Source organism: Aotus nancymaae, unplaced genomic scaffold (assembly GCF_030222135.1).
Source record: "Aotus nancymaae isolate 86718 unplaced genomic scaffold, 86718_ANA_hifiasm-v0.15.2.pri h1tg000057l, whole genome shotgun sequence".
In the NCBI taxonomy this organism is placed as follows: domain Eukaryota; kingdom Metazoa; phylum Chordata; class Mammalia; order Primates; family Aotidae; genus Aotus; species Aotus nancymaae.
Genome location: NW_026988471.1, coordinates 35806180 through 36094537, shown reverse-complemented (window position 1 = coordinate 36094537; position 288358 = coordinate 35806180). Strand labels below are relative to the sequence as shown.

At 39.8% G+C, this 288358-nt stretch overlaps 7 protein-coding genes, 1 non-coding gene and 1 pseudogene across 25 annotated transcripts in view; 4 read left to right on the top strand and 5 right to left on the bottom strand.

The window, feature by feature from the left end:
• Positions 1 to 9914, bottom strand: part of NDUFAF7 (NADH:ubiquinone oxidoreductase complex assembly factor 7) — a 42108-nt gene extending 32194 nt beyond the window's left edge. For 4 of the 5 annotated variants that reach the window (XR_010337916.1, XR_010337917.1, XR_010337915.1 and 1 more), the window contains exons 1-6: positions 9819 to 9914; positions 9315 to 9478; positions 6078 to 6158; positions 4726 to 4836; positions 1363 to 1576; positions 467 to 525 (exon numbers count right to left, since the gene is read on the bottom strand). Coding sequence is in view for 2 of the 5 variants with exons in the window: in XM_012475426.2 (XP_012330849.2) it covers positions 467 to 525; positions 1363 to 1576; positions 4726 to 4836; positions 6078 to 6158; positions 9315 to 9478; positions 9819 to 9873 (684 nt within the window). In the remaining 3 variants the exon portion in view is untranslated. Of the gene's footprint in view, positions 1 to 466; positions 526 to 1362; positions 1577 to 4725; positions 4837 to 6077; positions 6159 to 7703; positions 9293 to 9314; positions 9479 to 9818 lie in introns of those variants that run through there. The other variant, XM_064364008.1, reaches the window with a different exon arrangement.
• A 66-nt stretch (positions 9915 to 9980) lies between these two features.
• CEBPZ (CCAAT enhancer binding protein zeta) lies at positions 9981 to 38695 on the top strand. The gene is made up of 16 exons (XM_012475425.2): positions 9981 to 10165; positions 13178 to 14670; positions 17772 to 18003; positions 18590 to 18773; positions 20674 to 20762; positions 23399 to 23452; positions 24009 to 24111; positions 24216 to 24284; positions 25450 to 25516; positions 26635 to 26732; positions 28176 to 28233; positions 28528 to 28724; positions 29488 to 29571; positions 37309 to 37367; positions 37447 to 37528; positions 38511 to 38695. Exons 1-16 carry the CDS (start codon positions 10010 to 10012, stop codon positions 38648 to 38650), a joined length of 3165 nt encoding a protein of 1054 aa, XP_012330848.2. The 5' UTR covers positions 9981 to 10009; the 3' UTR covers positions 38651 to 38695.
• CEBPZOS (CEBPZ opposite strand) lies at positions 24237 to 45799 on the bottom strand. 5 transcript variants are annotated; one of them, XM_064364004.1, is made up of 6 exons: positions 45756 to 45799; positions 41541 to 41656; positions 39343 to 39387; positions 38690 to 38774; positions 35643 to 35689; positions 24237 to 28312 (listed from the first exon to the last, which is right to left on the bottom strand). In XM_064364004.1, the coding sequence occupies exons 2-4, from the start codon at positions 41653 to 41655 to the stop codon at positions 38692 to 38694; spliced, it is 243 nt and encodes an 80-aa protein (XP_064220074.1). In that variant the 5' UTR covers position 41656; positions 45756 to 45799; the 3' UTR covers positions 24237 to 28312; positions 35643 to 35689; positions 38690 to 38691. The 5 variants fall into 5 exon arrangements, with proteins under 5 accessions (XP_064220074.1, XP_021530091.1, XP_064220073.1 ...); XM_021674416.2 differs by lacking the exon at positions 35643 to 35689; XM_064364003.1 differs by lacking the exon at positions 24237 to 28312 and having other exon boundaries at positions 35563 to 35689.
• On the top strand, positions 42061 to 87973 carry SULT6B1 (sulfotransferase family 6B member 1). 2 transcript variants are annotated; one of them, XM_064364002.1, is made up of 9 exons: positions 42061 to 42120; positions 63144 to 63240; positions 66554 to 66659; positions 67633 to 67745; positions 72123 to 72212; positions 75921 to 76047; positions 80106 to 80200; positions 84359 to 84515; positions 87733 to 87973. In XM_064364002.1, exons 3-9 carry the CDS (start codon positions 66575 to 66577, stop codon positions 87861 to 87863), a joined length of 798 nt encoding a protein of 265 aa, XP_064220072.1. In that variant the 5' UTR covers positions 42061 to 42120; positions 63144 to 63240; positions 66554 to 66574; the 3' UTR covers positions 87864 to 87973. The 2 variants fall into 2 exon arrangements, with proteins under 2 accessions (XP_064220072.1, XP_064220071.1); XM_064364001.1 differs by lacking the exons at positions 42061 to 42120; positions 63144 to 63240 and having other exon boundaries at positions 66431 to 66659.
• Positions 87974 to 95166: 7193 nt separating this feature from the next.
• EIF2AK2 (eukaryotic translation initiation factor 2 alpha kinase 2) lies at positions 95167 to 152331 on the top strand. The gene is made up of 17 exons (XM_064364000.1): positions 95167 to 95248; positions 99398 to 99565; positions 100640 to 100774; positions 101424 to 101544; positions 106849 to 106997; positions 109428 to 109557; positions 110312 to 110391; positions 110544 to 110637; positions 111582 to 111616; positions 113090 to 113152; positions 120779 to 120901; positions 125135 to 125293; positions 127025 to 127205; positions 132562 to 132690; positions 146127 to 146228; positions 147877 to 147930; positions 148009 to 152331. Exons 3-17 carry the CDS (start codon positions 100656 to 100658, stop codon positions 148129 to 148131), a joined length of 1662 nt encoding a protein of 553 aa, XP_064220070.1. The 5' UTR covers positions 95167 to 95248; positions 99398 to 99565; positions 100640 to 100655; the 3' UTR covers positions 148132 to 152331.
• Positions 99105 to 99918, bottom strand: LOC135269671 (ARL14 effector protein-like; annotated as a pseudogene).
• Positions 152332 to 156422: 4091 nt separating the features above from the next.
• GPATCH11 (G-patch domain containing 11) lies at positions 156423 to 171936 on the bottom strand. 2 transcript variants are annotated; one of them, XM_012475550.2, is made up of 9 exons: positions 171845 to 171936; positions 168294 to 168365; positions 166874 to 167100; positions 166027 to 166068; positions 164995 to 165115; positions 164776 to 164866; positions 163025 to 163138; positions 161702 to 161783; positions 156423 to 160406 (listed from the first exon to the last, which is right to left on the bottom strand). In XM_012475550.2, the coding sequence occupies exons 2-9, from the start codon at positions 168350 to 168352 to the stop codon at positions 160351 to 160353; spliced, it is 792 nt and encodes a 263-aa protein (XP_012330973.2). In that variant the 5' UTR covers positions 168353 to 168365; positions 171845 to 171936; the 3' UTR covers positions 156423 to 160350. The 2 variants fall into 2 exon arrangements, with proteins under 2 accessions (XP_012330973.2, XP_064220069.1); XM_064363999.1 differs by lacking the exon at positions 171845 to 171936 and adding an exon at positions 167938 to 168030 and having other exon boundaries at positions 168294 to 168356.
• A 102-nt stretch (positions 171937 to 172038) lies between these two features.
• On the top strand, positions 172039 to 274642 carry HEATR5B (HEAT repeat containing 5B). 8 transcript variants are annotated; one of them, XM_012475519.2, is made up of 36 exons: positions 172039 to 172139; positions 172924 to 173071; positions 176888 to 177099; positions 179813 to 179921; positions 181213 to 181362; positions 185010 to 185181; positions 186854 to 187011; positions 188622 to 188871; positions 191618 to 191773; positions 192547 to 192797; positions 195230 to 195341; positions 196542 to 196694; positions 198354 to 198453; positions 198784 to 198893; positions 199876 to 200039; positions 201355 to 201530; positions 204324 to 204429; positions 207068 to 207258; positions 212720 to 212879; positions 213498 to 213687; positions 216361 to 216530; positions 223898 to 224042; positions 226285 to 226524; positions 227029 to 227280; positions 235536 to 235717; positions 238884 to 238952; positions 244439 to 244618; positions 249535 to 249772; positions 251427 to 251681; positions 252698 to 252825; positions 257025 to 257169; positions 258264 to 258530; positions 260225 to 260449; positions 264641 to 264792; positions 267055 to 267268; positions 271421 to 274642. In XM_012475519.2, exons 2-36 carry the CDS (start codon positions 172946 to 172948, stop codon positions 271723 to 271725), a joined length of 6213 nt encoding a protein of 2070 aa, XP_012330942.2. In that variant the 5' UTR covers positions 172039 to 172139; positions 172924 to 172945; the 3' UTR covers positions 271726 to 274642. The 8 variants fall into 8 exon arrangements, with proteins under 8 accessions (XP_012330942.2, XP_064220068.1, XP_012330947.2 ...); XM_012475524.3 differs by lacking the exon at positions 172039 to 172139 and adding an exon at positions 172171 to 172522 and having other exon boundaries at positions 227029 to 227121; XM_012475518.2 differs by lacking the exon at positions 172039 to 172139 and adding an exon at positions 172171 to 172522 and having other exon boundaries at positions 264644 to 264792.
• LOC135269804 (U7 small nuclear RNA) lies at positions 244332 to 244393 on the bottom strand. Its single transcript, XR_010338056.1, has one exon. It is a non-coding gene; the product is annotated as a U7 small nuclear RNA (small nuclear RNA).
• Positions 274643 to 288358: the final 13716 nt, after the last annotated feature.

The following is a 288358-nucleotide window of genomic DNA, read 5'->3' as shown; positions in this document are numbered from 1 at the left end:
CTCTACTAAAAATACAAAAATTAGCTGAGCACAGTGGCACGCGCCTATAGTCTGAGGCTGAGGCAGGAAAATCACTTGAACCCAGGACACGGAGGTTGCAGTAAGCCAAGATCGCGCCACTGCACTCCAGCCTGGCGAGAGCGAGATTATCTCAAAAAAAAAAAAAAGTTTGCTCAAGTAAATCCTTCATTGCACTATAGCCAGTTACCATCTTACCATCTTTCATTCCCTTGCTTCTTCATCTTAGAAGAATTAAGAATTCTTAATAATTATCCTAGGAGAATTTAAAATTCTCTTTAATATTTCATTTTTGGTTTTCAATTATTTATGTGTATCAAAATTCCAAATAATAGTTAAAAATAACCTCAACAAGTAATGTTTGTATACCAAATAAACACCATAAACATTGGCAACACAACGCCTATTGTATTCAATTATAGACATGACCTTTTTCCCCCCTCAATACCTGAAACTTATGCACAGGAAGAACATCAAAAAATTCATGTGCAAGATAAAAGCTGTGTCCTATTTAAAAAGAGGAAAAGAATTAATATTTCCACATTTTACAGGAATTAATTATTTTGAACATTAACTGTAAAAAAGAAAATGCCTCCTTCCTCCATAATCATCACTACCACAGCATTATCTACCTCTTCATGGAAAATTTACACTGTAGAACATACAAAAGAACAATTATGACTGTTCTTATCTTACACATAAATGGGGTCAGAGAATGGAAATACCTGAAATATCAGTTAAATCGTTTACTCATCACTAGGCTTGAAGAAAATTAGAACTCAGATCTGTTAGCTGGAAGGGAATTTGATTTCATAAAATCAGTCTTCACAGCCAGAGAAGGCTGAGGCCAGGAATGGCTTGAGGTCCCTTGCCCAAGATCATACCCCCACTTTAGCTTTGAGTCAAGATTCATCAGTATTCCTGAATAGTGCAGGGATTTTACCCCATAGTTTGCCTGTCTTTAGGCAAGTAAGAATTTTTTTTTAATTCAATAACTAAACTGAACCCACCTACTAACACTGCTTCCATCAGCCCCGGCTGCCTTGGGCTGCTCCGTCATCAGTACCACACTAGCTATAGGGAAATACACAAAAGTACAATGGAGATTTATATTTTGTTTGGGATTCTACAAAACTACATGAAATAAACTGCTAGTTAATGTCAGGCAACTTTATTTTCTATTATCATGCTCTTTTCGAGAAAAAAATAGGCTACTCTCTATGGATAAGGAACTTGGCAGCAGTACCTCATAATCTGTTATATTGCTGTAAAAAGTTATGATCCCATCACTACTGTGAAGGTTGTGATCGAAATTCTTTTATTAATCCATGTAAAAGTAATTACCTTTTGGAACATCATGCAGATCTCGGTACCAGAAAATTGGAATCCCAGACTTAGTGACACCTTTCATATACACTGGGGATTCAGCATTTCGCTCTAATGGGACCTTCTCTTCAGTCAGTGTCAATGCTTGAACCTCACTTAATTTTTGGCTCACCTCTACCAGATGTACTGAAATGTCACAGTTTTTCAGCACAGATCCAAGTTGACTGAACACCTAAATACCAAAAGAAGAAAAAAAGTGGGCAAAATACAATGTGTTAAGTAAGTTTTAAGTTTCCTAATCATTAACATCAATGATTTAGTCATGTCACAATAGAAGTAATATTTCAGAGAGATTTGTTCCTTACCAAAGCCACTCTCCAGCAGTCTGTAGGAATCATAACCTATTAGTTATTAAGCATAATCTAAAGAAATGAACAATGCACAATTTGGTTTCCTAATGATAAATTACGACTAACAAATGAAAAGAAAAGATTTGGCATCTGATAAACATAATGATTCAGATTATGAAGTCTAAAAAAAGATCAAGGAAATAAGCTGTAGATAGACTTGATTTGAAACGCCTCTAAGTCTAGGAAATAATCTCATCTTTGAGATAAGAACTCTAACCTCAAAGAACCAAATCTGAATGGCACTGAAAACCTGACAGCTTAACTCGGGGGTCTGTCACATATTCAATTTTTATTTAGCTACACATTTTTTCACTGTTGTAAACATGCAAGGGAAAAAAGAAAATGCTAATATTTTACCAATCTTTTTTTTTTTTTTTTTTTTTGAGACGGAGTTTCGCTCTTGTTACCCAGGCTGGAGTGCAATGGCACAATCTCGGCTCACCGCAATCTCTGCCTCCTGGGTTCAGGCAATTCTCCTGCCTCAGCCTCCTGAGTAGCTGGGATTACAGGCATGCGCCACCATGCCCAGCTAATTTTTTGTATTTTTAGTAGAGACGGAGTTTCACCATGTTGACCAGGATGGTCTCAATCTCTTGACCTCGTGATCCACCCGCCTCGGCCTCCCAAAGTGCTGGGATTATAGGCGTGAGCCACCACGCCCGGCCTTTACCAATCTTTTAAGGCTAAAAATTCAATAGCAAAAGCATAAAATGTGTCAATGTTATTTTTCATTTGAATATAATTTTTACTGGTGATCTGCCTCCAATTAATACTTCTGAGATATGAATATGCACATACAGACTGATAATATGAACAAGATGACTTTTCCAAATTAGGTTTTGAGATCAAAATACATATGGAAAAACTTTCCAGGAGAAATTTTTCAGAAGGTAAGATCAACAATAAAACAGGTCTTACAATATAAGAAACTTTGATGTTAGTAGATACTTCTTAGGCTATTTGCTTTACATCCCTTTAAATTCTTTGGCTTTTAAGAGTTCTTATGACTCAGTCTGGAAAAGCATCCTTCATACTTTAAAGGGCTCTGGAGTTGACTTTTAAATCACTTGAACAAGAAAGTATTATTTGAGGCCCTTATTCAATATTTTATATTCAAATGACCTTGCTGAAAAACATAAAGCCCTAGAAATTTAAATTTGTGATGTTTTCTTTCTTCAGCCAAATAATCAAGATTCTTGTTTGTCATATGTTTATATATTTTTTAAATCCTTCAATTCCTAATTTAAAGCAAAAACCATAAAGCATCAAGAAATTTAGATTTATACTGAGTATGTTTTGTTTTGAGACAGGGTCTCACTTTGTCACTCAGAGGCATAATAGCATATAAGCATGGGAGCTCAATGCAGCTCAAGCTCCTGGGCTCAAGCAATCCTCCCACCTCAGCCCCTTGAAGCAGCTCAAACCGCAGATGCCATACTACTATGCCTGGCTAATTTTTCTATTTTTTTTTTTTTTTGTAGAAATGGGCTTTCCCCATGTTACTGAGGCTGGTCTTGAACTTTGGGAGTCTGGAGTCTCGGACTCCTAAAGTACTGGGATTATAGGTACGGACCACCACACCCAGCCATGTTTTGTACATTGAATTGCCAGGTACATATAAAATAAATTCAAAAAGACTATGAGTTCCAAAATACAAAAACTATAGAAGTTTAATATATACTATTACTTATCAGGTACTACAAACAATTGTCTTCCTTTTTAATATTTTTATAAAATACTACATAGACTGATAGAACGATATAGGAAAGAATATCCACCATCTGGTTAAAGAAATGAGAAATGGCCTTATCTCTAAAGCTCCTGTGGACTCCCTCTACCCTTGGGAGTCACCACAATTCTGAATCTTGAGTTAATAATACCCAGACTTTTCTTTATAAATGTTACTAAATATATTTGTATCACTAAATATATATTGTTTAATGTAGACTATTTTTTGGATTGCATATAAATACAATCATACAATATGAACTCTTTTGCAAATTGCTACTTTCATACATTTTGTTTCATGTTGAATATTGTTATATTCTGCTGTGACTGCATGGATTCTTACAGCACTTGGTACTCCACTGTATGACTATACCACAATTAACTGACTCATTTATCCATCTGATAGGCATTTGTGTTGTTTCGGCTTTCCACTATTGTATTACAATGCTGCTATCTTCTTGTATGTCTCTCCTGGTACACATAACACTAGTTTCTCTAGGGTTTATCACTAGCAGTAAAATTGCTGGGTCATACAATATAAGAAACTTTGATGTTAGTAAATAATGGCCAATAGCTTTTCAAAATGGTCGTAGAAGGCTGGGCGTGATAGCTCACGCCTGTAATCCCAGCACTCTGGGAGGCCGAGGCAGGCAGACTACTTAAGGCCAGGAGTTCAAGCAGCCTGGCCAACATGGTAAAACACCTTCTCTACTAAAAATACAAAAATTAGCTGGGTGTGGTGGTCCACGTCTGTTATCCCAGCCACTCAGGAGACTGAGGCACAAGAATCACTTGAACCTGGGAGACAGAGGTTGCAGTGAGCCAAGATCATATCACTGCACTCCAACCTGATTAACAGAGCAAGACTCTGTCTCAAACAAAACAAAACAAAAAAAAGGCACCCACCTCAGCCTCCCAAAGTACTGGATTACAGGCGTGAGCCACCGGGCTCGGCCTAAACTTTTTATATAATTAAAAACTTTCCTTCCTGAGAAAACAAATACACTCTCCCATAATGTCTTCTAAATGTTTCCTATTTTTAGCTTTCATATTCTCCCCTCCGCTCCATTTTTTAAGCTTACAGACAACAGAAAGTAATGACTGATTAAATTATTCTGACATGATATATTAGCTGAGAAATATGAAATTAAGGAACTGAAAACCAATGAAATCAGCATGGTTTGCACACTCAGAAGTACTAAAATTCACTTATATAAGACAAATACATTCTTTTATTACCTACCCTCAAAATATCTCCCACGAGGGTACCCCTACCTGGGCCCAGTTCCACCAGCTGGAAAGCTGTGCTTTTTCCAGTGGCCATCCATTCACTAATGAACCATATTCCTAGTAACTATGACAAGGAAAAAAAACCACATATTAAAGTATTATAAAGTATAAAAGTATACCACAATATAAAATTCCACATAAATATGCACTATATGCCAAAAAGCAAAACGTGTACAGCCATATGTATGCTATTTAATACATACATTTCCTATGTACAAGACATAGGAACTTCCTGGGACTATTTCATAACATACACCATTTAGGAAGATTAATAGGAAAAACTAAGGCAGCCTCTGCTATAAAAGGTCCATGACATAGATAAGAGGATATCACTAGCAGAAAAATATTTGAAAGCAAATAAACAGATGAAATGTGATCATGCCATTTCTTCATATTCATATGATTTACACAATTACATGGCTCTTATATAACTAATGCTTTTCAATACCCACATTCTACTTCCTCTTGAACACTATTTCCTATTTCTAAATTCATAGAAGGTACTTATGTAGAAATGAAATAGAATTCTGTTTATTAAAGGAAGACTTGGCCGGTCATGGTGGCTCAGGCCTGTAATCCCAACACTTTGGGAGGCCGAGATGGGCAGATCACCTGAGGTCAGGAGTTCAAGACCAGCCTGACCGGTATGGAGAAACCCCATCTCTAGTTAAAATACAAAATTAGCCAGGCATGTACCATGCCTGTAATCCCAGCTACTTGGAAGGCTGAGGCAGGAGAATTCCTTGAACTCATGAGGCGGAAGGTTGCAGTGAGCCAAGATCACGCCATTGCACTCCAGCCTGGGCAACATAAGCGAAACGCTGTCTCAATAAATAAATAAATAAAAGAAGACTTTTACTGTAGCTATGGCCAAAATCATGACTGGGAGCTTTAGAGTTTATCTTAATTTCACTAATTCTTCAGTGCTCTTTTTTATCTTTTCTCTTTTCCTTCTTGGGCATTCTCTGTCTCTTTATTCACCTTTCCTTTTGTCTCTCTTCCTTCCATTCTCTGGTATCACATGATTCTCCTTTTTCCATCCTCTTTATGATCCCCTCTTTTCCTTCTCTTTCTCATTGTCCCTCTTATCTCTCCATTTCCCTTCCTATGGTGAAGTATAAACTTTTCAATTATTCTACCATTGTCTTCCCCTCCATTGCCTCTCTATTCCCTCAGTACATAAACTACTATAAAAACTTTTGATGAATCACAAAAAAGCTGTAGAACACGTCTATAGAATAATACAATTTTATCTGCTCTCAAATGTTTGTAGTAGCTTCATTCATACTTTACATTGAATATTACCTCCCCAAAGATCTGACTTATTTCAGGTGAAGTAATGAAATCTCCTTTGTCACCTAGCATGTCACGGTGCACATAATAACCCTGAGTAAAAAGAGAAAACGGAGAAAAAAAATTAATTTTCAAATAAGGCTTTTTAAAACACCCCTCCAAAATCTTAAATAATGTAAAAGTGAAATAATTATTTAGTAAGAAAGTTCTCCCCTCTAAATAAGCATGGGAAACATGGTGTATTTACCCAAATTTTACAAAGTGATAGTCATTTTACAAAACTGGTAGAAAAACAATTACATCTTGACCGTAAAGGCAGAAGTCATGTAACGTCCATCTCTGCACTCCACACCCTTCCTCCCCTCCCTACTCCTACATGCAACACAGCAAGACCCTGTCGACTCCTCCAGCCTCCTCTCCAAATTCTAACACTTTCTGTCTCACATAAGGGCTCTGCCTGCTGGTGATGTTCTGTTTCTTGATTTGGGTACTGGTTACACGACAGCTTTTGTTTTGTGAAAATTCATTGAGCAATAAACTTGTGATTTGTGAACTTTTCCACATGAATATTATAGCTACAGAAAAAGAGTTTTCTTAATTAGCCTTGCTTGTCCAGATGTCCATGCCACTGCGAATTCTCATCCTTCTCCCTTTTCATCTCTCCCTAAGTCTTATACTCATCCTCTGAATCTGCTCAAATGCCACCTTGTTGACCTCCTCCAGCCCTCCAACCTAAGGCCAAATCCAGTGCTACCTTTGCTGAGCTTATTTGTCTATGTTCTTCACCACAAATTATAGTTGTTTGCCGAAGAAGATCAAGCCTTACTTACCTTCATACCCCAAGTGTTAGCATGATGCCTAACCTTCAAGAAACACTCAAGAATTGTGTTTAAAATTTCCTATGCTTTTAAAGTTCCTATTCTACCACCTTACCAAGGTGACATGGGCCTCAGCCTCACTCAGGAATTAAAGAATATTATAAAATACAACTTCCTCAGCTTCCCAACCCGACCTGGCCTCCACCTAATCCCATTTGTTCCTGGGGACTCAAAGAATGAAACACCTTCCCCTTCTCCTCTTTTCCAAACCTAATCCCTCCACCTGTGCTCTGGACTGCCATTCCTCATACAACTCTCATGGATCCTGTTAATTATCCCCCCTCTCTCTTCCAGCTTCAACTTTCCCCCTTCAGCATTCAAAATAAATCAAGTCACTCCTATCTTTAAAAATTTTTTTTTTTCATTCTATACAACATCTCTCCTTCTAGGCTTTCTACTTCCATTCACAAGGAAACATGATAGGGATATTTACCCTTATTTGTTATGAACCATCCTGGTAGTCCAGGAAAGCCTATAGGCCCCTTCATAGAGTGCTTCTAAATGCACAGACCTACAAAACAAATATCTGAAAAAATGTATCAAATTTTTTTTAATGTGATAAATATACTTCTTTACTAGTGTATTAAAAAACATAATCAGGCTGGGCACAGTGGCTTACGCCTGTAATCCCAGCACCTTGGGAAGCCAAGACGGGCAGATCACATAAGGCCAGGAGTTCAAGACCAGCCTGGCCAACAAGGCAAAACTCCATCTCGACTGAAAATAGAAAAAACCTAGCCAGGTGTGGAAGCATATATACATGTAATCCTGAGGCACAAGAATCCTTTGAACCCAGGAGGTGGAGGCTGCACTGAGCTGAGATCGCACCACTGCACTCTAGCCTGGGTGAAAGAGTGAGACTCTGTCTCAAAAAAACAAACAAACAAACAAACAAAAAAGCACATAACCAAGCCAAAGACCCAATAATTAACAAAATTTTGAAGGATGAGCACGATGATATTCTGAGATGCCTGTGATCACCGTATTATGATAAGAAAATACCAACGATCTCCACAGATGACAAAGTCACAAGTATTGCTGATGCTACTGGTTGCTGTGTATGTTCATAATTAAAGAAATGCTAAATTTCAGTTGAAAGTTAGTGAAAATAAAGGTGTAATATTTTTTCCATCCAGGTTTATGAAACCCCTGATTTCTATTAAAGGGTCCTCTTAAATTTTAGAGTTACCCCAAGTCTCAATGTTGGGAAACCTTCCTTTCTCTTCATACACTCTCCCTGGTTCCTTGGCTTTAAGTATCACTTATATACTGATGACAAGCAAATGTATATATGCCTGCCCAATCTTTCTTCTGAACACCAGACTCTTACAGCCAATTGTCTACTTTCTATCTCCACCTGGATGTCATTGCTAACAAAATATGTATAAAATGCAGCTCCCACTGTAGGCCCTCTCCCCAGTACTCCTCCAAACCTGGTCCTGTCTGTCTTAATCTCAATCAAAGGTACCATCATCAACCAATTGCTCAAGCTAAAACTACGAATCAGTCTTGATTCCTCCGTTCCATCACTCAATCCATGGCCAAATCCTGTCAGTCCATTTCTAAACCACCCTCTTCTATTTCTTGTACTACCACACTAGCCTAAGCCACCTATCTTGTAGCCCTGCCCATCGGCACTGAAAGAAAGACACTGGCCTTGGGTAAACCTCGACACTTGAGTCACGTCACCATCCAACAGCAATGACGAAATCAACCCCAGAATTCCACAGAGGTCATATTTCAACCCAGCAAAAGGTGAAATATTCTAAAATAAAGGACTACAGGCTTTCACCAAATGGGTCTGCAGAACAGACAAGGAAACGTGGTTCAGAAAGCTGTGATTGTGCTTAATCCTAGAACAGTGAAAACACAGACTGCATTCTCACCAGCAAGTCTCCGATGCCAGCTGAGGCCATTTCAACACAGGCAACTTTCCAGGCAATAAATTCCTATTTCCTGTTGCCTGTTGGAGATTTCCATCTAAGAGAACCAAACACTTCAAATTCATATATCAGATTGAACTCTCCATCCTTCATCCTCCTGCATTCCCTTCTCCCAAAGCGATGAATCCACACCACCTACCATCAGCCAAGGTAGGAAAGTCATCCTTTCAGCATCATAAATCCAATAAGCTACATTCTGTCTCCGAAACACTCTTGGACCATGTCCTCTCCTCTTTATTGGCACTGCCTCTGACTTGAGCCAGCCTTAACCAATTGACAAATTATCTGTCCCCAGGTCCTCAGAAACGGCTCTTCCCCTGGCAAGCACCCTCACTGCCTGGGCTGAGGACCTCTGGGCTTCTCCCTCCTGGCTCGTACGTCGCAAATCGGCTACAGAGGGCCTAGTCTTCGGGCTACCCGACCCATACCTTGGCTGGGTTAGTCAACACCTCCTTCATGTACTCGGCCACAGTGATGGGGCCAGTGGACTTTATTTTGTACATAAGATGCCTCAGCATCGGCGTCACCGGGTTGTTTTCTGCAGGCTCATTCCCGGAGCTGAAGTATTTCCCTCTCCAAATAGAGGGAATGGCTGCGAAAAACACAAATCAAACAGGTCCCATGATAAATCTTAATATTCACGAGCGCAAGCAGCCTTAGCGTTTTCAAAGCATCTTCGTGAACCCTTAACCTCGCCCCATCGCAGACCGCGGGCTATGCTTAGCACGCCCACAGGGCGCAGAGAAAGCCCCCACTTGCCCACGACTACGCAGTCCCATCGCGTCTGTACCGGGCCCTTTCCAGCCCAAGGTGCCTTCAAGGTGGAAGTGAGCCCCCGAGCCCTTAATCCCCCGGATCCCCCAACTGAGAAGCTGAGGAAGGCGCCTCACGCGTTTCCACGGCAACCGGGATTCCAGGGGACTGACGCTTACCTGCGCGCCCCACTGCGCACAGCTGCCCCACACCTGACCTCACCAAGACACTCATGCCCAAATTCGTAAGGGCTCGCTCCGCCAGGAGCTGGAGCTTAGACTATTTCCGGGAGAAGACACGCCCCGGCAGGAAGTACGTGACGGGCCGAGCGGAAGTAAGCAGAGTTCCACGCGTGAGTGCTCTGTCAGTCATGGCGGCAGCCAAGGAGCCTTTGGAATTCCATGCCAAGAGGCCTTGGCGCCCCGAGGAGGCGATTGGAGATCCGGACGAGGAGGTCGAGGATGATACTAGTGAAACTGAGAATGGGTTCTCCCTGGAGGAAGTGTTACGGCTTGGAGGCACCAAGGTAACGACCGCGGGCTTCGGGGAAAGGGGTCAGGCGTGGGGAGTCCTGAATGTGGCCAGGCTGACTGCACCGCTGCTTCCGCGCGGCGTAAAGCGCGGGCCTCCAGGACCCAAATCCCAGTCTCAGAAGTGTGTGTTCGATGCGCTTCCCACGCTGGTTTCCACTGCTGTTTACAAAAGAAAAGTTTCGAATTGAACGTTGAATTCTCTGGCCTTTCTTAAGATGTAGGCGATCCTCTCATTTTATTGACGTAGTGTAACCATCACTCCATCAGGTCGGAGAGTAGCTATTCTTGGTCCGGATCTTGTGGTGTGAGTGTTTTGAATACCAGTGGTATTGGAATTTTCAATTCTGTTCTCATATGATGCGTGCACGTGGCACTGTATGCTCCAGAAGCCCTCTTTTTTGGAACATCCTAATTAAGGGAGATAAACCGTATACAAACTATTAAATACATAGTATAGCAGACGCGGGGTAGTGCTATGGAAGAAAATAAAACAAGGAAGGACGATAAGGAGTGGGGAGCTCGTTAGTTTTAAATGAGATGATCGACGAATACATCAGTGAGACGTTTGAGCAGAATCCTAAAGAAGAGGAAGGGGTGAGCCATGTGCCATTCCACTCAGTTGGAGCTGCAAATGCAGAGACAGGCCGAAGTGTGCCTAACCTATTCCATAAGCAGCCGAAATGCCAGTGTAGCTGAGGCAAAGTGAGGTAGAGGAAAATAGTAAGAAATGAGGTCCAAGGGGCCGGGCGCGGTGGCTCACGCCTGTAATTCCAGCACTTTAGGAGGCCGAGGCGGGTGGATCACGAGATCAAGAGATCGAGACCATCCTGGTCAGCATGGTGAAACCCCGTCTCTACTAAAAATACAAAAAATTAGCTGGGCATGGTGGCGCGTGCCTGTAATCCCAGCTACTCAGGAGGCTGAGGCAGGAGAATTGCCTGAACCCAGGAGGCGGAGGTTGCAGTGAGCCGAGATCGCGCCATTGCACTCCAGCCTGGGTAACAAGAGCGAAACTCCGTCTCAAAAAAAAAAAAAAAAAAAAAAAAGAAATGAGGTCCAAGGGGTAAGAGGAGGCTTTTGCTCCGAGTTTGATGCAAAACCACGGGAAGATTTTAAGCAGATAAGGGACAGAAATTAACTTTGTTTTTAACATTATTTTGTTTGAAGACTGGACTTTCAGGGTAGAGGAGTTGGTTAGAGATAGGCAGATTCACAGTTTGCTCCGTGCTTGTGTATATTTTAGTTTTGAATAGGTAATATATACACATGATACAAACTTAAAAAGATATATAGTGAAAAGCCAAATTTTTCCACTTTTATCTTAGCCATACGATGTCCCTGATAGGAAGCAATTATTTTTACAAGTGTATTTTATATCTTCTAGGGATATTATATACCTTTTCAAGCATATACATACGTGTGTATTATTTTTTACACAAATGGTACCATATATATATACCTGTCTCTACATTTTGCTTTCTTTTCCATCTTAGAGGTCCTTCTATATCAGTGCATAAAGTTCTGTGTCATTGATATGGCTGCATTATGTCATTTTGTCTGCCTTAATTTATCTAACCATACATTTATTTGGATATTTAAATTGTTGCCAGTGGCCAGGCACCTCGGCTTACACCTGTAATCCCAGCACTTTGGGAGGCGGAGGTGGTGGATCACCTGAGGTCAGGAGTTCAAGACCAGCCTGGCAAATATGGCAAAACTCCATCTCTACTAAAAATACAAAAATTAGCCAGGCATGTTGGCGGGCGCCTGTAATCCCAGCTACTGGAGAGGCTGAGGCAGGAGAATCACTTGAACCCAAGAGGCGGAGGTTGCAGTGAGTCGAGATCACACCACTGCATCCAGCCCGGGCAACAAGAGCAAGACTCCATCTAAAAAAAAAAAAAAAAAATTGTTGACAGTTCTTTCACTATTTTAAATAATGCTACAGTTAATAACCTTAAACGTAATTTTCCCCCACTTTTGTAAGTGTTTATGTGTCTAATTTGTAGAAACGGGCCAGGCACAGTGTGGTTCACACCTGTAATCCCAGCACTTTAGGAATCTGAGGTAGGAGGATACCTTGAACCCAGGAGTTTGAGATCAGCCTGGACAACATAAGGAGATCTCATCTCTACAAAAAAAAAAAATTTTTTTTTAATAGCCCAGCATGGTAGTACATGCCTGTAGTTTCAGCTACAGGCTGAGGTTGGAGGATCACTTCAGCCTGGGAGGTTGAGGCTGCAGGTCAGCCATGAGCATGCCACTGCACTCCAGCCTGGACAACAGAGCGAGACCCTGTCTCAATCAAATAATTTTTAAAAATGAAGCTGCTGGGTCAACGGATGTGTGCCTTGTATTAAATAGTTTTGATTGGAGTTGACAAATTGTCCTCCATGGAGGTTGTGTCAATTTATACTCACATCAACCATGTATGAAAGTTCCCTTTCCCCCACCCCTTTCCCAGCATCGCCTTTCATAAATGTATCTTTGCTCATCTGATAAATTAAAAGATGGATGTCTCATTGTGGTTTTAATGTGAATTTCTCTAAATGTCAGTGAGGTCAAGCATCTTTTCATATTTTTAAAGAACACTTTTTTTTCTATGAACTTTTCATATCCTTTGCACATTTTTCTTTTGGGTTGCCACTTACTGATGTGTAGAGACTTTTATATTAAGGCATTAAACCCAATTACTTTGTTGTGGTGGGTTTTGTTTGTTTTTTGAGACAGAGTCTTGCTATAAGTTGCTTGTATTTTTTTTCCAGTTTATAATTTGTCTTTTTTCCTATATCAAAATGAAAAAGTGTGTGTGTGAGTCTGTGTGTGTGTGTGTGTAAAAGAAAGAGAGGGAATGATTTTCCTTTGTGGACCCTGAGTTTTATGTCAAATTTGAAAGGATTTTTTCCTGTTCTGAAATTATTTTAAAAATTATGTTGTGTTTCCTATTATTTTATGGTTTTATTTTTCACATTTGTAATGTATTTTTAACTTACATTTTTATGCAGCAAGATTACCTTATGCTGGCTACTTTGGATGAGAATGACGAAGTGATCGATGGAGGCAAAAAAGGAGCAATTGATGATCTTCAACAAGGTGAATTGGAAGCATTTATTCAAAATCTTAATTTGGCCAAGTATACAAAAGCTTGCTTAATTAAAGAGGATGAACCAGCTAAGAAAGAAAATTTCAGCAAAAAAGAAGTAAAAATACCTAAAATAAATAATAAAAATGCAGCAGAAAGTCAAAGGACATCAGTTAATAAGGTGAAAAATAAGAATACGCCAGAACCACATTCTGATGAGACCAGCAGTACCACACCGAAAGTAAAGAAAGATAAACAGAACATCTTTGAATTTTTTGAGAGACAGACTTTGTTGCTTAAGCCTGGAGGCAAATGGTATGATCTGGAGTATAGCAATGAATATTCTTTGAAACCCCAGCCTCAGGATGTTGTGTCTAAGTACAAAACCCTTGCTCAGAAGCTGTATGAGCATGAAATCAACTTATTCAAAAGTAAGACAAATAGTCAAAAGGGAGCCTCTTCTACCTGGATGAAGGCAATTGTGTCATCAGGGACGCTAGGTGACAGGATGGCAGCCATGATTCTTCTTATTCAAGATGATGCCATTCACACACTTCAGTTTGTAGAAACTCTTGTGAACCTTGTTAAAAAGAAGGGCAGCAAACAGCAGTGCCTCATGGCCTTGGATACTTTCAAAGAGTTGCTCATCACAGACCTTTTGCCAGACAATCGGAAGCTGAGGATTTTCAGCCAGCATCCTTTTGACAAATTGGAACAGTTGTCCAGTGGCAACAAGGACTCAAGAGATAGAAGACTGATATTATGGTATTTTGAACACCAGCTGAAACACTTAGTGGCTGAATTTGTGCAGGTCTTAGAAACTTTAAGTCATGATACATTAGTAACCACTAAAACTCGAGCCCTTGCTGTGGCTCATGAGCTGCTTTGTAACAAGCCTGAGGAAGAAAAGGCTCTTCTTGTGCATGTGGTAAATAAACTGGGAGATCCTCAGAACAGAATTGCCACAAAAGCCTCCCATCTGTTAGAGACATTACTTTGTAAACATCCCAATATGAAAGGAGTTGTGTGTGGTGAAGTTGAAAGGCTACTCTTCCGCTCAAATATCAGCTCCAAAGCTCAATATTATGCAGTTTGCTTTTTAAATCAGATGGCCCTCTCCCATGAAGAAAGCGAACTGGCTAACAAATTAATAACTATTTACTTTTGCTTTTTTCAGACTTGTATCAAGAAAAAAGATATTGAATCAAAAATGCTTAGTGCCCTTTTAACAGGTGTGAATAGGGCATACCCTTATTCCCAGACTGGTGATGACAAAGTGAGGGAACAGGTGGACACACTGTTTAAAGTGTTGCATGTTGTGAATTTTAATACCAGTGTGCAGGCTTTAATGTTGCTTTTCCAAGTAATGAATTCTCAGCAAACAATATCGGATCGATATTACGCAGCATTATACAGGTAAGAACATACCATTTCAGTGTGTGATGTGAAGTATAACTTGATGTAGTACAGCACAAGCAGTGCCTTCTATGGGGCAAGAGAGAGAAAACTGGGTATTAGGCCCCCTCAGCAGCTTGCTACTCACTACCTTCAAGTAAGTCACTTAATCTTTGTTTCCCTGATGGGCACAAATTATATTAAATGCTTTGAATACATTTTTCATTTTGAGAAGTTGTAAAATACAGAAAAATCCCCAAAAGAATTTTATCTACCACCGAATTCTAGTATTTCAGAATTAATATTTTTGCTATACTTGTTTTAAGTATTTTGGGATATTAAAGAAATAAAATTGCAGATATAATTGCAGTTTCCTTCTTCCATTCTCCTCAGTTCTTTATGTTTTCCCTGCTCTCTTTCACACGGTTGAATGCATTCACACAGTAATTCATTCAACAAACAGTATGGTGCCATGATCTAGGTGTACAGGAGGCACAATGAATAGAAATCCCACCCCTTGAGGTGCTTACACTCATATTGGGGGAGGTGTCAGAGAGGGGATTTGGGGTAAACAATAAAGTATGTTAAGTAGAGAGTTTTGGGGGGTGCAGGGGTTTTTTAAATTATTTTTCATGAAGATTAAGATTTTGTTTACTGAATTTTGCAACTCACCCATTGGGGCATCGTATTTTCAGCCATGTGTAAACAATTTGGAGCTGTTCAAGAGACAGTTGAACATAACTGTGTTCAAGAAATTAATATATTTCCTTCTAATTCATTTTTATAATTTTACATAGCTGTATCTTGTGAGAAAGTGTAGAGTAGTGGTTAATATCTTAGACTTAAGCCACACTGCCTGGGTTTGAGTCCCTGCCATTAGTTTTCTGTGTAACTTTGGGCAAATTACTTGATCCCCACTAAAAACCTATTGGTAGATATAATCCATCCCATATTATCATGCCTAAGTTGATTTGTCTGTAGGATGGAGATAAAAGCATCTATCTTGTGATTTTTATGAAGATTTTGAAACTTGCACAAGGTCCTACAGCTTGTAAATGACAGAACTGGGGCTTTAATGAAGGTTGGGGAATTATGTGTGTTAACCCATGTAATCTTTGTATGTGTGTTAAGTGCTTAACAGTGCCTAACACATAGTGCTATGTGAAATGTTGGCTGCTATCCTTATTACTCGTACTCATACATGTTTCTTTAGTTTAATCCTCTTAACAGCTCTCCAGCCTATGAGGTACAATAATTTAGTTAGGTGGCAAATCCACGTCCACTTGCTTTAGAGTTCATGACATTTCATAGCACTGATTGCTCTGGTTCACTAAAAAAGACTCTCGAAGCCTTTCCACAACTCTTTGAAGTAATAGATACTTATCACTGTTCATTTGAAGAGTTCCAAGGCTGAAAATGTAGAACTTTCGGGGTCTTGAGTTTTGTTTTTGTTTTTGTTTTTTTGAAAGGGGGTGGTTTGATTATTTTGAACTTTTGAGGGTCATGGGAATTTTTAATTTTTGGAAAGTGTTTGGAGTCTATTAGAAAACATTTTTCTGTTTCTATTTAACATCACAGTCTAACATCTCTGAGGAAGAATACATTTTTAAGTTTTCAGAATTATTATTTGCCAAGAGCTCTCACAGATGGAGTTTCTTAACAGGCCTTTATGCCTTCTTAAAGTATTTGTTTGCTCTTGGTTTTATTAAGATCCTTTATATTAAGAAAACCCCTAGTTAATTGAGGAATAAGAGAAATAACATGATTTGGTTGGCAAAAATATGATTTATCAAAAAGTTCAAGAAAATGTTTCATCAAATGATAGAGACACGTCTCTCTAAGTTCTTCTCAAATGGTTCTGTTGATGTGAGATGGATTGTATGCCTAAAAATAAGCTGCAAAATGGATGGAAATGTTGGAAAATTTAAATATAAAGAGAGAAAATTGAATAATCCAGAATACCTCAATATTACCAAAAGGGTGATATTTCTCAGTTGGGGGAAACTGAGTATGCAGAGCAGTGGGAAAGTTCTTTCCAAGCTTAAATATTTTCATTTCTAGTATTAGTGGGAAAAATTAATGGAAGTGCTTAAAACAAAGGAAATAATGATTCCAGGTGTTAATAGAGCTAATCTGGAGGATTGTGTTAATTCCGGGTGTCCTACTATCTGGGGGTCTAGACCAGTTGGGAACATCTGTAGGATTCAGCACCTAGGATAGAGAATTTTTAAAGTATCATGAGATCAGAGTAGAGCAGCCTACAGTAGAGAGACATTACAGAGAGACAGGCACATAATAGCTAAATAGGTTCAAGTATTTTGGAAACAGTCATGTAAAAGTATTAACTGCCAGGCACTGGGGTTACAACAGTGAATAACACAGGTATAATCTCTATTCCATTGGACATTGGGAGAAAAGGGAAAGACAGGGAAACCAAGTTTGTGAAACTGTGAAGAACACAAGCATGGGACTGAGAGAGAGACTAATAGAAGAACCTGTTTTGGATACTGTGGACATGCAGAGAGTTGGGGAGAAGCACTCTGGGCAGTGAGAATAGCGCGTATGAAAGGGATGTTACACAGCTAGTACATCGGACTACAGATTCTCTAAAGTCCTTAGAATTTAATTTTCTGTTTTTCATCGGTGGTCTTCACTAAAACCATAAGGAGGGTGCCTCTGATCACCCTCCTGGTAGGTATTTATACAAGGACAGAAACCCAGATCTCCTAATGTTCTGCTTCCGTGGGTCAGTTTTCATTGTCTGGTTTTAGATTAGCTTTTCTAGTGGGGTTCTAAAAATACGGTTAGGGCTGTGCCCTATTGATGTAGAAAACAGAGAAACACTGGAAAAGAGAAGGAAACCACATACATAAGTAAAAACTCTCATTCCTGTGAGTTTTGTTGCTGTTGCTGTTATTGTTGTTTTTTCCTGGTGCCATCATCATCCTTTCTTTTCTGGTCATTGACTTCTATTTTACCTCTTAGGCCAGGGTCTCTTGTTCTGAAATAAGCAGCAAAGTTATCCCTAACTAAGATGAGGTTAGTAGCTATTTCTAATATGTGACCATTGGTTGTGGAGATGGTTTTACACATAAATATTTGACCTTGGTTTTGTTTTACAGGAAGATGTTGGATCCAGGGTTGATGATGTGTTCCAAGCAAGCTATGTTTCTTAACCTTGTCTACAAATCTCTGAAAGCTGACATTGTGTTGCGCCGGGTGAAGGCTTTTGTCAAGAGGTTACTTCAAGTTACTTGTCAGCAGATGCCACCATTTATATGTGGAGCTTTATATCTTGTGTCTGAGATCCTTAAAGCAAAACCAGGTTTAAGAAGCCAACTAGATGATCATCCGGTATATTTTACAACTGCTTTTTAAGTTGAGTGGGTACTGAGATATATTGGTTGTTTTTGTTTTTCTTTGCTTCAAATAATAATAACCTAGTTGTCTGAAGCATATGAGTGTGAGTTCTGGAATAGGACAAACCTAGATTTTAGTACCAGCTGTACAGTTTACGAGGTGGGCATGTTGCTCAACTCTTCTGCTTGGAATAAACTGTACTACACTAGAAGCTATCATGATTATAAAACTTAGTAGACTGCTTAAGTCTTCTTCCTTAACTATGAAATGGAAATAATAATAGTACCTACCTCATAGGGGTATTTACAAGTCAGAAATTTACTTGAGGGCTGTTTTCAAGTAATAGAGTCTCTAAGGCTCAGGGGTTCTTGGCTCAAAACTTAACTGTTATGTTTAGAAATAAAGATGTGATCTCCTCTCTTGTTGTAAATAGCATTGGTGGCCATCATTGTACTTTATTACAACTTTCACATTTCACCAGAATTGCAATAAGTAAAACTCTACATCACATAATAGAGCACAGACTTTCCTGCAATTTCCAGTTGATTTATGTAGATTTATGAAACCATGCTTTTGTTAGGAGTCAGATGATGAAGAAAATTTTATTGATGCAAATGATGATGAAGATATGGAAAAATTCACTGATGCAGACAAAGAAACAGAGATGGTGAAAAAACTTGAGACAGAAAAAACTATTCCTGAAACTGATACAGAAACCAGAAAACCAGAGATTGCTTCCTGGGTGCACTTTGATAATTTGAAAGGTAAGTTTTTAAAATCTTTATTCTCTTGAATTTTTAAACCAGGGAGTTTGTTTCTCTTTGATTTTCTATTTTATTTTATTTACAAAATTTTATACCATTTTTTTTTTTTATTCATTTGTTTTTTGAGATGGAGTCTCACTCTGTCACCCAGGCTGGAGTGCAGTGGTGCAGTATCAGCTAGCACACTGAAACCTGCACCTCCCAGGTTCAAGCAGTTTTCCTGCCTCAGCCTCCCAAGTAGCTGGGATTACAGGCACGTGCCGCCACACCCAGCTAATTTTTGTATTTTCAGTAGAGATGGGGTTTCACCATGTTAGTCAGGATGGTCTCAAACTCCTGACCTCAGGTATATGCCGTCCTCGGCCCCCCAGAGTGCTGGGATTACAGGCGTGAGCCACTGTGCCCAGCCCACAGTTTCTTAAAGTAATGTTTTAGGGATAGAAAACTTTCTGTTCAAGATAGAAACTTTAAGTGGTTTCCTGTACACACACCAAACTAAATTAAAAGTATATTAATAGAATGTTAGAGTCAAAAGAAATCTTAGAAATGCAGCCTCTTCATTTGAGGCTGTAAGAAAACACTAGCCTTGAGGTTTGAGAAATGTGATGCCAGACCCATTTCTTCAACTTGCTTTGGGACTCATGGTCAAATTAATTCATCTCCAAATTTCAATTTGTGAAGTACAAAAGAAAAGTCTGATAGCTGCCTGAAAAGTTTTTAGGAGAATCCGTCAGTTTCCCTGAAGACTAAACTGAGAGAGTAATTCTTTAGAAGGATAAAGAGCTTGTGTGTTGTAAGATAGTCAGTTCCTAGTTTGTTCTGAAAATCTTTTGTTTTAAATTTTTTAATCCTGAATTTAAAAACATAAAGATAATGTCAGACGTGTTCCAAGTGAAAATTTTTTCTGGGCATACTTTAATGACAAATATTTGGAGCACTCTAAAGCTCCAAAAGACTTTAGACCATCTTCAGACTATTTCCATCTTAATGTTTATGACCTCTTTGACCCAAAAATGGGCACCTTTTGTTACCATTTGGAAAAGGGAAATATTTGAGGTTTTTTGGTTTGGTTTTGGTTTTGTTTTCTTTGGAGACTCCACCCAGGCCAGGCTCACTGCAGCCTCAAACTCCTGAACTCAAGCAATCCTCTCACCTCAGCCTCCTAGGTAGCCGGGACTACAGGCTCATACCACCAGGTCTGGCTAATTTTATTTTTTGTAGAGATGAGATCTCACTCTGTTGCCCAGGATGGTCTCGAACTCTTGGACTCAAGCAACCTTCCTACTTTGGCCTCCCAAAGTGCTGGGATTATAGGTATGAGCCATTGTGCCCAGCCAAGAAAGAAGTTTTGAAGGGAGCTTTTATTTACTTATTTTGAAGTCAGGCTCTTGCTCTGTCACCCAGGCTGGATCGCAATGATACAATCTTGGTTCACTACAACTCCCGCATCCTGGACTCACGTGATCCTCCCACCTCAGCCTGCCAAATAGCTGGGACTACAGGCAAACACCACCACATCTGGCTAATATTTTTGTTGTATTTTTTGTAAGAGATGGGGTTTCACAATTTTGCCCAGGCTGGTCTCGAACTCCTGGACTAAAATGATCCACCAGCCTCAGCCTCCCAAAGTGCTGTGATTACAAGCGTGAGCCACTGCACCTGGCCTTGAAGGGAGCTTTCAGTGGTTGGGTAAACATGTTCCTTGGTTTATTCAGGAGCAGATACTAGCTCGAGTACCAAGATAAATTCTTGAGGGAGCTCAGAGTTTTTAATCTAGTTGCTTGGCTAACTAAGAGTGTTAGAAATACCTGTTGAGAATATTAATGGTGGTGATTTTAATGACCTCTTGAGCTAGAAATAAAGCATTTGAGAAATCATATTTTTTTGTTGTTGTTCCTAGGTGGGAAACAGTTGAATAAATATGATCCATTCAGTAGAAACCCATTGTTCTGTGGAGCTGAAAACACAAGTCTTTGGGAACTCAAAAAGGTAAAATAATTTCAAATTGTCTTTTAATTCATTTGTGCTGTATATTTTTGCCGTTGTGGATATAATGCCTTAAGTTTTTTTTATGATAATCAAAAGTATTAATAAATATTCAAAGTCCACACTTAAGATACTGTGTGAGGTGTTCATTTTGTAGAAAATCTTAAATGTGCATGTAAAATAAGGATGTTATACATGGGTCATAGTGTTGCTTTTTGTAGGTAGGTTGTTGCATATAGAGTTGAGAAAATGGATAAATTTTGCTTTATTCGTTAGATATCTCTGAAAAGTTATATGATAAAATTTTTTGCAAATAAAGTTACTTTTTTAAATTCATAAGAGGAATTCATATTTCCTTTTTTTTTTTTTGAGACAGAGTCTCACTCTGTCACCCAGGCTGGAGTGCAGTGGCATGATCTTAGCTCACTGCAACCTCCGCCTCCCAGGTTCAAGCGATTCTCTTGCCTCAGCCTCTTGAGTAGCTGGGATTACAGGTGCGTGCCACCGCGCCCAGCTAATTTTTATACTTTTAGTAGAGACAGAGTTTCAACATCTTGGCCAGGCTGGTCTTGAACTCCTGACCTCGTGATCCACTTGCCTCGGCCTCCCAAAGTGCTGGGATTACAGGCATGAGCCACCGCCCCTGGCCCAGAAATTCGTATTTCTAATAACCTTTCTGTGACTTGAGTAAAGCCAATAAGTATCTTCCTATGCAGCTATTCTCAAAAGTGTGGCCAGGCCCCTAAGAGTTCTTGATACCTTTTTAGTGAGTCTGCCAGGTCACAGCTCTCTTCATAGTAATACCAGTACATTATTTGTTTTTGTCACTGTGTTGACAGTGGCACTGATACTGTAAAAGAAATTATGGGTAAAACTGCTGCCACTTATCCTGACTAAAGACACAGTACCAAGCTGCATCAGTAGCCATTATATTCATCACTGCCATATACATGCAGTTTTAAAAAAAGCCAGCATAACTAAAGAATGATGACAAAGGAAGAATTACTGATTTTAGTATCTTGACTTTAAAGTACATGTCTTTTTAGTATTTCGTGTGCATTTATAGCAAGCATGCATAACATACTTCTGCTGCCTACATAAAGTATGAAGGTTGTCACATGTCTCAAGGATAAGTACTTACCAGTTGTTGCAAGCTCATCTAGCTGACCTTACGTGAAAGACTGATGGACAAACTGGTTACTCAGACTTAGGTATCTGGGAGACATTTTCTTGAAAATGAATGAAACAAAACAGTTGGCAGTATTTGTTGTCAATAATAAAATTGAGAAATAAAGCTTTCAAGCAAAGATTAAAGTTTTAAAAATCTTGTAACCACAACCTTGAGCTTGACAGTTTCTCAATTTATAAAAACTTTACTGATGAAGTCAGTGCTTCTAAGAATGTGATTTTTGTGATAAGGTATAAAGAAATGTGCCAACATTTGGAAGGACTTCATATGGTATTTTTCTAATAACCAATGCACAATGTTACAAATTCTTTTTTTTTTTTTTTTTTCCACAGAGCCTTGCTCTGTCACCCAGACTGGAGTGCAGTGGCACAATACAGGAGCATGTCACCATGCCCAGCTCACAGACAAGGTTTTGCCATGTTGGCCAGGCTGGTCTCGAACTCCTGACCTCAGGTGATCCACCTGCCTCAGCCTCCCAAAGTGCTGGGATTATAGGCATGAGCCACCATGCCACTCAAATGTTAAAAATTCTTGAGTGGATAAACAATTGATTCAAAGTAGACCAAACAATTTTAAGTAGCAAGTACCAAAAGCTAATTGAATATGGTTTCAGATTCCCATATTACAACTAATCCTTGGTTTTGGTATAGTACTAAAGAATAAAATTCACAATTATGTGAAAGACTATTTTCCACACGTGTAAGGCCAGATTTTCTATGTATATTTCAACATGGAATACAGAAGCAGAAGAAAGAATCCACTATCTCTGTTAAGCCAGACATTAAAGAGATTTACAAAGCTGTAAAATAATGCTACTCACTGTATATTTTGTTCTGAAGTATAATTATTTTTCATAAACATGCTACTTATTAATATGTAGTGGCTTTTTTGTATTTTTAATGAACCTGTAAGTATTTACAATCTTTATGTTTATTTTTATAACATAGGTACCTGTAGATAACCTTGTTAAATATAAACTGGTGAAATTTTTAGTTTTTTAGTGTATAAATGAACCTGAGACCAAAATGTTTTGAGAAGCACTTTTTTAATGTATTGGCTTAAATTTCAAATTTTTGTGTTTTCTTGTTGTTGTTGAGATAGGGTCTCGCTCTGTCACCCAGGCTGGAGTGCAGTGGTGCCATCTCAGCTCACTGCAGCCTCGGCCTCCTGGGCCTAGGCAACCCTCCTCCCACTTTAGCCTCCTGAGTAGTTGGGACTGGTGTGTAACATCACATCCTGGGTATTTTTGTAGTTCTTGTAGACATAGCATTTCACCATATTGCCCAGGCTGGTCTCAACTTCCGGGCTCAAGTGATCTGCCTGCCTGGGCCTCCCAAAGTTCTAGGATTACAGGTGTGAGTCACCGCACCCAGCCAGATTTTCTTAAATAAGCTATAAATGTATTAAGAGTCAACCTTAGAAATACTGATATTCACATTTTTCTTTTTAGTTATCTGTGCATTTTCATCCCTCTGTGGCCCTTTTTGCAAAGACCATCCTTCAGGTGAGTCTAAAATAGCAAAAGATGAGAAATAATAAAAAAATATATCATTTTGGATAATCAATAATTGGTCATACTGTGTTTTCTCCACCAGAAAGAATCTTGCACATTTTACTACTCATATAAAGGAGCAGTGACTTGTTTAGTACAGAGCACCAGATAATTTTTCCCACTCTGAGATGAATGGAAGCAATAAGACATTAGAAAGCCACAGCAGTTATTTATTACATTCTAGCTCCTCTCCTGGAGAAAGATTGCCTCCCTTTCCCATTTGCTGTGTTCGCCACTTCAGAGTTTGGTTCCTGATTAATGGTTAGATGGCCAACATTATTAATATTATTAGTCTATCCATCAAATCAACAGTACATCCTAGAATATGTGTGTATATGTATCTGTGTGTTTAAGTAAAATGTGCATGAGAGATATTTGAAGAGTCATTTATTGTATATTTGTGTCTTCAGTACAATGTAATAGAAACTTACGTTTTTCTTCTTTTTTCTTATCTGGATGCACAGATATAATTTGAATTAAGTTTTTAAATTCCCCCTCCACTTTTCAGGGAAACTATATTCAGTACTCAGGGGACCCGTTGCAGGATTTCACCTTAATGAGATTTTTGGATCGATTTGTATACCGAAATCCAAAGCCCCATAAAGGCAAAGGTATGCTTCTGTTTGGTGCATTATTTGGTTTTCATTTTTAATACATAATAAACATGAGCTTATAACTAGGTTTTGCATTATACTGTCATAATTTTACATTTCAGAAAACACAGACAGTGTTGTGATGCAGCCAAAAAGAAAACATTTTATTAAGGATATTCGTCATCTTGCTGGTAAGTATAAAACTTAGTTGAAACTGAAAAGACAATATAAGACAAAAATGCATAAATTGTGTTATTCTTTGTTCTAATTTATGAGAATAAAACCTGACCACCAAAAGCATTATCCATCTTTTTTTTCCAAGAATAGCTATTCTTAAATCTACTGTATCTGACTGGGCCTTTTTTAAAAAACTTTATTATAACAAATTTGAAACATATCCAAAGTAAACAAAACAGTATGATGAATCCCCCACTTATCACCCAGCTTCGACAGTTATAACCATTTTATTTTATCATCCATAGTTTCATCAACAACCCCTATGTGTATAATTATTATTATTCACAATTAGACCATCTTAAAGCTCTAATATGAGGTTAGTAGCACAAAAACTCACAACGGGTTTTGTCACAGAGCATCATTTTAAACTTAGTTAATAACCTACTTCTATATTCGGTAGCTGTCTTCTGGATCTGAATCTGTTGTTCTATTCAAAGCAGACATTTCTTCGCATACCAGTCATCTCCCTTTTGTTCAGAGACTAGGGTTAAATAGACCTTATAGATCATTTAATTTTGAATGACTTACTTCACAGAGGTCCAGAGATACAAAAGGACATAAACAAAGTTAGTAAGTTAGAATTAAAAGCCAAATGTCCTTTTACTCAGGATGAGTCAGAAAGTTTTATTCTGAAGAGGTAAAACTAATATCTTACAGTTTCTTATTTCTTAGTTTTCCTCAGTATAAAGGAAAACTCTGTTTACTTTTACTTTGTGTTTATTCCCAGAATGGCATGCATTAATGGCAAGCTTGTCATTTTTTGAGCTGAAAATGACAAGTTTAAAGTGATGATTTATTAAAAGAACTCTTTGAATTTTTTATTTCTCTTGAAATGTGGGTCCTGGTTGCAACTGGAGAACAGTAGGAAAACTGTTGTTCGCTGTAACTGCACTGATGGCTGCGTACCTTATGCTGTAGCCAGTGAAGTTTCAAATGTTGGGTCTTCTCCACACAGACTTTTTCAGAGATTGTCCCTTGCACTGCAGGGTCCCTTCTGTCTACCTTCCACACAATTTTGAGATTTTAGAATTACAGATATGCTGTATTTAGTCTTAAGAGCTTGAGTAACATAAAGGGGATTGCTATATTAAGTTAAAATGTTTAAATTTATTTTTGTAGTGAACAGTAAGGAGTTCCTTGCAAAAGAAGAAAGCCAAATACCAGTAGATGAAGTGTTTTTCCACAGGTACTATACTTAATATACTTTCATTTGGGGGAACTGCTAAAATTTAAATTTTTAGATTTCATAAAATGCTTCATTAACATCATATTTTGAAAAAATCAAAGAACATGTCTGTGTTTGTTAACGAAATTTATAAATCAGTCATTTTGCTAATATTAATATATCTTAGTAAAACTAAAGTAAATTTGGTAGTTTTGTTAATAATTTAGCATATAAATTGTGTTTTATGCTTTTGACTTTTTGGAATTTAGCCTTTAATTTCTTTTTAGAATACTTTTCTTTGTAGGCTTAAAATCTACCTTAGTTTAATATAGTGATAACTCATGGGTAATTTTTCCAAACCATGGCCGTTAGAATAGATTCAGAAAATTCAGTGCACTGCTATAGAAATAAGTCCTAAACCAACTAGTATTATTACCTAATGGCTTATTGGTAGTAAAGTACCTCTTATCTCATCTGGTTGACTAGTTAATTAGGTTTGATTTGGCTTGGGGTTTTTTTTTTTTTTTTGGAGTCTTGCTCTGTCACCCAGGCTGGAGTGCAGTGGCACTATCTCAGCTAACTGCACCCTCTGCCTCCTGCTTTAAAGTGATTCTTCTGTCTCAGCCTCCTGTGTAGCTGGGACTACAGGTGCATGCCACCATGCCCAGATAATTTTTGTTTTTTAGTTGAGACAGGGTGTCACCATATTGGCCAGACTAGTCTCGAACTCCTGACCTCATAATCTGCCCACCTCGGCCTCCCAAAGTGCTGGGATTACAGGCGTGAGCCACCACATGTGGCCTAATTAGGCTTGTTTTTAATCATTTAGAATGAATAATTTTAAGGGTTTGATTATATTTGTAAATGGCTAAGTTTTGCTGTATTCTAATATAACAATAGGGCTGATAAAATATTATTCTTTGAAATGTAATTACACTTCACATTTCAAAAGTTTCCAGCTACTTTTTATTGAGTTAAACTATTTTTTTATATTACGTACAAATTTCAGTCATTTATTTCCAACTGAGTATACTTAAGATTTTACAGTTGTAGTTTCCCGTTTTTCATAGGTGCTTTGATTATAGTAAGATTAGACCTTTAATAAAACTGTCAAATATATAACATGAATATTATTTTAGGTATTACAAAAAAGTTGCTGTTAAAGAGAAACAAAAACGGAATGAAGATGAAGAAAGTATAGAAGACGTGGATGATGAGGAATTTGAAAAGCTGATTGGTAATTTGTTTTGTTGACTCTTTGTAAAATAATCTACTATTTGTTAATAGACCATGGAACATTAATGGGAAAAGTGGCCTTAGTTTTAAAAAATCATTTAGCTAAGAATATGCAAATCACAATGGAAGAGTAAGAAATATTTGGGACCAGGCGCTGTGGTTTATGCCTGTAATCCCAGCACTTTGGGAGGCCAGGGTGGCCAGATCATTTGTGGTCAGGAGTTTGAGACCAGCCTGGCCAACATGGTGAAACCCTGTCTCTACTAAAAATACAAGAAAATGAGCCAGGTGTGGTGGCGCACACCTGTATTCCCAGCTACTCAGAAGCAGAGGCATGAGAATCGCTTGAACCCAGGAGGCAGAGGTTGCAGTGAGCCTACATTGTGCCACTGTCCTCTAGCCTAGGTGACAGAGATCCTGTCTCAAAAACAAAAGAAATATTTTGATGACATACAGCAATTCACCCACGTTTGCACCAGAAAAATATATGATTGTGCTTTGCATAGTCCATATAGGAAAAAATTTATGTTTGCTTGAGTATATTCATTGTTACAACCAAATCTCATGAAATAGAAATCCTTTTTACCATTCATAATCTATATTATAGCATATCAGTAGTAATTGATAGCAATAGTCTACTATTTCATCTTTTTTATCTTTAATCTACAAAGCTAGAGAAATTTTGATTGAAACTTAATAGACTTAAACAAAAAACATGGTAAATTGGAAAGGCTTACACTGATTTCACGTTACATACTTTTTTGTTGTTTTTTGGATTTGTTTTGTTTTTGTTTTTTGTTTTTTGTTTTGAGACAGGGTCTCTCTGTCTCCCAGGCTGGAGTGCAGTGGCACACTCAAGACTCACTACAGCCCTGCAGCTTATACCTTGTGGGCTCAGGCGATCTTCCTGCCTCAGCCCCATGGGTAGCTGGGACTACAGGTACATGCCATGATGCCCAGCTAGTTTGTTTTTGTTGTTGCTGTTGCTGTTGTTGTTTTAATAGAGATGGGTCTTGCTGTGTTGCTCAGGCTGGTGAACACTCCACCTCAGCCTCCCAAAGTGCTGGGATTACAAGCATGAGATGTTACATATTGTATCACATCTATTAAAAATGAGCACTTAAGTAGTTCTAATAGGGTAAAAAGGATTACAGTTGCTAAATATCATTTTATTTGATATTCACCCTCGTTCCATAAAAGAACTGTAGAAAGAACCAAAATTAACCAGCTCCTTCTTTAGTTTTGGGATTTAACTAAGATCAGTATTTCACAGGTTTATATACATTAGTAAGACGCACCAGCAACAGTCACGTTAATATTATTTTGGTGTTTACTTGTCATAAACAGCAGACTCATGACTATTAGAGTAATTGATTCAGATATAAGATGTATGTCAAGCTTGTCATTCTTTGTTGTATCTCACAATTTCTGTATTCTCTGGCAGACACATTTGAAGATGATAACTGTTTCAGCTCTGGAAAGGATGATATGGATTTTGCTGGGTAACATACTTCTGTCTTCTCCTTTCTGTTTTTCTAGGATTTCCCAAATTGTTGTCTCTTAGAACAGTAGACCACAGAACTATGTGACATAAAGGGGAAATGTATTCAAATAAGTTTGAGAAGTAGTTACAATATTTTCATCTTAGACCTTTATAATGCACATTATTATTTACTCTGAGCAGTCTGCAAAGCTTTCTCCTTCTAAGTCATATAATAGCCTAGTGTTTCTAAAGCAAAACACTACTTTAGAAAATACTGCCTCCTTTTGTATTACAAGTTGTGTTTTTTTTCCAGCAATGTAAAAAAGAGAACAAAAGGAGCTAAGGATAACACAGCAGATGAAGATTCAGAAGGTAGTGATGATGAACTTGATAACCTGGACGAAGATGAAGTTTCTTTAGGAAGTATGGATGATGAAGAATTTGCTGAAGTTGATGAAGACGGAGGAACGTTCATGGATGTGTTAGATGATGAAAGTGAGAGTGTTCCAGGTAAGCATTTTTTAAAATAAGACATAAACTGTATCTTCCTTAATTCCTCAGCCTTAGGTTAGTTTTTCTGCCAAAGGTTTTTAATATAGCCCTGTATTCAAATTAATACTCATATCAGCCAGAAATTTAAATAGGACCTTTTCCCTTCTCATTTGGAGCTGAAGGGTTTTTATTGTGTGTTGTGTGCATTTTCTTTTATGCAGCTTTTTGAGTTTTGGACTTTCATTTTAACCAACAACTAGCTCTGTACAATATATGTTGAGCTGAAATGCTGCCTTTTTTTTACCGTAACTAGCAATTTATAAAAGTTAGTCAATATTCATCACAGCCTAGCACAGATGAAGGTGAATATTTTATCTTGTTGTAAATTAGCAAGGAACACCCAAAATTGTTCTGGATGGTTGTCTGACCTTTCTGTCCTTTCACATACCTTCAGCATGCACATGCCTGCCCAGCATTCTTCCACTTATTCTGAACCACAGCAGAAGTTGCTTGTTTTAAGGGGTTTTATATTACTTGATCTTATTAATGAAGCTATTTAGAAAATTTTCTATTTGCATAAAATATTAGGACTATGCCAATTATTCTTAGAGTCTTGCTCTCACTCTGTCCTCAAAGCCTATGCTGGTGGAATTACAAAAGCCACATGGAATAGCAATATCGTGCCTTACCCTCAGAATAAAGATTTTAGCATATCTTGGAGTAATATTTTCCAGTCCTATTGTTTTTAAATTGCTTAAAAGCAAATTTTTTCATGTAACAGAACTTGAAGTCCACTCCAAAGTCAATACTAAGAGAAGCAAGAGAAAAAGTACAGATGATTTTGACTTTGCTGGCTCATTTCAAGGTAAGAAAATGCATTTAATATCTTTTAAAAGCACTGTCCATGTGAAAGGTGTCATTATCATTTTGGCAAATGAACTCTCCTAAATTTGGTTAATAAAATTTGGGGTGGGGGAGGTTGTTTTTAAGAAAGATGTTAAGTGGAAAGTATTTTCTACACTCAATGCTGGATTTTGTCAGATGCTTTTTCTGTGTCTATTTAAATAGCCATATGGTTTTTGTTTTTAATTGTTTATGTGGTGTATCACATTTATTGACTTGCCTATGTTAAACCAGCCCTGCACCCCTGGCATGAAACCCACTTGATCATGGTGTATTATCTTTTTGATATGCTGTTGGATTTGATTAGCTAGTATTTTGTTGAGGATTTTTGCATCTCTGTTTCTGTATCTTTTAAGAGGAGCATTTAGGCCATCTGTTCATCTGGAAATATTGGTCTGTAGTTTTCTTTTTTCATTATGTCATTTCCTGGTTTTGGAATTAAGGTGATACTGGCTTCATTGAATGATTTAGGGAGGATAATCCCTCCTTACCTGTCTTTTGGAATAGTTTCAGTAGGATTGGTACCAATTCTTCTTTGGTGTCTGATAGAATCCAGCTGTGAATCTGTCTGGTCCTGGACTTTTGTTTTGTTGGCAATTTTTTTATTACTGTTTCAATCATGCTATTTGTTATTGGTCTGTTCAGAGTTTCTGTTTCTTTCTGGTTTAAATGAGAACGGTTGGATATTTCCAGGAATTTATCCATTTTTCTCTAGGTTTTCTAGTTTGTGTGCATAAATGTGTTCATAGTAGCCTTGAACGATCTTTTGTATTACTTTGGTATCAGTTGTAGTATCTCCCATTTCATTTCTAATTGAGCTTACTCGGTTCTTCTCTCTTCTTTTTCTGGTTAATCTCACTAATGGTATATTGATTTTATTTTTCCACAGAACCAGCTTTTAGTTTCATCTATCTTTTTTTTTTTTTTTTTGAGACAGAGTTTCGCTCTTGTTACCCAGGCTGGAGTGCAATGGCGCGATCTCGGCTCGGCGCGATCTCGGCTCACCGCAACCTCAGCCTCCCAAGTAGCTGGGACTACAGGCGCGTGCCACCATGCCCAGCTAATTTTTGTATTTTTAGTAGAGACAGGGTTTCACCTTGTTGACCAGGATGGTCTCAATCTCTTGACCTCATGATCCACCCGCCTCGGCCTCCCAAAGTGCTGGGATTATAGGCATGAGCCACCGCGCCCGGCCTGTTTCATTTATCTTTTGTAGTGTTTGTTTCAGTTTTATTCAGCTCTGTTGTGGTCTTCGTTATTTCTTTTCTTCTGCTGGGTTTGATTTGTTCTTGTTTCTCTAGTTCCTTGAGGTATGAGCTTAGATTGTCTGTGCTCTTTCAGACTTTTTGATGTAGACATTTAATGCTATGAACTTACTAAGAGTAGTGCCACTTTTGCTGTATCCCAGAGGTTTTGATAGGTTGTGTCACTATTGTTCAGTTCAAAAAATCTTTTAATTTCCATCTTGATTTCATTGTTGATGCAAAGATCATTCAAGTGCAGATTATTAAATTTCCATGTATTTATCTGTATACAGTTTTGAGGGTTCCTTTTGAAGTTAATTTCCAATTTTATTCCACTGTGATCTGAGAGGGTACATGATACAATTTCAGTTTTCTTAAGTTTATTGAGACTTGTTTTGTGGCCTACCATATGGTCTATCCTTGAGAATGTTTCATGTGCTGATGAAAAGAATGTATATTCTGCAGTTGTTGGGTAGAGTGTTCTGTAGGTATCTATTAAGGCCATTTGTTCTAGGATATAGTTTAAGTCTGTTGTTTCTTTGTTGACTTTCTGTCTTAATGACCTGTCTAGTGTAGTCAGTGGAGTATTGAAGTCTCCCACTATTACTGTGTTGCCATATATCTAATTTCTTAGGTCTAGTAGTAATGGTTTTATAAATTTGGGAGCTCTGGTGGTAGGTGCATATATATTTAGGACTGTGATATTTCTTGTTGGACTAATCATTTTACTATTATATAATGTCCCTCTGTCTTTTTTTAACTATTGTTGCTTTAAAGTCTGTTTTGTCTGATATAAGAATAGCTACTCCTGCTTGCTTTTGGTTTCCATTTGCATGCAATATCTTCTTCCACCCGTTTACCTTAAGTTTATGTGAGTCCTTATATGTCAGGTGACATGAACTTGAACACAGCAGATACTTGGTTGGTGGATTTTTATCCATTCTGACATTCTGTATCTTTTAAGAGGAGCATTTAGGCCATTTACATCCAATGTTAGTATTGAGATGTAAGGTACTGTTCTATTCATCATGCTAGTTATTGCTTGAATACTTTGTTTTTTTTGTTTTGTTTGTTATTCATTGTGTTATTGTTTTATAGGCCCTGTGAGATTTGTGCTTTAAGGAGGTTCTATTTTGGTGTACTTTAAGATTTTGTTTCAACATTTAGAATTCCTAGGCTGGGTGTGGTGGCTCACACCTGTAATCCCAGCACTTTGGGAGGCTCAGCGGGCATCACCTGAGGTCAGGAGTTCAAGACTAGCCTGGCAATCATGGCAAAACCCCATCTCTAAAAAAATAGAAAAATTAGCCAGCTGTCATGGCAAGTGCCTGTAATCCCAGCTACTCAGGAGGCTGAGGCACAAAAATCACTTGAACTCATTAGGCAGAGGTTGCAGTGAGCCAAGATCACACCATTGTACTCCTGCCTGAGCAACAGAGCGAGACTCCATCTCAAAAAAAAAAAATTAGAACTCCTTTCAGCACTTCTTAGAGTGCTTGCTTGGTAGTGGCAAATTCTCTCAGCGTTTGTTTGTCTAAAAAAGACATCTCTCCTTCATTTATGAAGCTTAGTTTTGTTGGATACCAAATTCTTGGCTGATAATTATTTTGTTTAAGGAAACTAAAAATACGGCCCCAATCCCCTCTGGCTTGTACAGTTTCTGCTGAGAAATTGTTGTTAATCTGATAGGTTTTTCTTTACAGGTTACCTGATGCTTCTGCCTCACAGCTCTCAAGATTCTTTTCTTCATCCTGACTGTAGATAAACTGATGACTCTGCCTATGTGACGATCTTTTTGTGATGAATTTCCCAGGTGCTTTTTGAGCCTCTTGTATTTGGATGTCTAGATATTTAGCAAAACCAGGGAAGTTTCCTCAATTAAGTTTTCCAAACTTTTAGTTTCTTCTCTTCCTCAGGAAGAACAATTATTCTTGTTTAGTCATTTAACATAATCAAATTTCTTGGATGTTTTACTCTTTTTAAAAACAAAAAATTTTTTTTTCTTTGTCTTTGTCCAATTGGGTTAATTCAAAACGCTTGTCTTCAAACTCTGAAGTTATTCTTGTTCGATTTGCATTTCATTTTTCTGGAGACTTTCATCCACATCCTGTTGTTGTTTTTTTTTTAATTTAGGTTGGTTTTCACCTTTCTCTCCTACCTCCTTGAGTAGCTTAATCAACCTGAATTCTTCATCTGGCAATTCAGAGAGAGTTCTTCCTGGTTTGGATCCCTTGCTGGAGAGTTAGTGTGATCTCTTGGAGGTGTTATAGAATCTTGTTTTGTCACATTACTAGAATTACTTTTCTGGTTCCTTCTCATTTGGGTGGACTGTTTCACTGGAAAGATCTGGAACTCAAGGGCTGCTCTTCAGATTCTTTTTTCCCATAGGGTGATCCTTTATTATGCTATTCTCCCCCTCCCCCTAGGGACAGGGCTTCCTGAGAGCCAGACTGCATTGATTATTATTGCCCTTCTGGGTCTAGCCACCCAATAGGGCTACCATGCTCCACGCTGGTGCTGGGGAATGTCTGCAAAGAGTCCTGTTACATCTTCAGGTCTCCCAGCCATGGATACCAGTACCTGCTCTGGTGGAAGTAGCAGGGCAGTAAAGAGGACTCTGTGTGAGTCCTTGGTTGTAGTTTTGTTTAGTGCAGTGGTTTTCTCAAATGCTGGTTTTGCTAGCAGTGAAGTTGTGATGTGGAGAGACTCAGGACCTCTGGTTAGTCAGGGTGTTGCAGGCTGTGGAATTAACTGTTTTCTCCTTCTTTGGCACAGGGTTGTTCTGTTATTATTTGCTGTGATGACTTGAGTTGGTTGGCCTCCAGGCAGGAGGTGGTGCTTTCAAGAGACAACCAGCTGCTGTAGTAGAATTGCCCTACCTTGGCCTGGATAAGTACTCAGGGTTTCTCAGGTGGTGGGCAGGGTCACAGAGCTCCTAAGAGTTTGTCTTTTGTTTTCAGAGTTTTTTGGCTGTCTTGTGGAGTTTGTAGTGGCAAGTTACTTCTTTCAAAGGGTCTGTGAATTCTTCCAATTTTCATGGTATGTTCCTGTGGTGGTTCTTGGAGCAAAAGTTCACAGTGTGAGTCTCCACATGCTGTTCTGTCCGTCCATGTTGGAGCTGCTCGTTAGTCCTGTCTCCTATCTGCCATTTTCCTCCCCAGCACAGCAGACCAACATGTTTGCCTCTTCTCTGTTTTGTTCTCTCCAGGGCCCCAACAGATTGGATGGTGCCCACTCACATTTGAATGCAGAGCTTCCTTACCTAGTCCAGAGATTCACATGCTAATCTCTGCTCATTCATTTTTAAACCATTCAATTATAAAAGCCTTGGATTTTTCAAACATTTGTTACCTTTTTCCTTTTCTCAACCATTATTCTTTGCTATTTAACCCTTGCAATAATCCATGCTCCTTTATTAACTTTATTTTCCCTTAAGATCTGCCATTTTGCTGCCATGAAAAAACAATTTTAATGTCAAAAACATTTTACACGAAAGAGATACAAACTCTTCTCTTTAAAGTATATCTTAAAAGATTACGTTTCACATTGTAACACAAGGTGCTGATAAAAGAAAAAAGTGCTGTAGCAGGTGATAGTCTTAAAAGTTTTTAAAAGTTTCATTTACATATTGGTAATAGTCTCAGAGATTCATGCCTACAAAAATTTATCAGCTCTTTCAGATACTGCTGTCAATTTCATAGTCCCCTAATAACTAGATACATATTTAAATTATAACATGTTATCTTCCAGATTTTGTCTTCCCTTGAGTTATCTAAGATCATATTTTAATATTACCATAAGGTGAGATATAAGGCAGTTTTTCTCAAGATCATCCGTCAGAAAAGAAGTGTTGCTTTACCTCAAGTCCTACTGAGCCTATTATTATTATTATTTTTTTTTTTTTTTTTTTTTTGAGACGGAGTTTCGCTCTTGTTACCCAGGCTGGAGTGCAATGGCGCGATCTCGGCTCACCACAACCTCCACCTCCTGGGTTCAGGCAATTCTCCTGCCTCAGCCTCCTGAGTAGCTGGGATTACAGGCACGCGCCACCATGCCCAGCTAATTTTTTGTATTTTTAGTAGAGACAGGGTTTCACCATGTTGACCAGGATGGTCTCGATCTCTTGACCTCGTGATTCACCCGCCTCGGCCTCCCAAAGTGCTGGGATTACAGGCGTGAGCCACCGCACCCAGGCTCTACTGAGCCTATTATTAAAAGATACTGGTAAAAGGAATTTGAGGAGAAGAAAAAAATTTTTTTAATGTTAAAAAAAAGGGCCGGGCGCAGTGGCTCAAGCCTGTAATCCCAGCACTTTGGGAGGCCGAGGCGGGTGGATCCCGAGGTCAAGAGATCGAGACCATCCTGGTCAACATGGTGAAACCCCGTCTCTACTAATACAAAAAAATTAGCTGGGCACGGTGGCGCGTGCCTGTAATCCCAGCTACTCAGGAGGCTGAGGCAGGAGAATTGCCTGAACCCAGGAGGCGGAGGTTGCGGTGAGCCGAGATCGCGCCATTGCACTCCAGCCTGGGTAACAAGAGCGAAACTCCGTCTCAAAAAAAAAAAAGATGCTCTCTTAGCTTGTTTCAAATAATAAAATACTGTTTCAGAAGACATTAGGCTGAAAGGATTCCAAATCTCAATTGATAATAGTTTTAGATGCAGATTAAAGAATACCCAACATAATTGATTTAAACAAAAGAGGCAAGAAATTTTAAACAGATTTATTAATTTACTAATTGATCACCCTACATTTGCAGGTGTTAGATATCCTTAAGAATAAACATACCTTATAGAAACTTTAATCAGCCTGGGCAACATAGTGAGACCACATCTCTACAAAAAATCAAAAATTAGCCAGGCATGGTAGTATACACCTGAGGCTGAGGTAGGGGGGAAAAAGAAAGAAACTTTAAGAAACCAGTACAGTACAGAAGTGCCTACTCATTGAGGTCACAGATACATCACTACAATATGAATAAAAAACAAAAAAACCTTCCTAATGCATGCAAATGTGTATTATACAGTTAAGTAACATACATTTCACCTTAATAAAAATGAAGATGAAATGCTTTAGAAACTATTTTATCAAAAGTGACTCTGATACAAAGACTTGTATATGATTGTTCATAGTAACTATTAATGACAAAAAGTGGTCATGACCCAAATGTCCATTAACTGATAAGCAAAATGTGGTATATCTATACAATGGTGTATTATGCAGCCTACAAAATGGCATGGAGTACTGATACATGCCACAACATGGATGAGCCTCAAAAACGTTACGCAAAATGAAAAAGCCAGATACAGGGAAACCACATCATATGATCCCATTTATATGAAATAGCCAGAAAAGGCAAGTCATCAAAACAAGATAGATTGAGGATGGGTTAGAGGACTACAAATGGCACCAGGGATCTTTTGAAGTTGATGGAAATATTCTAAAATCAGACTGTGGTTGTAGTTGAACAAGTCTGTAAATTTACTAAAATGCATTGAATTAATACACTTAAAACAGCTGGATGCTATGATGTGCAATTATTCTTTAGTAAAGGTGTTTTTTGCTTTTGTTTTGTTTTTGAGACAGAGTCTCACTCTGTCACCCAGGCTGGAGTGCAGTGGCACAATTTTGGCTCACTGCAACCTCCACCTTCCAAGTTCAAGCAATTCTGCCTCAGCCTCCCTAGTAGCTGGGACTATAGGCACCCACCACCATGTCTGCTAATTTTTGTATTTTTAGTAAAGATGGGGTTTCACCATATTGGCCGGGCTGGTCTCGAACTCCTGACCTTGTGATCTGCCCCCGCTTGGCCTCCCAAAGTGCTGGGATTACAGGTGTGAGCCACCATGCCTGGCCTAGTAAAGCTCTTTTTAAAATGTGGCTCTAGTATTGCTAGAGACATTGATATCAAAAATGCAGTTTAAATAATTGTTTCAAAAATAAAGTGAGACTTTTCAGGAAAAGTTTATATATCCAGTACTATAGGTAAGTTTTTTTTAAGAAGAAACTATTTTCAGTTATAAGCAGAACTTCATTTATAGCGTAATAAACGTACTTTCAATTTCTTTACAACCTAAAGAATAAGACCCCTGAATTAAATTTTTTGTCTTAAATATTTCAGAACCCATCCATGTCATCTTGAAAATTTTACTCTTCCTTGATATGATGTTATTTCCCTTATGGGAAAGTTTGATCGGTGGCCGTATTTGAAAAGCAAGAAGACACTATTGGCATCTGAACAGTTCTATTAGGATGTTAAATTTTTAAAAATACTATATACTAACTCTTGAATTATATTTATTTATTTAAATGCCAGCTACCTAATGGTGCTATCAGATTATTGCAATTGTGTTTTTACCCAAGTATAATATTTAAAATAAAATCATGTTGCTTTGTATTTTTCTAAAATCATTGGATTTGTAATTCAATAATGTAGATTTATAATTTATTTTAGGGCCTAGAAAAAAGAAAAGAAACTTCAGTGATTCCAGCCTATTTGTATCTGCTGAAGAGGTAAGGCTAATACACTGTTTTAAGCTAGCTATTCTACATTATTTTTAGTTTGCTAATAAATTTATCTTTTTTTTTTAAGTTTGGCCATCTATTGGATGAAAATATGGGATCCAAGTTTGATAACATTGGCATGAATGCCATGGCTAACAAAGATAATGCAAGTAAGTAACTTAATTTTTTTTATTGACATTTTAAAAACAGCTTTGGCTTAGGACGTCAGAAGATAGAATTTTTTTTTTTTTTTTTTTTTTTTTTGAGACAAAGTCTCGCTCTGTCACCCAGGCTACCACTGCAACCTCTGCCTCCCAGGTTCAAGCAGTTCTCCTGCCTCAGCTCCCAAGTAGCTGGGATTACAGGAATACACCACCATGTCCAGCTACTTTTTGTATTTTTAGTAGAGAAGGGGTTTCACCATGTTGACCAGACTGATCTCAAACTCAAGTGACCCGCCCACCTCAGCCTCCCAAAGTGCTGGGATTACAGGCATGAACCACCATGGCTGGCTGATAGGAATATTTTTGAAAGACCTTTTCATGGTACTTTACAACCTGGAAAGAATGGCTTTTTCAGCCGGGCGTGGTGGCTCACGCCTGTAATCCTAGCACTTTGGGAGGCTGAGGTGGGTGGATCACCTGAGGTCAGGAGTTCAAGACCAGCCTGGCCATCCTGGTGAAACCCCATCTTAAAAAAAAAAAAAAATGGCTTTTTCTTCTCTCAGAGAATAAGATTAAAAAGTATTTATACTACAGCAAAAAAAAACCTGCAGACTACAAAAATTACTTTTTTTTTTAGGGAGGTAGGCCATTTTTGTATAGCATGAATTTGCTAAGTAACTTTACATGTTTATAGACATTTTAATTATCTCTGATATTGACTGTTACTGGTTTTTATTTCACCAGTAAAATTGCTTGGGGAAAGAAAATCTTTAGAGCATTTGTTTCTTTTCATTCCTTAGTCATTTCTTATTGAAACATTAATCTTTGACAATAAATTTAAGAAAAGCAACAAACAAGAAGCAATGAATTTGTATAGTGGGTGGGAAACTGCAGGCCAAGGCAGGCTAGCAGTTCTTGTGACTCGGCAGCATGTTCTGTGGGACCGCCAAGTGGAATAGTACACTCATCTTTTCTTCTTCTCCCAAAGGTCTCAAACAGCTTAGATGGGAGGCCGAACGTGATGACTGGCTACACAACAGAGATGTAAAAAGTATCATCAAGAAAAAGAAAAATTTTAAAAAGAAGAAGATTAAAACCACTCAAAAAACTAAAAAGCAAAGGAAATGAGAGTTATTAATGTAAATTACAAATTAAAATTTTACTTACATCTAATTTTTGCTCTCCAACCATTTTTTTTCATCTAGCTCTCTGATTCCATATATTCCAGACATCTCAGTGGATTTATAATAAACTATAAATAAAAATAGCTGTCATTTATAAAGTAATGTGGAAATATTGTTAAACTTCTTGAAAAAAATGGAAATATTGCTACATAACAAAATGAAAAAGAGGACAGGATTACAGACTTGACATATAAGCCCTGGCATCTCTAATCATTGTAATGAGCACTATTTAGTATAACTGTGTCATCTTGTTCAGTCATTATCCACTTGACAGAGAAAGAGACGGCTTCAAGAAGTTAGCAAACCTGAGATGAAACTGATCTTTTAAAACCAAAGGTTTAAACTGTGGTTTGATTCTATCACTTCATACATGAATGGTTCCAGAGTTTACATTCTTAACCACTAGAATTCAGAATCCAGCCCATTACCTAATTCTCTTCTCACTAGAATAGATGAGAATGTACTCTAGTATCAGAACTAAAATACATGTGAATAGTATTGTTAGAAATTGACATACCACAAAATAAAGTCATTTAGTTCTTAGTTCCTTGTAAAGAAATTAATTACTACTTAATTTATAGGTTACCTGAAAAAGTCATTTTATACTTACTTACTTTTACTTAAGGATAAACATACCTTTCAAGATGAAGGGAAATTTCTTGCTCATTGTTTGCCTAAAATCTGATGGGGGAAAAATAGGATGTCTTGAAATTAGATTCAAACAAACAAATTCATTACATTAATACAGCCACAATTTAATGCTAGCTTTAGGGTCCATATGATGGGAACCATATAGATTAGAAATTTGTTTAAAGGTCCTTCTGGTAATCCAGGAACTATCTCCTTTTGGATAAGATCTAGGTTGCACTTGCCTTAACATGATAGCCTTAGAGTTTTTAAATTTTCACCTGTATATCCAATGTAATTTTATTATTTTTTTTTTTTGAGACGGAGTTTTGCTCTTGTTGCCCAGGCTGGAGTGCAATGCGGCGATCTTGGCTCACCGCAACCCCTACCTCCCAGGTTCAAGCGATTCTCCTGCTTCAGCCTCCCGAATAGCTGGTATTACAGGCATGCACCACCATGCCCAGATAATTTTGTGTTTTTAGTAGAGACGGTTTCTGCATGTTAGTCAAGCTGGTCTTGAACTCCTAACCCCAGGTAATCCGCCTGCCTCGACCTCCCAAAGTGCTGGGATTACAGGCGTGAGCCACCACACCCGGCCCCAGTGTTTATTTTTAAATGGTACCTGAAAGCAGATTTTGAGTGTGAATGTGTAGTTCCCTATGTAAATTTATGAATTTTTTTTTCCAACAATATGTTTCTCCATGAAGGCCTAGAATTATTTTTATGGATGTTATTTTACCTCTATAAGAAATTACAAATAAGATCATAACCAGTTTTGGTTTTAGTTTTGTTTCGTTTTGCAAGATAAGACTTGTTCTGTCGCCCAGGCTGAAGTGCAGTGGTGCGATCTTGGCTCACTGCAACCTCAGCCTCCCAGGTTCAAGTGATTCTCCTGCCTCTGTCTCCTGAGTAGCTGGGATTACAGGCAGGTGCCACCACGCCCAGCTAATTTTTGTATTCTTAGTAGAGAGGAGGTTTCACTATGTTGGCCAGGCTGGTCTCAAACTCTTGACATGTCGTGATCTGCCTACCTCAGCCTCCCAAAGTGCTGGGATTATAGGCATGAGCCACTGTGCCTGGCCAGTTTTGTTTTGTTTTTAATAACTAGTTTTGGTTTTAGGTTTTGTTTTTGTCTTTTTGAGACAAGATCTCTCTCTGTTGCCCAGGCTGCAGAACAGTGGCACAATCACAGCCCACCACAGCCTAGATGCCCCCCTGGGCTGGGCTCAAGCAAGCCTCCTACCTCAGCCAAGGTTGAGTAGCTGGGACAGGGCTCAAGGGAGCCTCCTGCCTCAACCTCCCTAGTAGCTGGGACTACAGAAGCATCCACCAGGCCCAGGTTTTTTGTTTTGTTTTGTTTTAAGATACAGGTTCTTGCTATGTTACCCAAACTAGGTTCAAGCGATCCTCCCACCTTGGCCTACCAAAGTGCTGGAATTAAAGTGCAAGAGCCACCACATCCAGCGATAACCAGTTTTTAAAATTGATCCCAGGTTTTAATTTGCTTTTAAATACTTTTGGGATGTTTTCTTTATACCCTTCCTTCGAGTTTAAAAGAAAAGAGATTTTGTGAGTATCCAGTAGCATCTTGGTAGAGCGTTCCAACAAAGTATGCTGAGGAAGACTATGTGACAAGTTTCAAAGATGGCTATCACCCTAGGACTGTGCCCTGTTTTAGAGAAAAATCACTTCCTAATTTAAAAAGTTGAGAGGTCTAATATAAAATTTCCCCCAAAAAAATGTTAAAGCACTTTCAGCCATAGCATGTGAAAGTCTTTTAGTGCCCACTGTTGATGCCCAGGAAGAAAACTAAAGCCTGAGAAAACTGGTTCCTCCGAGAAAACAGCAATGCCACTTACTTTCTTAGTCTACTAAACAATGAAGTGTAATGGACAGGCTAAGTTTCCTCCATCTGTGCTCCCAAACTAAGCCAGACCAAGAACGTTTGCTCTACCCTCCCCAACAGTAAAACTCATGGAGATAAGAAATTTTTTCCTTAGTCTACAAACAACATTTTTAAGGGAGAAGGGAGAATCATCTAGGCTACAATAATGAATACTTTGATTCCTGTTCTACCCATAAAAATGTTTAATATGGCTTAAATCTGAAGAAGCAATTTCTCCAAAAATGTCATTGCCATTTAATACACAAAATGGATTAGCAAATTATACCCCTTTAAAAAGCATTAACTTCTGAATTATAATTACCTTGGCTTCCGTGCATCTTGTTAAACAAAAAATATGCTCCAAAAATGCCTAAAAGTTCGGCTACCAAAACTCCTTTAAAGATCTTCTTTGCTAGTGGTTCCATAGTACGGGCCATCCTAAATTTAACAAGAAATACATGTAAACTTAAATGAGCATATGTAAACTACTATTACCATTTCCCTAATAACTCAAATTCATTCCCACAGTTTGAATGGTTTATCTGTATGGGAATAAGACCCCAATATTATGGTATACTTTTTTGGTTTAGACATCCAACATACCTAGTTTTCAAACTCCATGCCTGAGGGGCATGATGAACAGGACAAAATTGGATAAAGCACAGGAAAGAGATAAAATTCAAGAAAGCATTGTAAAAAGAACAATTTATGGAACTAAAATTTTTTAATTGTGTAGGAAAACAGAATGGGGAAGATAGGTTAAATCAATTTTTTAGTTGCACTGGGAATTAAGAAATCATCTTGGCCAGGCGCGGTGGCTCACGCCTATAATCCCAGCACTTTGGGAGGCCGAGACGGGTGGATCACGACGTCAAGAGATCGAGACCATCCTGGTCAACATGGTGAAACCCGTCTCTACTAAAAAATACAAAAATTAGCTGGGCATGGTGGCGCACACCTGTAGTCCCAGCTACTTGGGAGGCAGAGGCAGGAGAATTGCTTGAACCCAGGAGGTGGAGGTTGCGGTGAGCCGAGATCTCGCCATTGCACTCCAGCCTGGGTAACAAGAGCGAAACTCCGTCTCAAAAAAAAAAAAAAAAAAAAATCATCTAAATGGATACAATATGTAAATAGCTCTTTGTAAAGTGCCCTGCAAAAGTAAGATTTTTCTGAAATGGTTCTACACTTTCTATGGCTACAGTTCTTTTATTAATATAACATATACTAATATGTACATATTATATATACTAATATGTATGTTATATAGCATATATAAGTATATAAACTATATACATAGTATATATACTAATATAAGTATAGTATAACACAACATATACTAATAATATAGCATATACTAAACTATTAATACAATATATACTAAACTATGTGCCATAGTTCAAGCATTTGGAGTCCAGTGGCACGATCTCAGCTCACTGCAACCTCGGCCCCCTGAGCTCAAACAATCCTCCCACCTCAGCCTCCTGAGTAGCTGAAACCACTGGCACACACCATCACGCCTGGCTATTTTTTTATATTTTTAGTAGACACAGGGTCTCAACACGTTGCCCAGATTGGTCTCGAACCCCTGAACTCGAGCAATCCGCCCACTTCAGCCTCCCAAAGTGCTGGGATTACAGTTGTGAGCTACCATGCCCAGCCTATAACAGGTCTTAAAACTTTCAATGCACTATCCAAGAGGCATGTTTAAAATGCACATTCCTGAGCCTCAGCCTGCAGTTCTCCACTTCCCAATCTCTAGATTCTGATTCAGCAAATCTAGGATTGGCACCCCAGTAATCTGCCCTTTAGTAGGCATTCTCAGTAATTTTTATACAAATGGGGGCGGGGGGTGGAAACTGATTGGGTGATGAACCAGTAAGTGGCAAAACTACAGACCCATTAGATCTTGATTCTCTTCCTTTAAAAGTTAATCAAGAAAAAGGGTTTGTGTCATTATTTTTTTTCAAATTAAAGTAAAAGATATCAAGCTAAAAAAAATAGAATATATGACTCTTACTGAATAAATTAATGTAAACCCAGGTTTGGCCGGGCGTGGTGGCTCACACCTGTAATCCAAGCACTTTGGAGGCCAAGGTGGTGGATCACCTGAGGTCGGGAGTTCAAGACCAGCCTGACCAACATGGTGAAACCTCATCTTAAAAAAAATAAAAAATAAAAAATAAAACCCAGGTTTTTAGTCTGCCTCCTTATAACCTCAAAGTCCAGAAGAGAACCACTCGTTTTTCACCTCAGACTTTTCTATTGTCCTCTGTGTGCTCTTTTGTCCTCAGTCCCAGCTCCCTGCTGTCAGGTGTTTTACTCCATTCACTTCTGACCTCTTTTCAATGCCTGAGGGTGGAAGTAATCAAATAACCTTCCTTTTGTAGGATTATCCTGCTAATATCATTATCATGTGGCCCTCCCCACCACCACCCCAAATTCCCTTATTCTGATAATGTGATCACCCTGGGAACCAAAAGATTAAAACTTTATGATTCTTATTTAAAAGAAATGAAGCAAAGTTACAAAGGAATTCATATATAACCAAGAGGCAGTTGAGTGGTGGGAAAGGAGGGTTGTTTTGCTCCATTCACTACAGTGCTGTACATGACTGACAGAAAATAAGTCAAGTCATGCTCAGTACAGATGGCTCACTTGGGGTTATTTTTATTTTTTAATTTTTGAGATGGAGTCTTGCTCTGTCTCCCAGGCTGGAGTGCAGTGGTGTGATCTTGGCTCCCAGCAATCTCCGCCTCCCAGGTTCCAAGCAATTCTCTGCCTCAACTTCCTGATAGCTCAGATTACAGGTGCGCCACCACGCCCAGTCCTTATTTTATTTATTTATTTATTTTTTTGGAGACGGAGTCTCGTTCTGTTGCCCAGGCTGGAGTGCAGTGACACGATCTCTGCTCACTGCAACCTCTGCCTCCTGGGTTCAAGTAATTCTCCTGCCTCAGCCTCCCCAGTAGCTAGGACTACAGGCAACCACCACCATGCCCAGCATATGTTTTGTATTTTAGTAGAGATGGGGTTTCATCATGTTGCCCAGGATGGTCCCGAACTCCTGAGCTCAGGCAATCCGCCTGCCTTGGCCTCCCAAAGTGCTAGGATTACAGGCATGAGCCACCGAGCCTGGCCCTTTTTTTTTTTTTTTTTAAGACTAGGTCTTGCTCTGTCTCCCTGGCTGCAGTGCAGTGGTGCAATCTAGGCTCACTGTAACTTCTGTCTCCCAGGTTCAAGCGATTCTCCTGACTCAGCCTTCCGAGTAGCTGACATTATAGGCGTGTGCCACCAGGTCTGGCTAATTTTTTGTATTTTTAGTAGGGAAGAGGTTTCACCATGTTGGTCAGGCTGGTCCCGAACTCCTGACCTCAAGTGATCCTCCCGCCTCGGCCTCCCAAAGCGGTGGTATTACAGGTGTGAGCCACCGCACCCGGCCTCTTGGGGTTACTTTTTAATGTTCAAGGGATGAACAAAGGCTGCCTGCAGCCAGTTCCATTATTCAAGAAATCAAAGTAAAATTTTGTTTCAAGAGAGGGCGATGCTAAGGGCTCAAAAAAAATAAAGTCCATCTGTAGGCCAGGGTTAAAAGGAAAATAAATAAATAAAAGTCCAAATAATACTGTAAGGCTGCTTTGGTGTATAGTGGTGAGCATAGCTGCCTCCAAATAACATCGTACAATAAAGTATTTACCCTTTTAAATATATATATATATACGTTTTGCACTCCGAGGCCCTCGCCTTCAGGAGGCTGATGATAAAACTTCAAGCCCCTTTCCTACAGACCACGAGACACACCGGTCCACCCACAACAAAGTGACGTTTACTAGCTGCGGCAAGGGAGGCCTAGCAGAGGAGCGCCTGCCTTCCCCGCACGGGGACAGGCAGCGCTCCGGGAAGGAGTTTAGGTGAAGTTTAACACCAAGCCGCCTCTGACAGGTTCGGCGCAGGGCTGTCACGCAGTTAACTTCACGCAGGGCTGAGAAGCTGACTCGGGGACACAAGCTCAAGACAAATGAGCAATGCTGGGTCGGAAGCCCCGGGAATCGGGGCAGCTTCGCTGTGCGGGACGGCCTCCCAGCTCAGCGCCCGCAGGCGACGCGGCTGCGAGCAGCAACGTCTCTCCCAGACCAGCTGTGCCGAGCACGGCTTCTCCGCAGAGGCCTAGCGCTGCCTCAGGCTGGCCGTCTTCGCTCCCTCGCCCCCAGCTTTTGCCGCGGTTCCCACCCAGCTCCCGCTTCCCCCGGTTCCGTGCTGCCCCCGGTTGCCCTCGGCGCTCCCAGAGCCCGCGGAACGCTCCGGCAGGGCCTGCAGGCGACACGCGCAGGCACCCACGCAGCACGGCCAGGCCGCCGGGCCACGGTCGCCCAGTGACCCGGAAACACTCGCCTCCAGTGAACGGAGGTAGTGACACCTGACTGTCCTCTACATGCCCCAGAACTGGGACGAGGACCCTCGCAGAAACCCGCCCCACTCTCGGCGCACTGGAGACCTCCAAATCAAACCCCTAACGGGAAGCCACGCGGCGCTGTCTCACCTCAGGCGCCTGCAGGGGAGACTGCGAATGCTAAAGAGCTGACAACGCCCCGCCCCTTCCCTTGTCGGCCCCGCCCCCACACTCGTAATTACCATTCATCGTGCTGTGACCCCGACCCGAACCTGACTGCCCGCTACGTACATCATTTTACGGAATATTCGCAATAACACATGCAACAGGTGCTGAGTGTATCTCATTTTGCAGAGAAAGCAAGAGGCTTTCACTGCCCACAATCACACAGCTAGTAAAAACCAATTCAGGCCCGGGTGCGGTGGCTCACGCCTGTAATCCCAGCACTTTGGGAGGCCGAGGCGGGAGGATCACGAGGTCAGGGGTTCGAGAGCAGCCTGGCCGACATGGTGAAACCCCCGTCTCTACTAAAAATACAAAAATTAGCCGGACGTGGTAGCAGGTAATCCCAGCTACTTGGGAGGCTGAGGGGAGAGAATCGCTTGAGCCCGGGAGGCGGAGGTTGCAGTGAGGCGACACTGCACCATTGCACTCCAGCCTGGGCGACACTGAGACTGTCTCAAAAAAAAAAAAAAAAGCAGAATTCACATTTGAGCCTAGGACATTGACTCCATGGAGCCTGTTCTGGGTGCTTTTCCTAACACCCTGAAACCTAAAGTGTGATAGTCTCAGGGAACCAGCAACATAAGCATCACCTGAAAATTTGTTAGAAATGCAGAGCTACTGAATCCAAAACTGCATTTTAGCTAGATCCCTAAAGAATTCGTTTGCAACCTAACACTTGAGAAACACTGCGTATACTGCCCATTTAGTAAGCTGAAGAAGAGGAAGAGAAAGACTCGAAGGGGACAAGGAAACAGAGAAAAGGAATATAAAAGTATATTGAGGTACCATGTGCAAGACAAAGCCTGGAACACCCTAAATAGACACAGATCTACCTTCATCGAAGTTCTAGTCTAGTTAGGGGTAGTTACCATAAATAACTGATGAAAAGTACACATTAATAAGGGCCTTGCTTCTAATCCGAGGAATCGGTAAAGGTTTTAGAGAAGGGGCGATAGCTGGAGCTAACTCTGTCAATGCCAAGTAAAGGAAGTGCCTCTGCAAGGTGCTCTGCAATTGCCCCAATTTTCCTAACACCCGCCTTCCCATAGTCCAGTCCATGAGGCTTATTTGCATACCTAAAGCATTATAAATTGTGAAAACTGTGAATGTGTAAACTATATTAAATTAAAGCATGTCATTGTTAGTCAAGATCACTTATTTCTACACAAATCCAGAACTCTGATCTCTTCCACTATATCAACTTCTCTGGTGTCCTCTTAAAGTTTGGGCTTTGTACATTCTCTTGATCTCTTCTATCTGCTCTATAGAAACCATCTCTGGCTTGAATGTCAGTTCTATTTAATATTTTATATGTTACTTTCTCTCAAACCTTTTTCATGAGCTCCCTTTCTGCATTACGTTGCTTTTTATTTTGTCTGTTATTGTTTTCACTGTAATAAACTATTTTTCTTAAAACTTTCAGAGCTCGACCCCTACACCAACGAAGTTCTCTTTTCTTCTCCAACTGACACATCCACAGTCTTTTTTCTCCTTCTTCTTTTCTAATCATCCTCCTCGTCCTCCTCTTGTTTCTTCTTCTTCTTTAGGGTCTTGCTCTGTCATCCAGGCTGGAGTGCAATGGCACAATCATAGCTCACCACAGCCTTAACCTCCTAGGCTCAAGTAATCCTCCCTACCCTCCAGCCTCTAAGTAGCTGGGACAATAGGCATGCACCACCACACCTGGCTAATTAAAAATATATATATATTTTTTCCAACTCCTATGTTGCCCAGGCTAGTCTCCAACTCCTGGGCTCAAGTGATCCTCCCTCCTTGGCCTCCCAAGTGTTAGAAATACAGCTGTGAGCCACCATGCCTGCCCTTCCTCTTTTTTAAAAAAATGAATAGCCAAGTATAGTAGTAAGAAGGGGAAAGGTAGTACATCCACAGTCTGTAAAAATTAATCCACAGGCCGGGCGCGGTGGCTCAAGCCTGTAATCCCAGCACTTTGGGAGGCCGAGGCGGGTGGATCACGAGGTCAAGAGATCGAGATCATCCTGGTCAACATGGTGAAACCCCGTCTCTACTAAAAATACAAAAATTAGCTGGGTATGGTGGCGCATGCCTGTAATCCCAGCTACTCAGGAGGCTGAGGCAGGAGAATTGCCTGAACCCAGGAGGCGGAGGTTGCGGTGAGCCAAGATCGCGCCATTGCACTCCAGCCTGGGTAACAAGAGCGAAACTCCGTCTCAAAAAAAAAAAAATTAATCCACAATAAATATTTTCGTATTAAAAGCACCCACCATGACTTCCATGAAACATTTTGTTAAATATCATTTAAGATACTATGCATTGAGCTTCCAGGCCTGTCTTTGTCCACTTGGGCTACTATAACCAAATGCCATAAACTGATGGCTTATAATCAACAGAAATTTATTTCTCATGATTCTAAAGACTAGGAAGTCCCAAATCAGGGTGCCAGCAGATTCAACATCTGGTAAAGACCAATTTTCTGGTTTTTGAAATAGCACCTTCTCACTGTGTCCTCACATGGTGCAAGGGGCAGGGGTCTCTCTGGGGCCTCTTTTAAAAGGACACTAATCTTTGGCTGGGCACGGTGGCTCACACCTGTAATCCCAGCACTTTGGGAGGCCAAGGTGGTTGGATCACCTGAGGTCAGGAGTTCGAGACCAGCCTGGCCAACATGGTGAAACACCATCTCTACCAAAAACACAAAAATGAGCTGGGCATGGTGGCACATGCCTATAGTCCTACCTATGCTGGAGGCTGAGGCAGGAGAATCGCTTGAACTCAGGAGGCAGAAGTTGTACCCTGGGTGACAGAGTGAGACTCCATCTCAAAATAGATAAACAAACAAACAAACAAACAAACAAATAAATAAATTGTCACTAATCCCATTCACGAGGGCAGAGCCCTCACAACCTAATCACTTCTCAAAGGCCCTGTGTCCTAATACCATCACCTGGGAGATTTCAACATAAGAATTTAGGGAGAACACAAACTTTCAGACTGCATAGCAAGACTCCATCCACTACATTGGTGTGAAATACCAGAATATCAGTGTTAAAAGTACCAGGATGACAAAGCAAGATGAAAAGGCCATTGGGGCCAGGCGAGGTGGCTCATGTCAGGCCTCCAAGTCCAAGCCTGGCCATTATAGCATTGGCGACCTGCACATATACCTCCTGAGGGTTTTTGCTGAGCCAGAAAGTCTGAAGTAACAAGATGGCCACAAAGAGAAGTGAAACAACTAGTTCCTGCCTCAACTGATTGCTCTCCCCCTGCAAAGTTCGGCCATTGCTCCTGCTCAGCCTTGCAAAGCTTCCCCTTTAGACATTAGGTTTCTCAAGACCCCCACCCCTGTAACTATGTAATTACCGCACCTTCCCCTCTGCTTGCAACCAATAACCCCCACCCTTATGACTGTGCCTACTTGTAATAGATAACCCCCACTCTTGTGACCATGCATTCTGTGACGCCCTTCCCCTCCCTAAAATAGATTACCGCCTTTATCTGACCATTTGCCCCAACCTATAAAACCAGCTCTTATCCCACTGCCCTCTGCTGACTCTCTTTTCAGACACGGCCCGCCCATACCTGGGTGAATAAACAGCCATGTTGCTCACAGAAAGCCTGTTTGGGGGGTCTCTTTACGTAAGTGACGTGCTTAACAGCTCACACCTGCAATCCCAGCATTTTGTGAGGCCAAAATGGACAGATCACCTGAGGTCAGAAGTTTGAGACCAGCCTGGCCAACAAGGAGAAATCCCATCTTTACTAAAAATACAAAAATTAGCTGGGTGAGGTGGAGCACACCTGTAATCCCAGCTACTCAGGAGGCTGAGGCAGAAGAATCACTTGAAACCAGGATGCAGAGGTTACAGTGAGCCAAGATCAAGCCACTGCACTCCAGCCTGGGCAACAGAGTGAGACTCCATCTCAAAAAAGAAAGAGAGAGAGAGAGAGAGAGAGAGAATAGAGGGGAAAAAAAGGTCATTGGAATGGTTCAGACTGAAAAAAGAAAAGAGAGGAAAAAAGCTTAAAGAAACGATAACAAGTCTCACCAACTTGGGCCTGGCAGAATGGCTCCTGCAAAGAATGGTGCCAAGAAGAAATCAGACTATTCTGCCATCAACGAGGTGGTGACCCAAGAATACACCAACATTCACAAGCACATCCATGGAGTGGGCTTCAAGAAGCATGTCCCCCGGGAACTCAAAGAGGTCTGGAAATTTTGCCATGAAGGAGATGGGAACTCCAGACGTGTGCATTGATACCAGGCTTAACAAAGTTGTCCTTGCCAAAGGAATAAGGAATGACCCATACTGTATTCTCGTGAGGTTGTCCAGAGGACATAATGAGTTTGAAGACTCACCAAATAAGCTGCGTACTTTAATTACCTATGTACCTGTTACCACTTTCAAAAATCTACAGTCGGCCAGGCACGGTGGCTCATGCTTGTAACCCCAGCACTTTGGGAAGCCAAGATGGTCAGATCAGTTGAGGTCAGGAATTCAAGACCAGCTTAACTGACATGGTGAAACCCCATCTTTACTAAAAATACAAAAAAATTAGCAAGATCACACCACTGCACTCCACCCTGGGTGACAGAGCAAGACTTTGTCTAAATAAAAAATATATATATATATAGAGAGAGAGAGAGAGAGAGAGAGAGAGACAGTCAATGTGGATGAGAACTAACCACTGAATCTTCAACTACATCAAATACAGTTATAAAATTCCTTTCACAAAAAAATACCAGAAATGATAAGAAAGACTGAAATAATTGTATAAAAATGTCACCATTTCTGCTGGGAAATATATATAAACCAGTAACAGTATTGTACAAAGTTTGACATCTCTATAAATATTTCTTATACATTCTGAACCCAACTATAAATTTCACAAACACATTTTGAGATAATATACATTTTGGCCACAAGTTTTTGTGCAGGAAAAGTGTAGACTCCAGTAGAAACTTTGACCAAGGGTCCTTTAGTGGCAGTGCCTTCCTGATCCTAGCCTGATTTACTAATTCTGGCAGAGGGATGCAAATTACTAGAAAGTCATGCTGGTTCTCTTTGCTACAACCTGCCCAACGCACAGAAGCAGGTTAAAATCCCAGTCTTCCGTAGTGGCCATAGGGACCTCCACTTTAACAAATATGTACTAGCTTTGCTGTCCATTCTTCCATCTTCACCTTACAGCCTAGACATTTCTTTGAACATTTTCTCTTTTTTTCTTTTTCTTCTTCTTTTTTTTGGTGGGGTATATGTCTACAGACTAGAAAAACAAAGGAAAAGAAGGTAAGAGGGCATGATGTCTTTAATGCCAAGGAAAGAAATTTTATTTTATTATTATTATTATTTTGAGACAGGGTCTCACTCTGTCTCCCAGGCGGGAGTGTAGTGGCACAATCTCAGCTCACTACAACCCCCGACTCCTGGGTTCAAGCGATTCTCATGCCTCAGCCTCCCAAGTAGTTAAGACTACAGACTACAGGCATGCACCACCACACTCGACTAAATTTTTTTTTTTTTTTAGTAGAGACAGGGTTTTACTATGTTGGCCAGGCTAGTCTCGAATTCCTGAGCTCAAACAACCCACCTGCCTCAGCCTCCCAAAGTGCTGGTATTACAGGCGTGAGCCACTGCACCCAGCCAAAAAGAAACTTTAAATAAGCCTCCCATGCAGCTGCCTCTGGGGCATGAGCCAGGCCACAGCTGGCAAATGTAAGGTCTTTTAGGCTGACTGTTGGCACCATGGACACCATAGTGACCCCCATGACCTGCACATACACTTCTTGATGGCCTTCCGGAATTAGAAAATCTGAAGTAACTGGAAGATCACGAAGAGGAAAAATGATCAATTCCTGCAACACCTAATTAACTTGAGACATTCTTCTATTGTTCCTTATTCTGGCCTTAATTGATAAGGCAATTGGACTTTGTAACTGACCTTGGTCAACCTCATGACTTCAGACCCTATGACCCCCTCCCAGTTTCCAAACCACCACCCTAAACCGTTACTTCTGTAACTTTCCACTGCTTACCCCAAACCTACAAAACCAACTCCTATTCCACTGCCCTCCACTGACTCTCTTTTCGGAATCAGCCCACTTGCACCTGGGTGAATAAACAGCCTCGTTGCTCACACAAAGCCTGTTTGGGCGGGGTGGCGGGGGCTGGTCTCTTCATTCAGAGTGCGAGTTTTAATATTTGGTGCTGAAACCTGGGACAGAGGTACTCTTTTATGGAGACCAGCTCCCTGTCCCCACTCCTCTTCTGAGAAGAGACCCATCTGAGACCTCAACACATCAGACCAGACCAGCAGCTCATGCTCAGTGTGCCGAACAGCTCTCTTGCCACCTTCAGATCGGGTAAGCAGTCTCCCTCTCTTTGTCTCTCTTTTCCTTCAGAGGAGAAGAGACACGTCTCTCCCTCTCTCTCTTTTCCTTCAGAAAAGAGGAGACAAGTCTCTCCTTCTCTCCTTTTTTTTTTCAGAGAAGAGGAGACATATCTCTTCCTCTCTCTTTTCCTTCAGAGAAAAGGAGACAAGTCTCTCTCTCTCTCTCTCTCTCTCTCCAGAAAAGGGGAGACACATCTCTCCCTCTTTCTCTCTCTTCCTTCAGAGAAGAGGAGACAGATCTCTCCCTCCTCCCTCTCCCTCTCTCTCTTTTCCTTTAAATCCTTCTCCTTCTAGGTAGAGAAAAGGAGACAAGTCTCTCCCTCTCTCTCTTTACCTTTAAATCTTTCTCCTTCTAGTAGAGACAAAAGAGACACTCTTTATCCGTGTAGAGACAGGAGACAAGTCTCTCCCTCTCACTCAAAAACTCTGATGTTGGTCATGGACTCAGGAAGACCATCCTCCCTTGGTTTCTGGTCAAACTCGGGAACGCCTGCCTTGATCACTCACCCACGTTACAGCTCAGGACTCAGTCAGGGACGCCTACTGAACACCCTGGTAGCTGCTCGCTCCTTCTCCTGGTCTCTACTCTACTCCTTTCCTTAAAACTTGTCTCCTTCACTATGGGCAACACTCAGCCCTCCATTCCTCAATCCTCACCTCTAGCCTGGGTCCTAAAAAACCTAAAACCTCTTCAACTGTCACCCGATCTGAAACCTAAACCTCTCATTTTCTTTTGCAATACCACCTGGCCTCAATACAAATCAGACAATGGTTCCAAATGGCCAGAAAAATGGCACTTTTAATTTCTGGATCCTGCGCGACCTGGACAACTTCTGTCACCAAATGGGCAAATGGTCTGAAGTGCCACACGTCCAGGCATCTTTCACGCTCAGATCCCTTCTGACTCTCTGTTCCCAATGTGACTCGTCCCAAATCTTCCTTCTTTCTCTTCCCACCACTCCTTCCACTCTTTCAACCCTTTCTCCTGACTCTGAATCTTCCTCCTTATCCATTGATCCCATTGCTCTCTCTCCTCCCCATCCACCTCAGACAGTCCCTGACCCTCTCCCCACCCCTCCTGTTCCTAATCCTTCCCCACAACCTAACCCCTCTCCAGCCAGCACTCCACCTCCCTACCTCACTCCTGTTACCAGTCCACCCCATACCAGATCTGCTTTGCAGTTCAACCCTGGGAATAGCCCTTCCCTGCCTGCCCAACAGTTCTCCCTTCGAGAGGTGGCTGGAGCTGCAGGCATAGTCAGAGTGCATCTTCCCTTCTCCTTGTCTGGCCTCTCTCAGATTAGCGAACGATTAGCCTCCTTTTCCTTAGAGCCTACAAAATACATACAGGAATTCCAATACTTGACCCTGTCTTATAGTTTAGCCTGGAATGACTTCAATGTCATCCTCACCTCCACTCTCGCCCCAGAAGAGTGAGAAGGAGTTTACACCCTGGCTCAGCCTCATGTTGATGATCTCTGGCGCCTGGAATCTACTCTCCAGGAAAATGCCAGGGCAGTTTCCCTGGGAAGAGCCTAAATGGGAGTACCAGGCAGATTCCCCCGGTATAGGGAGGCAAGGTTACGTGATTTCATGCTTAGTAGAAAGGCTAAAAAACTCAGCATTTAAAGCTGTCAACTATGACAAACTTAAAGAAACCACCCAAGGCAAAGATGAAAACCCAGCTCAGTTCATAGCTTGCTTAGCAGCCATGCTTAAATGATTTATTGCTTTAGACCCAGAAGGGCCAAAAGGCCGTCTTATTCTTAATATGCATTTCATTACCCAATCTGCCCCTGAGATTAGGAAAAAACTTCAAAAACTAGAATCTGGTCCTCAAACCCCACAACCGTAACTAATCAACCTCTCCTTTAAGGTGTTTAATAACCGAGAAGAAGCTGCCAAGTGGCAACGTATTTCAGAACTACAAATGCTTGCCTCCGCTGCAAGACAGACCCCAGCCACTCAGCTTGCAGAAGTTTCAGACCACCAAACCTACAAAGTCCAGGCTTCTCTTCAGGACCTCCTCCCCCAAACCCTTGCTTTAAATGCCGAGAACCTGGCCACTGAGCCAAGGAATGCCTGCAGCCCAGGATTCCTCCTAAGCCGTGTCCCGTCTGTGCAGGACCCCACTGAAAGTCAGACTACTTGACTCAAACCACTGTCTTTAAGGCTCCAGGAGCCCAGCCTCGTAGCCCTCAGGCTGACTTGTTCCCTGACCTCCTTGGCTTAGTGGAAGAAGACTGACGATGCCCGATTGCCTCGGAAGCCCCCTGGACCATCAAAGATGCTGAGCTTCTGGTAACTCTTACAGTGGAGGGCAAGTCTGTCCCCATCTTTATTGATATGAGGGCTACTCACTCTATGTTGCCTTCTTTTCAAGGGCCTGTTTCCCTTGCCCCCATAACTGTTGTGAGTATTGACAGCTAAGCATCTAGACCCCTTAAAACTCCCCAACTCTGGTGCCAACTTGGACACCATTCTTGTACACGCCTTCTTTTTTTTTTTTTTTTTTTTTTAAGAAGGGGTTTCACCATGTTGGTCAGGCTGGTCTTGAACTCCTGACCTCAGGTGATCCACCCGCCTTGGCCTCCAAAGTGCTCGGATTACAGGTGTGAGCCGCCACGCCTGGCCTGTACACACTCCTTCTTAGTTATTCCTACCTGTCCAGTTGCCCTATTAGGCGGAGACATTTTAACTAAATTATCTGCCTCTCTGACTATTCCTGGACTACAGCCACATCTCATAGCTGCCCTTTTGCCCAATTCAAGGCCTCCCTCACAACATCCTCTCACATCTCCCTACCTTGATCCACGTGTATGGGACACCTCTACTCCTTCCTTAGCAACTGATCACGCGCCCCTTACCATCCCATTAAAACCTAATCACCCTTACCCTGCTCAATGCCAGCACCCCATTCCATAATAGACTTTAAAGGGACTAAAGCCTGTTATCACCCACCTACTACAAAATGGCCTTTAAAAGCCTACAAATTCTCCTTACAACTCCCCTATTCTACCTGTCCAGAAACCAGACAAATCCTATAGGCTAGTTCAAGACCTTCACCTCATCAATCAGACTGTACTTCCCATCCATCCTGTTGTACCCAACCCTCATAGCCTCCTATCCTCAATACCCCCTTCCGCAACCCATTGTTCCATTCTTGATCTCAAAGATGCCTTTTTAGTCATCTCTTTGCACACCTCCTCTCAGCCGCTTTTCGCCTGGACTGATCCCAACGCCCATCAGTCTCAGCAGCTCGCCTGGACAGTTCTGCCCCAAGGCTTCAAAGATAGCTGTCACTACTTTAGTCAAGCCCTTTCTCATGATCACTTTCCTTCTGTCCATCTGCTTCTCACCTTATTCAATACGTGGACAACCTTCTTATTTGCAGTCCTTCTTATGAATCTTCCCAGCAAGATACCCTCCCGCTTCTTCAGCAACTATACTCAAAGGCGTATCATGTATCCCCATCCAAAGCCCAAATTTCTTCCCCATTTTTCACCTATCTTGGCATAGTCCTTCAACAGAACACACGCTCTCCCTACTGACTGTGTCCGGTTGATCTCCCGGACCCCAACTCCTTCTACTAAACAGCAGCTTCTTGCCTTCCTAGGTGTGGTAGAATACCTCTGCCTCTGGATACCAGGCTTTGCCTTACTGGCAAAACCACTCTATAAGCTTTCAAAGGGGCACTTAGCTGACCCCATAGACCCTAAATCCTTCCCTCTTTCTTTTCATTCTCTGAAAAACACCCTTGAAACAGCTCCCACCCTGGCACTTCCCAATTCCTCCTAACCCTTCTCCTTACACACAGCAGAAGTAAAAGGCTGAGCAGTCGGAGTTCTTACACAAGAACCAGGCCCATGACCCATAGCCTTTCTATCTAAACAACTTGATCTTACAGTCCAGGGGTGGCCAGTGTGTCTGCGTGCCATGGCAGCTGCTGCTGTTTTACTCTTGGAATCCCTTAAAGTTACAGGCTATGCTCCACTTACCCTCCACACTTCTCATAACTTTCAAAATCTAATTTCCTCCTCATACTTGGCACACACACTTTCTGCCCCCTGCCTCCTCCAACTCTACTCATTATTCATCAAAACCCCCACAGTTACCATTGCCCCTGGTCCAGACTTCAACCGGGCCTCCCACTTAATACCTGACACAAACCCTGAACCCCATGACTGTATCTCCCTAATTTACATGGCATCTTCCCCATTTCCTCATATCTCTCTCTTTCCTATTCCGGACCCAGACCACACTTGGTTTATTGATAGCAGCTCCTCAAAGCCCAACAGATCATCACCAACAAAAGCAGGTTATGCAATAATGTCTCTCACATCTATTATTGAAGCTGCTACACTTCCCCCTTCTACCACTTCTCAACAAGCTGAGCTTATTGCTTTGATCTGTGCTCTCACACTTGCAAAAGGATTGCATGTCAATGTCTATACCAATTCTAAACACGCCTTCACGTCCTTCATCACCATGCTGTTATATGGGCAGAAAGAGGATTTCTCACTACACAAGCATCCTCCATTATCAGTGCCCCCCTAATAAAAACCCTTCTTGAAGCCACTTTACTTCCAGCCAATGCCAGAGTCATTTACTGCAAGGGACACCAAAAACCATCAGATCCCATTACTCAAGGAAACACTTATACGGTTAAAACAACTAAAGAAGCAGCTAACACTCCAATACCTGCCCCTCATGGCCAGTATTTCTCCTTCTCATCTGTCACTCCTACCTACTCTCCCACTGAAACCTTGACCTATCAATCACTTCCTTCTCAAGGCAAGTGGTTCTTAGATCACAGAAAATTCATACTTCCTGCCTCACAAGCTCATTCTATTCTCTTGTTCTTTCATGACCACTTTCATGTTGGGTACAAGCCACTAGCCTGTCTTTTAGAAGCCCTCATTTCCTTTCCGTCGTGGAAATCTATCCACAAGGCGATCACTTCTCAACGTTCCATCTGCCACTCCACTACTCCTCAAGGCTTCCTCAGGCCCCCTCCTTTTCCTACACGTCAGGCTCGAGGGTTCACCCCTGTACAAAACTGGCAGATAGACTTTACTCATATGTCCCGAGTCAGAAAGTTCAAATACCTCCTGGTCTGGGTTGACGCTTTCACAGGATGGGTGGAGGCCTTTCCCACAGGGTCTGAAAAGTTCACTGCAGTCGTTTCTTCCCTTCTGTCAGACATTCCCTGCTTCGGTCTCCCTACTTCCATACATTCAGACAACGGACGGGCCTTCATTAACCACCAGATCACCCAAGCGGTCTCCCAGGCCTGGGGCATCCAGTGGAATCTCCACGCCCCATACCATCCACAGTCCTCAGGAAAAGTAGAAAGAACTAACAGCCTTTAAAAAACACATCTCGCCAAACTCAGCCTCCAACTTAAGAAAGACTGGACAGTTCTTCTACTCCTTGCTCATCTCAGAATTCAGGCCACTCCTTGAGAACCACAGGGTACAGCCCCTTTGAACTCCTATACGGCTGCACCTTCCTGCTTGGGGCCAACCTTAGCCTAGACACCAGCCCTCTCGGTGGCTACCTTCCAATCCTCCAGAAGGCCCAACATGAAATTTGCCAGGCTGCTAACCTTCTCTTACCTACTCCAGATATCCAGCCATATGAAGACACCCTAGCCGGACAGTCAGTTCTGATAAAAAGCCTGTCCCCCTGGTCTCTACAACCTCAGTGGACAGGACCCTTTCTGGTTGTCTATGGCACCCCAACTGCTGTCCACCTGCAAGACCCTCCCCAGTGGGTTCACAGCCCAGGGTGAAGCTGTGCCCATCAGACAGCCAACCTGACTCCTCTACCTCCTCTTGGAAGTCATAACCTCTCTAAAGCTCACTCAAATTCCTGAAGAAACTTAAATGCCCTGTTTTTGTTTATACTGCCAGTTTACACTTTTCCTTTAGGCAATTACAGCCGATATTTCATGGTTTTATCCTGGGCTGCCACCCTCAACTCTCTTCTATAGTGGTTAGATGATCTTCTGTGGCAAGGAAGTCTCCAGTTCTTCCACCCCGATGAAGTTCTCTTCTTTTCTTTTATACTCACTCTCAATCTTGCTCCCGTTCTCCTGCTACCCCCTACCTCTCCCTGATTACCTCCAACGTACCATAAACCTAACCCACTCTCTCCTAGCCAACTCGAACCCTTCCTTAGCCAGAGATTGCTGGCTCTGCATTTCCCTCTCCTCATCCCACTGCACAGCCATTCCCACCTTACTGACCGACTGGACAAACTCTCCCATTTCTCTACATGTCCAGACTTCCTTCAACACCCCCGATCTGTACACCCCAGAACTCCTCTACCTCCTAGAGTCAACAGAGACATCCCAGATATCTCATCCCAACAGACTGCTGTTCTTCTACGCACCTACCTACGTAAACTTTCCCCCATGTCAACTCAACACCCCCTCTCCCCACTCCATTCTCCACTTTCTTATGCATTTCCCGAAAATCACCCACTGGAATCCCCCTAGGAAACCTCCCGCCCTCTTTGTGTTCCTTTACACTCCACCTCAAGAACCCTGCTACCCACGTTAACCAAAAAATAGGAGCATACAAACTACGCATTACAGAAAAGCCCTCCCTTATTACTTGCAGCCTTAAAAACGTCAATAGTGGGTCTTGCCTAGGCAGGCATTTACCCTGTCTCTCACTTTACCCTGGGCTGCCCTCCCCGTGCTCCTCTGACTCTCCTCCACACCCCTCTTCCTGTCTGCTCATACCCAATCTTGTTAATGAGAGTGAGTGGTTACTTATAGATGCCACACGCTTTCTCATACACCATGAAAACAAGAGCTGTCCCTCCACACAGTTACCCTACCAAACCCCGCTACAACCTTTAACAGCCACAGCCCTTGCTAGTTCCCTTGGCATTTGGGTCCAAAGCCCCGGGCCCCTCAGAACACCTTCTCACCTTTTCATTTTACACTTCCAGCTCTGTCTAAGCCAAGGACTTTTTTCTTCTGTGGTTCTTTTTCTTACGTCTGCCTTCCTACCAACTGGACAGGCACTTGTAACCTAGTTTTCCTTACTCCCAAAATTCAGTTTGCCAACGGAGACGAAAGCCTCCCTGTTCCCCTTGAAATCCCCACATGACACAAGCGGGTCACTTCACTGATCCCCTTACTTGTAGGGTTAGGTATTACTACTGTGCTCGGCACAGGCATAGCAGGCCTTACCACTTCAATCATCACCTTCGGTAGCCTCTCTAATGATTTCTCTGCTGGCATTGCAGAATTAACTCAATCACTATCCTTTCTTCAATCTCAAGTAAATTTCCTAGCTGCAGTTGTCCTCCAAAACCGCGGAGGTCTTGATTTACTGACTGCTGGAAAAGGAGGTCTTTGCCTGTTCCTAAATGAAGAATGTTGTTTTTATGTAAACCAGTCCGGCCTCGTACATGATCCCATCAATAAATTAAAAGACAGAGCCCAAAAGCTTGCTAATCAGGCAAATGGGTATTCTGGACCTGGCTGGACTGGCTGACTCTCTAACTGGGAGTCACGGCTTCTTCCAATCCTTAGTCCTCTGATACCTATCTTTGTCCTTCTCCTATTTGGACCCTGTGTTTTCCGATTAATCTCTCAATTCCTACAAAATCGTGTACAAGTGATAACCAATCAGTCAATACAACAAATACTCCTTCTAATAACCCCACATTACCACCCCTTGCCCTGAGATCTCCCAGCAGTCTAAATTCTTTCCCATTTTTAGGTTTCCGTGCTGCCCCCAATCCTGCTCAAAGAAGCCCTAGAAACATCGCCCCACCACCCCTCTGTGCTGGCCTTCCTAATATTCCACTGCCCTCCACTCTTCATTTCTTTTTCCTTTATATTACTAATATTAAAAGACAGGAACATAAGGTCTTTTAGGCTGACTGACGGCACCATGGACACCATAACAACCCCTGTGACCTGCACGTACACCTCTGGATGGCCTCCCGGAATTAGAAAATCTGAAACTAATGAGACAAACAAAATAGAATACCTGAATCTCTGGAACAAAGCTAAGAGAGTGTTAAGAGTGAAATTTATAGCACAAAATGTCCTCATCAGAAAGTTAGAAAGATCTCAATTTACTAAGCTAACATCACAACTAAAAGAACTAGTGACCCAAGAGGAAACCAACCTCAAGGCTAGCAGAAGACAAGAAATAACCAAACTCAGAGCTGAAGGAAATTGAGACACCATGTGGGGTGGAGGGGAAGGGAGGAGAGGGACAGTGAGAAATGGGGATGATGGGGAGGAATAACACCTGGAAAAATGCCTAATGTGGGAGGGGTGGGAGATGGAAATAGCAAACCACCATGGCATGTATGCACCTATGTAACAATCCTGCAGGATGCAGGATATGCACATGTACCCCAGAGCCAAAAGTACAATAAAATTAAAAAAGAAAAAAAAAAAGAAAATCTGAAGTAACTGGAAGATCATGAAAAGAGGAAGAATGATCAATCCCTGCAGTACCTAATTAATTTGAGACGTTTTTCTATTGTTCCTTATTCCCGCCTCAATTGATAAGGCAATTGGACTTCATAACTAACCTTGGTCAACCTCACGACTCCAGACCCTACAACCGCCTCTTAGTTTGCAAAAAACCACCCTAAACCATAACATCTGCAATTTTCCACTGCTTACCCCAAACCTATAAAACCAACTCCCATCCCACTGCCCTCTACTGACTCTCTTTTTGGACTCAGCCCACTTGCACCCGGGTGAATAAACAGCCTTGTTGCTCACACAAAGCCTGTTTTGGGGGGGGGTCCCTTCATTCAGAGCACACGTTTTAACAGCAAAGCCTGACAGGTCTGCTGTAATTTATCTCCAATATGGGTAAGACACAAGGAGCTGAATAGGAAGCTAAGACTTCATATAACATGAGACCCACCTGCACTCACAGGCATGATAGTACAAATGTATCACACAATACAGGTTATTCTGTAATTATTCATGTTGTTTCCCTCCAGTATGCTTGCCAGACAAGAGTTGAGTATGTAGGATTGTAAGGTTGACAGGTTGACCTAAGCCTAGGCAAACTAAAAGAATCAGAGTTCACATTACCAATCCCTAAGAGCCTCCTAAGTCCTCCTATAATTACAGGCATTTGTGTTGGAACAAGATCCAACCTATTGTCTTTTTAAGTGTTTTACTCATTAAGAAGCAAGCAAATGACAACAACCTTGTTGGAATTAATGTCTTAAATTCTACCTTACGGAAGGGAAACACTCTTTGTGATGTGAGGGATAATCCCACTAAGCAGATTGGCAAGGAGTTCAGTCCTGCTCCTCTTTTCTTTTTGGGGAGGGAAATTCTTAAATACACCTTCGCAACCACAGCGAATATCATCTCATTATTATGTAAGGCAAGAAGGCCTTCAAGTGGGAGTGATGTATAGAAATATAAAAATACTAAGATATTCAGATATTCTGATTTTGCCTTTTCACATACTGCTTTTTTAAAAAAATATTCACCTACATAATGAAACCCAGATACCTATGCCTATCTAGGAACCCTCTCTGGCCAGTTCTTTTCCCTCTGTAAAGTGGAGATAAAAAGCTACTCTCACACATCCACCACCTCCGCTCAGATACTTTCTGTTGATATATAGAATTTCCTCAGTTCCAAGATGCACGGTTTCCATATGCTTACATTTCTGAAATAGGAATGCATCTTACAATTGATGTATATATTGAATATAGTGTTTGTCACAAAATGCTGGGGTGTTTTTGTTTTTTTGAGGTGGAGTCACTCTGTCGCCCAGGCTGGAGTGCAATGGCGTGATCTCAGCTCACTACAACCTCTGCTGCCCAGGTTCAAGCGATTCTCCTGCCTCAACCTCCTCAGCCTCCCAAGTAGCTGGGACTACAGGCACCTGCACATACAGCTAATTTTTGTATTTTTTAGTAGAGACAGGGTTTCACGATGTTGGCCAGGCTGGTCTTGAACCCTGACCTCAGGTGATCCACCCGCCTCAGGCTCCCAAAGTGCTGGGATTACAGTCGTGAGCCACCACACCCAGCCAAAATGTTGTTATTAAGTAAAATGTTTTAGTGATGCAGGATTTTTCTGGGCGGCTTAGCCAGCCGGAAACCTCTGAGGGGGGCGACACCCCTGCTTGGGCCCTGGGCTCACTGCAGGAGGCACCCTGCCCAACTAACTGAACCAGCTGCTCTTGGCTTACGCTCCCACCCAGACCCAGTGCTTGTGGTGGGATCTGCACTCAGCCCGCAGCTGGGCTGACCATGCCACGAACTGCTTCCACCTTGAGCAATGGTGTCTGGATGGGGGGAACACAGTGACACACAAACAGGGATGCCAGCAACTCCAAGCCCCAGAGGGGGTGTTACAGCATGCTAACAGCTCTTTTAGTCCCATTGCCTCGCTCCAGCCTATGGCCCCCAGGGGTGGCCTGGCCCTGCTACTACTTTCCTTCATGTAGGGTGGCTGCCCTCCACCGGTGGAGGGTGGGGACACAGTATTACAGCCTTTTTCTAACCCGCCTTCAGGGGGAGGGGGGCTACTTGCCTTAGGGTGGCAGTCTACTCTCTGAGAGTCCCCCCTCTACTGAGAGCTGTTCCATTCCTCAGTGTTCCATTCTCTGTCCTTCTCACTCTTCAGTTGTCAGCATAACCTCATTCTTCTTGGATGCAGGACGAGAACTCAGGATCCGCCAAATGCGGGTACAAAAAAGGCTGTAACGCTGTGGCCTTCCGCTCACAGTGGGAAGCAGCAGCCAGGCTGGGCCAGCCCTGGAGCGATGGGTCTGAATGAGCTGTAACATAGGCGGGCCAGGGCACCAGGCTGAGCCGGACCCAGGCAGGGGGCATTGCCATCCTGCCTCACTAGAATCCAGGAAATTCATTGCCCCTGTGGTCATACAAATCTCTCTCCTCATGAAAATAAAATTTTTTTTGCAGTGAAAATTCCCATGGCCTTGTTTCTCATAGCAGGTAAAGAAGCACCAAAGACTTCCCTGGCACTAACAATTAAAGCTATGCCCTCTGAGATCTCACTGTAAGTGTATTTCTGCCTGGACTTAGCTGTACCACTTGTCAATCCTAGCTCCTCCAAAGGCTGCCTCTGCAATTGCACCCCAGAACCTCAGATTTTAAAATGTTTTTTAATCACTCACTTTCTTTCCCTCCCCTCTTACCCCTTCATTCCTTCCCTCTCCAGACATTCTCCTCTGGCAATGCATGTTCATCTAATTGTTTTCTTGGTTAAAAAATTCCAGAAGCTCATCTTGAAACAAACCAGGTGCAGAGCCCCAATTGCAGAATCCTCATGCTTGGGGGCGGGGGTCGCAAACAATTTCTCCACTACTGTTGAGCTGAAGTCAAGATAATGCCAACCAGACCTCCAAACAGGCAATTACCCAAGATAGCCATCGAAACAAGACACACAGACCCTGCATCCTGCACCACTCCCACATGGCTCCCATACATTTCCCCCTTAAAAACGCTATGGTAAATTTTAAATTTTAAGGTGGTACTTTAGAACACTAGTTCACCATCTTCTCTCTTTGCTGGCTCTCTGATTAAAACCTGCTCTTCCTCCCACCAACCCTCACCTCTTGTCCTCTAGAAGTCACTTAGCCCCTGTGGCCTCAATTAACCTAACTGCAAAAGGTAGCAAAGCAACAGCCATTTCATAAGGCTATTAGGAAATCACATGAAATCATTCCTGTGATCTTAGCAATTTGGCAGTGGACGTGGTACAAGCAAGTACTCAACAATGTCAGCTATCCTTTTAACTAATACATGATTGACTGTGGCTAGGTAACTAAGCATAGCTAGAAGTCATCTTAATTGATTAACATTGATTCAGAGAAAGGTAAATAAATATAGTGAAAAAAATTATGTTCTTAGAAAAATGGAAGAAGGGTAAGAAGAAAGATGTGGGGAAGAGAATGGGAGAGAAATAAGAAATATACAGGCTGTGTTTATAGATATTTGACTTTTTATACATATATGTATTTTTTATTGCACTTTAGGTTCTTATAGATATTTGACTTAACGAGAGGTCAAAGAGTAAATTTGGACCCAGAAAATGTACCAGATAGGATACAGGCTAAACTGCTGTCACTTTTGAGTAATTATGATTGTAACTGCTGAGATTCCAATAATTCAGTGGCTCAAACAAGATGCACAATTATGCTCTTTCACATACAGGTCAGAAGGAAGCCTGTTCTACGTGTGAGTCATGGGAGGGTGGCTCTGTTTCTCAAGGCCGTCAGTGAGCCAGGTTTCCTCTGTCTTGTTGGACTGCCACCCGCTGGAGTGCTGCTTTCCTCCGAATTAGCAAACCTGGCTTGCCAACACAATGTCTGCCTTCCAGGTGTGGGGAAGGGACTCAAGAAGATTGGAGAGCCATCAACTTGCTGTTTTAGCCACAGGGCCACACCAAGCTGCAGCGAGATGGGAAGTGTGGGCCAACTTACCCGAAGGAAAAAGGGGAGAGTGGCTGCTAGAGAAAGGCTCTGGCCTTGAGAGTGGGCATCTCATTCTAGAGAGCCTGACCAACAGGGAAATGTGCTTACAGGACCAGAGACAGCATTGCATGCGTATTCCCCTTTATAACATGGTTCTCTTCTATGAACCACACAATTGTGTTGTTAGATAGTCAAAGAAGAGGAACTGGGGCCGGGCGCGGTGGCTCATGCCTGTAATCCCAGCACTTTGGGAGGCCGAGGTGGGCGGATCACGAGGTCAGGAGATCATAGACCATCCTGGCTACTATGGTGAAACCCCGTCTCTACTAAAAATACAAAAAATTAGCCAGGCGTGGTGGCACATGCCTGTAATCCCAGCTACTTGAGAGGCTGGGGCAGGAGAATAGCTTGAATCCAGGAGGTGGAAGTTGCAGTGAGTCAGGATGGCATCACTGCACTCCAGCCTGGGCAACAGAGCAAGACTCCATCTCAACAAAAAAAAAAAAGCAACTGTCACAATTCCCATTTTGTTACCGGTACTTAGGCATGATTAGAGGCAGGAGAGGGCTCTCTCTCACCAGAAATGTTGGGTGATTGGCAGCGAGCTCCAGGGAGAGGCCATTTTCTGATGGTCCACACCTGCCGTACTTTGTTAATTGAATACAGATACCAGGGAAACACAACTTCCCGGCATGTGCATTAAGAGACACAATGACATAGTATGACCTTCTGGGGACACTACACTGGAAAAGAGAAGAAAGCCTCAGATGGGCATGTGTACAGCTTCCTAAACACACTGCACATGCTCACTTCCCGAAGGTAAGGAGGGCAGCCCACCCTAAGGGAAGAATCATGGGAAAGGGGTGTCAGATGCCGGAAGTGGGCCAGTCTATAAAGTCCTAGGATTAAGGTTAAACATTGCACTTGTTCTTCAAGTAGCCCACTTGGATCTCTTCTAAGTGTGCTTTCCTGTCTTTCCTGCTCTAAAGCTTTTTAATAAACTTCCACTCCTGCTCTGAAAGTTGCCTCGGTCTCTTTTTCTGTCTTATGCCCTCAGCCAGTTCTTTCTTCTAAGGAGGCAGGAAATGAGGTTGCTGTGGACCCATAGGGGTAACTCAGATACATTTCCACTGTTAACAATTTTACATAAACTTTTAGAGATATAGTATCATTAGCTCAGAGTAACACAACTAGTAAATGGTAGAGTCAAGGTTCAAACTCAGGTCTTTAGACTTGTAAGTCTATTGAGCCAGTAAGCGACAGTGCCCAAGACTGCCCCCAAATCTGTTCTCTTTTCCACCCCACCAAATTACCTCACAATCCCACTGCTTCCTTGTCACACCACACAGGATGTGTGTGGAAATCTATGAACCCAGGAGAGAACTGAGGTTTCATTCTGTGAATTTCTAGTAGAAAAATTGCATGTTGAAAAGGTGGGTGGCGGGGAGGGCAAAAAAAAAGAGAAAGAAAAATTTCATGCCTGATTAAATGCCTATTATTAGATATTTAATATATATATTCTTCTATTAGGAGATTCCATTCTTACTTTCACTGGGCAGGTTGCCTAAATGGTCATGTAATCAACCCTGGGGGTAATTCCCTGATCCTCAGCCTGTTCTGCACCTGTGGTTTAGCTTTTGCCAGGAGGATATGCAAAAGTGAGGGGGTTGTGGATGAGAATTAAATGATAGCTTTTTTCATGTGACTGGGAGGAGACCTTTATTCCAGCCCCTGCATAACTCCATTAAAAGCAATCACTACCTGTGGACAGTCACAGAGCTGGTTCATTAGCAGGGAGCCACCATGGCTGATAAGTCCAAATTTATTGAGTACATTGATGAAGCTTTAGAAAAATCTAAAGAAACTGCACTTTCTCACTTATTTTTCACCTATCAGGGGATTCCTTACCCCATCACCATGTGCACCTCAGAAACTTTCCAAGCGCTGGAGACCTTCGAAGCCAGACATGATGACATTGTGGTAGCATCTTATCCAAAGTGTGGTAAATAACAAGGCTTTTCCTACAAGTACACTTCTCAGAGTGAGCAGGTTGGGGAAGGTGTGAGACAAAGGTGGGATGATGGCAGTTCCTCACTGCAGGAATCTGGCAGAGCATCAGTGAGGAGGAGGGTCACTGTGGTTAAGTACATAGGTTGTAAAATCAGTAAATAGAACTGTTAGATTTAAAAACACCAGGGTCTGCAGGAAGAATTCTGTGTGGAAAGGCCATGATGGAGGATGGATGGCAGAAGGGGATGGATGGCAGGCCTGGAAGGGAGGAGCATGAATGTGGGAAAGTCCCATTGGCAAGGAGGAGTGACAGTAGCAACGATTTTGTCTTGATTTCTGACTGGGCTAAAGCACGGCCACTTCTATAATTTACATGATGATTTTCATGTAATAAATTAATTTTCAGTATCAAATATTACTCCTTCAGTTTCTCAAATCACTTTACAAAGATCATTCATTAATGGAAAATAAGACATGAAGAATCTAACTTATCCTGCTTTCTACCATCTGCTTTGAATTCTTTCTACTGTTGTTTGTTAAAGCCAACCTCATTTAATAATTTTTTCTTTTTTCTTAGCTGATGCTGTGTTTTCAAAAAATTAAAGTTATAGATTCCTGTAGAAAATTGATTTAATGTAAAATAATATGTTTAACTTATAATAAACAATTTCTATAACATAACAGTGTTCTGTAAGAAACATATTCTGGATTCAAAACGAAGTATCGTCCCTTGTTAAAGGAGACACCTGAGAAATAAGTTGAATTTTATATTAATATGGGTAAATACTGTTTTCCATCAAACCATTTCTTTCCATAGCCCAAGTTATTGCAAATACAGAAGAACTAAATATACACATCAGAGAATGGTTGTAGATTTTAATCTTTATCATGTATATGCTAAAGTAATATGCTTTTGTTATATCAAGACATCATAATGAGCTTTTATTCTCTAATTTTTCTGATAGGTTCAAACTGGATTCTCCACATTGTCAGTGAATTAATATTTACTGTTTCTAAAAAGAAGTATGAATATCCAGAATTCCCAGTTCTTGAATGTGGGGATTCAGAAAAATATCAGGTTAGTACAAACAGCCTTTAACCTTACGGCAAATTATCATAGAAATATTTCTTTCAGTTTGGAGATTCTTTAGTTTTCAGTTTATAAAGTACAATACTAATAATTATTGCAATTTACTGTGTGCTTATCATATCCTCAGCACTTTTCAGGTATTATCTCATTCTATCGCAAAATAACCTTATTACCGTTTCACACAAGATAGAACTGCTAGGGACTTGCCCAAGGTCAAGGAACTAATAAATGATGGAGCCAAGATTTGAACCCAAGCTTTCTAATTTGAGCTCTTAACAATTGTACTGTGTAGGCAGCCTGTTTTCGTTTTTTTATTTTAAGTAGGGGGAAAGTAAGCTGAGAAACCTCAGGAAATGAACAGAAAAGTCTCGTCTCTGAAGACACGGACCTGTGCAGGATGCTAATAGGAATCAGCAGTCTTTGTCTAGTAAGGCATGATTTTTTTTGAAATGGAGTCTCACTTCATTGTCCAGGTTGTAGTGCAGTGAGTGGTATGATCATGCCTCACTGCAGCCTCGACCTCCTGGGCTCAAGCAATCCTCCAGCTTCACCCTCCTGCGTAGCTGGGACTACAGGCACGTGCCAGTACACTTGGCTAACTTAAAAATATCTTTTTTTTTTGCAGACACAGGGTTTCATTTTGTTGCCCAGGCTGGTAGTGAACTTCTGGGCTCAAGCGATCCTCCTGCCTTGTCCTCTCCAAGTGCTAAGATTATGGGCATGAGTCAGACATGATTTTTGACTTGCCTATCTCAGTTATGATTCGTGTGTGTGTAAGGGACGGGAAGGAATCAAGCATTAGCTAAGAGAGTAAGTCACTGATGTGTGTGAAGGGTACAACAGGTCGCTCTAGCTGTTATTACTCACCTTCCCAGATTTTACACTGCAAGTCACAGCTGGAACTTGGGTGTGAGGCAGGATGTTCTACTCCCTGCCCAGGGAATGCAAGAAGGACAACAGGTCGCTCTAGCTGTTATTACTCACCTTCCCAGATTTTACACTGCAAGTCACAGCTGGAACTTCGGTGTGAGGCAGGATGTTCTACTCCCTGCCCAGGGAATGCAAGAAAGGAGTGGGAGGAGGGTCTGCCTCAGGACTTCAGTGCTTGCACAGAACAAGAATAAGTAAGACAGCCCCTCCCCACTCCTAGACACACCAGAATGCAGCAGAGAAGGGAAGGCTGAATTCAAGGGGGAGCCACAGTCTCAGTAAAACTTTCAAAACTCCCAACAGGCAGACAGAACTCAGCTACTACATAAAACCACTGGATTGGGACTTAGGGAACAGTATCTGGAAGGTGACTGAAACACTGGCCTGATGCCAAATACAAACTTGAAAGTTGGAATCTAAGTGGAAGGAAGCTCATTTCCATGGATTAGGCCAAAGTAGCAGGAATATACCTGGTAAAGGAGATGGGTGTTCAGAGACTCGGGGAGGGTGGTTTGCGGGTGAGTGCTGAGTCCTGGATCTGGATGGCAACAAAGGACCTGGGAGGGTTACCTGTACCAAAGCAAACCTGATGAAGGCTCAGCCAAGACAGGCCCAGGAACACCGACATAGGATGGGCCAGCAGGGGCAGTCAGAAGCTTTGTCCTAGGTAGGAAAGAAAGGAAAAGGCCCATAGACATCTCCTGTCCAGGCCTTTGCATAACCTTTTTCTAAGGAGAGTGCTTAAAATCATCTTTAGAAATGATGCCAACATTTATCCAGCTTTCAATTATTCTTCTTTCTTTTTGAGACAGAGCACCCAGACTGGAGGGCAGTGATGTGATCTCAGCTCACTGCAACCTCCACTTCCTGGGTTCAAACAATTCTCTTGCCTCAGCCTCCCAACTAGCTGGGATTACAAGCATGTGCCACCACGCCTGGCTAATTTTTTGTATTTCTAGTAGAGACGGGGTTTCATCACATTGGACAGGCTACTCTCAAACTCCCGACCTCAAGTGATCCACCCGCCTCGGCCTCCCAAAGTGCTGGGATTACCTGCATGAGCCACTGCCCCCGGCCAATATGTCTTTTATTTTTAAATGGAAATCAGTGAAATGAACTTCACTTAACAATTATTTGTTTTACAGAGAACTTTTCTGGAATACATATTTTTCCTTAAATAAGGTATCTAGTCAGCCTGGCACAGTTGCTCACACCTGTAATCCCAGCCCTTTGGGAGGCCAAAGTGGGCGGATCATGAGGTCAAGAGATCGAGACCATCCTGGCCAACATGGTGAAACCCCTGTCTCTACTAAAAAATACAAAAATTAGCTGGGCGTGATGGCATGTGCCTGTAGTCCCAGCTACTAGGGAGGCTGAGGCAGGAGAATTGCTTGAACCCAGGAGACAGAGATTGCAGTGAGCCGAGATTGCGCCACCATACTCCAGCCTGGCACCTGGCGACAGAGCAAGACTCTGTCTCAAAAAAAAAAGGGTATCTACTCTTTGCTTACTTTTGGGCTTTATTACACATTTTAATGAACATAGTAGCATATATTATATAGCTATCTAATTTTGTTACAGTTGACTTCCATTTTTCCCTTGGGTGCTTTTCTAATCTTCTTAGTAACTTTACAATTTCTCATGTGTCTGTACATGATTTTTGGCTGTGTAGTTTAGTGACAACCACACTCTATTACTTAATCTGAAAATAACCACCTGTGCAATTTTGCACAAGGTGCTTAAAACCTCAAAGCCTGTTTTTAATCTCTAAAATGGGGGTTAGAATATCTTGAGAGGATTCAAATGTTTAAAAGTACAATTAGATGTAAATCAGATTTTACGCTGCTAGTCACCACTTATGCCCATAACATTCATTTAAATTGTGTTTTATTTTTAAAATTTCATTTTTTGCCCCCTTGCTTGAGTTGGGATCTCCACTAAGTTTTTATAGAACAATTAGCTACAAACATCTGAATATCCTTGTATCACTTGCAATGAGTATTTATATTGTAGCAGCAACCAACCAGTGAGTGACTTCTGCAGATATGGGACTAAAAACTTGAAGCCGGGAATCATGAGAAGCAGACAAACTAGGAGAGAAAAAAAGAAAAAAAAAAGTTAAAGCTGGTGCTGGGTGCAGTGGCTCACACCTGTCGTCCCAGCATTTGGGGAGGCCGAGACTGGCGGATCACCTGAGGTCAGGAGTTCGAGACCAACCTGACCAACATGGAGAAACCTCATCTCTACTAAAAATACAAAATTAGCCAGACATGTTAGCACGTGCCTATAATCCCAGCTACTTGGGAGGCTGAGGGAGGAGAATAACTTGAACCCAGGAGGCAGAGGTTGCTGTGATCCAAGATCGCGCCATTGCACTCCAGCCTGGGCAAGAAGGGTAAAACTCCATCTCCAAAAAAATCTTGAAGCCTTACTTCCCTGCATAACATATACTAATGATCTGATTATAAGTGAAAACCCTTAATCCTGGCAGATCAAATTGATAATTTTATCTTCAAAATTATCTATAGAAATAGATTACAGAAAAAGAATCAATCACTTTAGTCCATATACTGACAAGAATTTCTCTCATAAAATATTTCTCAGATGTTTAAGGAACTCTGTACTTTCAGGTTCCACTGAGATATTTTATTGCCTAGAGTTTTAGTTTGTTAAACAGAAAGATTTAGATGCTAAAAATGGATTTGCAGGAACTGTGGAAAGACTTGACTATTATATAGAAGAGATCCAAATTAAATGAAAGTATAGATTTCAAATTATGAGCTGTTTTGAACAAAATGGATTTATATAATTGTGGGAAAAGGTAATTTAAAAAAATACAAAAACGATTGGGAAATGGTAAGCAGGGTACAACAAAGAAATTCAAGAATATTTTAATTATTTGTTTATTTATGATTCTTCATTCCTCATCTCCACAAAGTAAGAAAATAGAAATTAAAGAAGATTGGCTGGGCGTGGTGGCTCACGCCTGTAATCCCAGCACTTTGGGAGGCTGAGGTGGGTGGATCAGCTGAGGTTAGGAGTTCGAGACCAGCCTGGCCAACATGTCAAAATGCTGTCTCTACTAAAAATACAAAAACTAGCCCTGCGTGGTGGCAGATACCTGTAATCCCACCTACTTGGGAGGCTGAGGCAGGAGAATCACTTGAACCCGGGAGGCAGTGGTGGCAGTGAGCCGAGATCACACCACTGCACTCCAGCCTGGGTGACAAAGTGAGACTCTGTCTTAAAAAAAAAGAAAGAAAGAAAGAAAAGAAAAGAAAAGAAAGAAATATTGGAGGAGGAGTAGAAGATATAGTGACAGTAGTGCTAGAAACTATCATTTAGATACCAAACTTGTAATGAGTTTGATGAGTGATTACACACACACACACACACACACACACACACTTTCACCTTTTTGTATATATTTTTAAGAGAATGGAAGACTTTCCATCACCAAGGATTTTGGCAACTCACCTCCACTATGACAAATTGCCTGGGTCTATCTTCAAGAATAAAGCCAAGGTGAGTGTCCTTTCCTACCGATAATTCTTTGAAATCTCTATGTATAGATACAGGTTTTTTGGAAATATATCTTGAGTTTGCTCCTCCTCATACAAGTTTAATAAATGAAGTGTGACATTTAGGTTTTTTGTTATTGTTTCTTTCTTCACATATATTTGCTATAGTTGCAGTCAAGTCAAATGCATTTTCAACAAGGACATAAAACATATGCATAGAATAAAATGTTTTATTTTATTATTATTTTATTTATTTATTTTTTTGAGATGGAATCTCACTCTGTCACCCAGGCTGGAGTGCAATGGTGCGATCTCAGCTTGATGCAACCTCTACCTCCCAGGTTCAAACAATTCTCCTGCCTCAGCCTCCTGAGTAGCTGGAACTACAGGTGCATGCTACCACATCCAGCTAATTTTTTTGTGTTTTTGGTAGAGACGGGGTTTCACCATGTTGGCCAGGATGGTCTCTATCTCCTGACCTTGAAATCTGTGTGCCTCGGCCTCCCAAAGTGCTGGGATTAGAGGCATGAGCCACCACACCCTGCCAGAATAAAATGTATGTTATAATCTGTTTTATAGTGAATAAATTTCAGAATCCCACTAGAATATTTAGAGTGTCTAACAAAAAAAAAATACAATCTAGTAAAATGAGAAAAAAAATTATTCCTTTTTTTCTGTCTGGTGAGCACTATTTACCTGAGGCCTAAAACTATTTTTTAAATTTTATTTAAATTTTTTATAGAGACAGCATCTCACTATGTTGCCCAGGCCTGTCTTGAAGTCCTGGCCTCAAGAGATCCTTTGGCCACCAAGGCCTCCCAAAGTGCTGAGAATCCAGGCATGAGCCACCATGCCGGGCCAAAACTATTTTATTTCTGAATTTCACATGTAGTAACAAATTTCACAGCATGCATGCAGGGCTATATGTGCTTTGGCTGTTCTTACCATTTGTTTAAAAGTGTTGTTTTATTAATCAATATTGATATATTTCTTACAATTACTACTTTTTACCCAAACTTTTTTGTTTCCTCTCACCTGATCTCCCCTCTATTCCTTATTTCCTGGTATCTTTTATTCTGTCTCAGAAGAAGATGATTTGAATTAGTTACAATCAAGATTTACACTCCTGGCGGAGGAGGAGAAAAAAAAAAGATTTCCACTCCCTGCTGGACATGGTGACTCATACTTATAATCCCAGCACTATGGGAGGCTGAGGCAGCCAGATCACTTGAGGTCAGTAATTCAAGACCAGCCTGGCCAACATGGTGAAACCCCATCTCTACAAAAAATATTAGGTTGGCACCAAAGTGGTTGTAGTTTTTGCATTACTTCTAATGGCAAAAACTGCAATTACTTTGACCCCAACCTAATAGAAATACCCAGGTGTGGTGGCACGTGCCTATAATCTCAGCTACTTGGAAGGCTGAGGCAGGAGAATCGCTTGAACCCAGGAGGCGGGTGTTGCAGTGAGCTGAGATCGCGCCATTGCACTCCAGCCTGGGTGACAAGAGTCATCTCAAAAAACAAAAACAACCACAAAAAACGAACAAACAAACAAAAAACAAGAGCAACAGCAGGGAGGTAAGACATTGATGTGGGGAATTTGTTCCTACTCCAGCCAATTAGCCCTCAGATTCAAATTTATGTCTTCGTAAACTTACAAACTGCTACAAGCCAGGGCAACTGAGTGGTAGTTAAAGCCTCAAATATAAAACCTTCAAATGACAAGAATCTACTATATTTGGACTGGGGGCAGGGGTGAGTGTTGGATCTAAGCACAAGACAAGATCCAGACCCATGATCTCGGCTCAATTTTATCCTGTTAGTTAAATTCTTTAGACAGACAAGATATTTTGAGATCCTGATTCCCTCCCACTTTCATGTTATTTACAAATTTGATAAATATAACTTCTATATCTTTACTTAAATCATTCATTAAAACATCAGCTATCACCCAGCCAAGATAGTGGAAAGGCTTATTAAAAACCTCCTGGCAGGTTTACACTAGTTGATTAACTATTTAGCCTCCTTTGTACACAAGTACCCAGTCATTTTTTTTTTTTTTTTTTTTTTTTTGAGACAGAGTCTTGCTCTGTTGCCCAGGCTGGAGTGCAATGGCACAATCTTCGCTTACTGCAACCTCTGCCTCCCAGGTCAAGCAATTCTCCTGCCTCAGCCTCTTGAGTAGCTGGGACTACAGGTATGCAATACTGCACCTGGCTAATTTTTGTATTTTTAGTAGAGTCAGGTTTTCCCCATGTTGGCCAGGCTGGTCTCAAACTCCTGACCTCAAGTGATCCACCTGCCTCAGCCTCACAAAGTGCAAGGATAACAGGCATAAGCCACCGTGCCCGGCCCCCATTCAGTTTGATATGCCTAACTGCTCCTACTTCTGGCTTACATTCTTACTTTCTTTGAAAAAGAAATCATAAGCCACTCCACCTACTAATCTGATGACCATGTTGAAAAAATCCAGGTATTAGCTGACTTGTTCTTAGAGGACCCATGTTGCTCCCTGTTGGTTACTGTTTTATGTGGCTCCAAATCTTGTTTTAAGTCAGTTCTACACTTCTCCCAAATGAAAGTGAATATCACAAATCTGCACTTTGCAAAATCCACATCTTTCCCCTTTCTGAAAGCAAAATGACTTCTGCCTGTTTCTAGTTGTCTGGCCTCACATGTTTTTGGATTCCTCGGAATTCAGGAACATGCTGGATCATGTGTCCTCCCATTTCCTCAGTTTTCAAAATGGAAGGCTTCAGGCCAGAAGGCTGAACTCAGAGCAGAGGTGTGATCCTCTGCAATCTTTTCATTCTCTTGAATTTCAGTCTGCTCTTTACAATGGTTATTTCATGCTACTCATCCAAAGGAATACTTTATTTATTTATTTATTTATTTATTTATTTATTTATTTTAGAGTCTCACTCCTGTCCCCCAGTGCCATGGTGCAATCTGGGCTCACTGCAACCTCTGACTCCTGGACTCAAGCAATTCTCCAACCTCAGCCTCCCGAGTAATTGATATTACAGGCACATGCCACCATGCCCAGCTAATTTTTGTATTTTTGGTAGAGATGGGGTTTCACCATGTTAGCTGGGCTGGCCTGGAACTCCTAATCTTAGGTTATCCACCTGCTTCAGCCTCCCAAGGTGCTGGGATTACAGGCATGAACCACCACACCCGGTCCAAAGGAATGCTTTTTTTTTTTTTTTTTTTTTTTAAATCAGAGAAGACAGATATAGGAATTCAGACATTCTGCTTCATCTACTCACCCATAAACATCATACCCAGAGAGTGTGCTTTGTCATTTTTTAATCTTCTCCTACAAACTCTAAACATTATTTTTGTCATCCTTAACATTATTTGCAATTTTTATTTGGGGGTTTAAGCTTTCAGATCATACTCTTGTAATTATCCTAGTGAGCTTGCTCTTTTTTTCCTTTTTACATCTTCTATGCATCTTGTTACCTAAATTCATTAGCAAGAATCCTCTGCTACAATATCAGTCTTTTTCTTCTTCTTTCTTTCTCTCCTTTCCCCAGATTTCCTCATCAGCCACCTCCTGTTCCTCAATTTCCTACTTTCATTCTTTCTCTCTATATTAACACAATTATTTAATACATGAGTGGACATGATGATATTGCTCACCCTTTCAATTTTCCAAATTTCAAAGCATAGGCCTAAATAAATTAACTCAGTTTTTATTCCCTAGATATTGGTGATATTTCGAAACCCTAAAGATACAGCAGTATCTTTTTTTCATTTCCATAACGATGTCCCTGATATTCCAAGCTATGACTCTTGGGATGAATTCTTCAGACAGTTCATGAAAGGACAAGGTATGGCTATTGGTAAAAGAATTCCTCTTACTTGAACAGATGACCACATACATGTGAAAACCCAAATGTGTTTTAGGGTAAAGGAAGAAGGTTTAGGTAGATCTGGGAACCAAAAAGTTACATTTGAATGAACTGTTACAGCACCATTAGTTCTGGGTATCCAACAATTCAATGCATGACTGTTTTAAAAACTAATTTGGGGCTGGGCATGGTAGCTCATGCCTGTAATCCCAGCACTTTGGGAGGCCAAGGCGGGCGGATCATGAGGTCAAGAGATCGAGACCATCCTGGCCAACATAGTGAAACCCTGTCTCTACTAAAAATACAAAAATTAGCTGGATGTGGTCGCTTATGCCTGTAATCCCAGCTATTTGGGAGGCTGAGGCAGGAGAATCGCTTGAATCCAGTAGGCAGAGGCTGCAGTGAGCAGATATGGCACCATTGCACTCCAGCCTGGGTGACAAGAGTGAAACTCTGTCTCAAAAAAAAAGCTAAATCACTTGCCAATGCTTGTAAGTGGCAGTGACGCTACATCCATGGGTATAGTGGCCAGAGACCGGTAACTGATTCCTTTTATTAGTGCTCTTTTGAGTCTCTACAGTGTATTAGATGGGATATTAAAGCCCAGTGACCCTAAAGGAGAAGCTGTTGTCAGTTCACAGGACTACTTTTTTAAAAATTTATTTTTTGTTGTATATATTTAAGGTGTACAACATGATGTTTCACCATATACATCATGAAATGATTAATACAATCAAGCAAATTAACATATTCATCATGTCACACAATTACCTTTTTTGTGTTTAGTAAGAGCACCTAAATCTACTCTTTTAACAAATATTATGTAGTATAAAATACAATATCATTAACTGCCATCTTCCTGCTATACATTAGATCTCAAGACACTCATAACTGATTAATTCATAACTACGTAACAGCAAGTTTGTACGTTTTGACTTACATCTTCCCATTTCCTCCCCTTCCGCACCCCTGTAACCGCCATCCCACTCTCTATTATGTATTTGACTTTTTAAAGATTCAACATGTAAGTGAGATCATGTGGTATTCTTCTCCTCTTTATGTTTTTTTTTTGAGACAAGGTTTCACTCTGTCTCAAAGAGTGTGGCTCACTGCAGCCTTGACCTTCTGGGCTCAAGTGATCCTCAGTCTCCTAAGCAGCTGGGACCGCAGGCATGTACCACCATGCCCAGCTGATTTTTTTTTTTTTTTTTTTGAGATGGAGTTTGGCTCTTGTTACCCAGGCTGGAGTACAATGGCTGGATCTTGGCTAACCACAACCTCCGCCTCCCAGGTTCAAGCAATTCTCCTGCCTCAGCCTCCAGGGTAGCTGGGACTACAGGCATGTGCCACCATGCTCAGCTAATTTTTTTGTATTTTTTAGTAGAGATAGGGTTTCACCTTGTTGACCAGGATGGTCTCGATTTCTTGACCTTGTGATCCACCCCCCTCGGCCTCCCAAAGTGCTGGGATTATAGATTTTTTTTTTCTTTTTGTAGAGATGGAGCCTCACTATATTGCCCAGGCTCCATTTTGTGTCTGGCTTATTTTGGTTAACATAATGTCCTCCCTCCGTGTTACTGCAAATGATAATGAGAAACTTGTCATTAGTGGGACAATCTATTTTAGGGACTCTTTGTTTCCCTATCCATCCTTGCAGAAGTTTGTTTTTCTCATTTAAGAGGAAGTCTGAAGGTAAGTGGCTGGTTCCTGGGATCTCTGGCCTGTACCTCTGATATTCCCTCAGCCTCTCTCTCATACTTTTCACAATATACCCTGAAATTGCCTACTATCCTTCCAGTCATCACCTTTAGGTTATGAAAAAGGAGGAAGGATAGCAGCAGCCAAATGTGTTCCTGTTGGAAACAGGTGCTACAAAGAAAAATCAGCACTGAGACAAAGGATCTGGTTTTCAGTGTTTCTACCAAAAAAAAAGAAAAAAAAAAAAAAAGGATCTCTCAGCAAAACAATTTTTACTTCCTGCAGGAAGGGTACCCTCACTAGCCATTTTGCCACAAGAGTACAATGCACAAAGGAAAAGCAGACATATTTATCCCTTACGCATTTGGGGTTGTCCTTACTGCTATGTCTGATCTCCTTTGGTTAGAGCCAGACCTCACAATCTAAACTAAAACCTGATTGGCTAATAACTTAAAACTTTTCTAAACAGGTAATAGCAATAGAGAAGTTTAAATAAAGAAGGGGTATAGATTGCGAGCTGAGACGTGCCTGTGAGCACATCCAGCACAGGTATCTACGTTAAAGCACAAGGACGTAGAATATACTACGTGCCTGTAAGCATGTCTAACAGCTACAGAGGAAAGGGCTTAACAAAGAGTTATTAGCAAAAAGCAAGAAGAATTTATTCTTTAACAAGAAAGGAAACTTTGAAGAGGAACCTTTCTGCTTCCCACAGTTCCACACAGCAATAGTTTTGCCAGAAACCTTCCAGTAGACTCTTGCTTGTGTTTCACTGGTCAGAACCATTTCATGTGGCCAATTACAGCTCTAAGGAAGGCAGGTAATGGAGAAACAGAATTCTCATGATCAGCTTAGACCCAAATAATCAGGGTTTGGTTAGCAACTAAAAGGATGTATTAGATAATGGGTAGGTAACTTACAGTATTTGCGGCAGCAAATAAAACACATAAAACTGCCTGGCTCAAAGCAAGGGCTTCATGATGATGATCATGATAATAATTATGATATTATTAATAATAGTAATAACAATAGTAATGGCTATCGAGGCCAGGAGTGGTGACTCACACTGTAATCCCAGCACTTTGGGAGGCCGAGGTGGGTGGATCACCTGAGGTCAGGAGTTCAAGACCAGCCTAACCAATATGGTGAAACCTTGTCTCTACTAAAAATACAAAAATCAGCCAGGCATGATGGCATGTGCCTGTAGTCCCAGCTACTCAGGAGAATGAGACAGGAAAATTGTTTGAACCCAGGAGGCAGAGCTTGCAGTGAGCAAAGATCGCACCACTGTACTCCAACCTGGGTAATATAGCAAGACTCTGTCTCAAAAAAAAAGGTTATTGAGTGATACTATGAAGCAGGCACTGTTTTTAGCATTTGATATGTGTTAATTCATTTAAGTCTCGTAATGTCTCATTTTACAGATGAGGAATCTAAAGTACAGAGAGTTTTAGGGAGTTGCTCAAAGTCGCACAGCCAGTAAACGGCACAGTTGATCATTGTCTAGAGCTGCATTGCTCAATGTGGTGGCCACCAGCCATATGTGACAACTGAGCACTTGAAATGGGACTGGTGCAACTAAGCAACTAAATTTTTCATTTAAAAAATTTTCAATTCAAATTTTTAAATGGATATACAATTCAGCTACTGGAAAACTTAAGTAAGTTTGTAATAAATTGGGCATGTGAATATACTTTTTAAATTATAAGTGTTATTGAATCTAAATATACATCAAGCGTTTTCAATAAAAAGTCAGCATCCAAATTGAGATTCTTAGTATATGTCTAATAATAGCTTTTGAAGATTTAGACTATTTAAAAGATGTAATGTTTCACTCATAGATTTTTGTTGATTATGTGATGAAATAATTGATAAATTGGGTTAAGTGGGGTAAAACATTAAAATTAATTTCATTTGTTTCTTTTGCTTTTTAAAATTATGTATATTAAAAATTATATTTTTTTGAACAATGATAGTCCAGAAAATATCTTTCTAATTTCTTTCTAGAATTATCTCTGTCAGCTTTCATGTGTCATTCACTATTTCTGAATGTTTTTATCCACCTGAATATTCATGAATGTCTCGTAGTTTTTATAAATCACTTTTATAACATGCTGAATTTTGTGTTATTTATGGAAAATGTTCCGAAAGGTACAAAAATGAATAGAAATTTAGACAATGGGACTGATTTATGTCAGCTTTTTGGTGGCCAGGATTTATAATAACATAAATATATCTCAAGTATATACACATATATATAGTTTATATTTTATAGCATAAATCCATCATTTTAACCTCAGTTATTCGAAATTTCTTAAAGTATTCCCCTGTGTTTTTAGTTTCTTGGGGAAGCTATTTTGATTTTGCAATTAATTGGAACAAACATCTTGACGACGACAATGTTAAGTTCATATTATACGAAGACCTGAAAGAGGTGAGACTATTATTGATATTTTAGAGCAATATTTATTGTAAACCATAACATAGAGCACTTACTTATAATGTCTGATTATATGAACAAATACGGTGTTCAATTTTTAAAAATATTCCAGATATATGGTACAGTGCTGGAAAAGGAAAATCAAACCATGCATACATGCTTAGGGTGTTTATTTAACAGAAATAAAATAATGCTTAGCAACTTATTACTGAAAGTGACTGCTTTATTTTTCCTTTATGATGGATAGCTCAAATTTGCAATGAAAAAAAAATAGGTAGGTCTCAGTTGATTTAATTGAACTTACATTTGGTTGTGGACTAACTCATCCAGTTAAGTTATTTTTTAAAAAATTGTCTATTGATGTAACAAATATCTAGCGAGTGATTGCTCACTGATTAGGCCCTGGTGATACATCAATAAATAGACCAGACAAGGATCGCTGCCCTGGAATAGGTTGCATGCTAGTTGGAGAAAGTGGAAAGAAAGAATGATACATAATAAACACAATAAATTTTAAAATGTATATAGTGTGTGAGAAAAAAGGAAACAGCATAGCTGATGAAAGGAAATTAAAAATGCTGGGAGGCACTGGGCATGGTGGCTCACACCTGTAATCCCAGCACTTTGGGAAGCCGAGGAGGGTTGATCACGAGGACAGGAGTTCAAGACCAGCCTGGTCAAGATGGTGAAACCCTGTGTCTACTAAAAATACAAAAATTATGTGGGCATGGTGGTGGGTGCCTGTAATCCCAGCTACTCGGGAGGCTGAGGCAGGAGAATCGCTTGAACTCGGAGGGCGGAGGTTGAAGTGAGCCGAGATCATGCCACTGCACTGTAGCCTGGACATTAGAGCAAGACTCTGTTTCAAAAATATATATATAAAAATACTGGGGGGCCAGGCATAGGGGAGGATTGGACAAATTCCAGTGTAAAATATGGTGGTCAGGCTGGCGTGGTGGCTCATGCCTATATTCCCAACACTTTGGGAGGCTGAGGCAGGGGGATCACTTCAGGCCAGGAGCTTGAGACCACCCTGGGCACATTTTTAAAAATTAGGCAGGCGCAGCCGGGCACGGTGGCTCATACCTGTAATCCCAGCATTTTGAGAGGCCGAGGTGGGCGGATCACAAGGTCGGGAGTCCAGACCAGTCTGGCCAATATGGTGAAACCCCGTCTCTACTAAAAATACAAACGTTAGGCAGGCATGGTGGCAGATGCCTGTAATCCCAGCTCCTCGGGAGGCTGAGGCACAAGAATTGCTTGAACCCAGGAGGCGGAGGTTGCAGCGAGCCAAGATCAGGCCATTGCACTCCAGCCTGGGCTACAGATCGAGACTCCATCTCAAAAAAAAAAAAAAAAACAACAAAATTAGGCGTGTGCCTGTAGTACCAGCTACTCAGGAAGCTGAGACAGGAGGATCATTTGAGCCTAGGAGATGGAGGCTGCAGTGAGCCATGATTAGGATCCCACGCTCCAGTCTGGGTGACAAGTAAGATCCAGTATCAAAAAAAAAAAAGGAAGGTTAGGAGAGACCTTATTGAGAGGATGTGATTTGAACAAAGATCTGTGGGAACTGGGGGAGTGAGCTGTGTAGGTAACTGGGAAAGAGCATTTCTGGCAGAGGGAATCAACTGGAGCAAAGGCTGGGATAGTCCTGGTGAGATTAAGAGACAGCAGATATGCCTGGGTTAGTAGGAGTAAACCAGGGCTGAACAGCCAGTGAGGACAGAGTCAAGGAGTTAGGATGGGGCATGAGGGATAGAGTGGCAGGCCATTTACTCTGGCTTTCACTTTGAGGAAAGTGGGAAGCCACTGTGGAATCTGAGCAGAGGAGTGATTGGAGCAGATGTGTTTTTAACAGGATCATTTTAGCTGGGTGTGAGAATGAACTGGTGTAAAGACTGCTAGGAGAGCTGTGAAGAGGGCACTGCAATAGTCCAGGCAAAGGAAGATGGTGGCTCAGGCCAAGAAGGGGCATGCAGGGGTTGAGAAGAGGTTGGATTCTAGACATATGTTGAAGGAAGGGCCAACAGGATTTGCTGCTGAATTGGATGGAGGGGAGAGTGGTAAAAGAAGGAGAGAAGTCACAGTAAACCTGACCAATAATATTGAGACTGAGTTGTCATCAACTGAGTGGGAGATGGCAGCAGGTGAAGGACTGTGGGGAAAATCAGAGGTTTGGTTTTGGACACATTAAGTTAGAGATGTTTATTAGACATTCTAATTGAGAGGTCAAGTAGGCAGTTGGGCATACAAGTTTTGCAAGTAGAGAGAGTTCTGGGCCATAGATGAAATTTGGGAATTGCTCACACATAGATGTGCTTTAAAGCCATGGAAATATATACCTGGGTATATAGATAGAGAAGGCGACCAAGAACTGAACCTTGGAGCCCACCAATTTAAAGAGTTTGGGGAAAAAAGGAGGAATCAGCAAAGGAGACCAGGAAGGGGTAGCTACTGAGGTGGAAAGGAAAGCAGAGTCCTGCAATCTCAGTGGAGAAAGCATGTTAAAGAGAAGGGAGTGTCAAGTGCTCCTTAACGTAGTTGAATTTCTAATACCAGTCTTCTATTACATTCTTATACAAAGAAAGTGTGGTTTAGGCCTGGCATGGTGGCTCATGCCTGTAATCCTAGCACTTTGGGAGGCTGAGGCGGCTGTGAATCATGAGGTCAAGAGTTCGAGACCAGCCTGACCAACATGGTGAAACCCCATCTCTACTAAAAATACAAAAATTAGCCAGGCATGGTGGAAGGTACCTGTAATTCCAGTTGCTCAGGAGGCTGAGGCAAGAGAATCACTTGAAGCCTGCAGGTGGAGTTGCAGTGAGCAGAGACCGTGCCACTGCACTCTCCAGCCTGGGCAACAGAACGAGACTCCATCTCAAAAAAAAAAAATGTGGTTTAGTCCAGTGTGATGGTTTAGGCCAATATGGTGGCTTACACCTGTAATTCCAGCACTTTGGAAGGCCAAGATGGGCAGATCACCTGAGGTCAGGAGTTCGAGACCAGCCTGGCCAACATGGTAAAACCCTGTTTCTACTAAAAATACAAAAATTAGCTGGGCATGGTGGTGTGCACCTGTGATCCCAGCTACTCAGGAGGCTAAGGCAGGAGAATTGCTTGAACCCAGGAGGCAGAAGTTGCAGTAAGCCAAGATCGCACCACTGCACTCCAGTCTGAGCAACAAGAGCAAAACTCCATCTAAAAAAAAAAAGTGTGGTTTAATCTATTTTTGTGTTTACAGAATGCATTTATATAATATCAAATAACCTATTAATTCTAGTTTAGAATAGTGTTTCTGAAACTCGTGCACCAAAGAATGCCAGTGTTGTCCCAGCTGTTCATAATTATTTCTTGAGGTCTGGGAGGAAGTTGTTTATTTAAGTAGATTTAGGAACTGCTGTATTCTATAGCCTGCTCTCTCAGAGATTCATATTGTGCACTGGTCTATTAAAGACTATGAGAGCCACATGGGCACCATGGGGAAACCCTGTCTTTACAAAAATACAAAAATTAGCCAGATGTGATGGCACACACCTGTTGTCCCAGCTACTCAGAAGGCTGAGGTGGGAGGATGGCTGGAGCCCAGGAAGTCGAGGCTGTAGTGAGCCGTGATTGTGCCCTTGCACCACTCTAGCCTGGGCAGCAGAGCAAGACCCTGTCTAAAAAAAAAAAAATTCCTTCAAGTTTTTAGGATTCTAAAAATTAGACCTTCTTAATGGAATTAAACATCAGCTATAAATAGAATTCAGAAAAAAAGAGAATTCAAAGGAGCACATAGAAATACATTAATTTCCTCATCTGGTCTAGACTGGTGCTTTTTTAATACAATTAATATTATTCTAGATTAATTATAATTTAGAATTATAAGCTGTAAATTAATGTTACTGTCATTATTTACATACTAAAAAACAATTATCTGGTAAGTTCAACAAGAGTCATAAGTTGAATCTACAAAGTATAACCAATACAGAATATCTTATACAGATATCTCAATACTTATCTAAGAGGATGAAAGTACTCTAAGTTTAAAGGGAGGGATAAACAAATGAGCTAGGGAGTTAGTCTCAATAACGCCAATGGCTAAAAAGTCTGTCTTAGTGCAGAGAACAATTCCCATAGAAGTTTATCTTTAAGAAATTTTTTTTACAGAATCTGGCTGCTGGAATAAAACAGATTGCGGAGTTCTTGGGATTCTTTCTAACTGGGGAGCAAATTCAAACCATCTCAGTCCAGAGCACTTTCCAAGCAATGCGAGCGAAATCTCAGAACACACACGGTGCTGTTGGCCCATTCCTTTTCCGCAAAGGTAAAGTTGCATTGGTTTCTGGGATTGTATCAGTTAGGGACTGACTTTGCACACAATAGGTAATCCAAATAACTTCATCTTAAATAGGATAGGGTTTCATTTTTCTCTGCCTCAATAAGAGGTCTGGACACAGACTCTCCAGAGCTGTAACTGGCAGCCCCATACATAATCTTTTAGAATCCTATCTGCTGTTGAGAGTCCTTTGTGATTATCACCTTCTGAAAACAAGATAGCAGCTGATGCTCAACTATTATGTTCAAATTCAGATAGGAGAAAATGAGAGGGCGAAAGGCAGAATCGTATTATCTGAGTGAGCCCTTTTTTATTTTTTATTTTTTATTTTTTTTATTTTTAAAGACAGGGTTTCACATGTTGGCCATGCTGGTCGTGAACTCCTGACCTCAGGTGATCTGCCTACCTCGGCCTCCCAAAGTGCTGAGATTACAGGCGTGAGCCACCATGCCCAGCCTAGTGAGCCCTTTTTTAAAGAACTTTCCTGGAAGCCCCATCAGTGACTTTTCTTTTTTTTTTTTTTTGTTTGAGACAGAATCTTGCTCTGTTGCCCAGGCTGGAGTGCAGTGGCACAATCTTGGCTCACTGCAACCTCTGCCTCCCAGGTTCAAGAGATTCTTGTGCACATCACCATGCCTGGCTAATTTTTTTTTGCATTTTTAGTAGAGACTGGGTTTCACCATACTGGCCAGGCTGGTCTTAAACTCCTTTCCCAAAGTGCTGGGATTACAGGTGTGAACTACTATGCCTGGCCAATGACTTCTTTCTCTTCTTTCTCTCTCTTCCCTTTTTTTTTTTTTTTGAGACAGAGTCTCACTCTGTCTCCCAGGCTGGAGTGCAGTAGTGTAATTGCAGCTCACTGCAACCTCTGCCTCCTGGGTTCAAGTGATTCTCCTGCCTTAGCCTCCTGAGTAGCTGGGATTACAGGCACTCATCACTATGCCTGGCTAATTTTTGTATTTTTAGTGGACATGGGGTTTCACTATGTTGACCAGGCTGGTCTCCAACTCCTGACCTCAGGTGATCCACCTGACTTGGCCTCCCAAAGTGCTGGGATTACAGGGTGAGTCACCAAGCCTGACCAATGACTTCTCACATTTCATTGGCCACCTTCCTTGCAGTGGTGACTGGGAAATGTGACTTTTTAAAGCTGAGCATATTACCACCCAATTAAAATGAGGGTTTTGTCAATGAGGAAGAAGGAGAAAATGAGTATGAGATAGGCAACTAGTTGTCTCTGACATGGATTATTTTTACTATATTTCATTAAAGTATTCTAAATTCTTGTGGAAATGTATGACAATATAGCTTAAGGACTGCCAGTGTTATTTTGTATTGAGTATATAATGAAATAATGAGATGTAGAGGCAGCACATATAGCAGCAAGGACAACAGCAGCTAACATCAGGCATCTATCATGTATTAAACTTTTTGTTGGGCTTACATTTTATTGTAAAAAAACACTGAAGTTCTTGATTTTACAAATGTAGGAATCAAAGCTCAGGAACATTAATTTTCCATTGTCACATAGTTAATAAACAGTGGAGTCAGGATTTAAGCCTAGGTCTACATGACTTTACTATACTTTTTCAAATGAAAACTCATTTTTGAAATATACTGAGGCCAGATGCAGTGGCACACGCCTGTAATCCCAGCACTTTGGGAGGCCAAGGTGGATGGATCACTTGAGGTCAGGAGTTCGAGACCAGCCTGGCCAATATGGTGAAACCCCGTCTCTACTAAAAATACAAAATCTAGCTGGGTGTGTTGGCATGCACCTGCAGTCCCAGCTACTTGGCAGGCTGAGGCAGGAGAATCGAATCACTTGAACCCAGGAGGTGGAGCTTGCAGTGAGCTGAGATTGCACCACTGCACTCCAGGCTGAGTAATTGAGGGAGACTCCAACTCAGAAAAAAAATAATAATAATAATAAATAAAGTAAAATCTACTGTGAGTGGAACATTGAATGTAAACCTAACTTTGTTTAGATTCCTAACCCCCATTTTTATGCCTTGTTTTATTAGCTTTATGGAGGTGAGAAATAGAACCTTTCTGTACATGGCTAATTAAGTACTATTCAGAATAGGAAAATTCTAAGGTGAATAAAGTAATAGTTTTAAAAGTTTATAATATTCCTTGCAGAAATTTCAGAAAGCATAGAAAAATGTGAAAAGTATTAAAATTGTCCAAATTTCTTCCACCAGAGGTGGGTTTAACTTTTTGGCATATTTTCTTCCACTCTTATTCTGTGACGTTTCATAGCTGATGACATTTGTAAACAGTTTTGTGTTTTCTTTTATTCCCTTAATATATTGTTAGCATTTCTTCGCATCATTAAACTCTCTTTATTAACATACCTTTCAATAGCTATGCAATATGGAACTTATAACTTCAACCTAAATGAGCAAAAGATCCTTAAGAAAAAAGTAATCTTTACTTGTAACAGCCAGTAAGAAGAAAATCCCAAACTCAGGCAAAATAATACATTTTTGCAAAATTTTCAGTATCTGAGGTCTTAATGAAAACCTGCTATAAAATGTTAACTTTTCAAAGGGTATTTAAAGTCTTCAAGAGACTTTAGAGAGAAAACTATTCTCAAAAAGTGGAATTTTAAGTTCTAGGCGTTGGGAGAGGAGTAGGGATGGGGATCATTGAAGCTGGTGGCTCCTCCAAATGATGTAAAGAAAGCATGTCACCTCCCACACCACAGATGGTGGAGTCCCAGTGGACACTGTTAATTTTACAACAGAATTTACATTAGGTTTTAAGAGTGTAAAACTTCTGGCCAGGTGCAGTGGCTCACGCCTATACCCAGCACTTTGGGAGGCCGAGGCAGGTGGATCACCTTAGATCAGGAGTTTGAGACAAGCCTGGCCAATATGGTGAAACCCCGTCTCTAATAAAAATACAAAAATTAGCTGGGCATGGTGGCGGGAGCCTGTAATCCCAGCTACTCAGGAGGCTAAGGCAGGGAGAACTGCTTGAACCCAGGAGGTAGAGGTTGCAGTGAGCCGAGATTATGCCACGGCACTCCAGCCTGGGTGACAGAGTGAGACACTATCTCAAAAAACAAAAACAAAGAGTGTAAAACAGTTTTCATATGTCCATTTTAACATATCAGAGTGAAATATTGCACTCAAAATGGTAAAATCATAAAGAAATATTCTAACAGATGTCTGGGTCTACTGTTTTTTGTGTGTTGTAGGTGAAGTTGGTGATTGGAAAAATTTGTTGAGTCAAACTCAGAACCAGGAAATGGATGAAAAATTCAAAGAGTGCTTAGCAGGCACTTCCCTAGGAGCAAAGTTGAAGTATGAATCATATTGCCAGGGTTGATTCCAGTCAATTCAGCAGGACTCAACTGTTTTTCCTTAATAATAATTAAGTTTAAATGATTAATTGATAATTCAAATAATCAAATAATGATAAATAATATTGAAATCTAAATAATACAAATTTAATAATAATGACAACATCTGAAATTTTTAAGCACAAATGTAAGTTTATTCACTTTTTCAGGGAAGGACATTTTAGCTGTCCCAAAGGGACATTATCACTAATGCATCATGCTGGAGTTTTAACTTATTTCATGCTCTAGGTTCACATAGAGGGTAAGCAGATACTACCAGAGACATACCTAGAGCTGTGTTTGCCCATAGATGACACAGGCCTCCAAATGATGCACACTTTTCTGTACTTTCCTCATAATATAACTCCTTTCTTACTATGGATAAAAGCACTTGAGGTGGCTATCTCAGACTTACTGTTGGGAGAGAGTTAATACCAGCTCTGCAATAAATTCCATTCTAATTTGGTTCAAGAAAAAATGCATTGCTCATCTACTCCATGAATGCCATTACAGTAGGCCTTAGGAAGGCTCCCTCTCAAGGGCTTTGTATTTCTACTTAATATGATCTTTCATTCAATTCAAAGCTGAAGAAAGGCAAGAGATTGTGTTATTCTACCATAAAGACTTTTTCTTTGGTTTTCTTTTTTTTTTTTCCGAGACAAAGTCTTACTCTGTTACCCAGGCTGGAGTGCAGTGGCACGATCTCGGCTCACTGCAACCTCCGACTCCCAGGTACAAGCAATTCTCCTGCCTCAGCCAGCCGAGTAGCTGGGATTGCAGGCATGTACCACCATGTCCAGCTAGTTTTTGTATTTTTAGTAGAGGCAGGGTTTCCTCCTGTTGGCCACGCTGGTTTCCAGCTCCTGACCTCAGGTGATCCACTTGCCTCGGCCTCCCAAAGTGCTGGGATTACAGGCGTGAGCAACCACGCCTTGCCCATAAAAACTTTTTCTACCATACAGCCTCAAGCAGTCATGTGGAACTTACAAGAGAAGACAGAAAATATTCTAGAAAGGAAGAATTCTGGCTGGGCGAGGTGGCTCACACCTGTATCCCAATACTTTGGAAGGCTAAGGAGGGCCGATTACTTGAGGTCAGGAGTTCCAGAGCAGCCTGGCCAACATGGCAAAATCCTATCTCTACTAAAAATACAAAAATTAGCCAGGCTTGGTGGCATGCACCTGTAATCCCAGCTACTGGGGAGGCTGAGGCAGGAGAATCATTTGAACCCGGGAGGCAGAGGTTGCAGTGAGCTGAGATCATGCCACTGCACTCCAGATTGGGCATCAGAGTGAGACTTTGTCAAAAAAAAAAAAAAGGAAGGAAGGAGGGAAGGAAGTAAGGAGGGAGGGAGGGAGGGAGGGAAGGAAAGAGGAAAGGAAGAAGGAAGGAAGGAGGGAAGGAAAAAGAAAGGAAGGGAGGAAGGAAGGGAGGGAGGGAGGGAAGAAATACTAAATAAAAAGCTAATATCTAGAGTATATAAAGAACGACTAAAATCAATAGATAAAATAAAATATAGCCTAATAGGAAAAAAAATGTAGCCAGGTGCTGTGGCTCATGCCTGTAATCTCAGTGCTTTGTGGGGCCGAGAAGGAAGAACTGCTCAAGGTCAGCTGGAGAAGCATAGCAAGACCTCATCTCTACCAAAAAAAAAAATTAGCCAGGCATGGTGGTGTGTGCCTACAGTACCAGCTACTCCGGAGACTGAGGCAGGAGGATTGTATGTGCCCAGGAGGTTGAGGCTGCATTAAGCCATGATTGTGTCACTGCACTCCAGCCTGGGCAACAAAGTGAGACCTTGTCTCTTAAAAAAAGTGTAAAGGATATAGACAGGTAATTTACAGAAGAGGAAATCCAAATGGCAAATAAATATATAATGAAAAAAATGTAGTAATAAGGAAAACTGAACAACAGTCAGATCAATACTGGGATCTCTGAGCAGGAGTAAACAAACGAGTTGATCCCTACACCTTTCTGAGCGTGCTACCTATAGGCAGTTTCTAAGCTGCAGCACAGGGAAAAGGAACCTAATACAAAAGTCTCATAAAACTGGAGTTGGATATTGGGAGTCAGGCAGGCTGAGGAGGCTAGATTATCAGAGCAGATTGCTGGGGAAAAGAGCAGTGTTAAAAATGTAACAGCAAGAACCTCAGAGATCTGCACAGGGAATCCTAATCTTTAACTGAGTGGATATGTGTATGCATGAAATAAAACTTTGCAAAGACAGTGTAAATCTCCCTCCAGAAAGGGAAAGGATTACTGAAAAGCAGTGAGCCATTTTCCTGGACTTCATTCAGAGGTGGAAACAGTTTGTGTTCCCACCAGCCAAAGTGGAGAGACTACCAGGGCATTGGGTAGATTTCCTAGAATGGTCAGACCTTAGAAGCAGGGTTAAATTAACCCTGGAGTAAATTATCCCTAGCCCTGCTATAACAAAAGCAAGTCTAGAATGGATTGAAATAAACTCAAATAACTTAATTGCTTGCCAGTTTGAAAAAAAAAACAACTGTCAGAGAAAAGGTCCAACATTTAAAAAATGAATTTAATAAAATAAAACCTCAACAGTATATCTTCCATACAACAAAGATTTCTCGAACATACAAAGAAATAGGAAAACATGACCCATATCCAGGAGTAAAAGCAATTAATAGAAACAGATAAATGACTGAGATGATGGAATTAGCAGATAGTGATCTTAAAAGAGCTATTATACATTTTATATATATGCTCAAATAGGTTTAAAAAATGATGAGGGCTGGGCACGGTGGCTCACGCTTGTAATCCCAGCACTTTGGGAGGCCAAGGTGGGCGGATCACAAGGTCAAGAGATCGAGACCATCCTGGCCAACGTGGTGAAACTCCATCTCTACTTAAATACAAAAATTAGCTGGGCATGGTGGCACGCACCTGTAGTCCCAGCTACTTGGGAGGCTGAGGCAGGAGAATTGCTTGAACCCAGGAGGCGGAGGTTGCAGTGAACTGAGATCGCGCCACTGCACTCCAGCCTGGTGCCTGGCAACAGAGCGAGACTCTGTCTCAAAAAAAAATAAAATGATGAGAAGAAAAATGGATAATGTAAACAGACCCAAATGGAAGTTTTAGAGATAAAAAACACAATATCGGAAATAAAAAATACACAGGATGAATAAACAGTAGATTAGCTAGAGAGGAGAAAAACACCAGGGAATTTGAAGACATAGCAATAGAAACTATTCTAAATGAAGACAGAAAAAAAATGATTACAGAAAAACATAAACAGAGCTTCAGTGACTTATGGGACAATATTGAGCAAATATACATGTAATTGGAATATCAGGAAAAGGAAAGAGGTACAGAAAAAAATGGAAAAAATGATGACAAATTGTTCCAATTCAAATAACTATAAATCTGCAGATTCAAGAAGTTCAACAAACCCCAAGCTGAATAAACATAATTAAATGATCTTGCTGAGAAGCCTATGTGGTTAAACTCACACTTATCCTCCATTCCTGCTACCACAGCCTCTTTATTTGTTAGAACAAGCACTGGGATAGCTGGGAAAAGGCTGACAGAAGTCTTGCTCAACTGCTTCTCAAAAGCCTCTTTAGAAGGGGGTGCCTTTGGTGAACATTCACAAGGGAGCCCAATATGCACACTCTGCCCATTCCAAGTGGTTCACTCACATCATTTCCCTAGACATCATCACCAACCCTCCGATATCATTCCTTCCAAATCTCTGAACATCAGCTGCATTGCCAGCCGCTGGCTCTGTACAAGCCACTGAAGGAGGGGCCTTTGGATCTTCTTGGGGGCCATGGTTAGGGAGTAAGTGACTAGGCTGCCTAAGATGAATCTACTCCCATATTCCTGACTCCCTAAGTATTTTTGATTTCTTCATCTGCATTGCTTGGCATTACATTTTCATTTAGTGTGAGCTGCTGCTGAGCTCAGACTACAGTAAACCAACTGAGCAAACTGGCTTAGCGCTCCCACTGCTGGAGGTAGTACATCAACTTTCAACTTTCCTCATGTCATCTTTAGAGTCACTGCCACGCATATTTCCTTCATTTCTGTGGCTCTTTTGTTGCATAAAGCATCTCCCCTTGATCAGATCTTGTCCATATCCCCTTGGGGTGCATTAGCATCTGATTCTAGTTTTGGGAGTGAAGACACAGGTAGAGATAGGATATGTGGAGAATTGGCACCTCCTTGCAGGGTGACTGTTTCATGCTCTTCAATGTAGGCTGTACCAGTCTTATCGGACAATTGTGGAAAGCCTGTGGAGAAACAGCAGAATTCAGGAGGGCAGTGGCACTTGGTTTCATTCAAATCCACCCAAATTCCTAGGGCTTCATTCTTTCACAATCAATGCCCTCAATCTTCACATGAGAGACCTGATGAGGCTGCAAATTAAATTTATATTGTAATTCTAGGCTGGGCACAGTGGATCACATCTGTAATCCCAGCACTTTGGAAGGTTGAGGCGGGCGGATCACTTGAGGTCATGAGTTCCAGGCCAGCCTGGCCAACATGGTGAAACCCCATCTCTACTAAAAATAAAAAAAAAAATAGCTGGGTGTGGTGGCACATGCCTGTAATCCCGGCTACTCAGGAGGCTGAGGCAGGAAAATTGCTTAAGCCTAGGAGATAGAGGTTGTAGTGAGCCGAGATTGTGCCACTGCACTCTAGCCTGGGTGACACAGTGAGACTCCATCTCAAAAAAATTATATTGTAATTCTGGTATCTGCGGCACCAAGCTTTGTACCTGGGGAGCCCAGATAGAAGGGAATTGGGCTCCTTAGGGAGCCCAATATGCTCACACTCTGCCCATTTCAAGAGATTCACCCATGTCAAATACAGTAAATTCTAAGTTTCTCTTCAAAGAAACATACATATGTCAGTATGTTCAGTTTCTTTGTACTTTGTTCTCTTGTTCTCCACTTTAAAATTTAACTTCATCATCTCCTTGCCCCTAGTTTCGGTAAACAACCTTCCAGCCAGCTCTAATCAGTAGTTCACATCTGTTTTCCTAGTTACCTGCACCTATATCTCTTTCTGAAACCACATGTCCCCCTCGCACATCCCCCTCTTAACCCACATATTTAGAGTCCTGATCCATCCTAGTGTCCTGCCACTTGTAAGTGGCAAAGCCTGGACTCCTGGTTATAATTCTAACTTCACTGCCTACTAGCTGTGTTAATCTAACTCCTCTGTGCCTCAATAGTCTTTAGTCCCTGTGCCAATGACTTTGGGACTCTGTGACTCTGGGAGTGTCACCTGCTCTGACCTGAGTCACCTTTAGTCACCTGTCCTGTTCTGTAACCGTCTTTCCTGCTGAAACTCATCACCCTGCCACTCTGGCTCGTACCCCTTCTCTCTTTAAAATAGCCAATTGGAGTGAGTTTAGACTGTGTGATCCAACCCTAGCCAATAGGGGAATGACACAGCAGTAGGGGATACCTGCTTCAGGAATAAGAACCCCTTGTTCGAGTATGCTCTTGCCATTGCTCCATCTGCAAGATGCACCCTTCCATAGAAGGAAATTGCCTTGCTGAGAAAATTTATGTTTGAGTGCTATTTCTTTTGCATCACTGAAAATTTACTTCTAACACCCATATCATATAATTCCCTTAGACCTCTTGACCAACCCCCGATATCATTCCATCCAAATCATTCCCCAGTAGAGAAGGCGGATTTTTACATCACCCCTGAGGCTACCTGAAATAGGAAGTTTTCTGGTGCAGTCATAAAAGCTTGTGTCCTCTGATCATGCTTGAGCTTGTCATTTTTCATTCTTAAAGCTCTCTTGGGCAGTTCAGAAGCTCAAAAAGTCAGAAAAATTTGTCATTGCTACTGCCACAGACACCCCACATCCACAAAGCTGACAAATGGATACCCAGCACTGTCAGAACTTTCTTGCCACCTGGAAATGCCACAAAAAGATGGCTCTGCTTCCTGTCTACCTTCTAAACCTCCAACCAGTGCTTCACGTTTGGGGGATGTAAGGTCCCAGGACCTGAGCCACAAGGAAAGTATAGATTTTAGTTGTTGATATCCAGCAATGCAGGGTTGTGGGGGGATAGAGAAGGGAGGCTGGAGTGGATGCCTGCCTAGGCATTATTTATTTATTTATTTATTTATTTATTTATTTATTTTGAGATGGAATCTCACTCTGTTACCCAGGCTGGAGTGCAGTGGCACGATCTCGGCACACCACAACCTCCGCCTCCCAGGTTCAAGCAATTCTCCCTGCCTCAGCCTCTGGAGTAGCTGGGATTACAGGTACATGCCACCACACCCGGCTAATTTTTGTATTTTTTAGTAGCAGTGGGGTTTGCCATGTTGGCCAGGCCGGTCTTGAATGCCTGACCTCAGGTGATCCACCCACCTAGGCCTCCCAAAGTGCTGGGATTACAGGCCTGAGCCACCGCACCCAGCCTAGGCATAATATTTTAATGTATATTTGAGGTCTGTCTTGGGACCACCTCCCTCTCTTATCCCAGCTAAGATGTTGAGAGTACAGACTCCTGGTTATAATTCTAACTCCACTAGCTGCTTACTAGCTGTGTTTATCTAACTTCTCTGTGCCTCGATACTCTTTAGTCACTATGCCAATGACTCTGGGACTCTCTGTGACTCTGAGATTGTGTCCATCAGGTGAGTAGGATTTCTATAAATCGAGGACCATTGGTGTTTGACCATGGTAGGAAACTTCCTGAGGTACTGTAGGGAGCAGGTGGCTCTCTCTAACTGCAGGACTGGCCTGCGGGTGTTTTTACAGCGGCTCGCAAGTGTCTGCTCAGGAATAAATGGATGGGTGAGGCCGAGTGAAGGAGATTACGCCCCCGCCCCTGGGCTTCTCATCCCCAGCCGTGTAAAGGAGAGGGGACAGTGGTGTGGCAAGCGGGGAGGAGTGCTTTGGTGTTTACAGGCCCAGACTTGAACTGAATCCTGGCTTTGCGGCTTACAAGTGGCAGGACCCTGGGCGAGTTCATTTACTCAGTTTCCTCTATTGTAAAACGGAGCTGGTAATACCCATGTTCCCAACCCTACCCCAGATGTTTGTATTGAAGAGTAAGTGGAACCCTTGATTCCAGAACCTAGTGCAGCTAACGCCACTTGCCCCAGGAGCCGCGGGGGCGGAGGTTGGGGATGCCGGGTTCTGGCCGCGCAGAGGCTGCACCTGGGCGCCAAGCCCGCCCGCCGGTGCCTCCTGCGCGCACTCGGAATCCGGCGCCAATTTACCCCAATCCCGGAGCAGAGGACGGCTTGTGCGAGAGGGGGCCGGGCGGCTTCAGGGAAGGCGGAGTCCGAAGGGAAAACGAAACCGAGAGCTAGCTCTGCAGAAGCCGAGGGTCTCCGGCCGGCAGCGGCGGCGGTGGCAGCGGCGCAGGTGAGCGGGGCCATGGGCAGCCGAGGGAACGCGGGGGGCGGGGGACGGGGGATGGGGGCGCGGCGGGCTAGGGGCTGCGGGCCCAGCCGGGGCGGGACCCGCCGATCCCGCGTCCCCAGCTCCGGACGCCGACGCTGATCCGCAGCCCCTGGCCCGGGCTGTGTCAGCAGTGGGAGCGCAGTCCCAGGCCCGCAGCCCGGGTGCAGGCCCTCCCTGAATCCAGGAAAAGGATCGTAGAGCTGGGTGGGGACTCAAAGCTATTTCAGTCCCGCAAAAAATTTTTATCAGTGCAAGTAACATATATTTCCCACGCAGCAGTTAGGGGGCGGGGTCTAGTGGAAGACCAATAGGCCTAGTGGCTTGACACATGGAAAGTACGGAGGCCTGAAATACTCATAGACTGGCTAAACAATCTCTGGCTAAAAATCTCTTGCATGGAGAGTTGCAGTAGTTTCCCAACTGCCTGGCCTCAGTTCCTGTTCCCACTCATCTCCTCACCCCTAGCCTCCACCCACTACCTCTTCTCCACACCTCAGCAACCAGAGTGTTCCTTTAAGTAAGAACCAGACTCTCCCCTGCTCAGACCTTCCCCATAGCTTTCCTGTTTCATCAGAATCCTATAAATGTTTATTAAGACTCACAGGCAAGGCCTCTTGCACCCCTACTCCAGCCATGCTGGCTTCCTTGCTGCTCCTGGTGCAAAGCCAAGCATCCCCCCGCCTCTAGGCCTTTGCACTACCTGTTTCTTCTTCCTGGAAAGCTTTTCTCCCAGATACCTGCATGGGGAAACCCCTCCCTTATCCTGGACTGCTTCCCATGCCAGCTTATCAGAGCAGCCTCCCCCAAACAGCCTACATACACAAGATACCCCACTCTGCCCTCACTGCTCCCCCTTCCACTACTTCGGTTTTCAACATAGTACTGATCATCCGCTGACATTTTCTTATGGGTTGTTCCTCCACTGGTAATTTCACAATTACCTATAGCAGGGTTCACTGGTATAGCCCAGCACCTAGTACATAATAGGTGTTCATTAAATATTTGTTAAATGAATAGTAATTCATAAACTCCCTTTTGAATTCCAAAATAATGAGGCTTCCTATTGCCCATGTTTCATTCTTTCCTACCTTCCCTCCCTTCCTCTTTTCTTTCTTTTCTTTCTCTTCTTTATTTTCTTTCTTTCCTCCTTCCCTCTCTCTTCCTCTCTCTCTCTTTCTCCCTTTCCCTTTCCCTTCCCTTCCTTCCCTTTCTTTCCTCTGCCCCTCCCCTCCTCCTCCTCCCCTCCCCTCCCCTTGTCTTCCCTTCCCTTCCCTGGCCGTTCCTTCCCTTCCCTTCCCTGGCCTCCCATCCTCTCCCCTTCCCTCCCATCTCCTCTCTTTTCAAGATGGAGTCTCACTCTGTCACCCAGGCTCGAGTACAACAGCGTGATCTTGGCTCACTGCAACCTCTGCCTCCTGGGTTCAAGAAATTCTCCTGCCTCAGCCTCCTGAGTAGCTGGGATTACAGGCACACACTACCATGCCAAGCTAATTTTTATATTTTTAGTAGAGAACAGGGTTTCACCACATGGGCTAGGCTGGTCTCAAACTCCTGACATCAGGTGATCTACCTGCCTCGGCCTCCCAAAATGCTGGGATTGCAGGCATAAGCCACTGCCCCTGGCCCCATGTTTTCCTTAGTACTAAAAATGCTTTGCCAGATGGAAGCTAAAACACAGGCTCTCTGCTGTCACTTAGGAATTTAGAATGTTGGGCAGATTATGCTGTTGTTTTTCAGTTTGCTTATTTGAACCTGGAGATCCCAAATACTTGACTGACTATTTATTTATTTAAGACAGAGTCTCGCTCTGTTACCTAGGCTGGAGTGCAGTGGTATGATCTCAGCTCACTGCAACCTCCATCACCCAGGTTCAAGTGATTCTCCTGCCTCAGCCACCTAAGTAGCTGGGATTACAGGCATGCACTACCATGCCTGGCTAATTTTTGTATTTTTAGTAGAGATAGGGTTTCACCATGTTGGCCAGGCTGGTCTCAAACTCCGGATCTCTGGTGATCTGCCTGCCTTGGCCTCCCAAAGTGCTGGGATTACAGGCATGAGCCACTGTACCCAGCCATTTATTCATTTATTATTCAGATACTAGTTGAAGGCATGATCTATGTGAAGCAATGTGCTGGCCCTAGATGGAGACTGTAGTTTGCTAGAAGGGAGTGAAGGCATAGCCAAAGTAATTTCTTGGCATTAGTAAGATGGACAAATATTATTTTTTAGTGATTATGATAGAGATTTCTTCCAGATGAGTGAATAAGATGTAGAATCTGCTCCCCAAAGAGCTCACTAATTACTTTAAAAAGCAGTCAGGGCTGTGATGAGGGTTGGGTAAGGTGGAATGGCAGGCCCATGGAGGGCTACTAGCTGAGCCTCCAGCATCGAAGGAGGATGTGTTGATCCTGATAGATGAGTGGAGATTGCTGGGTACAGAGAGAATGCAGATATTGCACTATAAATGTAGAGAAATACAGGTGACACGTTCTGGAGAGGGTATCTGGGGAGATTTTGGTGCTCATTCATTCATTGTGGAGCCTGGTCCTTTACTTCTAGTAATTCATACTCTATTTTGGAAAACAGTTAGATAAACAATTTTAATAAAGAGGATGAGCATTATGAAAGAGGCTGTGAAGGACTGTCTGGGATTTTGAGCTGAAATCTGTAGGAAGTAGAAATTGACTGGGCCAAGACAGCAGAAGGAGTAGAGTCAAGAGCATTTTAGATGGGAGCAGATTGGACAGAGGCAGCTGGGAGTTCAGGAGAGAGTCCATGGTGGAGGCATACTTTTGAGAACCATCATTGTGTCAGTGGAATTTAAAGCCACAAACCTGGAGACAATCACCAGGGGAGTGAGTCTAAGTAGAAAAGAACAAGTCTAAGGCCTGGGCCCAGTGATGCTACAATATCTAGAAAAGAGGAAGTTAGCACCGTAGGAAAGGTTGAAAAAAAAAGAAAAAAGGATGATAAAGAAGAACCAGGAGAGGAGACAGAAAAGGAGTAGCTTGTAAGAACAGAAGAAAACCAGGGATGGGCGTGGTGGCTCATGGTTGTAATTCCAGCACTTTGGGAGGCCAAGGCAGGTGGATCACCTGAGGTCAGGAGTTCCAGATCAGCCTGGCCAACATCAGGAAACCCCATCTCTACTAAAAATATAAAAAATTAGCCGGGTGTGGTGGCAGGTGCCTGTAATCCCAGCTACTCGAAATGCTGAGCCAGGAGAATTGCTTGAACCCAGGAGGTGGAGGTTGTAGTGAGCTGAGATGGCGCCATTGCACTCCAGCCTGGGCAACAAGAGTGAAACTCTGTCTCAAAAAAAAAAAAAACAAGGAGAGTGGATATCTTAAAAGTCCAAGCTAAGAAATGAGAGCAAGGAGAAAAGGATGAGCAACCAAATCAAATGCCCATTGTAGATGAAGTAAAGAAGGACTGAGAACTCACTACTGGATTTAGTGATGGGAAAGCCATTGGTAATCTCGACAGAAACAATTTCAGTGGCTTGTGGATGATTGAATTGATGTTTTAAAAAGATCATGATGTGGCTATATTAAAAAAGAAAACAGATAATAACAAGTGATTGTGAGGATGTGGAGAAATTAGAACCCTTGTGCATTGCTGGTGGAAATGTAGCATGGGTGTAGCTACTGTGGAAAACAATTTGGTGGTTCCTCACAAAGTTAAACAGAATTATCGTGAAAAAATAGTGCATATTGAGGTGGTTTTAAAATCTTTGTCATCTGACAATCAAGCTTAAAATGTATCTTAGAGTAACAGAATTTTGGAAATAAAGAACTTTAAAGGCCTCATAGTTTGATACCACAGATTATACAGCATGTTTATTATGAATTATTTCTCCTCCTTCAATTTCAATTTGCTCATATAGCCACTTGCGGTCACAGGGGCATTCAGCTCCATACTTGGTAGAACCACAGGCAGGACAAGCATAGAAACATCCTAAGCAATCTTCATCGAGGCAGTCATAGAAGTCCACCCCACTCAAAGTCAGGAGACCTTGGCTATCATAGACCTTACTCTTCACTGGTATCACTTGTCTGTCTGAACCAGTGGTTGCATTTTTTGTAAGCCTTCTTTTTTCTCTTTTACCAGTTTCTGGAGCAAATTCAGTTTGCCTTCCTGGATTTGTAAGTTGTAGTGACCTCAGAGCTTTAGCAGTTCTTCCATCTGATTCAGGTTTCCTTCTCTGGCAGTCTTCAGAATCAACATCCACACTTGTGCTGATTATCTGCGTGCATTTTGGACAAATCTTCCAACCAGGTACAAGCTGCCTTCCAAATTTTACACTAAGTCAATTACATGTAAAAAAATTTTTTTTGGCTAGTTTTTTGTGTATGTTAAATGGGTCACAATACAACTTCTGTAAATCCTCAAATCTGTCAATGTAAATTTTTTTCTTTTTTTTTTTGTATTTTATTTATTCTTAAATTTTTACATGATGAAAGCAAATTGTATCATTCCTAGAAGGAGTCATTTCAGTTCTAAGTTGAAGTAAAAGCATATCATTTGATAACAATTCTTGCAAAGTCTTAAAACCTGTGTGACAAGTATTAGTAGGTTTTATGGGACTCATTTGTAGTACGAAGTTGGACTCCAACTGAACATGGATTCATCTTTCTTAATTCTAGCAAATTTTCCCTGTTTTATTTTGTCTACAGGTCTAGGTCATGGGCTGATCACCCTTAGCTTGGGCTCTTCTCCACCTGGCTTTGGGCAGGATCCGCATCCACACAGGCCCCACTCGCCTGCCCGCTTCCCAGCCTGTCCCCGTGCTGCCACTCCACTTCACTTATTATGTATACTCTAAACCTTTTTCTTCCCAACATAAAACATTCTACACTCCTGCAGCCTTTTTACTTTCTTAAGCAGGTAGACAAACATGGTAGTTGGTACTCAGTGGAAGCATAGAGCGGAGTTAAAGAGAAGGGCCCCCTTCTTTCACTGACCAGTTGAGTTTTTTTCTTTCCTTTATTTTTTAAAACAATTTTGAAATTGAGACAGGGTTTTGCCCTGTTGCCCAGGCTGGTCTCATACTCCTGAGCTCAGGTGATCCACCTGCCTCAGCCTCCCAAAGGGCTGGGATACAGTTGTGAGCCACCACACCTGGCCGAGTTGAGTTTTTAAAGTAGAAAATTTTGGAGAAATGAACTTTATTGTGCAGTCAATGAGAAAGAAAGAACGGTTTTGAAAGAAAGTCTGTGCATTTATGTGGGATTGAGACGAGTCCTGTAAAGGAGAGTCTTGCCAACCCCTCTGTCTCCTAAACTGCACTGGGAAACTCAGATTAAATATGTTCTGTAACCATCACTCATTCAAATGTCTCTTTTATTGTAGGATACTAGAAGAAGGAATGGCTAGTGATATTTTACCAGGTTTCTTCATGGAAGAACTTAATAAATACCGTCAGAAGCAGGGAGTAGTACTTAGATATGAAGAACTGCCTAATTCAGGACCTCCACATGATAGGAGGTAAGTTGCTATAAAAAATGATATGGCCTGACGGGTGCGGTGGCTCACGCCTGTAATCCCAGCACATTGGGAGGACAAGGTGGATGGATCACGAGGTCAGGAGATCAAGACTATTTGGGCCAACATGGTGACACCCCATCTCTACCAAAAATACAAAAAAATTAGCTGGGCATGGTGGCACATGCCTGTAGTCCCAGCTACTTGGGAGGCTGAGGCAGAAGAATTGCTTGAACCCAGGAGGCGGAGATTGCAGTGAGCCGAGATCGAGCTACTGCACTACAGTCTGGGTGACAGTGCGAGACTCCGTCTCAAAAAAAAAAAAAGATACGGCCTTATAAATGTAAACTGGGGAAATGGCAACTCTGGCACAACTTTGAGGTCAACACTTTAGTTTTGTGAGAGTCTTCCTGGCATAAAGTGGTAACTACTTTGGAGCCACAGATGACTCCAGAAAGAAAAGAGGGTAGAAACCTTTCCATGCTTCAACAAGATGTGCTGTTTTGCTGTTAGGGGTGACTGCTTACATTCTATATTGAATGTAGGTTCAAACCCTCAAAGGTAGTCATAGGACGTAGTAATGACTAGAGCACTTGTTTTTAGATAGTGTATGAGTTGTATAATATTTTGTAAATATTCTCTTTGTAATTAGGTTTACATTTCAAGTTATAATAGATGGGAGAGAATTTCCAGAAGCTGAAGGTAAATCAAAAAAGGAAGCAAAAAATGCCGCAGCCAAAGTAGCTGTTGAGATACTTAATAAGGAAAACAAGGTGAGTGATTGCCTTTTTTTCCTAGTAAAAGGGAACTTGCAAATACTTTTTCTGTTTCTCTCTGTGAGAAAATACCTTCATACAGAGTAAGGCCATTCACACGTTCCCTTACATTTAAGACTTTGGTTCAGTCATTCTGCCCATCTTCATTTCTGTGAAACTCTGAGTGAGAGCCACACCTAGGACACAGTGGGCAAAGCTGGATAATAGTTATTTAAAATGTCAGCAGCAGTTAAAAACTCTAAAGTTGAACAAATATGGAAAGGTAAGAAGTGTTCAGTTGGAAATGAGCTGACAGGTTCTGGGAGGAGGCCCCTCCCCCTAATTGAGGAAGTACAGTAAAAAAGAAAAAAGAGATGAAAGTGATTGTAGGGAAAATGATGTACAGCAATCCATCACTGTCCACGGGGATTGGTACCAGGACTCTCTGTGGATGCCAAAATCTACTGATGCTCAATTCCCTTATATAAAATGGCATAGTATTTGCATATAACCTATTCATATCTTCTCATATGCAGTTATGCATTGCTTCACAAGGAGAATACATTGTCAGAAATGCATCCTTAGGCAATTTCCTCATTGGACAAACACCATAGAGGTACTTACACAATCCTAGATGATACAGCCACTACACACCTAGGCTATGTAGTATGGCCTCTTGCTCCTGGACTACAAACCTGTACAGCATGTTACTGTACTGAATACTATAGCCAATAATAACACAATGTTTAGTATTCATGCATCTAAACATATCTAAACACAGAGAAAGTACAGTAAAAATACAGTATAAAAGACAAACCAAAGTCCTGGCGTTGTGGCTGTTGCCTATAATCCCAGCACTTTGAGAAGCTGAGGCAGTTGGATCACTTGAGGTCAGGAGTTCAAGATCAGCATGGCCAACATGGCGAAACCCTAAAAATACAAAAAATTAGCTGGATGTGGTGGCGGGCACCTGTAATCCCAGCTACTTGGGAGGCTGAGGAAGGAGAATTGCTTGAACCTGGAGATGGAGATTGTAGTGAGCCGAGATCGTACCATTGCACTCCAGCCTGGGGACCCTGCCTCAAAAAAAAAAAAAAAACTAACAAAAGTACACCCATATAGGGCATATACCATGCATGAATGGAGCTTGCAGGACTGGAAGGTGCTCTGAGTGAGTCAGTGAGTGAGTGGTGAATGAAGGTGAAGGCCTAGGGCATTATTGTGTACAACTGTAGACTTTATAAACACTGTATACATAAGCTACACTAATTTTATTTACATTTTTTTCTTCAATAATAAATTAACCTTAGCTTACTGTAACTTTTTTACTTTATAAACTTCTTATTTTTAACATTTTGACTCTTTTCTGATAACACTTAGCTTAAAACATAAACACATAGTATGGCTGTACAAAAATATTTTCTTTCTTTACATCTTTATTCTATAAGCTTTTTTCTATTTTTAAAATTTTAAACTTTTTTTTTTTACTTTTAAACTTTGTTGTAAAAATTTAGAACATGGTTGGGCACAGTGGTTCATGCCTGGGATGTCAAGGAGCCATGATTATGCCACCGCACTCCAGCCTGGGTGACAGAGCGAGACCCTGTCTCAAAAAAAAAAAAAAACAAGGCTGGGCATGGGCATGGTGGTTCATGCCTGTAATCCCTGCACTTTGGGAGGTCAAGATAGTTATCCAGGGCAACATGGTGAAACCCTGTCTGTACTAAAAATAGAAAACATTAGCCGGGCTTGGTGGCATGTGTCTGTAGTCCCAGCTGCTCAGGAGGCTGAGGCAGGAGGATCATGTGCCTGAGAGGCTGGGGCTGCAGTGAGCTGCGATCTTGCGACTGCACTCCAGCCTGGGCAACAGAGCAAGACCCTGTCTCAAAAAAAAAAAAGGAAAGAAAAAAAAATTACAACAGAGACACACATATCAGCCCTAGGCCTACACAGTGTCGGGATCATCAACATCACCATCTTCCACCTCCACATTTTGTCCCTCTGGAAAGTCTTCAGGAGCAATAACATACATGAAGCTGTCATCTCCTATTGTAACAATACCTTCTCTTGGATTATCTACTGAAGGACCTCCCTGAGGCTGTTTTATTTTTTTATTTTTATTTTTTGAGACAGAGTCTCCCTCTGTCTCCAGGTGCCAGGCTGGAATGCAGTGGCACGATCTCGGCTCACTGAAACCTCTACCTCCCGGGTTCAAGCAATTCTCCTGCCTCAGCCTCCTGAGTAGCTGGGACTACAGGCGTGCGCCACCACGCCCAGCTAATTTTTGTATTTTCAGTAGAGATGGGCTTTCACCATGTTGGTCAGGATGGTCTCGATCTCTTGACCTTGTGATCCGTCTGCCTCGGCCTCCCAAAGTGCTGGGATTAGACGCATGAGCCACTGCGCCAAGCCGAGGCTGTTTTACAGTTGCTTTTTTTTTTTTTTTAAGTAGAAGAAGTACATTCTAAAATAATGATTAAAAAGTATAGTATAAATACATAAGCCAGTAACATAGTTGCTTATCATTATCCAGTATTATGTACTGTACCCAATTGTATGTGCTACACTTTTTTTTTTTTTTTTTTTGAGTTGGAGTCTCACTCTATTACCCAGTCTGGAGTGCAGTGGCGAGGTCTCAGCTCACTGCAATGTCCGCCTCCCAGGTTCAAGCGATTCTCCTGCCTTAGCCTCTCAAGTAGCTGGGATTACAGGCACCTGCCACAACACCCTGCTAATTTTTTGTCTTTTTAGTAGAGACGGGGTTTCAACCATGTTGGCCAGGCTGGCCTCAAACTCCTGACCTTGTGATCCACCCATCTCAGCCTCCCAAAGCACTGGGATTGCAGGTGTGAGCCACTGCGCCCAGCCCTGTGCTAGACTTTTTTATAAGACCGTAGCACAGTAGATTTGTATACAGCAGTGTCCCCACAAACATGTGAGTAATGCATTGTGCTATAACCCAGGAGTTTTTGTATTTTTTGTAGAGCTGGGTCTCACTGTGTTTCCCAGGCTGGTCTTGAACTCCTAGGCTCAAGTGATCGGCCCCCCTCAGCCTCCCAAAGTGCTGGGATTACAGGCGTGAGCCACCACACCCAGCTATAAGTAGTTGTTATGCTGTGTTGTTTAGGGAATAATGACAAGAAAAAAATCTGTATATATTTAGTACAGATGCAACCTTCATTTTTTTTTTTCCAAATATTTTTGATCCATGATTGGTTGAATCCAGGGATTTGGAACCCATGGATATAGAGAGCCAAGTGTTTACAAAGAGCAGTTAATAGAGAACCAATATACATGTGACTGGTATCCCTGAAGATGAGAACAGAGTAAATAGTACAGAAGAAAATGACCTGAAGATATTTCAGCGGAAAATGCTTATGAAATAAAAAAAGACTTTGACTGCAGATTAAAACAACTTAATAGATACAGGAAAATTTAGAACCACCCAGACCAACATTGATTCTTATGAAAGTGCTGAGCTCCAGAGATGAAGAAAGAATTCTATAAGCATCTAGAGAGGAGAAGAAAAATATGTAAAATGTAAATATTTTTAAAGTTTCATGCTGTGCACAGCAAAATTATAAACCAGGAGATAGTAGAGCAATGAATATAAAATGAGACATTAAGTCATTTACATTTTAGACAACAGAGGACCATTCTCAGATTTTGAAAATTTGGAGAAAATTTCGGTTTCAAGATTCTTGAAAATCTTACTTAAAGATATCATCCTTCTAACCAAATTTTTATTTTTATTTTTTGAGACAGAGTTTTGCTGTTGTCGCCCAGAATGGAGTGCAGTAGTGTGATCTTGACTCACTGCAACCTCTGCCTCCCGGGTTCAAGCAATTCTCCTGCCTCAGCCTCCTGAGTAGCTGAGATTACAGGCACCCACCACCATGCCTGGATAATTTTTCGTATTTTTAGTAGAGACAGGTTTCATCATGTTGGCCAGCCTACTCTTGAACTTTTGACCTCAGTTGATCCACCCGCCTCAGCCTCCCAAATTGCAGGGATTATAGGCATGAGCCACCGTGCCCTGCCTCCAGTTTTTTTTTTTAATCAAGCAAAATTACAAATTGTAATTATTAATGAGCTAGAAAACTGAGTCAAGAAGTTAGAAAAAAAGTAGAATGTCTTACCACCAAAAAGCAGAAGAAACAAAATAACAATGGTTGAAATTACTGTAAAAGAAACAAAAAAAGAAAATAAAGAAAATCAATAAAACCAAAAACTAGTTTTGTGACAAGATTAATAAAATAGCAAAACTCAGCTGAGTGTGGTGGCTCATGCTTATAATCCTAGCATTTTAGAAGGCTGAGGCAGGCATATAACTTGAGCTTAGGAGTTCGAGACCAGCCTGAGTAACATGGCCAAACCCCATCTGTACAAAAAATACAAAAAAATTACCTGGGCATGGTGGCACATGCATGTAGTTCCAAGTACTTGTGGAGCTAAGACAGGAAAATTGTTTCAACTTGGGAGGTCGAGGCTGCAGTGAGCTGAGGTTGCACCACTGCACTCTAGCCTGGGTGACAAAGTGACACCCTGTCTCAAAAAAAAAAAAAAATAGCAGCCGGGCATGGTGACTCATGCCTGTAATCCCAGCACTTTGGGAGGCCGAGGTGGGTGGATCACTTGAGGTCAGAGTTCAAGACCAGCCTGACCAACATGGTGAAACCCTGTTTCTACTAAAACAATAAAAATTATCTGGGTGTGGTGGCCCATGCTTGTAATCCCAGCTACTTGGGAGGCAGAGGCAGGAGAATTGCTTGAACCTGGCCTGGGAGGCGGAGGTTGCAGTGAGCCAAGATTGCACCAGCAACAAGAGCAAAACTCTATCTTAAAAAAAAGCAAAACTTTGGACAAGATTTTTGTTGGACTAAGAAAAAAAAATGGTAGAGATAGCAATAGTAGAAATGATACAATTATATTCATCTTTTTCATTAACTTGTAATCCAGTATACAGCTTTACTATAATATCTCTTGCCTTGTTTTTTGAGATTAGATGGGATATAGTAAGTTAGAAAGTGTTATAGTACTTTTCAAGAACAAACAAGAACATCGACTATTTTGTTTTTCCTTATGAAACTATAAAAGAAAAATGGGTGACTTCTTTCCTATTGTTAAAATGTATCTTTGTAGATTTTTTTTTCTGGTAGAGGGAGATAGTCACACTTTTACTCAAGGTAATATAATAGGAAAATATATAACATACAGTTGTCTTTCAAATTGCTCATTTAGTAATTTTATTAGAAGAATAAAATGTAGAACGTTAAATCTTTGTTGTCATTTATATTAAACAAGATTTTTTTTTTTTTTTAGGCAGTTAGTCCTTTATCATTGACACCAACCGATTCTGCAGAAAGATCATCCATTGGGAATTACATAGGCCTTATCAATAGATTTGCCCAGAAGAACAGACTAACTGTAAATTATGAACAATGTGCATCAGGGGTGAATGGGCCAGCAGGGTGAGACATAGTTTGGCTTTTCTTTCTGTTTCATTGTATCTAAGCAATAAAGTAGGTTTATTTTCATGTCTAATTTTCCAGAAATATGTGTCCTTTTAAACATTCTGTGTGGAAGGTTTTGTATGATTGATAAGCAATTGGATTTATTATTTGTAGTTAAAATGCTTAATTGCTGAAACCATGGGATCCATTTACCATAATTGATCGAATTAGGGTAATCCTTTATTTCAGAGATGTAGCTGGATGGTTTAGTCTGTGGAACGCCCAAGAGAGTACAGGGTGCCACTGCTCGAAGAATGCAGAGATCTGGCCAGGCGAGGTGGCTCATGCCTGTAATCCCAGCACTTTGGGAGGCTGAGGCGAGTGGATCATAAGGTCAAGAGATTGAGACCATCCTGGCCAACATGGTGAAATCCCGTCTCTACTGAAACTATAAAAATTAGCTGAGCATGATGGCACATGCCTGTAGTCCCAGCTACTTATGAGGCTGAGGCAGGAGAATCACTTGAACCCAGGAGATGGAGGTTGCAGTGAGCCAAGATCACGCCACTGCACTCTATCTTGGCAACAGAATAAGACTCCATCTCAAAATAAATAAATAAATAAGGAATGCAGACATCTTTTCATCATTGAGGTCATGATGGTGGTAACTGTCTGAAAAGCTCTCTGCCACATGTATAGAATGACTCTTCACCCTTGTCAGATCAGGGAGCTCTTTGTCCAGGTATTTGTCCTTCAAATTTGATTAAATGAATGAAGACCTTGTATCAGAAGGAATAAGTTTTAGCCCTAGGCTGTGAGGAGAGTAGGATTTGAGGGATCTGTTGAGACAGATGAACTAGAGTTTCAAAGTTACTGAGAACATCACCAGTGAGCTAAGATGTGTGGAAGTGAGGATAAAGAATGAATTGGAACTGAAAAAACAGAAATCAAATGAGTATGAGGTGATTGTTTTTCAACTACAACCAACCAGTTAATGAGAAAGAAGAAAAAAAATCCATGGCAAATAGTTCAAATCATCATTTTAGGATACTATTCTATGTATTGACTCAGCTACTTATTGTCATGGCTTTTGGGCCAAAACCAGAAGGAGAAAAATGTGATAGTTTTCATTGGAATAAAATAGTCTAAAGTGAATCTGTGGGTCAATCTCAATAATTAAGAGACTATTTTATTTTCTGTAGCTCACTTTTCTGGTTCCTTCGAATTATGTTCTCTAACATTAGATACCTAAAAGAGAGAAGAAATATATTTTGTATGGTACCTGAAAAATAGAGAAGCTATAGAAACGATCCAGTCACTCAACCCAGCTATTTAATTCAGGGTCTAGCAGGGAAGACTCACCCTGTTTGGATGTGTTTCTCTTGATGGCCTCCAGTGGAAACACAAAGGAAAAAGAGTTCAAATACTGGAATGATTTTGCAGTAATATATAGTAACTGCATGATGTAAATTGCCATGTCTATTGTTTTATCCCTGAAAAATAGTTCTTATATAATTGTCCAAGTGTCCTTGCCTAGCCACAAATGTCGCTGCATCTAATAGGAGCAGTGTGTGGGCTATAGTATCTGGCATCCGCACTGTGGGGATTTTCTTTTCTTTTCTTTTTTTTTTTTTTTTTTGAGATGAAGTCTTGCTCTGTCACCCAGGCTGGAGTGCAGTGGTGCAATCTTGGCTCACTGCAACTTCCACCTCCCAGGTTCAAGCGATTCTCCTGCCTCAGCCTCCTGAGTAGCTGGGAATACAGGCACACGCCACCCCAGCCAATTTTTTGTATTTTTAGTAGAGATGGGGTTTCATGATATTGGCCAGGCTAGTCTTGAACTCCTGACCTCATGATTCACCCACCTTGGCCTCCCAAAGTGCTGGGATTACAGGCATGAGCCACCGAGCCTGGCCCACTGTGGGGATTTTCTCAATTTTTGTGCACACAAGCAGATGGCAGACAGTGTTGAAGTTAGAGCAGAATCCATGCTTTGCTCTTCCGCTACAAAGCCACAGCACTGTGACCTCATAGCTTCTCCTGTGGAAGCCTCACTTTCTCTACTGGCTTTTTCTTTCCCATTTGAGCATCTCTGAAAAAAAGATCCTCTACTGGATCTCTTTTATTTCTACCTCCATACCTTTTGACCTTTGGGGAATTAAAGAAAAAAATCACTACTTAGTGCCTTTGTGCCAAATCTTTAAGCAAAAAAAACCAAAAAATTAGAAATTGCCTGGAAAATGCAAGCTCAGATATCAGCTGATCCTGGTTATTCAGAGAAATTGGTCAGGCATGTTACTGAAGGTTTAAATTATGCAAGATATGAAATATAAATCTATCTAATAAATTAGTGTTATCTTAAGATCTCTGTTACTATGGTTTTTTAATCGTAAGTTGGATTTCTATATTTTTCATGTTTGTATAAATACCTTCCATGATTTCTCCTAGATTTCATTATAAATGCAAAGTGGGACAGAAAGAATATGGTATTGGTACAGGTTCTACTAAACAGGAAGCAAAACAAATGGCTGCTAAACTTGCATATCTTCAGATACATAAATCAGAAGAAACCTCAGTGGTACGTACTGCTTTAGATTAAATTTTTGTGTTTTAAAATTCCCTCTGAAGTTGACTTGAGGTTAGACTGTGTTTACATTATGCCAAGACATCCAGTGATTTAGCACAATGATTCCTACATTCTGTGTCACACCAGTGAACCATGTGCCATGGGGCCATGAGGCCTCAGAGGGATAAAAGTTCTGTTGGTAACTCAGGGTGGTTTTTAAAATCCAGACCAGGCCAGGCGCAGTGGCTCACACATGTAATCTTAGCACTTTAGAAGGCCAAGGCTGGTGGATCTCCTGAGCTCAGGAGTTTGAGACCAGCCTGGCCTGGGCAACATGGCAAAACCATGTCTCTACAAAAAAAAAAAAAAAAAAAAATTAGACAGGTGTGGTGGGATGCACCTGTAGTTCCAGCTGAGACTACAATGCTCGGGAGGCTGAGACGGGAGGATTGCCTGAGCCTGGGAGATGGAGGTTGCAGTGAGCCAAGATGGTGCCACTGTACTTCAACCTGAATGACAGAGCCAAATCCTGTCTCAAAAACAAACAAACAAAAAATTATCTGCCCTGTGATCCAGAAAAGTAAAATAAAAAATAAAATAAAATCCAGACCAAACATCCATAAAAAATGTTATTAATCTTGTAATTGTTTATGGTTGTGAATTTGATAACTGTGTCAAAATAAATGTGATAGTACACAGAAACTGAGCCTCTTTAGAGAAATAATTAGTTGCATTTAAGCCTACTAATGGGCACTCTTTCTTTCAGAAAGCTGACTCCATATCCTCTGGTGCTTTTACTCCTGTGTGTGACATCCAAAACAACTCTTCAGTGACCACCAGCACATTGTAAGTGTAGACAAACAATTAAGATATTTAACATATTCATATTGCTGTCTGAAAGAGAAATTTTTATAAAAACATTTAATGTTTAAGGAGAATTTAGAGAAAGAATGAGTGATAAAAAACAGTAAACTAATAGTTACATCCTTTTCTTCTAGGGCTTCTGAATCATCACCTGAAAGTAGTTTCTCAGCAGATACATCAGAGATAACTTGTAACAATAGTTTAAACAATTGTTCTTCATTGTCTGTGGTATGGTATTAGTCTTGAAGCTTCCTACTTAATCTTATTTTTCTGTGTGTTTCCTCATTTAAAAATAACTTCCAGTATTCCACCATATTTTTTATATTTTTATCTTATACACTCTTACTAAATGATAATATTCAGCAGCACTTTGACTCTTTAAAATTAAGTTCCACTCCTCATTCTTTCACATGTTGCTTCTGTCTTTCCTCACTCACCCTTATATTTTAATATATTCCTATGATCTTGTTTTTTTCTCCCACCAATGGGATAATATTTAAAGATTCACTAATATAATTTTGTTTCTGTTTTTAAAAATTAGAATTAAACTTAACATTAAAAGTAAACTCGAAATCAGATAATTTTTTAGCCTGGTGCAGTGGTACATGTCTGTAGTCTGCAGCCACTTCCTCCCAAGTGGGAGTATTGCTTTAGCCCAGGAGTTCAAGACCAGCCTAGGCAACATAGTGAGACTCCATCTCAAAAAAAAAAAAAAAAAATTAGATAATTTTTTTGTGCACATAAGGAGGCAATGCTGAAGTTAGAGTAAAATCCATGCTTTTGATGATTAGTGTTACAAGAGTATTCTGTTATAAAGAACTACAAATCAGGAAGAAAAGGGCAGGCAACTCAGTAGAAAAATATACAAAGAGTATATACAGATAGTTCAGAGAAGAGATACCCAATGGGCAACAAATATTAAAAGATACTTTACTAGGAATCAGGAAAATGTAAATCAAAACAAGTAGATACTATTTTAAACTCATTAGATTGGCAAAAAGTTAAGTCTTACAATGCTAAGTGTTTGTACAGAGCTTAATGAGAATATAGACATGGATGGACTAAGAAATTGGTCAGAGAGCCATCTAGAAATACAGGAGAAAGGATAACAAGAGAAAGGAAAATGATTGATTTAGTCATCTGAAACTATTTCCCATTTTCTTTTGTTATAGAATGGTCTCAGAAGTAATCAAAGGAAGGTAAAAATGTGAGTATCATTATGCATTGAACATATTTTGAACTGAAGTTTTATTTCAGACTTATTGTTTTTAATACTTGTAGAATAATACTTGTATTATTCTATAATACTTGTATATAAGTATTATACATACTTGTATACTTGTATTATATACAAGTATTACATATGTGTATATATGTATACATATATGTACATATGTAATACTTGTATATTGTATACCCTTATTTGAGTGGAATTTCAGAAGCAGACAGCTTGAAATCTATAAACAAATAATTTTAGATGTGTCAAGAAATCTTTGAATGTATGTGCATACTACACCATAGACATAAAGCCCTATGGGGATATTGCTAGAGTAATTAGGTTAAGGGCATCATTTTATATGAGGCTGGCAAGGAATTGGGCTTTCACTGTAGAAGTGTTTTCAAGAGAAGTGTATTATTTTGCAGACAAATAAGTTTAAAATAACATAAAAACTTGGATTAAAAAGGTCAAATGCTATGTCAATTAACTGAAGAGAAAGGCAAATATGTAAATAAAGTCAAAAATGAGGGTAAGAAGGCAGTAGGAGCCCTTATGAGCCATTAGTATATTCTGAGCAGTAGATAAATGTGTTGAAGAAAGATGATGATTCTTGATGTAGATGCTTGAGTGGAGAGGAGAGTGGACATGACCTGAGGAAATAGATTCCTGTAGCTGAGTCAAAGCATGAAGAAGAGGTAAAGGAGAAAGGATTTGAAGATTGCTTCACTTTGAACAGGGTGCAGTCAAGAACCATGGCACTAATGGTGTTAAGGAAGTTGAGGAGTTGAGGGCTTACAGAGAAGATAGCATTTTGGATATGTTTAGTTTTAGGTGGTACTTAAATTTCCAATTGCAGGTGGCTTATCATCAGTGAGGAATAACAGCTAGGATGAGAGTGTAAGGAGATTCGCTTCCTGAGGTTTTGAGTCTGGAGGAGGAAAAGGAGAGGCTAGTGACACATCAACAATGAATGCTCTAAGGTGAAAAAAGGAGCCAGGAGAGGGATGAAACAGTATTAGAGACTGGAGGAAAACTGTAAGTATATAGTTTTATAATAAAAAAAAAGTTGGCTAGGTACAGTGACTTGTATCTGTATTCCTCACCACTTTGGGAGGCCAAGGTGGGAGGATGGCTTTGGTTCAGGAGTTTAAGACCAGACTGGGTAATATAGAAAGACCCCTTCTCTACAAAAAATAAAAAGAATGAGCTAAGTATGGTGGCACATGCCTGTAGTCCCAGCTACCTGGGAGGCTGAGGTGGGAGGATCTCCTCTGAGCCCAGGATTTCAAAGTTATAGTGAGCTGTGATCATACGACTGCACTCTAGGCTGAGAGATGGAGTAAGACCTTGCCTCAGAAGAGAAAAAAAAAAAAAGAAAAGAAAAAGTTTAACATTAACACTAAACAAGTTATATTTGATTTCAATTTTATTTGTGTTTTATATTCCACTCTTAATTTTTAGATGTTTGGCACCTAGATTTGACCCTCCTGACATGAAAGGAATAAAGTATACTATGGACGTCAGGTAAGATTTTAAGAGCTGAAGAAAGAAGAAGGAACTGTGAAAAATGGCTCAAAAGACAAAGACAGGTTTATTTTGGAGAATAAACCTGAGAGGGGCTTCTGGCCGATTTCAGTCAGGAGCATTCTCCCTTACAAACTAAGGGTATTTAAGGGTTAGGGAGTGAGCTTATCGCAGATTCGGAATGTTTCTGGGTGGAGGAGAGTTTTATAGTGGGGGTAGAATGTCTCTGGTTGGAGGGGAGGTTATTTCGGGTTGGCATGTCTCTAGCCAGAGGGGGTTTCTCTCAAAATTGAAATGTTTCTGATTGCTGACATTTGCCATTAGGCTGTTTTTTGAGCTGGATTTAGGCAGTTTTTAATCAAGGGGAACTTAAAATGGTGGTGCTTGTCCAAGATGGCAATGCTCCTGTTCTGTCAATCCAGATCCTGTAGTTATAAAATGATGAGGGGCAGCATGTTTTTTTCTGGCTACTTCCTGCAGAGCAGGGGAGGTGGAGAGTCCTTTGGTCTCAGACTGACTATAGGAGTAATGCCTTCTGTAGATGTTTTTGGATACTTTTCTGTGAAATGGCCATGATCCTGTTGCTTAAAAATCTTTGAATCAGGTTAATTAGGCAGGTTAAGAACATTAGTCCTAGGCATATCATTAGGAGAGGGCCCAGGGATGGGATGACCCATGTGATGATTTTGTTCCCAAACCAAGAATCTATTTGGATATTTTGCTAATTGTGGGAAGAAAGTTGCCCAGGTGCCATGGCAAGAGACTGAAGGCACAATCTGCCCCAGCATAATAAATGATTACTTAGTTATAGCAATGACACCAAATAGACTTAGATACAATCACATAATTAATTATATAAATCAATTTTATTACATTATTATTCTCTATTATTAACCTTTGCTTTAGTATTATAGTGTAGGAACATTTTTAGCCTTATAGTATAGAAATAATCGGGTGAAATATAATTCGGAACCGAAGGGACATTTTGAGAAGTGAGCAGGAGGCAAGAGTAAATGCCTTACAGGAGCGCCAGTGCCTGGTAAGGCACCCCTTACTTAGCAGGCAGGCCTTGCAGTAACGCCAGTGCCTGGGGAGGCAGGCCATGAGGGGGAGTTTCCCTTTCACTGGGGAGTTCAGAGAACACTCTGCTCTGTCCGGCTCTTGAGGAAGGTCTGACACTAGTCAGGCCAGCCCACAGATATCCAGGGGCTTAAACACCTCTCCGTGGTGCTGTGCTCCAATGGTCACCATCCTTGTCCATTTCATGTTCCACTTTCCCACCCAATGCTCCCTTGTAAATTCTTAGAAGTTGTGAGAAGTAAGAATAGAGGAATTCTAAAAGCCTTTGATCTCTCTGATAAGTGCATAGAAAAATACTGACGTATGTGCCTCCCCTCCTTGCAGCGGCTGCATGAGAGGGAGGGGCCCTCTGTACTGTACCCATGTGGCCCCCCATATTGAAAGTATGTGATTTGCTTGACCCCTACCAATCATGTCAAATGAGTCACTCTCCTGGCCCTGTCCCCCTGCCTTGTATACAATAAATATCAGCGCGTCCAGGCATTTGGGGCCATTGCTGGACTCCATGCCTTGGTAGCAGTGGTCCCCCAAGTCCACCTGAATTCTTCTCCTATCTCTGTGTCCTTGTGTCTTTCTTTCCTGCAATCTGTCATCTCCACACACAAAAGAACACCCACGAGGCCCTGCGGGGCTGGACCCTGCAGCTATCCCTTTAGCTTTTTAGCCCTTTCTTTAAGTTTTTCCGCATCGTCTCTTACTAGGTCAGATTGGTTGAGATAGAAGCAACATTCCTCACCCAGTGAGAGGCAGAGGTCCTCTTTTTCAGACGTTATAAGATCTAGTCCCCGTCTATTTTGGAGGACTACTACAGCCAAGGAGTCTAGTTTCTCTTGGACTCTTGTAAGGCTTCAGGCTATATCTTCTGAAGAACTCTGTAGCTCTGTGGAAAGAGCTTTACGGTATGTTAAGGAGGTGGCCAATCTGCCTGCTCCCAATCCAAGTCTGGAGGTTATAGCCAAGGCAGCCATTAAAGGAATGACGTGGATGGCCCTCCTCTTCCTAACATATTGGATGGATGGAATGGGCAATAGTTGGCTAGGAGAAACTAGTCCCATGGAGGGAGAAAGATAAACTAGGGTATAGGTTCTGGTCCAGTTGGCAGGGAGACAAAGATATGTTGTTGGTACCACACGCAAAAAATAAGCCTTTGTCGTAAATACAGATGAGGATACGGAAAGAAAACAAGTGAATTAAAGACGGGATGTTTCTTCTTTCCTGTGGTTCGTTACTCCAGGTGGACAAGGAGGAGGCCAAGGAATCACTCACTATGGTAGAGATATAGGCAGAGTTACTTTTTACACATTTAACGTGATTGGATGTTGCACCATTGTTATTGAGCCATGGATAAAGATGGCACTAGGGACAGCACAAATTAGGCATTGGTTGAGGGAGAGGCTGTAAAAGGAGTAGGTTGCAGAAATGGTCCATTCACTTCACGTGATACTTGGTAGTCAACTTGGTTAGTCTGATGGTCAGATGGGTGTTTAACAATGGTAGTGCGGTTACATTAGTCAGGTGTTCAGGACCTTACAGGGAAATTTCCTTCAGAGGCTGAAAAGCAAAGTGAAGCTTGTTGTAAAATGGGAGTGTGTTTAGTTATGGGCCCTTCAATAGGAGGGCCTTGGGGCTTAAGGCATTGTAGGGAATTGTAATTGAAATAATTTGTTGGCCTGGTTGGCCATGGAAGTGGGATAATCGCCGACCAGAGTGTCAGCTCTTTCATAAAAGGAAGCTCCTTTTTGGAGTTTATAGATTGGGGATATGTTTCCTGTTAAAAGGTCATGATAGAGTATAGGAAGGGCTGTGTAAGCTGAGGAAGACAGCGATAAACACATCCAGCATTCTGGAGCAAAGCAAGAGATCTTGCAGCAAGAGGGGTTGTGTAAGGTTTATAGAACGTTCTAGTTTGAGAGCAGTGAGGCATGGTTGTATTGGTGAGGTTGATGTCATTAGGGAATTTATATTGAAAGAAACAAGCAAAAGGAGAAAAAAGTTATTTGGGTAGAAGTAAAGTCCTGGAAAGTTTTTTGAAGCCATAAATCTCATGGAATAGTAGGAACTGATCAGGATGGATGATGGGAGTTTCGTAAGGGTACCACTGAAGGTCTGTAACAAGGTTAGTTAGGAAGCAATTGAAAGTCTGGGAGACAAACAGACATAGCTGCTTAGGTGAATTTCTCTTCCTTTTCCTCCGGCATTCGGGTGAGATGAAGGGAAGTGGGTCCTGTGGAGACACAAGAGAAGGCTGAAGGGGGTTTAGATTTGGTTGTTTGAGTGTGCAGTGAAGGGAAGTCTGTTTTCTTGAGGGAAGTATAATGAAACCAGCTGGGGAGTCCCTGGATCTTTGCTGCCATGGGTGTAGGAAGGAGGATCTGGTAAGGCCCCTTCCATTTTGGTGTGAGGGGGGATTTGGAGGGACAGCTGGGATCTTTTACCAGAACCCAGTCTCCTGGTTGTAGGAAGGGATTAGAGAGGTCGGCGACAGGTTGTGGCAGGTATTTGTCAGCATATTCCCAAATGAAATGGCAGATGGCATGCAGAAGAGGGGAAAGGAGAGGGGTTGTTAGAGGTGGGCCTTGACCCCGAGGTGGAACCAAAGGAGCGAGGTCTCCCACACAGGAGTTCAAAGGGGCTGAGCATTAAAGGTTTATGTGGGAGTCCCCGAATTTTTAGAAGGGCCAAAGGTAAAAGTGTAACCCGGTCTTTATGTGTCTGGAGTGAGTACCTGGTGAGCGTGTTTTTTAGCATGCTATTCATTTTTTCGACCTTTCCTGAAGATTGAGGTCGATAGGGGATGTGTAGCTTCCAGGTGATTCATAGGGCTTGTGGAAGTGTTTGAGTAATTGAGTAATTTAAGAAATGAATTCAGAACCATTATCAGATTGAAAAGAGAGAGGCACCCGAACCTGGAGATGATTTCTGTCATTAATTTGGAGGTGATAGTAGAAGCTCGTTTGTTGGTTGTGGGAAAAGCCTTGACCCATCCTGAAAAGGTATAAACCAGAACCAAAAGAAGTCAAACCTTTTTTACTTGGGGGATATGGATAAAATCAATTTGCCAGTCTTGTCCTGGAAGATGTCCCCTGGCGGGATGGGTTGGAAAAGAAGGGGGTCTAGTGTTGGAGTGGGGTGAAGCTTTCTGGCAAATAGAGCATTGATGGGAAATGGCTTTCAACTGTTCCATTATATCTCAGGTTATGCGTGTGTGGGAACTTAAGAAATGTTGTAGAAGGGAATGGCTAGCATGGAAGAGGTTGTGGATGTCCCATAAAAGAATCATCTTTTCAGGGTCAGGTAGGGCTGATTTATTTTGTATGAACCCATATGGGAGTTTGAATTGTGCCCCCGCTGTGATTAGTTTTTTTTTTTTTTCGAAATGGAGTCTCACTTTGTTGCCCAGGCTGGAGTGCAATGTCACGATCTTGACTCACTGCAACCTCCGCCTCCCAGGTTCAAGCGATTCTCCTGTCTCAGTCTCCCAAGTAGCTGGTATCACAGGCAAACACCACCATGCCCAGCTAATTTTTTTATTTTTATTTTTAGTTGAGACAGGGTTTCACCATGTTGTTGTATTTGGTGTTCAGGATAATATGTTGTGTGAGGGGAAATAGATATTGGAGAATTGGATGATTGGTCGGAGGCGTGTTTTGCCCAATAGTCAGGCTCACGGTTCCCTAAAGAAATATGTCTTTTATCTGATTGGTATCCTTTGCAATGGAAAGCTGCAACTTTTTCTGGAAATAAAACTGCCTTTAGTAGATGATGGATTAGTTTTCCATTAATGATAGGAGTTCTCTTAGCTGTGAGATAGTCCCACTTACTCCAAATTTGGGCAGTGGAATGGTTGATATTATAGGCATATTTAGAATTAGTGTATATATTAACTTGTGTGTTTTTTGCTAGGATTGATGCTCTAATTAGGGCAACTAATTCTGCTTGTTGGTAGGATGTGCCTAAAGGCAAGGGGGCAGGCTTTATAATTCTTCTAGGTGGAAAAGAGTAAGTATCCTCATGATATCCCTCAGTGATGACATATCCTGCTTGGAGGGAAGGGTTTTTTGATGCGCTATAAACTAATCTAGGGCTCCCTTTATGTGAGTGGAATTAAGGTGGTGAAACATGGTGAGAGAACTTTCAATTAGATCAGAGCATGAGTGTTGGTCGTGGTCCAAAATCAGTGTTGAAGATAAAAGAGTAGCAGGACTGTGGGGGAGCATCTATGAAGCGAAAGAGGGTTGAAGGAGGGTTGGATGTAGGACTTGCATGCTAGGGAATGACATGGAAGCAAATGCCTTATGGCTGAGCATATCTTAGAGACTGTGAGAAGAAAATACCTGAAGAGGTTCATAGAATGTGAGTCTGTGCCTCAGGGATAATTAAAGAGGCTGTGGCCAAATTTTTTAAGCAAAGGGGCCAGCTTTTGTAAATGAGGTCTAGTTGTTTTGAAAAATATGCCACTGGTTGGAGGGAATCTCCCATAGATTGGGCTAATGGTCCAAGGGCCTCATTATGAGGACTGTGTAAATATAGATGTAAAGATCTTAGTGGGTTTGGAGGGGCTAAATTGGGGGCCTGTAATAAGGTACGTTTTAGGTGACAGAAAGCTTGATAAAGGTCTGGGGTGGGAGTGAGTGGTTGGTCAAGATTTCCTTTTGTGTGTTCATAAAGAGGTTTAGCGATAGTGGCAAAATTTGTCATCCGTAATGGGAAATATCCCACTAATCCGAAGAAAGAAAGTAAGTCCCTTTCTGTCTTAGGAATTGGGATTTGTTGAATGCCTTGCTTTCATGTCAGTGGAATTTCTCGAGTATTTGGAGTTGATTAATCCTAGGTATGAAACGTTTGAAGAGGTTAATTGGGCCATCCTTTTGGATCTCAAGTACCCATATTCAGCCAAAAAATTTAAAAGCCTGGTGGTGTGTTGAATACAATGTTCTAGAGAGGGGCTGCAAATGAGTAAATCGTCCACATGTTGAAGCAAAACGCCGGGTTGTAGAGGTAGTTGGGAGAGATCCAGTTGAAGTGCCTGACCGAAATAGTGAGGCCTGTCCCTAAACCCCGGGGGAAGACAGTCCAGGCGAGTTGTTGGGAGTAGCCTGTATCAGCGTCAGTCCAAGTGAAAGCAAAAAGGTTTTGAGAGGAGGGATGTAGAGGGATAGTGTGAAAGGCATCTTTTTATTTTATTTTATTTTATTTAAAGACGAGGTTTCACCATGTTGGTCAGGCTGGTCTTGAACTCCCGACCTCAGGTAATTCACCCGTCTTGGCCTCCAAAGTGCTTGGATTACAGGTGTGAGCCACCATGCCCGGCCTGAAAGTCATCTTTGAGGTCTAAGGCAGAGAAATAGCTAGTGTTGGGAGGAGTTTGCGATAGGAGAGTATAGGGGTTTGAGACAACAGGACAAACAGGAATAATAGCAGAGTTGATTTGTCGCAAATTCTGAACCAGTCTATAGGAGCCATCTGGTTTTTATTTTTATATTTATTTATTTATTTTTTTTTTTTGAGATGGAGTTTCACTCTTGTTACCCAGGCTGGAGTGCAATGGCGTGATCTCAGCTCACTGCACCCTCCGCCTCCTGGGTTCAGGCAATTCTGCCTCAGCCTCCTGAGTAGCTGGGATTACAGGCATGTGCCACCATGCCCAGCTAATTTTTTGTATTTTTAGTAGAGACGGGGTTTCACCATGTTGACCAGGATGGTATCCATCTCTTGACCTAGTGATCCACCCACCTCGGCCTCCCAAAGTGCTGGGATTACAGGCGTGAGCCACCGTGCCCGGCCGCCATCTGGTTTTTTAATTGGGAGAATAGGAGTATTACAGGGAGAGTGGATGGGGATTAAAATATTGGCAGCCAGGCCAGGTGCAGTGGCTTACACCTGTAATCCCAGCACTTTGGGAGGCCACGGCAGGTAGATCACCTGAGGTCAGGAGTTCTAGACCAGCCTAGTCAACATGGTGAAACCTTATCTCTACTAAGAATACAAAAGTAAACTGGGCATGATGGTGCATGCCTGTAGTCCCAGCTGCTTGGGAGGCTGAGGCAGGAGAATTGCTTGAAACTGGGAGGCAGAGGCTGCAGTGAGCCGAGACTGCACCATTGAACTCCAGCCTGGGTGACAGGGGCAAGACTCTTGTCTCAAAAATAAATAAATAAAATAAAATAAAATAAAATATTGGAAGCCAACCATGTTGGCCAGGTTGGTCTTGAACTCTTAACCTCAGGGGATCCACCTGTCTTGGCTTCCCAAAGTGCTAGGATTATAGGTGTGAGCCACTGCGCCTGGCCTTATCATGGCTGTTCAAAAGCCAGCAGTTGACTGTGACTGCCAGGGGTGATCTGTTATGTTGGACTTGCCCTGGGAGGAGTGAGCCTCTGTGAATCAAGAGCTTCTGCCAAGTGGATCTTTCTTATTCAGAAGGAGAGAATCATGTTTGTTATACTGTCTATTTCACAAGTGACATTAAAGGGAAAGGAGCGGGGAAGTGGGGAAGGGGTGAGCACCGAATGTCAAAATAACAGTGTTGTTTTTTTTTTCTTTAAGGTTTGCCATGGATTTTGAAGAAATAGAATTAATTGGCTCAGGTGCATTTGGCCAGGTTTTCAAAGCAAAACACAGAATTGACAGAAAGACTTACGTTATTAAACGTGTTAAATATAATAGCAAGTAAGTAGTAAATGTTTACATTTTTTTGAATGGATAGGTACGCTCAATCTGCACTATGCCTTTTTATGCTTCTCTCTTCTTTATTAGGATATCATTTGTTTTTTTTTCTGGTCCTCATTAAATATTTCATTCTACCAAGAGGAGTTTGGCTTACTCTAAGATGATCTCACTTTACTATGGTTACTTGAATAATAATGGATGTAGCATTGGTCATCCTTTTGATGTTGCCTTCAGAACTGAAGTTATAGAGTCATTTGGTTTAAGGTGGCATGGAAATTCATAAAACGCTCCATATTTTTCAAACCGTGGCACCAAATAGAACCTGTCATTACTCACAAAAAAGGTGATCTTTGAGATGTTCTAGTCTTACCCCTTATTTTACAGATGAGGAGACTAAGATCCAGAGATGTGAAGTGATTTTTGTCTAAGGTAAAAGCTAGGTGGTATTTGTTCTCTGGTTGTCTGTTGTTGCATAAGGTACTGCTCCAAAATGCTGTGGCTTAAAAACAGCAGTTTATTGTTATCTCTAATGGTTCTGTGGGTTGATTGTGCTCATCTGGACAATTCTCACTTGGGGTCTCCTAGGCATTTGCAGTCAGTAGTCATCTGAAACCTTGACTAGGCTGGATATCCAAGCTGGCTAGCAGTTGACACTGGCTCTGGGATGGAAGTTCATCTGGGACTGTGAACCAGAATACCTCCACATGGCCTCTTTATGGGGATTGGGCTTCTTACAACTTAGTGACTGGGTGTCAAGAAGGATCGTCCCCAGAACAAGTCATCCAAGAGACCAGGAGTGAGGGGCAAGGCTTCTTTTGACCTAGTCTGAGGAGTTCTAGAATGTCACGACCACCAAGTTATATTGGTTAAACAAGTCACTGAAGCCAGCTTAGATTCAAGGGGAGGGCAAATAGGCTCTACCTCTCAATTTAAGGAGTGGAAGCGTGTATGGGATGATAAAGAACAGATCAAGATTATCTTTGGACATGTTCTCCTATGTAATAAGGTGGGGATTTAGAACTCATCCCCTGGAATGACAATTCAATGTGTTTGCGCTGTAACCCACTGCTTCCAACATTTGTTTTGTGTATTATCTACCCTCTCACTCCTGCTGGATAGCAGAACAAGAAGGAAAACCTCCATAGAAAGGCGGTCTTAAATCACATGGCCACCAGTTCACCAATCTTGCTTGTTGCACTCTGGCAGTTGCTACTATGTATAGCTTGGCCAGACTGATCCCTCAAAGACTAGCAAAGGAGATGGGAAAGGGATCTGGGCTAAGGAAAATGAGATGTGCAAAGGAAAGGCAGGCATGGAGTGCTGGGTGTTCTTCATCCCAGATTAACAAACCTACTTCTCTCGTGCATAATGCTTTGCATTTGAAATAGGATAATTCCTACTCTCTTCATTGTTTTATTTAACAGGAATGAAGGACTGCTGTACTGTTATTTCTTCTATTAGATAGAAATTGTAACAAATGATAATAGTATCCCAGCTACTTGGGAGGCTGAGGCAGGGGTTTGCTTGAGGCCAGATGTTTGAGACCAGCCTAGGTCGCATAGTGAGACCCAGTGTCAAAAATAAAGCAAAATGAATAAATGAGGGCTGGGCGCAGTGGCTCACACTTGTAATCCCAGCACTTTGGGAGGCCAAGGCAGGCAGATTACTTGAGGTCAGGAGTTTGAGACCAGCCTGGCCAACCACCCCATCTCTACAAAAATACAGAAATTAGCCTCATGTGGTGGCGGGTGCCTGTAATCCCAGCTGCTTGGGAGGCTGAGGCAGGAGAATCACTTGAACCTGGGAGGTAGAGGTTGCAGTGAGCCGAGATTGTGCAACTGCACTCCAGCCTGGGTGACAGAGACTCCATCTCAAAAAAAAAAAAAAGTGTAATAATGTTGATGGTGGTCCAGTGTCTTGGTCATTTCTAGTAGTTTATACGTTGATACAACATATTTTAAAATATCTTTGGAAATATTAATCTGGAGCCATAAAATCTTTTATACACTTTGGCCCAAGGATTTCCTGTTTGGGAACCTGTTTTAAGAATATTATTTAGGGAGGCCAAGGTGGGTGGATCGCTTGAGCTTGGGAGTTTGAGACCAGCCTGGGGCAACATGGCGAAACTCTATCTCTAGAAAAAATAGAAAAGTTAGGTGGGTGTGGTAGTCATGCTTGTAGTCTCAGCTACCCGAGATGCTGAGGTGGGAGGATCACCTGAGCCTGGTAGGTGGAGGCTGCAGTGAGCCATGATCACACCACTGCACTACCGCCTGGGTGACAGTGAGACCCTATCTCCAAAAAAGTATATATTATTTAAATTATGGATTTATATCCAAGACGATATAAATCACAGTGTCGTTCATTAACAGTGAAAAATTAGAACAAACAAAATATCCAGCAGTGAAGAAATGAGTAAACATATTTTGTTCTGTACCCTGATCAGTGGCTATTTTGCAGCCATTAAAAGTGACTGGCTGGACACGGTGGCTCATGCCTGTAATCCCAGCACTTTGGGAGGCTGAGGCTGTCAGATTACTTGAGATCAGAAGTGTGAGACCAACCTGGGCAACATGGCAAAAACCCTGTCTCTACAAAAATTAGAAAAACTAGCTGGGTGTGGTGGTGTGTGCCTGTGGTCCTAGCTACTCAGGAGGCTAAGGTGGGAGATCACTTGAGCCCTAGGGGCAGAGGTTGCAGTGAGCCAAGATTGCCACTGCACTCCAGCCTAGGTGACAGAGCAAGACCCTGTCTCAAAAAAAAAAGAAGGAAAGGAAGAAAAGGAAGGAAGGAAAGAAGGAAGAGAGGGAGGGAGGGAAGGAGGAAGGGAGGAAGGAAGGAAGGAAGGAAAGAAAAATAATAACAGATTGTAGGAAGGAAGCTAAAATAATAACATTGTTTTAGGATTGTCAACATATCAGTAATTTTTTTCTTTGTTTTTGCAATTTTTATGTCATATAGTTTAGAACTTTTTGCATTAAAAAATAAAATTATAAAATGTTTGTTTATCCTTCCTCATCTTTGAGACCTCCAAATTATTTACTGCAAATTATTTACTGCATTTAGCATGGAATTGTCTTAGATCTTGGCAGTACATCCCTATAATGCCTCCCACCATCTCACCTTCTCTGCATAAATTGTCCTTTTGTGTATTTTTGCCACACATTGAAAATCCTGAATTAGGTACTTTACACTGCCTGGGTTACCTAGCCTTGCTGCCAAATGTGGTTTGCTTGTGAAATCTAAAGATTTTAACAAAGTCTAAGCGAAACATAATGTATGATTTGGCTATGAAAAATTGCATCAGCCTCGTCCAGTGACTCATGCTTACAGTTCCAGCACTTTGGGAGGCCGAGGCAGGTGGGTCGCTGGAGCCCAGGAGTTTGAGACCAGTATGGGCAACATTCCAGAACTCCATCTCTACAGAAAATATTTAAAAAGTAGACAGATGTGGTGGTGTGTTCCTGTGGTCCCAGCTACTCAGGAGGCTGATGTGGGAAGACTGCTTGAGCCTGGGAGGTTAAGGCTGCAATGAGCCAAGATCGTGCCACTGCACTCCAACTTGGGTGACAAAGTAAGACCCTGTCTCAATAAAATAAATGAATTAAAACTGCATCACTGGCATTTCTTTTCTTTTTTTTTCCAAGATGGAATCTTGCTCTGTCACCTAGGCTGGAGTGCAGTGGTGTGATCTCGGCTCACTGCAACCTCTGCCTCCCAGGTTCAAACAATTCTGCCTCAGCCTTCCGAATAGCTGGGATTACAGGCACACGCCACCATGCACGCCCGGATAGTTTTTGTATTCTTAGTAGAGATGGGGTTTCACCATGTTGGCCAGGCTGGTCTTGAACTCTTGACCTCATGATCCACCTGCCTTGGCCTCCCAAAGTGCTGGGATTACAGGCATGAGCCAATGTACTTGGCCCCATCACTGGCATTTCAAGCCTGCTACAAATGATTTTTAAATTGTCTAATGTTTGGCATTATGGAAGTTGCTGCCTTTTATTTTATGTTGAGATAAAATAAAAGAGTGGGAGTGAGAACACCTATGGTTTTTTTTCGGTATGTTCACTTTTTCCTTTTGAATCTCCTGGCTTCCATTCTAAAATTGTGTGAGAACAGCAATGGTTTAATAAGGAATGTCGATAGTTGTCTCCGATTATAGGAGGTGTTTTGTGGTTGTTATTAGGGATGTACATTGACACTTCCATGTTCCTTGTGCCTTTTAACTAGCAAGGTGGAGCGTGAAGTGAAAGCATTGGCAGAACTTGATCATGTAAATATTGTTCACTACAAAGGCTGTTGGGATGGATTTGATTATGATCCTGAGAACAGTAATTATGATCCTGAGAGCAATGATTATGATCCTGAGAACAGCAAAAATAATTCAAGGTAACTAAAAAGAAATTCTCATAGTCATAAGAAGATGGAAGGAAACCGTTATTTACTCTGTGTAGGCCACTGGATAAGGCCATTAATTACCAAGATTAATAATCACAATTCCCTCTGAGAGACACTGTTATCTCTCCATTCCGCAGGTAAGGAGAAAATGAAAATCTCTTCCTTGCTCCTCTCCTCGCTGCAAACTCGCTCTCACAACCCTTTGTTATATCCTCAGTTGTCTTCAAAAATCTCAGGTTCAGCTTTCCTGAAACCATTGTGTAATGGAGGGCCTTGTGTATATGCCGGCTTCAGTACAGGCTGTAAATGTAGTCTTGTGAAGAAAGTTTTAGCATATAGATGCTGCATCTGGGGGCTCCCTCCTCAGCTACCAACACTTTTCTGTCCTTCTCTTAGGCTGTGATTGGTGTGACACAGTTCAAGGGTTTCTTTGAAATGTAACTATACCACTTATGCTGGGGAGGTGGGCAGTGAAAATAATTTTAAGACCACAAGCTGAGATGGAGGCACCCTCATGTTTTATGTCAGTTAAGCCACTGCCAAACAACTGGAGATCCTAAAGAGCTGGCATCTGTCTTTGAAAGTCACACACCTATTTTGGGGATAGTCCTCTCACTAAAATCCTGAGGCCAATGGGGTCCTGTTCATTCATTTTCTCCTGCCCCCACCTCCGTCTCCACCTCATGTAACTGAGAACTTTATCATCAGTTTCAGGAGTTACTGACCATCAGCATACAGGACTTAAGCTTTCAGCAAATTCTTGGCTACCTCTTCCTGTTTTCAAGCTGACTTATACAAAGAATATAAATTAATATTGAGGCTAACTTAATTCTGAAAAAAATAAAACATGGTTAGCAAAAAAGTAAATCCATCATCTGATTTATATCTCGTAGTAGTTTGCTGGCACTTCTCCTAGAGTACCTTTCCTATTGTTTCAGGTTTGCTTTTCCCTTACTCTCTCCTATTAGGCTCTTATCCCCATGATGGCAAGGATAGTGTCTAACTCATTTTCTCATCTCTAGGTACCTTTCATGCTCAGTAGTTGGATGATTAATTAAAAGGTTTCAAAATTACTTTATATAATAATGAAATTTAGTTTCCTGCAATTCTATTGTATTCATGTTCCTCTTTCTATTAGCAAAGATGATTGCAGATCTTCAGCAATAAAGAATGGGTGGCTCATTTTTTTTCTTCTCTTTTTTGAGATAGAGTCTCACTCTGTCACTCATGCTGGAGTACAGTGGCACAATCTCAGCTCACTGCAACCTCCACCTTCTGGGTTCAAATGATTCTCATGCCTCATCCTCCTGAGTAGCTGTGACTACAGGTGCTGCGCCACCACACCCAGCTAATTTTTGTATTTTTAGGAGAGACGGGGTTTCACCATGCTGCCCAAGCTGGTCTCAAACTCCTGAGCTCAAGCAATCCGCCTGTCTCTGCCTCCCAAGTGCTAGGATTATAGGCATGAGCCACCATGCCCGGCCCAGCTCATATTTTATAAATTAGCTAAACAAATAAAGCTCTGGACATCTGGGAATTTATGATTGAAATAAAAAATGGTTTATTATATTTCGATTCAAATTTATTATATTTAGATTTCTATTTTGAGACATGTTTTGGAGTTCTTAAGAAGATAAGGTGTAAGCTTTCAAACAGATAAGACTTTTTTAAAAAAATTTATATTTATTGTTACTTTTAACATACTGTGAATTTTATATCCAGATCAACGACTAAGTGCCTTTTCATCCAAATGGAATTCTGTGATAAAGGGACATTGGAGCAATGGATTGACGACAGAAGAGGCAAGGAACTAGACAAAGTTTTGTCTTTGGAATTCTTTGAACAAATAACAACAGGGGTAGATTATATACATTCAAAAAATTTAATTCATAGAGATCTTAAGGTAAGTGGAAGTACTTTATTAGTTGATATATATAATTTGGTAATTTAAAAATATATCTTCTCAACTGGACACAGTGGGTCACACCTGTAATCTCAGCACTTTGGGAGGCTGAGGCAGGCGGATCACCTGAGGTCATGAGTTCGAAATCAGCCTGGCCAACATGGTGAAATCCTGTCTCTACTAAAAATACAAAAATTATCCGGATATGATGGTGTGCGCCTGTAATCCCAGCTACTTGGGAGGCTGACGCAGGAGAACTGTTTGAACCTGGGAGGTGGAGATTGCAGTGAGTAGAGATTGCACCACTACACTTCGGCATGGGTAAAAGAGTTGAGACTTGAGACTCAACTTGAGTTCAGCCTTGAGACTTACCTCAAAAAAAAAAAAAAATATATATATATATATGTACATATATATGTGTGTGTGTGTATCTACATATATATATATCTTCTCTAGTTTTAGAATGGTGGTTGATCGATAGTTATGAGAAAATGATATTTCTGATCCTCTAATGTTAGAATGGATCTAGAACTTGCCCCAGATGCCGTTTCATATAGCTACTCAGAAGATCTCCTGGGCTACCTAGTGAACTTATTGTGACAATGAGCCCTATTAAAAGGCTCATTCACTTCTCATTCTATCTGGCTGATAGTCATACCCAGATGTAAGTGCTAATAGCTGTCAAATACTGAATATTTCTATGCAAATAATTACTGTGACTGGCACAGCCAACTGGCTGCTCTGTCCCTGCTCCTCCTGCCTCCTCTAACAGACTCAGGCTTATTTGAGAGGAAAAAGGGACTCTTGTTGACTGTGGCTTTAGGAATATGGTTCCCTAATCTCTCAGTCATTACTCTTGAGGGCTGTCACAGCTACTGGGTCCAGAGTCTAATATTGTCTTAGTTAGACATTTCAATCCCATTACTGGAAAATTGCAGTAATCCCAAATTGGGAAAGTGTATCATCCATTAGTATTTTTGTTTTCCTCTGGCTTTCATAGTCCGGACAAGCAGTTTCCCTGTTTTTACTTCTCATCAAAATGACAGAAGGTGAGAGACAGAACAGCCCTTCACAGCCTTTTCTCCATTCCCTATTCCCTGTGACTCGCCTATACCTGTCACAAGCTGGCCATCCTAAATCCTGTCCCTGGGTCTTTGCTCACGTTCTTCTCTCTCATGGGACATTCTTCTGCCTGTCCCCTTTGGTTGTAATTTGTTTACGGAGCCTTTCCTGGTCAGTCTGGAACTGCCTTTTGCTCTCCTAGGCAGAAGTACCTTATTTATGTATCTGCTTACCCTACTCCTCTAAAACAGCCAGGAATAAGGAAGGAAACAAAAAATTCCTTGAGAGAAATAAGTGCCCATACATACAGTTGTTTATTGGGCTCAGATTTGAATGAGTAGTCCTTATTGCTTCTGTGGTCTGCTCAGAGTCTGGCTGCCTGATGTGTTGGTGTTTTGAGTCTGCCTGGTTCCAATATGTCTCTTCTACAATATCTGAAGGTATTATTTGAAGTTGGAACATCATCAGGACTATTTCAAAAGCATAAATGTAGAGTGGTTATACTTTCACTTTGGGATAAATCACACATATAGGTAAATAACAAACTAAGCACAATTATTTCTATATACAATAATTTGCAAATAAATGCAGAAGTGTAAAGGCATCAAGTTCCTAATCCTCAGAATGAATTAGCAAAATTCTGACTGGTGCCTATCCACTTATTTACCAATTGTACCCCACACTGTGTACCTCAGGTCATAGACTGGTCTTTTCTTGCCTCTATTTGCAGAGAATTTTTGCTCTGGCTACAGTTGCTCAAGGGTCAGACTTTATTATTTTTAAATTAAAAAAAATTTTTTTGAGACAAGGTCTTGCTCTTTTGCCCAGGCTAGTGTGCAGTGGCATGATGCTAGGACCACAGGTGTGTACCACCACACCTGGGTAATTTTTTGTTTTTTTGTAGAGACAGGGTCTTACCATGTTGCCGAGGCTGGTCTCAAACTCCTAGACTCAAAATGATCTTCCTACCTCAGCCTCCCAAAGTGCTGGCATTCCAGGTGTGCTCCACTCCACCTGGCCTCAAGCTTTGATACTGAGACTTCTTTCATCTTCTATAACTTTTCTAGCTCTCACTACTACAGTTGTTGATTTCTCTCCTCTAAGAAAAGATACAATGAAAGTATACAGTTTTGGGGTTATGCTTTGCAAAATAGCAGCTGTAGGTGGTTTTGCCAGAGAATGGTCTTTACCCAGTACAGTCCCTCTTATAAAGGTCTCTAAATGTTTGCCACTTTCTGTTGGAATCTTAGAAACTAGACCAAAGGTGCTGGGAGGGGACATAGGGGTTTCTGGAGTGAGGGCTTTTGTCCAAGGCTGCTTCCCTCTAAAATGTTCAGTCTCCTAAAGCCCCAGCTCTTTGGCCGTCCTTGGCCTGAGCATCAGCCCTGTTCCTGTGCCTACTATGTGAAGTTTCACCCCTTTTTTATGCTCTACAACCCTATATTTTATCTAGTCATATTATAGCTGATTAGACAACATGTGACATTATTGTTTTTATTTTTTTTGTTTTTTGTGTTTTTTTTTGAGACAAGTTCTCACTCTATTGCCCAGGCTGGAGTGCAGTGGCACGATCTCAGCTCACTGCAGCCTCAACCCCCTGGGCTCAAGCGATCCTCCCACCTCAGCCCCCAAAGTAACTGGGACTATAGGCACAGGCCACCAAGCCAGGCTAATTTTTGATATTTTGTAGAGATAGGACTTCACCATGTTACCCAGGCTGGTCTCAAACGCCTGAGCTCAAGTGATCTGCCAACCTTGGCCTCCCAAAGTTTGGGATTACAGACATGAGCCACCATGTCCAGCCTCTTGTTCTTTTCTTTTCTTTCTTTCTTTTTCTTTTTTTTTTTTCCTGAGACACAGTCTCATTCTGTCGCCCAGGCTGGAGTGCAGTGGAGCAATCTCGACTCACTGCAACCTATGTCTCCTGAGTTCAAGCAATTCTCCTGCCTCAGCCTCCTGAGTAGCTGGGACTACAGGCACCTGCCACCATGTCCAGCTATTTTTTTGTATTTTTGGTAGAGACCATGTTGGCAAGGTTTTCACCATGTTGGCAAGGTTGGTCTTGAACTCCTGGGCTCAGTCAGTCTGACCACTTCAGCCTCCCAAAGAGCTGGGATTACGGGCGTGAGACACCATGCCCGGCCCACTTTTTCTTTTTAATGAACTATAAAAGGTGATCTGATATTTTTACTACATAGTCTCATCCAGCTTGGATATTTACACAGCTTCGTAAATTCAATTTTCTGTTTCTTAGAGTCAGGTGAGATAGCCTTATATGGGACCAGCAGTTTCACTTGCCATCCCAACATATTCCTACCTTGCAACTTGATCATAGCATAGGAATATTTTCTCTCCACATCCACCCCACATCTGTCTTCAACCTTCCATCTGTATTATTGGTGTTAGGCTCCAATCTAACTGTTAATTGAACTCTAATCCAACTGCCAATTTCTGCATGGCCATCATCTCAGGCTGGCTTCTCGGAAGCTCCTCCTTTAGCCTTTCCTGGACCAATTGTCTCTTTCTCAGGTTTCTTACTAGGTAGGCCCTCTTATAAGTGTGTTATCCCATACAGTCTGTTTGTGTATAGCCTAAGATTGTATTAAAAGTCCAGCCTTTTCAAAAATGGCAAAATATTAGTTTTCTCATCAACTACCTTCTTGTTTTTATGGTCTTTAGAATGTTGGTCAGTATGGCTTAGGCTTGGTGGCCTGTGGTCCCAGCTACTTGGGAAGCTTTGATGGGAGGATCACTTGAGCTGAGAAGGTCAAGGCTACAGTGAGCCATGATCACACCACTGCAATCCATCCTGGACAACAAAATAATACCCCATCTCAAAAACAAACAAACAGAATATTGGTCAATACCTCTTATGGGCCGGGCATAGTGGCTGATGCTTGTAATCCCAGCACTTTGGGAGGCCGAGGCGAGCGGATCACTTGAGGTCAGGAGTTTGAGACCAGCCTGAGCAACATGGCAAAAACCTGTCTCTACTAAAAATACAAAATAATTAGCCAAGCGTCGTGGCACACACCTGTAACCCCAGCTTCCTAGGAGGCTGAGGCAGGAGAATTGCTTGAACCCAGGAAGCAGAGGTTGCGTTGAGCCAAGATCGCACCACTGCACTCCAGCCTGGGCGACAGAGCAAGACTCCATCTCACAAAACAAAACAAACAAACAAAACACCTCCTATAAAGCTATGGAGTCAGAATGACCACTTCTATTCAGTTGTTTCTTTTAAAAAAAAAAAAAAAAATCTGCTTAAAGAATTGCATGGATAAAAAATATTTCCGAGCTAGTTATCACTTTCCAATTAACTTGGTATCCTTTCAAGGTGGAAGGGATATGTTTAAGAAGTTATCAGAGGCTTGGAGAAATTGACATAAAAAAGACCCCCAAGAGGCCGGGCACGGTGGCTCACGCCTGTAATCCCAGCACTTTGGGAGGCCGAGGCGGGCTGATCACCTGAGGTCGGGAATTCGAGACCAGCCTGACCAACATGGAGAAACCCCGTCTCTACCAAAAATACAAAAGAATTAGCCAGGCATGGTGGTGCATGCCTGTAATCCCAGCTACTCGGAAGGCTGAGGCAAGAGAATCGCTTGAACCTGGGAGGCGGAGGTTGCAGTGGGTGAGCCGAAATCACGCCATTGCACTCCAGCCTTGGCAACAAGAGCGAAACTCCGTCGCAAAAAAAAAAAAAAAAAGACCCCCAAGACAAATTCTGCACAGGCTAATCGGCAGTATTGTTGGGAATGGACCCATTCAGAGAATCTCAAGGTTGGAAGGGATCTTAAGGATGCCTACTTAAGGATGTCCCTATCAGATCATGGACTCATATTTGCAACATTTCCTCAAGTGGTTGTTCAGCCCTATCTTGGAATGGAGAGCTGTCTAACTCCCATTCTTTGGACAACACTATTAGGATATTAGGATATTTTAAAGCAAATCTTTCGGTCATTTCCACCCTGTAGTTCTGGATCTGTTCCCTTGAACCATGCAGAGTGAATCCACTTGGCATGTGACAGCTTTTCAGAAGGATAGCTGTGCCCCAAGCCACCTTTTCTGTGAGCTAAGAAATCCTCACTTCTTTCAGCCAGCATTTTAAAGACCAGTGATATTAAATTCCCTGATTTTGGCTCCCTGTGTAAGGATAAAGGTCTTTTTTTTTTTTTTTTGGTGGGGGGTAAAGGTCTTATAAGTAATATAAAATAGCCATTGCTGTGTATGATTAAGACATGTGGTAATAGTATGTCAAGTTGGTACATGTAAGTTCAATATTTTTTTTTCATAGCCAAGTAATATATTCTTAGTAGATATAAGACAAATAAAGATTGGAGACTTTGGACTTGTAACATCCCTGAAAAATGATGAAAAGCGAACAAGGAATACGGGAACTCCACGATACATGAGCCCAGAACAGGTAAGGTTTCTTTCCTGTCTCTCTATATTTTACTTCTTTTATTTTTAAAATTATAAAAAGAGTAGACACTTCTTATACAATTAAAACCGTATAGAATTATATAGAATAAGAATTGAACATTCCCCTTAACATTTTTCTCCACCCATATTCTTCTCATCAGTTTGTTCTTTATCCTTTTAGATAATTTTCTGTGAGTTATAAAAACATGCAAACACAAATATACACCCAGACTTTTTTTTACATAAACATATATGTGCATACATTTTTCAAGGACTTGATTATTTCGTTGTTTTGTGACTATATAGCATAATCTCTCCATATCAGTTCAACAAGATCTGTCACATTCTTTTTTTAACAACTATATTGTATTTCAAAATGTAGAGCTACCATTATTTAACTATTTTATTTTTATTTTTTATTTATTTAATCTTATTTTTTTGTTCTTATTTGTTTTATTTATTTTTTATTATTATTATTTTTTGAGACGGAGTTTCGCTCATTACCCAGGCTGGAGTGCAGTGATTTCGGCTCATTGCAACCTCTGCTTCCCAGGTTCAGGGGATTCTCCTGCCTCAGCCTCCCAAGTAGCTAGAATTACAGGCACCCACCAACATGCCTGGCTAATTTTTTGCATTTTTAGTAGAGACAGGGTTTCACTATGTTGGCCAGGCTGCTTATTTTGTTTTAGAGACAGGTTTTTCTCTGTCACCCAGGCTAGAGTGCAGTGGTGTGATCATTGCTCCCTGCAATCTCAAAATCTTGGGTTTAAGCAGTCTTCCCACCTCAGACTCCTGAGTAGCTAGGACTAGAGGCGCATACCACCATGCCCAGCTAATTATTTTTATTTTTATTATTATTTTTTTTTGGAGAGATGATGTATCACTATGTTGCCCAGGTTGTATTTAACTATTTTCTTATTGAAAGGTATTAATTTAGGTTGTTTACAACTTTGTACACCTATAGACCTTCCTCCTTATTTTGGGGCCCAAGAACTAATAATTCTATGATAATCTATGATTGATTTCTTGAGGTGAAATGATTGAATAGGCTGACAAATGCATTTCAAACTTAATTGCTGTTTAATTGTCATTCCAAAAAAAAGTGATTCAATAATACTCTCCCCTCAAAATGTATGAGAATGCTGCATCATCATACTCTCAATCAAACAAGGGTACAATCAGTGGTCACTTTTGGATCATGTGTTGAATTAGGAATATCTTGTTCTTTTAGTTTGTATTTTCCAGATTTTTAGTAAGGTATGCCCTTTTTTCATATATTTACTTATCCATTTTCTGTAAATTCTCTATTCATATCCTTTCCCAGTTTCTCATAATTAAGTTCTCTTTTTCTCATGTATTTGTTAGGAATCTTGATATGTATTGGGTATTGATTCTGTATCTGTTAACTATATTATAGAAGTTTTCTCCTTGATTGTTACTTCTTTATAATGACATTTGTGGTACTGCAGCTTTAAATTGTCATATTTATCAATATTTTCTTTATGGCTGCTAGGTATCTCATTTTTATTTTGGAGGCTTCTACCACAAGATTATGAAAATATTTTGTGGTTTTACTAAGATAAAAAGTAACCCCAATTTGAATTAATTTTTATATATGTGTGAGAAAGGAATATAACTTGATTTTTCCCATGTGAATATGCAATTGCTTCATCACCATGTTTTAAGCAGTTCATTATTTAAATGCTATTTTAAGGAAAATTCATAGAGACAGAAAGTAGAACAGAGGTTATCAGGAAGGGAGGAATAGGAGCTTCTTGTTTAATGGGTATAGTTGGGGTGATGAAAAGTTCTGGAAATAGATAGTGGTGATGGTTATACAATATTGTGAAGTTAATTAATGCCACTGAATTATAGGCATAAACATGGTTAAAAGGGAATATTTTATGTTACATATATTTTACCACAATAAAATACTATTTTATCATATATAAAATTCCCACACATTCGTAGATGTGTTTCTGGACTTTGTTCTGTTTCATTGATTTATTTTATATTATTCTCTTTAATATTATGCTATGTAGATTATTGTAGCATTTTAAACTAGGTTTTAGTATTTGAGCAGCAGGGGCTGCCACATTATTCTTCAATTTTAAAATGCTCTTAGCTATTCACATTTACAATTCCAAATGAACTCTAGAATCACATTGTCATCTTCCATAACTGATTCTGAGGTTTTGATAGCAATTGCATCAAATGTGAGGATTCAGGTGAGGAACATTGATATCTTTATATATTTAAGACTTCTCCAAAATTGGTATTTTCTCCTCACTTATTCAAGTTCTCCATCAGTCCGCTTTTGCCAAACTATGCTGTGGTAACAAAATGACCCCAGTTTCCTAGTGGTGCAAAAACACCAAGGGTCTATTTCTTTCTTGCATGACAAGTTGGTAGCAGTCCAGCTGCAGCTCCACGTCTCCTTCATTCCAAGACCCAGGCTGAAGGAAAAATGCTATCTGAGTCACTGCCGTCCTCAAGGCAGAAAGCAATGGCAGAACCTTGTGATGGCTTTTACATGTTCTGCTCAGCAGTGGCATACGTCACTAAACATCATTACCCGAAGAAAAATGCATGGCCCAGTTCGAGACAGTGAGGAGGCCAGGAGGCCAGTGCAGCATTGTGATTAATCGTACAACCTACCTCAAGGCCACTTTTATATTCTTCAATGAAGTTTATATATATATATAATTGCATTTTAGATTCTGGGGTACATGTGAAGAACATGCAGGATTGTTGCATAAGTACATACACGGCAATGTGCTTTGCTGCCTCCATCCCTATCACCTATATCTGACATTTCTCCCCATGTTATCTCTCCCCAACTCCCTAGCCCCCACTGTCCCTCCTCTAGTTGCCCCTCAACAGACCTCAGTGTGTGATGCTCCTCTCCCTGTGTCCATGTGTTCTCATTGTTCAACACCTGCCCATGAGTGAGAACATGCAGTGTTTGATTTTCTGTTCTTATGTCAGTTTGCTGAAAATGATGGTTTCCAGGTTCATCCATGTCCCTACAAAGGATATGAACTCATAGTTTTTTATGGCTGTATAGTATTCCATGGTGTACATGTGCCACATTTTCCCTGTCCAGTCTATCGTCGATAGGCATTTGGGTTAGTTCCAAGTCTTTGTTATTGTGAACATTGCTGCAATGAACATATGTGTGCATGTGTCCTTATAATAGAACGATTTATAATCCTTTGGATATATACCCAGTAATGGGATTGCTGGATCAAATGGAATTTCTATTTCTAGGTCCTTGAGGAATCGCCACACTGTCTTCCATAATGGTTGAACTAATTTACACTCCCACCAATAGTGTAAAAGTGTTCCTATTTCCCCACATCCTCCCAGCATCTGTTGTCTCCAGATATTTTCATGATCGCCATTCTAACTGGCGTGAGATGGTATCTCAATATAGTTTTGATTTGCATTTCTCTAATGACCAGTGATGATGAGCATTTTTTCATATTGGCCTCATATATGTCTTCTTTTGAAAAGTATCTGTTCATATCCTTTGCCCACTTTTGAATGGGTTTGTTTTTTTCTTGTAAATCTGTTTTAGTTCTTTGTAGATTTTGGATATCAGCCCTTTGTCAGATGGGTAGGCTGCAAAAATTTTTTCCCATTCTGTTGGTTGCCAATTCACTCTAATGACTGTTTCTTTTGCCGTGCAGAAGCTCTGGAGTTTAATTAGATCCCATTTGTCTATTTTGGCTTTTGTTGCCGATGCTTTCGGTGTTTTAGTCATGAAGTCCTTGCCTATGCCTATGTCCTGAATGGTTTTGCCTAGGTTTTCTTCTAGGGTTTTTACGGTGTTAGGTCTTATGTTTAAGGCTTTAATCCATCTGGAGTTAATTTTAGTGTAAGGTGTCAGGAAAGGGTCCAGTTTCTGCTTTCTGCACATGGCTAGCCAGTTTTCCCAACACCATTTATTAAACAGGGAATCCTTTCCCCATTGCTTGTTTTTGTCAGGTTTGTCAAAGATCAGATGGTTGTAGATGTGTGGCATTGCCTCTGAGAACTCTGTTCTGTTCCATTTGTCTATATCTCTGTTTTGGTACCAGTACCAATCAAAAAAGCTTTCTGTTTTGATTACTGTAGACTTATAGTATAGTTTGAAGTCAGGTAGCGTGATGCCTCCAGCTTTGTTCTTTTTGCTTAGAATTGACTTGGCTGAAGATGGCTGGTTAGATCCAGCTCAGGATTGCAGCTCTGAGTGAAAGTGCAGAGGGTGAGTGGACGCCGCATTTCCAGATGGATTTTTATTGCCCACAGACCAGGAGATTCCCAGGAGGAGAAGCCCCACGGGTCACCAGTGCGACTGTTTTGGCCGGCACGGCTGTTTTGCCTGCGCCCTGGCACAGTGGCTCCCAGTGCAGAGTAAACAGGACTGTGTTCCCACTTAGCCAGCAAGGGGAGCTGAAACAGGGAGCTAGGCCAGGAGAGTCCCAGGCAAAAAAAGCGCCACGAATCTCAGAGTCACGGTTTCAGCGGCTCAGTGGGTCGCTGCACGGGAAATCACACAGATCCTGGCGCCTATTCAACAGACGACCAGGACACCTGGGAGAGGGCTGACCGTTCAACTTAAAAATAAAAGGCTCTGAGGCAGGGAGCCAGGAGATCAGGCCCAGCTGGTCCCACCCCCACAAAAACAAAAACAAAAACAAAAAAACAGCAATTAGAAATGCTCTGGGTTGAGAGCTTCATAGCAAGCACAGCTGAACCTGGGACAGTCCAGCTCTGTGGGGGAGGCACCTTCCGCCATTACTGAGGCAGCCTGCCGTTGCTGCGGCAACATGCCATTACAGAGAAAGTCCGTCATTACAGAGGCGGGCCAACATTGAGGAAGCAGCTCTAACTACACCCATATAAACAGGACTGCAGGGAAGTTCACATGGCAGCTGGGTGGAGCCCACAGCAGCTCAGTGAAGCCTCTGCCGGCTGAGAGTGACTAGACTGCCTCCTTGTGGGCAGGGCAGCCCGGAAGGAAAAAAAAGACAGTAGCACAGCAGAAACTCATAAAGCCCTAACTCCCTGGGACAGAACACCTGGGAAAAAAAAAGGGGGGGTTATGCGTTCTGCTGCTGCAGACTTAAATTTACCAGCCCAGCAGCTCTGAATGAACAACGGGGCTCACAGCTCAGCACCTGAGCTAATATAAAGGACTGTTTCCTCAAGCAGCTCCCGACCCCCATATATCCAAAGAGTCACCTCATAAAGGAGAGCTCAGACTGACATTTGGCAGGTATCCTTCTGGGACAAAGCAGAAGAAGAAACTGGTAGCAACCTTTACTGTTCGGCAGCTGCTGCAAGTGATCCCAGGCAAGCAGGGCCTGGAGTGGACCTCAGCAGTCCTACAGCAGAGAGGCCAGACAGTTAAAAGGAAAACTAAGAAACAGAAATAACTTCATCATCAACAAACAGGACGTCCACTCAGAGACCCAATCAGAAAGTCAACAACTACAAAGCCGACAGGTCGATAAATCCACAAAGATGGGAAGAAACCAGCGCAAAAAGGATGAAAACACCCGAAACCAGAACACCTCTCCTCCTACAAGGGATCACAACTCCTCACCAGCAAGGGAACAAGACTGGATGGAGAATGAGTGTGATGAAATGACAGAATCAGCCTTCAGAAAGCGGGTAATAAGAAACTTCCATGAGCTAAAAGAACATGTTCTAACCCAATGCAAAGAAACTAAGAACCTTGAAAAAAGATTTGACGAAATGCTGACGAGAATGGACAACTTAGAGAGGAATATAAGTGAATTGATGGAGCTGAAAAACACAACACAAGAACTTTGCGAAGCATGCACAAGTTTCAGCAGCTGAATTGACCAAACAGAAGAAAGGATATCAGAGGTCGAAGATCAACTCAATGAAATAAAACGAGAAGGCAAGATTAGAGAAAACAGGGTAAAAAGGAATGAACAAAGTCAACAAGAAATATGGGACTATGTGAAAAGACCTAATCTACGTTTGATAGGTGTACCTGAATGTGACGAAGAGAATGCATCCAAGCTGGAAAATACTCTCCAGGATATTATCCAGGAAAACTTCCCCAACCTAGCAAGGCAGGCCAATATTCAAGTCCAGGAAATACAGAGAACGCCACAAAGATATTCCTCAAGAAGAGCAACCCCAAGGCACATAATCATCAGATTCACCAGAGTTGAAATGAAGGAGAAAATGCTAAGGGCAGCCAGAGAGAAAGGCCAGGTTACCCACAAAGGGAAGCCCATCAGACTCACAGCAGATCTCTCAGCAGAAACCCTACAGGCCAGAAGAGAGTGGGGGCCGATATTCAACATCCTTAAAGAAAAGAACCTTCAACCCAGAATTTCATATCCAGCCAAACTAAGCTTCATAAGTGAAGGAAAAATAAAATCCTTTGTGAACAAGCAAGTACTCAGAGATTTCATCACCACCAGACCTGCTTTACAGGAGCTCCTGAAAGAGGCACTACACATAGAAAGGAACAACCAGTACCAGCCACTCCAAAAACACACCAAATGGTAAAGAGCATCAACACAATGAAGAATCTGCATCAACCAACGGGCAAATCAGCTGGCTAGCATCAAAATGGCAGGATCAAATTCACACATAACAATATTAACCCTAAACGTAAATGGACTAAATGCCCCAATCAAAAGACACAGACTGGCAAATTGGATTAAAAAGCCAAAATCCATCAGTGTGCTGTATCCAGGAAACCCATCTCACATGCAAGGATACACAAAGGCTCAAAATAAAGGGATAGAGGAAGATTTACCAAGCAAATGGAGAGCAAAAAAAAGCAGAAGTTGCAATTCTCATCTCTGATAAAATAGACTTTAAAGCAACAAAGATCGAAAGACACAAAGAAGGACATTACATAATGGTAAAAGGATCAATGCAACAAGAAGAGCTAATGATCCTAAATATATATGCACCTAATACAGGAGCACCCAGATACATAAGGCAAGTTCTTAATGACTTACCAAGAGACTTAGACTCCCACACAATAATAGTGGGAGACTTCAACACACCATTGTCAATTTTAGACAGATCAATGAGACAGAAAATTAACAAGGATATCCAGGACTTGAACTCAGACCTGGACCAAGCAAACCTAATAGACATTTACAGAACTCTCCACCCCAAATCCGCAGAATATACATTCTTCTCAGCACCACATCACACCTACTCTAAAATGGACCACATAATTGGAAGTAAATCACTCCTCAGCAAATGCAAAAGAATAGAAACCATAACAAACAGTCTCTCAGACCACAGTGCAATCAAGTTAGAACTCAGAATTCAGAAACCAACTGAGAACCGCACAGCTTCATGGAAACTGAACAACTGACTCTTGAATGTTGACTGGATAAACAATGAAATGAAGGCAGAAATAAAGATATTCTTCAAAACCAACGAGAACGAAGACACCACATACTAGAATCTCTGGGACACATTTAAAGCAGTCTCTAGAGGAAAATATATAGCAATAAGTGCCCACATGAGAAGCAAGGAGAGATCTAAAATTGTCACCCTATCGTCAAAATTGAAAGAGCTAGAGGAGCAAGATCAAAAAAAATTCAAAAGCTAGCAGAAGACAAGAAATAACTAAGATCAAAGCAGAATTGAAGGAGATAGAGACACGAAAAACCCTTCAAAAAATCAATAAATCCAGGAGCTGGTTTTTTTTAAAAGATCAACAAAATAGACAGACCACTAGCCAGATTGATAAAAAAGAAAAGAGAGAATAACCAAATAGATGCAATAAAAAATGATAAAGGGGATATCACCACAGATTCTACAGAAACTTAAACCATCATCACAGATTATTACAAACAACTATGCACATAAACTAGAAAACCTGGAAGAAATGGATAAATTCCTGGACAGTTGCCTCCTCCCCAGCCTAAGCCAGGAAGAAGTCGAAACCTTGAATAGACCAATAACAAGGTCTGAAGTTGAGGCAGCAATTAAGAGCCTACCACCCAAAAAAAGCCCAGGTCCAGATGGGTTGACAGCCAAATTCTACCAGACATACAAAGAGGAACTGGTACCATTCCTTCTGAAACTATTCCAAATAATCCAAAAAGAGGGAATCCTTCCCAAATCATTTTATGAGACCTACATCATCCTGATACCAAAACCAGGCAGAGACTCAACAAGAAAAGAAAACTACAGGCCAATATCCATGATGAACATAAATGCAAAAATCTTCAATAAAATACTGGCAAGCCGATTGCAACAGCACATCAAAAAGCTTATCCACCATGATCAAGTAGGATTCATCCCGGGGATGCAAGGCTGGTTCAATATATGCAAGTCTATAAATGTAATTCACCACATAAACAGAACCAAAGACAAAAACCATATGATTATCTCAATTGATGCAGAGAAGGCCTTTGACAAAATTCAACAGCCCTTTATGCTAAAAACCCTCAATAAACTAGGTATCGACGGAACGTATCTCAAAATAATAAAAGCTATTTACGACAAACCAACAGCCAATATCATACTGAATGGGCAAAAACTGGAAGCATTCCCTTTGAATTCTGGCACTAGACAAGGATGCATTCTCTCACCACTCCTATTCAATATAGTACTGGAAGTTCTAGCCAGAGCTATCAGGCAAGAAAAAGAAATAAAGGGCATTCAATTAGGAAAGGAGGAAGTCAAATTGTCTCTATTTGCAGACGACATGATTGTATATCTACAAGACCCCATTGTCTCAGCCCAAAATCTCCTGAAACTGATAAGCAACTTCAGCAAAGTCTCAGGATACAAAATCAATGTGCAAAAATCACAAGCATTCCTATACACCAATAACAGACTTAAAGAGAGCCAAATCAAGAACGAACTGCCATTCACAATTGCTACAAGAGAATAAAATACCTAGGAATACAACTAACAAGGAACGTAAAGGACCTCTTCAAGGAGAACTACAAACCACTGCTCAACGAAATAAGAGGGGACACAAACAGATGGAGCAACATTCCATGTTCATGGTTAGGAAGAATCAATATCATGAAAATGGCCATACTGCCCAAAGTAATTTACAGATTCAACGCTATCCCCATCAAGCTACCAATGACCTTCTTCACAGAACTGGAAAAAAACCACCTTAAACTTCATATGGAACCAAAAGAGAGCCCGCATAGCCAAGTCAATTCTAAGCAAAAAGAACAAAGCGGGAGGCATCACATTACCAGACATCAAACTATACTACAAGGCTACAGTAATCAAAACAGCAAGGTACTGGTACCAAAACAGAGATATAGACCAATGGAACAGAACAGAGGCGTCGGAGGCGACACAACATATCTACAACCACCCGATCTTTGACAAACCTGACAAAAACAAGCAATGGGGAAAGGATTCCCTGTTTAATAAGTGGTGTTGGGAAAACTGGCTTGCCATGTGCAGAAAGCAGAAACTGGACCCCTTCCTGACACCTTACACTAAAATTAACTCCAGATGGATTAAAGACTTAAACATAAGACCTAACACCATAAAAACCCTAGAAGAAAACCTAGGCAAAACCATTCAGGACATAGGCGTAGGCAAGGACTTCACGACCAAAACACCAAAAGCATTGGCAACAAAAGGCAAAATAGACAAATGGGACCTAATCAAACTCCACAGCTTCTGCACAGCAAAAGAAACAGTCATTAGAGTGAATCGGCAACCAACAGAATGGGAAAAAATTTTTGCAGCCTACCCATCTGACAAAGGGCTGATATCCAGAATTTACAATGAACTAAAACAGATTTACAAGAAAAAAACAAACAAGCCCGTTCAAAAGTGGACAAAGGATATGAACAGATACTTTTCAAAAGAAGACATACATGAGGCCAACAAGCATATGAAAAAATGCTCATCATCACTGGTCATTAGAGAAATGCAAATCAAAACTACATTGAGATACCATCTCACGCCAGTTAGAACGGCAATCATTAAAAAATCCGGAGACAACAGATGCTGGAGAGGATGTGGAGAAATAGGAACACTTTTACACTGTTGGTGGGAGTGTAAATTAGTTCAACCATTGTGGAAGACAGTGTGGTGATTCCTCAAGGACCTAGAAATAGAAATTCCATTTGACCCAGCAATCCCATTACTGGGTATATATCCAAAGGATTATAAATCGTTCTACTATAAGGACACATGCACACGAATGTTCATTGCAGCACAGTTTACAATAGCAAAGACCTGGAACCAACCCAAATGCCCATCGATGATAGACTGGACAGGGAAAACGTGGCACATATACACCATGGAATATTATGCAGCCATCAAAAACGATGAGTTCGCGTCCTTTGTAGGGACATGGATGAACCTGGAAACCATCATTCTCAGCAAACTGACACAAGAACACAAAATCAAGCATCGCATGTTCTCACTCATAGATGGGTGTTGAACAATGGGAACACATGGACCCAGGGAGGGGAGCACTATACACTGGGGTCTGTTGTGGGGGAGTGGAGTGGGACAGCAGGGGGTGGGGAGGGACAGCGGGGGGTGGGGAGTTGGGGAGAGATAGCATGGGGAGAAATGCCACATATAGGTGAAGGGGAGGAAGGCAGCAAATCACACTGCCACGTATGCAGCTATGCAACAATCTTGCATATTTTTCACATGTACCCCAAAACCTAAAATGCAATTAAAAAAAAAAAAAAGAATTGACTTGGCTATGTGAGTGGAAGTTTTTAAAAGTTTGTCTTTATGAAGATTGTGTTTATATATATATATACACATATATATACACACACATATATATACATATATACACATATATACACACACATATATATACATATATACACATATATATACACACATATATATACATATATACACATATATATACACACATATATATGTGTGTGTATATATGTGTGTGTGTGTGTGTGTGTATATATATATATATATATATTTTTGAGACAGGTCTTGTTCTGTCACCCCGGCTGAAGTGCAGTGGCATAATCGTAGCTCACCACTGTGCAGCCTCGACCTCCCTGGCTCAGGTTATCCTCCTGAGTAGTCGGGACTACAGGTGCAAGCCACCAAAACCTGGCAAATTTTTATTGTATTTTTTGTAAGAACTGGGTTTCACCATGTTACCCAGTCTATTCTCAAACTCCTGGGCTCAGGTGATCCACCTGTCTTAACCTCCCAAAGTGCTAGGATTACAGAAATGAGCCACCATGGCCAGCCATATTGTTTACATTTTTGAAACTTTCTCCAGGATATGTATTGTGTTTTGCTATTAAAATGAGATTCCACTCTTGAACCCAGGAGGTGAAGGTTGCAGTGAGCTGACAAGAGCAAAGCTCTGTCTCAAAAAAAGAAAAAACAATTATTTTGCTGATAATACATCTTTCAAAATACTGCTACTATTTTGTAATCCAAGAATCAATATACTGAGCTATCTGATGAGTGAGAGTCTAGAATGGAGAAGGCACCCACTTTTTCCTTTTGGGGGGCCACTTGGCATAAAAAATATAGAACACAATAGGAGGCCAGTGGCTCTCTTTAACCCCCCACCACATTCAGTATCTCCTGCATCCTGTATTGCTGCCCTCACAATATTTGGTTAAAACATTCATCATGGTACTTTACTTTTTATTATGTGGTTGGTTTTTTTTTTTGCAATTTAAAAACCTTTTGTTGGCTGGGTGCAGTGGCTCATGCCTGTAATCCCAACACTTTGGGAGGCTTAGGTGGATCACCTGACCAGATCACCTCCAGTTAGGAGTTTGAGACCAGTCTGGCAAATGTGTTGAAACTCCATCTCCAATTAAAAAAATATATACAAAAATTAGCCAGGTGTGGTGGCACGTTCTTGAAGTCCCAGCTACTCAGGAGGCTGAGGCAGGAGAATCGCTTTAACCCAGGAGGCAGGGGCTGCTGTGAGCCGATATTGTACCACTGCACTACAGCTGGGTGACAGCAAGACTCTGTCTCAAAAAAAAAAAGAAAGCAGCGTTTTGTTGAGGAATAATTTATACACCATAAAATGCACAGATCTTAAGGGTATACTTTTTCGTTTTGACAAATGCATACACCTGTGTAACCTATAAGCCTATAAAGACATAGAACATTTTGTTCCTTCAGGCTCCTTTCCAGTCATTGACTCCACCCTATTGAGCAGAAGCAACCAGCACTCTGAGCTCTATCACCATAGCTTAGTTCTTCCCATTTTTTACCTTCATGTGAATGGAATCATACAGTATAGACTCTTTTGTATTTTATTCCTTCATTCAAAATAATGTCTTCTGGAAGAACTTTGTTTGTTGCTCATACCAGCAGAGAATTCCTTTTTATTGCTGAGTAGTAGTCCATTGTATGAATATGCCACAATGTGTTTATCCATTCTTCCGTTGTGGTCCTTTGAGTTGTTTCTAGTTACGGAATATTGTGAATAAATAGGCTATGAACAGTTACAAAGCAAGTTACCTACTGGGCACTATTGTAACTGCTTTACCTGCTGCATCTCATTTACCCTCACAGTCAAACTCTGTCGTTGATACTGCTGTTATCCTCATTTTATAGCTGAGATTATTCCCATGTTGATAGTTAATTTAATTTAATTTTATTTTATTTACTTATTTTTTTTTTTGAGATGGAGTTTCGCTCGTTACCCAGGCTGGAGTGCAATGGCGCGATCTCAGCTCACCACAACCTCCGCTTCCTGGGTTCAGGCAATTCTCCTGCCTCAGCCTCCAGAGTAGCTGGGATTACAGGCACGTGCCACCATGCCCAGCTAATTTTTTGGATTTTTAGTAGAGATGGGGTTTCACCATGTTGGCCAGGATGGTCTTGATCTCTTGACCACTAGGATGGTCTCGATCTCTTGACCTCATAATCCACCTGCCTCGGCCTCCCAAAGTGCTGGGATTACAGGCGTGAGCCACCGTGCCCAGCCCTATTTTATTTTTTTTTTAGGACAGAGTCCTGCTCTGTCACCCAGGCTGGAGTACAGTCGCATGATCTTGGCTCACTGCAACCTCCAGCTCCTGGTTTCAAGCGATTCTCCTGCCTCAGCCTCCCAAGTAGCTGGGATTACAGGCACTTGCCACCATGCCCAGCTAATTTTTTTGTATTTTTAGTAGATACAGGGTTTCACCATGTTGACCAGGTTGGTCTCAAACTCCTGACCTGGTGATTCACCCGCCTTAGCCTCCCAAAGTGCCAGGATTACAGGTGTGAGCCACCACGCCTGGCAGATAGTTAATTTACACAGAGGATTCAGCTATTCAGTGGTACAGATTTGAACCTAGGCAGTCGGACTCCACAAATCTTGCTAATAAATAGACATTGTTGTGTGATGTAAGATGTTTTGGTCAAATGACTTTTTGGGGCTTTAGAAGGCTGAATATTTATGTAAGGAGAGTAACAATGGTAAATATATTTTGGTCTCTTTAGAATTCTTCAGAAGAATATGGAAAGGAAGTGGACCTCTACGCTTTGGGGCTAATTTTTGCTGAACTTCTTCATGTATGTAACACTGCTTTGGAAACATCAAAGGTAAAATGATCTCAAAGAAAGAAATAAGAAAAATTATTGACCACCACCTTCAAAGTGCTGCTGCAGACAGTTCTTGCTCTCACATGACGATGGGCTTGAGCATATTAGTATCTGACTGCAAATGAAATATGAATTTTCTGTCTTTCAAGGTTTGGCAAAGAAAGACCAAAAACTTTGTTAAAGAGCAAAAGCTTTGGTCTTCCCTGGAAGGTGGTACATCTCATAAGACTCTTAAGACTTGAGTCAGTAAAATTTTATTGATTAACCGCTTTGTGTAAGACACTATACTAAGTGCTATAAGGGTTGCAGAAATTAACAAGCTTTGGCCAGGCACAGTGACTCACGCCTGTAATCCCAACACCTTAGGAGACCAAGATGGGCGGATCACTTGAAGTCAGGCCTTTGAGACCAGCCTGGCCAACATGGTGAAGCCCCGTCTTTACTAAAAATACAAAAATTAGCTGGGTGTGGTGGCATGCACCTGTAGTCCCAGCTACTCAGGAGGCTAAAGCATAAGAATGGCTTGAACCCGGGAGGTGGAGGTTGCAGTGGCCTGGGTGACAGAGTGACATTCTTTCTAAAAAACAAAGGAAGCTTGTTCTCAAGCTTATTTTCTAAAAGAGAAGATAATATAAGAAAATGCCATAAGCATTTTAGGAGAAGGTATGAAGTCTGTGGAAGCAGCCGGGAGGGACATCTTTCCAGCTGTAGGGACTTAGGTTTCACGGAGACACTAAGCTGAGCTCTGAAGGATCTGTTGGATTCTAATAGCCTAAAACAGAAAAGGTAATTCCAGCCTGGAGGCGGGAATGTACAGAGTGTATTTGGGGACAGCAGGCAGTGTAAGTTTAAGTTGTATTGGAGTGTGTAAGTTACAAGGAAGTAGTGGTTGTTGAGAATAGAAAGATAGATTAGGCTAATTTGAGCTAAAAATGTGGAATTTCTTGCTTAGGCAGTGGGGAGCCCACTAAAGACAGTAGGCAACTGGATATCCTACTTTTTTTTTTTTTTTTTTTTGCCCAGGCTGGAGTGCAATGGCACAATCTTGGGTCACTACAACTTCCGCCTCCCAGGTTCAAGTGATTCTCCTCCCTCAGCCTCCCAGGTAACTGGGATTATAGGCATGTGCCACCATGCCTGGCTAATTTTTTTGTTTTTAGTAGAGATGGGGTTCCATCATGTTGGTCAGGCTGGTCTCGAACTCCCTACCTCAGGTGATCTGCCCACCTCGGCCTCCCAAAGTGCTGGGATTACAAGTATGAGCCATGGTGCCCAGCTGGATATCCTACTCTTAAACTCAGGAAAGAGAACTTTCCTGGAGTCAATAACCTTATCCTCTGTAAAACAGTTAGAACCTACCTATCACATAGGGTTCCACAATGCATGAAGGGAGATCATGAAGATGATACACTTAACACTTCACATCATACTGCAAGGGTGGTTATTAGAGTTGGGGTAGGATGTTTGTATTAGAGCATAGGGTAGGGTGAGAGAGAAGGAATCCTGCTTGCTTCTTGGCTAAAGAGACTTTCCCAAAAATCTGGAAATATCCTACATTTCAGGTATCCCCAGCCTTTAATTCTGTTTGTTTTTCCTCCCAAGTAAATAATTTCCTAATATATGCCTATCTTTTTTTTTTTTTTTTCAGTTTTTCGGAGACCTACGGAATGGTATCATCTCAGATATGTTTGATCAACGAGAAGTAAGCATTTGAAAATCATCAGAATTTTATTTATTTCAGTGTTCTATTTCTTACTATTGACTCTCACTGTCATTACAGAAAACTCTTCTACGGAAATTACTCTCAGAGAAACCTGAGGACCGACCTAACACATCTGAAATACTAAGCACCTTGGCTATGTGGAAAAAAAACCCAGAGGAAAAGGAACGAAATACATATTAGAGCCCTTCTGAAAAAGTATCCACTTCTGATTTGCAATTTTCCTTGAATTATCTAAAATCTGCTAGGAAATATCAATAGATATTTACCTTTTATTTTAATTTTTTACAATATTTGCAGAAAGGTTTTCTTCTTTTCGCTTCAGAAACATTCTTACATTTTACTTTTTCATAAAAAATTATAACATTGTTCTCTGCCTCACATAGCTTACAAGGCAGTTGGAGAAATATGGTACCCATAAAAAAAAATAAGTGATGTACAACCACTTTGGAAAATAATTTGGCATTATCTAGTAAAGTCGAATCCATGTATATCCACAAAGCTATCAATTATATTCCTACATACATGCTTATAAGAATGTCCATAAAACCCTATTTATAATAGCCAAAAGAACACAGAGCAACCGTAATGCCCATCAAAAGAAGAGTGTATTAAAAAAATTGTATTCACACACAGGATTACTATATAGTATTTAACACAACTAAATTACAGCCGGATGTAATAACATAACACAAAACATCTCTCAGGAACATAATGTTAAACGAATGAAGCAAGTTTTCAGAAAATATATCCAGAATAATTCCATTTATATAAAGGTCCAGAGGATGCAAAACTAAATCATTTTGTATAGGAAACCAAACAAATGTGATAAGACAACAAAGCAAAGGAAGGGAATGAGAAATATTAAATTCTGGATGATGGTTATCTTTGAGGGAGGGGAATGATGTGATTGGGAAGGGGTCTTTCAAAGATAATGGTAACTTCCTTAAACTGGATGGTAGGTCTACTAGCGTTTGCTGCATAGTTATATATTTTATCTTAAATATATTTTGTATCTATTATAATTACTGCTTTGAAGACAACTGTCCTGTAAGGCAGTAGCTACGAACAGAAAATAGTCCAAATAGTCCAAATAATCCATCGGGTGGGGGTGAGATCACTTCCTACTGAGGACAGGGCTAGAAGTGACAGTCCAATGGGCCTTCCAAGTATATGTGAGGGTGTTAGATGAGTAGAGAGGATACCACCCAGGAAGTCTGGACAAGGGGACTGGGGTGAGTTCTGGAGAAGGTATATTTGAGGACCATGGGGTATGCTAGTTTTGTTGTCCTGAATTGCTGTGGAGAATGCTGAAAGATAATTTGGATTGCATCTTAGAAGACCTTGAGGGTTAATTTTAACTTTAAAGTAATTGTTTTCATTTGTTTCGTATTGCTTTAAATGGATACTTGAGGATGGATAGTTTATAAGGGAAAGAGATTTCTATAACTTACAGTTCTGCAGGCTGTATGAGAAGCATGGCACCAGCATCTGCTTCTGCTCAGGCTGCTTCCACTCATGGCGAAAGGTGAAAGGGAGTCGGATGTGCAGAGGTCACATGGTAAGAGAGGAAGAAGAGATCGAGGGAGAAGGTGCCAGGCTCTTCTTTTAACAACCTGCTCTTGAGGAAACTAATAGATTGAGAACTCCTTGCTTCCCCTCCCTGGTACACCCCACCCCTAGGCATGGCATTAATCTATTCATGAGGGATCTTCCCTCATGACCCGAACACCTCCCATCAGGCCCCATCTCCAACATTGGGATCAAATTTCAACATGAGATTATTATTATTATTATTATTTTTAATTGTACTTTGGGTTCTGAGGTACATGTGCACATCCTGCATCCTGCAGGATTGTTGCATAGGTATATACATGCCATGGTGGTTTGCTGTCTCCATTCCCCACCTCCCCCCGCCTTGCCTACATCAGGCATTTCACCCAGTGTTATCCCTCCCCATCTTCCCCGCCCCCTCACTGCCCCTCCCCGCCCTCCCCCACCTCACCTAACCCAGTGAGTGTTGTTCTCTTCCCTGTGCTCAAGGGTTCTCATTATTTATCACCTACCTATGAGTGAAAACATGCGGTGTTTGGTTTTCTGTTCTTGTGTCAGTTTGCTGAGAATGGGGGTTTCCAGGTTCGTCTGTGTCTCTACAAAGGACACAAACTCATCATTTTTTATGGCTGCATAGTATTCCATGGTGTATATGTGCCACATTTTCCCTGTCCAGTCTATCATTGACGGGCATTTGGGTTGGTTCCAGGTCTTTGCTATCGTAAACAGCGTCGCAACGAACATACGTGTGCATGCGTCTTTATAATAGAACGATTTATAATCCTCTGGATATATACCCAGTAATGGATTGCTGTATCGAATGGAATTTCTATTTCTAGATCCTTGAGGAATTGCCACACTGTCTTCTATAATGGTTGAACTAATTTACACTCCCACCAACAGTGTAAACGTGTTCCTATTTCTCCACATCCTCTCCAGCTTTTTAATGATCGTCTCCAGATTTTTGAATGATCGCCATTCTAACTGGCGTGAGATGGTATCTCAATGTGGTTTTGATTTGCATTTCTCTAATGACCAGTGATGATGAGTTTTTTTTCATATGTTTGTTGGCCACATATATGTCTTCTTTTGAAAAGTGTCTGTTCATATCCTTTGCCCACTTTTGAATGGTTTTTTTTTTTTCTTGTAAATCTGCTTTACTTCTTTGTAGATTCTGGATATAAGTCTTTTGTCAGATGGGTAGGTTGCAAAAATTTTTTTCCATTCTGTTGGTTACCGGTTCACTCTAATGATTGTTTCTTTTGCTGTGCAGAAGCTCTTAAGTTTAATGAGATCTCATTTGTCTATTTTGGCTTTTGTTGCCATTGCTTTTGGTGTTTTAGTCATGAAGTCCTTGCCTGTGCCTATGTCCTGAATGGTGTTGCCAAGGTTTTCTTCTAGGGTTTTGATGGTGTTAGTTCTTATGTCTAAATCTTTAATTCATCTGGAGTTAATTTTTGTATAAGGTGTAAGGAAGGGGTCCAGTTCCAGCCTCCTGTATTTTGGTAGCCAGTTTTGCCAACATGATTTATTAAACAGGAAATCCTTTCCCCATTGCTTGTTTTTGTCCAGTTTGTCAAAGATCAGATGGTTGTAGATATGTGGGGTTGAGGTTTTAGGGGATAAACATCCAAACTGTAGCAGCAACCAGCTACCATTCTAAAACTGCCTTGTGATTTTAGAATTTTTGAAAAGGGCCAAATTTAGGTTAAGTGAAAATACAGTAGGAGAAAATACTTTTATAAAGTCTTTAAAAAGTGCTCATAAAAAGCAGTCAATACATTTTTCAGGTAACGTTCATCAATAGATGCTAAAACTATTGGATGAAAAGTGGTTGTGGAATAGGATCTTCACAAGAATTTAAATATAATCCTACAGAAGATATGTCAGTTATACAGAGGAAAATGTGCCTGCCTATACAATGGTCACCACAATAACCAAGTGATTCAATTTAGTATCACTCAAGGTAGAACACCGTAACATGCCTCTACTGATGTAATTTAAGAATTTTACCTAGTTTATTTGCATAAAGTGTTTAACTGGAATTTAATCATGAGAAAATTACTAGACAAATCCTGAATGTATTCATTCTATAAGATAATTGACTTGGGCTTCTCAAAAAGTCAGTGTCATGAAAAAAAGAAAGAGAGACTTGTGAGATATAATGACCAAATCAAATGCTTGAATCTTTATTGTATCCTGGATATTTAAAAAGGCAAAAGCTAGACACAGTAGCTCATGCTCATTATCCAAGCATTTTGGGAGGTCAAAACGGGAGGATGGCTTGAGCACAGGATTTTGAGACTAGCCTGGGCAGCATAGTGAGTCCTCATCTCTACAAAAAAATCAGAAAATTCGCTGGGCATGGTAGTGTGCATCTGTGGTCCCAGCTACTTAGGAGGGTGAGGTGGGAGGATCACTTGAGCCTAGGAGGTCAAGGCTGCAGTGAGCCATGATCATGCCACAGCATTCCAGCCTGAGTGATAGAGTGAGACTCTATCTAAAAAAAAAGAAAAAAAAAAACAGCAAACAGCTATAAAGACTTGCGACAATTGAGAACATTTGAATATAGACTGCATATTAGATAACAATGTCAAATAACTGTTTTCTCAGGTGTGATAATAGTATATGCAGAATATGTTTTTATTTTTTATGTTTTTGAGACAGAGTCTCACTCTGTCACCCAGGCTGGAGTTCAGTGGCACGATCTTGGCTCACTGCAACCTCTGCCTCTGGGGTTCAAATGATTCTCCTGCCTCAGCTTCCCAAGTAGCTGAGATTGCAGGCATCTGCCACCTCGCCTGGCTGATTTTTTGTATTTTTAGTAGAGGCAGGGTTTCACCATGTTGACCCAGCTGGTTTTGAACTCCTGACCTGGGGTGATCCATCCGCCTTGGCCTCCCAAAGTGTTGGGGTTGCAGGTGTGAGCCACCAAACGACACCCAGCCAAAGTAAGAATATTAAAATGAGGTCAGGTAAAGATAAGGCTACATTCTTACTAATTGGCCAGCTCATTTAGTGTTTCTTTTTAATAGAGCCTCATTAATCAAAACCAGATATTGTTTTTTTTAAAAAAGACTTCTCTCCACCCAGAACATTTTCAAACCTACAGAAAAGTTCAAAGAATACAACAACAAACACCTATATATCGTCAACTAGATTTACCAATTGTTCCATACCCTCTTTCTCTCTCCATGTTGATTTTTGCTGAAAATTGAAAGTTACAGATATTACGACACATTTGGCCTCTAAATATTTTTGCATGTATTGCCTAAAAATAAAACATTTTTGGCTAGGTGTCGTTTGGTGGCTCACACCTGCAACCCCAGCACTTTGGGAGGCCAAAGCGGGTGGATCACCTGAGATCAGGAGTTCGAGACCAGCCTGGCCAACATGGTGAAACTCCATATCTATAAAAATACAAAAATCAGTTGGGCATGGTGGCGGGCACCTGTAATCACAGCTACTCAGGAGGCCAAGGCAGGAGAATTGCTTAAACCCAGGAAGCGGAGTTTGCAGTGAGCCAAGATCATGCCACTGCACTCCAGCCTGGGTGACGAGTGAAACTCAGTCTCAAAAAAAAAAAGATATATATATATTTCTATTCTTATAAAACGAATATAGCATTTCTTAGCAAATTCTATTTATTTGTGAGTATATATTTTCCTGGCTTCAAAAATAAAGTAAAAAATATCCTCTTACTCAGAGGAGGACAGGGACAAGAGCCTGGGACCTAATTTGCTAATTAAAATGCATATACACACACACATATACACAGAAATTTTGAGAACCATTTTAATATAGTTGCCTCACTAGAAACATACCTTTTAGGGAATTTTTATCACTAAACCACATATTATTTAAATATGTACATGTTTACATAAATACATACATAAAATACACATGCATATTTAACACTTATGTTAAATATATTCAATGTATATACATATGCACACAATATATGCATATATATGTGTGAGTATGTAATATGTGTGCATGTGTGTATATGGCCAGCTATATAATTTGGGGACTAAGGGCAAAATGAAACTGTAGGGCCCTCGTTCAAAAATTAGGTGTGGGGTGCTTCTAAGCACGGACTTGTGCAACTGTACAGGTTGCATGTCCGTGAAGCCATCCTGTGTGTGTGCATATGTGTGTGAATATATATGTATTTTATAGAATACATATATATGCATGTGTGTATCTGAGAAGAAATATTTAGAACAGTACATACAAGCTTTTCCAGGTCTCTAATACCTGTTAACTAACTAGAGACAACTCAGAACATCCATTTCCCACTGAGTGTTCACCATAATTTGAGATTCTTGGTGTGTTAACATTTCATTATGGAATATTGAATAATTTTATTATTATACTTAAATTTTTATGATGTTCAAACATATACAAAAATAGAATGAAACTCTACCCATCACCCAGCTTCAACAAATATCAATACTTTACCTTTCTTAACACATCTAACCCCTTACTTTTTGTTTGTTTCTTTTGGTGAAGTATTTAATTGTAATTTTTTTTTTTAAGAGACAGGATCTTACTCTGTCACCCAGGGCAGAATACAGTGGCACGATTACAGCTTACTGTAACCTCAAACTCCTAGGCTCAAGTGATCCTCCTGCCTCAGTTGCTTAAATAGCTGGGACTACACGCATACACCGACACAACCAACTAATTTTTAAATTTTTTGTAGAGATAGGGTCTTGCTATGTTTCCCAGGCTGGTCACAAACTCCTGGCCTTGAGTGATTCTCCCACCTTGGTCTTCCAAAGTGCTGGGATTACAGTGTGTGCCGTACTGGAATATTTTAAAGTAAATCTCAGGTGTTACATGATTGTACTTATAAGTACTTTAAAATGTATCACTAGCAGATAAAGTCTTTAAATTTAACAAAACTACAGCATCATTGTCATGCTAAAAAAATTCAGGATTTCCTTAATTATCATATAATAGTCTGTATTGTTTCTATCTCAAAAATACCCTTTTCTTGGTTGTTAAAATTAAGATCCAGCATTGCATTTGGCTGATGTGTTTCCTTTACTCTGTAACATTTACAGCTGTGTTTTAGTTCTTCTTGGCTTTTATTTGTCCTGTGGCATTTCCTCCATTCAGGATTTGACTGATAGTGTCCCCATAGTGTCCAGTTAGACCTAGCAGCTGATTTGATCCTGGTTCATTTATTTTCCCCCAAGAATACTCCATAGGTGATGCTATATACTTTCTCTTGCATCATTTCAGGAGGAAAATGACATCTGATTGTTCCACTTTCAGTGATTTTAATACTGATCAGTGGGTTCTAGTGGTACCACCCGCTACAAAGCTTTTCACCAATCTTTCACCTGATGTTTTAGCAGCTATTGATGATTATTGCCTGGATCCATTATTTCATTTTAGGGGTTGTAAAATAATGATTTTCTGGCTCTATAAAACCTCTTGCATTTATCAATGATTCTTCTATAAGGAACTTTCTCTAAACCTGAATGGGAAAGATGGGATAAACATTTATCGATTTTTAGAGTGGGGTAGTGCCCTAGCAACCTCCAAAGTTGACAAATGAGTATTTCTTTAAAGCAAGGTATGGCCCAACCAGTACTTTGAAACAGCATGTTTAGAATGGAGCAGGAAGAAACTGTATTTGAAAGCTCAAAAGCTGAAAGACTAAGAGGGCCTGAACAATAAGAGGACAGAACCAAGAGGAGTTGGCAACTAATTGGATGTGGGGATTAAGGAAAGGTAAGCATCAAAGATTACCTCCAAGTTTGTTAGAAGGTGAGCAGCAGGATTCTGATGCCGTTAAAGTAAATGCAGGTCTCAGTCAGATGAACCCCAAGAGCCACATGTATTTGAGGGGTACTTTATTTGTCTCACACTTTTACCTGTTACATGGTTTTTAGTAATTTAGAATTTAAGCCAGTAGTGGGGACACTGTACATCTATCAACATGGTGAGGTAGAGCACGTTTGGGAGGGAAGACATTGAATCCCATTTGGTGATTGTGAGCTTGAGGTGCTGCCAGAACATTCCATTCAAGATAGGAGACTGTAGAAAATACAAGATAGGAAAGGTTTCCACTTACATGTTAACTCTGTATCCCTAAATGGCCATCCAGGCCTCAATGTCTGCGGTTCTTTATCTGTGATTATGACCTATCCAAATCCTACATTTCTTTAAAATGGTCACAGATGAAGGGGTCACAGTTGATAGATGTATGGTGACATTATTGCCTTAATTTCTAAATAACTAGAAACTGTGTAATAGGCAAAACTGTGAGGCAAATAAAATGCTTCTCAAATATGTGTGGCTCTGATGGGGTTTAATTTCTTATGGCTGCTGTAACTAACAAGTCACCACAAACTTGGTGGCTTAAAAAAACACACATTTATTCTCTTACTGTTCTGGAGTCCAAAAGTCTAAAATGAGATTCACTGGGCTGCAGTTCACTGGGCAGGGCCGTGCTTCTCTGGAGGCTTCTGTGATACATCCCATATTTAGTGTTTCCTGAGTAAGCCCCACCCATGCAGGTGTGCAGTGTTACCTGAACAGACTTTTACATTCACTGGCTGTCTCCTGTGGTTTCTACCTAAAATTCTCTTCAGTTTTTTTTTTTTAATAACAGCTTTATTGAGATACAATTCACATACCATACAATTCACCTATACAGTATACAATTCAGTAGTGTTTAGCATATTCAGAGTTGTACAACCATCATTTTTCTCACTTCCAAAAGAAACCCTAAACACATTCGTATTTACTCCATTTTCCCACAACTCTAGGTAACCACTAATCTACTCTCTATCTCTATAGATTTGCCCATGCTAGACATTTCACATAAATAGAATCATACATGTGGTCTTTTTCACTGAGTATAATGTTTTCAAGGTGCATCCCAGCTGTGGCATGAATTAGTATCTCATTCCTTCTTATTGCCAAATAATATTCTATCATATGGATATGTCACATTTTATGTATCCATTCATCAGTTAATGGACATTTGGGTTGTTTCTACTTTTTGGCTATTATGAATAATGCTGCCATGAATTTTGTGTACAGATCTCATGTGGACATGTTTCATTTCTCTAGGAGAATTGCTGGATCATATGGTAACTCTTTCCTCCTAACTTCGAATATCAAAATTATATCTATCTTTCAGAACCCAAATTGTGTTATTTCCAAAGTGTTCAAACATCTCCTGCTCAAAATGAATCTTCTTACTAGTACTCCCATTGTTTAGTATGTAATTGTTCTTACCAGTTTGTCTTAGAGCTCAGTCATTCCTACATAGCAGTTTTCTTCATTATGCTGCTAATTTCATTGTACTCTGAGAGCGGGGACAAGCTCTCTTATTCTATACCACCGCAAAGCAGTGAGTGCACTGTCGTGAAGAAAGCAGGAACTTTATATGTACTTTTGAACTGGCGGGGAATGAAAAGTTAAGAATTTTGTATGCTGGATCCTATAAAATGTGTCTAATAAATAATAATGTTCATTTTCAAATTTCAACAATTAAATGTTTAGCAAATAATACCTGAAGTAAATGTTTGTTAGACAAATGAATTTGGTATGTTTTTGTATTTATTTTGAATTTCAGAAACTACAGTATTTTGGATTTTTAATTAATAAGACATTTTAGAATTTCTAGATAGGGCTTTGAAAATAAACATAGCACAATATACACAAAAGTAAATGACAACATGGCATTAAATTTTACATTGTTTTTACAGTTTCAAATTTCGTAAGAATATTCTAAAACAAATTTTAAAATTCTTTTCAATGTTTTGGTTCCCTCAGTGTTCATTATTGTCTATTTATAAAGCCATTAAAGGCCTAAAAATAACTTTTTATTCATATTGAAAGCCTGATTTTTTTTTCCTTAAGATGAGGGTCTCTCACTATGTTGCCCAGGCTGAGCTCAAACTCCTGGGTTCAAGGGATTCCCAATCTCACCCTGAGTAGCTGGGACCACAGGCATGCACCACCGCACCTGGCTGAAAGCCTGTATTTTTATCCTTCGATAGACGAGAACAGAGGGATATCTCCCACACTCTAAGCTGGTCTAGTTCTAGTCCTAGGCCTGTAAATGTAGAGCATGATCCTGGTGAAGTCACGGGTTCCATCAGTGTTATTCTGGTATTGTCAGCATAATTGTCATCAACATATTTAAAATATTTTAGGCCACGGAGCAGGTGTGGGTTGTCCCCATAGTAAGAGGAGAAAGGGAAGCCAGTTCCTGTCTAAGTCCATTCCATCTGAAATTATCCATTTGGCTTTGGGATTTGACTGAATGTTGGTATGTTGACTGAAATGACACCAAAGTATTGCAAGGGTAAAATATGTGCTCCTCTGTTTTATTAGTAGCTATGAATATAATTACATATATATATTTATATATGTATTTTGTATATATATATATTTGTTTGTTTGTTTGAGACAGGGTCTTGCTCTGTCACCCAGGCTGGAGTGCAGCAGCACGATCTCAGCTCACTGCAACCTCTGCCTCCCAGGTTCAAACAAATATCTCATGCCTCGGCCTTCTAAGTAGCTGGGATTACAGGCATGTGCCACCACACCCAGCTAATTTTTGTACTTTTAGTAGGAATGGGGTTTCACCACGTTGGCCAGGCTCGAACTCCTGGCTTCAAGTGATCTGCCTGCCTTGGCCTCCTAAAGTGCTGGAATTACAGGAGTGAGCCACTGCATTTGGACAATTTTAATTTTTTTTTAAACAAAAAAGTAAATATTAACCAACAGCATCCAACCATATAAACTATTATATATGTGTGTGTGTGTGTGTGTGTGTGTGTGTGTGTGTGTGTATACACATTAATAAAAATAATGGTTAGTTTTCTGGATGAAGAACTGAGGCCCAGAAGTTAACTAGATTAGTGGTTCAAGCTAGGCTGCATTTTAGAATCAAAGTCAGTGATGCCCAAATCACAGTGACCAATGGCATCAGAATCTCTTGGGGTGGGATCCTTTTATTATTATTTCGTAAAGTTCCCCAAGTTAAACTTGAAAAGTGAATTGGGTCATATTAGGTCAGAGATTCATACAAGTTGTACTACTGATTATCTTACCCTAGCAAGGGTAGGTTAGTTTTTGTGATTTTCTTATGTATGCTGTTTCTAATAAAAGAGTAGGTTGATCTCTTGCTCAATACAATTAAAAGGTGAGCTATAAAATCACACAAGTGATCACAACTCTATCCAAAGAATAGTGGTGCTCCATACTTAACCTCAGCACTAGTTCTTATCCTTAGGTGCTTATCACTCATTCTTGGGACTTCAAAATAAATAATAGATATAGATATCCAGGAAACTACCTTAGACTAGATAAATCAAAATCAATCACTAGGAAAGACACCTGAGCATATGAACTTTCAAAAAAGGTTCATCATGCGGCCGGGCGCGGTGGCTCAAGCCTGTAATCCCAGCACTTTGGGAGGCCAAGGCGGATGGATCATGAGGTAAAGAGATCGAGACCATCCTGGTCAACATGGTGAAACCCCATCTCTACTAAAAATACAAAAAATTAGCTGGACATGGTGGCGCATGCCTGTAATCCCAGCTACTCCGGAGACTGAGGCAGGAGAATTGCCTGAACCCAGGAGGCGGAGGTTGCAGCGAGCCGAGATCACGCCATTGCACTCCAGCCTGGGTAACAAGAATGAAACTCCATCTCAAAAAAAAAAAAAAAGTTCATCATTTTGATGCCTCACCCTGGATGGAGCTCTCTCATAGTTTGCCACATGGTATGTCCTTAGCTGTATTCAGTAAAATTACAGGGAAGCAGATTCCAGTTTAAGAGAAAACCATGAAAATAATTTAGAGCTACCCAGTAATGGAATAGTTTTAAAGCAGTGAGCTCTGTGGCTGGAAGAACAAAAGCAAAGGTTGAATTATCACCTGCTGGGAATGGTATCAAGGGATTTCTAAATTCAGTAAGTACTTGGATCACATGATATTTGAGTTTCCTCACAATTCTTAAGTTTCTATAGCCAAAACTTCAACAGATCACATATAATGGATATAGATGTTGTCATGAAAGCTCATGATTTTACCAGAAATTATCACAGTTATTTTGTCCGTAAAATGGATTAGATTTTAGTAGTACTGATGATGGAACATTGCCTCTGACATCAGTCTTTTTCAGGGGAATACTTTTCCCCTCCTCTTCATGCTTGGATGGAGGGAAGGGAACTTCTCTTTGCTCCTTCAAAGTGAGAAGTGTAGGAAAAAGCTCTCTGAACCCTCATTCATTGCTTCCCAACAGAGAACTGTCTTATTCTATGGGAGATACTAGAAGGAACTGAGCACGTGCGGTCCAGCCCCTGATGGTTTCCCTGACCTTGAAAGCTAACTGGTCTCAGAATGCAAAGATGGGCTCTGCCCCTACAAGGCAGAGGTCCACCATTCTCTCCAATCAGTAAGAAATATTAGTGTCTGATTGGAGAAAAAGTCAACCTTCTTCCCTATTTCAGCTTATTCACTGATAAAGTAGATATTTTTCTTTTCTTGACTCCCATTTCTTATTTCTCAATTTGTTCCAAAGTGAAAGGGGAATAAGAAAGTTATCTGTTGGTCCTTAAACCGCTCAGGTATCAAAATACAGCAGTAAATTATAACTGTCCATCTCTATGATACTTGTGTTCTGAAATGGCATTGCATTATTTTTTTCAAGTCAGTGAACACTCATATTCTAAAGTACAAAAAGAACAAAACATTATATAAAGTCCCTCTTTCTTTACTGGCATAAAAAATGTGGGATTTCTAACTGCTGAACTGTCTATCCCTAGGAAATAACAACATTTTTCAAGTTTCCTCTTTATTGGGAATGATCTTAGTCATGATCTGCAGAAGTTGGTCCTGGACAATTTGAAGATAGGTCTTCTCTATCTGTAAGTTATGTGAGGGAAATGAAAGATTAATACAACTTCTATAGTAAACTATTCTAGAACATTATTTCACTATAACATGCATTTTTTGATCTGCTGTGTTTGCTACTTATTCTGCTAAGCAAACCAGAAAAGATAAAAACAATAACCAAAAATTCTTCACTCTCAAGTACAAAGTTCTTAAATACAAGTTAGCAAAGGTAGTTGGGCAAATGTGTTTGAAAGAGAAACATTTGGCTCTGTAAGACACCTGGTAAGTGTAAACCATTTCTATTCTTAAAATGAAAAAAAAAAAGGGATGGATTTCAACATATCTGATTTTTATGGTTTAGGGGTAATATTCTATCAACTATATAAAAATTACCTCTAAAAATTTAATATATTTCAAATATCTGTAGCCAAAGAAAGAAACTTTAAAAATTAAGCACAAAAAATTAATTATCCTCAGGTTATTCTAAAATTGTGTCTTTTGAAACAAAACACTGAAAAATTCCCTTTCACACATTCAGTTTCTGAAAAGTTAAATGCAATTTTAATAAAGCCTCAATTATTTCTATAGCCACTATTTAAGACATTGGTCCCACATTGCCATTTGAATGGAATAAGAAATTTCTGGCTGGCTGGCTGTGGTGGCTGACACCTGTAATCCCAGCACTTTGCAGGGCCGAGATGGGTGGATCACCTGAGGGTCAGGAGTTCAAGACCAGCCTGACCAACATGGTAAAACCCCGTCTCTACTAAAAATGCATAGCCGAGCATGGTGGCACATGCCTATAATCCCAGCTACTTGGGAGGAGAATCATTTGAACCTGGGAGGCTGAGGTTGCAATGAGCCAAGATTGCACCATTGCACTCCAGCCTGGGCAACAAGAGGAAAATTCCATCTCCAAAAAAAAAAGAAATTTCCAGCCAGGTGTGGTGGCCCATGCCTGTAATCCCAGCACTTTGGGAGGCCGAGGCAGGCAGATCACCTGAGGTCGTGAGTTCAAGACCAGCTGACCAACATGGAGAAACCCTGTCTCTACTAAAAATACAAAATTAGCCAGGCGTGGTGGTGCATGCCTGTAAACCCAGCTACTCGGGAGGCTAAGGCAGGAGAATTGCTTGAACCTGAGAGGCAGTGGTTGCAGTGGGCCAAGATCGCACCATTGCACTCCAGCCTGGGCAACAAGAGCAAAACTCTGTCTCAAAAAAAAAAAAAAAAAAATTTTCCATTGTTGCTGGGAAATGACTTTAACTACAAATAGGAGAGCATTCATATTCAGTATTTTTTAAAAGTATAAAGCATTTTCTTACCTTCATAGGCTGTTCCACACCAAATACAATACAGATGTTCTTCTCTTAAATAACTAGTCAATATTTGTAATTTTTCCAGTACCTACATATGGGATACAAGCACATTAATACTTTACATTGAACAGAACCTTGGTTTTCTGGCTCTTAGAGCATGCTGAACTAGCCCAAGGCTGCTATACTCTAGAATAGTTATTAGAAATGTCAAGGGCAGAAGTGATATATTTGAATGTGTTCCAGTTCACTAGCCACCCTGAGATTTTCACGATTCTGCCAGACACAATAAAGACTACTTGTTAACATTGAGAAAATAGTTTTTGGGTGGCCTTATTATAATCAGCATCCTTTAAAGGCCTTTTCTAATTTCAAGGCATCTAACTCTCCCAGATAAGGTGAAGGTGAATATTGCCTCCTTTTGCCATAAAAGTTCTCATCAATGGTCTCCCAATTAAGTGGAATATAGGTTTTTCAAATTGTGAATGTTTTCTACAAAATTATTATACTCAAGTAACCACAGATGTGTGTCTTCCTTTTTTAAATAATCTCCATTTCCTTTTTTTTTTTTTTTTTTTTTTGAGACAGGGTCTCACTCTATCACCTAGGCTAGAGGACAGTGGCGTGATCTCAGCTTGCAACCTCTGCCTCCCAGGCTCAAGTGATCCTCCTGCCTCAGCCTCCCAAGTAGCTGGGATTACTGGATATGCTTGCCATCATGCGTGGCTAATTTTGGTATTTTTAGTAGAGACTAAAATACACCATGTTGGCCAGGCTGGTCTTGAATTCCTGACCTCAAGTGATCCACAGGCCTTGGTCTCCCAAAGTATTGGAATTATAAGTGTGAGCCACCGCGCCCGGCTTCCAGTTCCTTTTGATTGTGTTTTTTTGTTGTTGTTTATGAGCAAGAAAGAAAAGTACCTATTAGAATCACTTCTAGAAGTTTCGCAATAAATAAAGTATAAATTAAAATAATGTACATTTGTTGCTAATTCATCAACCAAACTGAAGCTGAAATGAGAGGACAAATGGAAGCTAAAGGGAAAATTTATATGTAAGTTTTGATTTGTGGTTAATAAAATAATCCTGCAATGCAGTACCTCTCAACCAGGGGTTATTTTTCCACTCAGGGGACATTTAGTAATGTCTGGAGAGAGTTTTGGTTGTCATAAGCAAAAGTGCAACAGGTATCTGGTGGGCAGAGGCCAGAAATGCTGCTAAACATCTTACAATGCACAGGAGAGCTCCCCACAACAACAGATTACCACAGCTCAAAGTGTTAATGGTGCCAAGGCTGAGACACCCTATGAAGGAAATGGTGCCAAAACATACACTTAAATCTTCACTCTTATATTCATCTTCATCCTCTTCTTTTTCTTCTTCATCTTCTTCAGTCTCCTCTTCAAGCCTCAACCAGTACCATGCTTCCCTGGGAACCTGAATATTCTGAAAATATAGTTATTGTCAATTAAACATACTAAACATAAGAGCATGACAAATATGTTCCTGTCAACATGAATTCATTCTTTCCATACGAATTCACTGAGTGTGGCTTTAAGAGTAAGAACATTGGCCGGGTGTGGTGGCTCACGCCTATAATCCCAGCACTTTTGGAGGCCTAGACAGGCAGATCATGAGGTCAAGAGATCAAGACCATCCTGGCCAACATGGTGAAACCCACAGTGTCTCTACTAAAAATACAATAATTAGCTGGGCGTGGTGGCGTGTGCCTGTAGTCCCAGCTACTCAGGAGGCTGAGGCGAGAGAATTGCTTGAACCCAGGAGGCAGTGGTTTGCAGTGAGCCGAGATCACAGCACTGCATACCACCCTGGTGACAGAGCAAGACTCCGTCTCAAAAAATAAAACAAAATAAAAGTAAAAACATTGCACCGTGAACTATGGGGATGCAAAGTCTAATTAGAATTGTTCAATTATCTCTAAGTTCCTCCTGGCAGTCTAGCAGGAAAGATAGGCTATGGGTACAAAATAATACATACATGCTACAAAATCGTAAGTGCCATGAAATACATTCAACGTAAAGTAATACGTAAGAACAGGAAAGTAAGAGATTGCTTCCAGTAATCTATATATGAGGGAAATTTTACAAACCTTTTTGAGACTTCAAATGAAGTCATTTTATTTTTATAGTACTTGAACCCCTAAGACAAAAGCAAAGATAGAATTTATTTACTTATTTATTATTTTTTTTTGGTAGAGATGGGGACTTGCTATGTTGTCCAGGCTGGTCACAAACTCCTGGACTCAAGCAATCCTACCGCCTTGTCCTCACAAAGTGCTGAGATTACAGACATGAGCCACCATGCCCAGCCAGAAATAGAATTTTTTAAAAACCATTCAAATTTGAACTAGATAACATTCCACTTTGATTTTATTTTTGAGACAGGGTCTCACTCTGTTACCTAGGCTGCAGTGCAGTGGCACAAACATGGTGCAATGCAGCCCTCAACCTTCTGGGCTCAAGTGATTCTCCCACTTCAGTCTCCTGAGTAGCTGGGACTACAAGTGTATGCCACTACACCCAGCTAATTTTAAAATTTTTTGTAGAGATGGAGTCTTGCCATGTTATCCAGGCTGGTTTCGAACTCCTAGGCTGAAACAATCATCCTGCCTTTGCCTCCCAAAGTGTTTGGATTACGGGCTTGAGCCATCACGCCAGGCCCACCTGATTTTAATAGTTAAGACACATATTAGATACTGAACAGGAACTGAAAATAGGCTATTCTTGTTAATCAAATATTATACAGAATAGAATTTCTGCACATACTAGTTGTAGTTGATATTCAAATAAGCAAAGAACCATTAAATGTAAAATTTTATTTAAACCATTTTGTTTTACTATAAAACCCAGGGTTTCATAGACAACTCAGGTTACTATAGTAAACAAGCCATTTTTATATCAGTTATTACAGTTCAGAAGTGCACATTACATGAAAGCTTTAATGAGTAGATAAACCAGGCTTGGAGTTCTTAGTTTTTTGGTTTTTTTAAATATAAAAATATATGGGAACTCACAGTGGGTGCTAAAACACCTTACTAATCAGAAAGCTGGTAAAAGGCTTACTTTCTGGGCATCCAATTGTTGACAGGCTCGCTGGCTTCTTCTGAGATCTCCTTCTAGCTTCATTTCATCTTGCTTATTTTTAAGTCGCAGTCTAATTGAAAGAAAAAATTATACACTAAAGGTCTAGATTCTCTTTAACCATTTTATATGCCCAAGTACCAGAGAACGTACCACAACAAAGGAAATAAAACCAAAATCAGTTAAAAAATACAGCTTTACCGAAACTGTTCTGCAGCTTTTTCTTCAGCTTGGTTTTTCATGTGAATCTTTTTTCTGTAGCTTTCTAATTTTTCCTCTGCTTTCCGTTTTAATGATGCCTCGTGACCAATGCCACTTTTCCCTATTCAAACAGAAAATTCTGATGAGAAACATACTGACTTTTGCTTCAAAACATGACAATTTATGTACAAATTAAATGCAATTCTCATTTGAGTACTATCACTCACAAGTAATTTGAATACATTAATAGGAGAAAACATTAGGGTTTTTTTTAAGCCCAAACACATAATCTGATTTTTACAAAGATTATTAATCTCATCTTATAAGATAGTAATACTATATACAGCTTTTCAAGTCAGAAAAATGGTATTAGCTGTTATACTTTTATTTAAATATGATTAATAAAATACATCTTTTTCTCTTGAAATCATCCAATGTATTAAGCAAAACATTTGGTGGATAAATCTGTCTCAGAAAACTTTTCTTTTCTTTCTTTCTTTCTTTTTTTTTTTTAACATAGGCTGGTATGCAGTGGCAAAACTATGGTTCACTGTAACCTTGAACTCATGGGCTTCAGGAATCATCCTGCCTGAGCCTCCTAAGAAGATAGGACTACAGATGTGTGCCACTATACCCGTCTAATTTAAAAAATTTTTTGTAGAAATGAGGTCTTGCTATGTTGCCCAGGCTGGTCTCAAACTCCTGGCTTTAAGCAATGCTTCTGCATTGGCCTCCCAAAACAAAACACTTTTAAGACATTTCAATGGAGAAAAGCAGTATTGCATGTTCAACGGTTATAATGATTTGTCCTTCCCACATTTGTGTGGTTTAGATTTTATTTTATACACATTAAAACTTATTTTTTTTTTGGTTGAGGAGGCTTAGAAGTTTAACAAAATTTTACTGAGGGCTTCCTATGATAAGAACTGTAACAGTACCATCATAAAAAAAGTATTTATTGAGCAAATATATGTGGTAGATCTAAGTATACATTATTATTACTGGCAAATATGCTCCAAAATAGTGACATACCTGTTTTGATATTGAGAGGAATCGGTTCAACAATACCACCCCCTAAAAGAGAATGAAATACAAACTACTTTAGAACATTTTCCTCAAACTACAGGACACTGTAAGTATGCAACTTTACAATGCTCATACATATCCCTCCTGTTTCAATGATATTCAAAACTGAAATCTGAACATCAGTATTCTACATATAATCAATTACCTCCCTTGTCTTCAAATACCTAGTCTTCAAAAAGGCTGAATCACAGCCTCCTATGCCACCTGAAGGTGGAGTTTTAAGAAGGAACAACACTGATATTATTGGTGCAAGAGGGTGACAGCCTTAAGTGAAAGCAAAGCAATTACAATAAAGGAAAGAAAAACTGTTGACAGAAGTTACTATAAATATACAGCCTGTCTATCTTAATAAGCTGTTTCACTTCCTAAAAAGAGAGGTGAGAATTGAGCCTCTTCAACTGGATGGTCACTCAGGTGGCTGCCACAGGTATAGAGCAAGCAGGGAAAGCCTTGCCATCATCCTCAGTGTTGTTTCAATGTCTTTAGCCATTGCACTTCTCAACCCATCACTTATGACTATTCTTTGCTGCTTCCATTGTAAGCCACATTCATCCAGGTTGTTAGTGCCTTCAAGGCTAAGTTGGGTTGATAAGCAGCTCATGATAGCACATGTGGTATCTAAAATGGATATGGGAATATGAAAGTTCTCCACAAAGCTTGTTAATACGTAAGAGAGTAAAAAGCCTAAGTTGTTTTAATTTCTGTGTAGATAAAGATTAAAGCATCAGCTTTGGTCCTCATCCATAAGTCACAATTGGGTGGTAAGAAACACCAATTTCCACATGTGACTTACCACTCTTGCCAAGTGCCTGTCCACTTTTGTAGCCCATCTTTTGGAGCAAGGCAAACCCTTTGTTTTCACAGCCTAGTGCATTCTTCAACCCAATGTCACGTCTTTCTTGTTCTTCTTCTTTTAAAGTCTTCTGCCTGTTTTTCAAATTAGTTTCCTGTTGCTTTTCTTCTTTTCGACGGGCTTCTCGGATTTGCCTTAGCATTGGCAATCCTGGTCTGATATCTTCTCTGCATAAGGGAAAAGGTCATTTTAGATGAACCCATAGAGTTTTGTCTCTCTCTCTCTCTTTTTTTTTTTTTGAGATAGAGTTTTGCTCTTGTTGCCCAGGCTAGAGTGCAATAGCATGATCTCAGCTCACTGCAACCTCCGCCTCCTGGGTTCAACTGATTCTCCTGCCTCAGCCTCCTGTGTAACTGGGATTACAGGTGCCCGCCACTGCATGCTGGCTATTTTTTGTATTTTTAGTAGAGACAGGGTTTTGCCATGTTGGTCAGGCTGGTCTCGAACTCCTGACCCCAGGTGATCCACCTGCCTTGGCCTCCCAAAGTGCTGGGATTACAGGCCTGAGCCACCATACCCAGCCAAGTTTTTTCATAACTCTGTCCCTTACTCACCTGACAACAGTTAATATTTCAGCACTACCTTTATGATCATCTTTGTTATTATGGTATTAGAGCATAATCAGTGACCTCCAAGAATGGCTGTTTTAGTAGAAATGATGAAGGCTGGTGCCAGATTGTAGGAAAATAAAGCACAAAGTTGAAGAGATCAGATATAGTAGGTTTAGACTTACTATTTTTCTAGGATGTTGGCAATAATAAAGAACAAAGTTGAATAGTAGCTAAAAGAGACAGTAAGATGAAATAAAGGAAAAGGAGTAAATTTCCTTGGAAGAAGGCAATAAAAAGGATCAAGGGCAAAAGTAAAATGGTTAGCATTAAAAGGAGGAAGTGGCTCCTAGTATCTTTGTATGGAGACATAGGAGGTATTTCTATAAAGCAAGAAGACTGACTTTCTAAATTCACATTTAAAATCATTGTCAGGCTGGGCACGGTGGCTCGTACCTGTAATCCTAGCACTTTGGGAGGCCAAAGCCAGAGGATCACTTGAGCCCAGGAGTTGGAGACCAGCCTTGGCAACATAGCGAGAACTTGTCTCTACAAATAATAAAAAAGAAGAATTAGCCAGGCATGATGGTGCAGGCCTGCAGTCCCAACTACCTGGGAGGCCGAGATGGGAGAATCTCCTGAGCCTGCAGAGTTTGAGGCTGCAGTGAGCTGTGATTGTGCCACTGCATCCAGCCTGGCTGACAGAGTGAGACCCTGCCTCAAAAAAATAAAATAGAATAGAATAAATGTCACTGCTTAATAGTCTACATATCTTATACATATCATTACATTGGGTGTGCACATTTACTTACTGGACATTAATGAAGGAATCAGACATATAGTCCTCTTCTTCTGCCATGTTCAACTTCATATGGCTATAGTATCTACAAATAAAGTAATAATTACTTTTTTTTTTTTTAGTTTACCAATATGGAAATAAGCATTTCTGTATCTGCAGAGCTGTCTCTAGAGCTCTACTACATATTCAAGTGCCCTTTGGACATCTTTATCTGTGGACATTTCAAACTCAACAATCTAAACAACTCATTTCCTTCCCCCTCCCCCAGCCTTCTACATCCCCTGTATTTCCATAATAATGTCATCATTATCTCCTTCTTCCTTACCTCTTAATGAACCTCTGTCAAGTCTTCCTCCATAAAACTCCTCACAGACATTTTTTCTTCAGTTTTGACCACTGTTTTAGCTCAGGCACTTTTTTTTTCTCACCTGAACGATTACAACAGCTTCTTTTTCTTTTTTTTTTTAAGATGAGGTTTCACCATGTTGGCCAGGCTGGTCTCAAACTCCTGACCTCAAGTGATCCACCCACCTCAGCCTCCCAAAGTGCTGGGATTACAGGCGTGAGCCACCGCGCCCAGCCTACAACAGCTTCTTAACCAGCTTCTTAGTTGGTCTCCTTGCCTTTGGCTTCTCCTCTTCCAATCAGTCCTCTGGACCCCATCCAGAGATTTTTATGTTTATTTGCTCATTTGTTTTTAAATACAAGTCAGGTCAGGTTACTAGCCTGTTTCAAATCCTTCATTAAACCTGACCCTGTAGGCAGTGGGGGACCAGTCACTTTTGCAAAGCATGAGATGTTGTCCTTCATAATCTAACACAATTGTTCCTAAGGTTTCATTATTGAAGCCACATGACTTCTCACTGCCCTCTGAACTCAGCACAGACATTTCTTCCCTGTAGGCCAAGGCGACCCTCCCTTCAGAAAGCTGTCCTGACCACTCCAGACCTTTCTCTACAGTACTTTATGTTCAAGCTGCTCACTTGGAACTTGATATAGTTAACACCTCACTTATATGGAAATATTTTGAGGGACAGTTTCTATCCAAAATAGTTAAAACCATGTAATTATCGGCCCTTAAAGGTTAAAGCAATCATCTAGAAAAGTACTTCTCAAACTTTATTGTGTATACAAACTGCACCGAGATCTTCTTAAAATGCAGAATCTGATTCTGGGGCTGGAATCTGAGGTTCTGCATTTCTAACAGGTTCCCAGGCAATGTCAATGTTGCTAGTTCAGTTACTGAAGACAAAAGTGTAGTCACCTGTTGTAGTGCACATATACTGTTTTTTCCTGCCTACCACCTTTTCCTTTGGGAACCCGACCCTCTGCCCTTCATTGGTTCTAGTGGAGGGTGGCAATGTCAGTATCCCATATTCCCGTCGGCACGAAGATTGTCAATTACAGTACCCAATGTCCAGCAACAGGGGAGGGGATGACTCAACCAGGCAAATAACCATCTCTTTCCTTACATGATATGAATATATGGGTTGTGCGGGAAAGAAGTTCTTCATGGGTGTTTCTGAACTGGGAGTATGTAAAGCTGGGCTGTGGATGGCCATCTTCTTGACCATATGAAGGGAACTTGTCTGAGGAATGAACCCAGATAGAAAATGAGCCTAGTTTCCAAGGCTGTGGATTCTTTGATGTTGCAACTAAGCATTCTACCCCATTGCACAGACTAATACATTTCTGCATTACTGAAGCTTGCTTAAGTAGGGGTTCTGCCAACTGCAACCAAGAGTCTAGACAATTACACTGGATGAAAAAAGGACAAAAAAAGAATTACTGTACTAATTTTTAATTTTTTGGCAGGGGGACAGAGTCTCACTCTGTTGCCCAGACTGGAGTGGTGGTGTGATCTCGGCTCACTGCAACCTCTGCCTGCTGGGTTCAAGCAATTCTTGTGCCTCAGCCTCTGAGTAGCTGGGATTACAGACATGCACCACCACACCCAGCTAATTTTTGTGTTTTCAGTAGAGACAGGGTTTCGCCATGTTGGCCAGGCTGGTCTCAAACTCTTGTCCTCAAGTGATCCACCTGCCTCGCTCGGTCTCCCAAAGTGCTGGGATTACAGGCATGAGCCACCAAACCTGGCCTGATTTTTAATATTTTAATGTTTATCATCTCAACTAGATAGTGTATATCTTGTGTTAAACACAAAGACAAGTCCCCTATATCCTCCCTCCCTACCACTGCATCTCAAATATAAATTCTTAATAACCGTTTAGCTACAATGAGGATAAGAAGGGTCTTTAATATTTGTGATTTTGTAGTAACTTTCTCCTGTCAACATGTCATTCTTAAACACTTTTTAAATAACTCTAAGTGCAGAAAACACATAAGACAAATGTATAGCTTAATACATTATTGTTAGTCAAACATAATGGTTTAACACTTACCCAGTATATCACACGTTTTTATCACATTTAACCATCACTAACAACTCTACATGGTAGGAATAGTTTTTCCTATTGGAGAAATGAAGGCTCAGTATGGCTAAATGACCATTTCAAAACCACAAAGGATCCGAGTCACAGTGTCTTGCTACTGCAAATAGGATTACATTGTTTTTAAGAGACCTATTTAACTTTAAAGTGCCAGGCACATCTGAATGGGATTACAGGTTGCTTTTAAAGCTCTTTTTTTTTTTTTTTTTTTTTTTTTTGAGACGGAGTTTCGCTCTTGTTACCCAGGCTGGAGTGCAGTGGCGTGATCTCGGCTCACCGCAACCTCCACCTCCTGGGTTCAGGCAATTCTCCTGCCTCAGCCTACTGAGTAGCTGGGATTACAGGCACGCGCCACCATGCCCAGCTAATTTTTTGTATTTTTAGTAGAGACGGGGTTTCACCATGTTGACCAGGATGGTCTCGATCTCTTGACCTCGTGATCCACTCGCCTCGGCCTCCCAAAGTGCTGGGATTACAGGCATGAGCCACCGCGCCCGGCTTAAAGCTCTCTTTCTATCAGTAAAATGTACTTTAGCATTATCCATTTCCACCAAACATGAAGCATAAACTTCGCAGGCGGTATCCTGGCAGAGATGACGGAGGCTTGGACCAGAGTGATAGCAATGGAAGTGGTCGCGTTTGGGGTATACTTGAAGGTGGAGCTTACAGGACTTGCTGATGTTGCAGGTAGTATGTAAAGAACGATGTCAAGATAATGCTAAATTTTTGCCCTGAATACGTGGAAGAATGGAGTTAACATTTTTGGGGAAGTGGGAAGACTGTAGGAGTAGGTTTGTTTTCGTTTCTTTGGCGGGGCTACGTAGTCGGGAAACATGAGTGCTGTTTCAGACATATTGAGAGTCCCATTACATATATGTAAGTGGAGAGATGGACTAAGTATTTAGATCTACAGTAGAAATGTGACAAGAAACGTCTCACTCTCAACACTCTGCTCAGGAACCGCTGATCCCTTCCCTCACGCGTTCCTCCTGGCTGCAAACGTCCCACAAACGCAATCACCCACGGATGGAAAAGTGGCTGACAGTGTCACAGGGTAGTCACAGCCAGCGCACGCTGCCTTTTATCATTCTACCTGCTGTCCCCAGACCCTTACCTGACAGCTCTGTGCTCGCCCTGGTTCAGCAGCGCGCGCTGCGCAAGCGCCCACGGACCAGCGTCGGACTTCCGGGCCTCGGCTCCCACCAGTTTCCGAGAGCAGACTGAATTAGAAACTTGGGGTAGACGGGGCTAGGAGGACGCGGTGACTGCGCTTGCGCAAGACCAGCTTTCTGCGCACGCGCTCTTTCGTTGTTTCCTGCCGGCCGGAGTGCGGGAGGTGGAGCATCCGGGTCTCCTGGCGGCTGCCCTTGCCCCGCGAGCTCAGCTGATCGGCTCTTCCAGACTAGGAGGTGAGGCTGAAGCATGCACCGTGACACGCACGCACTCCTGTCCCACCTACATTTTCAGAGGGGTGGGGAGGAAATTTGAGTTCGTAATGAACATTTTCGCTTTTCTGGCTGTTCCGAGCCGCCGCCTCTTGCGATTGACAGCCTGCGGAACCCCACGGAGGCTGGCGGCGGCCTCTTGCGTTTCCCCCGGTCCGGTGCCGCGGTTCTTGGAGTAGCCGGGTGAAGCCAGATCCCGAGCGCGCGATCCCGGATCGCCAGGTGTTGTCACTGACGCTTCGGTCGCCGGGACCTGGCCGCCCCACCTATCCCAGTAGGAAGAGTCTTGGAGACCTGCGGTTCGGGATGTCTGTGCTGGGTGTTTTGACCTCGGTTCCCCTGATCAGGTGCCGCGCGGGTGGGTAAAGGTGCGATATACCGAGCAGTGGACGAGAAAAAAGGAGGATGGTTGTCAGGCCCGACCGGGGTGTTTGATCTTAGTGCCTCAGTTTTCTCCTTTATAGAACGGGTAAATGACATATGTATTGCTGGGCATATTTCTTCTGGAATAATGCCTTTTTATTGCAATATTTAATTTTCCTTTCACCTCATGATTCATTCTTATCAAGCAGTTTTCTTTTGTTTTTGTTAGCATTTTTGTCCTTTAAAAGTATGTTCTCCGGTTTTGCCTCAAAGAAGTGTTTTTCCCCAAGTGAAATGAGAGAGTAATACTTTTCTTAGTGGATATATTCATTAAGTTTGACTTTTGACATTAAAAAATACTTATTTTTTACTCTGTTAATTTAAGGTGTGAATTTAAAACTTCAGTAATGGAGTTGGCCCACAGTTTATTGCTAAATGAAGAAGCTTTGGCTCAAATCACCGAAGCAAAAAGACCAGTTTTTATCTTTGAATGGTTGCGATTTCTTGACAAAGTCTTGGTTGCCGCCAACAAGGTACGGTATTGCTTTTTTTCCCCCAGTTGCATTAACGTAAAGAGATTATGTGTTCATGATTCGTAAGAAAACACACGTTATGTTTTGGAAGGTTTGTGGGTAACTTATGGAACTTGAGAATATTATGCTAATGGGAATTGCTAGTCTATTCTATTTAGTGGCAAAACTCAAGCTTCGTTTAAATGCAGCTCATTGCCTGTCTACTTTATGTCTCTACCTGGGTAGCTCATTGTAACTGAGAAAAACATGACTATGTGATGTGTCACTTTAAATTTATCATCATCAATTGCAAGAGGTCTCTCTGTGCTGCCTAACAATCCCAGTATCTTCACTTATCTCTCTGAGGAGTTAATTACAGACTTTTTTGTTTTCTTCCCGCATAACCTTGATTCATTTTCTGTGTCTTTTATATTTATGTCTTTAAATGTAGATGCAGCCAGGTGTAGTAGTTCATGCCTGTAATGCCAGCTCTTTGGGAGGCTGAGGCGGGCGGATCACCTTAGGTCAGGAGTTCGAGACCAGCCTGGTCAACATAGTGAAACCTCGTCTCTACTAAAAATACAAAAATTAGCCAGGTGTGGTGGGGGGGGCCTGTAATACTGGCAACTTGGAGAGCTGTGGCAGAAGAATCGCTTGAACCCGGGAGATGGAAGTTGCAGGGAGCCTAGATAGCGCTGTTGCCCTCCAGCCTGGGCAACAAGACTGAAACTCCCTCTCAAAAAAAAAAAAGGCCAGGCACGGTGGATCACACCTGTAATCCCAGCACTTTGGGAGGCTGAGGTGGGTAAATCACAAGGGCAAGAGATCTAGACCGTCCTGGCCAACATGGTGAAACCCCCTCTCTACTGAAAATAAAAATACTAGCCGAGCATGGTTGCAAAGGCCTGTAGTCCCAGCTACTCAGAAGGCTGAGGTGAGAGAATGGCTTGAACCCAGGAGGTGGAGGTTGCAGTGAGCCGAAATTGTGCCACTGCACTCCAGCCTGGCGACAGAGCAAGATCCAGCTCAAAAAAGTTAAAAAAAAATGTAGATGCTTTCCTCAAATGTCTGATGATCTTTGGCTGCCCGCTCAAATTTAAAAATTGAGTAGTAAAAACTTTTCTCGGCAGGGCCAGTCTTTTAAACTGGACATCACTGTAAGCGGGGCTGGTTCCTTAGCTTTCTGCAGGCTAGTCATTCCCCAGAAGATAGTTTTCTGCTTTTGTGTCTGAAGAGTATATGGCTAGCTGCCTACATTCTTGGAATTGTGGGAGAAGACTGGGGGCTTTAACATTCAGTATGTGAACTTTCACTGCATCTCCCCATTTTCAGTGCCGTTTCCCCAGACTGCAACCGTGCCTGGGCTCTCCTAGTCCAGATATACAATATTTCACTCTTCCCAGAGAATATGCTTTCAGTCTTCTTCCAGAATGGAGGAGAGGAGTCTGACTGCTTCTTAGACTCTCAACCATTCCCTCTATCTCAAGGTACAACTTCACTCCCACCTCCAAAGCACCTAGGGCCTAAAAAAAACCCCATGATTTCTTAGGGGGTCCTGTGTTGTAAGGTAGGTAATTTCTCAGCTTCCTCTGTTGGAAACACTTGTTTTCCAAATATTGTGTTGATTCTTTTTCCCGTTTTCTTTACCCTTTGGATTTGTGCTTTGTTGTTGTTGTTACCCTTTAATATGGTTTTAATGGAGTTTCTATAGAAACAGTTAATGCATGGATTCACTTGTAATCTTTAACTAAAAGTTTCTGTTTTCTCTTAAATTCCCTACAACTGGGCTTTTGTTACTTCCACTCCACTGAAACAGCTCTTGTCCAGCCATCACTGATTACAGGTTGCCCAAAACGGTGGTCAGTATTCTGTCTTATTTGATCCATCTCCATCTTTCACCTTGAAACACTTTAAACATTTTTAATTTTGTTGCAAAATTGATAAATACAAGAGTATATAAAACATTTCTAAGTTATGAAGCATAATAATATAAATATCTGTACACCTCCACCCAAATTAAAAAATAAGATCGTTGCTTTGCACAGTTTGTGTGAAGTTTTCTTCCTGTTTGTGGCTTCCCAAGACACTGTTAGGTTTTAGTTCCTCTCCCACTTCACTAACTGCTACTTTTTTTTTTTTAACTCTTCCTCAGTTCAGGGCATTTAAAAAAAAAATCTGTACATATTCCTTCAGTGATATCATCTAATTGTATGATTTTTACTATCATCTATATAATAATGATTCCCAGGATAACGTTTACTCCACCTCTTTCTTATCTAAGTGGCATCCCAGAGTTAACATACCCAAACAAAATTCTTGATTTCTCCTCCCAAACCTACTCTTTCTCCTGTGTTCTCTATCTCAGGAAATGACCATTTCATCCTTCTAGCTGCTCAGGGTGAAAACCATAGAGTCATTTTGACTTCCCTTTTTTTCTCAAACTTCTCATTGTATTCACCAGCAAATCCTATGGTTTCATCCACAAATATATCCAGAGTTTATTTACTTATCATCTCCATGGTTACCACCATCATCTCTCATCTGGATTATTGCATCTGCTTCCTATTTGCTCATGATGCTTTCCATTTATGCACCTTATAGAGCATTCTTAGAAGTCAGAGTGACCCTGTTGAAACATTTAGATCACAACCCTCCTCTGCTTCAGACTCTTACTCAGAGTAACATACAAAGTTCTTTCTCTCTTACTCTGCTCCAGCCAAACTGGCCTTGCTGTCTTCAAGGATGCTAAGCATGCTCCAACCTCAAGGCCTTTTACACTTGTTCTTTCAGCCTGGAATGTTCTTCCCTCAGGTATCTGCATAGCTCACCCCTTCCCTTCTTTTCAGAGAGAGGCCTTTTCTAATTAATCCACATAAAATAGTAAGCACCCATACTATTCATTTGTTTGTTTGGTAAACCCTATCCCTCCCCACCAGAATGTAAACTTTATGAGGGCAGGGACTTTTTTGTCTATTTTGTTCTCTGTTGCACCTTACTACATGGCATACATTAAATACATAATAAATATTATTTGAATAAATGAATGAATTATAGGTATTGATTATGGGTAAAGCTGGGCATTTTTTTTTCCTGTTGCCTAGGGCTCTGCAGAGTTTCTTTTGGTTTCATTTGCTGACCTATAACTTTATGAACTACTGACTTTGCTTTTACATGGGAAACCTATATGAGTTCTACAACATCAGTTATCCATACATCCAATATATCCAGTATTTTGCATCCTTCGATTGTTGGTTTATTTCTTAGTAAGTTAATCTTGTAACTTTTTGAATCAGAGTCTTCACTTTTATTGGAGCTAACCTTTTAGCTTTGGAGGAGAATGAAGGAGAATATTTAATATAGGAAAAAAATGACTCTTTTTTTTTTTTTTTGAGATGGAGTTTTGCTCTGTCGCCAGGCTGGTGTGCAGTGGCGTGATCTTGGCTCACTGCAACCTTCACCTCCTGGGTTCAAGTGATTCTCCTGCCTCAGCCTCCCAAGTAGCTGGGACTACAGGCGTGCACACCCAACTAAGTTTTGTATTTTTAATAGAGACGGGGTTTCACCATGTTGTCCAGGATGGTCTTGACCTCCCGACCTGTGATCTGCCTACCTCAGCCTCACAAAGTGCTGGGATTACAGGCATGAGCCACCGCGCCCGGCTAAGAATGGCTCATTTCTTACTGAACTTTTCCTTATCTTTAAAATTCTCATGGTTTATGTTTAATGTAATATAGATTTTTAATTATTAGAGTGCCTTAAGTGTTAAGTACTTTTATTCTGATTAAAAGGTAACAAAATTTTTTTAATGATGTTCTTTTTAAAATTTTTTTGTAACAGACCGATGTAAAGGAAAAACAGAAAAAACTTGTCGAACAATTAACTGGATTAATAAGTAGCTCACCTGGACCACCTACACGAAAATTGTTAGCTAAAAATCTTGCAGCCCTTTATAGCATTGGGGATACTTTTACGGTTTTTCAGACACTCGATAAATGCAATGACATTATCAGAAATAAAGATGACACTGCTGCCTACTTACCAACAAAATTGTAAGTACTTACTTTAACAGGGGCCCTTGAAATTTTTTTTCTTTCAAAGAAACTTAGTCGGAGACTGTGAACCATAAAATCCCCCAGGTAGGTGGAACCAGAGACATGCTACTAACAATGAAAGCTCTAAGTGGGTCAAGTTGTGATGGGAAGATAATGAGTTCAGTTTTAGGCATGCTGGTTCTGGAATACAAATGGAAATATCCAAATGACAGTGTATAATAGGTAGTTGGAAATTCTAGTTGGGATTTTAGAGATTTGTTTGGAACGTAGTTTTGGTGAGTAGGCTGAATCCTTTGATATGAGTAAAGTTACTGAGGAGGAGGAGTATATTTGAGAAGAGAAGATAGCTAGGGATTCAACTCTAGAACGTCAGCATTCAAGGGTCTGTGGTCAGTGTGATAGCTTACAGAGAAAATGGAAAAATTATTCAGAACCTGGATGCTAGTTTTAGGTCTGCTTTTAGGTAGTTACCTGGTATCACTAGGTAACTACCTGGATACATTGTAGTTAGGTTTTGTGTTTTGTTTAAGATAGATGTAGACTTCAAAAGATATAGAGGAGATTAGACAGTACTAGTACTTTCTAGTTTATTTTGAAGTTTGAAGCTATGTTAATACTTTGATGATTCAGTTCACTGCCACTTAGCAAATACACACATAATTTTATAGTTCTGGTTAAGTAGAATTGATTATACATTCATGTGTATTTCCAGGGAATTCATGGGTCCTATTTAGGAAATCTCTAATGTATTCTGGCATGTGATGTCAGTCATTTTTAACTTATCAGCCTACAGGGTATCAAAAAGCATGAGATTTGGAGTTGAAGCAGTGAAAGTTGATTCCTTGATTCTGCTGTTTATTATGTGTATGATTGTGAGCTAAATTTAATTAACCTCTCTTACCTGAAAATTGCTCAGATCACATGGCTTTTACTTACTTTTATTTTTTGGAGCGAGAGTGACTCACCTCATGGTAGATGCCTGCTCCCAAGATCCAACTACACATAACTGTTAGATGGTGGTTTCCAGGATTTAGGCATAGATCTGCCAGACTCCAAAGCATCTGCTCTTAACTACCATGTCCTGCTTTTGCCTTTAAGCTACACCTACAGCTATTCACTTACTATTGACATGAGTGACAGTGGGATCATTTCTTGCTCCTGAAGAAATGTGCTGCTGTGGATCTAGAAATAGAAATACCATTTGACCCAGCAATCCCATTACTGGGCACATATCCAAAGGATTATAAATCATTCTATTGTAAAGACACATGCACACGTATGTTTATTGCAGCACTGTTCACAATAGCAAAGACTTGGAACCAACCCAAATGCCCATCAATGATAGACTGAATAAAGAAGATGTGGCACATAAACACCATGGAATACTATGCAGCCATAAAAAAAGGATGAGTTCATGGTCTTTGCAGGGGCATGGATGAAACTGGAAACCATCATTCTCAGCAAACTGACACAAGAACAGAAAACCAAACACCGCATGTTCTCACTCATAAGTGGGTGTTGAACAATAAGAACACACGGAGACAGGGAGGGGAACATCACACACCAGGGCCTGGGGGGTGGGGGCTAGGGGAGGAATAGCAGGGAATGGGGAGATTGGGGAGGGATAGCATTAGGAGAAATACCTAATGTAGATGATGGGGTGATAGATGCAGCAAACGACCACCATGGCATGTATATACCTATGTAACAAACCTGCACGATCTGCACATGTACCCCAGAACTTAAAAGTATAATAAATAAATAAATTTTAAAAAAAGGAAATGTGCTGCTATTACTTTATTCTTCCAAGTGTTCTGTTAATGTAATTTAGATTAAATTTTACAGGTTTACAAATAATAGCATAGTATTATTTGTAAATTAAGAGACAGACACTGTGAGCAATGCAAATGTATGAGATATACTTTTGCATTGCTCACAGTTTCAGAAGTTTACATTTCCACTGTTTCTGGAGTTTACATTTCCACTGGCAGAAGATAGAGACATATAAAATGGTCAGATCACAGCACAGTAAATGATATAATTTTGTCAAAACGAGTGATTGACATTGTTATGTATAATGAAAGAAGAAAGGAATTGTTAAAGATTGACATAATTTGGAAAGTCTTCATAAAAGAAAAGCCTGGAAGCCAGTGTGGCTTATGCCTGTAATCTCAGCACTTTGAGAGGCCAAGATGGGCAGATAATCTTAGGTAGGGAGTTCGAGATCAGCCTGGCTAACATGGTGAAACCCTGTCTCTACTAAATATACAAAATTAGCTGGGCGTGATGATGTGTGCCTCTAATCCCAGTTATTCCGGAGGCTGAGGCAGGAGAATGGCTTGAACCCAGGAGGTGGAGATCGCAGTGAGCCACGATCACTCCACTGCACTCCAGCCTGGGCGACAGAATGAGACTTTGTCTCCAAAAAAAAAAAAGTTTGAATTTCTTCCCAAAGAATGGATTTGATTTATTATGTACATAAATAGATTCTTTTGTATTCTTAACAAGAATATAACTACAGTATTTACTAGGAATACAGTGTAAATATAGTATTTGTTGCAGTTATGAAGGATAAACAAATTGTTTTAGAAAGTTGAAATTAAGGATTAAAAAGTGTCCTAGACAAATGCAAATTAATTTCTGAAAATGAGAAAAGTATAATTTTATCATTAACCTGAACAATGACCAGTGAAGCTATCACTTCTTACAGGGCTGCAGTGGCTTGTGTCGGAGCATTTTATGAAAAAATGGGGAGAATGTTGGGCAGCGCATTTCCAGAAACAGTAAATAATCTATTGAAATCTCTGAAAAGTGCAGAGGTAAGTTTTACAGCAAATATTATTTGAATGTTTGCTTGTGGCAAGAGTTAGATGTCAGCTAAAATATGTTTGTTTCTTTTTCTGTCAATGTGGTACTCATACTGCTTTGCAAGGAGGTAATTTCAAATTATTACTTGTCCCTTCTTTTAACATACATTATCTTATATTTCAGGGGGAAGGGAAAGAATCCTTTTCTTTGAAAAATGAGTAGATTTACCTGTTATTTTTTATTTAGTTCTATGGTATTTTGGGATTGGCTTTCCTTTTTTTTTTCTTTTTTTTTTTCAGTTCCCTAGCTAATATGTTAATTTTCTGGTTGTTGTAATAAATTACCTGAGACTGGGGGGCTTAAAGCAACAACAATTTATTGTCTCAGTTCTGGAAGCTGAAAGTCTGTAATCAAGTGTCAGCAAGGCCATGTTTCCACTGAAGGACCTAGGGAAGAATGCTTCCATTCCTTCTTACTTCTAGTGGTTGCTGGAAATCTTTGATCTTCCTTGGCTTGTAGATACATCTCTCCCATCTCTGCCTCCTTTGTCACATGGCCTTTTCCCTGTGCCTATGTATTTTGTGTCTAAATTATTTTCCTGTTCAGTGATTCATTGTATTAGAATTGGATACCTCTTCTGGAAACTATTTGTCTATTCATTGGTTAAAGAAGAATTGAGGACATATTATTTGTCAAGCATTAAGCATACAAAAATGGTCCCGAGCTCAGAGAACTTACAATCTCGTGGAAGAGATCTAAATGTGAATAAGCATTGTGATACACTGCGATGTATATACTATTAGAAATAAGAGTAAGCACTATGAGAATATGGAAATAGACTTTGAGTTAGTCACAGGAAGATGAAGGTTTGCTCTGTTTCTGACACTTTTTTAAAAATGTGTTGGATGTTTTCTGCTTCCTCTTCTGGATGGTTTATATATTATTTCTTAACTTTTTTTTACTTAATATTTTATATTCTAAAAGTTTGGATCCTTGAGATGAGATATTGAGGCTTCTGAATCTGTCTTCATGTTCTCATTATATTGTATGTACTTCAGTAAGTCAATGAAACATTGGAATACATTTACTTATAACCTGATTTTTTAGAAAGATATTATTTATTTGAATATTCTTACTTTCCAGGTACTTTCTGGAATATTTAATTTTATTGTACTTTTCATTATTTAATGTTTATAATTTGGAGGTAAGATCATTAGACCCAAAGAACTTTTGTCTTGATATGTTCTTGTTTAAATATGGAATTTATTTTACGAAGCAGTTTTGTTTTATATACCTGTCTAGTCCCAAGGGCGAAGTGAAATCTTAATGAGTCTACAGAAAGTTCTAAGTGGACTAGGTGGTGCAGCAGCTTCCTCTCATCGTGATATTTATAAGAATGCCAGGTCTCTCCTGACTGATAGGTCAATGGCTGTTCGATGTGCAGTGGCCAAGGTTAGTACTTGACCAATTTAGAATGTTGCTCTTATCCTTCTTGCTCTTAAACAGTCAATGATTTTTTCTTCTAAAATTTTAAATTATATTTTGTGTTCCAATGGATTGCTTCATTTTCTAGGATTATGTGTGTGTGTGTGTGTGTGTGTGTGTGTGTGTGTGTGTATCACATGACATGTACATTTGTGTATATGTGTATTCTTTCACTTAGCATAATTATTTTGAAATTCATTTATGTTGTTATATGTATCCATAGTGCATTCCTTTTTATTGCTGAGTAGTATTTCATTGTATGGATATGTTGCATTGATTTGTTCACTCATCTGTTACAAACATTTGAGCTGTTTCCAGTTTCGATTATTACAAAAAAAACTACTGTGAACATCTGTATATAAGTTTTTACATGAACATATGCTTTCATTTCACTTTGGCAAATACCGAGGGATGGAATAGCTGGTTCATAGGGCAGATTTCGTTTAACATTCAGAAAACTACCAAACTGTTTTCCAAAGTACTTGTGCTATTTTACATTTCTACTAGCAGTGTATGAGAATTTCACTTCCTCCACATCATCACCATTGTTTGTTACTCTTAATTTAAGCCATTCTAATGGATACATAGAGGTATCTCATTGTGGCTTTAATTTGCATTGACCTAATGACTAATGATAAGCATATTTTCAGGTGCCAATTTGCCATCCATATCTTCTTTGAAGAAGGATGTGTCCAATCTTTTGTCCATTGTTTTATTGGGTTTTATAATTATTCACTTTTGAGAGAGTTTTATAGGTTCTTTACATATTCCTTTATCAGATATGTGATTCACAAATATTTTCTCCCAGTCGGTGGCCTGTCTCTTCATTCTCTAAATAGAGCCTTGTAAGGAAAAGACATTTTGAATTTCGTTCAATGTATCCATTCTTATATGGATTTTTTTGCTTTTGGTATTGTATCTAAGGAAACATTTCCTAACCCAGGATTTGTCCTATGTTTCCTTCTAGAAGTTTTATAGTTTCATACTTAGACATATGATCCATTTTGAGTTAGTTTTTATATATGGTAGAAAGTTTGAATCAAAAAAAATTTTTTAATATGGATATCCACTTCTTCCAGTGCCATGTCGAAAAATTTATCTTTTCTTCACTAAACTGTCTTTGCATCCTTTGTTGAAAATCAGTCGTGTGTATATGTGTAGGTATAAGTTGGATTCTCTGTTCTGTTTCATTGATCCATTTGTCTATCTTGATGCCAACAACACTTTTCTTCATTATAGTACCTTTATAGTAAGTCTCGAAATCAGGTGGTGTTAGCCCTCCAACTTTGTTCTTTTTCAAAATTGTTTTGCCTAGTCTAGGTTTAGCAATGTCTACAGAAATACCATGCTGGGATTTTGATTCAGATTGCATTGAATTTGGAGATAATTGCCTCCTAACAATATTAAGTCTTCCACCCTATGAACATGATATATCTCTCCATTTATTTAGGGCTTTGATTTGTCTTAGCACCATCCTGTAGTGTTCAGTGTACAGATTTTGCATATTCTTTGTCAGATTTATTTTTAAGTATTTCATATTTTAAATGCTATTTTAAATCGTATTGATTTTTAAAATTTTTATAATTTCTAATTATTCATTACTGACATATAAAAATAGTTGATTTTTGTATCCCCCAACCTTGCTAAACTAACTTATTAGCTCTATCAATTTCTTTTGACAGATTCTATTATATATTTTATATAGACAGTCATGTTGTCTTTGAATAATGATAATTTCACTTCTTTTCAAATCTGGACGGCTTTTATTTCTTTTTCTTGCCTTACTCTACTGGCTAGGGGAAAACATTCAGTCTTTTGCCATTAAGTGTGATAGTAACTTTTTTCCTTTTTTTTTTTTTTGTAAATGCCTTTTATCAGGTTGAGATACCCCTCTATTCCACCCCCCCCCCCGCCATTTCTTGTTTTTTAAGAGATTTTATCAGGAATAGATACTGGATTTTGTCAAATGTCTTTTATTTTAAATTTGTTTTCTTACATTGTTTTTGTTATTGCTGCTTTCTAGTTAACTTTTGACTTTAAAGTAGTTGCAATTGTAAGGAATAATATGGGGAGATGTTTCTAAACTTTTACTCAGTTTCCCCTAATGGCAGTATTTCCAGAAGTATAGTACAATGTAACAACCAGGATGTTTTCTTTTTTGAAACAGAGTCTTGCTCTGTTGCCCAGAGCTGGAGTGCAGTCTTGCCTCACTGCAAGCTTGCATCCCAGGTTTAAATAATTGCCCTGCCTCAACTTCCTGAGTAGTTGGGACTACAGGCACATGCCACCACACCCAGCTAATTTTTGTATTTTTAGTAGAGACAGGGTTTCATCATGTTGGTCAGGCTGGTCTCTAACTCCTGACCTCCTGTGATCCGCCTGCCTCGGCCTCCCAAAGTGCTAGGATTACAGACATGAGCCACCATGCCCAGCCTGGATGTTGACATTGATATAATTTATAATCTTATTCATGTTTCCCCAGTTTTATTTGTATTCTGTCAAATAATTTTTAGCATCTATTGAGATGATGATTTGATTTTTCTTTTTTCGTTTCCTAATGTGGTGAATTACATTGATTAGTTTTAGAATTTTAGTCAATATTGCATTCCTAGAATAAACCTCACTTGGTCATGAAATATTATCCTTATTATATATTATTGTATTAGAGTTGCTAGAAGTTTGTTTAGAAATGTCTATCTGTGTTCATGAGTGATATGGGTATGTGGTTTCTTTTTCTTGTAGTGTCTTTGTCAGGTTTCAGCATCAGGGTGATACTGGCATTATAGGATTAGTTGGAAAGTTCCTTTCAACTTTCTGAAAGAGTTTGAATAGAATTGGCATTATTTCTTACCTAAACATTTAGTTGAATTCACTGGTATAGCCATCTCTTAAGAGTTTTTTTTAGAGAAAGATTTTGAACTATGGAATCAAATTTTAACATAAATATTGGGCTATTCAGGTTATCTGTTTCTTCTTGAGTGAATTGTCGATTTCCTCTAAGTTGTCAACTTTATTGGCATAAAATTGTTCACATATTCTCTTTAACTTTTTAAAATATGTTGACTATGTAGTGATTTGACCTCTCTCATTTCTAATTTTGATAATTTGTATTTTTACTGTTTTTTTTTTCCTAATCAGTCTGACTAGAGATTTATCAAATTTATTAGTCTTCTCAAAGAAGCAGCTTTGGTTTCATTTCTATTATTTTTTAGTTTTCTAGTCATTAATTTCCTTTATTATTTCCTTTTTCTGCTTACTTTGTGTTGAATTTGCTCTCCTTCATCTAGTTTCTTAAGGCTGATGCTGAGGTTATTGATTTGAGACCCTTCTTCTCTCCCCATGTGGTGGTTTAGTGTTACATGTTTCTCCATACCTAGAAACTCTCTCAAGGCAGTAGGCTGGGACAATTGTAGGGTTCATCTTGTTTTTTCATCTCTTAAGGATACCTTAAGATGCTTCATTGTCTGATGTCCAGTGTCTTGAAAACTGTTGTTTCATTTATTTTGTCAAGTTTTTTGGTTATCTCAGAAGAGGCAGTGAGTCTGGTTCTTGCTATTCCATCTCTGGAAGCAGATGTTCTAGGATGTTATTTACTTTTTTGTTTTTAATTCCAGTGTCTACTAGAACTACAGAATGAAGCTGTATTTATGTGGACTGCTGAACTGGAAAATATAGCCACTCTCTGCTTTAAGGCTTTGGAAAACTCAAATTATGGGGTACGAGTGGCAGTGTCTAAACTCTTAGGAACAGTCATGGCCACAGCATTAATGCCAAAACAGGCAACAGGTATTGTTGTTTGCCCTTGATTTAGACCATAACAGACCTAATTGGTTATTACATGTAGATAGGTCACTGTAATGGATTTAAATTTTTAGGTATTGTTGTCTACTTTTTTATAAAATGAAATAACCCAAATGGCATTTTTCTTGATATAGTCACATTTTTGTGATGATAATGTATAGGATATCCAGCTTATATATGCTGGATATATAAGCACATAAGATTTATAAAATGATTTTGGATAATGTCTAAGGCACTGGAATCTGGCACTTTATTTGCTACTTATTTTCAATCTCTGATGAGTAGATCCCCATTTATACCACCGTATTAATTTTTAATTTTTCTTGATTATCATTATAAACAGAATCAGAGGCAGCATTGAGTTTTCAAATTACTCTTGCTTTGCTTCACAGTTCCATAGAGACATCTTGGGTGCCTGTGAGCAGATGCCTGGTCTTGTCCCTACCTCTACTCCACCTCCCTATCATAGAAAGAGAACCAGATGTTTTAGGTTCCAGTCCTGTCTCTTGTATTCATTAGCTGTGAAACCCTATTTCACTTCTTTGAGCTTTGATTTCTTCATCTTTAATGATAATTATTTCAGCAGATGATGACAATGATGTAATATTTTAAAGTGTTATGTGCCAGGCACTGAAGTAAGCATATTACAAAATTTAATCCTCAAAGTCCTGTGAATTATATGTACTGTTGTTATTACTGTTTTATAAATGAGGAAATTGAGGCTTAGAGAGATTCTGTAACTCATTTTCTAAAAACTGTACTGTATCAGAAATGAAATTCAAATCCTGGGCAGTGAAATACCAAAGCTTTCTTAGCCATGAGCTTTTTACCTCCTCTACAGAATTTTTGTTAGGATTGCATTTGCTACTGTATGTGGAAGGATTTCATAAAATATGAAGCTGTATACCAAGGATGGCAATTCAGTTGCATTCCCAATAACTTTTTTTTTTTTTTTTTTTGAGACAGAGTCTTGCTCTCTCACCCAGCCTGGAGTGCAGTGGCACAATATCAGCTCACTGCAACCTCTACCTCCAGGTTTCAAGCTATTCTTCTGCCTTAGCCTCCCAAGCAGCAGGGACTACAAGTGTGCACCACCATGCCCAGCTAATTTTTGTATTTTTAGTAGAAACAGGGTTTCATCATATTGGCCAGGCTGGTCTCAAACTCCTGACCATGTGATCTACCCACCTTGGCCTCCAAAAGTGCAGGGATTACAGGTGTGAGCCACTGCAACTGGATGCATTCCCAGTAACATTTTAATTTATTTGGTAACTACTATATAGAAAGCACTGTGTTGAGAAAAGTTTTTTATGTCTACCTCAGGAGGGAATGAGAACTGTGATCAGTTAGTAGTATCTGCTGTGGGTATGCTTAGTCCTTATTGTGTTACACATAGTATTACCACTATTATTAGACTATTTTGCGTAGATCTATTGAATTGCTTTTATTTCTAGCTCTTTCCATTTTTCTGAGCATTTTTTCTTCAGAATTGAATTCAGGTTTACAAGTACGTTGAAAATTTTAAGAAAAAAATTGTAAGAAAACTAAACCATTTCCCCATTGTAGTAAAGTATCCTTAACAAATGGTTACTTGAATTATTAAGCTGGAGTATCTCAGAAATACATTTACTTATACTTTTATTTTTCTTCCTGAAAGTAATGCGTCAAAATGTGAAGCGAGCAACATTTGATGAAGTCTTAGAACTCATGGCCACAGGATTTCTACGTGGAGGGTCAGGTTTCTTAAAGAGCGGTGGAGAAATGTTAAAAGTTGGAGGGTCCGTTAATCGTGAAGTGAGAGTTGGAGTTACACAGGTTTGTAACATATATGTGTAAAAGAATTTTGGCTGGTGTGATGGCTCATGCCTGTAATCCCAGCACTTTGGGAGGCCAAGGCAGGTGGATTGCCTGAGGTCAGGAGTTCGAGACCAGCCTGTCTAACATGGGGAAACCCCATCTCTACTAAAAATCCAAAAAGCTTAGCCAGCTCTGGTGGTGCACCCCTGTAGTCCCAGCTACTCAGGAGGCTGAGGCAGGAGAATTACTTCAGCCTGGGAGGCAGAGGTTGCAGTTAGCCAGGATTGTGCCACTGCACTCCAGCCTGGGCCACAGGGGGAGATTCTGTCTCAAAAAAAAAAAAGAATTTTGTTCATATCACTTGTGAAAATTCATGGAAGACCGTTAACAAGTAAGAGCTCACAGAGAGATTTTTAATATTGTCTGGTTTCTTTCAAAATATTTCTTTTACCAAATGAATGAATTACATTCAAAATACATGCTTCTCTGGAAATTCAGTAGATGTTTAATAAAATATAAATAAGCTATGTCTACTATATTTGTGTAAATATCTTTAAATAAAGTTCTCACATTTTGCTTAACAGAAAATCAGATAAAAATAACTCAGTTTTCATTGAAACTATTTAGGTAGCTTGAGCATTTAGATTTTAATATTCTCCAACACCCTGTAGCTAAAAATATTGGTTAATGCTTTGATTGGATTTTCTATCAGTGTTTAATCACCAGTGTAATTATAAGATTATATCTGACTTGGAATTATAATTTCAAAATTATAATTATAATTTCAAAATAACAACACAAATAAGAGGTTATGGTTAATGATAATTAACACCTAATAAGATGCAATGGTGATCATAGTCAAAATCACAATTTCAAAGTCACAACTGTACCTTAATCCTGAAACAAGTATAAAATATAAGTAAACAATTTTTTAACTTACAGAGAAAGTCCTAAGTAAGTGTTTTGTATCTCGAAGTCAGTGTTTACTTAGGATGTTAAGGTTTTCTTATTTCTGTAACCTGTTACCTTCCTGATCACTAGGCTAAATTCAGCTTCCCATCCCTGTCACTACTGTCCCTTTATGTTCTCCATGAATTATCTTTGTTTTTTTAATTATTATTTTTTGAGACTGAGGTTCACTCTGTCACCTAGGCTGGAGTGCAATGGCGTGATCTCGGCTCATCGCAACCTCTGCCTCCCAAGTTCAAGCAGTTCTCCTGCCTCAGCCTCCCGAGTAGCTGGGACTACAGATTCGCGCCATCACACCCAGCTAATTTTTGTATTTTTAGTAGAGGTGGGGTTTCACCATGTTAACCAGGTTGGTCTTGATCTCTTGACCTCGTGATCCACCCACCTAGGCCTCCCAAAGTGCTGGGATTACAGGCATCAGCCACCATGCCCAGCCCATGAAGTTGTTATCTTAAGAACTGTTTCTTAGTCCAAGATACTTTCCTAATAATTCCTATTCCAGAAGTAGTAAAACGATCTCAAGTTTAAATTTTCTCTGTTTTAGTCTCGAATATAATTTATTCTGCATGCTGTTATCAGTTATTCTTGTAGTTGCTTTATCTTTGATTTCTGTTTAGTTACGTAAGTGTATCTGATGTCATACCTTCCTCTATTTACAGGCGTATGTTGTTTTTGTGACAACATTGGGTGGTCAGTGGTTAGAGCGCAGCTTTGCCACGTTCCTGTCCCACGTTCTTGATCTGGTTTCCCATCCTCGGGCAACACAAACACATGTGGAGGCTGTGTACTCAAGACGATGTGTTTCATTTATCCTAAGAGCTACTGTGGGCAGTTTGCTAGGTGAAAAAGCTCAGATTGCAGCTGCCAAAGAAATCTGCCAAGCTATTGGAAAACAAATGAAAGCCGTAGGTAAGAATTGATGTCATAATGTGTGTTGATTACCTTAGCCATATCATTCTTTATTATTATTCTTAATAAATATCAATAGGACTAATTAGTTTATCTTTCTGGACTGTGTTTTTATAGTCATTTTTGTTGAGTACTCATATTTGATATTAAAATAACATAATTACAGTGAAATAGAGTTTTTAAGGATTTGGGTGGCATGTTGGTAAGACTGCATTTTCTGTTTTATTTCTAGTATCCATACTGATTTTATAACTTTGCTGGCATGCAGCAGCACATTGGTTCTGTCTTCAAGGAATAATCTATTGTGATCTTTCTGCTTTTAGAGCCTGTTGTTTTGTAAACATGTTTTTATTGTTTTTTTTCCTCCTCTTGTAGACTTAATATGAAAACTTAGAGAGAAACAATTACAGATGGTTATTAGCCCCCTATAAGGTGTACTGTGAAACCTCAGTTATATGTAATTACAAGATATTCTTTTCTAAAAAGTATCAATTTTAAAATTTTTCAATTTAACAAATAGTTATTGAGTATCTGAGATTTGCAATACAGTAATTCAGGGTTCAAATAATGAATGAGATGAAGTTTCTGCCTTCATAGAGCTTTTAATCCAGTTATAAACTAAATATAAAAGCAAGACTAAAAGCAAGGCAAAATATAAATTCTAAAAGACAGTTTAGTTTTTTCACTATTAGAAGTATGTACTAACTTCAGTAAGGCAAATTATATTGACTAATAGAGGTCTTTTGAAATAAGGGTTTAATGAATAAATGTCTTCAGTAATTTATTTTTTAGACATATATATTAAATGTTTTATAAAATGAGTGAAAATAAACATATAGTGTTTTTTGTTTATAATGGCTTATTATTTTTTATTTTGTATTTTATTTGAGACAGAGTTTAGCTTTGCTGCCCGGGCTGGAGTGCAGTGGTGCAATCTCGGCTCACTACAGCCTCTGCCTCCCGGGTTCAAGTGATTCTCCTGCCTCACCCTCCTGAATAGCTGTGATTACAGGCCTGTGTCACCACACATCCTGCTAATTTTTTTATTTATAGTAGAGACAGGGTTTCACCACATTGGCCAGGCTGGTCTCGAACTTCTGACCTCAAGTGATCCACCTGCTTTGGCCTTCCAGAGTGCTGGAATTACAGATATGAACCACCACACCCAGCCAGTAAACTAGTTTTAAATGTATAGAGCTAAGTGAAAATTATGAATTGTGAATTAAAAAGTGTTCAAATTAATGAGATATTGTTCCTTAGATATGCTAAAATAGTCATCTGTCTTAGATTCACAACTTGAAGAGTATTTGCACGTTGATTCATTGAGGAAATGTTTAGTGCCAGAAACACTGTGCCAAATGGTGAGAGTAAAATAGCAAGCCAGATGCAGATAGCATCTGTCCTCAAGGAGCTTAAAGTTTAGCAATCAAATGAGTTTGTGCATTTCCAAGTCCAGAAATACCTAAAAACAAGAGATATTTGGCCAGGCATGGTAGCTCATGCCTATAATCTCAGCACTTTGGGAGGCCAAGATGAGTGGATCACTTGAGGCCAGAGTTCTTCAAGACCAGCCTGGCCAACATGGGAACACCTTGTCTCTACTAAAAAATACAAAAATTAGCCAGGAATGGTGGCGTACACCTGTAGTCCCATCTACTCAGGAGGCTGAGATGGGAAGATCGCTTGAGCCCAGGAGGCAGAGGTTGTAGTCAGCTGAGATGGTACCCCTGCACTCCAGCCTGGGCAACAGAGCAGGACTGTCTGAAAAAAAAATTTAATTACAATCCCCAATTTATTAATCTGTTATATATCCTATTATTCTGTATTATGCATTTTATAGTCTATTAATTCATAATGAATGCAAAAAATAAGAAAGTTTTACTATCATTTAAAGATTCTTAATGTTAAGGTCATAAATTCATTATTTGATTTTTTTTTTAATCCTGAAAGCAGAATTAAATATAATGATATGTATTGGGGATTTATGGACCAGAATGCATTCTCAATTAGTACTTTGGCAAGGGATCTTTAGTTTTCTCTTGTCAAACAATTTCAATTCTAATGGAAGTTAAAAGGCTGGGGTAGTGGGCAGCAAGACTAATTAATGGGAACTTTTAGAAACATTCCAGTAAGAAGTTCTTAAGGCATTTTCCTTATAGATCCATTTTCTGGTCAGAAATTTGACAGATACCTCTAATATATTGGAACACTTAAAGTAGCAATGGTAATAAAGTAATAATAGCTGCTAACATTTATTGAATGTGTATTGTGGGCAGCATTTTGTTAAATTCTTTATATGCACTAAGTTTTTAATCACTGCAATTTGAAATAGTCATGTAAGCCCATTAACAGATAAGGAAGTTGGGACAGAAAAGTTGAATATCTTGCCCAATGTCATATAACTCATATAACTAGTAGAATTGGGATTTGAACCTAAATCTTCTTTCTGCAGTATCTATGCTTTTGTACACTGGATTGCTACTGCTTGCTAAAATTAGGTTATATTTCTGGAAGCAGTCAAAGATATATCTCAGTATATATTTTAGCCTTATCATAAAGTCATTAAACAGTGTTGTTAAGTCACTTCAATGTTTAGTTCTACAAGTTTTCCACTAAGAAATAACTTCATAGGGTTTTTAACACTCAGACATCAATTGGTATGGCTAAAATCATAAATTGTATAGACCAAAAAAATCATAGCACATTTCAGTTCTCCTATGTCAAAGACACGATTCTGTATTTTCAGAAGCAGTAGTGAATGACACAAGTGGAGAAAACAAATCTGGCGCAGCAGACATTGCAGCAAGCCAGCATGTGATGGTCTGTGCCCTCCAGGAACTCGGGAGCCTGGTGCAGAGCTTGAATGCCACCGCATCCCCTCTTATTCAAGAAGCATCTATAGGTATGACATTCAGTTACTTGCTACCATGTTTTTTCACTTTTTCAAAGTCCTAAGTGTGTTTGATATTTAACTCCTGATTAGTTGCTTATCATCATCATTAGCACTTCAGATCATCAGGTTTTACTTAAATTAAGATTCATTGTGATAGGCCAGGCGTGGTGGCTCATGCCTGTAATCCTAGCACTTTGGGAGGCCCAGGTGGGCAGATCACTTGAGGTCAGGAGTTTGAGACCATCCTGACCAACATGGTGAAACTCCATCTCTACTAAAAATACAAAAATTAGCCAGGTGTGGTGATTCGTGCCTGTAATCTGCTTGGGAGGCAGAGGTAGAATCTCTTGAGCCCAGGAGGCATAGGTGGCATTGAGCCAAGATTGCGCCACTGCACTCCAACCTGGGGAATAGAGTGAGTCTCAAAAGAAAAAAAAGATTCCTTGTAAAGAATATTGAATTAAATGTTTAAAGTTTTGGAACACAAATCGAAAGCAGTTATGATTGCTTTTTTTTAATAAAAATTGACTAAAATTTGTTGAAGACTTCTATTAAGTTTTACATCAGCATTGGATATAATTGTGTTATGTTCTTCATAGAAAATGTTTCTTCGAAGTACTTTACTGCTTAGGAATAATATACGTAGTTTTGGGCAAAGTTGTGGATCTATGTTTGTGAAATCATGGTGATTGTGATTTCAATTATTGTTTTTTAGATAGTCTTTGAGATTCTGAAATCATTAGACTTCATTAAAGAGTAATATTTTGAGTCTTTCTTTTTAGGACTTTTGGAGATTGTGACTTCAGTGCTTCTTCATCCAAGCATGGCTGCTCGACTTGCTGCTGCATGGTGTTTGCGCTGTGTGGCTGTGGCATTGCCTTTCCAGCTGACACCGTTTCTAGACAGATGTGCAGAACGGCTCAACAACTTGAAGACCTCACCAGAAGCTGTTAGCGGATATAGTTTTGCAATGGCTGCTTTGTTAGGTGGAGTACATCAGTGTCCTTTGGGCATTCCTCATGCCAAAGGAAAGGTATGACAGAGATCTTAGATTTGTGAATGGTGGACTTATATCTTTTTAGGAATGCTGCTGTGTTTAATGTTGAACAGGGTGATCAAATAACAGTTTTACTATGTTAATATAAAGCATTGTATTCTTAATATGGGGTTAACAGACCCTAGTTATAATTAGATATTTAATTCTAATGTAAAGATAATAGATTTTGTCTAAATATAGTAACATGTTATAGATTTTAGAGGGAAAGAAAAAGAAAACCAGCCTAGGCAACATAGTGAGACCCCATCATTACAAAAAAGTAAAAATAGCCAAGCTTTGTGGTCCTAGCAACCGGGGAGGATGGGTTGAGAGGATCACTTGAGCCAGGAGTCTGAGATTACAGTGAGCTATGAACATGCCACTGTCCTCCACCTTGGGTGACAAAGCAAAACCCGCCCTGTCTCTAAAAAAAAAAAAAAAACCCAACCTTACACTAATACAGAAATTACTTGAAAGGCAGAGCTTTTCTTTCATCTTTTAGAAATAAAAGTTCACCTTGCTGTATATTAAAAAAAAGTCAGGAGAATATGCTATTGCCATAGTTAACATTTTGATAATGTTTAATAAAAATTGAGTGTCTCTAATAAATCACAGTGGGGCATGGTGGCTCATACCTGTAATCCCAACATTTTGGGAGGCCAAGGCAGATGGATCATTTGAGGTCAGGAGTTTGACACCAGTCTGGCTGATATGGCAAAACCTTGTCTCTGCTAAAAATACAGAAAAATTATCTGGGCATTTTGGCACACGCCTGTAATCCCAGCTACTTGGGAGGCTGAGTCAGGAGAATCGCTTGAACCTGGGAGGCAGAGATTACAGTAAGCTGAGATTGCGCCACTGCACTCCAGCCTGAGTGACAGAGTGATACTCCATCTCAAAAAATAGAATAAAATATGAATAACTTTTTTTCCCCTTTTCTTTTTTTTAATTCGACTATCATGTAGTGTTAGTAGATTTCTACTATCTAGATATTTCTACTATTCTAGATAGTAGAATTCTACTATCTCAGTAAGTGTTTATATAAATATTATTTGAAACTTTACATGGGCAGATTGGGGCTAGAGTTTTAAATTTTGATTTTTTTTCTGAGACATTAAGCCCAGGTCCATTCATATGAGTTGCATAGCTACCAATGAAATCCACACTTCCTTCTCACTTTGTCATACAATTGCTTTCTCATTCTTCTCATCTTCCTCACACTTTCCATCTTCCTCTCACCTCCCATCTTCCTCACACCACTTTCATATCTTACATTTGCCCAGAAACCCTTAGGGACTATCCAGTACTCGGAGAGTAGAATATAATCTCCTTTGGTAAACTAGTTCCTCATAATTTGACTTCATTATGTCCATCCATTCTAATTTCCTGGTGCTCTAATTAGATTAGTCATGTTGCTTCCTTCCCTGGCCCTTTTCACCTTCTATGCCTTTGCTCTGCTAACCTCTTAGAGTTTCATCTCCCCTCTTATTCAGCTGTACCAAATTTATATCTCTTTATTTATAGGCCTAATTCAAGTACCACCTTATTTACGAAATCTCTTCAAAACGTTAATACAGCAAAGTACTCAGAACAGTGCAAGCCTGTGCAACCACTAAATAAATGCTATCATTATTGGCACTATTATTCCACATTCAAAGATTTGTTGAACTCCTATTATGCATCTACCATTGAGCTAACCTTGCCTGTGCGTGGTGGCTCACACCTGTAATCCCATTGCTTAGGGAGGCTGAGGCTGGAGGATCACTTTAGGTCAGAAGTTTGAGACCAACCTGGAAAACATAGCAAGACCTTGTCATACAAAAAATAAAAAACAAAATTTTTTAAATTAGTTAAGTGTGTTGGCATGTACTTGTAGTCCTAGCTACTCAAGAGGCTGAGGTAGGAGGATCCCTTGAGCCCAGGAATTTCAGGTTACAGAGAACTGTGATTGTGCCACTGCACTCCAGCCTGGATAACAGAGTGAGACCTTGTCTCTAAAAAACAAACAAATAAATAAGCTAATCTTTTTGAGTTTACAGGAAAAATGAGAAGTGGACTTGTCGCATGATCAAATGACAAAGTAGTAGCACAGATGCTGTATTAACTGATTTTATCCTTGCAAGGCTGAGATAGGCATTCCTGTTCTTTCTATTTTACCAATGAGGAAAGTAAACGGTCCTAGATGAGAAGTGAGTAAATGAGCAGAGATGGCATTTGGCCCTAGAGCTTGTCCTTAACTACTACACTGTTCTGGGTCTCTTCAGAGTCATTGGTGCAGACAAGACTGACCAGGTTTTGATGTTCCCTCTTTCAAAACATGCTAATAATGCAAAAAGACAACTTCTCTTACATGAAGTATGCTAGTTATCTGTTTCCTTTTAAAATTTAACTTGTTTGAACTAAAATCCAATTCTAAACTTTTCTTGCAGATGGTAGTTAGTATTGCTGAAGATCTTTTACGAACTGCTGCCCAAAATAGTAGGCTATCTTTACAGCGCACCCAAGCTGGCTGGCTTTTACTTGGAGCACTTATGACTTTAGGTATAATTATACCTATTTGAGTAGGATTTTGTCTTACACTATAACAGTAAGCCTGTAAAACACATTTAATTTAAAAGTATTAAGCTTCACATTCTAGACTTTCATTGAGGTTGTAAAATGATAAAGATGTTTTCCTCCAATTGCTAGTAGATTTCTCTTTTTGGTAATTCTTGCTTATGTACATTTAAAGAGAAAGTTGTTAGCAAAGTTTCACCTTTACCATCAGAATAACCATTGTTTACCTGATAAGTTTAGTGTTTATGAAAAGAAAAGAAAATATGAGGGGAAATTACATCCCCTAAGTGAAAAGCAGAAATGTGATTTTAGTAGAGTGGTAAAGTCACACTTAATCGGAATTCTTAGTGCTGCTTTTCTGGGGTAACCCTCCATGTGTTTCACTCTTAAGTACTTTGACAAATCTGCAATACAGGCAAAATTTAACGTTGTACATAGGGCAAAAATACCTGTTATTGTGATGAGGCACGTTCACATTTTAGTTCATAAGTTTAGCTGCTGCTGTAGAAAGTATGCGCATATGTGTACTACAAAGTTATGATACAGTTCTAAGCATCTGTGTATTGGAAATTAAACTTTGACCTACTTTTCTTAAGAAAACAAAAAGTGGCAACTCACTTCCAGAAGTTTATGTTAAGTATGTTAAGTGGTATGCTAAATGAATTATTTAGCAATGTAAATATAAGTTCCTAGGTCTGAATATATTGATTCTCCATGGAACTAAATTAACCATATAAGTTGCCCCAAAAACTGAGGAATACATATATGTATGTGTATGGGAGTGGGTGTCTCTTTATGTACACATATATTTATGAAGAAGACCTCACAGAATGTGTCCCAGATATATTTTATTGATAATATGTAACCTACCATTCTCAATACAGTTGGGAAATTCTTTAAAAATTGCTTTTTGTGTATTTTATGCTTGAATTCTAAAAATATTGATAGTTTAAGATTAATTTTATTATGCTTTGATCTATATTTTAATCAGTGAATAAAGTTTGAAAAATGTAATTTTAGAGATAAAAATAGAGTGAAATGGCAGATATTGTTAAATATCAGTATTTTACTTTATTTTTATCTCTAAAATTACATAAAGTTTGTGTTGGACTCATTTTCCTTGACACTTGTTTGTAAGGTATGTTATATATATATATGGATTCATATTCTCATTTTCTTGGTTAGGACCATCTGTCGTTCGTTACCATCTACCCAAGATGTTGTTACTGTGGCGAAATGTTTTCCCACGTTCCTTAAAGGAATTGGAAGCTGAGAAGGCCCGAGGTGATTCTTTTACCTGGCAGGTAACTTTGGAAGGTCGTGCTGGAGCTCTATGTGGTAAGAACTGAAAGGATTGTGCTTTCAGAATATTATGATATTACTAAAATATTTGTAAAGTAAAAGAAAAATCACTATTTTAGTTTTTTATTTTATTACTAAATTATTACTATTAATTTAGTACTAAATTTACCACTCCATCACTATTTTAGTTTTTTATTTTACTAAACGATTTATAAAGTAAAAGAAAAATCACTATTTTAGATTTTTATTTTACTAGGTAATGATAAATTCATAGGCTTTTAGATTTAGAAAGAAACTTTATAAATGATCCACTTTAGTTTGCTAATTTTGTAATAAAAGTGAAACAGATTCTGAAAAAGTGTTTAGACCTGGTGGTAAGACAGGAGCTAGAACCCAGGCCTCTTATTCCCACTTGTTGCTCTCCTACCTGTCAAAGAAGCACTGAGTCATCACATTAAAAAAGAAAAATACTCAACAGGTATTTAAAGAAAAAGAAACTCAGGATTACCAAAGTTACTGCATTTGCAGTTAGTCTTCTCATAATGGAGAAGCAGGTGTTTTTTCACATCCTTATCAAATCTACAAACCTTAATATATTTTTCAGATATCAACATTACAAAAATTATGGATACAGTTGTTTTTGTCTGGGAGTTAACAGCTTACAGGAAATGCTCAAGTTTTGTTTCATTTGAAAACTAGAATGACATTGGATGTCCCAGTTCTTTTTTGGTTTATTTCATTGTGAAAACTTCCTTTTTACCAAACTGGGAGAAAGATACACGTTTAACCAGAAGGGCAGCCAGGCAAGGGGGCAACTTTGCTCTTACATCTAGGAGGTGTTTTAGTATTGGCTTTATTGCTAAAGGGCCAATAAAAATATTTCTTCTCACCAGACCATTTTTGTTTATATACATATATATTTACATAAATATATGTGAAAATTCAAAATGCAAAAATATATGTAGTAGCTGGGTGTGGTGGCTCACACCTATAATCCCAGCACTTTGAGAGGCCGAGGCAGGTGAATCACTCTCAGGAGTTCAAGACCAGCCTAATTAATATGGTAAAACCCTGTCTCTACTAAAAATACAAAAATTAGCCAGGTGTGGTAGTGTACACCTGTAGTCCCAGCTGCTTGGGAGACTGAGAGGAGAATTGTTGAATCTGGGAAGTGGAGGTTGCAGTGAACTGCACTCCAGCCTGGATAAGAGCGAGACTCCATCTCTCAAAAAAAAAAAAAATATGTGTCTATATATATATGTGTGTGTGTGTGTGTGTGTGTGTGTGTAAAAATTGCAAAAATATATGTAATATATGTAAAAAATTCATGTAAATTTGAAGGCATTGTTTATATACACAAATGTGTATGTTTATAAACAATGCCTTAATATTTTTTTCTTTGTAGTCATCTGAATTCCTATGGGAGGGATTGTAGTCCTCCGAATTTTTACCCACACAAATCTCTCTAACCAGTATCTTCTCTTCCTCCTTTTTTCTGTCCACCTTTTTTCTAGCATTTTCCATGATTTTTCTTTGTAGTTGTTGCAAGTTTTTCTTTTTGTTCGACATAGTTTCGGAACCTTATATGTTACAATAATTAAGTATTATAAGTGCCATTATATTTATACAATTTTATAAATTAAATCATGTTCACAAAAGCTACTCCAAATCTGTCCTTTTAAAAATTTTGTCTAGCCATGAGGAGTTTTGTTGCACATTGTCCTGAGCTCCTAACTGAAGATGTGATTCGAAAATTGATGACCCCTATTGAATGTGCCATGACTATGATGTCACAGTAAGTAAGCAATTACAAGTTCATACCCTGTTTTATATATTAATAATATACTTCTTAGCCATATTTTGTGCTTTCTTCTAGAATCATCTAGGAAACATATAAAACTTTATTTTTGTAATGTAACTTTAAAAATTACAGCAATGGTGTGGATTGAAGTACAGTTATATCTTAAAGTGTTTTTGTTACAGTAAAGATCACAAAACAAGCTAAAATGAAAATGTAGTACTTATCTATGTACTTTGGCAGTACATTGATACATTGCTAAGAAAAATATTTATAAGTAAAACTTATTCTGGTGAGCCAATACCAACTATGTTTTTGATATTTTAGCATTCCATCTGTAATTAAAGCCCATGGAGCTCATCTGAAAGCTAGTGCTGCAATGGTCCGTTTAAGACTTTATGATATCTTGGCTTTGTTACCTCCCAAAACTTATGAAGGTAAATAAAAAATTTGTGGTATCTGATAAAAATTCTTCTTTACAGTTCTTCACAGTATTATAGAGTCTGACCAAGGCTGTCCCTCTGACTTACTGTGCAAAGGAAGGCCACCATTTTATTTTTCTTCATGTAGAGTAGCTGACACTTGTTGACTATTTACTGTGTTCTAAGTCTTGTTTTTAGCCCTTTGTATGTAGTAGCTCCTTTGACTCTAATGTAATTTATGAGGCCATTAGTCCAGTTTTATAGATGAAGACTCTCAGATTGAGAGAGGTAAAGAAATTTAACTTACCCAAGACTTAGAGCTAGTTAAGTGGCAGAGCTTGGATTCAAATCTAGCTAGTTTATCTTCAAAGTGTGCGCTTTTAATTAATACATTGAAATGCTTCATATAATGTAGCCAATAATTCAAGGATCTGGAGGGAGAAATCAAATATTATATAAAATATTAATAGTAAAACCATTGATTTCTTTCCAGTATAATCATGCTGAAGAATTTTGGTGTGCTCTGATTCATTATTTGCACATTATTAGGCAGTAAATAATAGATAATAATCATATCACATTTAACATATTTAAAATAAAGTATCTTTGTTTGTGTATGGTGTATGTGTTTGAGACAGGGTCTTGCTGTGTTGCAGAGGTTGTTCTCAAACCTCTTGAGCTCAAGCAGTCCTCTTGCCTCTGCCTGCTGAGTAGCTGGGACTACAAGCATGCTATGGCATGGGTCTCTCTTTCCTCTATTTGAGTTTTTTGGTCATTTTAAATAATTTTGGCTAAAAGACATAATATAATATATGAAAGGATATACCATATTATATATTAAAAAACCAGCATTTAAATGTTAATATAGATTTTACAAGAAGAGAACAGGAACTTAATTATTTTATTCCTGTTGAACATGTTGCAGCTCTTTGTGGGCAATAATTATAATTTTCATAAAAATTATTCTTTTAATCTGACCCAAAGTTCTGTTTTTTAGGATCTTTTAATGCACTTCTTAGAGAACTGGTAGCAGAATTCACTTTGACTGACAACTCAGCCAACACAACTACTTCCCTCCTCAGATCCCTCTGCCATTATGATGATAGTGTTCTTCTTGGTTCTTGGCTTCAGGAAACTGATCATAAATCAATTGAAGACCAGGTAACGAACCATACAGGGAAATGGAATACCAACTGAATCTAAAACAATGGTCCTATTACACAATGCAACTTAAAAAGAAAATAGGATATAGAAAGGTTTAATCTCCATTTAGTGTTCTTAGACACTTAAAGATGGCATCCTGGTGGTAGATAGTGAAAAAAGTTAAACAGGAAGAGTCAGAATTTGGAAAATTGTCTTTATTTAATATTCTTTGTATTTAGATACCCTGTGGTGGCTGTGATAAAGATCAGTTTTAACTGCTTTTTAGTTATTGGTATTTTGTTTTGTTTCGTTTTAGTTTGTTTTGTTTTGTGACAGGTTGGAGAGGAATGAGTTAGTAGGTTGAAGATTTAGAACTTCAGCTGGGCACAGTGGCTCATGCTTGTAATCCCAACACTTTGGGAGGCCGACGTGAGTGGATCGCCTGAGGTCCGGAGTCCGAGACCAGCCTAGCCAACATGGTGTAACCTTGTCTCTACTGAAAAACAAAAATTAGCCAGGCGTGGTGGCCTACGCTGGTAATCCCAGCTACTCGGGAGGCTGAGGCAGGGGAATCACTGGAACCTGGGAGGCAGGCTGCAGGGGGCCAAGATCGTTCCACTGCACTCCAGCCTGGGTGACAGAGCAAGACTCCATCTCAAAAAAAAAAAAAAACTTATTTTGCCCACTGAATGCATTATTTCTTGTGTACTTTTTAAAAAGAGTGATTAAAGCCCCATTTAAAATAATTGTTTGTGGGTTTAAATTCTCGCTCATATTGTTCACACAATAAGGTGGGTAGTGTACAGATGTTTTCGAATGAATAAAGCTTTTCTTAAAATTGTATAAGGTGTTATTGATGGGTTTTTTTATTTTTGAGATGGAGTTTTGCTCTTGTTACCCAGGCTGGAGTGCAATGGCACAATCTTGGCTCACCGCAACCTCCACCTGTGTTCAAGCGATTCTCCTGCCTCAGCCACCCAAGTAGCTGGGATTACAGGCATGTGCCGCCACGCCCGGCTAATTTTTTGTATTTTTAGTAGAGACGGGGTTTCACCATGTTGGCCAGGATGGTCTCGATCTCTTGACCTCGTGATCCACCCACCTCGACCTCCCAAAGTGCTGGGATTACAGGCGTGAGCCACCGCGCCGGACTCTACTGATGATTTTTTAATGACCAAATTACATTTTTGTCTGTTTTCAAATGTTCAGATCTAATCATTCTTTTTTTGTTTCCTTTTCTCCTTTTTCCTCTACTCTACTCCTCATTCTCAGTGTTTAATAAGTAGATTTCCTAAAGTAGATTTTGAATAATTTTTATTTCACTCGTTTGCAGCTCCAGCCAAACAGTGCATCTGGAAGTGGGGCTCTGGAGCATGATCCTTCCTCCATTTATTTACGGATACCTGCTGGAGAAGCAGTACCTGGTCCCCTCCCTCTTGGAGTCTCAGTCATTGATGCTTCTGTGGCTCTTTTTGGTGTAGTGTTTCCTCATGTTTCCTATAAACACCGGTTAGTATTAAGTCAATCAGGTAATTTTTGTTAAGTGTAAATTATATTAAACAGTAGATTTTCTCATCCCAGTTAACTGTGCAGTAAAGTGAGTTATCATAATACTTAAACAGTGCTCTTACAGAATTACAAACATAAGTGACACATACATGATAAAAAAAATTGCATGAAAATTCCACATAATTTGAGATTATAAGATTTGACCCTGTGTACTAACATCTGATATCCATTGTATTGTGGACTGTGTATTGCATAACAGGATTTTCATTATGTATGCTAGAATGACAACTGTTGGCAAAAAATAAATTCATTATAATGGTTCATTTGATAGAAGGTTTTGACTATATCTTTAGTTAAGGACATCAGTTTGCTAAGCCTGTTGACTTTGCTGTTGAGGAAGTAAATGGGTGAAAATTCCACTCCCTAATAACATTTGTGAGATGTTCAAGTCTAGAAACTAACATAATTGGTTCTTTTTGTAATAGAAGCATTTTGGTTTGCTATATTCTATATCCAGGGGACACTATTCCTAGCTTTGGTAGGCAGTTTGTATATTGTGATTTTCCCAAAAGGAAAACAGAAATAAATTAATACAAGACCATCACTGACAACTTAAAAGCTTTATAAAATTAAAATGCCTTAAAAATATTGTTAGATCTGGTGTGGTGCTTACACCTGCAATCCCAGTGAGCCCAGCAGTTTGAGACCAGCCTGGGCAACATAGTGAGACACTCATCTCTACAAAAATTACAAAACAAAAAATGCTGTGTTTGTATAAAAGATATCTTTAACTATGTAGGTTACTTGATTGTTTTTTAATTTGAGAAGAAAAAAAGTTTAAATATGAAACTTTACCCAAATATCTTTAAGAACGTTTGGTTGCCACATAAATGTTAAATGACATCAAAGGTGGAAGAATCTTATAAAGCATGTATTTTAATATTTTGGTTTTAAATATAAGGAAATCTATATCTAAGAGTTTTTGGTTTACCCAAATTTATACAAATAGTTATGAAAGCTATAACTTAAATCTAGGATTATCTTAATTGTATATGATCACTTTTATAGAATAAGATGAAGTATAAATAAATAAATTCTATTAAAAATGTGACACATAATCAATAACCCAAATATCCAGCAGTGGAGGGATAAGTGAATAAAGAATAGAAAGTCCATATCTGTAGAGACAATGTTTTGATATCAGAAGATGCTCATGATACAATGTTAAATTAAAAAGGTAAAATAAAAAGCAAGAAGTGATTCTACTTTGGTTTTTAACCAGCAGGCTGTACAGCTTAATATGTTTACTGCTTTTCTTAGTGCACTAAAGGTACTTACTTTTAAAAGTTTTTTAAAGTACATCAAAATGTGCACATATACATATACATCCGAATCTGTATGTCTTCATGTGAGTTTTGAAGAATGCTTTGACCTGAGACCTGTGGATTATTATAAATTGAGCTTAAATCCTTACAGCAATATCAGGGACATTTTGATTTCCAACTTCAGGTCATAATTGTCTTAGTACTAAATCCAACTTCCTTGAATTCCTTTGTTTCACATCATTTCTTTTTAGAAGAATGCTCTCTCACTTTCTTTTTATCAAAATCTTCTAAAATGGGCTGGGCATAGTGGCTCACACCTGTAATCCTAGCACTTTGGGAGGCCAAGACAAAGAGATCACCTGAGGTCAGGAGTTCAAAACCAGCCTGGCCAATGTGGTGAAATCCCACCTTTACTGAAAATACAGAATTAACTGGATGTAGTGGTGCACATGTAGTTCCAACTACTAGGGAGGCTGAGACAGGAGAATCATTTGAACCCGGGAGTTGGAGGTTACAGGAACCCGAGATCACCCCATTGCTCTCCAGCCTAGGCAACAAGAGCAAAACTCAGTCTCAAAAAAAAAAAAAAAAAAGGCCGGCGCAGTAGCTCACGCCTGTAATCCCATCACTTTGGGAGGCTGAGGTGGGTGGATCACCTGAGGTCAGGAGTTTGAGACCAGCCTGACCAACATGGAGAAACCTCATCTCTACTAAAAATACAAAATTAGCTGGGTGTGGTGGCGCATGCCTATAATCCCAGCTACTCAGGAGGCTAAGGCAAGAGAATGGCTTGAACCCGGGAGGCTGAGGTTGTGATGAGCTGAGCAATTGCACTCCAGCCTGGGCAGCTAGAGTGGAACTCCATCTCAAAAAAAAAGAGAGAGAGAAAAATCACCTAAAATGGCCATAGACTTTTTTTTTAAATAAACTGATTCTTTTTTGTTTGTATTAAATAATATAAAAACAATTCACTTCTGGTTTTTAAATTTAAAAAAATTAACCAAAGCTAAATCTTTTTTGAACTTTCCCAAAAGCATCTGAGGCTAGGACATAAGGTACAATTCTAAGAGTATTTTTAGAAAAGGAAAAAGAATTATACTACATTTAAAATTTTCTAACTTAAAAATCTTCCACAGAGATACAATTAATGATTGTTATCTGTACAGGGAACCTTGAGCATCTACTAGATGCCAGGCACTTTGTTGGACACTGCTGTTAATGTTGAAGACCACTGCAATTGTGACCTTATTTTGTTAATTGAAACTTAGTATCTAGTCTCTTGTTTTATTTAATAACCACATGTCCATATAATCATTTGGGAGAAGGAGATCTGGTTTGGACTAGCTTTAGGAATGAAATAGAAAAGAGATAGCATGGGAAATTACTTGCTAAACAATTAACTTATCTGTTTTTGAGCCATATTGGAATAAAATGTGTCACTGATGTGATTTTTTCCCTGTTGTTACAGATTACAAATGTTGGATCACTTTGCCGAATGTGTTAAACAAGCTAAAGGTGTCCGCCAGCAGGCTGTGCAGCTTAACATATTTACTGCTGTTCTTAGCGCACTAAAGGTATTTATTTTTAAAACATACTATTCTTAAAAAAGATTTTAATTAATGCATTTAATAAGCCAGACATAGCAAGATTATTACAATGTGTATATGTTTATCACTTGATAACTGTGCCTTTATATTAGCTTAATGAAATTTATTACTTGAAACTTTATATTAGGCTCAGTGTAGTTAAATAAGTGTTTTCTATTTTAGTGTTGTTAAAGTTTATGTTTCAATTTGAACTTCAGATTTTAAAAGTGCCAATAAATTCTTTCAGAACTTTCAAAGATGTTCGATGAATGAAATCTGATATTTTACTGAAGGTTAACTAAATAGAGCTGAAGCTTGATTTGTGGTTTAGTCCATAAATCCTATGAGGCAGTGTTATATAGTTGAAAGAATGTTGCATTTAGAGATTGTGTTCTAGTTAAGCTATTGTAGGTTTGTGTCCAGAGTAATTTCTTTAACCATTTGTACCCTTTGTTGAATTGTAATTTCTACAGGTATGAAGTAGAATACAGTAGTCTCTTCCTTATCCGCAGTTTTGCTTTCTGCAGTTTCAGTTACCTGTGGTCAACTATGCTTTGAAAATGTTACATGGAAAATTCCAGAAATAATTTATAAGTTTTCAATTGTGTACCATTCTGAGTAGCATGATAAAATCTTGTACTGTCCTGCTCCATCTTGCCCTGTCCTGCCTAGGATGAGAAACATCCCTTTGTCCAGTGATTCCGTGCTGTCCACCCTACCTGTCTGTTACAGTCACTTAGTAACCATCTCTCAGTTATCAGATAGGCTGCTGTGGTGTGGCAGCAGGTATATTCAGGTAACTCTTACTTTACTTACTTTACTTCATACTGGCCCCAAAGTACAGAAGTAGTGATTCTGGAAATTTGGATATGCCAAAGGGCAGCTGTGAAGTGCTTCCTATAAGTGAATAAGAAAAAGTTCTCAACTTAAGAAGGAAAGAAAAAAATTTATGCCGAAGTTACTGAGATCTACAGGAAGAACAAATCTCTCTGAAATTGTGAAGGAAAGAGGAATTTGTATTAGTTTTGCTGTCCCTTTACAAATTACAAAAATTATGGCCACAGCGTGTGATAAGTTCTTAGTTAAAATGGAGAAGGCATTAAGTTTGTGAGTGGAAGACATGAACAGAAACGAGTTCCTATTGACAGCAGTGAAGCTCCTAATCTCATGTTTTCAGGCATCCAAGTTGGGCCTTGGAATGTGTCCCCTGTGGAAAAGAGGGGACCACTGTTACAAATATTTTGCCTATCTCATAGAGCTCATGCATCATACTAGGCACTCTATCATGATGTATTTTAATATTTTTTATATTATTCAGTGCTAAGCTTACTGTATTGTTTTAAAATGGTAGCAAATATGTGTTTGCACGAGCATGTCTTAAGTTATACTTAAGACATTGATTATAGAAATACAGGTTTAGGCCATTTATATAACCATTAGTATATACCCTGTGAAGAGACCATCAACTAATTTGGACCTGTGAGTTTTTTAAAAAAGGAATGGGTGGTCATAGTTTCCCTCAGTGATTGGGAGAATAGTGAACCAACTGTAATAATACTGTACAGATTACACTTTTCTTCATAGATTTACTAATGCCTCTGTTGTACTTAACATTTTTCCCATGCAATATGACTTGGATTTGTAGTCTCAAATAAGTAAATTAAGTTCCAGGACAATAAGTACAGCTAGAACAAAGATAGTGACATTTAATATGACAAACAAACTACTTCAGCATTCGGTTACTGATTATTTTTACCTCATTTTGTTTTTAGATGTATGTTGATTATATTCTTTAAGTCTTGTCTTCTGTGAAATTTTTATGTAAACTATTCAAAGTTTCATACTCATCAAGTTTCATACCCATTCCTCTTTCCAAATATTTGCCATTGATTCTGAAATCACTTTTTGTTAAAGATTTCTGAAAAGATAGAACCAATCCATTTAATGGTTTGTGCTCTGTTTCATAACAGGTGAAATAGGCGAATGTTTCCTTAGAGTGATAAATTTCAATCAGTTAAATAATGGCTGATTTAATAATACAGTGTCCTTTATATATGTAAGCAACTTTTAAGTACTAATCTTTGAATAGAGACACTTCCTGCAATTAGGGAGTGTTTTAGGGCCAGACTATGACTATGTTATAGATCGCGTTCTGAAATCATATTTAGGAATTACCATGAATTTAACAGTTACAGATTCTAGGCATTAGTGTATACATGTGAAAATTGGCTGAAGAAAATAACGTATGAAGATGTATGTATATTTTAGAAAGATTGTAGCATATATTTTTCTTTTATTTAATATGAATTGTGAGGCCAGGTGTACCTCTAATCCCAGCACATTAGGAGGCTGAAGTAGGTGGACTGCTTTGGAGTTTGAGACCAGCCTGGGCAACATAGTAAGACCCTGGCTCTACAAAATTTTTTTAAAAATTAGCCCAGCATGGTGGCACGTGCCTGTAGTCCCAGCTACTCAAGAGGCTGAGGTGGAAGGATTGCTTGAGCCCAGGAGGTCAAGGCTATAGTGAGCAGTGATTGTGTCACTGCACTTCAGCCTGGGCAAGGGAGCAAGACCTTGAGTTAAAAAAGCAAAAAAATCATGTTGCTGTCTTTTTTTTTTAATGTAGGGCTTAGCTGAAAACAAAAGTACTTTAGGACCTGAGGAAGTTCGTAAATCTGCTCTGACACTGGTTATGGGTGCTCTTGACAACCCAAACCCCATCTTACGTTGTGCAGCTGGGGAGGCTCTTGGAAGAATGGCTCAGGTGGTTGGAGAAGCAACTTTTATTGCTAGAATGGCCCAATATAGCTTTGACAAGTAAGTGGGTTTCTTTACTAACAAGTAAGTTTCATATGTAGGCAAAGATGTCTTTTAAATAATAATTAACTGGAGTATATATTTTCCACATGGCATACAGCATGTGATAATATTTTGTGGGGATTTTTGTAATGATCTCAATTTTTAATTTAGCAGTTAATTCAACTGTAGAATCTGGGACAGTTGTAATCAATGTTAGATACTTTCTGCGTGGAGAGAGCTTCTAATCCAGCTCTTGAATGTTGCTTAATGGAATCAAGAAAAATGTTGACTTCTCTCTGTTATGTTTATTCACTGAACAGGTACTCTGAAGTCATTTTCTCTCCTCCTTGCCTTTCCTTGTCCTTCTTTATCCTTTCTGTTAAGCATCCATTTTTTGGAATAAGCCATTCTTTTTCTAACTGCTCCAAGTTTATCACCTCTTAAATTATGACTGAAACAGAATAAAGTTAAGCATCAGGTTTTAACGATTTTCTTATATGTTAATTATAAAGAGTGATCTCAGAGACCCAAATAAGTAACATTAAGATGATAAGTTGCAGTTATTAGTGACTGTCCAGTTGTTAATTAAGTACATAAGTAGAGAAATTAAACATCAAGAGTTGTCAAGAACTGATACTTACATTATGTAAATTATATCATTCTTAGCTATTATATATATTGAGTATTAAATATACCAAACTATGTCATGATCATTAACAAAAGAGGAGGAGTATGAAGTAGTGGTTGTAAAGTAGTAGATCTGAAGAAAATGTATTTTCTTCAGGTATATCTGTGAATACCTTTCCTTGTCTTGATATGTGAATGGCAGTTTGTTTGGTTATTGGATAATGCCCTATTATATGGTTTGAATCACTAAGGATAATAGGAGCAGGCAGAAGACAGTTAAAATATAACCAGACACTTAATCATCTGCAGAATGATTGCTGCTATTTTCTAACAATAGATTAGTTTTCCTCTTTCCAGATATTTGCCATTGATTATGAAATCGCTTTTTGTTAAAGATTTCTTAAAAGATAGAAACAATCTCAGTTACCCATTTAATGGTTTGTGCTCTGTTCATAACAGGTGAAATAGGAGTATGTTTCTTTAGAAAGCTCTTGAATGGTATTTATGTGTCCTTGGCCAGGTGCATTCCTTCCTCCCTGTAATCCCAGCACTTTGGGAGGCTGAGGTGGGTCGATCACTTGGGCCCAAAAATTTAGGACCAGCCTAGGCAACATGGTGAAACCCTATCTCTACAAAACAGAAATGAGCTGGGCATGGTGGCATGTAGCTGTAGTCCCAGCTTCTTGGGAGGCTGAGATGGGAGGATTGCTTGAGCCTGGGAGGTGGAGGTTGCAGTGAGCCAAGATCATGCCATTACTCTCCAGCCTGGGTGACAGAGCAAGACCTTGTCTCAAAAAAAAAAAAATTTGTATATCCTCAATATCTGTAGGATACTATATTTATTTTGTACTTTGATGAAACACAAGGACATTTCATTTATTTATACCTGTCCAATTAGTGGTTTACAAGTATTATCAGTGTTTAGCTTCATTATCTTTTTCAAATCCTTAATTATGATCTGAAATAATTATTATGAAGATTTTATTACCCATTTTTCCCATTTTATTTGAAATTGGGATTTTTCTTAAATTCCATATGAAATGTAATAATATTTGGCAGCATTTTAATTCTTTTATACTGCTATGTAAAGTAATGGTACATTTTTAAAAACTGTGTTGTCTTAGATTTGGCAGAATCTGCCTGTATTTTGGAAAAACTTCAGTCTTTTGCACCTTCATTATATTAGACTGTTTTCATCAACATCATCTCTTTTTTTTTTTTTTTTTTTGAGACAGAGTCTCCTTCTGTCACCAGGCTGGAGTGCAGTGGCACGAACTCGGCTCACTGCAACCTTCGCCTCCAGGATTCAAGCAATTCTGCCTCAGCCTCCCAAGTAGCAGGGACTACAGGCATACACCACCATATCTGGCTAATTTTTGTATTTTTTATTTTTAGTAGAGTTGGGGTTAAACCATGGTGTTCAGGCTGGTCTCAAACACTTGACCTCAAGTGATCTACCCATCTCGGCCTCCCAAAATGCTGGGATTACAGGCATGAGCCACCACACCCAGCCCTCAATATCATCTCTTGCTGATATAATATCTGACTGTGAAACACTCAAATCACTTATACCTACAGGTCTGTCATCTATATTTGCACATTGAAATCTTATGCTAACTTAGCCTTAAGAGAGAAGTTCACAGAAATTAAGACAGGAATCATTCTATAAACTGTTCTAGGTTAATAGAGAGTACCTTCAATTGCTTAAGACCAGTTCGGATAAAAATAAAAATCTTTGATAGTTGAATTTGTTTCCATTCAATTGAAAGTCGTTTTGAGACCTCTGAGAAATGTATATTCTTATATCTCAGATTATTTGTTGTGAATAGATGATTATCACTGTGAAAATTGATTCGCTTTTTAGTTCACTAAACTTACTTTTTGAGAAATGATAACACAAAGGTAACTTTCTCATCTGTATAATGTTTTAGCATTCACAGATTGCATTTATTCTTAACTTCTTTATTCCTCAAAACAGCTATTCTTTAGGAGTAATAATAATTTCACTTAGATAGAGAAATGGAGGCTTAGAGAGGTAAAGATTACTTATCCAAGGATATAACATGTTAGAAAGCCCTCAGAATGATATTGCCTCATTAATGGGAGCAACATCCCTGACCCATCCTAAAAAAACTTAAAAGCAAGCCTTGAAAAAATTAAACTGATTCTTAGTAGTAGCTTAACTGTATCCAGAATAAAACTCAGCAATATTTAAAGGAATACAATAAATGGACCAACTCAACATCATAAAATTCACAATATCCTGTATCCAATCAAAAATTACTAGACACATAAAGAAGCAGAAAGATAAGACCTCTTACTTCAGAAAACATCAATCAATAGAAAGAGGCCCAGAAATGAAAAAGATGAAATTAGCAAATAAGAATGTTAAAAGAGCTATTATAAATATGCTTTACATTTTCAAGGAAGTACAGGAAAACCTGAGCATGATATGAGAAAAGGAATTTGCAAAAACAGCCCAAAGGAAACTTCTAGAAATGTAAAGTATATGTATGAAATGAAAAGATACACTGGATGGTATTTACGGAAGATTAGACAATGAAGTAGGAAAAACAGTTCAGTCACCTATATTTGCATATTGACATCATATACCAGCTTAGAATTAAGACCGGAATTCACAGAAATTGAGAAAAGAATCATTCCAGTGATGTTGAAGACATAGAAACTCTCAAAAATGAGGCACAGAGAGAAAAAATCTGGAATTAAAAATGAACAGAGTCTCAATGACTTCTCAGACCAATGTCAAGCTGTGTAACATACATGTAGTTGAAATCTCAGCAAGTAAACTCTCATACATTGCTAGTAGAAATGCAGGATGGTACAGACACTTTGGAAGATAGTTTGATGCTTTCTTATAAATGTAAATATATGCTTCTTTTTTGACCTAGCATTTCCACTTGTAGGTATTTACCTAAGAGAAATGAAAATGTATGTTCATACAAACACTTATACTCAAACTTTTATAGTAGTTTTACTTATGAGAGCCAGAAACTGGAAAGTATCCACAGCTATCGATGATTGAATGGATAAATAGTGATATATTCATAAATGGAATATTGCTCAACTATATAAAAAGAACAAACTACTTACACAATAAATTGGATGAATCTCAAAAGCATTATTCTATGTGAAAGAATCCAGACACCAAAGACTATGTACTGTCTGATTTTATTTGTATGAAACTATATAAAAGGTAAAACTATAGTGATGGAAGACAGATCAATGATTGGCAGGATGTTGTGGGTAGGAATATGACAACAAAGGGACATAAGGGAACTTTTTGTGGTGATGAAAATGTTCTATATCTTGTGTTATCTATATGGCAGCCACTAGCCACATACGATTATTGAGCAGTTGAAATGCATCTTGCCCAAACTGATACACACTATGAGTGTGTAATACATATTGGAGTTTGAAGACTTAGTTCAAAAGAAGAATGTAAAATATCTCAGTAATTTGGTATGTTGATTACATCTTGATATTTTAATATTTTGAATATGTTGAGTCAAATAAAATTTATTGAAATTGATTTCAAGGCAGGCGGATCTTGAGACCAAAGGAGTTTGAGACCAGCCTGGACACTAAAGCAAGTCTTTATTTCTATTAGAAAAAAAAAATAAAACTTATTTCACCTATTTCCTTTTTCTCTTCTGGAGTGTGGCAACTAGAATATTTTAAATTACATATGTGGCTTCTATTAGGGACTTCAAAAAAGTTCTTGGAAAAATAGAATGGAAAGATACAAATAAAAAATGTAAACTTTTTTCTCAACATAACTCCATCAGGTTCAAGACACTTTTATAAGTGATGATGCCAGCCATTTGGTTCATCCCTAAAGAACTGAGAATCCTGGGAATTTAATCATGTTAATACAGTCTTTTTTACATTATTAACTAAAGAAAAATGAGCACCCTTTAAATGTTGTGTTTTTTTTTAACATTAGGAAACAAAAAGTTGTAAGAAGCCACATCAGGACCATTAGGTGTTTGTCTAATGACTTCCCATTGAAACTCTTGCAGAATTGCCCTTGTTTGATGAGAGGAATGAGTAGGAACATCGTCATGGTGGAGAACTCTCTAGTGAAGCTTTCTCTGGCATTTTTCCGCTAGAGCTTTGACTAACTTTCTCAGAATACTTTTATAATGAGCAGATGCTATTGTTCTTTGGCCCTCCAGGAAGTCAACAACCGAAATATGTTAAGCATTCTAAAAAAACTGTTGCCATAACCTTTGCTCTTAACTAGTCCACTTTTGCTTTGACTGAACCACTTTTACCTCTTGGTATCTATTGATTTGATTGTGCTTTGTGTCAGGTTCATACTGGTAAAGCCATGTTCCATCTCCTATTGTAGTTCTTAAAAGAAATGCTTCAGGATCTTGATCCCACTTGTTTAAAATTACCATTGAAAGCTCTGCCTTGTCTACAGCTGATTTGGGTAGAATAGTTTTGGCATACGTCAAGTGGAAAGTTTGTTCAATCGGAATTATGTAAGCTGAACCATGTTGGCTGTATGTTGTTGGCTATTATTTCTGCTGTTAATCATCATTACTCTTCAGTTGGGGCACAGATAAGATACATTATTTTCTCTCAAATTAATAGGTATGGTCTTCAACTGTAGGCTTCATCTTCAACATGGTCTCATCCCTTTTTTTGGTGGTGTTTTTTTTTTTGAGACAGAGTCTCGCTCTGTTGGAGTGCAGTGGCACAACCATGGCTCACTACAACCTCCACTTCCTGGGTAAAAGTGATTCTCCTGCCTCATGACTTACAAGGTTGTTGTTGTTATAGGGAAATAGCAAAATCAGTTCTTGAAGCATATTCTTTTTTTCAGGTTGAAATCAGCTCGAGATGTTGTATCAAGGACTGGTCATTCATTGGCTCTTGGTTGTTTGCATCGTTATGTTGGTGGAATAGGCTCGGGACAACATCTGAAGACCAGTGTCAGCATTTTATTAGCTCTAGCACAAGATGGGACATCCCCTGAAGTCCAGGTATATTATTGATTTTTTTATTGTGAAAGTGTAGAATAATCTTTTTAGGAAAATTGTTTGCTCTATAAAATAAAAATGACTCTGGTAAGTTGTTAGGACAAATGTATTAGGGTCTGTTTTTGTAATAGTACATAGCCAGATTTTGTTTATCAGCCTAGTCTTAAAGTCTGTCTTATTCTGGGAATTTCGCTCATTCTTGTACACTCCTTCAAACATATTTTCTTCTTATTATTTATTATTCTGTGTATTTGTTTCCTCTTATTTTTACCATTTTCTTAGATTTGTTAGATTGATCAAGTTTTTTTTTTTTTTAATAACCTTCCTTCTCTCTCTTCCTATAATACCCCAACCAGGTCCTGTGTCATTGGCTGAATCTTCATGTGGACCCTTTGAATATTTTGTTTTTGTTGTTTCTTTTTAGACATTGTTATACATAAGTAAATATAACTACAGTGAAGATGAAGAGTGTGTGTGAAAATATCCTACAATCTTGATTTGCTACTTCACATTGATATACCTAAAAATATTAGGAGTATACCTATGTAACAATTCAGTATCCTCAATTCAGTATACTCAAATTCTTCCTTACAACTAAAATGAAATTATATTTTATTCTAGACGTGGTCTCTTCATTCACTTGCTTTGATAGTGGATTCTAGTGGTCCGATGTATCGTGGATATGTGGAACCAACATTATCTCTAGTTCTTACCTTGCTGTTAACAGTTCCACCTTCACATACAGAAGTTCATCAGTGTTTGGGTCGATGCTTGGGTGCTATAATAACTACTGTTGGTCCCGAACTACAAGGTAAGTAAATCATCTGAAATTAAGGAACCTAGACAGATAACCACTCTCTTTAAATTTCCTGAATATCACCATCACATTACTTGAAGAATTTTGTAATAACAAGGGCTATGTGCTGACTGAATACTTGGATTTACTGAAAGCCTGGCACTTAGCTTTTTATATGTGGCATTTTATTTAATGCCTACAACAAACCTATGACATGACAATGTTTTTTGAAGTTTTGGGCAGAGAAAACATTTTAAATGAAATTTTACTTGAATTCCCATGAAAACAAAGTTAACAATGGAGTTCCTTTGACCTAAAGTGCTAACCACTTGTCTTCATGGACTTTTGCTTCATTTTTTTTTTTGAACTCTAAGGATTAGGAACATAGTTTGAAAAACCACTGTCATAGGTAAATTTTATCTAAATTTTGTTTTCTTTTTTATAGAAGAAAAAGATATTAGCTAATTTTTTATGAGGAAGTAAACTGTGAGAAGATAAGTAATTTGCCTAGTCAACTTATCATTTATGATCCTAAAGCCTGTGTTTGTACCACTTAATTCCACTGAACTAATTCTACTAATGGTTAAATTAAACTCCCAGGTCAGCAAATTATTGTAAAGATATCCTGAATATATAAACCACTTTCAGAGTTTTCCTTTTTCTCTTTTTGTCATTTATTATATATGTTTTCAGAGGGTTGAGCTTTTAACATACATTAATTCTGATAACAACCCAGAGATTGATACTATCTCCATTTTACAGATGAAATATTGAAGCTGAGAGAGGTTAAGAACTTTTACAAGGTTTTGGAAACTAGTGAGTGGAGTAAGAAGTGAAGCCCGGATCAATTTCTATTGTCCACATTCTTTTGTTGTTGTTGTTTGTTTGGGTCTGTTGTCCAGGCTGGAGTGCAGTCGCTCAGTCACTGCAACCTTCACCTCCTGGGTTCAAGTGATTCTCCTGCCTCAGCCTCCTGAGTAGCTGGGATTACAGGTGCATGCCACCACACCTGGCTAATTTTTTGTATTTTTAGTAGAGGCAGGGTTTCACCATGTTGGCCAGGCTTGTCTCCAACTCCTGACCTTGTGATCTGCCCACCTCAGCCTCCTAAAGTGCTGTGATTACAGGCATGAGCCATCACACCTGACCTTTTTTTTTAAGAAATGGAGTCTCGCTATGTTGCCCGGGCTGTTCTCAAACTCCTAGCCTCAAGCAATCCTCCCACTCCCATCTCTGCCTCCCAGAGTGCTGGGGTACAGGCGCAAGCTTCCACACTGAGCCCGTTGCCTGCATTCTTAATCCCTATGCTATGTTGCTTCCATTTTGACAGATATTTTTAAAAGAGAGAAAAAAGAAAAGGACTTAAAGAAATTGCTGGAAATTGAAAAATATGTGATTTTTTTTTTTTTTTCCAGAGAAACGGAGTATTGCCCTGTCGCCCAGGCTGGAGTGCAGTGTTGTGATCTTGGCTCACTACAACCTCCGCCTCCTGGGTTCAAGCAATTCTCCTGCCTCAGCTAACTTTCGTATTTTTAATAGAGATGGAGTTTACCATGTTGGCCAGGCTGGTCTCAAACTCCTGACCTCAGTCAGTTCATCCACCTCAGCCTCTCCAGATGCTGGTATTACAGGGAAAAATAGGTGATTTAAACACGCCTCTTTTTTAGACCCATTGTCCTCTTTGGGAAAGTGAGGATGGTTCTTCCTGTGAATGTCACAGGGATGTGAAGAGGATAAATACGTGCCTTTGATTAAGCATAGGTGTTTATCAAGTATTTTCTAAAGTGATAATGACAAAGTAATGCATATAAAACTAGAATGTAGCTCTAATGTGATTTTTATGATTTCCTTGTTTACCTATAAAGATATGCGTATAAAATTACATTATTAAAAAAATTTAAGTCACTTAAATTGTTATATAGACAATATATAATACTGTTATATAGTTCAATATAATACAGATTGAAAAATTCATCTTTCCTAATTAATTCTCTGAAAATTAACATTAATCTTATTAGGAAAACAGGATTTGAAGTTATTATACAGTGGAAGTATGATAATATTAGTTGAACAGAGAACCAAAGAATGAGAGATCATCTGGCTCTTTTAAATAAAACAGTACTGGTTTTAAAAGACAGTATAGTTTATTGGGGAATATATATATAAATCTAGCTAAATCCAGGAGAGATGCATTATTTTCCAAATGTAGTCATTTTTGAAATCATTTCTGTGGATGTTGTAGACTTTTTGTTTTCAAAACAATCTGAATGATGGGGCACAGTGGCTCACACCTGTAATCTCAGCACTTGGGGAGGCTGAGGCAGGTGGATCCCTTGAGGTCAAGAGTTTGAGACAAGCCTGGCCAACATGACAAAACCCCGTCTCTACTAAAAATACCAAAATTAACCAGGTATGGTGGCAGGCACCTGTAATCCTAGCTACATGGGAGGCTGAGGCACAAGGTTCACTTGAACCCAGGAGGTAGAGGTTACAGTGAGCCAAGATTGTGCCACTGCATTCCATCCTGGGTGAAAGATTGACACTGCATCTCAAAAAAAAAAGAAGAAGAAGAAGAATTGGATAGAAATTGGATAGAATGGTTATTTAGAAGATAATTGTTTACTAGGAATGCTTTTGGTGATACTGATAAAATAATTGTGTTTTATATTTTCTTTCATTTTGCACTAGGGAATGGAGCAACAATTTCTACAATTCGTTCGTCTTGTTTGGTGGGTTGTGCAATAACACAGGACCATTCAGATTCTCTTGTTCAGGCAGCTGCCATATCTTGCCTTCAGCAGCTTCACATGTTTGCACCACGACATGTCAATCTGTCTAGTCTTGTTCCTAGTCTTTGCGTAAGTATAGAGCTATTTCATTCATTGGTTTTTAAATTATATTTTATTTTACATTTTAAAAACTTTTTTGTTGGTACATAGTATATATATATTTCTGGGGTACTTGAGGTATTTTGATACAAGCATACAGTATATAGTAATCACATCAGAGTAAATTTATCCATCAACTCAAGCATTTATCATTTATTTGTGTTACAAATAATCCAGTTATTTAAAAATATACAATTATTATTGACTGTAGTCACCCTCTTGTGATATCAAATACTAGATCCTTGTTTTTTGAGCTTCAGTTGTCATTTTATGACTTCATTTATTCACTGGTTTTCTCTTTTAAGAAATATTTTGATGAACTGTTTATTTCTTCACTAAGAATATATCACATTTTTAGTTTTTCCCACTCAGAATTTTATTTCCTAAAGCTTAATTCCTACTTCTGAGGATCTGTTGCTATCTTTATAATTTTTTTGTTGTTTTTTTGTTTGTTTGTTTGTTTTGAGACAGAGTCTCACTCTGTCACTAGGCTGGAGTGCAGTGGCGCAATCTCGGCTCACTGCAACCTCCGCCTCCCGGTTCAAGCAATTCTCTTGCCTCAGCCTCCCGAGTAGCTGGGACTACAGATGCGTGCCACCACGCCCAGCTAATTTTTTAAATATTTTAGTAGACACGGGGTTTCACTGTGTTTGCCAGGACGGTCTCAATCTCATGACCTCATGATCCGCCCACCTCGGCCTCCCAAAGTGCTGGGATTACAGGTGTGACCCGGCACTATCTTTATAATTTTTAATTGATTCATTCATCAAATACTTATTGATAGCCTGCTATATGTCAAGAACCATGCAATGTACTGAAGATACATTTGTGGATAAGACAGCATCAAGCCTCTGTCATAGTAAAGTTTATAGTTTACAAAGGAAAATGGAAAAATATTATTTACAAATAAGTGTTATAAAAGCCTGGAGGAGAGCATAAGAGAGCATATAGCAGGAGGCCTATCATAATCCCAACATTCAGAAAAGATTTTTATTAAAAAGCAATATTTAAGGTTGGGCACAGTGGCTCACACCTGTAATCCCAGCACTTTGGGAGGCCAAGTCGGATAGATCACCTGAGGTCAGGAGTTCGAGACCAGCCTGAGCAACATGGTCCAACCCCGTCTCTACTAAAAATACAAAAATTAGCCAGGTGTGGTGGCAGGTGGCTGTAATCCCAGCCACTCAGGAGGCTGAGGCAGAAGAATCACTTGAACCTGGGAGGCAGAGGTTGCAGTGAGCTGAGATTGTGTCATTGCACTCCAACCTGGTCAAGAAGAGCAAAACTCCCTTGCAAAAAAAAAAAAGAAAAAGATATTTAAGGTGAGATATCCAAGATGGCTGATCACTAGCAGCTCGGGGTTGTAGCTCCCAGAGAAAGTGCACAGAACAAGAGGACACCACACTTTCAGACGAATTTTTGTTACCCACGGACCGGAAGATTCCCAGCAGAGGAGCCCCATGGGTCACCAGGGCAACTCTTGTGGCCAGCGTGGCGGTTTTGCCGGCGCCCCGGCACGGCGGTTCTTGGTGTAGAGTGAACGGGACTGGGTCCCCTTTTGGTCGACGTTTGGAGCTCCGGGAAGGCAGAGTCGCCCATTTACCTGATTGAAGAAGGGACTCAAGAGGGAAGCCAGACCAGAGATTCCTGGGCAGAAAAGCATCACGAATCTTAATGCCGTTGTTTTGGCCGGCGCAGTGGGTTGCTCAGATTTCGGTGCTGGGAATCAACAAGTTGGACGTCCACTCAGAGACCTAATTTGAAAGTAGGCAATTACAAAGATGACAGGTGGATGAACTCAACAATGATGGGAAGAAACCAGTGTAAAAAGGCTGAGAATACCCAAGATCAGAATGCCTCTCCTTCTACAGGGGATCACAGTTCCTCATCTACAAGAGAACAAGGCCTGATGCAGAATGAGTGCGTTCCATTAACAGATTTAGGCTTCAGAAAGTGGATAATAAGGAACTTTAGTGAGCTAAAAGAACATGTTCTAGCCCAATGTAAAGAAATTCTGGGTGCGGTGGCTCACGCCTGTAATTCCAGCACATTGGGAGGCCGAGGCAGGTGGATCACGAGGTCAAGAGATCGAGACCATCCTGGTCAACATGGTGAAACCCCGTCTCTACTGAAAATACAAAAAATTAACTGGGCATAGTGGCGCGTGCTTGTAATCCCAGCTACTCAGGAGGCTGAGGCAGGAGAATTGCCTGAGGAGGCGGAGGTTGCGGTGAGCCGAGATCGCGCCATTGCACTCCAGCCTGGGTAACAAGAGCGAAACTCCGTCTCAAAAAAAAAAAAGAAACTAAGAACCTAAAGAGAATAGACAACTTAGAGAGGAATATAAGTGAATTAATGGAACTGAAGAACACAATATGAGAACTTCACGAAGTATGCACAGGTTTTAACAGTCGAATTGATCAAGCAGAAGAAAGGATATCAGAGGTCGAAGACCAACTTAATGAAATGAAATGAGAAGACAAGATTAGAGAAGAAAGAGTAAAAAGGAATGAGCAAAGTCTCCAAGAAATATGGGACTATGTGAAAAGACCTAATTTATGATTGATAGGTATACCTGAATGTCATGAAGAGAATGAATCCAAGTTGGAAAATTTTCTTCAGGATATTATTCAGGAAAACTTTCCTAATCTAGTAAGGCAGGACAATACTCAACTTCAGCTAATCCAGAGAACACCACAAAGATATTCCTCAAGTAGAGCAACTCCAAGACACATAATCGCTAGATTCAAGAGGGTTGAAATAAAGGAGAAAATTCTAAGGGCAGCCAGAGAGAAAGGTCACGTTACCCATAAAGGGAAGCGTATCAGACTCACAGCAGACCTCTCACCAGAAACCCTACAAACTAGAAGAGAGTGGGGGTCAATATTCAATATCCTCAAAGAAAAGAATTTTCAACCCAGAATCTCATATCCTGCCAAACTAAGCTTCTTAAGCTAAGGAAAAATAAATTTTTTTGCGAACAAGCAAGCACTCAGAGATTTCATCACCACCAGGCCTGCTTTACAAGAACTTCTGAAAGAAGCACTACAAACAGAAAGGAACAACCAGCATCAGTCATCCCAAAAACTTACCAAAACGTAAAGAGTATCTCTATAATGAAGAATCAGCATCAACTAATGGGCAAAATAGTCAGCTAGCATTAAAGGACAATATTGAACTCACAAATATTAATATTAATTCTAAATTTAAATGGATTAAATGCCCCAATCAAAGACACAGACAGATAAATTGAATAAAAAGTCAAAACTCATCGGTACGCTGTATTCAGATCTATTTCACAAGCAACGACATACAAAGACTCAAAACAGGGCTGGAGGAAGATTCACCAATTAAATGGATAGCAAAAATAAAAAAAAGGAGTTGTAACTTTCGTCTCTCACAAAATAGACTTTAATAGTAACAAAGACTAAAAGAAACAAAGAAGGACATTACATAATGGTAAAAGGATCAATGCAACAACAGGAGTTAATGATTATAAATATATATGCACCCAATACAGGAGCACCCAGATACATCAGACAAGTTCTTAATGACTTATAAAGAGACCTGGACTCCCACACAATAATAGTGGGAGGTTTTGACACCACATTGTTAATATTCGACGGTTCAACGACGTAGAAAATTAATTGGGACATCTATGATTTGCACTTAGACCTGGAATAAGTAAACTTAGTGAATATTTATAGAATTCTCCACCCCAGGTCCACAGAACATACATTTTTCTCAGTATCATATTAACACCTATTTTGAAAGTGACTACATAATTCGAACTAAATCACTCTTCAGCATTTGCATAGCATTTCACAGACTTAAATGAAATATTGGTTGGCTGTTTGTTTGTTATTTTCTTCCCTTATTCCTTCCTGTCTCCATTGTTAAGCACAATTATTGGCATAAAAGAAGTTTTTAATACTTATTTTTAGATTGCATTCCAGCCCGGGCAGTAGAGCAAGAATCCTGTTCTCTCTCCCCCTTTTTCTTTCTCTTTCTTTCTCTCATTAAAAAAAAAAAAAAAAAAAGAAAAGATATTTAAGGTATGATTTGCAGAATAAATAGGAATTAGTTTGCAAAGGGCATGATATTGAAGTAAACAGCATTTATTTTTAGACAAAAGGAAAAATATGTGAAAGGCGGTAAAATGGGAAGGGCTGTCATATATTTAAAGGGCCAATTAGTTAGTGTGGTTAAGGCTGAGAGAGAAGAGGGAGACATGGGGCCTGGGGGAAATGATGAGGCTGGACAACTAACCAGGTGACAGATTGTGCAGACTTTCTATGTATATAAAACCTTTGGACTTTATTCTACAAGCAGTGGGAAACCATTAGAACGTGTTCTCTGCAGGGGAGTGACATAATCAGATTTGCACTTTTTACATTTTGTTCTTGCTGTATGACAGAGAGTGGACTCTACAGGGTAAGAATTACAGTATTCTAGAAAGAAGATGATAGTGATTTGCTCTAAGTAGTAAGGGAATGGGGAGAAATCAATGGATTTTAGTGATATTTAGGATGGAAGTTTTGTTCATTAATTGGCTCTCAGTGGGGCATAGTAGGGGGAAAGGGAGAAGGATGAAGCCCAGGTTTTTGACTTGACTATAGTAATGTAATTTCCTGAGATTGGCACCATTGGAGGAGGAAGGCTGGAAAGAGTGGATATCATTAATTCAGTTTTAGACACGTGGATAGTTGGTTATGTGGGCCTGGAGCTCAGAAAAGAGGTCTATTAAAGAGGTAAATTTGGGAGGCATACACATTTATATGGAAAATGGAGATATAGGAGTAGACGTGATCACCAAGGAGAGAGTGCTGACTGAGGAATCCAACTTATAAAATTTAGAAGAGAAAAGGAGTCAGCAAAAAATATGTAGAAGCAGTTAGAGAGATTAAAGAAGAAATAAACATTGTGTTGTTCACAGAAGCTAAATGGAGTAGAAGAGTGGTGTTTTTGGAAAAATTGACAAGCTGAGTCTAAACTTAATAGGGAAATGCAAAGGGCTTATAGTAAAGTTGGAAGTTTTACTGTACTTACTGTCAAGATTTGCCATAAGCTCCATTAAGAAAGACAGGATAGTATTGCAAGTATATACAAGTAGACAAATGGAACACAATGGAGTGTCCAGAATTGGATTCACACATACACAGTCATATAACTCATGACTGCGGCATATGGTACCACTACAGTTCAGTGTGGATAGGATTATATTTTCAATAATACAGGGACTAAAAGATAGCATTAATATCACAGATGTTAAAATGAAAAAGAAAAGTATATCTGAGAATAACTGCAATGGAGTTTTTGAAAACACTTTGTAAAGTGTTTTATTTCTTTCACTTTGGCTTTGCCAGTCACCATTTGTTGAATGTATTTTCTTAGCTACAATTCTCTTTAATTGTTATTAAATTAAAATTTTGTGATGTTCTCTATATATGTTTTATCATTTGAATCTTACTGCAGTTGTGTAAAATAGGTGAGTTAGATATTGTCCCTACTGTAAAAATAAAAAGGCCAGAAACTCCAAGAGACTAAGTGACTTGTTCTTCCCATTTGATATGATCATGCTTGAGCTTTCTAATTAATTATAGAGTATTTGAAAGTTCCAAAGTGTCTTTATTTTTAGAAAGAGGAATAAATAAAATACTTTCTTGGCTGGGTGCGGTGGCTCACACCTGTAATCCCAGTGCAGTGCTTTGAGAGCCCAAGGCAGGTGGATCGCTTGAGCCCAGGAGTTTCACATCAGCCTGATCGATATAGTGAGACCTTGTCTCTACAAAAAATCAAAAACTGAGGCAGGAGGATCTCTTGAGCCCCAGAGACAATAAGCTGTGATTGCGCCGCCGCACACCAGCCTGGGCGACAGAGTTGGACCCTGTCTTAAAAAACAAAACAAACAAAAAGACAAATAACCAAATTATTTTGTTGATAAAAATCTGTCAGATTTTTTCTTCTCAGTTATACTTTATTTTTATTAATACTTGGTATAAATTTCATGGGCTATGAATTTTATGCAAGTATATCTTGAGTTACAAATGCTATATTAGTAGCCTAAAAATAAATTCTCTGTCATTATGAAGAGGAGGTATATTCCATACACCTTTTCTTCTCCATCTCCATCATTTGTGTCTGGGATTCTTTCTAAAACATATTACTTCCTTGCTTAAAAAGCAGCACATGGGGCCAGGCATGGTGGCTCACGCCTTGTAATCCCAGCACTTTGGGAGCTGAGGCGGGCAGATCATGAAGTCAGCAGATCAAGACCATCATGGCTAACATGGTGAAACCCCATCTCTACTAAAAAATACAGAAAAATTAGCTGGGCATGGTGGCACGTGCCTGTAGTCCCATGTACCCAGGAGGCTGAGGCAGGAGAATCGCTTGAGCCCAGAAGGCGGAGGTTGCAGTGAGTTGAGATTGTGCCACTACACTCCAGCCTGGGTGACAGAGTGAGACTCCATGTCAAAAAAAAGCACATGGAACATAATTTAATATTTTCTTCATGAGTCAAATTTATAGTAATAATTATAATGGCTTACATTTATTCAGCAATTACCATGTGCCAGCCAGCACTGTAACCATTTTACTTATTTACACCATATTCCTGTGAAGAGTTAATATGCCCACCTTACATGTGGGCAAATCAGGGCACAGAGGGGCTAAGTAACTTGTGTAAGGTGTCACAGGAATAAGTGACAGAGCCAGGATTCAAACCCAGTCTGGCAGCTGTGCCTGAGTTCTTAACTTTTTTGCCATGCTGCATCTTACACTTTTATGTTTTAGAACGTACTATATTCAGGGACTTTTCAGATGAAAAAAAGTCTGTACCAAAAAGCCCCATTTTCCTTTTTTTTTCAGGTGATTATGTTTGCTTGATTTGGGTGATTATATTTACTTGATTTGGTTTTTTCAGTTTAATAAATAACCTCCTTTACTTTCAAGTATAATGGTGTGCTCTGCCCCCTAACTTTTCATTCACTACATTTGAGCTCTATATACTTAAAAAAATTAGATGACAAAGTTGAGTAGGACCATGTGTAAAATAAGATCTGCAGAAGATCCTTCTGGATTTTCATCCAAGTATATTGTGTGAACTTTAGAGCACAGATCTTGGGACAGTTATTTTGGTTACTAACATTTTTTTTATATATTTTAGTAGTAGTAGTATTTTCCCAAAAGGCCATCATTTGACTGTATTTTAAACAACTGAAGTTGTTAAATGAAGAACATCTTCACAAGATGTTCCTATATATTCATTAGGCAAATAAGATTAAAGAATTACAGCTTTTTAAAGAGAAATTGCCTAACATTGTTATGGTTTACAGGTTCACTTATGTAGTTCCCATTTGTTACTTCGACGAGCAGCTGTGGCATGTCTTCGGCAACTTGCACAAAGAGAAGCAGCCGAAGTTTGTGAATATGCCATGAGCCTGGCAAAAAATTCAGGGGACAAAGAGAGCAGTAGTGCCAGTAAGTTATATTATTGGTCAATATTCTTTTTTGTTTAAATACTTTTATATTTCAAATAAGTACTGTTTATCAAATAACATTTTGTGTTGAAATATGACCAAATGTCTTATTCTTTGAAATAAAACCATTATCACTTTAAAAATTCCACTGTGGCTTTCTTGGCAATTTTGTGTTTTTGATTTTTAAAATATTTTGCAAATTGGGCATAGTGTTGTGTACCTGTAGTCCTAGCTACTCAGGAAGCTGAGGCTGAGCCCAAGAGTTCAATGTTCCACAGTGAGCTATGATCATACCACTGCACTCCAGTCTGGGTGGCACAGTAAGACCATGTCTCCTAATGTAGGTAAGTAAGTAAATAAGTGAAGAGTTAGGTGTGAGTGACTGGATTTAGAAAAAAATTATTTGCAGCTTAAAAAAACTGAATAATATTTAGTATCAGAATATTTCTGCCATTTCTTGAGGATGTTTTAGGGGCACCTGAAGGTTTTCAGTTTTTGATGGTAATTAACCTTTTGTGACATAATTTCTTCTCTAAGAAGGTAAGACCAAAGTAGTCAATAAAACTATGAAATGTTAGTAGATGTTTGGTAGCAAAAGGTTGATCTTTGCTTTCTTTAGTTCTTCCTGCTTTTCTGGAGGGTTTAAGGTATAGCTTAAATTCATAGCTAGTCTTCTGATATCTGGGTGTAGGTAGTTTGGAAACTTTTTAAGAGTTTAATTGACAGAGATATTTCACCTATTATAAGAGAAAATTTTTACTTATGAAAGTTTTCTAATGCCTAGAAGCTGCAATAACTTCAATTTTAGCATAGCATAAGAATTTATTGGGTCAGGCTTAGTGGCTCACACCTGTAATCCTAGCACTTTGGGAGGCCGAGAGGCAGGTGGATCATCTGAGGTCAGGAGTTTGAGGCCAGCCTGGCCAATATGGTGAACCCTGTCTCTACTAAATATACAAAAATTAGCCAAGCATGGTGGCGCACACCTGTAATCCCAGCTACTCGGGAGGCTGAGGAAGGAGAATCACTTGAACCCGGGAGGCAGAGGTTGTGGTGAGCTGAGATTGCGTCATTGCACTCCAGCCTAGTCAACAAGAATGAAACTTCGTCTCAAAAAAAAGAACTCTGTTAACAGACATACAGTATTGTAGAATATTAAAGAAGTTTATTATAAAAATCTAACAGTAGACATTATTACTTTTTGGAGAGAAAACATCACCAAAAGTATTTACGGAACTCTTCTGAGTACATACAAATTTTCAGAACTTCTGCATGTCAGTCACCACAAACAAAATTGAGACTACTTAGAAGGCTGAGATAGATCACTTGAGCCCAGGAGGTCAAGTCCAACCTGGGCAACACAGTGAGATCTGGTCTTTTTTTTTAAATTTTCTTTTTTTATAGTTGATCACCAAGATCCTGTCTCTTTAAAAAAAAAGAAAAAAATAAGAAAGACAAGCTAAGATAGAGAAAAATATTTGCAAAATATGTTATTTATTTATTTTTGAGATGGAGTTTCACTCTTATTGCCTAGGCTAGAGTGCAATGGCATTATCTCGGCTCATCACAACCTCTACCTCCCAGGTTCAAGCAATTCTCTTACCTCAGATGCTTGAGTAGCTGGGATTACAGGCATGTGCCACCATGCCCGGCTAATTTCGTATTTTTAGTGGAGATGGGGTTTCTCCATGTTGGTTGGGCTGGTCTTGAATTCCCAACCTAAGGTGATCCACCTGTCTCAGCCTCCCAAATTGCTGGGATTACAGGCATGAGTCACCGTGCCTGGCCTTGGATTTTCCCAATTTTTAAATGAATTTTTAAGGTAGAATCCACTTAGAGTTTGTGTTCTGGCTTTATAAATTTTTAAAATCTGAACTATAAGACTGAATAAGTTTCAATTTGTTCTTCTAAAGAATGCAACAGTTTTTTTATCCTGTTAAGTATATTTAGCAGTATGTCTCTTTCCCACACTGTTTCTTATTAGAATCAAATATTTATTGAGCATTCCCTGAGATTTGTTTACAATATCTCAGAATAATCAAAGTTAAAGGTTTTACTCTAATTGCCAGATTAAATTATAATCCTAAAGATACATAAACTAGAGGTCATACTTAAATTGTATATAGCTAGCTGGTTTTGTGGCTGTTGTGAATTTATATGTAAGACTTGGTCTTTATCATAACTGTTATGGATAGCAGACACCAAAATCCCATACAAATTCATTTGTAATAATTACCTTTCAGATGTCAATCCTTTTGCACCTGGGGTTAGTTCTCGAAGTGATATCCATTGCCGGCACCAAGGTGTTAATATAACAGAAACTGGTCTTGAGGGACTTCTTTTTGGAATGCTAGACCGGGAGACAGACAGAAAATTATGTTCTGATATTCATGACACTTTGGGACACATGCTTTCTTCACTGGCAGTAGAGAAACTTTCTCATTGGCTAATGCTTTGTAAAGATGTCCTGGCAGCTTCTAGTGGTAAGTATTTAATATGTGTTCTTAAAATAATGGAAATCGTTTTACTTCTGTTACATAATATAGATATATGTATAAAGATACATACATGTAAATTTGAGCTTAGATTTAAAAGTAATAACTTTTGACCTACAAATCCCTGTAAAAATGTTGAAGGTTAAATTATGTTATAAACAAATGAGCTTTTTATATTGTTGGGAAAGTGTATTTCAAAATTTTTTGGAAGTTCAAAATAAATTTTCCTATATAAAAATCCCAGGTTACTCTAGAGTGTGACATATAGTATGTAAAACTATTGAAATATGTAAATATAGTTTACATAAAAGTAATTTGTGTTATTCTTTCCTTGGGTTTTTATTCTTTAAAAAAAGGTTTGCTAGTTTTACTGTTTTTCAGAGAGTGAGAATGTAATCTTTTTTTAAAATTACAAAATTTTTAACATTAATAACTTTTTAAAGGATCATTTTTGCTCATGTGAGGTTGTTATATTCTTTATTCTTGTTGTAGATATGAGTACTGCAACTCTCTTAAGTAGTGGAAAAGACGAAGAATCTGAAAAGAAAGATGAGATGGATGATGATACCATGTTTACCACATTAGGTGAAGAAGATAAATCAAAGCCCTTTGTGGCCCCTCGCTGGGCTACTCGAGTATTTGCTGCAGATTGCCTGTGTCGAATCATCAATTTGTGTGAGAATGCAGACCAGGCTCACTTTGATCTTGCCATGGCACGTTGTGCTAAACTTCGAAACCCTACAAGTAAATTTAAAATCAGTACTTCTTTTCCCCAAAGCATTTTTACAGCTTGAGATATTTTACTGCTATGGATGTAGCATGCTTTAGAATGTGCCTTTTATTTATTGTAAGTACTCTTGCATTTCATCTTAGTTTTCTGTCCCCTCTACATACTATTCATCTTCTGATTCCTATTGGGAAGATAAGTTGAAGAAGGTCATCCATAAGATAGATTGAGCTATCTGTCTATTTAATCATTTGCCCAAAGGATAATGATGGCAGTTACTTAGGTTTTCTCAGTACATTGTCCTGGGTTTTAGCATTTCCACGTAAAGAAAATGGTAAAATGTTAAGGCATACAAAGTAAGCTTTGCAGTCCCCAGCCATGGAGAATGTCAGAATTCATGAATGCCCTGATAGATTTCAAACTCTCAGATTTCAGAAGTGCTATTAGATATTTTTGAAAAGGTGAAAATTGTTTATTACGTAAACAATTTTTATCTCATTATTTTTTATCTTCTGTAAACTTTTTATACCATGTATCCTTTGAATTTTATATTATAGGGAATTTACAAAGAGACTGTCAGGCCCAGTACCTTCATTTCACAGTTGAAGAGACCCGGAGAAAACAGAAGTGACAGAGTAACAGATTCCTTATCTTGTAGTTTGTGTCCTCTCCATCACCCAGTCATTTTTTAAATATCTGAAGACAAATTTATGTATTAACAATATTGACGTCTATAAATTAAAAATGCCTTTTAGGTTATTTCACTGTGGATAAGAAGCAGTGGAACTCACATATATATTTTAAAAACAAACTGGTTGGGTATGGTGGCTCACGCCTGTAATGCCAGCACTTTGGGAGGCTCAGGCCAGCAGATCAGTGGAGGTTAGGAGTTCAAAATCAACCTGTCCAACATGCTGAAACCCCGTCTCTACTAAAAATACAAAAAATTAGCTGGGCGTCCTGGCACAAGCCTGTAGTCCCAGCTACTCAGGAGGCTGAGGCAAGAGAATCGCTTGAACCCAGGAGGCAGAGATAGCAATAAGCTGAGATTGCGCCACTGCACTCCAGCCTGAGCGACAGAGCAAGACTCTGTCTCAAAACCAAACTGTAAAACCGTAGTACAACATATGTAAAATGAGACTCTGAATATAGGGTATCAGCAAAACACGATACATCATGAACACGGTGTTTTTGTTCATATCATTATTCAGAAAATATTTACTGCATCCTGTTTTTTGGTACAATGGGGATACAAAGAGGAAAAAAACATAGTCCATACCCTGGAAGAACTTATAGCCTAGAAGACAGAGAGACAGACTTTGCAGTCAAATAGTTGTGGCATGTCTCAATAGTAGTATGTTAGAGTACTTTGAGAACATTAAAAACATGTAGTATTCATTTCCTGTAAAACCAGGGAAGATGTCACAGAAGAGATTAATTTGAAGTTTAGTTTTAATAGTAGAGAAAAGGTTAGACGAGACTCTTGCATTAGTTTTCTATTGCTGCTATAACAAATGCCCACAAACTTGGTTTAAAATCACACAAGTTTATTACCTTACAGTTCTGCAGGTCAGAAGTCCAACAAGAGTCTCACTGGGCTAACATCAAGGTGTCGGCAGGGCTGTGTTCCTTTCTGGAGTCTCTAGGGGGCATCCCTTTCCTTTTCTTTCCAGCTTTTATGTGCCGCCTGCCCTCCTTGGCTCGCAGCTGCCTTTCTCTCTCTTCAAAGCCAGCAGCGTTAAATCTCTCTGTGATGCTTCTTCAGTTGTCACATATCTGACGGCAGGCAGCCAGGAAAGGTGCTCTGCTTTTAAGGACTCGTGATTAGATTGGGTCTGCCTTGGTAATTTAGGCCGGTCTCCATGTTTTAGACTCCATAACCTTAATCACATCTGCAAAGTCCCTTTTGCCCTGCAAGGTAACATATTCACAGATTCTAGGGATTAGTTGTGGAGATTTTGGGGTGCCGTTATTTTGCCTACCACAATGGTTTATTAGAAACAGAGGGATTCAGCGTGAAAAAACTGATTGTCAAAATATAAATAAAAAGAATCAGAGGAAGTAAGAGAATTTGTAAAACCAGGGAATCCTAAGTGTGTGTACTACATTTAGGGAACAGTGAAAATCTTTAGGTTGGCTTTTCTTTCTTTGTATTTCTTAACTGTTGTTTTTCTTCCTCATTGTGTCTTGTCCTTTTACCATAGTTCTCAGAGATCCTCGCAGGTTTTTTTCTTTATACATTGATGTTTTACTTTTTTCTGCCTTCATTAATAATATTAAGTCTGCTTTAATTTTTTTATTTTCCTGTAATTTGTCTGCATTTCTCCCACCTCCATTGTATCATATCGTTTTTATTCTCTAAGGTTTTCTGGTTTTATCCCATAGCAGCCATGATTCTTTCCATCTTATTGAGGATGCCACATGATTTTTTGAAATTTTTTTCTGGTTTTTATAAAAAATTGTTTTCAGAGATTAGCCGTTTCTCTGAATCTTCAGAATCTTTATTTTACCTGATTGCATTTTTTTTTTTTTTTGAGACAGTGTCTTGCTCTGTTGCCAGGTGCCAGGCTGGAGTGCAGTGGCGTGATCTCGGCTCACTGTAACCCCTGCATCCCGGGTTCAAGCAATTCTCCTGCCTCAGACTTCCAAGTAGCTGGGACCACAGCTCCGTGCCACCATGCCCAGCTAATTTTTGTATTTTTTTTTTTTTTTTTAGTAGAGACTGGGTTTCACCATGGTCTCAATCTCTTGACCTCGTGATCCACCTGCCTCGGCCTCCCAAAGTGCTGGGATTACAGGCGAGAGCCACCACGCCTGGCCGATTGCATTTTTTTAAATAAACTTATTTATTTAAATAAACTTATTTCAAGATCATATTCTTGAAAGAGAAGTGTATTCGGCATATTTGGAATGTTCTCTCAGTGTTGGGGGTGGATTGCCCATGTTCTCTTGTTTGTGTATTTCCCATCTGTAGTTGGATGGTAACTGGTATAAGAGCTCCTACCTAGATTCCAGTATCTGGCATATTTTGTTCTGGATGCTTTCTAACATCACCGCCTGCCATTCTGATTCTGAACAGTCATGACAACGTATATGAAAAAAGTATAGACCTAATAAATGTGCTATTCAGGCTCTCCTGTATCATCTTCATCTCTTCATCTTCCTATTTCCTGTGCTTTAATTGTAGGGAATTAATCATTATACTTCCCAAATATAACTCCCCTAGTTATCTTTCCACTTTGAAGTTTTTGCCCAGTCCCTTTCTCATTCCCACCTTTTCAAGAGTTCATTTCCTAGGATTTAGAAAAAAGAGTGTTTGCTTTGAGGACGGTTAGACATAGAGATGTCTAGCAGCGCACTCTGGTTGTTGGAGAAAGTGGCACTCTCATTCCAGAAGTAATTGCCTAGATTTTGGTTTGTAGACTGATACAGTCCTGGACTTTGTAAATTAGGTGACAGAGTGCGGTAGGAATAATAAGTCTTTTTATTTACTTTTAGTTTGGCATAATATAAGTAGGCCCATTTCTTCTGCCTTGGAAATTTCCTCCCAAATTTTGGCAATAGTTTATCATACCTCATTCTTGTTTGTTTCTCAATTTTTTGTTGTAGTAAAATATACTTAACATAATAATTACCATCTTAACTTTTTTGCTTATCAGATGGGCAAAATTTTTAAATTAACTTACAATTGTATATTTGTCATGTACAATAAGAGGTTTCAAAGTATGTACATTGTAGAATAGTTAAATCTAGCTAATTAACAAATACACTACCTCACCTAGTTATCATTTTTGTTAGACCACTTAACATCTACTGTCTTTGCATTTTTCAATAATATAGTATATTGTCATTAACTATCATCACTGTGCTATAGAGTAGATCTCTTACACTTATTCCTCCTATTTAACTGTAATTCTTCTTTTTTTTTCTGAGACGTAGTCTTCCTCTGTTGCCCAGGCTGGAGTGCAGTGGCTCGATCTCAGCTCACTACAACCTCCACCTCCCAGGTTCAAGTGATTCTCCCTTCCTCAGCCTCCTGAGTAGCTGGGATTACAGGCACACACCACCACACCTGGCTAATTTTTATATTTTTTTAGTAGAGACAGGGTCTCACCAAGTTGATCAGGCTGGTCTTGAACTCCTGACCTTGTGATCCACATGCCTTGGCATCCTAAAGTGCTGGGATTACAGGCGTGAGCCACTATGCCCGGCCTGTAATTCTATATACTTTGACCAACATATCCCCATTTTCCTCTTCCCCTTAACCACCCAACCTCTGGTAACCAGCATTCTATTCTCTACTTCTGTTAGATTAACTTTTTAAAATTCTACATATGAGTGAGATCATGTGGTATTTTTTTGTGCCTGACATATTTCACTTAACCTAATGCCTCCAGGTTCATCCATATTGTCTCAAATAATAGGACTTTATTCTTTTGTATGGCTGAATAGTATTCAGTTATGTATTTATACCACATTTTCTTTATCAATTGATAGACACTTAGTTTGGTTCCATATCTTGGTTATTGTGAATAGTCCTGCAGTAAACATGAGAATGCAGATATCTCTTCAACATACTGAGTTTAAAACCTTGTTTTGATTGCTGGTGCATTTTTGCTTCCTATAGATGAAGAAGCACTGGTCTTTCAGCAAAATTTCCCCTCTCTGCTTGCCTCCCACATGCAAAGCAACAGATATACTCTTTCTTTTTATTTTTATTTTATTTATTTGTTTTTTTCTGAGATGGAGTCTTGCTCTGTCACCCAAGCTAGCGTGCAGTAGTGTGATCTTGGCTTACTGCAACCTTAACTCCTAGGTTCAAGCAGTTCTGCCTCAGCCTCCCAAGTAGCTGGGATTGCAGGCACCCGCCACCACACCCCACTAATTTTTATATTTTTGGTAGAGAACAGGTTTCACCAGGTTGGCCAGGTTGGTCTTGAACTCCTGGCCTCAGGTGATCCACCTGCCTTGACCTCCCAGGGTTCTGGGATTACAGACATGAGTCACTGCACCTGGCCAGATACGCTTTTTAAACTCAAGATTCTAAAATTAGTTTTTTTGGTAGGCACATGAAAAAATTTGAAGATACACATCTTATAACTTTCACAAAAGCCATAACAACAGAAACCTATTTAAGTAGGAACTGTTTGGGGATCAGGCTGAGCCATAGAATTCTCACAGCTTCAAAAAGACTTTGTAGGTTTTGAAGCCTCTTGAAGAACTTTATAGACCTTGAGCTTAATAATTTTTTTAGATAATTTCTGTTGCTATGTCTTTTAAGTTCACTGATCTTTAGTATTTAATCTCTATTGATTTTATCCAATGTACTTTTCATTTCAGATATTTTGTTTTATATCTCTAAATTTCCCTTTGTGATTTTTTTCTACCTTTCATTTCTCCCTTCATTATTTTTGTGCTTTTCTTTTCCTTCTTTGAACATAGAAAACATGCTGATAATACTACTTAAAGTTCTCTGTCTAATTCTGTTATCTTTTTCATTTCTGGACTTGTTTCTATTCATTGATTTCTCTCTTTCTCTCTTTGTTGTGAGACGTATTTCACTACTTTTTTGCGTTCTTGGTAATTTTTTATCAGATGCCAGACATTGTAAATTTTACGATATTAGTGCTGGATTTGGTGTATTCCAAAATAATTTTGGTCTTTGTTCTGGGATGTAGTTAAATTACTTGGTATCATTTTAATTATTTTTGAGACTTGTGTTTAAGCTTTGTTCATACAGATCCAGGACAACTTTTACTCTAGGGCTAAAAGAAAAAAGATTTCCCTTTTCCACATCTTATTTTTATAAAAGTACTTTCTTTGTTATTTTGTGGATTTAAGTGTCCTGGCAAGAGTTTTTCTAAAGTAGAGCTTGGCAGACTACAGCCTACAGTTCAAATCCAGCCTACAGCCTTTTTTGTAAATACAGTTTTATTGGAGCACAGCACTCTCATTTCTATACTATTGTCTGTGGCTGCTTTTACACCCTAACAATGGAATTGAGATAATATAGCCTGAGGCCAGGCAAAGTGGCTCATGCCTGTAATCTCAACACTTTGAGAGGCTGAGGTGGGCGGTTCACAAGGTAAGGAGTTTGACCAGCCTGGTCAACATGATGAAACCCCGTCTCTACTAAAAATACAAAAATTAGCTGGGCGTGGTGGTGGGCACCTGCAATCTCAGCTACTTGCGAAGCTGAGGCAGGAGAATCGCTTGAACCCAGGAGGCAGAGGTTGTGGTGAGCCAAGATCACAGCACTGCACTCCAGCCTGAGCAACAGAGCGATACTCCATATCAAAAAAAAAAAAGAGAGAGATAATATAGCCTACAAAGTGTGAACCAAAAAGTGACTGAAGCAGGTATCAATTGGTAGAAGTTTATTAGCCAAGATTGAGGATTTACCTGAGAAAAAACACAGGTAACAGGAGCATCAGCGACCTGTGCTTTGTCCAAAGGGGGTTTTGGGAACTTCCTTATTTAAAGAAGAAAGAACAGCAGGAAGGAAAAAAAGGCGGGCGGTGGAGGGGTAGGCAGTGAGGCAGAAGGTTATTATATTCCTGTGAGGCTCTGATTAGCTTCAGTTAATCTTTTTTTTTTTTTTTTTGAGACAGGGTCTCACTTTGTCACCCAGGCTGGAGTGCAGTTGTGCAGTCTCTGCTCACTGCAGCCTCGACCTCCCAGGTTCAAGGGATCCTCCCACCTCAGCCCCCTGAGTAGCTGGGACTACAGGTCCACGCCACCACGCCCAGCTAATTTTTGTATTTTTTTTTTTTGTAGAGATGGGGTTCACCATGTTGGCCAGGCTGGGCTGGAATTCATGAGTTCAAGCAGTCCACCCACCTCAGCCTCCCAAAGTGCTAGGTTTACAGGCTGAGCCATCTCACCCTGCCTAGCCTCAGTAAATCTACATTTTACTTGTGAAAAGGGGGAATACAGGAAAAAGTCAGTCATACATTGGCCTCATGGTAGAGAGAGGGATGATTTCTCACCTGTGAACATAAGCTGGTAATTGGCATTGTCAGGGTGAGATTCAATAGAACTTGGTTTTAGGGCTGGTTCTTAGCAGGGGATATGTATGCTGAAAGATTCCTTGTGAGCAATTTGTCAGAGGAGGCCATTTGGGAAGATTTTTGGCCTTCTGTCATTTTGGGAACCTGGCTGAAAATGAGGCAGTGACAAACAGTTGTGAAATTACAGCCATCTGGGAACAAAAGGGAGGCGGTATTGCATGACTCAGTTCCCAAACTTCACTTTTTCTTTGGCATAGTGCGTTTGGGGTCTCAAGATTCTGTATTCTTTCATAAAGTCAAAAATATTAGCTATCTGTTCTTTACCAAAAAAGCCTGCCAATCCTTGTTCTTAAAGAATTAGAAACTCAGCCGGTCGCAGTGACTGAAGCCTGTAATCACAGCCTTTGGGAGGTCAAGGTGGGCCGATCACCTGAGGTCAGGAATTTGAGACCAGCCCAGCCAACGTGGCAAAACCCGTCTCTACTGAAAATACAAAAAATGAGCCAGGCTTAGTGGGGGGCGCCTGTAATCCCAGCTACTTGGGAGGCTGAGGAGGAGAATCTCTTGAACCCTGGAGGCAAAGGTTGCATTGAGCTGAGATCATGCCACTGCACTCCAGCCTGTGCAACAAGAGCACAACTCTGTCTCAAAAAAAAAAAAAAAAAAAAAAAAAGAATTAGAGACTCATTTGGAAAAGTTATGTTAAAAGTATTTTGCAACTGGGCATAGTGGCTCACACCTGTAATCCCAGCACTTTGAGAGGCTGAGGTGGGGGGATCACCTGAGGTCAGGAGGAGTTCTGACCAGCCTAGCCAACATGGAGAAACCCGGTCTCTACTAAAAATACAAAATTAGTCTGGAGTGATGGCACATGTCTATAATCCCAGCTACTTAGGAGGCTGAGGCAGGAGAATCGCTTGAACCCAGGAGGCAGAGGTTGCAGTGAGTCAGGATTGTGCCATTACACTGTAGCCTGGGCAACAAATGCGAAACTCCATCTCAAAAAAAAAAAAGTATTTTGCATCTCATATCATTGTACATACTCTAACGTCATCAACATTACTGTATTGTATATTTACCACTGTTCTTGAAAGATTGATGTGGAAGTTGTCTTGAAAGAATGTAGTATCTTTGCTATTTTTAAACGTCATGAAATATGTGGATTGTCTATTTCATCAAAAATTCATTTCATTTCATATTTTTATGTTATTACACTTATTTTTGGAAAAGTTTTCATTTTTGAATTCTGTTTTTATTTTTAGATGACCTCTTGGTACTTCATCTCTCTGACCTGATTCGCATGGCATTCATGGCTGCAACTGATCATAGCAACCAGCTTCGAATGGCTGGGCTCCAGGCACTTGAAGACATTATCAAGAAATTTGCGTCTGTGCCTGAGCCAGAGTTTCCAGGCCATGTGATACTGGAGCAGTATCAAGCTAATGTGAGATTTTCTATTTATTTAAAAACTTAAAATTGACCTTTTGAAAGACCATTAAAGAAGTACAGCCTTCCTAGAGGACTGCATTTGGAAATACAATCTGTTTATTCCTGTAGAATTAGTGTCTTTATCTCCACTGTCTGTTACCTAGTTTTAGTCACCCCACAAATGAAGAAGTAAGTGTCAAACTGTTGTCACTATTTTTAAATTGTGATAGCATATTAGTGATAAAACTAGAATAGAAATTCCAGCTCAGCTTTCCAGTCTTGTGTTTAGATATTTAGCCCTGCCCTCTAAGAGATAAAAGGAATATTAAAAAGAGTGCTGTGGATTTGCTGCCATTATTTTTATATGCCAAACCTTCATAAGCACTTTTAGAAGTAGATAGCAGTTTCCCCTTGTATAATGAAGGATAAATTACTCTTAATAACAGCAGTTAAAAGTATTACTGAAAGAATTAGATACTTTCAAAGATTTTTTTTTATTTCATTCAAAAGAGGGATCTACTTGTCACTCCTGAGATTCATACCTGTACTTATGTTCTTCAGATGAGGCACAGTAAACTAATCCTAGCCGTGGGGGTTATACGAAGGATAAAAAAATTTTGTTAACAAGGGAATAATAGATTTTTTTTTTACACTGTGATTATGGCAAAATCTTCACTCTAGTACATTATGCCTCATCTAAAAGTTGTATTCAAATATAAAAATTTTAAATGTGAATATAATCCATTGTTTTTACTTCTTTTTTTTTTTTTTTGAGACAGTCTCACTCTGTCACCCAGGCTGGAGTGGAATGGCGCAATCTCTGCTCACTGCAACCTCCACCTCCCAGGTTCAAGTGATTCTCCTGCTTCAGTCTCCCAAGTAATTGAGCCTGTTGACATCTGCCACCACACCTGGCTAATTTTTTGTATTTTTAGTAGAGATAGGGTTTCACCATGTTAGCCAGGTCTCCATCACCTGACCTCGTGATCCACCCTCCTCAGCCTCCCAAAGTACTGGGATTACAGGTGGGAGCCACTGCACATGGCCCTATTTTTATGTCTTAAGTATAAGTGAAGAAGTTATAGCTTCTAGCCCAACTAGCTATAGAAAACCTGTGTATAATTGTTGACTCCCAAATACCCAACCTATTGGAATGATTTTTTTTTAACTTTTTATTTAGAAGTGATATCACCAGGTGGGCACAGTGGCTCCCAGCACTTTGGGAGGCCGAGACAGGCAGCATGCCTGAAGTCAGGAGTTTGAGGCCAACATGGCAAAACCCCATCTCAAAAATTAGCCGGGCATGGTGGCACACACCTGTGATCCCAGCTACTCAGGAGGCTGAGGTAGGAGAATCACTGGAACCCAATAGGCAGAGGTTGCAGTGAGCCGAGATCACGCTGTTGCACTTCAGCCAGGGCAACAGAGCGAGCCTCCGTCTCAAAAAAAAAAAAAATGTTATCGCTGGACACTGTGGCTCACACCTGTAATCCTAGCACTTTGGGAGGCCGAGGCAGGTGGTTCACCTGAGGTCAGGAGTTTGAGGCCAGCCTAGCCAAACCCCATCTCTATTAAAATACAAAAGTTAGCCAGACGTGGTGGTGCATGCCTGCAATCCTAGCTACTCAGGAGGCTGAGGAAGGAGAATCGCTTGAATCTGGGAGGTGGAGGTTGTAGTAAGCTGAGATCATTCCGCTGCATGCCAGCCTGCACAACGGGATCGAGACTCCATCTCAAAAAAAACAAAACAAAAAAGATGATATCAAATTTACAGATAAGCTGCAAGAATAGTACAAAAAGGTATCTTACACCCCATATTCATATTTGCCAATTGTTAATTTTGCCTCATTTTCTTTAACAATGATTCTATTTCTCTCCCCAAGACACAGTTTTTTTTAAACCGTTTAAAAGTAAATTATTTAAATCATGTGCTTTTATCCTTGAGCATTTTAGACTATATTTTTAAAGAACAAGAACATTGTCTTATTTTCTTACTGCAGAACAGATAACCTCAAGAAATTGAACATTGATACACTACTTTTACATAATCTATCATACTGCAGCTGTGTCAGTCAACCCAATAACCTATTTTATATAATATTCTTTCTCTTCCAGTACAGATCCAATGCTGGCTCACATATTGTGATCAGTTACCATCTGTCTTTAGTCATAGAGAGGGACTCTTGATTAATTTCCATGGTACTATTGATATACCTGACCAACTGGATCTCTGTTGTAAGGGAAGAATATCTCAACATAGGAGCTGACTACATCTTATTTCTGTATTCAGCTTATACTTGTTATATCCAATATAGCTAAGAATCTATGACTGATGTTGGCTCATTTAAAACTAAAACTCATATTCCTTTACTTATTAGTATAACAAAAATGCATAAATTAATATTTTTGAGCAGCTTTTTAAAGCATCTGTTTTTGAGGTGAAATGATCTCTAGGGTCATGTAGTGACTGAATTGTTAGTACTACTCAATTATTTAAAGAAATTGATTCAGTTATATGAGATTCACTCATAAGGTAAATACTGTTAGAAATAGGCTTAGAAAAATAGAAAAAAATCTAACAATTGCAATTTTTGGTATGTCTGATAATGTGTGACTTTGTCAGAAAATCCTGTTTACTATGAAACGAAAACTTTTATTGCCTAGTTGATATAACAGTCATATAGATTTGATAATGATAACCTCCTGGAAAAAAAGAAAAGAAAAAAAGTGTGATTGAGTTTATTATAACTGAAAAGAGATAAGGGAGAAGTGATAAAAAGGAAAGGAACATAGAAGTATTTTTTCATCTCCAAACATACAAGAGGCTTTATGTTTACTACTTATCTTTAAAAATAAAATGCTTTGGGCAGGGCGTAGTGGCTCACACCTGTAATCTCAGCACTTTGGGAGGCCAAGGCAGATGAATCGTTTGAGGTCAGGTGTTCAAGACCAGCCTGGCCAACATGGTGAAACCCCATCTGTACTAAAAATGTAAACATTAGCCCAGTGGTAGTGGCACATGCCTGTAATCCCAGCTTCTCGGGAGGCTGAGGCAGGAGTATTGCTTGAGCCTGGGAGATGGAGGTTGCGATGAGCCAAGATCGCCCTCCTGCACTCCAGCCTGGATGACAGAGTGTGACCCTGTCTCAAAAAATTAAAATCAAAATGTTTTATTTTTCTAGGTGGGAGCTGCTCTAAGACCAGCCTTTTCACAAGATACACCATCAGATATAATAGCGAAAGCTTGCCAGGTAAGAAGAAAAATGAGACTTTGTATAGTTATCTTCTATGAATTCATAGATATCTTAGAATTTAACTTCTGTGAAAGAAGAGAGAAAAATTTGTGAGGCCAAAATTTGAGAGGATTGCTTGAACTCAGGAGTTTGAGACCAGCCTGGGCAGCATGGCTAAACCCCCTCTCTTCAAAAAATACAAAAATTAGCTGGGCGTGGTGACATATACCTATAGTCCCAGCTACTCAGGAGGCTGAGCTTGGAGGATGTCTTGAGCCTAGGAGGTCAAGGCTACATTGAGCCAAGATTGCGCCACTGCACTCCAACCTGGGCAATGGAGCAAGACCGTGTCTCAAGAAAGAGAGAGAGAGAGAGAAACTCAATGTTTTTATCTTGGAAATACAACAGTGACAGTTTTTCTTTTTATTCTGTATGAAGTGATGAAACAATAATTAGGTAATAAACATTGTGGTCGAAGCATTGTTTTTGACCACACGTTATGAAAATTCTGCTAGTTCGTGGGTATTAAATTATCCTAAAGAGAATTCCTTAATATAGACATTTCATTGCAAAATTAATCCCAGGGAATTATTCTCACACTGTTGTATCTGCAGAGACCCACAAAACCACCAAAAAAGTGCTTTTTTTCTTTTTTTTTTTTTGGACGGAGTCTCCCTCTCTTGCCCAGGCTGGAGTGCAATGGCACAGTCTTGGCTCACTACAATCTCTGTCTCCCAGGTTCAAGTGATTCTCCTGCCTCAGCCTCCTGAGTAGCTGGGATTACAGGCATGCGCCACCACAACTGGCTGATTTTTATATTTTTAGTAGAGATGGGGTCTCACCAAGTTGGTCAGGCTGGTCTGGAACTCTTGACCTTGTAATCCGCCCGTCTCTGCCTCCCATAGTGCTGGGATTACAGGCGTGAGAAATTAATTCTTTCTGCTGACAGGAGACCAGAGACAGAGGAACCATTGTTGATAAGAGATAGGTCTCTGGATCATGCTGCAAACCTTTGAGTTTGACTAGGTAATTTGGTTTGGGATACTGCCACAGAAATACCAAAAAATTACTGTCCCTGTGTAAATTAGTATATCGTGAAGATGTTTCAGAGCATAGCATTTAAGCAGACAAAATCTCCTACAGTGCTCCTGATCATTAGAAAATCAAAGGTTATTAGAATTTTATCGTGTATGTGAGTATTGAATTTGCCTTAAACTTATTTCTTTTGTGGCTGTAGGTGCGTTTCTTTTTTTTTTTTTTTTTTTGGAGACAGAGTTTTGCTCTTGTTGCCCAGGCTAAAGTGCAATGGCACAATCTTGGCTGACCGCAACCTCTGCCTCCCGGGTTCAAGCAATTCTCTTACCTCAGCCTCCTGAGTACCTGAGATTATAGGCATGTGCCACCACACCCAGCTAATTTTGTATCTTTAGTAGAATCAGGGTTTCTTCATGTTGATCAAGCTGGTCTTGAACTCCCGACCTCAGGTGATCCTCCCGCCTTGGCCTCTCAAAGTGCTAGGATTACAGGCATGAGCCACCATGCCTGGCCTCTAGCTGCATTTTTCTATAAGAAGTTTATTTTTTTCTAGTGGTGGGCTTAAATTTGTGACCTCCTTTCCTTCTGTTGCTGGGAGGAAACTTGGTTTCCTAACAGGTAAACCAGTAGGTTACAGGTTCTTTCCTTAAAGGAAAATAAGGAGTTGGCTTACATGACATCCTAGCCTGTTTGTTAGAACAAATGTCATGTTAAGAAACTTTAAAGTCAGGGTAATTCTTAGATTATAGGAAGGACCCTCAGATGTCACGCAACTGGGGACAATAGTCAGTGGATCAATCAAAAATCATTTAAAGTAGGATCAGATCATGAACATAATCCACACTTAAATATTTCAGTTTAAAATTTTTTAATGTACATTCATTTACCAATCTTTTGATGTAGGGCAAGGTCTTTTCTCTGCATATTATTTTGCTAATTCCATGCTACTTTGTCTTTATTCATAAACAAAATCCATAATGCGTTATCTGTGATTCTAGTTTCAGATTCTTTTTGTTTTATTGAGATGGAGTTTTGCTCTTATTGCACAGACTGGAGTGCAGTAGCTTGATCTCGGCTCACTGCAACCTCTGCCTCCTGGCTTCAAGCAATTCTCCTGCCTCAGCCTCCTAAGTAGCTGGGATTACAGGTGCATGCCACCACGCCCAGCTAATTTTTTGTATTTTTAGTAGAGACAGGGTTTCATCATGTTGGCCAGGCTGGTCTCGAACTCCTGACCTCAGGTGATCTGCCTGCCTTGGCCTCCCAAAGTGCTGGGATTACAGATGTGAGCCTCCATGCCTGGCCTTTTTTTCTTTTTGAGATAGAGTCTCCCTCTGTTGCCCAGGTTGGAGTGCAGTGGCATGATCTCAGCTCGTTGCTACCTCCGCCTCCTGGGTTCAAGTGATTCTCCTGCCTCAGCCTCCCAAGTAGGTGGGATTATGGGTGCATGCCACCATGCCTGGCTAATTTTTGTATTTATTTATTTATTATAAATTTTATTTTATTTTTTTGTTGATGATAGAGATGGGGTTCCACCATGTTGGTCAGGCTGGTCTTGAACTCCTGACCTCAGGTGATCCATCCACCTCAGCTTCCCAAATTGCTGGGATTATAGGTGTGAGCCACCATGCCCGGCCTAGTTTCTGATTCTTTAAAGTGAAGAAAGTACTTAGGTTTTTGCAAAGAAAGCTTAGTGCCAAATTCCCAGTCTTTATAATTTTCCCCAACTTTTAGTTGTATTTCTACCAGATTTCTACCAAACAAATATTTATCAGATCTTTCCCATATGTCCTTTAATTTCCTTAGAAGTAACAACTCTTTCTTTTTGTATTCATGTTTAATTTCTTTTCACTTTAAATTTAATTATGTTTTCAGCAGTTTTGACTGACATTTTAAAATTTGCCATCAGTATGTCCTTAATTGGTAACAAAGATGTCCTTATTAATTTTATTAAAATTAGTTTTGAATTCTTTAAGAATAAAATTTTGACATAAATACTTATTCTCAACTTTTAAAGAGTTTTCAATATAGGAACACAAGTCCATTAACCATAATTTGAAATTCAAATGCTCTGAAAACCAAAAGCATTTTTTATAATTTATTTGGCAGCAAAACTGAGCTGACTTGTACTCATTTGGCTCTGATGTGAAGCTGCATGAGGATGTAGCATTGGTTAATCTTTCTTATTGTGATTTGTAATACATTTTGTTGCAGATACATCTATGTGTTAATTATGGGGTGCTGCCACACATCTTGCTAAGTGTGTTCCTTAATGAGGTTCATGTACCCTATTACCTTTTACCCAAAAGTTGTGAACTGTGAAAAAAAATCTTGGTCCAAGGATTTCAGATGAGAAAGCAAGGACGTGTAATTGTTGTTGATGAAGTTGACACTATGAGACCACCCCTTCCTTCCTGATACTCTTCCCTTGGCTCCATTGTCACTGCACTTGCCTGGTTTTTCTTTTGTTTTTCTGGTGTTTTCTTCAATTTCTTTCTTTTTTCTTATTCTGCTTGTCCCTTAATTGTAACTATATTCCATCTAGTCTGGCTTTAAGGCTTTTTTTTTTTTAAATCTGTTCTTGAAAAAATTTAATAATACTTTCATTATCACCTTTGTGTGGGAATTCCTAGGGTTATGTAATCACCCTTGAACTTGCTCCTGAAATCCAGACCCAAGTTTTTAATTGCCTGCTGAATATCTTTCCACAGGTCTCTTAGTGGCACTTTGAACTCAGCATGTAAAAATGTTCAAAATTAAAATCACGCTCTCTCACTTCTCCTCTCCACTTAGTTTCCTTTTTCCGGTACCATCCCTGTAAAGCAGTAGTATCACCTTCCTTCCATTCAAGTCAGAAGCTTCAACAATTAGCATTTGGCAATTTTTGATGCCTTGCTATTTTTGTATCTCCTTGCACCCACCTTGTAAAATAGCTAAGTGGTTTTCATATCCTTGGATTTCTAACTACAAGTTTGTCTCAGATGCTTCTCCTTTTTTATTCCATTCCCAATTTGATCCATGTCATCTCTGTTCTGCGGTATTGTAAAAGAACACTTAACTGAGCATATTACTTACTGTCTGTATACATTTTTTCTTATATGTAAGTACTGGAACAGTTTTCCTAGAGCACAATTCTAATAATATCATCCCCCCTGTCCAGAAGCCATGGAAACTCACAATTGCTTACAGAATGAAGTCTGAATTAATTTTGCATGGAATTTAAATTTTGCCTTAATCTAATCCGAATTAACTTTCCTAATCACATATCTTCCCCATGTAACTCTCCTATGTCTATACACACAAACCTTCCTAACACCTAAACGTTCCCATTTCTCCTGCTAGAGTTAATCTCTCTCATCTCTTTTTAAGTGTAGTTTTACAGTCATAAAACATTCCCATGTGTTCATTCAATCTGTTTTTTGTTTTGAGAGGGAGTCTCGCTCTGTTGCCGGGCTGGAGTACAGTGGCGCAATCTCAGCTCACCGCAACCATTCCCTGGTTCAAGCAATTCTCCTGCCTCAGCCTCCCAAGTAGCTGGGATTACAGGCACACGCCACCACACCCGGCTAATTTTTGTATTTTTAGTAGAGACGGGGTTTCACCATGTTGGCCAAGATGGTCTCGATCTCTTGACCTCGTGATCCACCTGCCTCAGGCTCCGAAAGTGCTGGGATTACAGGTGTGAGCCACCATGTCAGGCCTTTTTTAAGTTCCCTTCAGAGCAGCTAGCATAACCCTTTGCCTATGGTAAGCAGAAATTTTGTCAAATTAAAGAATTATTCAAGACTGAACTGCTTTGGGTAGAAAATTATTTCTGCTAACATTTTTGTTAAAGTACATAGTGGAAACATGATAAGTAAATATTATTTTGTTTTCTACATAGGAGTACAATAAAATCTATGCTTGCCGTTGATATAAGAAAAAATAATAGTCAGGTGCAGTGGGTCACATGTGTAATCCGAGCACTTTGGGAGGCCAGGGCAGGCAGATCATGAGGTCAGGAGATCGAGACCATCCTGGCCAACATGGTGAAACCCCATCTGTACTAAAAATACAAAAATTTAGCTGGGCATGGTGGCACACGCCTGCAGTCCCAGCTGCTCAGGAGACTGAAGCAGGAGAATCACTTGAACCCAGGAGGCGGAGGTTGCAGTGAACCGAGATTATGCCACTACACTCCAGCCTGGGCGACAGAGCGAGATTCTGTCTCAAAATAATAATAATAATAATAACAACAACATTAAAGCATAGTATTGGGTATTTTGTTTTGTTCTTTGGTTTTATTTTGTGTTTTATCTTCTAGGATAAGTATCATTTATTCTATTTTCCTATGCAGTGTTAATTTTTTTGTGTGTGTGTGAGAGGAGCTTTCCAGCAAAAACTGGAAAGCCTGCTAGACAAATTCTGAAAGAGCTGTAACACTGTGTTAATTTTTTTTACATAAACGTTTTTAAATTTTCTTTGTCTAGGTATGTAGTACATGGATTGGAAGTGGAGTTGTCAGTGATCTCAATGATCTCCGTCGAGTACACAATCTTCTTGTTTCTTCTCTGGACAAAGTTCAGGCTGGAAAAGGATCTTCTAGCCAGCTGTACCGAGAGAGTGCCACAACCATGGAAAAACTGGCTGTTCTCAAAGCATGGGCAGAGGTAATGACTAAACAGCAACCTATTGTTTTTGACCCATTTCTTCATCCATGAGAAAATATTCCCCTACTCCTGTTGGTTTAAAAAAAAAAATTGTTTTTTAAAAGCTAACTGTTGGCCAGGCATGGTGGCTCACGCCTGTAATCCCAGCACTTTGGGAGGCCAAGGCAGGCAGATCACCTGTGGTTGGGAGTTCGAGTCCAGCCTGATCAACATGGAGAAACCCCGTCCCTACAAAATATACAAAATTAGCCAGGCATGGTGGCACATGCCTGTGATCTCAGCTACTTTGGAGGCTGAGGCTTGAACCCAGGAGGCGGAGGTTGCGGTGAGCCAAGATTGCACCACTGCACTCCAGCCTGGGCAACAAGAGTGAAACTTCATCTCAAAAAAAAAAAACAAAAAAAACTAACCCTTGACATGGAATACTTTTTGAAAATATATTAACCAGTTTACTGAAAACCTCTATATTGAGAAAGGGCTCTCCTACATAATAAGAGGAAATTAGGTAGGAAAAACTCTAAAATAGAAATAATAGAGAATACTTTATACCAAAAATCTTTTATTTCATTAAGTTTCTGGAGACTTGACACCTTGATATTAAGGCTGTAGGGGGTTTGTTTGTTTATTTTAAAGGTAGGGTCTTGCTTTGTTGCCCAGCCTGGACTTGAACTCCTGGACCCAAGCAGTCCTCCTGCCTCACCCTTCCAAGTAACTGGGACTGCAGGCACACACCACAGTGCCCAGCTTGTTTTGTTTTTTCAATCGCTAGTTTGACCTTTTTCCTTCTCAGTCATTTTTAAAAATGTATAATTACATTATTTTAAGTTCACTTTTCTAAATTCCTCCTGCCAGTTGCTATTGAATTCTTATCATCTGCCCTCCAGTAGTGAAGTAACTAATTACTTCCTCTACCAGCTCAGTATCTCACTTCCCTGTTTTCGTGGTATTATTCAGTACCAGGTAACTGAAACCACAGAAAGGAAAACCACAGATAAGGGAAGACTATTGGAATTGGAATTGTTTTAAGCTTTTCCAATAATCTAAAACTAAACTTTTCTCATTCTCTTACTTCCCACCCTCTGATTCATTCAACAAAATGTTACTGAGCTTCAGCTCTGTCAGGTTAGCATCTCACTGGAGTGAGATGTATTGAGAGTATGGGGTGAGATGTACTACATTTGCTGAACAAGACAAACTGGTAAACAAGTAGATGCAACAAAGTGTAAGGAGCATTATCATAGGAGAAATACAGAGTGTTTTGAAACACATAGCAGAGGTACTTTCAGTAGGCTGGAGGCTTAGAAGTAGGCTTTTTGGAGAAAGTGATGTTTGCACTGAAACATGGAAGATAGGCGTAGGTGTCAGGCGTGAGGGTGAGGAGGAGACTGTGTGGAGCTCGGTGCTGTCAGCCCTCCCTCTTTGTATCTTCAGCATCTTCCTCTGTACATCCTCTAAAACTGCGTACATTTTCAACCACTTTATTCTAAGGAATATTTAAGGATATGCACAAAGATTCTGCTACAAGGGTATTTGTTATAGTGCTATTATTCACAAAAATGTGGAAATAACCTAAATATATTTCTTGATCTTGAAAGATGATAATATTAAGTGACTAGAAAATTGGGGTAGAAATTATACATACACATGCACACACATTATTATGTAAAAAACTGTATGTTTATATAACTAGACTGTTAACAGTATTGTATCTGAGTATTAGGATTATGTATGGTTTTAGTTTTCTTCATTTTGCTTATGTTTCTGATTTTTCGCCTTCTTTGTGTGAGAAAAATAAGCCTAAAAATTTATTTTAAAATAGGTCTAAAAGATATATTCTCACATTTTGCAGATAGCAATTTAAAATACAGAACCTTTTTGGAAAGCATTCTGTAACGTCTATTCAGAGTCATAAACATATTTATACACACTGACCCAGTGGTTCCCTTTCTGGGCCTGTATTCTAGTGAAAAATATACAAAATATAGAAAAGAGGTAAGTTTAAAAAAATGTTTACTTGCAACATCATTCATAATGGGAAGAAATGAATATGTTTTGTCTTCGAAAGCTGTATTTCATCTTTCTAAGATTCCCAATGCTAAGTAAAGAATTAGAAGTAAATATAAAATTTCAACTGTAGGAAAACTGGTAGATTGATTATGGGTCATCCACTGTAAGTCATTAGAATCGTGGTTATGATGACTGGTATTCACATGGGAAAACCCCATGACATGTTTATCAGTACAACTAAATACAGACTCTTTGTACCACAAAATTACAACTTACAAAGATAAAATATGAAAACCCATAAAACTGAGGTTATGAGTCATTTTAAACTCTTATTTTCCCAACTTTTTATAGCATAATTCTTAAAATAATATTATACGGTGAGGAAAAATGTATACATAGACCTTAAAGTCTTACAGTGACACCCCTGCTTCCCCATTGCCTGCAGAGTAAAAACTTCAGCTACTTCCACCTTTTATATCCTGTGCTCAGTCTATATGAAAAACTTGTACTTTACTTAGATTGCTATGTAGTTTCCTATTTTTATGCTCTTGCTCTGGCTGTTCCCTCTGCCTGTAAGCTCCCTTTCCATTTTTGCCTGTGAGCAAGTGAACTCTTGTCCTTAAAAACTGTCTCACCTTTCTCACCCTCCCAAGGTTAGGATTCCTTTACCTGTGATGTTCCCTGAGATTCATTCATTCATTCATCACATAAACTGCCAAGTGTTCATTAGGTACCAGACACTGCCTGGGCACTGGGTAGAGTATGCTAGAAGATAAATCATTAAAAAGATTATCTTTGTGGAAGATAAATTATTAAAATCCAGTCTTTAAAAGTTCCTTTTCTTAAGCACATTTTCACTTCCCTCTCATTATAATATTAGCCTGTGAATTCATGAAAAGCAAAAACTATGTGTTATTTGTCTTTTTTGCTTTCAATCCTAGAACAGTAACAAATTCAAGGCAAAAGGTACCTACCCAGTAAGGATTTGTGAGTGAATGGCTGAATATACTTACAGTGCTTATTGTGACATTTTCTTTTCCTTTTTTTTTTTTGAGACAGAGTCTTGCTCTGTTGCCCAGGCTGGAGTGCAGTGCAATTCTCCTGCCTTAGCCTCCTGAATAGCTGGGATAACAGGTACCTGCCACCACGCCTGGCTAATTTTTGTATTTAGTAGAGACAGGAGTTTCATCATGTTGACCAGGCTGGTCTTGAACTCTTGACCTCAGGTGATCCACCCGCCGTGGCCTCCCAAAGTGCTGGGATTATAGGCGTGAGCCACCACACCTGGCTGACATTTTCTTAAAAATGTTAGTGGCTGGGCACTTCGGGAGGCCGAGGAAGGTGGAAGACCTGAGGTCAGGAGTTCAAGACCAGCCTGGCCAACATGGTGAAACCCTGTCTCTACTAAAATCACAAAAATTAGCCAGGCTTGGTGGTGTGTGCCTGTAGTCCCAGCTACTCAGGAAACTGAGACAGAAAAATCACTTGAACCCATGAGGCAGAGGTTGCAGTGAGCTGAGATCACGCCACTGCACTTCAGCCTGGGTTACAGATTGAGACTCCATCTCAAAAAATAAAAATAAAAAAGTATAATAACAAATTTAGGGGGGAAAACAAGAGTGTAATCACTAGAAGATATGACTATGATATATTCATAACTTGAGATCCAAAGTCCCTATTTTAGAATTTAGTCAATTACTGTATGTTTTCTCTGTGCTATAAGTCTGCTCAGTGTAGGAATAGCAGTTATACACAGTGCTTCTCATCAAGAAGCTTGCAGTGTACCTATACTGACACCGTACTTAGGCTTTCTCGTTAGGTACAATGGACATAACACTGTGTACAGGGAAGACAGTTTTCTCAAGATTTCTTTTCTTGCTTGCTCTCATTCCTTTATTTTTTGTTTTCTCATTAATATGTTATTCAGCTTTGTATGTGCCAGTTGCCAAAGCCTAAATGTACTTACAAAAACAAAGGAAAATAAACGTGATTCAACAAAGAAGAAACTTTGAAATTATATTTTAGGAAAGTTGCTTTTATGTCTTTTTGGCTCACAAACTAGAGAGAAGGGATACAGATAATGTATGTGACTGGCAGATATTGGCCATGCTATCTGTTGTAAATGCTGGGTTGCCAAATACCATTTAAGATCTGTGAAAGAAGGAGTTTAGAAGAATATTTATGGAAATCCTTTCTGTTGTCTCTTTTCCTCTCAGCCGCTTACTTTGAATGCCTGATTAGTAAGTCTAGGAACATGGAAGCAGAAACAGAGTTATACCCTGTGGCAAAAAAAAAAAAAAAAAAAAAAGAGGAGTTGGGGGGACTTTGTAAAGTAGAATGAAGGAAGCCAGAAAAACTCAGAGAAGCCTACTCAAGGATCACGCCATTAGAGGAGTAGTCAGAAGTCAGATCAATTTTTTTAGAAAAAATGCCTCCAAAGCAAATGAAATTATTATTTTGTGTTTATCAGGAAATCATGGAGTTGTATGTACTTTTTTTTCTTTTTTTGAGACAGGGTCTCTAATCTGGTGCCCAGGCTGGAGTGCAGTGGCATGATCATAGCTCACTGGAACCTTGAACTCCTGGGCTCAAGTGATCCTCCTGCCTCAGCCTCCCAAGCAGCTGGGACTATAGGCATATGCCACCATGCCTGGCTAGTATTTTTGTTATTTTTTGTAGAAATGGGGTCTAACTATATTTCTCAGGCTGATCTTGATCTCCTGGCCTCAAGTGATTCTCCTGCCTCAGCCTCCCAAAGTGCTGGGAGCCACTGTACCTGATCAAGGTGTATACATTCTAATATCTATACCCAGTTATCTTTGATGATTTCACTGTATTTTCATAACAACTTAAAATATCTTTATTTTATCTTATGCCTTGTTATTTTGTCCTCCTAAATATCATATTAGGTATATGTGGTTGCTATGAATATTAAAAAGGAAGCAGAGTCAAAACCAAAAAGAGCAATTAAAAATACTGACGACGATGATGATGACTATGGTACCATAGATGAACTGCCACCAGATAGTTTAATAACACTGGTACAACCCGAACTGCCAACACTCAGTCGCCTGTGGTTAGCAGCATTAAAAGATTATGCACTCTTGACTTTACCAGCTGAATTTTCTAGTCAGCTTCCTCCAGACGGTAAGTATCACATTCTGAGTTTTACTTTTACGGAGTTCAAAGTAGTAGTTAAACAAAATGGAGATGGTACAGGCTAGCAACAACAGTAACTATAATAACAGTTTAAATTTCTGTGGACTTAAGTCTGATGTTGTCTCAGAGTATGTTCTCTATATTGAATTTGTAGATGGAAGATATAGCATGGAGCTTTTTTGTTAGCGGAAGCAAACATGCTAGCAGGCACTGTTATAATAATAGCTGTATGAGCTAGAGTGTTTTTTTTTGGTTTTTGGTTTTTGGTTTTTTTTGAGAGAATCTCGCTCTGTCGCCCAGTCTGATGTGCAGTGGCATGATCTCGGCTCACTGCAACCTCCACCTCCTGGGTTCAAGTGATTCTTCTGCTTCAGCCACCTGAGTAGCTGGGACTACAGGCGTCCACCACCACACCCGGCTAATTTTTTATATTCTTAGTAGAGACAGGGTTTCACCATGTTAGCCAGGACGGTCTTGATATCCTTACCTTGTGATCTGCCCGCTTCAGCCTCCCAAAGTGCTGGGATTACAGGCCTGAGCCATCGCGCCCAGCCTGAGCTAGGGTATTCTAAATAGCTATGGATAACAAGTCATTATGCTTAACCATAGATGTGTATTGCTATACTGTTCAATGTATGTATTTTCATATTCTATTTCAGATTCCTAGTGTACCAATAAATTGCGTTCCTAAAGTGCTTTGCAAATGTGCGGTACTTTAGTTTTCTTATTGACATCAGTATAGAAATCATCAACATTTTTTTCTATTTAGAAAGTGTGTTACTAGTTCCTACTCGAAGAACCTATTCTCCTTCCAATATATGAATAATAAAAATAATGGAGTTCCCTCCTGCCCCCTTTTTTCCTTTCTTAATCCATCATAACAGCAAGGAGTAATGAGGAAGTCCTCAGTATTGGTAGTGGAAACAAAACAGGGGATGGGAGGAATAGCAGAAGAGGAGAGAAACAGAGGAATAAACGGAGTTCCCTGGTTATGGTAGAAAGAGAGGATGATAGGGTTTTTAGGAGCCACTGGCAGCAATGAAGAGGTAAATTCTGTGACAACAGAGTAAGAAAAGGTAGGAATACTTAGTGACATCAGCAGTAGCAGAGGAAAGCCTGGAAAACTAGCATCAGTGAGGAAGAGACAGGTATTCCAGTTCATCAGCTACAGAAAAGAGGTTAGTTTTGGTGGTTTTGTAAAGAGGAGAAGCCCTTTGGCTAGATTTCTCTTTTGTATGTAACAGGTATTGTATGTAACAAGTATTTTTGTTAGTGGTTCATAAATGAGCAAACATTTATAACAGTAATGTTTTGGCTGGGCATGGTGGCTCACAGCTGCAATCCCAGCACTTTGGAAGAGCAAGGCGGGCAGATCACAATGTCAGGAGTTCAAGACCAGCCTGGCCAGCATGGTGAAACCCCAACTCTACTAAAAATATAAAAAATTAGCCGGGCGTGGTGGCACCCACCTGTAGTTCCAGCTACTCGGGAGGCTGAGGCAGGAGAATTGTTTGAACCTGGCAGGTGGAGAATGCAGTGAGCTGAGATAGAGCCATTGCACTTCAGCCTGGGTGACACAGTGAGACTCTGTCTCAAAAAAAAAAAAAAAGTAATGTTTTTAATTGATTTGATTGTTTTACAGGTGGAGCATTTTATACGCCTGAAACTATTGATACAGCTAGACTTCACTATCGGAATTCCTGGGCCCCAGTTCTCCACGCAGTGGCACTTTGGTTAAATAGCACAGGATTTACGTGCTCAGAGTCTACGGAAGCAACAGCAATATCTGGTTTACAAAAACGTTCTACATCTGTCAATTTAAACCAGGCATCAGGAGCAGTGGGTAGTGCTAAATCTTTGCCAGAAATTAACAAAGACAGAATGCATCTGATTTTAGGTAGGTCTGTCACATTCATATATTTCAGGATGTATCACTTCTGAAAATTTATATCCTTCATTTTGAAGCTATGGGAAGATTTTGTACAGTGTAACACCATTCAGAGAAGGAAAAGTGAAAGGATTTTTCACCTCGCCTTATAAATTGTTAATTGAATTTTTAACCTAAAAATTAAATTATTAAAAACTACTGAAACTACTTAGCTGTCATGTTCATTCAGAGAGCAATATCGAATAATTTTCAGTAGAAAAACTTAATATGTTTTTCATTCAACAACAGGTTTTCTTTTTACTTGGAACTCAACCAATTATCCTGTTAAGAAAAAATATTTAATCAGATTGCAGTAAATCCTAATTTAAAATTGCTTTATAGATGCTTTTTTAACATTTAAGAATATATACATTGTATTGCTGTTAACATGGAGCATAGCCAGGAAAAAAAAAAGACTATATACATTGTAATGCAACTTTTAATGATCTTATTTTTGGGGGGATGAAAAGGAACACAATTGGTAAGGTGTGATTATGGGATTCATCAGTAGATCTCATAAGTGAAAATGTGAAAAACCTCTAAAACAATGACTTTACCCTTATGTAAATTCAGAGCTGTTGTTTCCTATGATACCCATTGTGTCTCTACAACTTCCCATTTAAAAACATTATATGCATGAAAAATCATTTGGCTACCATTTAATGAAAAGCAATTTTATAATGTGTGTAAGTTTATTTTCTTAATGTATTATTTTAAAAGTCCTAGAAATAAAGACTTATTATCTTCATAATCAACCCGATGGCATGGGAATTCCCTCTTCCAAACATAGCTAATTTGAATATTAACCTAATTGCAAAACTACAACCTTATGTTGAGTTTGGCTTAACTTGGAAACCATTTTGAACCCTAAGGCATTAATAAATATGCATTAAGGTAATCTGTAAAAACATAGAGAAGAAATATGGTATCAAACAACATCAAGTGTTTTGTAGTGAAAAAACATGTTTTTATTTTGTGCATTTCAGGTGTGAGTATACAGTTTCTTTGTTCCCCTAGACCTGAGGAGCCCATTGAACATGTTACAGCATGCCTACAGGCCTTACATACCTTGCTAGACTCTCCTTATGCTCGAATCCATATTGCAGAAGATCAGGTACAGTGTATTGCTGTGATACACAGCTGTGTGTTTTGTTTTAATCATATTTACCTTAAGATAATTTTCTCACATAGAAAATAAATATATATTTATTATGTAAATATTACCTATAAATATAGTCATAATGTACTATATAATAAATATATTAAGAGCAATTAATATATATAATAAGTATAATATATAATAAGTACTCAGGATTTTGGCTGTACTGAATCTTGGGTGACAGGCAGTGCTAAACTAGGTATAGTCACTATACCTTCTTTAATTTGTTCATCAGTAATCAAAACTAAAAATAAAAGGGATCCTTTCAGTTCCAGTTAATGATTCTACTAATAAAGAGCTAAAGTAACTTGTAAAACTATTAAATAAATTATGCCACTTTTGAATGGTTGATGAAGTTTTTTGTTTTTTTATTTTTTATTTTGGGGCACTAATCTGCCAGGTTGATGAAGTTTTATCTCTCATGTAATGAAATATTTTTTGTACTGGCTCAAGTACTCATCTAAAGTTACATGAATTACTTTTTCTAATTTCTGTATGGAATTTATAAGTGACTATGTTACAGAATCAAGCTACCACTGAATTTGTTGTTCTTTTTTTAATTATCGATTTTTTTCTTTCTATAGTGATTTTTTTATTTTTAGTTTTTAATTTTTATTTTATTTTTGGACACCACCACTACCACATGGTTTCACTTGGTATAATTTTCCATAAAACACAAACAGATAAAAACCAAAATTGGTAGGGCCGGGCGCGGTGGCTCATGCCTGTAATCCCAGCACTTTGGGAGGCCGAGGTGGGTGGATCACGAGGTCAAGAGATCAAGACCATCCTGGTCAACATGGCGAAACCCCGTCTCTACTAAAAATACAAAAAATTAGCTGGGCATGGTGGCGCATGCCTGTAATCCCAGCTACTGAGGAGGCTGAGGCAGGAGAATTGCCTGAACCCAGGGGGCGGAGGTTGCGGTGAGCCGAGATCACGCCATTGCACTCCAGCCTGGGTAACGAGCGAAACTCCGTCTCAAAAAAAAAAAAAAAAAAAAACCAAAATTGGTATCATCTTATTACATCAATATTAGTTTTGTACATCATGCTAGCCAAAAACAAATCATATCAACAAAATAAATATGCCATGTGGTTACAAGATTCACTCACTGATTAACTCTTTTTGTACTCTAACCTAGTAGCCTGAAGCTGTGCCCCAGTCAAACAACAAAGAACTGTGTAAGAATCTTCAGGATTGTTAGCCAGGCGCAGTGGCTCACGCCTCCCAGCACTTTGGGAGGCTGAGGCAGGTGGATCACCTGAGGTCAGGAGTTCGAGACCACCCTGACCAACATGGAGAAACCCCGTCTCTACTGAAAATACAAAATTAGCCGGGTGTGGTGGCGCTTGCCTATAATCCCAGCTACTCGGGAGGCTGAGGCAGGAGAATTGCTTAAACCCAGGAGGTGAAGATTGTGGTGAGCCAAGATCACGCCATTGTACTCCAGCCTGGGCAACTGGAGCAACACTCTGTCTCAAAAAAAAAAAAAAAAAAAAAAAAGGATCTTCAGGATTGTTATCAGATAGATCTGTAAGATTTCATCTGTGAGTGAAGAAGGACTACTATATTTAAACTCAATTATTTGGGTTTAACATAATATCTTACACAGCTAGCTGTGTTTTTTGGATTTAGTCGTATTTTGTTTATTTGCTTTACAATGGAAAAAAGGATGTATTCTTTTTCTGAATTGGATCCGATTTTAACATGATATGAGTACACTGACTCACCTGTTTATTCACTCAGTTACTTTTACTCTGTGCCTGGTCTACCCCAAACATGGTTTGAGGTTATAGATAGTGAAAGCAGTTTCCTGTGCCTGAATTAGGAGATAAGTACAGTGTGATAAGTGCTATTTTAGTACATGTAAGGCTGCAATTAGAATAGAGAGGAGGAGCCCAGTGTTGTAATAGGAAAGCAAAGGACAGTTTCTCAGAGTGGGCGATGGTTGAATCGAATCTTCAAGAGGGGCCAGTCACGGTGGCTCACACTTGTAATCCCAGCACTTTGGGAGGCTGAGGCAGGCGGATCACAAGGTCAAGAGATCGAGACCATCCTGGCCAACATAGTGAAACCCCATCTCTACTAAAAATACAAAAATTAGCTGGGCATGGTGGCACACACCTGTAGTCCCAGCTACTTGGAGGCTTAGGCAGGAGAATCACTTGAACCTAGGAGGCGGAGGTTGCAGTCAGCTGAGATCACACCAGCCACTGCACTCCAGCCTGGGCTACAGAGTGAGACTCGGTCTCAAAAATTAAAAATTAAAAATTAAAAAATCTTCGAGAGAGATTAGTGAGATAGCACAAGCGGGTCGGGTTTTCCTCTCAGAAAGAATAGCAAATACAAACACTAGGAGGCATGAGAGAACATGGCAAGTTCAAGGGCATAGCCATTTACTGTGGCTGATGTGAATGAAACATGAGGTTGTTGGATGAAGCTGGACAAAGTGAAGATCAAATCATGAAGATTTCTTGATGACATGTAAAAGAGTTTGAATCCTATCCTGAAAGTCATAGGGAATCAGTAAAAATGTTTAAGTAGAGGAATGATATAACTAACTTTATATTTCAGAAAGGATCATTCTGTTAACCTCGTAGAGGTAGGTTGGTTTGTAAGAGATGCAAAGGGAGACGGAGGCCAGTTCTGAGGCTTTTTTCATAATTCCAGAAAAGAAACAAGTACACTAGCCTAGGAAGGCTTAATAAAGGAAGAAAGAAAGAGGGCCAAGATTGGAAGCTTGAGGATAAATAGCATTTAAAAATTGAGACGAAGGAAATAAATCAACAGTGGAAACTACTAGAGAGGTTGGAGGAGAACCAAAAGAGAACAGAGTTATCAAAGACAAGGGAGGAGTTTCAAGAAGGGTGGAGAGAATATCAAAAGAAACAGAATCCAGCCAGGTGTAGTGGCTCACGCCTGTAATCCCAGCACTTTGGGAGGCCAAGACAGGCGGATCATGAGGTCAGGAGATCAAGATCAGCCTGACCAACATGGTGAAACCCCGTCTCTACTAAAAAAAAAAAAAATTAGCCAGGTGTGGTGGCACACACCTGTAATCCCAGCTACTCAGGAGGCTGAGGAAGAATTGCTTGAACCCAGGAGGCAGAGGTTGCAGTGAGCCAAGATTACACCACTGCACTCCAGCCTGGATGACAAAGTGAGACTCTGTCTCAAAAAAAAAAAGAGAAAAGAAACAGAATCCAGGAAATAAACAGAGAAATGTAGAGGAGGTTATTGGTGACCTCCTGCAGAGGATTGTTTTAGGTGAATAGTAGCCAGATAGTAGATCAAGGAGTAAATAAGAGAGTAAAGGAAGTAGAAGCATCTAGGCTGGGAAAGGAAGGAGCAAGACACATAGAGGAGGACATGGAGGGGTCTGGAGGCTTTGGGAGGAGTGCAGGGGGGACATTAGATAAGAAAGACTTGAGGATTTTCCTTATATTGAGGAGAGTAGCCTACCTAGAGAGAAAAGCTGAAAACATATGAGATCAAAGTCCTTGAAGAATCCCTAGGAAGTCAAATAGGATTGAATAGGAACACATAGGGAAAGATTAACCTCAGATGAAGCCTCAGATAAGAGGCTGAAAACATCTTAAGGAAAGAGGTAAAGGTGGCTTTGGTTGCCTTTAAGTCTTTTCCACCTTTGAAATCTTAGTTAGGGTTGTTGGATGAATTTGATGTGAAAGATTGTAAGAAGCTTAAAGTGGGTGGTAAAAGTTTGTAGTAGTTGCTGAAGTGAATAGAAGAGGAACTCACCAGAGATTTCTATAATCTCTGATAGGCAGAGATTGTATGAATTCTTGGATATTCAGCTCAGGTTAAAAATTATAAATTTTAGCAGTATTGGACTCTAAAATACTATTTAGCCCAATTATTTCCTTCCAAAAGGAGAATGATCAACTTTGAATATAAATTGCATTTAAATATGTAAATAATAAATCATTTGTTGCTTGAAAATACATTGGGGTAAAATGTGAACATTTCTAAAGATTGTTACTATGTTCTTATTTGTTACATAGTCCTATACTTTAATTTTAGCTACCTAATTTCTGTTTTTACATATATATTTTCTCAGATTTTAATAATATAAATTTATCCTTTGAAATTAAAATTAACTAAATGTGTTTATATTTCTTTATTTATATTAGCTGATTGGTGTTGAGTTGCTGAGTGTTTTGCACCGCCTCCTATTAACCTGGAATCCATCATCTGTCCAGCTGCTGGTTACTGGAGTTGTACAACAGATAGTAAGAGCTGCTCAGGATTATTTACAAGAAAAAAGAAACACTCTAAGTAAGCACTAGAAATTACACTAACTTGAAGTAAATCTTAGTTTGTACTCTAATTTTTAAAATATTAATGCCAGGACATATTTCTGTAGTTTTAATTTTAATTTGAAAGACAGGGTCTCATTCTGTCACCCAAACTGGAGTGCAATGATATGATCATATTTCTGTGTAAGGTCTAACTCCTGGGCTCAAGATCCTCCTGCCTTAGCCTTCTGAGTAGCTGGGACTATAGGCACACTCCACCAAGTCCAGCTAATTTTTTTTTTTTTTTTTTTTGGTGGGGAACAGTCTTACTCTTTTACCCAGAGTAGAGTGCAGTGGTGCAATCTCAGCTCACTGCAGCCTCGAACTCCCAGAATCAGGTGATCTTCCCACTTTAGCCTCCAGAGTACCTGAGATTACAGACAGACACCACCACACCTGGCTAATTTTTGGTGGAGACAGTGTTTTGCCATGTTACCTAGGCTGGTCTCGAACTCCTGAGCCCAAGTGATCTGCCCATCTCGTCATCCCAAAGGGCTTAGATTACAGGTATGAGCCACAGCCCCTGGCCAGAAGTTAGGTGGTGCACGCTTGTAGTCCCAGCTACTCGGGAGGCTGAGGCAGGAGAATTGCTTGAACCCAGGAGGCGGAGGTTGCGGTGAGCCGACATCGCGCCATTGCACTCCAGCCTGAGTAAGAAGAGCAAAACTCCGCTCTTCAAAAAAAAAAAAAAATTAATCATACATTTAGAAGATTTGAAATTGATTTTATTTTCATTAGAAAGGACTGAATGAAATTGCTGAGAGTTGACTATTTTTCACCTTTTGTCAATTTCATCTGGTTCAACCTAACTTATGTGTTATTCCTATTACAAAATATATACCAAATAAAAATGCCTGATAAAGATTTTCCAAGTGAAAAATGAACTGTTACCTTTAAGGAGAGATCAATGCACAGAATTCTAGGAAGGCAGAGAATTATACTGAGAAAGACATGTGACATCAGTTAGACATTTGCTTGTAAATTCTTTTGAAGGAATTTCCTAAATATACTTACTGTGTTGTTTTATGTACTTTTTTTTGGCTGGAAATTTCACCAAATTATCTTTTACCTCAGATGAAGATGATATGGAAAAAGAGGCCTGTACTGTATTGGGAGAAGGAGGTGACAGCGGTGGTCTCATTCCTGGAAAATCACTCGTGTTTGCAACTATGGAGCTGCTGATGTTCATTTTAGTACGGCATATGCCGCATCTCAGTACCAAGGTGTCAGACTCTCCAAGTCACATAGCCACTAAAACTCGACTATCAGAAGAAAGTGCTCGTTTGGTGGCAGCCACAGTTACCATACTCTCTGATTTACCATCCCTTTGTTCACCCGCTGGTACGGTATTGATCTGCATTGGGAAATGCATTATATTACAGTAAACAAAGATGAGCTTGCCTTTGGTTTTAAGCACTGTTGTAATTTAGTTTCCTCTTAAATCTCAAGTGAGAAATAAGAAGCTGACCTTTTTTTAAGGTTTTGTCAACCTTTAGGAACCTATGAAGATTAGATTCAAAAAGTCACAAACCTAAGGTGTTGTTTTCAGATACGTTTCAAATGAGACATGGAACCGCAGGCTAGGGAAAGACAGTGCCAGCAGATAGATATAAGGCGGAATTACTAAACTCTGTTTTCTAATCTGATTGCCACTCTTGAGCAACACTGAAAAACTCAAGGCCAGGCAAAGTGGCTCAAGCCTATAATCCCAGCCCTTTGGGAGGCCAAGGCAGGTGGATCACCTGAGGTCAGGAGTTTGTGACCAGCCTGACCAACATGGTGAAACTCCGTCTCTACTAAAAATACAAAAAAATTAGCTGGACATGGTAATGCATGCCTGTAATCCCAGTTACTCAGGAAGCTGAGGCAGGAGAATTGCTTGAACCCAGGAGGCAGAGGCGACAGTGAGCCAAGATCATGCCATTGTACTCCAGCCTGGGCAACAGAGCGAGACTCCATCTCAAAAAAAAAACCAGGAAAAGAAAAAGTCAAAAATGTCAGAGAAGAATGACAGCCAACTTTAAGGAGCACCGAAAGAAATTATGGCTGAGAAAGATAATAGCTGGGTGCAGATATTGAAGACCTAATAAATATAAAAGTAGACTTTCCCTCTGTTTTATCCAGAACAAGCTTGTCCAACGCATGGCCCAGGATGGCTTTGAATTTTACCAACACAAATTCGTAAACTTTCTTAAAACGTTATGAGATGTCTGCATGGACCTTTTTCTTTTCTTTTTTTTTTTTTTTTTAGCTCATCAGCTGTTAGTGTATTTTATGTATGGCCCAAGACAATTCTTCCAGGGGGGCTCAGGGAAGCCAAAAGATTAAGATCTAAGAGGTAAAAATAGTAACAGTAGAAGTAGATAAATAGTTAAATTTCAACTCAACACAAAGACCACCTTTCTACCTCTTAGAGTAACCCTACATATGTGAAAATAATGAATTCCCCATTGTTGGAGTTTTGCAAGCAGAGGCTACAGTGGCTGCAGGTCAGAGTGGTGAAACGATTCTTTCCTTTCATGGGAGGTTGAATTTTCATGACCTAGAATTTTCAGTTGCAAATTCTAGGTTATTTCATTTCTTCTTTCCTTACCCCAGTGGTCTTCTTTCACTTTCCCAGCTTGATTAGGTTGACTTCAGTACACTGAGGATTGATTACATGTCTTACAATTGCTATAAAATTCACCAAGTTACTCAGATGCTTCTCACAGTATCTGGTAGTGCTTTTTCCTGTTTTTCTGTCTTCCTTTTTCATTTTTATTACAAAGGGCATGAAATATTAAATAGGTGAAGTATTAAAAACAAGGCTAGCTGGAAAAAGAAAATACCAATTCTGTCTGTGAAATAATTTGACACTTGCTTATTTTCTTTTTCAAACATTGAATTGTAGTAACAATAATACAGTAAATTTTGTATAAAGGCAAGGAAAAAACTTTATTAAACCACAATCACATGCAAAAAATACAAGCAATAGAAACAACTATAATGTGGGAACTGAAATACTTATGAGGTAATCTGATTTGTTTTTCTTTCAGGATGTATGACAATCCTGCCCACAATTCTATTCTTAATTGCAAGAATATTGAAAGACACAGCAATAAAGTCTGCAGATAATCAGGTTCCTCCACCAGTCAGTGCAGCTCTTCAAGGGATTAAAAGTATTGTGACACTTTCAATGGCCAAAACTGAGGAAACTCAAAAACAATGGACAGCTCTGATTCGTAGCACGCTTGCATGCATCCTGGAATATTCTCAACCAGGTAACGTATCAGTTTTAAACTTTTTAATCAGTTAGGATATCTGTTCCCTAAATAATTAATTAGTTGAATAAGCTTATCAGAAAACTGCTGTATAACAATGAGTCAACTCAGAGCAGTATGTTAATCATATCTTTCAAGTGTGAACTTGAATACTCTTTTTCTAGATTGTTGACTCTAAATGCCCTTGCATTAGTACTTATAAACATTTTGGGGCCAGGTGAGGTGGCTCACGCCTGTAATCCTAGCACTTTGGGAGGCCGAGGCGGGCAGATCACGAGGGAAGGAACTTGAGACCATCCTGGCTAACATGGTGAAACCCCAACTCTACTAAAAATACAAAAAATTAGCCAGGCGTGGTAGCATGCGCCTGTAGTCCCCTGTGCTCAGGAGGCTGAGGCAGGAGAATCGTTTGAACCTGGGAGGCAGAGGTTGCAGTGAGCCGAGATTGCGCCATTGCACTCCAGCCTGGGCAACAGAGCAAGACTCTGTCTCGATTTTAAAAAAAGATTAGATAGATAGATACAGAGAGAGAGAGAGAGAGAGATTTAATTTTTGTTGAGGGGGGGATCCAGAGTCAATATTTTTGAAACTGTTCATTAAGGGAAAGTTTTGATATTTTATCAAGCTAGTTCATTCATATGCGGTAAATTTAAAGGTCTGATAATAGAATTAACTTGCCGTCTGAGATATGCTGTCTGGAACTAAATTCCCAGGAGACATAGTCAGTTATGAAGTAGAAATCAAAGCCACAGGCTTATTTGTATATTTGTATATCGAGGCAAGCAGATCTTTTGCTTAACAAGAAAAGTTTTATAATAGAGTATATCCATTACAAAAATCCCATTTCATGTTCTAAAATCTGGCATCTTTCACTTTAAAAAATATGTGTATGCATGTGAACGTGCACAAACATGTACAAAAATCTTGGATGCTTGGATGTAATGAATCACTCTTGATTGCTGCAACGTTGTTTTTCATTTTTAGACCCTTTGACTTTGAAATAAATTTCAAACTTTAAAAAAAGTTGCAAGAATAACATAAGGAACTCCAGGATATGCTTCTCCTAGATTTACCGTTTGTCATCATTTTGCCACACATGATTTATTACTTTCTCTATAATCCACATAGCATTATTGCTAATATTATTATTTATTTTGCTGAACCATTTGAGGATATGAAGTCATCATGACTCTTTATACCTAAATGCTTCATGGATATCCTAAGAACAAAGGACATTCTCTTCCATGACCACTGAAAAATTACCAAATTTAGGCAATGTGACACTGATACAATGCTATTATTGTTCTTATGCAAATGGCACTACTTGTCCTAGTAATGACCATCATAAAGCTGTTTTCTTTTTATTTAGTTATTATATTGCCTTAAGCTCCCTTAATCTCGGGCAGTTCCTGGCCTTTTCCTTTCATGATATTAATTATGTTGAATAATACAGGCTGTCCATTATGTAGAATGTTTCTCAATTTAGAATTGTCCATTGTTTTTTCTTTTTTTCTTTTTTTTTGAGATGTAGTCTCACTCTTGTTGCCCAAGCTGGAGTGCAATGACGTGATCTTGGCTCACAGCAACCACTGCCTCCTGTGTTCAAGTGATTCTCCTGCCTCAGTCTCCTGAGTAGCTGGGATTACAGGTGCCCGCCACCACTCCGAGTAATGTTTTGTATTTTTAGTAGAGATGGGGTTTCACTATGTTGGTCAGGCTTGTCTCAAACTCCTGACCTCAGGCGGTCCACACGCCTCGGCCTCCCAAAGTGCTGGGATTATAGGCATGAGCCACCACACCCGGCCTGATTTTGTTTTCTCTCAGGTTAGATTCAATTTCTGCATTTTTGGCAGGAATACTGCATAAGTAATGTTATGTCTTAGTACATCATACAACTAAGACATATTGCTTTGTAATGTTGCTTTGTCCCATTACTGGGAATCTTAACTTTAATAACTTTGTTAAGAAATTGTCTGCCAGCCAGGCGTGGTGGCTCACACCTGTGATCCCAGCACTTTGGGAGGCCGAGGCAGGCGGATCGCCTGAGGTTAGGAGTTCGAGACCAGCCAGGCCAATAGGGTGAAACCCCGTCTCTACTAAAAATACAAAAATTAGCCGGGCATGGTGTCTGGCACCTGTAGTCCCAGCTACTCGGGAGGCTGAAGCAGGAGAATCACTTGAACCTGAGAAGCAGAGCTGAGATCGAGCCACTGCACTCCAGCCTGGGTGACAGAGCAAGATTCCATCTCAAAATAAATAAATAAATAAATAAATAAAAGAACATTTAAAAAAAAAAAAAGAAATTATCTGCCATGTTTCTCCACTATCAAGTTGCCATTTTTCCATTTTATAAAGTAACCTGTGGGAAAATACTTTGAGATTGTCTCACTTGTCTGTTCCCATCAAACTTTCTAATTTTTTTTTGAGATGGAATCTCACTCTGTTGCCCAGGCTGGGAGTGCAATGGTGTGATCTCGGCTCACTGCAACCTCTGCCTCCTGGGTTCAAGCAATTCTCCTGCCTCAGCCTCCCAAGTAGCTGGGACTGTAGGCACCTGCCACCATGCCCAGCTAATTTTTGTATTTTCTGTAGAGGCAGAGTTTCACCATGTTGGCCAGGCTGATCTTGAACTCCTTACCTCAGATGATCCATCCACCTTGGCCTGCTAAAGTGCTGGGATTACAGGCATGAGCCACTGTGCCCTGCCTCTCATCAAACTTTCACATAGTGGTTTCAGCATCCATAGTCCCTGAGTCATTTATTACTATTATAGTTTCAAAATGATAATATTCTAGTTTATACTTTTAATTCCTTTTGCATTTATTAGCTGGTATTCTACTAAAAGGAAGAGCTCTCCCTTTGCTCTCCCCTAATTATGTGTTTGTTTTTTGCTATCAATACAATCATAATTTTTTTTTTTAATTAACTGGGTCCCTCACTGTTACTTCAGTGTAGCCCCATTATTTGAGCGCTTCCATACTTTCTAGCACTGAGATGTGACTGAGTATTTTCCCCCTCATTGTTCTAGAATCCACCCCTTCTCCAAAAGCGTTGATTCCTTTTAGTAGAAAATCATATTTAGGGCCAGGCACGGTGGCTCATGCCTGTAATCTCAGCACTTTGGGAGGCTGAGGCGAGTGGATCATGAGGTCGAGAGATCAAGACCATCCTGGTGAACATGGTAGAACCCTGTCTCTACTAAAAATACAAAATTAGCTGGATGTGGTGCCTTTTATTTTTTTGAGACAGAGTCTCACTTTGTCACCCAGGCTTCGTTAGCCCTCCGAGTAGCTGGGATTACAGGCAAATGCGCCACCACGCCTGGCTATTTTGTGGTCAGGCTGGTCTCAGACTCCTGACCTCATGTGGTCCTGCTGCTTTGGCCTCCCAAAGTGCTGAGATTACAGGTGTGAGCCACCATGCCTGGCCGATTTTTTTTTTTAATGGTTTTATGGAATTTACAGGTTTGTTTGTTTGTTTGTTTGTTTAGAGATGGAGTCTCACTCTGTCACCAGGCTGAAGTGCAGTGGTGTAATCTCGGCTCACTGCAACCTCCACCTCCTGGGTTCAAACAATTCTCCTGCCTCAGTGTCCCAAGTAGCTGAGACTACAGGCGCATGCCACCACGCCCAGCTAATTTTTGTATTTTTAGTAGAGATGGGGTTTCACCCTGTTGGCCAGGATGGTCTCAATCTCTTGACCTCATGATTCACCCGCCTTGGCCTCCCAAAGTACTGGGACTACATGTGTGAGCCACTGGGCCTGGCATGGAATTTACAGGTTTTCATATACTAAATTGAAAGGAGATGTTACTAAAAAATGTACTCTGGATTTTTTAATTAATTAGAATATTTGATAATCATTTAGCATTAAACATAACTTCACACTTTTAACTTTATATATTGAATTTCTTATAGTTGTCTGTGGACTGTGTTAGATTGTGGCAAATACTATTATAAATGTTGCAGGGAGAGAGAGATGATTATTCAAGATTAAATTCTGGCCAGGCACAGTGGCTCACACCTGTAATCCGAGCACTTTGGGAGGCCAAGGCAGGAGAATCACTTGAGCCCAGGAGTTCGAGACCAGCCTGGAAAACATGGCAAGACATCGTCTCTCTCTAAAAAAATTAAAACACAAAATTCCAAAATGTTTTAGAAACAGCACGCTTCTTTCATTTTTTGTTTTCAGAAGACTCTGTACCTACACCCGATGAAGTCAGCATGCTAACAGCAATTGCACTCTTCCTGTGGTCTGCTAGTAGTGAAATAATAGGAGTCCAGTCATTACAGAATGGCTGCATGAACAGATTTAAAAACGCATTAAATTCATGTGACCCATGGGTAAGTTACACTTTAAAGAGACATAGATGAACATTTCCCTTTATCAGGAAAATGTCAGACTGATTCATTAAAATATATGATACATAATTGAAAGCTAAACACTATGGCTTTTACATGAAAAAACCAAAACAAATCACTGGGTTTAAGCACTAGAACACATGTGTATGCGTATTCATATATAGAAATTCTCCAATATATGAAATTTTTATTAACCCCGGGGCATGCTGGTAGAGACAAGAGTCTATGATTATGTTTTTACAGTGTTTATTTAAATGACGCTAAGGACATTAAAGAAGTTTACATTTATTAGACGTTTTAATGAACCTACTGGAAACTCTAGTTTGTCTAGAAAGTAAGTTTTTTTATTTTACAATGTCAAAGTCTAAACTAGTGATTCTCAAGCCTGCTGCATGTCAGAAATTTTAAAAAGCAATTTGGAAACATTCTTGGAGGCTGGGTGTGGTGGCTCACGCCTGTAATCCCAGCACTTTGGGAGGCCAAGGAGGGTGGATCAGGAGGTCAGGAGTTTGAGACCAGCCTGGCCAACATAGTGAAACCCATCTCTACTAAAAATACAAAAAAATTAGCTGCGCATGGTGGCAGACACCTGTAATCCCAGCTACTCAGGAGCTGAGGCAGGAGAATCACTTGAACCTGAGAAGTGAAGGTTGGAGTGAACCAAGATTGCGCCATTGCACTCCAGCCCAGGCAACAGTGTGAGACTTCATCTCAAAAAAAAGGAAAATTCTTGGACTCCACCACTATCTTCCTGAATCTGAGTCTCCAGAACAGTGGCTCAAAGATCTGTATATTTAAAATATTACCCAGGTTTTTCCGGTGTCTAGCTAGATTTAGCTACTTGTGTTTTACCAAAGCACTGAAATAGTTTTATTCCACTCTGTCCCATATATTGGTGGGTCCTCCCTCCCTCTCTTCCTTCTTTCCTTCCTTCCCATTTTTTTTTTCTCCCAAGTTGGAGTCTCGCTTTGTCGTCCAGGTTGGAGTGCAGTGGTGCTATCTCAGCTCACTGCAACCTCCACCTCCCGGGTTCAAGTGATTCTCCTGCCTCAGCTTCCTGAGTAGCTGGGATTACAGGCACATGCCACCACGCCCAGCTAATTTTTGCATTTTTAGTAGAGATGGGGTTTCACCATGTTGGTCAGGCTGGTCTTGAACTGCCAACCTCGTGATCTGCCCACCCCGATCTCCTAAAGTGCTGGAATTATAGGTATGAGCCACCTCTTCCTTCATGCCCAGCTCTTCCTTCATTTTTTTTTAAAGTGTTAATCTGAAGCCTTTCTAATATAAAGTGGAGCCAGTAAGACTTTATTTTCTAGGTCTGGAAACCTTACATTGTGAACAGTCATTTCCAGGGAATCAAATGGTTTTGAGATATCTAAGCAATTTTTTATAGCTTTCAAAGCTATAAGAATATTTACACATCATTCAAATATTAACTAACCTTCCTTACTAAATATATTTGGTTAAAATAGGAGAGACAATTGTACATTAAAGGAAGAATTAAAAAAAGAAGTGGAATAACTGATTTCTAACTTCTTTCACACTATAGAAATATAGGAATTGGCCAGGCGAGGTGGCTCACGCCTGTAATTCTAGCACTTTGGGAGGCCGAGATAGGTGGATCAGGAGGTCAGGATATAGAGACCATCCTGGCCAACATGGTGAAACCCCGTCTCTACTAAAAATACAAACATTAGCTGGACATGGTGGTGTGTACCTGTAGTCCCAGCTACTCGGGAGACTGAGACAGAAGAATCACTTGAACCCGGAGGTGGAGGTTGCAGTGAGCTGAAATTGCACCACTGCTCTCCAGCCTGGTGGCAGAGCGAGACTCCATCTCAAAAAAAAAAAAAAAACGAAAAAAAATATAGAGGCCGGGCACGGTGGCTCACGCCTGTAATCCTAGCACTTTGGGAGGCCAAGGTGGGTGGATCACCTGAGGTCAGGAGTTCATGACCAGCCTGGCCAACATGGTGAAACCCCATCTTTTAAAAAAAAAGAAAAAAGAAAAAATATATAGAAATTGGATAAGCATGGTGATTTGGTAATTAAAATATTTGAAATTGTTTGACTAATTTTTGTCAGAAAATTCTATTATTGTACTCCTTTTCTCTAAGTAGAAATGTAATTTCCATTTTCATCCTGCAGTATCACTTATTTTCAGTACATAATATACAGTGGGATTGTAGAGCAAATAAGAACTATACACATGTTAATCGATAATATGATCTTCTTATATAGGTTCAAGCCAAGTGTTACCAGCTTCTCCTCTCAGTCTTCCAACATTCCAATCGTGCCCTTTCAACTCCTTATATTCATTCATTAGCTCCAATAGTGGTTGAAAAGCTAAAAGCTGTTGAAAGAAACAGACCAGCCAGTAACATAGAACTTTTAGCGGTTCAAGAAGGAGTAAAAGTTCTTGAGACGTTGGTTGCTCTTGGTGAAGAACAAAACAGTAAGTATATTCTTATAAAAAGCTACTAGTTCAAAATGAAGATCTATATTATATATAAATCTTATTTGATATTAGAAACGGGCCTGCCAGGCACAGTGGCTCATGCTTGTAATCCCAGCACTTTGGGAGGCTAAGGCAGGTGTATCATGAAGTCAGGAGATCTAGACCATCCTGGCAAACATGGTGAAGCCCTGTCTCTACTAAAAATACAAAAATTAGCCAGGTATGGTGCCATACACCTGTAATTCCAGCTCCTCGGGAGGCTGTGACAGGAGAATCGCCTGAACTCAGGAGGTGGAGGTTGCATTGAGCCAAGATTGTGCCACTGCACTCCAGCCTGAGCAACAGACTGAGACTTCATCTCAAAACAAACAAACAAACAAACAAACAAAAACAGGACTTTGCTTATGTTACATAATGTATTGAGTTGATTTTTTTTTTTTTTGAGCAGGAAGTTAAAATGAATTACTAATGGCATTTCAACACACTGATTTTTTTTTTTCTAGGAATATATGCATCCCTTAAGTTCTAGTGAAAAGCATAGATGTTTAATGGGGTTTTTTCTTTTTTTCTTTTTTTCTTTTTTCTTTTTTTTTTTTTTTTTTTGAGACAGTCTCGCTGTGTCACCTGGGCTGAAGTGGAATTGCACCATCTTGGCTGATGGCAACCTCTGCCTCGTAGGCTGAAACAATCCTCCCACATAGCTGGGACTACACGCCACCATGCCTGGCTAATTTTCGTATTTTTAGTAGAGACAGGATTTTGCCATGTTGCCCAGATTGGTCTCTAACTCCTCCTGGACTCAAGCGATCCACCCATCTTGGCCTCACAAAGTACTAGGATTATGGGTGTGAGCCACTGTGCCTGTTTAATAGGGATTTAAAATAATATTCTAATCTTCATAATAGAGGTATAAAAGCTTTATAACAAATATAACCAGTTAAGTATTAATACCAAACATCATTATTAAAATACCTCAAGACTTTTTATTTAGAAATTTGTTTTAATTTAATGAAGAACTGCATACGTTCATTTAACCAGAGACTTATGCAGCTTAATATATATTGTCACTCAGATAACAGATGTTTTGTACTCTAACAAGACTTTTAAGAGGTAGAATAAGCAGTTGGCCTGTTTTTAAAATTAAAACTAAATCTAAGGCTAAATGCCATGCAAAAACTAAACAAGTCTTATTAGTGAAATAAGACAACGTTCATTAGGAGGATACCGTCAAATAAATGAATGAATGTAAATCATAGTAATTTAATGGCAACATTTTTATACTTCGCTTCATATTTTATAGTTACATGATTCCAAGAGGGTAAATTTTCAGCTTTTGAATTGAAGTCACTCAGCTTTTTTTCATCTCATTTACAGATGTTAATTTTGTTTTCAATTTTACAGTATCCAGTAAGAATGGGCAGTATATGTTTTCTCACCCTGCATGATCAAGGTTATAAGTTAAAAGTATTAGAATTATATTTGACTCATTGTTCATTATCTTTATTGAATCTGTTACTCAAATATTGTCCTGTATCTTTCTGAAATTTCTGTAGGACTCAAGAGAAACTTGCTTCCTAGTCTTATAGCTAATCACCTCCTAAATAGATAACTATAGCAGTTTTCCTAGCTGACATTCACCATCAAATTTACCTGAAGTATTTTATCTCTCCTTTGCTTAAGAATTTGGAAAAGTTTATTCTTGCCTTACAGCATCAAGTCTGAATATCTTTGCTTGACTTTTAAAATACTTTTTCTGTTGCCCAGTTTGTGCTTGCTAACCTGACCAGACCAGTTTCCTTTCTGTGCTCCTTTTAATCGCTTACATTGTTCATATTATTTTCACTTTCCTCAGTTGTTTTTTCTCTTCTTCTTATACAAATCTGTTAAACCTATATTAGATCTTTTCTTTGAGAAATATTATCTAATTACTTAGCTTACTCTGATCCTACCCTTCATAGAATTTCTTTTGTATTTATAACCAACCATGTATTTTGTGGCCTTGCAGTTTTAAACTAATCATCAAAACTATAAAATCCCAAAGTACTTAGCTTCATGAGTCTCTTGGTGAATTCTATACTCAAATGCTACCCACGTTTTTTAGCACTTAGTACTCTAATTGTTCTATGTACTGTCTTACTTTTATCATTTAGATAATAAAAGCATCCAGGTAGAAATGAATTATATGACATTTCCTATAATGCTTAGCTTATTTCTAGGTTATTTGATGAATACTTAAATAAGTTATAATTTTTCCAGTTATATTTTGAAATTATTAAAACCAAAACCTTAATTTTCAACCTACTATTGAAAACCTACTATTGAAACTTCTTCCAATTTAGCAAGCCAATATACTGGAGATAATTTTATATATATTTTATAATTCTCTAATTTTTATTATGAAAGCCAGCTTTTATAATACTATTTTATATTATTATTAATATTCTTTTATTGTTTTTTTGAAAGGGAGTCTTGCTTTGTTACCCATGCTGGAGTGCAGTGGTGCAATCTCGGCTCACTGCAACCTCTGCCTCCCAGGTAGCTGGTAGCAATTCTCCTGCCATAGCCTCCTGAGTAGCTGGGATTACAGGCATGCACCGCCACACCCAGATAATTCTGTATTTTTAGTAGAGATGGGGTTTCCCCCTGTTGGCCAGGCTGGTCTCAAACACCTGACCTCAGGGGATCCGCCCACCTTGACCTCCCAAAGGGATAGGATTACAGGCGTGAGCCACCATGCCCGGTCCTATAATATATTGACATTCTATATGAGGGAAATTGAACTAAATCTAGAAGATTGGAGGATTTACTTGGGACTTTAAAAATAAGCTTTTTACTTTATGAAAACTTAGTATGGGAAAAATATCCAATTAATTGGAAACTTCTGGGTAGTTACCAAGAGAAAGAGTGTATATGCTTATTCAGTCAAAAGATAGTTATTGAGTACCTGTATATCAGATAGTGTTCTAGGCATTGAGAATTTAGCATGAGATAAAACAGGCAAAGGTCCCTGATCTCATGGAACTCACATTTCTCATAGGAAAACACTGACAATAAATACTTCACGTCCCATATACATAATGTATATCTGTGTCTATTATATGTAGACATGTATCTTTATATAGTGATGAAGATAGATCTAATTATATCAATTTTAGATGTAGATATAACATCTGTAGTTAGATGCAGGAAATGATAGGGGCTGTGGAGGAAAAAAGTACAGCAGGGAAAGAAGACAGTAAGGTCCAGGAAGGGACTGGGATTCTGGAAAGGCTTCAGTGATTACTATCACTGTCCCTGTTGACATCAGTGAGTGTCACACATTCTCTACCACATGCTTCCTGCTGCCTTACAATTTCTTCAATTGTCATTCTACAAGAATTAACAGTAATTAAGGGAGAGAAAGTGTAATTCTCAGTGTGATTATAAGAGATGTTATACACACACGCGATTACATACAAAGGTGAATTGTTAGAAAAATATCACCTTTAATGAAACTTATACCCAGGGTGGAGTTGTTAATAAGTAAAGACAAAGAGACTAACAAAAGGAGATAAAGCCTCCAAATACATCTTTTTTTAAGGACTTAGAATTTATATCAGCCAGATGTAGGTTCTTGTTAACCCTACGTGTTAGGTATTCCCTTATTTTTGAGGAATTTCCCCTCACTGTGAGTTTTGGGGGATGATGAAATAGAAAGAAACTTCTACTTTAAGAAGAAAGAAGCACCTAGTTTTAGTTAAATAATGGTAACTAGATGGTTTTCAGGTTTCTGTTCCCCTCTCCAATCTCCTGATTCTAGAATGCCCGTAAAAATTTTATAATCTTACTCTCAAGATACATTCTACCAGATGGCAATTGTAAATAAAGTGTTTTATTACTTTTTAACCTTTGGCCCTTTTTTTTTTTTTTTTTTTTAGTAAAACAAATTAATGTAAATGTAAACTATACAATATTAACAAGCCTGTTTTCCATCTTGGACATTTAATAAATATTTAATATTAATAGTGAGTAATTAAGGTCTAAAGTAGGCTGTGCATGTTTACTTATTTTATTATAATTCAGTCTTCTGTGGCAGTTGCCTAGTTTTTAAATTAAAGTTTATTATAATCTTTAAGTTTGTGATCTTTCTTTGTACTTTATTATTTATAGGAGTCCAGCTACTTGCTCTTTTAGTTCCCACTTTGATTTCTTACCTGCTGGATGAAAATTCTTTTGCCTCAGCAAGTTCAGCTTCCAAAGATCTTCATGAGTTTGCACTCCAGAATTTAATGCATATTGGACCTCTGTATCCACATGCTTTCAAGACAGTAATGGGGGCTGCTCCTGAGTTGAAAGTGCGTCTAGAAACTGCTGTTCGAGCAAGCCAAGCGAGCAAAGCCAAAGCGGCTGCCAGACAGCCAGCGCCCGCCATACATTCTGCACCAACAATTAAGCTAAAAACAAGTTTTTTTTAATTTGCACTTTCATTTATTTGTATTTATAGTGTCAACTAGCACTTAATTAGTGATGGCCACTGTATCATTCCAGGCTATCTATGGGTTCTGTTTTATTTGTATATTGGTATTATAGTGCTTCCAAGTAGGTTAAGTGAAATAATGCTCACACCACTTACTGATTTTTAAGGAGTGATTTTTTTTTGTATCATGTGGTGAATGTGTTTTCATTTTCCTCCCAATAATGTTTCTCTTTTGTTAATTAATTTATTTTTTAAACACTGAGCCATAGTCTTAAATGCTAAAACCATAATTGTATCATGTAGTCAGGCAGCCTATTGATATTGTGAGGGAAAAAAACAGGTCAGAACTCAGCGTCTGTCATGAAAAGAATTAATGGAAAGACAAGCAGATTTTAAATTTTGAAATAACCAAAATAATAGAAAGCGTCTGTTTTGTGGTGTATATACTATGAATAAAATCACAACATTTTCTAAGCATATCCCCAAATGTCCTTATCTTTCTGATGGATCTTTTAGCTTTCATATCAAATTACTAAATGATGCTACGTACATTTTAGTTGTTATCAGAGTTGAAATTCTCATTTAAAGGTTCACTAAAATGTTTTAAATGTAATACATATTCTGCTTTTTTTATGCCTAAAATTTGGCTTCAGTTATGTTTTGTAATTACAGAACCTCAAGTTCTGGCTATGATGGTTAGTTTCCTTCATCAAATATTTATTGAATGCCTACTGTGTATAAGGCATCAAGCTAAGTGCTGCAGAAGATACAAAAATGAATTAGGCATAATTATAGTGGTGCCATTCTCTCATGCAGTGGGCATTTTACCACATGAAATAGATAATTCACAGAAGGAATGTTTGTCACAGCATTTAGCAAATTTTAAACACCAGGTTTGACCACACAGTGTTACAGACTGAGCAAGTGTGATCACAAGCAAGTCACTTTTCTGAACATTTTCTCTTCTTTTTTCCTTTAGAGACAGAGTCTTGCACTGTTGCCCAGACTGGAGTGCAGTCATAGCTCACTACACTTGAACTCCACTCAGCCTTTTAGATACCTTAGATAGGTACTTTTGTCTTGCCCGTTTTCTCACTGACGTTTGGGTTTTTTCTTTTCTTTTCTTTTTTTTTTTTTTTGAAGCAGGATCTCACTGTTGCCCAGGCTGGAATGCAGTGGCACGTGACCATGGCCCATTGCAGCCTCAGTCTCCCAGTCTTGAATGATCTTCCCACCTGAGCCTGCCAGACTGCTGAGATTACAGGCATGAGCCATTATAGTTGGCCCTGGTTGTTTTTTCATTTCAGGTTTGCATTACCAAAATTATTCTCCTTGCTTTTTGTTTTTGTTAACAACTTAATTGAGATCCAGTTCACATACCATACAACTCAATTCAGTTTGGGCATGGTGGCTCACACTGTAATCCCGGCACTTTGGGAGGCTGAGGCCAGGAGTTTGAGAGCAGCCTAGGCAACACAGCAAGACCTCATCTCTACATTAAACAAAAAATCAGCCAGACCCAGTGATGCACTCCTGTAGTCCCAGCTACTCAGGAGACTGAGACAAGAGAACTGCTTGAGCCCAGGAGTTTGAGGCTGCAATAAGCTATGATCATGCATATCCCAGTAACAGTGACCCAGTCTCTCAAAAAAAAGTAAAATAGAAAAAAGCAGAGTGTACAATTCAATGGTTTTTAGTCATCACCACAGTCAATTATGAACATTAACCCAAAAAGAAACTTTGTATCCTTTAGCTATCATCCCACAATCTCCCCATTTTCCCCCAACCTTAGGATACCCCTAATCTACTTTCTGTCTCTACAGATTTTCTGTCATGGAAATTTCATATAAATTGAATCACTTAATATGTGTTTTTCTGTGACTGGCTTCTTACTGTAATATTTTCTGTTCATTTGCTTGTTTTTGACATGGGATCTTGCTTTGTTGCCCAGGCTGAAGTGCAGTAGTGCAATCTCAACTCACTGCAACCTCTACCTCCTGGGCTCAAGCAATCCTCCCACCTCAGCCTCCCGAGTAGCTGGGATTACAGGCACACGCCACCATGCCCTGCTAATTTTTCATATTTTGTTAGAGACAGGGTTTCACCATGTTGCCCAGGCTGGTCTCAGACTCCTGAGTTCTAGCAATTCATCTGCCTCAGCCTCCCAAAGTGCTGGTATTACAGGTGTGAGCCACCAAGGCTGGCCACTATAATTTTTTTTGTTGTTTGTATGTTTTTGGAGACAGTCTCATTCTGTCTGTCACCTAGACTGGAGTGCATGGGCACAATCTCAGCTCACTGCAACCTCCACCTCCTGGGTTCCAGTGATTCTCCTGCCTCAGTCTCCCCAGTAGCTGGGATTACAAGCACACACCACTACACCCAGCTAATTTTTTGTTTCACCGTGTTGGCCAGGCTGGTCTTGAACTCAAGCTCAGGCAATCCACCCGCCTCAACCTCCCAAAGTGCTGGAATTACAGGCAGGAACCACCATGTCCAGCCCACTGTAATATTTTTTAAGGTTTATCCATGTCATAGCATCACTTCATTCCTTTTTATGGCTGAATAATATTCCATTGTATATATACCACATTTTGTGAATCTCTTCATCAGTTGAAGGACATTTGGATTTTTCCACCTTTTTCCTGCCTGTTAGGTATAATGATGCTGTAAGCAATTATGTACAAGCTTTGGGGTGGACATCTGTTTTAATACCATTTGAGTTAATACCTAGGAGTGAAATTGCTGGTTCAAATAACTTTTTTTTTTTAATCTGGCCTTTCTGACTCATAAGTTTAACTTTCTAAGGAACCACCAGACTGTTTCTGATCTCCTTATTTTTTTGCACACATGTATGTACACACATAACCTCTTTTCCCTCATCTATTTATAAAGTATGTTTATTTCTGCCTTGACTATTTTTTGCTGTTCTTGGCTTTTCCCGTCATTTCCCACTTTAGGGTAGACTGCATCATGCATTAGCAGTGATGTCTCCCTCCCTGGTTCCCTTCCTCTCTCTCTCAGTACATCTTTATGCTTTCTCTAGACCCTTATAAGTCACTGACAATTTCTAGTTTTCTGTGATCATATACGTAAAAGGAAGATCTGTTGGAAGATCAATTTGTTTTGCTGCCCAACTCGAGATTTTTCTCAACCTAAACAATCTTATTTGATTATGAACATCCAGTATCATGAAGCTAAAAGGAGAAGCATCATTATGTTATATTGGCGTTCAGGGGTTCAGGGTGCCCTCAGCTCCCCTGAGAGAATGTTTCTCCAGGTTCTTGGTCTCCTGCCGTCTCAAGAATGAGAGAAGGGACCACGGCGCAGTGCGCAGTAAATGCCGGACTCAAAAGTGTTTGTAGAAACTGATTTATTTAGAGAGAGAAAAAGAAGAAGGAGAGAGAAACAACAGCTAATTCACACTGAGTGAGACAAAGAAAAGCCGCTCTCAGTGAGAAGGGTTCCCGGAAGGGGAAAACCAGAGAAGGAAAGCTCCTCTCACACCGAGTGAGAGAATCCAGAAAGATGGGATCCAGGAGAGGAAAGCAGCTTCCACACTGAGTGGAAGGGAATAGACAGAGAGATGGAGTTTAGGAGGGGAAGACGGGCTTCCATGAGAGAGTGTGGAAGGGGACTCCAGAGGGAAAATCCAGGATAGAGGAAAACAGCTTCCACGACAGTGTTCGTGGAAGGGGATCCAAACATGGAGTCCAAAGGGGTGTGGAAGAAGGGGACTTTTAACCTGGGAGGAACTCCCACCTTCTCTAAGACCCCGGGCCAATGAAAGGAGTTCCTTAGAGCTTCCACTGGGGTGACTGACACTTAGTTTCTGTGAAATTTAAACATAAATTGTTAAATCTCCCGGATGGAGAGAGATGGGAGCGGGGCATGGCACTGGGAAGTTCTTGCCCTTAAAACTACGCCCCCTTGTGGACCCAGAAAGAGAACACATTCCCTCAATTATAGCCAGTAGATTCTTTCTAAAGCATAATCTGAGCAGTTTTCATAGTTCAAGAAATAAAGTATCCTCTGTTTGCTTCTAAATTCTTACTAATCAATATTATACATTTGAATTATTAATATTATTTTTTGAGACAGGGTCTTGCTGTGTCACGAGGGTTGGATTGCAATGTTATGATCATAGCTTACTAAAGCCACAAACTCCTGGGCTCCAGTTATCCTCCTGAGCTTCCCAAAGTGGTGGGATTACAGGCATGAGCCAGTGCGCCCAGCCTGAATAATAATAATAATAATAATTATTATTATTATTATTATTATTATTATTTTAGACAGAGTCTCTCTCTGTCGCCCAGGCTGGAGTGCAGTGATGCAATCTCAGCTCACTGCAACATCTGCCTCCCGGGTTCCAGTGATTCTCCTGCCTTAGCCACCCAATAGCTGGGATTACAGGCGCCCACCACAACGACCGGCTAATTTTTGTATTTTTAGTAGAGATGGGCTTTCACCATGTTGGTCAGGCTGACCTCAAACTCCTGACCTCAGGTGATCCTCCTATCTTGCTTCCCAAAGTGCTGGGATTACAAGCTTGAGCTACCACACCCAGCCGTGAATTCTTAGAGAAAACTAAGCCCTGATGAGGTCAAGTATCCCTGTTCTAAATAGGTTCTGTCATCAACTAAAAATAGAAATTTAGACAACCTAACCCTTTGAGGTTTCAGGGTTCTCAACTATAAAATGAGATAATTTAGTAGATACCCTCTCTGATCTTTTACACATTTTTAAAAAGTACATATATCTGAATATTTGTCCTGCTTATTTTTATCAGGAGAGAATCTTTGGGCAGTCCTTTAATATTGGGACATAACATTATTTAGTTCGATAAGTAATCTTTACATGGGTGTAGAACTACTATCACAGTATGACAGTATAAAATACAGTAAACAAGGCTGGGCATGGTGGCTGATGCCTATAATCCCAGCTCTTTGGAAGGCAGAGGTGGGAGGATTGCTTGAGGCCAAGACTTCAAGACCAGCCTTGGTAACATACCAAGACCTTGGGAGACTGACACAGGAGACACACTTGGGCCCAGGAGTTCAAGTTTACAGTGAGCTATCATCATGCTACTGCACTCCAGTCTGGGCGACAGAAAAGAACTCTATCTCAAAAAAAAAAAAATAACAAAAACAGAAAACCCAATAAACATATAATCCAGACATAGAAGTTAAAATATTACAGATTATTGTCAATAAGAATTACCATTTCTGTTGTGTGCTAAGCACTGTACTAGACACTTTATATCCATCATTTATTTTCATTCAAACATTGCTGACTGATGGATATTATTAGCCCAATATTGAAGACATTTAATTATATGAATTACTATCCCTCACATTTTCATTATTTCCTCTAGTTTATTTTTGATATTAGAATCTTAAATCTCAGTTGGAATTTTTAGGTTGATGTCAGACATGGCTAGAGTAGAACTATAAATAAATTTCTTGCCTCTGCTTTTCCATTAGATGGATTATTTTAAAACCTGATTTAATAATTACAAACTCATTTCTAGTTCTCTCCTATCTAAAAGCTTATGAAAGTATTATTTATGGGCTTCACAGAAATTTATTAATAATTTCACATCTTAATCGTTTTTTAATTTATTTTTTACTAGTTACTTTTTTTTTTTTTTTTTTTGAGACGGAGTTTTACTCTTGTTACCCAGGCTGGAGTGCAATGGCGCGATCTCGGCTCACCGCAGCCTCTGCCTCCTGGGTTCAGGCAATTCTCCTGCCTCAGCCTCCTGAGTAGCTGGGATTACAGGCACGCGCCACCGTGCCCAGATAATTTTTTGTATTTTTAGTAGAGACGGGGTTTCACCGTGTTGACCAGGATGGTCTCGATCTCTTGACCTCGTGATCCATCCACCTCGGCCTCCCAAAGTGCTGGGATTACAGGCGTGAGCCACCACGCCCGGCCCTACTAGTTACTATTTTTTTTGAGAGAAGGTCTCACTTCATCGTCCAAAGTGCTAGGATTACAGGTATGAGCCACAGCGTCTGGCCTGCCTCAGCCTCACAAGTAGCTGGGGCTAAAAAAAAAATTTAAAAAAAAAAAAAAAAAAAAGTAGCTGGGGCTACAGGCACACACCACCAGGACTGGCTAAATTATTTTGTATTTTTTTTTTTTGTTTGTAGAGATACGATTTCGCATATTGCCCAGGCTGGTCTCAAACTCCTGAACTCAAATGATCTGTTTCCCTCAGCCTCCCAAAGTGCTGGGATTACAGGCATTGACCATGGCCCCTGGTCCCTTAATCATAATTTAGAAAAATTATACTGAGCTAAGTTTTTAGTGCTGCCACTAAACAAATATTGAAAATCATGTGGGTGGGCACGGTTGCTCACACCTGTAATCCCAGCACTTTGGGAGCCCAAGGTGGGTAGATCACCTGAGGTCAGAAGTTCAAGATCAGCCTGGCCAACATGGCAAAAACCCATCTTTACTAAAAATACAAAAATTAGCCTGACGTGGTGGTGGGTTCCTATAAACCCAGCTACTCAGGAGGCTGAAGCAGGAGAGCCACTTGAACCCGGGAGGCAGAGGTTGCAGTGGGCCGAGATCGCACCACTTTAGTCCAGCCTGGGCGAAAGAGAAAAACTCCATCTCAAAAAGATAAATAAATAAACAGAAAAAAAGAAAAAAGAAAAAGAAAATCATGCAGGTACAAGTGACCAGTTACAACTTTCTTCCTGGGAGTTTGTTCACAGCCTTTGTCCCTTGTTCACAATTCTTTGTCTCTGTCACTGGAACTCATGAATTTCCATTTCATGCATTGTTTTTCTCATACACATATACTTCCTTTTACTCCTTTTCCCCTTACCTTTGAATTCTGGTTAGATAATCCCTGGAAATTTAAGTGGATTTGCTTGGCTTTTTTTACTCGTGTAACTGATGATTAGTTATTTCTTTAAATCTCTTCCTTCTCTCCAACTTATTTCTGGTTATATAGGAAAAATGCATCTTTTGTTTCATTTGTGAAACAAAGACAAAGGTTTGTTCTGTCACCCAGGCTGGAGTGCAGTGGCGCAATAAAACTCACTGCAGCCTTGAACTCCTGGACTCTAGCGATCCTCCTGGCTCAGCTTCCTGAGTAGCTAGGACTATAGGCATGTGCCATCACACCCAACTAATTTTATTTTATTTTTTGTACAGATATCTTGCCACAATGCCCAAGCTGGTAATCTTGTCATATGAATACACACACACACAAAGTATGTATGGGTATATAAAGTGTGTGTGTGTGTGTGTGTGTGTGTATATATACACACATATATATATATATACACACACATATATTTGGACACAGGGTCTTGTTCTGTTGCCCAGGTGGGAGTGCAGTGGCATGTTGATGGCTCATTGTGGCCTCAACCTCCCAGGCTCAAGTAAAATCCTCCTGCCTCAGCCTCCCAAGTAGCTGAGACTACAGGAGCATGCCACTTGGCTAATTTTTGTATTTTTAGTAGAGACAGGATCTTGACATGTTGCCTGTGCTGGTTTCAAACTCTTGGGCTCAAGTGATCCTCCTGCCTCGGCCTCCCAAAGTGCTGGAATTACAGGAGTGAGCCATGGTGCTGCGTCCAGTTTTTATATTTTTATAATTAATACTGAATTTGCATTTTAAAAAATAGAACTTTGTAAACTATTTCCTTAGGATAGATTCTCCAAAGGGGTTATTAAAACATGACAGATTGTATCAAAGAAATCACATCTGTTGGCCGGGCATGGTGGCTGACACCTGTAATCCTAGCACTTTGGGAGGCCGAGGTGGGTGGATCACCTGAGGTCAGTAGTTCAAGACCAGCCTGGCCATCATGATGAAACCCTATCTTGAAAAAAAAAAAAAAAGAAATCACACCTGTTTACTAGTTGAATGATTCTGATTCTAATTGAATCCTAGAAAGTGATCATTTCTGGAGTAAACAGATGTGAAAGTGAAACTGGGTCATTGTTTTCCAAATTCCAAGAAAATGCCTGGCAGTGCCCTTAATCTCAACAAATATTTTTCTGTACCTAAGCATTATATTTTTGTAATGGCATTTTAGTTTTCTGCAAATCATTAAGAAGCTAATAGATAAGCTGAATGGTGTTTGGGCTGTTTTTAGTGAAAATACACTTGTTAAAACAAGGACAGTGGCCAGGCATGGTGGTTGATGCCTGTAATCTCAATACTTTGGGAGACCAAGGTAGGGATGATTGCTTGAGCCCAGGAGTTCAAGACTAGCCTAGACAACATAGTGAGACTTCTGTCTCAACAGAAAAAAAGAAAATCAGCCAGGCCTGGTGATGTGCCAGCTACTCAGTAGGCTGAGGCACTAGGATCTCTTGAGCCTGGGAGGTTGAGGCTGCAGTAAGCCATGATCGTGCCACTGAACTCCAGCCTGGGTGATGGAGTGATACCCTATCTCAAAACAAACAAACAGCCAGGCCTGTAATCCCAGCACTTTGGGAGGGCGAGGTGGGCAGATCATGAGGTCAGGAGATCTAGACAATCCTGGCCAACATGATGAAACTCCGTCTCTACTAAAAATACAAAAATTAGCTGGGCATGGTGGTGCATGCCTGTAATCCCAGCTACTGGGGAGGCTGAGGCAGGAGAATTGCTTGAACCTGGGAGAGGGAGGTTGCAGTGAGCTGAGATTGTGCCATTGCACTCCAGCCTGGCAACAGAGCGAGACTCTCCCTAAAACAAAACAAACACAAACACACTCACACACCCACACTCACACACAGACACAGAAGGTGATAGTCCTACTCTATATACTGTGACCCTAGTGTGTGCATATGGGGGGCAGGTGAAGGCTTAGCTCCAGATGCAATATGTCAAGGGCAATGACAAACTGATGTGCATATAAACCGGGTGATTTAGAGAAACTGAAGGTAAACAAGGGTAATGTGATTGTTAATCTTCAGATAGGAGGACCAGATAGCCTAGCTGCCCAAACAGGTTGATGTTTCATATAAGTAGTTAGCAATTGAATATAAAAGAATTTTCTTTTTGTTGTTGTTGATGTTGTTTTAGTTTTTTTTAGAGACAGGGTTTCACTCTTTGTCATCTAGGCTGGAGTGCAGTGGTGTGATCATAGCTCACTGCAGCCTCGAACTCCTGGGGTCATGCAATCCTCCCATCTCAGCTTCCTGAGTAGCCAGGACTACAGGAGCATGCCACCATGCTTGGCCAAAGGATGAGTTTTCTAAGAAAGCTGTTTAACAACAACAACAGAAACAACAAAAACCAGTTGCCTTACGATAGTGCATGCTTTAACAATGGACATGTACAAGGAGTATTTGAATTCCTGTTTGTCAGATGTTTTTGTGATATGATTCCTTAATGCTGTGCCATTTATTCATTGGACAATTATTTATGGAGCACCTACTATATGCCAGGCATTGGGAATATAATAGTGAATAGTCAAACGGAGAATCTGCCATGATACATCTATCTTCATTCTGCCTGGAGAGATATATAATAAAATAATGACAATTTGTGATCAGTAGTAGGAAGGAATGGTATAAAGTATGATATGATAGAGAATCAAAGCCAGAGATTCCTTCTTAGAGTCATCAAGAACCCTAGCTTCTTTTCTGCTCTTCAGATATTTATATGTATAGCTACCTACCCACTGGGTGTCTCAGAGACTCCTCAGACTCAATTTAAAATGGAACTAGGAGGGCGGGCACAGTGTATTGAGCCATTCATCTATCCATCTCATATTTTGATGCATTTTGAAGTTACAGGTATCAGTATGCTTCATGCCTACATTCTTCAGCTTGTTATTAACTGTAGTTTGCTTTTTTGGTAAAATTTACATAATGAAATGCAGATCTTAAGGAAAATATTCTACAGGTTTTGATAATGACATACACCTCTCTATAACCCAATCTCTATCACCCCAGAAAACTCCCTCTTACCCCATTCCAGTCAGTCCTCAACCCCAACCCCTATTTTTTTTGTCATTATAGATTAGTTTTTCCTGTTTCTGAACTGCATTTAAATAGAATCATATAGGATGCAAAAAATAAATAAATAAATAAATAAATAAATAACCTATCTCATAACGTAGCTCTGGATTAAATGAGCTAATACTTGCAAAGGACTTTAAAACCGTGTCTGAGCCTTAGGAAACAATTTAGGAGTCTGCTAATGCTATATTTTCCCACACAGATAATGAAATGATTTTTATAAATTCAAATCTAATACCGTTCTGAAAACTCTTCAGTTAGTTTTAGTGGAAAGACCAATTCCTTAACGTGACCGTCAAACCCCACATAATCTGGCCCCCAACTACTTCACCTCCACCTTTTATGTCATGCTGGTGCCTATAGCCATGTGGTAGGGTCCTTAACTACTACTACTACTACTAATGGTCGATAATATTAGTACTTACCTCATAGGGACATTTTAAGGATTGAGTTAATGTATGTAAAATACATTATTTTTTCTGAGTAAATGCTCAATAAGTATTAGCTATAAAAATAGAAATTGTTGGCACAGCACATTGAGAGGTTGAGGTGGGAGGATAATTTGAGGTCAGGCGTTTGAGCCCAGCCTGACCAACATGGTGAAACCCCATCTCTATGAGGTAAGTACTCATATTGTCTGACGTCGGGAGTTCCAAGACCAGCCTGACCAACATGGAGAAGCCCTGTCTCTACTGAAATACAAAAAATAGCTGGGCATGGTGGCACATGCCGGTAGCCCCAGCTACTCGGGAGGCTGAGGCAGGAGGATTACTTGAACCCAAAAGACAGAGGTTGTAGTGAGCCAAGATTGCACCACTGGACTCCAGCCTGGGCAACAGAGAAAGATTCCCTCTCCAGAAAAAAAAAGTAATTGTTATTACTTTCGTGTTGCTCTTTATGTGCCAGCCATATTGGAGTTCTTTTAACATATCAAATATACCATGTACTTTTCTTCCTCAGGGTATTTGAATTTTGCCCAAATGCTCCCCATCCCTCCCTCATCTTCTAGCTTATTTATTTATTTATTTATTTTTGAGACAGAGTTTTGCTCTCGTTGCCCAGGCTGGAGTGTGATGGCGCGATCTCGGCTCACTGCAACCTCTACCTTCTGGGTTCAAGCAATTCTCCTGCCTCAGCCTCCTGAGTAGCTGGGATTACAGGTGTGCACCACCATGCCCGGCTAATTTTGTACTTTTAGTAGAGATGGGGTTTCTCCACTTTGGTCAGGCTGGTCTTGAACTCTCGACGTCAGATAATATTAGTACTTACCTCATAGAGTCATTTTAAGGATTGAATTAATGCATGTAAAATACATTATTTTGTTATGTCTGGTGATCTGCCCGCCTCAGCCTCTCACAGTGCTGGGATTACAGGTGTGAGCCACCACACCTGGCCCTTCTAGTTTATACTCTTCCTTTAATGCTTTAATCTGGCTACATTCTTATAAAAAAAACGGTTGCAGCATTAATTTGGTTATTGCCATATACTAAAAACCATGTTGTCTACGTTATCTTTTTCCCCTACAATGAATTTTTATTTATCAGCTCCTTAAGTTTGAATACCATCAGTTTATCAGGAATAATGTTACATATTAGAGTTCATGTGAAAGTTTATATAAGCTGGTTCAAACCACTCCCACTCTTGTTACTTCAAGTCCTGCAGCTGAGGGGAAATCTGGGCAAGAAGGTAACATAGATAATGATAGAATTTTCCATTACAGAGAACAACTGCAAGTACTATAATTAACACATATTGAACAACAGTAGCACATTGAGGGCCTGCAGAGTACAGGGAGAGAGATATAGTACAAACGAAATAGGTTAAATCCTGTTTTAGGAAATCTAAGGAAAACAGAGTCTTCAAAATGAAACAAAATGTATTGGATTTCTTCAACTTCATTCATTCTTCTTGTTTTTCTTGCACAGTGCCCAGATTTCGTTCCACCTCCTCCTTGCCCATCATATTCGTAAAAAGTATTGTACCACATTTGAATTTTTTTGAAGACCAACTTAATTTATGTCTAAGGACTACGAGGTGGAAGCTTGGGAAGGCAGTGCTGTTCTGAGCAATTCAAGCCTAAATGAAAATTGAGTGTCGTCTGCTGAGAAAGTGGCTATACCTGGAAATGAGTGCATCTCAGTTTGCATAGTTGACAGGAATAGCAAGCTCATAAAAAATATTCTTTTTCTATACACCACACATACACACGCGGTTATTTTTATGTAATGAAGTAGACGTTAATTGTTTGAAATTCAGTTTCTGGCTTAGAAATGAGGACACCTTAGCTACTAAAACAATCTGTTGAATAGAGCTTACATTCATTGGAAATTTTAAAAGAGAAAAGAGGTAGAGAAGCAAGGCATGGAATTGATGGGGAGAAAGGAAAAGAATGTGTTCAGAATCCAGTTTACCTTTGCTTAGAGAAATAGAATCTGAAGTTGATCACCATTAATATTCCAAGAGAAGTCTTGCTACAGCTTCAGAGCTGTATTATCATTTCAGTCCACCTGTGTTAGATATTTAAATTTGTCAAAGGAATCCTGATTTTAGATTTGAAGTATCTGTTTCTCTAAACATCGGTCACTACAAAATTAACTTTTAATTTTAAATTAAGTTTTATTTAAACTTATTAAATTTAATTAATAAAATAAAATATTAATTTAAAAATTAAAATTAGGCAACTCCTTAACTTCAATCATACTCTTGTGAAAGAAAACAATAGTAATGATAATGATAACAACTAATAGAGGCCATTTTCCCATCCTATCACAAGACTGGATATAGATTTAATTCTTGGACTCCAAGAAAAATTTTAAATGCTGCAATTCCTTTATTCCGAACTTGGTATTAGCTGTTTCCCCAACCTAGCCATTATCAGACTTCAAATTTAGAGAGTAAGTTTGGCTGGAATCTGAGAAAGGTAGAAATAGACACTGGCTCCCCGAAGCAGGGTAGGCAGAAAGGAGGGGTGGGAGACATTAGGGAGCGAGCAGGGGGTAGAAGAGGTGGATAAACAATGGGTTATTGTCTATTTCTATTCCCTAAAGTTATCCTAATCCTTGGGGAGGCCTTTGTCCTGTCAAGCAGTCCTCTTTTTTTTTCTGGCCATAATTCTGAAACGACCGTCAAGTTCAACTTAAAGACCTTTCTTTGAGCATCTAAAAAGCCCCAAATAACTGGTCATTTTGGACAGCTTTAGAAAAACAGGCCAGGCACAGTGGCTCACACCTGTAATCTCAGCACTTTGGGAGGCCGAGGCAGGTGGATCATAAGGTTAGGAGATCGAGACCATCCTGACCAACAAAGGCGAACCCCGTTTTCTACTAAAATACAAAAAATTAGCCAGGCGTGGTGGTGCGCCCCTGTAGTCCCAGCTACTCGGGAGGCTGAGGCAGGGGAATTGTTTGAACCTGGGAGGCGGAGGTTGCAGTGAGCCGAGATCACGCCACTGTACTCCAAGCTGGCAACAGAGTGAGACTCCGTCTCAAAAAAACAAAAAAAGTGTTATCATTTGTGAGCCTCTCTGTATGTTATTTTTGATTAAATGTTTACATAAAAAAAATTCATAGGCTGGGAGTGGTGGCTCATGCCTGTAATCCCAGCACTTTGGGAGGCCAAGGCTGGTGGATCACAAGGTCAGGAAATTGAGACCATCCTGGCCAACATGGTGAAACCTCATCTTTACTAAAAATAAAAAAAATTAGCTGGATATGGTGGCACGTGCCTGTAATCCCAGCTACTCGGGAGGCTGAGGCAGGAGAATCACTTGAACCAGGGAGTCGGAGGTTGCAGTGAGCTGAGAACACACCACTGGACTCCAGCGGGGTGACAGAGCAAAACCCCGTCTCAAAAAAAATTAGCCAGGCATGGTGGTGGGTGCCCATAATCCAAGCTACTCAGGAGGCTGAGGCAGAGAATTGCTTGAACCCAGGAGGCAGAGGTTGCAGTTGGCTGAGATCATGCCACTGCATTCCAGCCTGGGCAACAGAGCGAGACCCAGTCTCAAAAACAAAAACTCGGCCGGGCACAGTGGCTCACACCTGTAAGCCTAGCACTTTGGGAGGCCGAGGCAGGCAGATCATGAGGTCAAGAGATCAAGACCATCCTGGCCAACATGGTGAAACCCCGTCTCTACTAAAAAATACAAAAATTAGCTGGGGGTTGTGGTGCATGCCTGAAATCACAGCTACTTGGGAGGCTGAGGCAGGAGCATTGCTTGAACCCGGTAGGTGGAGGTTGCAGTGAGCTGAGCTCATGCCCCTGCACTCCAGCCTGGTGCCTGGCGACAGAGAAAGACTCTGTCTCAAAAAAAAAAAAAAAAAAAAAAAATTCATGCTGAATACAGAAAATGTGAAAAAGGGACAACCATAAATGGAAGAACAATTGTCAGTAAGCTCACTCCTCAAAAACCAAGTTTTAGAAGCTGATTCAGTATAAGAGAATTTTTTTTTTCTTTGTGAGACAGAGTCTTGCTCTGTCACCAAGGCTGGAGTGCAGTGGCACAATCTTGGCTCATTGCAACCTCCGCCTCCTGGATTCAAATGATTCTCCTGTCTCAGCCTCTGGAGTAGCTGGGATTACAGGCTCAAACTGCCACACTGGGCTAATTTCTTTTTGTATTTTAGTAGAGACAAGGCTTTGCAGTGTTGCCCAGGCTGGTCTTGAACTCCCGAGCTTAGGCATCCCACCTGCCTCGGCCTCCCAAAGTGCTACGTTTACAGGCGTGAGCCACGGCGCCAGGCCCAACTAAAGAAAAATTATGGAATCACAGTCCTATTATTTAAGGCAACTTAAGGCACAAGAACTCTAAGGAAAGGCCTTCTTTTAAAAATTTTTTTTTGAATCAGAGTCTCATTGTATTGCCTAGGCTGGGGTGCAGTGTTGTGATCTTGGCTCACTGAAACCTCCACCTCCCGGGTTCAAGTGATTCTCGTGCCTCAGCCTCCCAAGTAGTTGTGACTACAGGCATGTGCCACCACGCCTGGCTAATTTTTGTATTCTTAGTAGAGATGGGTTTTGCCATGTTGGCCAAACTGGAATCCAACTGTTATTGGTGGAGGATGTTCAGGTTCTTGGATTCTTGAACAAAGAATTGGACAAAACGTACAAACGCAGCAGGGAAAGAATGAAGCAACAAACACAGAGATATTTGATAATGAAAGTAGGCTCCACAACATGGGAGCAGGCCCGAGCATAGGGGCTCAAGAGCCCGATTACAGAATTTTCTGGGGTTTGAATACCTTCTAGAAGTTTCCATTGGTTACCTGGTATACGCCCTATGTAAATGAAGAGGATGAAGTAAAGTTACAGTCATTTACTTGGGGGGTGCTCTAAGTAAATGAAGATCCTGTCATAGCTTAAGTGTTTCCATTTGATTCAGTTCTAGGAAGTCAGCATGAATCTGCTTTATGTTCCCTGCCTCCAGACCCAATTCTCCTGCCTCCTGCCCACAAATCCTGGGCTCAAGTGATCTGCCCGCCTCGGCCTCCCAAAGTGCTGGGATTACAGGCGTGAGCCATGGCACTCGGCCAAAATGTAAATGAGTCCTCGTAAAGCAAAAAAAGGTATTGTGAGTAATAAAGTTGAACTATGAATTAAAATAGTGTTTTTGTATATGTGTGGTAGTCCAGATTATCTATGAATTTAACTACATTTTGTGGTCTGCTATGAATTGACTTAAACAAATTGTTGCATGTGTCCTCTCACTCAAGGCCTCATTGTGGACAAGTCTCAATTTTTTTGAAACTTAGTTCCTTGAGCTATAAATGAGAAGACTGGGCTGTATCTCAAAGGACACTGACAGCCAAAATAAGTTATGACACAGGGAATTTGGCCAGGCCTGGATCAATCTTTGATGATAATAAAGAATGAATTCATAAAGCAGAAACATCAATTAACGAGAGAAGAGAGTTCTCCATCTTTATTTGCAACCAGAGCAGATACAATGTGTTTCCTGTCCTTTCTGCAAGTAGCCATGGGAAAGAGGGGAGGGGAGAGAGGACAGGGACAGGATGTCTTTCCCTGACATGTCACTCAGCAGCCTGTATCGTTTCATTTTTTTCATGGCCATCAAGTCTCATAGCCCAGAATTATGTCCCAGAAAACGTAAGAATTCCAGATAACTTTCAGGGTGACAAAAAGGTGCTTAATTTCATTTGCTTTTTTTTTTGGAAATGGAGTTTTGCTCTTGTCGCCCACACTGGAGTGCAATGGCGCGATCTCAGCTCACTGCAACCTTCGCCTCCTGGCTTCAAGCAATATTCCTGCCTCAGCCTCCCGAGTAGCTGGGATCACAGGCATGCGCCACCACGCTTAGCTAATTTTGTAGTTTTAGTGGAGATGGGGTTTCCCCATGTTGGTCAGGCCGGTCTCGAACTCCTGACCTCAAGTGATCCACCTACCTCAGCCTCCCAAGGTGCTTGGTTCACAGGCGTGAGCTACCAAGCCCAGCCTCATTTGCATTTTTAAAATTGTTTTCAAGGGCCTTCCTTTCTCCCACTGTTGCAGTGTGAATTTATAATGACATATTGTCAGACTTAGGAGAAGGAAAATATTTACAGAGAGCCACTTAAAAGGAAAGGACTCTGGTGTACCTTTGGTAGGTGGACGCTGTTGCCAGTTTGCAAGTGAATCGTTAAAGAAACTGGGAA

Coding starts and splice junctions, on each gene's coding strand:
- CEBPZOS (XM_064364004.1), bottom strand. CDS start 41,655: ATGGCCCGTACTATGGAACCACTAGCAAAGAAGATCTTTAAAGGAGTT. Junction 39,388..41,540: donor CAAGATGCACGGAAGCCAAG/GTAATTATAATT, acceptor TTCCCCCATCAG/ATTTTAGGCAAACAATGAGC. Junction 38,775..39,342: donor ATTTCCCTTCATCTTGAAAG/GTATGTTTATCC, acceptor TTTTATTTATAG/TTTATTATAAATCCACTGAG.
- HEATR5B (XM_012475517.3), top strand. CDS start 172,482: ATGTCTGTGCTGGGTGTTTTGACCTCGGTTCCCCTGATCAG. Junction 173,072..176,887: donor TCTTGGTTGCCGCCAACAAG/GTACGGTATTGC, acceptor TTTTTGTAACAG/ACCGATGTAAAGGAAAAACA. Junction 207,259..212,719: donor GCCCAATATAGCTTTGACAA/GTAAGTGGGTTT, acceptor TCTTTTTTTCAG/GTTGAAATCAGCTCGAGATG.
- GPATCH11 (XM_012475550.2), bottom strand. CDS start 168,352: ATGAAGTTGAACATGGCAGAAGAAGAGGACTATATGTCTGATTCCTTC. Junction 167,101..168,293: donor GATTCCTTCATTAATGTCCA/GTAAGTAAATGT, acceptor TCCCTTATGCAG/AGAAGATATCAGACCAGGAT. Junction 166,069..166,873: donor ACAGGCACTTGGCAAGAGTG/GTAAGTCACATG, acceptor ATTCTCTTTTAG/GGGGTGGTATTGTTGAACCG.
- EIF2AK2 (XM_064364000.1), top strand. CDS start 100,656: ATGGCTAGTGATATTTTACCAGGTTTCTTCATGGAAGAACTTAATAAA. Junction 110,392..110,543: donor TCAGTGACCACCAGCACATT/GTAAGTGTAGAC, acceptor CTTTTCTTCTAG/GGCTTCTGAATCATCACCTG. Junction 127,206..132,561: donor TAATTCATAGAGATCTTAAG/GTAAGTGGAAGT, acceptor TTTTTTTCATAG/CCAAGTAATATATTCTTAGT.
- SULT6B1 (XM_064364001.1), top strand. CDS start 66,461: ATGGCTGATAAGTCCAAATTTATTGAGTACATTGATGAAGCTTTAGAA. Junction 66,660..67,632: donor AGCATCTTATCCAAAGTGTG/GTAAATAACAAG, acceptor TTTTTCTGATAG/GTTCAAACTGGATTCTCCAC. Junction 80,201..84,358: donor TATACGAAGACCTGAAAGAG/GTGAGACTATTA, acceptor TTTTTTTTACAG/AATCTGGCTGCTGGAATAAA.
- CEBPZ (XM_012475425.2), top strand. CDS start 10,010: ATGGCGGCAGCCAAGGAGCCTTTGGAATTCCATGCCAAGAGGCCTTGG. Junction 20,763..23,398: donor GTCTTTGGGAACTCAAAAAG/GTAAAATAATTT, acceptor TTTTCTTTTTAG/TTATCTGTGCATTTTCATCC. Junction 25,517..26,634: donor GATGAAGTGTTTTTCCACAG/GTACTATACTTA, acceptor ATATTATTTTAG/GTATTACAAAAAAGTTGCTG.